Raw genomic sequence first — 285,067 nt, forward strand, 5'->3', positions numbered from 1 at the left:
AGGCGATGTTGTCATGGCACACTTTGGATCCCTTAGTAGCAGCTCAGCATCGCTTAAACACCAGAGACTACCAGAGTATTGTTTTCTGTATGTGTCCGTCCTTTATGGCTGCAGTGTACGCGTCTGCTGATGGCTGATTCCAGCAGCACACAGTTTCTTTGCAAAGCAGAATGAAAATCTGGCGTTTCATGTACAAAAAGGCACCTGTTACTTTGATTACTGCCAGATTAGCTGATTGTTGTGTAATAGTTTGAGTTTGTTAAACTTGCATTGAGTGAAACTGTAGATTTTATCTTGACTTTTATGACATTTACCCACTCTCGTCTCTGGTTTTGACAGGCAATTAATCCTACAAAAAACAAGATAAAATCACCTTTTAATAACAACTTTTAGACATGATTTCAGTTAACTTTTGTTTTTTTACTTGCATTTCTTTCACAAACACTCGGTTATTTATACACTCGTCAGTCACAGAGCAGCGTGATCACTCATTTAGATGTCATCCATTCACAAAATGCCATTTATGCTACTTGATGAATGTGGAATGAATATAAAAGATTATCTTTCTTTTAACTCTACTTTGGGAGATCGTAGCTCACGAGTTGGGAGTTCGTCTTGTAATCGGAAGGTTGCTGGTTCGACCCCCGGCTCAGACAGTCTCGGTCGTTGTGTCCTTGGGCAAGACACTTCACCTGTTGCCTACTGGTGGTGGTCAGAGGGCCCGGTGGCGCCAGTGTTCGGCAGCCATGCCTCTGTCAGAATGTGTGTGTGAATGGGTGGATGACTGGATGTGTAAAGCGCTTTGGGGTCCTTAGGGACTAGTAAAGCTCTATACAAATACAAATATTCTAAATATTCCACCAGGTTTACCAGATATAATCTCTAAATTTGCCTGTCAGTTATTTTGTCCTTAGCAGGTCATGCTTGGAGGGTTTTCTGTACCCGGTTCCACAGAACAGGGCTTTGAGAATCTGTAAGCAGAAAAAGAAAAAAGCAGTTAAGAGAAAAGCAACATAAATCACTATAAACCTGCACAGAACTGCAGGACCGGCTCATCAATAACAGTTTCACATGTCCTGTGATTCACAGTTTATATAAAAATATTGATTGATATTGAAAAAATGAGACTTAAACAGCAATCTTGTAAGTTTCTGGAGCAAATCTAAATCATTTTTCATGCCTAATAATCAGCACAGCCTTTTGCTTAGAAGAAAGGAAACACATTTTTAGGTTTCAGCTGAGGAGAAACAAACATGCACACACAAAGATAAATAAAGTGAAATAACAGCTGACTTGCAGATCATAAGCACAAGCTTGGAGCAGTGCGTGATTAGCTCATTAAACGTGTGACAGACAGTTTTGCAAGCCGCCACTTTAACCCACCTTTTCTCCGCACGATGGATTAGACCATCCATCTTCATCGAGCTGCAGCCTCTGCTTCGGCCAGACTGGCTAAAATCTAAGAGCTGTGCTGGCAGACGATGAGCGCGTCGTCCTTGTGTTGTCCTCTTTTACAGGAAGGGGCCTCTAATCAGCTCTGCGGAGAGGATGCTTGGATAACTGGCAGGAAACCAGGTGAGAGGAGAGGTAAATGAGATGGGATGGATGCTGCTGGCAAAGGCTGGTGTGGGCTGTGTGGGATTTTTCATTCATAATTCATTCGCCCAGTTTATTAGCTTACACTCCAAAAACTAAATTTGAAGCAGTGAGACAACAAATGGGCCTTTGTTTTGGAATGATGACAAAAAAGAGACAAAGTGTAGGTTAAAACAATACTGGCTTGTGACTGGTACAGCAGATAATTGGTGCTTGTTTTAAATTGTTATAAAACATAAAATGATCTAAAGACACAATCTCTGTGACTTTCTATTCCCCCCAAAATCTGTTAGTGTAGTGTAGTGTAGTGTAGTGTAGTGTAGTGCCACTTTGCACTACAAGAAGGTGGAGAGGGTAAAACCTTTAATTAATCAGGTAAGTCATTAGGAAAAGGAAAAATGATGACCTTGTTTGTGGGACAATCTTTCAATATCTACATCAATATAAATATTTAAATTTCTTCCAGTGGGGAGTCCTTCCTCTTCCTCATCATCGCTAAGCACTTGCTCCTGGGGCATATTCAGATCACTGGGATGTCTCTCTGTTATTACCCAAGCAGCAATCTTTGGGGCTGAAAAATACATGAAGCCAGTTTGAAAGTTTAATAACGAGAGATGATTTGGAAGAATTGAACTAGATTTATTGAGACAGAGAAATTGATTTAACTCAGATGATCCACCATGACAGAAAGGAATCCCAGCAGTGACAGGACTGAGGACAGGACCCCCTGAGTCTGGAGACTGGTGATGAAGATGAAGACTGAGGTTTGGATGGCGCTCTCAGTGACTTGGGTGAGGTGGACATGGCGGAGGACGATAGAGAGCACAGATTTTAGCCATGCAGAGGAGAGGCCGATTGGCCCAAAGACAAGAAGTCAAGAAGATGATTGGACTAGATGTCAGGACTGAGACGTTGTGGGAAAGTGTTAGTGATGTAAACTAAGCACCTAGGAAAGCAGGAAGATGAGTGATTACAGATCATCCTTATTGAGCAACGCTTAAGCTTCATTAACAGAAGTTCCTCAGTTGGCCACTAGAGGCTCTGTTCAAAAGGGAGTCAAGCCCCACTCACTCTCCTGTTAAAATGACCAACTTTCCAGCAGAAATAAACATCTTAGCAGCGTCCTACAAAAACAGTGCTGGTGTCTGTGGACTGCTTCGCCCTTCATAACAACTTTATAGGGTTATTTATATTTTTTTCACACTCATCCACCTTGATACTGGAGTCAGGGGCGGAGATGCATTAGCTGAAAAGTGTGCCAGCACAGGCAGTTGTGGCTGAAGGCTGTGTGCTATCGGCCTCACCCCTCCTAACAGGAGGCACTAACCTGGACGTGGCCACATGTTCTTTATCGTCATATATTATGGCTTTCTGTGTGCCGCAAATGGGAGAAAGAAAGCTAATTTATTTAGCCAGATGGTGAACAACATGTGTTTCGAGCAGATAGTTAAATTTTCGGAGCCGTTTTCTGCCTCTGACGCCTGAGTGTTGAGCAAAGTGAGGAGGAGTAGAGCTGATAATTTAATATCTGCAGCTTTTATTTCAGAGTCACAGTGTCAGTCAGATGAGAGAACAGCAGGGGAGCGCTGCTCTCTGAGCTTTGCACCACTCAGCTGCTAACAGTGTTGCAGCTACTAACAGTGATTTAGCTAAACCCAAAGAAAGAGGAAGCAATCTGAGGTATTACAGATAATGTATATACCTCAGATTCATTGCTGTGCCAGAAGTACAATGACTTTGACTACAAAAAAACACCTCCTGGAGTTACTTCTTCTCTACATTTGCCTAAAACTTGTCTTTTCTAGACAGTGGTGACTATAGGACAGATACAAGATACAAGAAAGGAAATATCATGAAATGCTTGCACCTTCAAAATTCTCATTAAATACAAAATATCACTTAAAACATCTTAAATGTACTTCAGAGTATGGCACATAAAACATGAAAAAGAATAGGTTACATAGTGAAGGCTTCAGGTGTGCTTGACTAATGGGACCTTATCCAGATGAAACCCTTGCCAGACACGGAAACAGCCGGGAATGGAGGATTCTACTTTTTTCTCCTCAGCTGGATGCTTTCGCACTTTCGTTTACATCACTTTGGTTCCCCGCTCAGCACAGAGCCGGTGAACTCAACCCTGTGGAGCCGTTTTGTTTTGGTTTCTGAAGCCTGACGAGCAGCCCAAACGCTGCTTCGGAGGCCTTTTGGCGGCAGCGGGGAGCCGAGCAGCGGGGACGACACTGTGAGCTGAAAACAAAGAGTATCGATTCTGCCGGACTCAAGTATGGGATCAATCATTGTGGCATTTACTGTGAGCTCTGTGAAGCCTATAACCTGCTGCTGGGCCTTGTGTGTGTGTGTTAGTATGTGACTGTGTAATCGTCATTCATATCACAGAGAATGATGCTGAGGTGTCAAGGTTGAATTAAAGCAGCAACCTTTAGGGTAACTTTATAGGATGTGCAAATGCTAAAGCTACTACAGAGGCCATAATTATCTTTGTTATGAGAGGAAAAACAATAAACGGCACTGGAAATGAGCAGAAACGGTACTCAGGACTCAAAATGAAGCTAAACTAGAGTGAATGCTGCTCATATTACCAGGACAAGTGAAAATAAAAATACTTGATAACTTAGAAACTGAGATTCTGGGTTCATCCAATTCTCCAGGACAGTGCCAGCAGGGAGAATTTGATGGTAAACATGAAATGTTTGGATTTTACTTGAACATCCTGCATTTGTGTCCCCTTCTTTGATTTGTAACTCTTTTATGATCGTTTAGACTGTTTTAGGTGATATTTGTAAAAATAAATGAACAGAGCAAACTCATTTTGCTCTTATGAAGGGTGTGCTCTATATTTACTGCACTGCAACAGGTTTGTAAAGCCACATATTCAGCTGATGAGCCCCTCCCGCCCCGCAGAGGAAACCCCGTGTGTTGAAGCTCTTTAAGCAGTCAGGGTGAGTATTTAAGGAGTAAGTCCTCCTCTCCAGCTGCCAAGGACAGGATTACTCAGCAGACAGCCACACTGCTGCCTTCATCTAAACACATCTTCTGAAGACGAACCGCCCCGACCTTTCCCTCAAAAACCTCTAACCTTAAGCTAATTCCCAAGCTAATCTTAGCAACTCCAAAAACCAGCCAGAGGCGACTGCATGAATTCTGATCATAGTAAGACAGCCTGATGTTCTGCAAAAAACATTATTACCAAAAAGAAACCAACAGACAGAAATCTGGTTGGAGCTGAGCTACTTTTAGATAGAAAATAAATTACTTTTGTTACTCACATATATTCTTTTCTTTATTTCTTCTTCCATCCAAAAGAAGTGGCTGTACTTTTATTATTATTATTTTTGTTTAGTTTTAGGTAAAAGGGAAAAAATGCATCAACCTAATCTATTCATTTATTTACTTGTCTTGATTTGAATTGGTTCGGAGACTTTCATGAAGTGGGAACAAATCAAATCACATTTTTGATCAGACCTTGAACTCTTGCACATGCATATATTTGTGGTGTTTGATTAATGATCCTCATTTTGTCATTTGATTTTTACAGATAGGATGGAGCTGGTAGCCAGAAATAGACACTTTGATCTTTTGATGAAATTTGCTAAAATGGATATTTTCTCTCTGTGAGTTCTCAGTAATTTTAGTGGTTGAGTTAAAGCCAGCTGGACTTTTCCCCTCACTTCACATCTTTGCTCATATGATCCCAAAGACTCACATGATGACAGGGTGGGCCATTGACCAGCTCCACGGTGACCACCTTTAAGGTGTCATGCTGCGCTCCAGGCACCTTAAAAGTCAGAATTTGCATAGTAAAGTAAGACACACAGGGAAAAAACTGTTTCGCTTCTTAAATAGGTATAGCAATTATCACACCACTAGCAATACAGCACAATATTTTTTTGTGCTTAAAAAACACTGTTGCAGCACATGCATGCATATACCTGAACAGGTATATGCATGCATGTGCTTACGTTTGTTGTTGGCCTCTCGGATGGCCAGGACGCCTTTACTGGCTTTCTGGGTGAACCACTCATAAGTTGATTTAAAGGGGGAGGAGCTACAATAGCTTGTTCCTGGCAGAGAAGACATGTGTGACATAAATGAGGAGTCAGCCAATCAGAAGAGCGTTTGGTTAAAGCACGGGTCCTCAAACTGTGTCCACTTCAGAAACCCAAAACAGTTTATCCACCAACTTTTAAACAAGCAGCTGAAACTCCCCTCACCCCAAACCAGTCATGGAGGATGGTGGCCCCTCCCTGAGCCTGATTGAAAACAGTTTACACAAGCACCTCCCCTCGTAAACCCCCCTATGGTTCTAAAAGAAGGCACTATGTGTGTAGGTGTGTGCATGTCTATGCATGTGCAAGAATGTGTGTGTTTTGTGTACGTGAGAATGTGTTTGGGGTTGCCTTTGTGTGATCTCCTGCTCACCAAAAGGATCATAAAAGCAGGAAGCTTACCACACAAGAAACAGATCTTTCAGATAGGATGTGCTTAAAATAAAACCTCCCCCAGCACCAGAGTGGCTGGAGAGGTGGTCAGAGACAAAGGAATATCTTTGATCCTATAGTTTGAAACTAAGACTTTACAAATTTAAGAAACACAATGACAACATTTAACAATTTGACTCCAACAATAACAAAAGGCAACAAAAGACAGAGAGTAAGAGCATTAGGTAACATGTATAATGTCCCTTGATTAAAGAGCTCAGGGGAGGAGCAGCTCAGACTGATAAAAAGACCTGGTTTACACTCCAAATTATAATTTTTTTCTACTCCTGGCACTCTGTGATGTCACAGAGAAAAGACATTCCTAATAAGGTCATCAGATCCTGTGTTTGTGAAGGGAAGCCAATCAGAATAAAGCTGTCTTAAAAGGCAAGGAGCCAGTAACAGTTTGTTTCAGACATAAGACAAACTGAGCAGCAGCATAAGATGAGGACTATGAAAGTGCTGGAAATGAGCAGGACATTTTTACTACTGTGGGGACATCTGGCCTGCAGGACTGGAAAAAACAGAGAAAACAACTGGACTCCGCTTCAACACATTTCCGTCATGTGGTTTTCTTCCATTTGTTTTGGTGCTAAAAAGCAATTTAACAACTATTGTCCTCTGAAAAGCCTTTCATCACTTTCTTTTGTGCTCATACGTCCCTCACTCTCCCTCACACACACACACACACACACACACACACACACACACACACACACACACACACACACACACACACACACACACACACACACACACACACACACACACACACACACAACCAGCTGTACAATTAAGTATCATGCACACTCAGTAACACACTCCCAGCTATAAATAGTTAGCACTGTTTGTCTTTATGTAGACACATAACATTTCTCCTTCTTGTCAGTTCCCATTAATTTTCTGCTCCTTTTGCACCGTCACCTCACCCGTCTCTCATTGCTCCTCCTCTACCTCCTTCTTGTCTTCCCTTCTCCTCTCTCAGCCAGAATACTAATAACCCCTTTTCCTCCGTCTCTTACTTTTTTTACCCATCTGAAGTTTTTTTTCTATTCCTACAGAAGCTCATATTCCCCATAAATTTTCTCTGCTTGAATTCTTTCTCCTCATCTCTCAGCATGACTCAGATTTCGCCCTCCTCCTCTCTTTCATCCCTCCATCACTTCACTCTCTCAGGCGAGTTTTTATTTGGAAAGCATCCACAGTTGCTTGGGTTTCACCTCCCTTTTTTGCTCTTTCTATGTTGCTCCCCTTCCATCTAATTCCCATTCATCTCTTCATTTCTACCCATGACTGTTAATAATTCTCAACAGAAAACCTCCCATATGCTCTGCATCTCTCTGCCAAAGACAACTTTCAATTTGCTGATATGAGTCAACATTTCTCCTCTGATCAGAGTAAACGGGAGCATTTGCAAATATCATCAGACCACGAGTCTCCTCACTACAGTACGTGCAGCACCCAGCTTCCCGAAACCATGTTTTTACATGCAATGCTGAACTTTGGACTTGATATTTTTATTCTTTTTAATTTCAGGGCACATCTGGCAAAGCTCAGGGCACAGACGTCACTTCCCACCAGTGTCCCATTCATTTTATTTTCAGCTATGAAAGCTGAAGGTAAAAGCAGAATGACTCATTCTGTGTTAGACAGTTTCAGAGTATTGTTTGACTCTGACTAGCTCCCTGTGAGTATGAGTGCTTTCAGGGCCTTATACAGCACTGTGCAAAAGTCTTGAGCCACCCCTCGTTTCTTTATATTTTACTATGAAAAATGGGAAACAAGTGCAGGAATTTGTTGAAATGTGATACATACATGAAAATTATAGTATATAAGGTACGAACAGAGTTCTGTTCAATTCTAACAAGTCCATATTTAGTATGAGCACCTTTAATCTTCAACAAAGTCTGAACTATCTGAGACAGGCTTTCTTTAAGTAGTGTTCTGGAAATGTTCTCCAGCTTTTTAAAAGGAAATTCAAAGCTTTTCTTTGGATTCTCACTAGTATTGGTTCTGTTTCGATCCATAACTGATCACCAGTCTCCAATTAACCTAACCCCACTAACTGCATGTCTGAGGAAGGAAGAGAACCCACGCAAACTCCACCTGGCCAGGTGGTGGGAATCAAACTCAGGAGCTTTTTGATATGAGGCAACACTGCTAATCACCGTGCCACCATGCTGCCACAAAATATCGCATGGTGGATTAAAATCCAACTGTATTTTTGTACTTGTCTAGTTTCCTCATCCTTTCAAAGACACTTTGCACACCATGCTAAGATATCCAATGTTTGTTCATCCCTTTCTACGAACATTATTGCTAAGGATTGTCTTATTGCATTGGAGTCACACTGGGTTAAATATGTACACTTGGGTTTTAAGGGGTATTTATTATTTTCTTCTTTTTTTTGGGTTGTATGGAAGCCCCAAACGCAATTTCATTGTTCTTGACAATGACAATAAATAAATAAATACTAAATACTAATACTTGAGTGAGGGTGCTTTTTATGATTGAGTTATTTATTGGCCACTGACTTTAGCGCTGGGTCTAAAACACATTCCTCTGAAAATGAACAAGTACAAGAACTGACATGGCATTAAAATAGGTCCAAAAGCAGCTGATGTCCAAAGAAGAACTTTGGCAAATCTTCAGAAAAACCTTGAGAACTGTTTCTGACGACCACTTTAAACATTTTTAAAGAATGCCTAGATCCTTGGAAACAAAATACAAGGCAATGATGTACAGTACTGAATATCAGCTTTTATACTCTGCTGTCATGTTTTTGTTCAAAAGAGGATCCATCTGCAGAGAAACTGAATGAAGAAATGAAGTCAATCTTTACTCTGGCAAAGATGATCTGTTTATAAAAGTGGTAGAAAAAACAAAAATCAAGCCTAACACAAACCAGGATCTGACAAACACAGTCAGAGAGGTAGACGATATACAAAATGAGCTGAATGAGATACAGACGTAGGTGAAAAGAATTAGGGAATTAAAGAAGACAAGCGACAGAAGCCAGAGACAGGAAGTAGAGCTACTTAAGATGCAGAAAATTAAAACAGGAAGTGACTGTAAGTGAGACAGAAGAAGACGGGATAGAAGGGAACGATAGAAACAACAATAAGAAACATGAGGAACTAAAGTAGATAAATACACAGGAACCAAAACTCAAACACAACAACGTGAGATTTTAAGGCCTGTCACTAATCACGATAACGTCAGCTGTCGTTTCTTCAGGTGGTTTTGATGCTTTCATCCAGTTACATCAAGCAAAAGGAAACAGGACTGATCAAAGAACAGGTCCACCCAACACAGAGGTGAAAGGCTACGAATGATGGCACATGCTACGAAACAAAACTGCAAAGCTGCAATAAAGATAAATGATCCTATAAAGCTTAAATATATTCTTCTGATGTCTGATGATATGCATCAGTGTTAAGAGAGATGACAGAAATGCTTGCTCAGTAGCTTCAAAATGCTTTTTCCTGCATAAAATGTGAGTTTATTGTCACAGTATAACATATTTTGAACTCTATTTTTCCAATCCCCCAGCTCGGTCAGATATCTATTGAGTGTTGAGTTCAGAGAGTCGAGTTCTGTTATCCGTCTGAAATGGAGATCTGAGTTAATAGAGTCCAGAGCGCCCCGTCCTTCCTCACCTGCTGCACTGCTTAGCTGAATCACCGCGTGTTTTCATATTCATATTGTGGGAGAGGCAGCAAGGGAGGCAGGGCAGAGATGTTTGGAGGAGGGGAACAACTGTACTGCATTGTTAGTGAGAGACAGATGAGGGAGTGAGAGGAAAGCCCAAACAGGACAACCGAAACAGGCTGCAGCGTGATGCACATTACATGCATGAGATGCCGCTCGTATCAACACTTGTTCACCTTTAGCCAAGTGGAATGAAAACTTCCAGACCTACCAGCAACGATGATGGTGAAAGAAATGTGCATCAGATGGTTCATGGGCGGGCGTCTGGGTGCAAACGATGAGTAAGGATGTCGCTGTCAGAGCTGAGCAGACAGGTTTAATATGAGTGGATTAGTAGCTGAAAGGTGCAGATAAAGCCATGAAAAGATGTACAGCTCATGGGCTGTGAGTGCAGCAAAATATGAACAGTTTTGGTCTCAGGTTCTCAAAGTTAAACACAGAGATTTGCACTTAAGTGATCCACTCATGGAAAAAAATCAGAAAAATATGTCATGTGCGTTTTCCTGACAACAGATGTGTTCAGTGGCAACAGGGAAAAATTCAACCATTGCTCTGGTCAATGGAATCATAGTTTTGTGGAGCCTGAAATGACCACATTTGCATGAGAAAGTTACATGCTTGGTTATCGAGCTGCATCCATAACCTGTACAGGTGCAATGCACATGCACACATTGCTTCTTACTGCTAATTATCAGCTAACTAATTAAATACTCAAGTTTCATTCAACAGGACTGAACCACAAACTTCCTGGATGTCTGTACCACACAGCAAGATGTAACATCATGCAGATAATTGCATCAAAAATGCTTCATGGGCTTCACGACCCCCCCCCCCCCCCCTCTTTTTTTTTTAAACGGGTCCATGGAATAGTCAGAAGATCGCTATCAGTGGATCTAAGGATCCGGTTTGGAGAGTAAGGGTGAAGAAGCTCGATGATATAAATGGGGGCCTCTCCTTGTAGAGACATAAAAGTAAGAGTGAGGATTTTAAACTGATATCTGTATCCAATTAAAACAGGAAGTGACTGGTGAAGCCTAGCATGCTGACAGTGGTCAGTCAAAGTGGTCACCCCCTAACTTAAGGCTCTGGAAAATAAATGAGCTATAAAAATTCCACCCACCATACAGTTGTTAAGAAGAGGGAATGTTTTAGGAGAGATCAAATGTGTGTTTCACTGCTATAAACATGTTTACTTCAACAAGGCAGTTTATCAAGATCGACTAACGTTTGAAGCCCCTAATCACACGATCGCCCTTTAATAACACCATCAATTCTCTGCTGATTATGGAGTTGAAGATGTGAGGATATTGCAGTACAACCCCATGCTTATCATTTTACTGGTCACGTTAAAACTCTTAGCTGAATATGTTTAAACATCTTTTATTTGTCATATTTTTCAGATAAAGACAGACTGCTTTTTTACACCAATGCAGAAGCTCTGACAGCTAACTTAGAACTCATAGAGATTCTTAGTTTACCCGACTCCCCTAAATGTAAAACACTCATCTTTAATGTCATTAATTACTTTATGGCATTTTTTTTCTTGACATTTAAAATGTTTGCTGTGAAGAAATGTCAAAATGATTGGAGTCACAGCTTATTTACTCATCATTTTAATTTATGGATCATATCATTTCATAGACAATGGCTTAATGACTCCACTGATAAACATTACTATATAATTATGTTTTTGAAAAGTATACTTCAAAGCACCAAATGATTCTCACACTGAAAGGTTGTGTGGACAAAGTGAAACAGTAACGTTTGCCAAACTTAGCATCACAGCGGCCGACAGCAAAGACTCTCAGGCTTATTCTGGGATACTTTCATTATGCAAATGTTGTTTTGGTCAGATTTGGTTCCAATGTTATGACACACTGGACATCTGGCCCTTCAAGTTGTATCTGTAGCTGAAACTCTTCTTTGTCAACACTGTTGTGAAGAAAAACTGCACGTGTGGGAATCATTTGAGCTAAATATTCATTTCTGTCTGGTGGATGGCTTTTAGATTTAAAGAAGCATATTTGCCAAAGAGAGCAGCTTTGTTCTGCTGCTGTATCAGTGCAATAAACGAAGTAACGTGTTTTTGTGCAAGGTGACAGTAGAGAGCCTACTTAGTTATCGTTAAAGCTCTCTGACAACATTTAGACTTGTTTTTCTATTTTATGTTGAAGACTCAGGAAACCAATCCAGTGAGCTGGGCATGTTGTAAAGGAAACTGGTGTTGTGGCAAAGAAAGTCCACAACGGCACATTTACATTTGTAGTTTTTGCTGTATTTGGACTTGCAAATAGTGAACTTGTCAAAATGGAAACTGCTGAAGGTCGGGCCAGTTTTAAAAGAGAAGCTGATGTTTGCTCTCTGTACAAGTTTAGTGGGCTATAGTTGAAATCACAAGTACACATGGTCATAATAGGCTTTCATGGAGAGATCTAAAAATAGCAAACACACTGAAAGCAGTCTGGAGATGCAACAGGAAATGCCCTTGAAGGGGAAATCTGCCAAATTCTAATCAGGTCTGACTTCTTTGATTTGAGTAATGACTAGATTTTTTTAAATGTCAACCTTTCTTTTGTTCCTCAGGCTGCCATTTAAAATTGGCCACAAATGTTTTTTTTTTCAGGACATAATAAAAACACAGACAAACAGACAAAACGCCGGGCATGGCTTCATTTGATCCTGTTAGGTATTTGTAGGAGATTTTGTCATAATTCTTGAGTTATGGCCAAAAACACATACTGACCTTGACCTTCACATATGACCTCTCAAACCTTTACACACTGAAGCAAAAGTAAAAATTTTGGCCAAATTAAAGAAATAAAGAGAACCAATAAACACATTTCAGAGATATTTTGTTGATGAAAATCACTGAAGTAGAAGGTGCAGTTCTTTGGTTGAGTTTGGGTCTCAACATATGCAAAATATCCCGATCAGATCAGATCTGCGTCCTACTTTTAGGCTATGAGGGTGTCCCTCATGACTCATGCTCTGGGGTCTTTCCCGGAATGGGAGTGTTGCATTGCATTGGTAGTGGCGACTAAATATGTAAAATCTGGATGAAAGTTCTTTGTAACCTTTACGGAAATAAGAGCACCGAAGAAACTTCTGCTGCCCGTCCTTTACGCGTGTGCACATCCATGTTTCTGCATGACTGTGTTTGTCTTTCCATGTAAGACAATGTGTTCGTGTCCGCGTTAGTGTGTGCGTGCCAGCGACAAAGCGAGGGAGAGCGATAGAGCAACATCAGCAGTGACTGGGGGAAACCGGAGTGTGTGACGACGGTACGGCGGAGAGAGAGAGAGAGAGAGAGAGAGAGAGAGAGAGAGAGAGTCGGATGACACGCACATACACACCCTCTCTGCTTCTCACATACGGAGGAGAGGAGGACAGTGAAGAAGACAGAGAGGAGAACGGAGGAGAGGGGGAACGCGCAGAGAAAGAGACCCGGGGAGAAATGCCTGCTGGACGGATGGATTTTATTTTCCCCGAGCTGAACGAGCCTCTGTAAGACAACATGGGCTGCATAGGATCCCGGACAATCAGTAAGGACACGCTTCTTTATATCCCGCCATGTGGCGAGATGGATGGATGCATGCATGTGGAGAATTTAAAAGAAGAGAAATGAGATGAAACAGACACACATGTGTGATTTTCCAGGTTTACTTATCGCTAATTATCCCGCAGGAAGTTGCAGCGCTTCGGTGGTCTTCTGCTCTTTTCGTGCCCATAAAGGTGTCTGTTTTCAGGGTGTAGTGTCTGCACAGTTTACTGTAGGGATTACTATCGCATCTCAGTGCGTGTGTGTGTGTGTGTGTGTGTGTGTGTGTGTGTGTGTGTGTGTGTGTGTGTGTGTGTGTGTGTGTGTGTGTGTGTGTGTGTGTGTGTGTGTGAGGGGAGAGGCAGGACAGACAGGCAGCAGAGATGTGAGCGGAATAAGATGCGCTTTGACGTTTTTCGTCTCCACATGGATGACACTGGGCATGCAGACAGTGTGTGTGTGTGTGTGTGTGTGTGTGTGTGTGTGTGTGTGTGTGTGTGTGTGTGTGTGTGTGTGTGTGTGTGTGTGTGTGTGAGAGATGAGAGAGAGAGTGAGACCTCCGCCTTGACACAAGACTAAGGTCATTGCATGCTGGGTGTCTGACAAAATCCCCCTCTCCCCCCTCCTCCCTTCTTCCACTTTCCCCTCTTACTCACCCCTTCTTTTCTTTCCTTCCTTCCATTCTTCCATCCATCCCTCCCTCCCTCCATCCATCCTCTCCTCTTGACTCTCCCTCTTCTGTGCGTCATGCTGCGACGTAATAAATTGAAGACGCAGGCAGTGGATACTACCGGGTTTCTCTCTCTCTCTCTCTCTCTCTCACACACACACACACACACACACACACACACACACACACACACACACACACACACACACACACACACACACACACGGTGAGAGTTATGAACAGGAAGCTCCGAGATTGACTCTTGCAGGATGAGTCAGAACCGGGCTCGGCGCACTCAGGTGTGCGCCTGAACGCTCAGCTCATGTAGGTCATTTCTGTGAAGTCAATGCTACACACACGCGCACACACACCATTGTGAGGACCCCTGTTGACCTTATGCATTGATCTTTCCCTTCCAAAGGTTTAGGCTCTAACAGCCTGGATTCACCTTTTTACATTTTTGCCCAGAAATCACAAGGAAAAAAAGGAAAACCATTTCTTTGCTTAGAGCGCCCCCTACACTATCATTCCAGAGTGCGCTACTCTTCCTTCTTGTTACTTTTAATTTTCTTGCTCCAGTTTCCGATTTTTTGGACTCGGTTGTATCATTGCATCAAAATCATTTGGAATATTATCTCAGTTTCACAGTGTTGGTATCAGATGCTGTTAGCCAGGAATTGTTGGCTTATCGTAAATTAGCAATTTTCCAGTGTTCTTGAAATTAAAACAGCACAAGAGAGAACAAACTTACCCACTTCCTTAGTGACGCTAATGTTTTTTGGGTTCATTGGTACTTGAACCCTATAGATGGTTATGGGCGTGCAGTTAGCTAACTAGAACTTACAGCTATGCCAATGACATAACCTCCTTCTACTGGCTGAAAATGTTTTGGTGGTTTGTAGCCAACGCGACACTATAAGTCTCAGAGTGAATTTCGGCTAAACCTTCAATAATCAAATTTTAAATTCAGTGTTTAAAACGTTAAAAGAAAGCGCTCTTGCTCCTAAGGTCTGGAACTGGTCTACAAAGAGACAAGAGTACAAATGTGCTCATTGTACATTTAAATGTTCAGTGCCAGTTTAAAACTAAATTGTAAGTCAGTCAGGAAGGAGTGCAAGGTGAACATGTTCAGGCAGATACAGGACTTTCAGCACAGCATAGACACGCAGCAGTAGTGTGGTCATTTGTAGTTTAGGAGGTGGTGCTTTCTGTGAAAATTCCCACATGCCAGTGCCACTAAAGTCTCTCTCCACTACAAATACCACAACCCAAGATATCCCAAACTGCTGATAAAGAAAAGTGTGGTCACCTCTCTGCATGTGTATTGTCATTTCCCATTATGTGCAGCATCCAGCTGTTGTGTCCTGCCTTCACATGCTCATATGTGATGACACACACATTGTACCAGAGCCATGATCCCCTCCCTCTATCTACACTATCACAGCCTCATCAGCTCCTTTATGAAAACAAATGGAGGGTGCTGGAGGACTTAAATAAAGGAAAATTTGACCTTTGGTTGTCATTGAGCAGAGCCGGTAAAGGATGGCGAGGGACTGGGGCAGGGACTGTAGTGGGTCAGGAATGATAAGGAAGAAGAGCAGAAGCTTGTGGTGTGAAGATCCAAAATAATATCCTGGAGCGTTTATTTGGTCTCATAAGTGGGTGTGTTCCCCTTTGTGGTTAGGTTTTTTTTTTTCTTATCTCCTCTGGCTGATTCTCTCTCCCTCCCTTCCTCTTCTTCTCTCTCTATTATTTGCTGTGTCAGAAGTAGATCAAAGCACATTATGCTAGCTATGCGCCGGCCACGTTATCTAACTCCAGTTGATATTTTCATTTTTGGAAATGTGTGCTCCAGACGCTGTGAGGAGTGAGCTGAGAGTGAGGTCTGGAGCTGACTGTCTGCACGCAGGGGAGACAAAGCAATAAAAAGTGGGACTGTTCGCAGAGGATAAATGAGACCAAAAATATCTTAGCAAAGTATCAGAGCTAAACCTACACTGACAATAACAGAGTTTTTAGAAATTTTTGCTTTCACTGTATCTCCACTTTAATGGGATTTAATTTTGTTTCCAACTCTGCAAGTATTAGGTGTCTGTCTCTGAACAGGAACTAGGTTTTGGAAGTCAGTCTAAAACAAAGAGTTAATCTAGGAAAACTACAATGAGACAGACATAAAACAACTTCTGTGGATGAATATTGTGTGACCTTGATCAGGGACACAGTGGCGGCATTGTTGGGACGAGCGTGCTGAAGAACTGAAGGAAAAGGTGGAGGCTCACAGCTGCTGAGTACATCAAAAAGAGAAAGCAAAGCTGCTTCTTTGCAGAATAAAAAACACTGTTATTGTTATTGCACTTCTGTGTCCTTGTCATTGTTTACCAGCCCAGAACAAGCAATAGCTCAGACTTTGACATTTTAATTTCTGCTGCTTCTTAGGTTTGGTCTTACCACCACAGTACCCCTGCACATGTTGGTAGATGTAAAGTTCTACTGGGGCACAATTGGCCATGACTCAGTACGCACAGTTTGCTGCACAGTTACTTAGATATTCAATTCAATTATTTTTTAATGTAGTGCCAAATCAAAACGAGCGTTACCTCAAGGCACTTGAGGCGCTTCACAATCAACAACCCTTTACAAGTAAGCACTTGGTGACAGCAGGAAGGAAAAAAGCCCTTGTAACAGGAAGAAGCCAGGGAGCCAACAAAGAGAAGCTAATAAAGGAGAAATGTGGTTCTTTCTGGTTCCTGTCAGTATTTTTGTTGCATCATTGCCTGATAATAATGAATTACAGTAGTTCACCCTAGAAAATATAAAGTCATTAACTAATTTATTAGGCATTACTCTTAGTGGGGATGCGTCTCATTGTAGAGATCTTGTGCAAATTCAGTAAGACAGTTTACATCTGGCTTCCTACATACATAAAGCTGAATATCATCTGCACACTCCCCGAGAAAAGCATGTATACTGTAAACAGAACTGGTCCCAGCACAGAACCCTGTGGAACTCCACAGTTAACCTTAGTGTGTGATTTGCACTCCCCAAATCTTTTAGATAAATATGATTCAAAACACTGCAGAACAGTACCTTTAATAACTATGGGATTTGCTAATCTCTCTAACAAGATATTGTGGTCAACACTATTGAATGCTGCACTGCGGTCCTGCAGAACATGCACAGAAATGAGTCCACTGTCAGATATACAATGAACTCCCCTTCCTTTGCTCACTGTTACTATTCCATTCCATTTATATTCTGAAATCTGCATGCACTACTTTTGAATTAATTATTCAGTTGTACTTTGTCACTCAGAGTAGGGTACAGTTTTTCCCCACTAGACAGATGCCTGAAAAATGTTACACAGGCACCAGTTCATCATCAAACTAGTCATTTTTCTAAGTGCATCACATCATTCAGGAGCTTGCACTATTACTTATAGCAGTAATGGCTTGAAGCGATTGTTTTCTGTTTGACTTTCAGTCTCTTAGAACGTAGTCCACTCTTCTTTACAGCGGTGCTTCGGTTCATCGAGGTGTGTGGACATTAATTTATGAGCTCTTAAGGTCCTGCTACAGCATTTCAATGAGGTTGCAGTCTGGACTTTGACTGGGTCAGCACAACACCTTGATTCTTTACTTTTTCAGCCATTCTGTTGCATATTTTCTGCTTTGCTCGGGATCATTGTGCTGATTTAGTTTCAGCCAAGTTTTAGCTGTCATACAGATGGCCTCACTACTCTGGTACACACAGCAGTTAATGGTTGACTCAGTCACTGTGAGCTGCCCAGGTCCTGTGGCTGCAAAATAAGCACAACTGCTGAAAACCTGACATGAGATGTTTGTGCTGAATTGTGTGTTTTGTTTTTCTCCAGTTGTGGTGCTTTACATTATGACTAAACATCAGCACTTTGGTTCAGTCTCCGTCTGTCCAAAGAGCTTTGTTCCTTTGTCTTGTGCTCTGTTCGGATGTAGCTTTGCAATCCTTAATTGAGCAGCATTGTTGTTATTAGAGATAAGAGGCTTTCTCCTGACAGCCCTTTGAAACAAGCCACATTTTTTCAGTCTTTTTCTAATTGTATGGTCATGAATTTAACTAACTTTAGCCTGTGGAGTGTGAAATGTAGTTCTTGGGTTTTCTACAGTTTCTCTGAGCATTGCATGGTCTGACCTTGGATTGGATTTGCTGGGACGATTGTGGCATTGTGTTATCACACACCTAAATACTCCAGACGAACACGCTGCCAATATGTCTGCTTTTATAGAGGTGCTCACACTCACTGATGATCAGTTAATTTAGTGCATTTAATTAGCAGCACCAGGCTGCTATATACCCTCTTCTTTCCTTTGGAGGCAGTAAGGGTGGACTTAGCTTTCACAGAACTGCACAGAACTCCATGAAAACTGTATTTCTCTGACTGTAAATGTGAACTTTTGCTTATTTTTGATCATTTGAAAGTGCTCTAATTAGTTACCTTCTTAGTAGTTAATGTTATAATGTGGCTGATTAGTTTTTAATGGCAGGAATCTTGCAATGCAACAAGTTAACTTTAAAAAATAAGGTTGCCCAACGATGCTTACCACCTAATATGTATTACAGTGTATAATAATAGTAATAATAATGATGCAGCCCACAGAGGACAACAAAAAAAACAACAAAAAAATCAAACGATGCATCAAAGCAGGCAAAAACAGTCTTCTAAGAGCCCCATGATGAACACCATCAGGATAGTTTTACTGTCGTATCACATTATTTATTTTCTTTAAAGGATCAGAATGCTTCTAAAAATCAGACTGGAGGGTTGAATGAAAAGTGATGGGACCTAGAAGAGACACGCTGCATGACAGAGCTTGTTAAATCGGTCAGGGTGATTGGACAGCCCTCCCCTCCCTCCAAATTATTGCCTGCAGAATATTTCCTGCTGCGTTACTTGTGAGGAACATCTATTCTTATATTCGGCCTGAGTGAGAGCGGCGGCTGCTAAAAATAGATCCGGGGTAAAAGAGGGAGGTCAATCAGAGACGGAGGGAGGGAGAGGAGGGAAAATGTTACAGTAAATATGGGTCAACAGCTTGCTCTCTGTGTTCCTTTGTGTCACATTCACTTTTCACCCTTGACTCTGAGCTTCTGTCAGGTGATCTGCAGAAAAGAAAATAAGACATGAGGCCGCAGTATCATCGTGCTTAAGCCTTTCATCACTCAGCTGTGTGTTTCCTGCAGAGTGCCATTTAACCAAAGCATCACCGCCTGTCATTACACTCAATTATCCTCCAGCAACACTAGAGTTGATGTTTAACAGTCATCACTCAGACAGCAGGACAGTCACACAGAAAGGCTCTCAGGCATACTGCAGGATCTCTATATCCAAACTCTCCAATCAGGCCCAGAAAGACGTTCTGCAGAAACTCGCACTAATAAAATCGATCTCGCATCAGAGGATCGAGGCGTCGTCTGGCTGATGCGCTTCACATCCATAAATTGTCACCACAGTAGATTTAAGACCACTTTACATGGAAAACTAAATCAAAAGCAGCAAACTGGGTTAGTAGTGTAAGGCTAAATACACTGGTTTAAGGAAATGTTTTACTAAATTTTTAATTTAAGCCTTGAAGAGAGACTTTCAAACCAAGCTTTGCATGGCAGATGATGGAATCAAGGCTGTGGAAAAATCTTTAAAAGGAATAAAAATCACTTTTGTGCTGAGCCCTTATTTTCAGGGATTTTTCCAATGACAAACAAAGTCAGCTAAAAAACTCAATCAACCTCTGTAAGCATTAGACTCTAGTTTAGACCCTAAAATAGCAGTTTGGGGAAAAACAGGAACAATTTTAACACAATGCCTCTCTGTCTTAGATGGAAGAAAACCGATGTAAAGGAAATACAACGTTATCTTTTGTTTGGGCTCCAAATTGCTGAGCCTTCACATTACTGGCGCCCTCCTAAATAAAAAAATTCACTATGCAGAGAAGCTATGAAACACAATCCAAAAGAGAAATTCAAATTAATTAGTATTTCTAACATGTTGCTCTACGTTAATGCCACTACATGCAGCTAAAGTCTAGAAAAGCATCAATATCATGACCTTCTTCAGTCCATGCGTCATATTTTGGACATCCACTCTAGGTTAGGTGCATCTAACAACTGTTCAGCTATTTGTTAATGCAAAGTTAATCACATGACTGAGTGCATTTAGACACACATGGTCAAAATGACCTCTGGGGGTTTAAATTTAGCATCAGGATGGAGAAGACAGGTGATTTCATGTGACATGATTGTTGTTGTCAGGTGGGCTGATCTGACTTTTTCAGAAACTACTGATGTACTGGAATTTTCCCACACAGCCAGCTAGGTTTACAGAGACTAGTCTAAAAAAAGAGAAATTCAGAGGTCAGAGGAAAATGGCCAGTGGTGATAGGAAGTTGAAGTGGTTGCTATAGCAGCAGAAGAGCATATCAGATGCCTCTCCTGTTAACTAAGAACAGGAAACAGAGACTAGAGTTTGAAAAATGTTGCCTGATCTGATTAATCTCAATTTCTGCTGTGATGTTTGAATTTGGCAAGAAAAATGGGTCCATTCTGTCCCATATCAGCGGTGCGGTCTGGTGGTGGTGGTGGTGGTGTAATGGTTTAGAAATACTCTTAAAATAGGTAACAATGGAAGGATTAAAATGTGGTTTCCTTGAAGAGGAGGCGCTTTAAGGTATCTTTAAGGTGCAGTTAAAAGACTTTGTCAATCAGGACATTTGTTCGAGGTAAGAGTTTGATAAACCACTTTCATCACCGCAGCATAACACTGAATAAATGTTTACTCACACGTCTGATTTCCAGCTACAAAGAGCAGCAACTGAGTCGTGGACCCATTTTGGACGGCAAATGCCAGTTTTTGAAGTTGTAAATGGGACTGAGTGTTGGCTGATGCTTTGGCTTGTAGTTTAGGATACATTTACAGCAAATGTGTGGAAGAGAGTTGCCTCTGAGCAGCATCAAATTACTGCTAATGCCTCGAAATTCAAAGTGAAAGTGGCAAAAGCAGACATGTTACGTTCACCTTCTACCTTCCAGAACAGATCAAACATGTTGGTTATTTTTCACCTTTCAATTTGTCCACCATCTGCCATCATGAGAAATGAGCCTGAGCCTTTTTGATGGGAGGAACAGCTCAGAGCGGTTTCTTTCTTGAACCAGCAGCTCTCCACCTAAATCCAGACCAGAGGCTGACAAAAGGCAGAGCAGAACAGAGACTGTTTAAGGCTGGATGCATTTCACTGTTACTGCTTTCTTGTTTACAATAATTGCACTGACAGTGAAGTGCACTTGGAGCTGGATGCAGGAAACTGAATATCACAGGTGCTGGTCACCATCACATTGAGGCAGATCAGCACTTGGCACTTGTTGTTTTGAGCATTGCAAAAATTTCAGATTTTATGTTGGTGCTTTTCTGTCACAGTATGTATGTACAGATAAACACTTTGATGTGGCGTGTCAAAGTATCACGTCTAAAAACTCTTTAACTTTTAAAGCCATTCTTCTTTTCACCCGTCCTGCTTTTATCTCACTGCAGTAATTTTTGCTCTTACAAGCAAAAAATGGAAGCATCTGTTTTCTGCTGGAAGCTTTCCTAAACCCACTGAACAATACCTGCACAGACAAAGCAACACTAATTTAGCATTACATTAGTCCCACTGAAAACGCTATGTCAAGATGAACAGAATCAACTTTTGGAGATTTACTTTGCTGGATGATTGAGAATGCATCAAGACATCACCTGTTTTACTTTGTAGCAAATAATCAAACCACAGATATAAGACATTTTTTTTGTTTAATAGCTCAACATTCTGGCTTCAGGAAACATCCAAAAAAATGTAATTATATCAAGTAGAGGGACATATAATATACTGGATCACCTTGTAATATGCAAACTAGTACCAGGACAAAGCTAAATATCCAAAAAGGTTTGCAAATAAAAGAAAGTGTTTGCAGGCCTCAATGAGTGGCTGCACCTGGCTGATTGAAGGAAAGCATGGCCCCAACAAGAGGGCTGCCAGCTGAAACAACTCAAAGGATTATACAAATCTTTCAGGTAGAAAATCCGAGAAAAGATTTCAGTTGTTTCTCATAAGTTTTGCCTAAAATATTCATTGCATGAAAACAAAGTGAGAAGGTTATAAAAGCAAAACACATGGGCAAAGAGTCTGGACATAAAGCCTGAATAAATATGACCTGAAAAATAGACAGCAAAAGAAAATAAACAGCAAAAGAAAAGTGCAGAAACAGGAATCAGAGTTTGTGACAGAACTGCAACAAACTAGCTGAAATTCAGATTCACGGTCAGGAAAGCCAAATTCAAACCAACACTAATAGTTAAACAAAAAAAAAATCAAGGTAACAATGAGCTAAAGAGAACCAAGACAAGCTTGTGTGCCGTGTTTGGATGAAAGTGATCTTTAATGATGAAGCACAAATTAGCAACGGGAAATCCATTAATTAAACAGAATTCATTTTGTTTGATGGTTATGATGCCAGGATAACTATTAAAGAAAAAAAAAAAATAGCTGTTTTTTTATACAAAGAAAACAGAAGTGAGGTGATTCCACAATTTTGTGAAGGTTTTCAGAAAGCCACATAGGATTCAATCACCTGGGGCATGAAAAATAACAAAACTAAATTTGACGTAAATCTGGCACTAATCCCTTCAAGGTTTTCCCCTTGAGAAGCTCCAGACCACTCCCAGTGCTCCTGTCATTTTTAGATCTGCTCATTTGATTCATGCTGGATCTCCTCCCCTGTCACAACAGTGCCCCTTAAACTGGAACTTAATGGTAGGTAGGAGGACAAAGTTTGGTTGTGAGTCATCTTTGTTTTCGAACGGTGATGAAAGAAAGGTGTCTCTTTGTGTCAGATGTCCCCTCCTCGGGTCTCAGAACAGTTTAGAAATGCTCTGAACCTTTCAAACACATCTCGTGAGTTCGAGGAGGTTGTTAAAAAGTGGCCAAAGGCAGCGTGAAACCTGGGTAAACTAAAGAGAGAGAGGGGCAGAGCCTTAGAAAGTTTTAGGTTTGCATGTTTTCCAATTAACATTTTGATGCAGGATTTAAAAAAAAAATGTTAATGGGCAGAACTGGAAATATGTGAAAGGTGTCCTCTGTCAGTGCTGAAATGAAGTGCAGATGCATGCCAGATGATGCACTTCGAGGAGATCTATATAATCCATGGATCTGTGGTTTTCCATTATGGAGTGGCTTTGCAGTTCCCTCATACTTACTGTGAGTGTGAGCTGGTGCATGAAAGTGCCAGAGTTGGCAGCCGTAGTTTGAGGCTGAGACTCCACACACGGCAACACTCTTCCTATCAGCATGCAGTGCCAGCTGGCTTACAGCTCGTGTGTGTGCAGTTAGTACATTTACTGTTTGTACTTCTGTTACTTGGAAGTTAGAAAAAAGGGGGGAAATGATCATAGTCCAATATTTAAAACCCAGCTCAAGTCCAATATCTAATTTCTTTTGTTGATGTTTTTGAGCTGCATTGCTCTGAAACTGCTTTACCTGCTTTGGTCATTCAGTCAGACTTAACAAAGGGAGCAAGAATCAGTTAAATTAGGTTCGATTTGGGAACCCATTAACTACTCCACTGTCTGGAGCCAATAGCCTCCATCCGGGCCAAGATTTTATCACTGTCATTGTTTCCAAAAGTGGATCGTTTTCAAAATGCTAATTATAAAAGCTAAACTGTAGCTAAAGGTTATCAGATGTTTTTTCTTTGTTGGCAGCTTGTTTTTACATTATGAGGCTAATAACAAAAAAGAGACTCGTGTTAGTGGCCCGTAAAACAGTAGGATGAAGACTCTGGTTGTGCAGGGCTGGACAGTACGGGATTTCATTCACATTTGACTAAAAGCAGATGCATGCACACTATAAAATGTGGAGGTGGTACCATGACTGCGAACACAGTCAAAGATGATGTTTTTAAGAGTCAGCAACAGAAGCGCAAGTTGCCGTGAAAGCTTTGTGAGTAAAAAGCCAATAAGAGTCCTTTATGACACAACCACATCAGCAAGCACAAAGGTAAAGAAGAGTCTTCTTAGCTGCTGCTGTGCATTGCCGGTTTGCTCAGATTAAAGCGTGTTTAATATCTTTAAGTTTCATAGATTTCTTGTAGACTTTGATGCACCCGTCCTCTCTCTCTTTTTCTCTCTAGCAGTGAGACCAGCAGCATGCAGGGGTGAGCCTAAAGGAGGGCACAAGGAGGCTGCACTACATTTATTTCAAAGCTTTAGTTGTTTTTAATTTGCATATTTAGACTATTGGTATACAATTTAAATCTAATTATATAAATTATAATTATATTTTATAATTGCAAACCAGGCCTGCAGTGGTTTTTCAGATTCTTCATTCCATAAAATTCCATAGGAAAGTTTTTTTAAAGACTGTTAAGTTGGCAACGTACGCTGAACGTGAGATAAACACAGAAGTTGTCAGAGGGGGATGACAAATACCAAAATCAAAAGAACTGGGAACTTTATAATAAATGTTTTCTTTTTCTTTTTAAACATATAGATGCTAATAATCGGTGCATGTGTAACGATGTCTGTGCAAAGTTTAGTTCAGTTTGAGGAGATACAGGTTGACGTATATACAAACATTCTCTCATTGTAGAAAGATGAAGCCACCAATCAGTGGATAAGTTAATTAAAACGAACTTCTATAAGGCCAAACTTGGAATCTCTCTCTCTTTTTCTTTGCACGTGGACTTTTTATCAGCATGTCAAACGTGATTGGTCAACAGAACTCAGGAGTAGACGACAAAGGGTACGCTGGCTTTCATATTCATATCCACAATTAGTTCACAGAGATCAGCATTATTAGTAAGGAGTTCAATTCATTAGAAAGACTCCACTTTGCACACTTTTAATGAGCAGAGCTGTGGAAACAAAAAATGTGGAGATTTCAGAGACCGAGTCACCTCTGAGTGAGCATCATGAATATTTTGCTCACGTTTCCACTGTGAAGCCCTTAATTAACAGATTTTACTGCTTCAGCATGGCCACGATGGAGCATTGGTCGGCTCAGTGAGCAGCAACATTGTAGTGTTACTGAGGTTTGCTGCGGAATTAGAAACATTTAATGGCATGTCGGTCTGGAAATTTGATAACTACCGTGGCAATCAGGGACCGCACCTCTCTGCAAAGGCCGCTGTCTTGTTTTGCAGTTGTAAAGAAAGGATCCTTCGACTCTGAAGTTCAAAGGGTTCTTCTGTTGTCTGCGGGCCTCTTCTCCACAAAGTTTCATGAAGTGTAGCTTGATGATTTGTGTGCAGTGATCATATAACAGATTTACCGTCACATTTCCATTGTGTATATCAATATTACAGGAACATTAATCCTGGAATCTATACATTTACAGTCTTCTGTTTGTCCACGCTGGTGCAACCTGAGATGTTATGTGATCCGTTGCTCTGCTTTCGTTTCTTTGTTTCATCTGGCAGCAAACAACGACAGAGGAAGACGCTCTGACCGAGAGTAGAGAGCAGACTCGGTGTTTGGCAGACAGCAGCTCGATTTCCACATAAATACACCCAGGTTGGATAATGCAAGTGGCATCTGATGTGACACTTGGCCTGTGCGGTCATCTGTGAATGCAGTGGGATCACAGTGGAGTCCTGCTGGTTTTATTTTTAGCTAAATCGATTCAGGCCACTAATGGAAAACGAAGGTGATGCCTTTTTCTGACTCGCCCGTTTCTCAGTTTTCTCAACTAAATCTGCATCACAGTGGCTACATTCCTGCTCCCGGTCCTCAACACGGAAGCCTGAAGCTGCCATGCCAGATGAATTTTAGATGTGACGAGCAGCTTGGAAAGGAACTAAAAGCAACTTATAAATGGCATCCAGAGACAACAGCTTGAATTTCAATGCCAAAAAAGGTGACGTCAGTAGACTGCGCACCACTCACGTTCACGGCCCCCCTTGTCGCTGCAGTTTTATGCACATTAAAGGAGTCAGTTTGACCTGCATTGAGAAAATATTTAATTTTACTGCAGTAGAAACGTGATTAAAGCTCAAATTATGTAATTTAAACATAATTTATACATATCACAGAGATCCCAGCACACATGTAAAGGAGAGATCAGATTTACAGACTGCAGACTTCAGCAGCCAAAAGCGTCCTCAGACATTTCTTAATTAATTGCATCAACCCACTTACCCCTCGCCAAGGTCACAGGTTTAGGCTGGAGTCTGTCCCAGCACACATTGTCCTTTTATGCAAAAAACACCATCAAGAAAAGCACTAAAGCTTATCTGTTGGCTCTCCACATACTTTGATAGCACGGAGTGTCTCCCTTGGTCATATTGTCTGGCCTGTTTATCACTTATAGGTTCAGAAGGTTTTTGTCAGCTGTGTTGTTAGCAGGTATCAGCCATAGACATTCCTTTGTTTTTCATGACTGTCCCCTCATCAAGAAAATCCTTAGTTTTTACCATAGTTGGCTGACTAATGGCTTAAAACTCCAAACTTATGTACAGTAGTTCACCTTAGGCCACGATGATAGAAAACTAGCAATATTTAGAGGAAGTACAAACTGTTAGAAGGTTTCTGTAGGTCTGTCACGTCTGCTGTGTGCGGCTGGTAGAAAGGACCCCAAACGCAGACTCGCAGAGGCAAAGATGAACTTAAAAAAAATCAGCTGGTTTATTGCTGGTAGTTAGGAATACAAGATAAACTGGAACACAGGTACCCTAACAAGGTCTGCTAATCATATTGGCTGCCCTGTTTCCAGATCCAGACTGTCATTCCTCTTTTTGGTGTGTTTTCTGTCTGCCTCCGCTCTTTATTACGCTGCAACTTCCACAATCACCTGTTTTTATTTTTTTCTTTGAATTATACTCAAACTTTAATGAAGTCTCCTATAAAAAGGATATTTTTAAGTTCTGTAAATATGCAGTGCTTGTTGAGTTGGTGAGTAAATGTCTTTAATTAGTCAGACTCGAGTATTAATCAAAATAAACCCAGAACTGTGTGGAAAATGTAATGCAGAAATTAAGTAATCAGATATTGTTCAAACTTTAAGAATGATTGGAAACAAGAACAAGGACGTGTGTTTTGTGCCACACAACAGCACAATAGTGCATCTTTGTTAACTTTGTGTTAACATCCCCAGATGGTACGGATGTGAACACTAGTGACCTGGGAAGTAATTGTGTTTCACTGCATGAAAGCATGTTGCATTGTGTAACGGTGACTTCAGATTCTGGCTCAAACGTGAATGGTTGACCTCTGGGATTTGCTGGCAGCTAACCCGTCACAGCAGAGTGGGCTTTTTGGAAGTGGGGCACTAAAGTCACAAGGGGTGAAGAGAGGTGATGCGCAAAGGCAAACGTGATGTGTTTTGTGGACATTAAACCTTCCATTGGACCCTGAAAATAAAATTATGAACCTGTGAATAAACACAAAGAGGTCTTTAAACTGTCAAACACTCCCTTGTGTTTGTTCTTCTGTCAGGTGTGTTTGAGGTATCACCTTACACAGGAAAGCCCTCATCCCTCCCTACACTAAAAATATTGACTTTTTGATACCACTGTTGACAGACGGACTGACGAATGCTCTGTGCACTAAGCAGTGTGTGTGTGTGTGCATAGAAAAACACAAATGCACACATTTGATGGATTGTGTGATCTTGCTGCCGAGTCAAAGGGTGACAGATACATGGAATGAGGTGACCAGTCAATAATGTGATTGACGGATTTCCCAGGATCATCTGAGCTGTAAGGCAGAGAGAGAAAGAGAAATACATCCTGAAATCCGGACAACGTTTAGATCACATTATCTACATCTGATCTAAGTTATAGTGTGACTAGATCTGCTGGTATAACCGTTTCAGCTTCCTACTGAGGTAATTCCTCAGGAAAAGAGAAAAAAGATTACGTTTTCCAATAAAGGATAAACAAAGAACACATTTCAACACTCCGTGCAGGCACAGATGCTTAGATTGCAAGCAGGGCCTCACAGTGAGGTAGGTGATCAGACACAGGTGTAGCACAAAAACAATGGGTTTCAGGGTGAACATTATGTAGGGTGATAGCCCCACATTTTAAGTTTCAGCTCATCCAAGCCATGTGGACAGTTGTAGAGCGTGGCAGTTCAGTTTATATGGTGGGGAAGCCATTTCTTTACAAACCTGGCTTTGTAGACATGGAAGTTGAAATAGGAAAGAACTTTCCAGGGTTTTTTCTTCACAGAGAAATTTCATGGAGAGTCAGGGTGAAATGTCCATGTATTTTGAAGTAACAACCACATCTCCAGTTCAGGTCTGCAGGAGGGTGTTGAACCTACTCCGACTGACATTGGGTGAGAGGGGGTGTACGTCACAGGGCCAAAGATTCACATCTACGACCAACGAGCACTCTGGGTGAACCCACGCAGGCTCAGGAAGAACAGCTGCATCCTTAAAGGTTTTTGATTATGGGGATATTATTTGCATGCATGCCTCTTCCACACTTTGTTGTCTAGACTCTTTCTGCTGCAGCTCTTTACATCACTGCGTACTTTGCAATCTGGTTTCTTGACCTTCATTAAGTCTAAGGAGATACCAGGACGGGTATATTTTAATGCACAAAGTCATACTGAGCAAGCTCCCTACATCTCTGTTAACACTTATAGACAACTGGCATGATTTGCAGTCTTCTTGATGATTCTGTTTTTGGGTATGCAGGATTTTTTCTGAACTTTGTAGAACAGAATTCTCATGAAATAAGATTCAGAGAAGAGCACATGAGGCGCTCACGTGTAATCGGTGCATTGTAATGCAAACTCTGCACGGATGAGTCGGCACATTCACTAAAAACTAGCAGGCATGCAGAAATCTGCACAGATCCTCAGGCTCAATGTCTGATGACAACATTTTTGTCACTCTGACCTGAGTGTACCCTAGTGGCCTATTGTGTTACGTACGGTTAAATAAAGGTTAAATAAAATAAAACCTTCTTGCTGAGAGCCACCACAGCACAAACCCTAGCTGTGAATTAATTTAGTCAAACACTGTTCATTAGATGGTGAGTATGAAGTTACTCTTATCATCTTGCTGATGTGTGTAGCCATCTGCCAAAAAGAAATTTCCAATTTAGGAAAAAAACTCCTGCTTTCCTTGAAATGGCACCATTAAATCTGGGAACACAAACAACCAACACAACTAAAACAAGTTCCCTGAGTTCTCTTTGTTACAGTTAACACCAGAAAGCACGTCTTTGTTTCATAAAACCTCCCAAACTGCTCAGGCACCGGCCTGGACCTTGAATTGCCTTAAACTGCTTTCTTGGATAAATTTGAGATGCTAGTTTTAAGAGTTTAAGGAAAAGTGGGCTCAACTTATGAAGACAAATTTACTCTAAGTTCATTCTTGTGTGTGAAATTGTCTTTAGTGGCTAAGAAGATTGTAAAAGATAAAATTGGATTGCGCTCTTGTAACTGGACGCACACTTGTGTGTTACTCACTGTGACGACATCACTGAGCATCTCACACAGAATAATTTAAAAGCTCCAAGAGGACAGAGACCTACAATGACCTGAGATTATCACGCAAACCTTTAAAACGAGTCTCTGGCTGTAAAAACAAGGCTGCTGTCAAACACAATAACTGATCAGCTGCAGATTTATGCAGTCTACGTTTCAAGCGAGCACTGCTTACAGCAGCTGGGACACCGTTGAAATCTCATGAGGATAAAGCAATCGAAATCAAGCAAAAACATCTCAGAAGTAATAAAAGAAGAAATAAATATTTTACAGTCTACAAGTGCAGAATCCACAACCCTTAAAAGAGACCAGAGAGCTCAGTTTAAAGCATACTCCTCACACCAAGGTGTGTCCAGTACAGGTGATGCACAGGTGGCTGTCCAGGTTCTCAGTCATCGAGGTCATGGTAGTCTTAAGAACTTGAAATGGAGGCAAATAAACCAAGGTGTGAATTAAGTCATGGATCATTGCTGTCACAGAGGTGGTGGACTGCAACACTATCTATCATATATGGTCTTCCCAGGTGATTCATAATCTGCGTTTTCTCTAATGACCAGCAGGGGCTGACTCCACCGGACCCAGTCAGTGTTCAGGGGGATCATAAACCTGGCTATGCTTTACCTTGACTGACATGTTGGTAGCCTATGAACATGCAACGTCTCTCAGTTTCTTTCTATTGTTGTAGGCCCAAGACACTCTCTTCTTAATCTCAATAGTTTTGCACTCTGGAAGAAAATGAACAAGAAATAAACAAAAACTAACCAAATCTTTAGATTTTTAGGACTCATTTTGGCAACATAGATACAGTAGCACTGTTATTAATGTGATTTATTGTCTGTTCATGCAGTAAAAACGATGGATGTAGTTTCCAGGTCAGAAAAGGAAGCCAATGTGGAAATACCTTAAACCTAAATTCTTTTAAAGCCCAGCAGGGGGCGCCTCCTGTGACCGCTACTTCCACTCCTGTAGACGTCTACGGGGAAAACATAGACTTTCCTGATGAGCGCATTTATTTAGGTTGATAGTGAATAACATTAGGTACATTTTGTAGATTTTATTTATCCATGATACACTCTCGGCTAAGAACGTGTGATTGGAAAGCTGTTAATAAGCATGTATCCCACGTGTTACTCGTCACATCTAGTTTAATAAAAAGAGAGAAGGTAATGGTGAGAATTATCAAGGCTTCATAACTTCACTAACCAATGGGTGACATCACAGTGACTATGTCCGTCCTGTACCATCTGTGGATAACACACCTGCATCTGTTACCTGCACGCCCTTGTATCATGGATGACCTTCTAGGTTATTATATTTTATCACCAGCTTTAAATAAAGATGAGATGTTTATGTATTTTTTCCAAGCGCTTGCATGGAGAAAATGTAAATAAAAAAAAAGACCACAAAAAATATTTATGTCAAATGTTTAAATCAGATATCGACGAAATAATTTTAGTACTAAATGAAATGGAATGTTTTTTTGTCAGTCATAAATACATGAAACAAGTACAACTAATGCGTTTTAAATGTACAGAAAATAACCACTGGCTGTTTTTAATACACGACGTTATATTTACTACATGTAAGGTGAGGTTTGTGAGGTTTGTCCTTATGAGAGGCATCATGGAAACCTCCAGGTCCTCTGGGAATTTGGGGTGGCCCAGACGTCTAATGAAATACTAAACATGCACGCACGCACACACGGAGTCAGACAGAAGAATGAACGGATGGATGGATGAAGGTATTACCCCGACCGACGAGCTGTAGTGAGCAGGACTCCCTCAGTGTTTGGTGTCGGCTCAGAGCGTCCGCCACTGAAGCGGAGGTGAGTCAGACTCCAGACTTCACTTCGGATCATTGTCACAGTCCGTGTGTCACCTCACACACACACACACACACACACACACACACACACACACACACACACACACACACACACACACACACACACACACACACACACACACACAATACCCAGAGCGATAGCAGGAGACAGGCGATGGTCTGCCAGAGAGAGCTGTCAGGACCTATTGTTGCCCGGTCTCACAATACCTACCTTCCTTAGACAGATTGTGTATGTGTGTGTGCTAGAGTCTGTGCTTGTGTGTATTTGTGTTCAAGTGTAGTGTCCTCTTTTCTGCCCGGTTGGTCACCTTCACATTACTCTTACCTTTTTGTTCCCTTTCTGCCTTCTCTCCCACCCCTGACTTCCTGGTGACACTTAAGCCTGACCTTCCCTTGTTCTTCCTCCTTTTCTTTCTATTTTCCATAAATTACAGCGATTCCTTCTCTTTACTCTCTCTCATTCCACTTTAGGGATATTAGACCGATAGCTTCTGTGATTACATCAAGATTCAATGTTGCCTTTATTGTTCCAAGAGCACATTTCAGATTTCACACTTGCCAAGCCTTGCTTCCCTCCTTTCTTGCTTTCTATACTTAGATATGTAAAAACTCAATTCTATATTGGCTATTTGGGTACTTACTAGCACCATGGGCTAACTCTCATGTCACGCGGTATGCTGTCACAGTGATTTTAATCGTCTTGTGCTTGTTTGTTTTCACTGGGCCTGAAGCACTGCTGCTGTACAGATTGAGAAGAATGCTGAACTGCTTTTAGTCTTAAAAGTCAGTATGTTGGCATTCCTACAGTCAATGTTAACCTAAGACGACATTAGATACAAGACAATATATTCTTCCCATCTCCCATGGGTATCAGTCAGAGTGGAGGCAATGTCAGACTGAGGAAGGAAACTCTGTGTATGAGTTGACAACTTTGCCTAATATCAGGCTCAAGGGGCATCCTCAGGAGGAGACTGCGAGACTAGAAAACATCATGAAGTGAATGGATACCAAATTAAATTTATCTGACCTTTGTGACAAGTTATTAGAGAGACGGCTAACGGGCATGAAGAAAATCCTTGACATAACACAGAAATAAATACATCAGAGAGTTCATCCACACAACCAAGTGTCCTCTAATGGCCAGTTGGAAGCTACAAGGTTAAACCTGTTAAGTGACCTGTTTTATGTGTGGGTGATGCCGTGTGTGCATCCAAGTTCAAAAACATTTCTATGTGCAGGTAAGAAACACACACAGTCCTTGCACAGTAAAGCTGCTGTGCTTCACCTGTTAAGTGACAAGCGTGTGTAAGCTGAGGTGATAGGCTTATAAAATGCACCCTCCATGGTTTGTTGGTCTAATTAAAGAGTCATTTATATCATAAACTTTTGCAAAGTGTTGGCCTTTTAGAGACTATTGAGAAAATCCTCCGTTAAGTGATCTTTGTGTTTATTGTAACGTCTCCCGGGCTGTGCCGTGAAGTCCTACATCAGCCCTCCCTGCTCCCACGCTTTCCTCTCCCACCTGTGTCCCTGTGGTGCAATTTAGCTTCATTAGTCCTCATGGAGCAGTTAAACCACTTTGTAGCATAAATCCACCCCTTCACTCTCTTCATCTTCTCCTCCCTCGGTGGTTTTTCACCATCTCAGTTTTTTTCTTCTTTTAAATGGTGACGTTAAAGCTGCACTCATTGATTTTTATACACAAAGACAACCCTAAAGGACAGCAAGAACAGTATACAGTGTTTTTTCTCTAACTGATACTGGAAAAACAGAAACAATGCTGAGTTTAGTTCCATATCTTTGCTTTTAGGGGCTCTTTATAGCAAAGACTGGGCAACAGAATATGTTATGTACTACATCACATTTCAGTGGGGTATGTCAGAAGTGTGGGCTCATCTGGGATTTGAACCCAGGACCTCTCGAACCCTAGGTTTAAAAACACTCCTAGACCAACAAGCCCATGTGCCCACAGGGGTTCTTGGTGTCTGTTCACAGTTATGTTCTATGAAGTTGCTGTTTGAGCACCATGATGCTTCCAGAGTAGCAAAACGGTTAATGGAAAACCATCAGTCTAAGAGTCTGTGTTGTTTCCAGCCTTGAGACTAAGTACCTTTGTGCTATCAAAAGAAAACCGAGTGATATTGAATGACTTTGTCATTTGTACTCTAGACAGGAAACATAAATCTCAGCGTTTGCAGATGAAACTACTGAGGTTGTAAGTTGTCACGCACAGTAAAGAGGTGAAATAGGTTGCGTTGCTTTAGTTTTGGTTGTCTGCTGTTGTTGGTTACGTGTTGATCAATAATGATGGACATATTCTGGTTCACTGCTGAGCAGAAAACACACTGACACTCAAAGATGTGCCATCAATGTTCAAATGTGCCAACACACACACTGTATTAGGACATGACATTGATGTATGTCCCAATCAAGCAGCATGCTGTTTGAATGGTACTGAAAGTTCTTTGGAGCAGAAAGAGATTGAGTGCTCAAATCATCCATAGCACAAAGTCTTCAAACTCCCCCTTTCTGACGTAACACACTGTTTTTGTTCTGACAGTAACGTTAATAAACCTGATTTCTTTCTCTGTTCTTGTGTTCAGGATTGCATAGAGGGGGGATTCAGCAGCCTATGTGCTAAAGCTAGATCACTGGTGCCTTTGACACAGAGATCGAACATCTCTTTATTTGGTTCTCCACTCTTTGTTTACACTGACCATAATCCTTTTGTGTTTCACTGTTGCACATAACAGAAATCAGAGGTTATTGTGGAGGGCTAACATTATCTTGCACATCATCCATCATCACAAAAAGGTCAGAGAAGCCTTGTGCCAACTAGATGTGACACCACTAAGAAATCTTTGTTCCTCAATCTATTGTTGAGCTATGTTTATGGTGAGGCAGGACTCATTATTGTGCTGAAAGAGGGCACTGGCATCATATTATTGGAACGAAAGGGTCTATGTGGGCTGCACCAATGTTTAGATAGCTGGCAGATGTCAAAGAAAGCTTGGACCCAGTGTTTTCCAGCAGACCATTACCGGTGGTGATGCCTTTCCTGGCTTCTCTTCTCTTCCAAAGGCAACTAATGCACACTCACGTGGCCTTCCATGTGATATAAAAGAAAAACCTGATGGTCATGTGTTCACTGCAGATGCTTTCTGGCCATGCATTGGGGATTCATTACCATGTTTGCTCCCCTTTCGCATAAGTGAGCCTTGAGTGGCCGTGACCACCATGAGCACCACTTTCACTTTTGTGGCTTCCTTAGTCTTGTTTTAGTGAGTACTAACCAATTCATAGTATAAATGCACTTGCTTAGTTCTCTAGTCCACAGCCAGTTACCTGCTTCCAGTACTTCAACTTCAAGGACCGCCTGTTTACTTGCTACTCAATATACAATATCCTGCTTTAGACATTTAGCAGGTGTCTTTGCAATGAATCACCTGCAAGTGGTTTCATTGGCACGTGTAGTTATTTGTTGGCATGTTCTTGGCATAATAGTCTCACATGGAGATATGTTATAGTTTGTTTTCTGCAGAGAAATTAAAGACAATTTGAACGTTTGCATTTAAATCCCAGTTTTCTTTGAATTGTACCTGCAGCGAGCGGCGCCGGGGTTTCCCGATCAGCTGTCTCTCCTCTTCAGTTATTTACTGCTGATTTATTGGGTATATTTCTGGATAAAAATCTGTTCTGCTGCAGCTTTGAAGACTAATTAAATAAAATGGCCTAAATATCTCTCTGCCTCCCTCTTTCATATGAGCATATTTCATTAGTTTAAAAGTAAAAAAAAAAGAACAGAAATGTGCTGCCAAGACTGCAGCAGATTGACTGAAGTAAAAACTGTTCTTGGCTAAATGAAGCGTGCAGCTGCAGTAGAGCTTTTGGCAGACGGCACTTCTCTGTCATCCACTGACGTCTCCGATTCATTTCCTTGAGACCTGCTTTGTTGCCAAACAGATTAGGCACAGCAGCATCAACATCTACACCGATGCCTTTGTAATCTTCAGACTACAGAAGAATAGCCTGAGGAACAAGCAGCAGGAGCTTTGTAAGGACTTCAAGATTCAGTATAAATGAACAAACAACAAACAAAAAGAGCTGCTTTGCAGGGCAGGAAATATAAGCTGTAAATGTTTTTATTCATCTGTGAATCGTTTGTTTAAAAATAACAATCTTTTAAAAGTTCAGTTTAATTGTTTTCTTCTCATCTACACGCTTATTTACTCCCCTGCTATTTGTGTGACTTGTAACAAATGCAAACGAATGAATATTGTTTTCCAATCCTAATTATCCACTGCTGATTATTTCCTAATTAAAACAAAACTGATTATCACAGTTAACAAAAACATGGCCTTTCTAGATATGAAGAACAGCAGCTATGGGGGTTCATCAATGGTGGTAGCTGCTGTAACACAAATCTATGAACGACACCGAAGGTCATGAAGAAGAAGGCGGCTCGTTTTGTATCTGATGGTCATTTGCTTTTGTTCGACTCCGCTGCAGAGTTTGGGTACGTGCACAAACAGAAACAACCTTTTCCTCAAAGGTCAGTAGCCTCACACATACTGTACCAAACCTCAGAGGCGCCGGGCTGCATGTTTCACAGGCTAACAAGCAAACATCACGCTGCAGCTCCACACTGTGTAATTCATAATCAGACTCGGAGTCAGGTTAATTACCAAGTACAATGCTCGGCAAAAGATTTAGCATCCATTGCCTCGCTGTTTTAGTAAAACCAGTTACATAATTACACAAATGGATTCAACGCCTGTTTGTTGGGTGGATCTACTGCAGCACAGCGGTTAAGATTTCGAGTTTGAGCAGAATAAATTAGAATTTGGGAGCCTGATTATACGTCAGAGAGTCAACAGAAAATGAATCTGCAGTTTGATCATTCTGATGACCGGTAACAGTTTTGTAAACACTGCTTAAATTCAGCATTTCAACTCTGTGTTGCGTTTGTAAACTGAAAGTTCAGCGGCTATGCTTCACTTGTGTCTGATATTTTAAGAGATCAGCTGAGTAATAGAGAAAATAAACAGCAGATTAACCAACGGCAGAAATAATCATTAGCCGCGTCACAATAAGTTTTACATAAATGATGACAATGGGCACATGTATCAACGTCAGAGGTGCTGTTTGTTGAAACATTTTTAAAATCCATGACATCAGGAAGTGTCAGTGAGAATAATCTAATATACAGAAGAAACCTGGTAGCAGCTATTTATAAATATGAAAAAGCTGCAACAAATACAGCTTAACATGCAGAATATACAGCATGACATACGAATACCAGCTTTTCAGTAAAATAACATGCCGGCTTCGTCATTTTCTTTCAGTCGATACAACCGTGCTGATGTCTGGATCGTTCTGCAGAGTGTCTAAGCCACGTCGCTGGTAATTCTGTAGCTTAGACAGAGAAGGGTTTATAGATTCAAATATGCCAGCACTTTTTCTCGCAAGTGATGGCAAACCCACCAAATCCTTTGTAATGACATGTAGAGATGCTTACAGCTTTATACTGTTGTTATGGCGAAGAAAACAGGGTCCTGAGATAAATGACTCTTTAGTTTGCCTCTTAGTCACCAAGTAGATGATGGAAATGGGCAGGAGCAGGAAAACAATGAGCTAAAGTGGCTTTTTGTTGTCTGAGTTTCATCTAGCGTTAATATCAGTCTGGTCTCATTCAAATGTTGTGCGTTCTTGGTGGGATTTCACATCAGCACCTGCATTTATACAAGTAGTGGTCGTATTTAGAGTTGGTTAAAGTCACCTTTGATGGAGAGAGACTGCATAGCATTTCTTCTGCTTTAGTTATCCTATAGATTCAGATACATGAGGTGTTTCACAAAAAGGAGAACCAGTGTTTGTAATGATGATGTTTCACTTCAAAGTTTGTTTGCGATCTAAATAAAACAGCTACAGCAGCTCCAACTCGTTCTTTCTCTGATTGCCACACTGCCTTGTTCTCTCTGTGTGTTCAGAAATCGATTTCTCAGTGCCCGCTAACATCAGACCCAGAACAGCTGAGCGAGTGAGCAGCGCTGCGTGCTGCTGAAAGTTTTCTCCCCTTTAATTCAACATTTACTCTTCTAACTGTAATTTCACCACCATCATGGTTCACCCGCTAGATGCTGAATGAAATGCACCAGCTGTGTTATCATATTAGAATTATTTGCTGCTGATTAAACATTTTCAAGAGAAGATAGAATACCTGCTCCGTGCTACCGTCAGTCTGCAATATTTTTCCTGTTGCCATCTCAGTTTCTGGAGACAGAAGTGTCCACATTTGGCTAGACAAACGGAGAGCATAAGTCACTTATCAATCACAAGGTAGCCACTGCTGGTTATGCCCTGCTTTTTCATTTATTTTTCTCTGAATGGGTCCACAATTTATTAAAGAAACATCATGTTGTAATAAATCCGGCTTGAAACCAGTGACCTGGACCACAAACATGAGACAAACATTTGTTGACAGAATAAATCAAGTGAAAACAGGCTGTTTCCCCCGTGGACTTCTATACAATGTGTCTTCTTTTTAGAGTCACAGGTGTTGCCCCCTGCTGGCCGTTAAAGGAACCTGCAGGTTTAAACCACTTTCACTTCCCAGGCTATGAGGCTATGTTCACTCTCTTAAAACAGCACGTGCTTGTAAGGACACAGACCTTGTTTCTTAAAAATGATTCAGCACTACAGATGCTAAAAAAGAAGTTGAAGTGTTAATGGTCATTAAGTCGTCTGACACTGACTGACACTAATGACTGCGATGTACGCTGCAGTCCCTCCTGGTATTGCAGGGAACTCTGGGTAAATGTCCATCAAATGGCACCAGAGTGATCACTGATGCCGCCAGCTGTTCCGACTTACACATATTAGTCCAAGCAGCTGTGATTATTTCACAGTATGCCAGTGTGGGCCTTGCATTATAGTGACGGCTTTGATTTATTCCACAGATTATCTCGCAGTCTCACTTTCATGAGTGCAGTTTTCTTTCTCACTGAAAATATAAATGTGTGCATTATTTCAATGATTGTATGTTACAGGGGATCTTTAATTTTGGTTATTTGGTATTAGATGAAAACTGCAGGTTCTCAGGTTTGTACAGATGTGATGGTGTCAGTAACATTAACCTCCTTGGACCTGGCGTCCACATATGGGGACATCACATTTTGGGTTGTCTAGACCACAATACTAAATTTTGCTCTTTCAAATGAGCCATATTGCTCAAAGGGGCACAATTGTTGTTTCTCATTTTGTTTTTGTACTCAGGAAAAATGCTGCTGTGTTCAGACACCAAATAAACAGTTTTGCACATCATTACTCAATCGTGACTTTATAGTGTTCTGTCGACAGTATAAAGCCCAAATAGCAAAGAGAAATTAAAAATGCATGCCATGAAGGAGTTTGGTCTTAGGAGGTTAAATAACAGAGATTTCTTTGTGTTTTGCCACAACAACCACCTGCTGACATGACGTTTTCCCTGCTCTTCTTTCTTCCTTTCATTCCCATATTTTCCTCTGGCTCTTCTTCTGTTTACCTTTTGTCCATCTTCCCAGCAGCCGTGCTGCTGTCTCCCTACAGCCAAGCGGTAAAACATTAAATGGTTACAGCAGTCTAGTAGTTTATGTCCTTGGACACAACTAGACACGTTTTTTTTTTTTCTCCACACAACAGAAGCATCTCCCTGAACCTAACCTAAACTTTTCTGAATGATAATGAATAATCAAATGTATGTATAGTGTAAATATCTTGTCCCCTCAGGGACTGTGGTCTCTGAATGAGTGGACTGATTAATGTCACAGCCTCCAACTGTTTACTGTGGATTTTTTCTGGCCTTAAAGAGAGAAAAAAAAACTTTACTTTGTAACCACAGACATGACCAATAACTAAGTATGAGACTGGACTACTTAAAATTCCTGTCCAGAAACACAACTTAATAGATTAAATGTCATGAATATTTCCATGAGTCTGTGTTATTACCCAACATACCTAAATACCCAATCCCCTGATGTCCTGAGCTCTCAACGTTTCCTCCTGTCAGACTCTCTGAGTCTTCAGCTTCCCTTTGTGCCTTTCTCCTCACTCTCTCCTTCCTCCACCACTTCTCCAGCAGGGATCTCCATCAGCTCCTGAGGTCTCTGCTGTGTGTGTGTGTAAATTTGTATGTGCCTGTGTGTGTGCGTGCGGTTGTGTTGTGTGGAGTAAATGGCCTCCAGGATCCCCAGGGCTGCATCTCAAATGTACTCACAGAGAAGCAGAGTCATGACTAAGACTGCATGCCTTTCATTAACAGAGAGAGAGAGAGAGAGCAAACGTGTCTAACAAAGTTGAAAAAGTCAATTTATTCCTCTGGTGGAAATGTGCCTAAGACTAAGAAATGTCTTTAAGGAACAAGTTTGCATTGTGTGGGTCAGAGTACATGTCAGAGTACATGCGTGGGTGTGGGTCAACTTGCTGCAAAGTCAGTGTTATTTTGTTTACATAAGAAAGATGTTTTAATAAAATCTGATCACATTAATTCTGTAAACAACACAGGACTTGGTGAGCTGATGTTTGATCAGCTACATTACAGTGTATTGTACCTACAGAGTATTTAGATAACTTACATTTTTTACAATATTAAATTTTCATCCTCTTCCAAGTTGAAACTGTGTGTGGAGCCCGTTTCTCAGTCTGCTCCATGCTGTCTGATTTCCCGCTAGTCTTGAGAGGTGATTATCTGGAATCCTACAGAGAATGAATGCGCGCAGCCTATTTAGCTCCGTTTACTGGTTTAGTGGATGTGCACCACATTTCAGTGAGCTTTGATGTTTGCACAATCACAGAGAATGAAACAGTGTGTGAAGGCCTGCTGCATTAACAGCTTGATGTGTTTAAATCAGTGGTTCTAAACTTGGGCATCAGTAGCTGTGCATGGAGCCACTGCAGGTGAGGTGAAGTAATACTGAATCAACATGACTTCTCTTTGTTTAAGACACAAACCTTTAGTCTTCATCTTGTTTTATTAGTAATAATTTAGAACATTATCACATTTTTATCAGTAATTATTAGTAATGCTGTTGAATGGTGAATTGGAGAGCCTGGATTCTCACCCTATGGGACTGACTCTAGCTCTAGCTCCACACTTTATTAAGAGACATTTCTAAACAAATACAGCGGTCCCTCGTTTATCGCGGGAGTTACGTTCTAAAAATAACCCTCGATAGGTGAAATCCGCGAAGTAGCCAACTTTATTTTTTCCAATTATTATAGATGTTTTAAGGCTGTAAAACCCCTCACTACACACTTTATACACTTTTCTCAGACAGGCATGAACATTTTCACACTTTCCTCTCTTGTTTAAACTCTCAAAGTTCAAACCTTTGTAGAAAAATAAGTCCAGTATTACAGAATGAAACCAAAGATCAAACTCTGTTTTCAGGTCCAGAACATGGGAATAGAGCAGCTGTGAGGGAATTCAACATTAATGAATCAATACTATGGAAATAGAGGAAGCAAGAAGAATGAGTTGAGTAAAGTTTGACTTATATGACTGTTTTGTTCGCTTAATGCGCCTTATGGTCAGAAAAAAAAACGTAACTTCTACCTTCCTTTAGCATGTCCAGAAGTCCAACTTTTTGTGCAACGGTTAACATCTTCCTCTGCCTTTTGGGCGCTATCGCAGGTCCCTTTGACGGTGCAAAACGTTTCGTCGACATTGTTGTTTCTTGGGGAGAAAACTTACAAACATACAGTGCAGCACTTCAGAGTCACACTGCGAGCGATTGAAGATTTATGTAAATTTGACAAGCTGAACGCATTCTGTACTGTACAGGAGACACAGCAAGGAGGAGATTGATTGACAGTGGTCTACAGCCAATCAGGATGCAGAACACAATGCGCTGTAAAAAACAAACAAAATAAAACTGCACACAGGAAGGCCGTGAAAGGTGAACCGCGTTATAGCGAGGGACCAATTAAAGTTAGTAGGGAAGGGTTAATGGGAAACACTAAATGGCCTGCAGGTGTTAATGTGAGTGTGAATGGTTGTCTGTGTCTACGTGTTAGCCCTGCGACAGACTGGTGACCTGTCCCCCTCCCGCCGCCACCGCCGCCTCCAACCCTGAAAAGGATAAGTGGAAGAGAATGGATGGATAGTTTCTATGTGAGGGACAGATTGTTGTTCGCACAGCAAACAACTTGCCAGTTACATGTGTTAAACCATATTCTGCTTTAACATCCTTCTGGGACTGATGGAGACCACAATTCACAAAATAAACATCATGCTTGATTCAGTAAGACATGAAACTAGAAACTGAGATCATAAAGTCATCAGGAAAGTGTTTGCTAAGATCCCAACAGAAAACAGAAACGGCGATCATTTTCCTATGGATGTCTGCGCAACTGGAAATCTTTCTGTAACCACAGGAGTCGCCCCCTGCTGTCCAGTACAATTAATGCAGTTTTTGGCACATCTACACTTCCATGAAACATCTGTGTTTTGGAATAAAAATAATTAGAAACACCTTTTTCCTCCAAGTGGAGCTTGGTGAGCACTAGGGTCTTTTGTAACTGAATCAATTGCTTTTATCACCTTCTTGTCCCTTGACATAAAGTGTAACATCTGTGTTGTCCACCCCTGAACAAGAGCAAAAAGCTACACCCTCCCTACACCTTTGGTCTTTGTTGGTACTCCTTGGAGAGACAACTTAGGTCTCCATTGAAGTTATGGAGGCTGAGGTATTTTTAGACACTGTCGTGCTTGGGACCAGTGAGGCGGGACCAGGGAGAGAGTTTAAAATCAATGCAGACAGCATCGGTGTGCATGTTGGGCCATATGTTCAGAATGCGATACATAAGAAATGTCGGCTCTTTGAGCAGCGTAGCCTGATAAGTGAGTCAAACAGTGATTTTATCTCAGTTCTTTCTACCAAAAGATATTACAGATGTAGGTTATAATCTGTGTTAACAAGGGGGAGCCCCCTCCTTTCAGTGCCACTTAATTCTAATATCCTTCAATATCCCAGGCATCACTGACTCATACAGGTCACGCCCTCCTGCGCCAAGGCACGGCGTGGATAATTAATCTAATTTTAGCGCTGGCACTCAGTGATATACTGGACAGAGATTTGCTTCTCAATCATCTTAATGCTGCAATAAAAGATGGTGCTTCCAAGAAGGAAGAAAAGAAGACTTTTCCGTGCACTTCAGTTCCCTGCTTATGACTCATATCCTGTTTTTGTTTACATATTTAGGATGTGATGCTTGCTACGTGAAACATACTGCGACAAACTGACTCAGCGACTGCCACAGTGTTCACACAAGAAATAAGACCAAGGTCATTTATTAAGGTTAGCATAGCACATGTATGCACATCCCTTTCATAAAATATATGATTGTTTTATTTTTTATTAGCATGTTGGTTGCTGAATATATAATTAAATGTATGCACTTTTGTGCTTGAATATAAAATAAATAAATAAATGAGCTAAAAGCTTGATGCCAGCTGGTGCTGAGACAGAGAATGAGCTTAGAGACAAGCTTTTATGATCTTCAGAGCACAGGATGACCAGGTGAACCACATTAGCTGACAGCCCTCCCAAGGCTCCTGAATCATAACAGGAGCATCAAGGACAGCTTACTGGAAAGAGCCATTCATATTCCTGTTAACATGATTTAGAGCTCAAGAAGTCTCTGTTCAGCCCTCTGTGTCTGTAGCCCGGTTTTCACTCTTTTTTGTATCAATACAATCTGCTGAGAATGATTTGGTTTATTATATTGACCTGAAATACTGAACAGCTTTATGCTGTATTCAGGATCTAACTATTTAATTTTATTATCCAGTAACACTGGTTAACAAGCACTTTGCTCCTGGGATTCTTTCACCTGCACCTGGAACAAATTTTACTGACTCAAAATCTAAAAACCATTTTCATCTAGAACATCCTGTTTTGTTATTTATGAAGTATTGGACAGCTATTATAGCCTGACGGAAACGTGATGTGCTTCAGTTTTTAAGAAATACATTTAATTAACCAATAATTAAGGAAGGTGTCTTTCTTGGTCCTGAAATCTATGACCTGATGCTTGACAATGAACTCAAAAGGAGCTGAAGCCCACTGAACCAGCAGCTTGGAAGCATTCGTGCATGTTGTCTGGAATTTCCTTGGCAATTATAGAGTAGAGAACTGCGCCGTGTTTGCCACTGAAGATGCACTTATTCCATTCTTGTTTGACTTTTTTCCACCAAAATTTGGGCGATGTCAGGAATGCAAAAAGGTTTCATCAACATATAAAAGGTGATGGAAAACCGATATCAGGGAAAATGTAATCAAGCACGATGGCTGATGAGATGGATGAGCAGTACAAGCGTAACACAAGCGCCTCATTTTTTACCTGGTTTTCAGTAACATGCTTTAACATTTCTCTGGCATCGTTAATATACAGTGCAATGCATTAATAAACATTAATAAATTTGGTGGGAAAAGTCTAATTCAAGCACCAAATCTGAATAAAGTCATGCAGTTTAATGTAGTAAACACTCCTCGATTTACAGAAAAATAATTCATTACTGCAGAATGTTGACACTTGGTATAAATCTGCCATTGGATGCAAATTACTGTGGCATTTTCTACTGCCTGCTTACTGTAATCTCTGAGCTGGCACACTACATATACAACTTCAGGCACCTGCAGTACTGTGCAGAAGTCTTGAGCCATCCTTTCATCATATTTTGCTTCCAGTTAGTCTTTGAAGCCTCAGTCCAGTCCTCGGACTTGACCATTTTCAGAGAAATGCTTTCGTTTTTTTGTTAGGCCACTTGACACTGACCTATGAGTCATTTAAGCACACAAAAAGGAATCTATCTCAAGGCATACATCAGTGTTATGTCTACAGACTTCACAAAGGAGCAAAGAAGCAATTTAAAGTTTTAGCTTTTGGCATTTTGTTATGGCAGCCTGTTAAAACAGCACAATTTCTTCCCATTTCTTTAGTTAAATATATAAAAAATGCCAACGATAATACAGTTTGACAATCATAAAATGGTATGTTTGCACCAACAAGTTCATTCTCAGACAGCTGAAAACTTGGCATATCCTGGCATGGTGCGCAGTGTGTCGTTAAAACTATGTGGGTAAACTGGACAACTGGAGGAGGAATTGGCAGGTCTAAGAGAGAAAAAAAAAAGGGGGGGGGGGGGGGAGAAAAATACTTAGCACAGGATCTGAAAGAGGCACTTAGCTCTTCTACTGTTCACAGAAGTATGATCAGAAATGGTTACTGTCAAGATGTCATTCTTAAGGCTGGAGACCAGAGAGAAAAGGCCGAGGTAAACTACACAAGAACTGGGTGGAAAATCAGTGGCAGCAGGTTTTATAGAGTGATTGATCCAAATGTAAAAATTCTGATTCAATTTATTGTCATTGTGAATGACAGTAAAGCGCTATCAGATTTCTTTTCTCAGATTTCCACCATGCATTACAATCTGAAAAGCATCTGACTGGCAACAGCTTTATTTTTCAGCATGACGCTGATCCCAAACACACTGCCAGTGCATTAAAAAGCAGCCGACAGCTTTGGATGTCCTTCAAGAAGCCTGGAAAATGATTCCTGAAATGACAAGAAATCATATCTAAAAGATCTTGTCTTGATGCACGCTCAATCATCCAGGTAAGGAAATCCCAGAAAGTCGATTCTGTTCATCTGGACTTAATGTTTTCTTCCACTGAAAACGTTAAGTCCAGATGAACAGAAAAGAGTTCAGACTATTAATTTTCAAGCTCATAAAAAACTGTCCTTTTGCCTTATGCACTGTATTCCCGTGTATAATTGCACCTATTTCCCATTTTTATAGAAAAATTTAAGAATGAAGGGGTGGCTCAAGACTTTTGCACAGTACTCCGGGGTATTAATGCTGCTCTGGTGCACAGTACATCCAGTAATGTAGCAAAAATAATGCAGGGCAGCCTGTTGTGTCTCATCATTGTTTCGTTTGTTGCTAGCTCTCACACAGAGTGCTAGCATGAGCTGCTACACTGACAGATTCATTGGATAACTTAATTTAGCATTAAGGTCATGCTCAAGGTCATCAAGGAAAGCAAGACGAGTGGTGAGTCAGCTGTCATCACAGTCTCTCTACTCTGCTCCACCAGAGAACAGTGGTCCCTGTTTTCTATTTTATTAGCACTAAATTATTAACTTTACTGGCAATAATAAGCATCCACTGTTATCACCCTCAGATATTTCAGAGTCATCTCTGGCCTCTATGACTCACACTCGTTGTGCCCTCTGCGTGCCAAAGCTTGGCGTGGATAATTAATCTAATTTTAGCTCGGTGTGTTTGTGCTCGAGTGTGTGTGAGAGAGAAATACTGGACGCCGTTGTCATTCCTCCACAGCGAGCAGGCCGAAGGCGGCTTCAGTGTGACATACTGTTATCTGCTTCTCCCTCTTGCTGTCAGTGTTTCTCCCTCACTGTATCTTCCTGTCTCACCTTCTCCTATCACAGACAGCTTAAACCGATTCCTGTTTTCTGCATGTGGCATCATACCTGTAACTACTGAAGCACCTGATAATGAAATCTTAAATTCATCTCATTTTCTCTCCCTCTCTGCCTCTCCAGCAGCGGATGCCGTGCCGGTACGGAAAGATGGGGATCAGGTAAAGTGCTATTATCTCTTATAAAAAAAAAAAAAAAAATTAATGCCTGCACCATTTGCTGCACACCTCAATCTATTTTTCCATTTTGCTGAAAGCCTCTGTGACAGAATGCAAAAGACACTCTGGTGCTGGCGTCCTCAGCTCTCCTGTTACATCTGAGCGCTCTCCAGCGTGAGAGTGGTAGCATGAGTGTTGATTTTTGGCCCCTCAAATATTATGGAGGTGAGAAAGAAGCGCTGTTACTCATCCAGAACTGTCTCCTGTTGTTACACAGTGTAGCCCTTAGAAATGTTAAAGACCCGCCCCCAAAGATACGTGGTGCTGCAAAAAAAAAATGTTTGCCCTCTTCCTGATTTCTTCATTTTTGGCATATGAGTCACACTTAAATGTTTCAGATCACACAACTTCTGATATTGGACAACAATAAGCTGGATAAATGAAAAAAAATGCAGTTTTGCAAAGTTATCCAAACTTACCCCCGAAAACTAAAAACTGGTTGTTTCAACCTTGGCAGTACGGACTGCAGTGCAGTAACTGACAATGAGTCTTTCCCATCACTCAGGATGAATTCTGACACAGTTCTTTGTAGAATTGCTTTAATTGAGGCAGACTGTGGATTTTAAAGCCTGTTTAAGGTCACGCCAAATCAGATTTAAGACCAGACTTTGTCTAGGCCACTTGTTGGTGTGTTTTGCATCACTGTCCTGCTGTATAGCACGAGTGCCATCGAGCTTCAGGGCACAAACTCATGGCCAGACATTCTCCTTCAGATGTTTCTGTTAGAGAGCAAAATTAATGGTTCCATAAATTCATCCAGGTCCTGAAAGCCGTAAAGCAGCCCCAGACCATGACACTACCGCCTCCATGTTGTTATGTTCTTTTTATGAAATGCTGTGTTAATCCTACACCAGATGTAACAGGACTCAAACCTTCAGTCCACAGAAAAGTTTACCAGAACTCTTCATGTTTTCCTTTTGGCCAGCTGTGGTTTACTCCTCTGAACTCTCCCATGGACACTATTCATGCTCAGTCTATTTGTTACTATCGAATCATGAACTCTGACCTTAAATGAGTGAGACCTGCAGTTGTTTAGGTTTTGTTCTGGTTTCTTTTGTGACCCTCTTGGAGTAAATCTGCTTGGGAAGCCTGGAAAGGTTCACTGCTGTTCCAAATTTTCTCCGTTTGTGGATAATGGTTCTTACTGTGGTTTGCTGGAGTGCTAAAGCATTAAAAACGGCTTTGTAACCCATTTCAGGATGATATATGTCAGTTACTTAGTTTCTTTCGTGGATGTAACATGATGTGCTGCTTTTTGAGATAGTAAAGTTGGGATCATATTTTCTGAGACTTCTAGGGTGTGCTTGGGTCCCAGTGGTATAAATTTCATTAGAGAGTCAGCACCAGGGTCCGGATGGATGTCTGTATGCCTTCTGTTTTTTGTGATGAAGTCTCAACTATGCCTGCAGACATCAAATAAGTCAGAAATGGCTACTCGGCCGTTGGCCATTTCCAGCTGTTTGCATCCCCTGCAGAGTGTAATCTTTAGACTACTTCACTTTGTGAGACAGGTTCTAGTTATGTGATTTATTGATTAAACTGACAGTAATCAGGCCGGGGTGCACCTGGTGAAATTTAAGTCTTGTTTCTGAAAAATGTGGTTAATTGCAGTTAATTCAAGATATAACAACAGGCAGCAATTACTTTCACATAGGACCTGGTAGATTTGGTAGCTTTTGCCCTAATAAATGAAATCATCATTTAAAAACTGCATTATATTTTTACTCTGGTTATCATAAAGTTGTTTGATGATCTGAAACATCTAAGTGTGAGAAATATGCAAACAAATAAGAAATTCAGAACGGGGCAAATACTTTCTTACAGCACTGTATTTGCAAGCCTGTGTGTGTGTGTGTGTGTGTGTGTGTGTGTGTGTGTGTATTGAGCGTAAAGTGTTCAGACAGTCTGTTTCAGTACATGGGAATTTACCTGAGTTAAAGGGAAAGCACTCCTTTTTGGGGCATCCTCCTCCCCCGCATTATCAAAAGTAAGAAAAGAGTTTGGTGGCACCACAGGGAGCTCTGTGAAGCCTGAATTATATCCTCAAATGTACCGAGTTGGTGCTGAAATGTGAAAATGAATCTGTAAGAAGTGAACCTACCTCAACTCTGAAGCCTTCATCGCAGCCTGAGCCCAGAGGCTCAAAGCTTGTTAGGTGATAATAATCGACCCCGTTTCCAGTCTGCTAGTTTGGATAAGACCCATCATCTCTACCTTCTACAGTGCTTTCTTTTTTTAACACAAGCACTCCAAAAACTATTGAGGTGTTGTTTTGGCCTCTCCAGCTTTTTATCTACACTGCTTATGTGTCGCTCGTCTTTAAGCTAAGTTTCTAAAAACTCAACAAGCATTTGGACCTGAAAATGATGCCAGACTCAGTGAGCAGATTAGGATAAAACACCCAAATCTGTGACTCCCAGTATATATACCACAAGACAAAATCAGAGCACTAAAGAAAGCTGAATAAAGCAAAAAACACTCTTTTATGTCCATAATCCTGTTTTGTGTATCGCTGTAAATAAGTGAATAAACATTTTAATTAAGAGCACAAGCCTTTTAATATGTCGGTCAGTGCATCTGGACACGATTCTTTCTAACAAACATGCAAGCCTGCCAAGGATTTCTTTCATGGCCAGACAGTGGGATGGTCTCATCTGGCTGAGTCAGTAATCTGCCCTCAATTCAACTGATTATTAATTTTACTGCTAAAAACCAGAGTCAAGGCAAAAACGCCCCAGTAGTGTGTCTGCTGTGTTGGTTTGGCAGCATCACTGTGAGTCAGACTTCAGAGAGTCACTGAAACATTAAAAAAGGTGGAGTGACCAAGTGGCTGAGGCACACGTGACATGTCATTTAAATTTCAGAATTCATCTCAGTATTTTATTATTAATTGATCAGCTTTGCTGACCTATAAACAAATGGTTCTGGGTCTGAAACCTCCAGACAGCCGAGGCTTTTCTGGGTTTCATTTTCAGTCTGACTCTGCTGGTGCTCCACCTTCCTGCCTCAGACTGTAGTTCAGATTAATTAGTGCCTCTAAATTGGCAGAGGTGTGAATAGTTGTCTGTCTCCATGTGTCACTTGTGTGACGGCCTGGCAGCTTGGACGTGCCCCGTCTCTCACTCGGTGGTAGATGGGAAAGGCTCCAGCCACGTTGGATGAAAAGCAGGCGGAGATAGTGAGTGATGGATGGATGTCTGCTTAAGTTTGGCTTAAGGGAACTAAGAGCCATGAACAAAATCTCACCAGAAGATGAAGCTGAATGTCTCCACCTTACTCTTACACCTGTTCTACAGCAAACAAGCAACATATACCAACACTTCCTTTACTTTAGTGAATGAAAACATACTGTAATCATTGCATACAGTGTACTGCCAAACAGCCACAGGTGTGACCAAAACTAATGGGCTTCATTACAGTGTAGTGACCAAACGAGCCATCTGAACCTGAACCAGCAACGACTAGTGGACTGAGGATGTCCACTAGTCATTTAAAGACTGCAGCCTTTGCTGGTCGGTGCCAGCGATAGTACTCGTTAAATGTATTACTCATATTTTATTAATGTAAAATAGCAGTTATTGGGTGTTACATGGCCGCTGACCACTACCTGAGTCTGCATCCCTGACAGATGGCTCCACCCCGGGTAGTGTCACTCACTGTCTCCATTAACGAAAGTCATAAATGAGCAGAGGTGGGGAAAGAAAAAAAAGAAAAGAAAAGAAAACACACCACACTGAAAAAAAAAAAAAAAAAGGCTGCATGTCAAATATAACCAACGCTACATGTAACCAGGTTCTGTTTCTTCTGCATCAGGATGTATGATATGGAACAAACTGCTAAACTCTAGAAACTAATCTGACTCTCGGTGCACTGGTGACACTAAAAGCTGCATATTTCTGCGATGTTCAAAGCACGATTTGGTTAACGGAGAATGTGATTAACAGTTTCATATAGCCCCTAAAATACCCAATATTTGTTTGGACATTTTTTAACTTCATCGATTTAACATTTTTAAATGTCTTCTGAAGGTTTTTCTGTCTTTTAGACAAGTTGAGGAGTCTGTTTTCTGTTCCTTGTCTAAATGACAGGTCAATCAAACACAAGGGACACCCCAACATTTTGAGTCATCCCTAGTGTAGTCTTGAGGATTTAAAAAAGAATAATGGGATTGCTTATGTTTTAGAAGATGTAATCTCTCGTGGTAGAGGCTTCTTCAGTTCTAAAAACAAATGGTGGAGAGTCCTGGGTATTTTATTCCAAGTCGGGTTGTCTTTGTTTAAGGTGATCCTTAATGTCAATGACCCACTATTGATTCTGTGACTCATCACATGAGCTAAGGTGTGAAAAAGGTGTAGGTTTAGACCATCTCCAGGGGTGACGTCCACCCCATCGTGTGATGTGTTGAGGTCACCTGGGCAAAGTGTAAGTGGTGATTGAAGCACCTTGGAAGGGATTTCAAGACTGCATTGTCAGTGGCTTATAACAGATGTTTTAAGTCACTGCCTCTGTTCAATGATGCTCATTCACAGTGGACATAGATGGTGTGAAAGAGGAGTAAAGGAGGTCATCTGTCTTCTCTGTCCAAAATGTGAACACTGACATCCTCAAAAGACTGTCCTTTGTCCTGTAAATGCAAGTGTTCTCCTTTCTAAGCTCTCAGGACTGACCCGGATGAGTGAGAAGCTACACAGACGTACGTGCCCAGTCTAAATGCTGTTTCAGAGACTTTGGAAAGCAGACAAAAGGAATATTAATTTCAACTCCTGCACGTGTCACAACATCATGAAAAAGGAAAAGGGATGCTCTGTTGGGAGAAAATGGTGGTGTCACAGCCTGCAGGAGCTACTATTAGTCAAACCTATGTGTACTCCTGTGTGTACGCCGGCACTCTTGTGACTGTCTGTGTGTGACCGGGTGTGAAGGTGTGCCAGTGTTGATAGTCTCTTACCAAGGCCACAGAGCTGCTGTCCCCTGGGTTCAGGCTATTACTGAGCCATGTATCACTTCTCAGCTGTGGACCCTGGAGAGATGGAGAGGAGCAGAAAGAGTAAGAAAGGGAGACAAAACAGAGACGTCCGTCCTTTTTGTTGTTCCATCAGTGATTGACGCTTTATGCATGTGCTGCTGTCACTTTGTCTTTTAAGTGCTGTTATAGTAATAGTTAGTCCAGGTAACTTTTCTAACCCTTAAAGCCTGTTCCCTGTTGCTTTCTCCCTGTTTGAAGTGATGTACACTTACAGAAGCTTTGAGCTTTTACAACAAAACATTCCCAGCATTTTCAGACTTATATAACTGAACAGTCATGGATACGATCAGCATTCTGGTATGAAACTGTCACGGGACAGTGTAGCAGGCAGGAAGTGGACCCAAATGCAGGAATCGTGACAAACGTGAACTCAAAGCACAGCTTCATTGGCTGGGAAATGGCAGATTTATTTAACTAGAGCATGAGGGGGGACTGCAACTAGAAAGTGAAGAAAACTAGAGGCTTAAGTACACACATGAGATAATCAGGGAGTTGGAACACACCAGGGAACACAGGTGAACTAAATCTGATTAACAGGACAGACTACTAACAAAATAAAACAGGATAAAGGCTGTATCCCAATTCAGGGTCTGCAGCCTTAAAGATCCTCAAGGGCCGCATACTTAAAGACCGCCAGAAGGCCGGAAGTGCGAGGCTTGTGAAATGGGACGGTCTATCCCCCGTTGCGCTGCCCAGGTTGCCTAGCAACCATGATACTAACAGCTGGAGACGTTTCATACAGCTGTGTTTGACAGAAATGAAGGAGAAAATCTTTTGTTTGTTTGTTTCTACATGAGCTTTGATCATTCTCTGTGAGATTAAGCTCAGCTATTGAACGGCGTATTTTAAAGGCTTTAAAAGCCAAGTTAGTACAAACGTCACTAATGTCACATTAGTGACGTTGCCGACATGTGGCCAACAGGAATGTTTTAATGTTCTTCATTATTAAACATTTGCACATAAGTGACATGATATTCAGTACTTACTTAAAGTTTACTCTTCGGGCGCTCCTCATCCGCCATTTTTTTTTTGGCAAAATTATCCACACCCACCGCTGCGCTATGCATTCTGGGATATGTTGGGCCACGAAGTCTACACCGCCACGTCCTTAAAATTCAGGGAAATGAAGGACGCATTTGAGGCCGCATTTCGAGCAGCCTTTGAATTGGGACAGCCTTCGTTGCGCCGCTGTGACGTAATCGGCCTTAAAAGACCCTGAATTGGGATACAGCCGATGTAACGCACACTGAGACTCAGACACGTGGACTTGACTGTCACAGCTGGGTTGGTTGGTGTGTTTGAGGAGCGTACCCAAAAGCAGAAAGACGTAGAAAAAAAATGACAATGGTGAAAACTAAATTATAACCTAAACTGGGAAAGCTAAAGCTAGACATGGAAAACTCTACATACAAACATAAACCACGAACCTGAGAAAACCAAGGCTTCAGATGAGCTAAACAGATCTCCTGACAATGAACAGAGCGAGACAGAGGACTTAAATACACAAAAGGATAATGAGGGAAGTGGAAACACCTGGGGAAACACAGCTGACACAAATGAACATGATGCCACAGCAGGACTCTTCAAAATAAAACAGGAAACATAATGGGACATGACAACAAGAGCTTGACAACATAGAACACACAGACATGAGACACGTGACAAACTGGGGAGACACGAAACATGAGGAGAGACATATGAGAACAGATAAGGGAGATGAAAGCACGGGCAAAACTAAAAGTTAAACATAGAGGACAAAACAGACAAAAACTCAAAACTAAATGGACCTTGATGATAACATAGATTATACTAAACCTTAATTAAAAGTAACATAAGAACTTAACATATTCAAATATAACCTAAGAAATCAAAAATACAAAATAAGCTCAAAATGCTGGGTCACAGACCGAGCACCCTGACACTTGACTAAACAGACAGACTGATGAAACACTGAGATGGACATGGGACCAGGACTGCAGATGTATTAACTAGACAAGACGGGGAACACAGACGGTCACGGTGACAGAACACAGAGAGACCAGACAGACACGGGGGCACGACTGTGGAGACTGGAGGTGAACAAACACGGAGACGAGACGGAGACGGACTGGACAGGAAAGAGGAGCTAAAATAAAACAAGAAATCAGAAGCTGCATGTAAAACAAACTCAGAGCCACTAGAACATAACATATTCAGTAACATGAACATAGATGTTCACATAACTTTATGATAAATCCATTAAATAGATGCCACACTCAGTTTACTCCACATTTCTTGTCTTTTTTTTATCCTGACATATCAGTGAAATTTATTTCTTTTTAAAAAGTGAGAATTAAAGAGCAGTTAACATGGCAGGAGAAGGTTAAATCTCCACAAAGGTTGCAGAAGTCTGTATCTGTGTGCATCACATAGCCACTGGTGTAAAAGGAAATTTCAATAAAGCAAGCTACATTAACCTGCTCCCTTTTTCACCATGGGTCACCACAGCATGGAGCTGTTTTATAAACCAGATGCTCTTCCTGAAAAACGCCACAAAAGACTTGTGTCGCCTTCTGGGATTGAACCAGAGATCTTTTACATACTAGGTGAATGTGTAAACCATAAACTACTGAGCCACTATTAAAGGAAACTTACACAATGGACATTTACATAAAAATTCAAAGTAGTTTCCTAAATTGCTTAAAATAACTTTGCTTGTTGTTTTAAAATAAAATAAAAAAAAACATTATTTCCTGTTGCTGTCAACAGAACATCAAGAACGAGCACAAAAACACTGGTTTTATGCAGGAATACATCAGACCAGCCAACAACATGGCTGTGATAGAAATGCATCCTGCAAGCCTGTTACATCAGCGTGTATAAATGCATGGGTTGCACCCGCCTGCCACCGTGAGAAGCACCTGGAACATTGGCATTGCAAGGCATAGTTGTTATTCAGCGGTCACGGCATCAGAAACAGAATTCAGTTTTGATCAAGTGCTGTTTGCATTGAGCTCTGATCCCGCAGCAGCCTTTGAGTTGTTTACCTCCATAAACACGACTCCTCTGTGTAATTTATTGGCCTGCACAGAGGCCAGCAGGTGGAGAGAGATGAGGAGCTCGGAGAGATGATTCAGACTCAGAAACAGGGAGTTCTTGACCAAGTGCGACAAACCAAACGCTACAGACTGACAGACAGAATAAATCCTATTCAACTAGATTCAAATGCAAGTAAAACAGAAGAATTCAGGCCGTGAAGATCGAAACATCGACAATGATCTCATGGCTTGATCTAAATAGAAATTTGGAAGTTAACAGAATGTTCTCATTGCTTTATTTTCTGCCTCCTAGTCTCCTCTGTCCTCCTCCCTTCTGCTTCTGATCAAAAATAATCTCAGTACATCTTGAACTTGTCTACATAAATGGCCTGTATTTATATAGTGCTTTACTAGTCCCTAAGGACCCCAAAGCGCTTTACATATCCAGTCATCCACCCATTCACGCACACATTCACACACTGGTGATGGCAGCTACATTGTATCCACAGCCACCCTGAGGCGCACTGACAGAGGTGAGGCTGCCGGACACTGGCGCCACCGGGCCCTCTGACCACCACCAGTAGGCAGCGGGTGAAGTGTCTTGCCCAAGGACACAAAGATCGAGACTGTCCAAGCCGGGGCTCGAACCGGCAACCTTCCGATTACAAGGCGAACTCCCAACTCTTGAGCCACAATCACCCCACATGTTCAAGGATGTCCCAATTCCTAAAATGCATCTGGAGGACAGAGGATCGAAGATACACAGGTATATTCTTTGCAGATTTATTACCTCTAGAAGACGCCTGCAAAATCTTTGGATTATCCAAACAGCGGCACTCGGCGCGATCTATGAGCAGTTAGTCCTTCGTTTGATAAGATGTTTCAGTTATTTAAGGTGGTCACATCCATGATGAAACTTTCTGCTCTTGAACGTTTGTGTGATTTAAAAAAAAATGTATCTTTTCAGACGGCGCTGTAAATTTAATTAAAAGCAGCACTAAATATAAAAGCTGTCATGAACACTGTTACGCTCGTATGACATCAGACATCAATAAATACAGATGTAGGCTGTAACAAAGCAGAGCAGATAATGCAGCTGTGCTAAATGTCATAATTTATTGATATGGCAATAAAATGAGCTCCAAAGCAAGTCTGTCTCATAGTTAAAAGCCTGTCTCCTCGGCTCCTTTCTCCTTGTAACTCCTCCCCCGTCTCCTATGCCCTGCTCTGGTTGAAGGGACTAAGAGACGAGGGGAGCATGTATAAAGCGAAAAATGAGAAAAGGAACAGGCCTGCAGCAAAGCTAATGCAGAAATGTCTATAGCTTGAATTCCTTCTAGCGGTTTGCAGGGGGAGACTGCGTCTGGTTGCAGTTGTATGGAAAAATGAGCCTACATTTCATTTCACCTCACTAAACACTTCTCAGATTAATTCATGGTCTTAAACACTTTCAATTTAAAAACAAATACTTGGTACCATTTACTGTAAAACAGATGATAAAACTCTGCCAGTTAGAGCGTGGTGAACAAGTTATTAATATCATACCATCCTTTGATAAGCAATGACCAAAATGGTCAAAATGTTTAGTGCTTCCAAACAGTAGCCCAGAGGAGGTTTTCTGTCCATCACGTTTAATTAGTGGCACCTGAGGTAGCTGTAGCTGTCACTCAGGATGCTGCGGTCAGAAAAGCATTTGAAGTCCTTTTTTATAAAAGGTGCCCAACTGAACTCATAATTCTTACCCTATTAGATGAGCCAGTGGCACTGCTGATCTGATCTACTCTGTTCTTAATTATCCATCCATCATCTGCTGCTTATCTGGGTCAGGTGCCCACACCTCCTTCTCACCAGCCCCCTCCTCCTTCTGGGGAAATAAAGGGGTGTTTCCAAGCCAGACATTAGTGCTCGCACTAAGCACTGATTCACTGTATACTGTGCTCAAACACAGTTGCCCCTCCTCTAAATTTCCCTGTACTCACACTGCTCTAACTGATCTCACTGATCTGGGCCCGAGAGTTTGTCTCAGCATCTCAGCCTCTCTCTCACATTCTCTCTTTTGAGATGTGCTCTTGCACAGTTCTCTTCACAATTGTATGCATTTTGGGACTTAATTGGGGAAGCAGTGACACACTGCCCTGTGTCACAGGTTAAAGTGAGTTTCATGGAGGCAGCATTGGGGATCCATGCTGGAGGGAGGACAGTGATCACACTGTGTGATGTACCTGAGTACATCTGAGGTCCAGCTTTTCAAGCAGACCAGGGCGCGATTTATTTAACTCTACCCAAGCATGGCATCTGATCACTGTAGCCAAACAAGCTGGATTTTTGGGTTCAAACATGTGCAGGCACGGCTATTACAGCACGGCTCTTCAGCATTTCCTGGTGTCTCCTCCCAGTTGGACATGTCTGAAATGGTAAATGGACTGGTTCTTATATAGCATATTTCTATTCTATCTTAGCACTCAAGGCTTTACACAACTTGCCTCATTCCTTTGACCACAGGTGGAGGTTTAATGAGAATGCAATAAATCTAAGATAAAATAAATCTAAATAAAGCTCTACTCTGAGCTTCTCACCCAATCTCCGAGTGAAAGCTCAGACAGTCACTCATTTTAAGTGCATGTATCAGTGAAACCCACAGCTTGTGGCTACAGGTGAGGTTAGGATCATAGATAAACTAAAACTTTACAGCACAAACCAGTGAACATGAAAATCAAAGGAATGAGCTCATCATGCTGGACTCACATTGCACATTAAATACAAAAGTGCAGAAAACATCCCTGCAGCATTAGGCTCGGTGAAAGGCGCATTAGTTGAAACATCAGCCTGTCTGATCAATACCGAGTGCTCTGACCAGATCTCCTCCGAGGATATAAGCCTTCCAGAATCTGAGTCAGAGGATGGAAAACACAAACAGATCAGACGGAGTTTCAGCTGCAGTCACAGGACCTATTTTGTCTTCATTAGTTTGTGATTTAAAACAAGTTTCTTGAAAACTGCTGGAAGATCTGTACCGACTGTAATGTTTCCCATTGGAATGTAAAACCGAAAAAAAGCTTCTGAAACTGCATTTTCACATCATTTGAAACCAGAATTAAAGAAGATTAGCTCGTCTTTTAGAAAGATGATCCCACGGCTCTGATTTTGAAATGACACGTAGTACAAGCCCGATCTCCGGATTTAATTATGCACCATTAGGTTCTGTTTGTGACTCACTGTTATGCACCCACTGAGCTGCTTTAACCCCTTTAACCCAAATGCCATCCAAAGTTTTAATTACATCCTCAACTGTATTATTTAAAATATTTTTTCTGTCCCTCCCAAGTAAAAGCATCATAGTGAGTCATGGATCAAGTTAAATGAGAAAAGGCAAATCGTTAATAGCTGAGAAGTTCAAAGGGCAGTAAAAGAAAGAAAGAAGGATAACTGTTTTTCTTTAACTTGTACTCCCTACATTTGAGCACAAATATCAAAATATTTCTCTTCAAAACAGCTTCATTACTTTAGGTTCAACACATCTGAGCGGAGTTATTAATTATGTCAAAGCAGTTGGAAAGAATGATATTATACTCCGTTATCAATGCTACTGATGTAAAATGAAAGAGGCCACAAACATATCATTTATGCATCATTTATTGCACTACACTCGGGCCACTATACGCAGGCCAAGGTGTAGATGTCAATCAGTTTTGGTTGCAGTGCTTCGGCAAGTGTAAATGTAGTAACATTTTCTAAGTGGCAGGTAATTAAAAAGGCAACTTTCCAGCAGATATCAGCAAACACACAAACTGTTTCTGTGCAGTTTCTGTATTTCCCAGGGAGACAAATGAAAGGTCAGTGCACAGTTCACTCTCAGAGATGGAGAAAGATGTATTATTCTATTTATACAACATGAGGTTCAGTTAGCCTCGCACACAAATAGCTGGTAGAAGTGACCTCCAAAGAACTGCCGTTTACTTTTGTACTTTGAGTATATGTCTGAACTTTTTCACTTTAATGTGAGTCAGTACTTCAGCTTTTACCAGAGTATTTTCTAACACATGTATCTGTGACTTTGATTATTGTAAATTTATAGTTCAAACTTATACTCACAGTTATTAATTAGATTGTCCGACCTTGAACCTTGAATAATTCAGAGGCTAATACTTTAAGATTTCAAGGCTCCTGCTTTCTTCTGTTACATGTGAGACATTCAGACTGAAAGTGAACCAGTTGTTGCATAGATTTAAACATCAGCCGTATTCAAATTTGAGTGAAATGTCTTAACAACAACTGGATAGATTGTTATAAAATAAAGTTAAATGCCCTCCTCAAGATGAAAACTCATCTAGCACCATCAAACATTGTGTTTAGTGTTAATTAGCAAATGTCAGCACGTCATCACACTAAATGCAGATGGTCATGGTGTGACAATTGCAACTATGCCAAGTCAGCATGTAAGTTAAGCTATGCTGACATTAGCAGTCAGTGCACAGGACTCCTCTGCCTACAAGTACAACATGCCTTTAGATCAGAAAACTACATCCCTAACACCACCTGACTATGATGGTACAGGTGAGGCTGCGGCCTCCAGGACTGTTCTGTGCTTTCTGATGTCGAGACACCAGAATTAGATTCAGAGGATCCTCCTGTTTGGGAATGTACGGAGAAGAGGCCGTACATGCAGATGCCTGAAGTAAAAAGTCAACAAAGTCCAAAACTTTCGGTCAAAATGACGAAGCAAAAAGAGTCAGGCAATCAGGAAGATGGAAGTCGTGAGGTTAATAAAGAAAAACAGGTTTATAAGTAGGGCTGGGCTATATCATACCGTTCACGGTAATACCGGTGTAATTTTGGGCAACGATAGGAAAATGAAATATCGCGATAGAATATGGGTAAAAAGCGCATGCGCAGTGCCTTTGTTTACATACGCACATTGCGGCGACGCAGAATGAGAAGAGCGAAAGCGGATCATAAAATGAAACTTTTTTTATTTTATTTTTTTATTAGTAATATAAACATACAAACAAAATGCACCATATATTACAGATTCAGAGAACAGATATTTCTTACATATTAGCAACTTTCATACATAGTGAAAATAAAATATAAAGATGGGGTCACATAATTTAACAGGTTATTAACTCACTAAATCAAAATCTCCCATAAAGGAAACAAAAAAAGCAGCCTTTTTCTTTTTAACTAAAGTCAAAGATTTAACCAACAAGTTTAAGTCGTTTTTCCAGTAAGCTTCGTAAAATGAAACGGATGAACCAAAACTGGTTTGTAAAAATGCTGCAGCTTCACTGGTGTGGAACTGGTTTAGCTTTCGTCCGTCAGATACACAACAAAGCACTATTTTTGGTAGCGCATGCTAGCGGGCTGTCGTTATTACCGTATTGTTTGGAAAATACGGCGCACTTAAAATCAATCCTTTGATTTTTCTGAAAGTCGACAGAGCCCCTTATAATCCCGTGTGCCTTATGTATGAACTCTGGTTGTGTTTACTGACCTGGAAACGATTTTATGTGCACGGCGCTCGAAAATCTGTCAAATGTTTCAGTACGACTTTGCTGAGCTACGAAGCCGCACCGCTTGATGGATTGTCCGAGCATTACGGCTATCGTAGGCGGAGTGATACATACTGCGCTTAAACATAATATTACCGTATTGTGTGTGTATAACCTCTTTTTAAGTTTTGTGCATATTATACATGGTTATGCTGAGGATGTGTCGGCCAGTTTCCACTGAAATGCCTTTTGGTTAAACTGTCAGCGAGGAATTTGCACTGTTACATTTTTATATAACTTTAATGCACATAAAAAACAGCTGCTTGTTTAAGTGAAAATACATTGATGGGTTTTTTTTGCACTAATAAAGTTGTGGAGTTGTAAAGTATTTTGTCTGGTGTCAATTATATTGTCAGTTATATCGTTATCGCAAATTTTTAAATGTATATCGTGATAAATATTTTTGGTCATATCGCCCTGCTCTATTTATAAGTAATTAAAGGTTGACAGCTGGGAAACACACGATGCACCAGAGAACAAAGGGAAATTTGGGAGAATATAGGCCGAGGTGCAGATAAGAAACTGGCTGATTAAGAAAAACTCTGAAAGAACACGAGTACAAGTAACTAAAGTGTAAGATAAAGACTTTACAAACAAGGCTCCAAACTCCCTAACCACGATAAGGTCATGTTCTCTGAGCCATTTCTCAGCTGTTTTTCCTACCTACATTTGCAGGCAGAACACAACTTTATCACAAGATAAACAGTGTGGTCACATCACCACTCAGTACTTTGTTGGTGTTGCTCATTGGTGTAAATGCCTAGAATTGTTTGGCAAATACTGAAGACCGGTGATTTCTAACTAATAACCTTATTGTGAAAGCAGTAACTTATTCAAAGGCCCAGAATTTGAGAATAAGACTTGTATTTCTTTCTTCCTGTCTGACCTCTTGAAAAGAGCTTCATTAATTTTTTTATTAACACGCTACACTGCAGATCTGAGGGGTAACTTTGGGTTTCTCAGTTTTGAAAAGCCATATCTTCCTTATCCGCGAGTAAGGCTCCACCCCAAACCAATAAAAGATGAGCGTAAACATTTTCTTAGCAGATATTTGTCAGCTGGTCCTACGGTCAGTAGGTCTCACTGAGTGTAAAGAACCAGTTACACCTCATATGTGTGTGTACTGATGTAGAGGTTTTGTCTGCGTGGTGACAACTAGTATTCAGTTCAATACTCAGTGAGTACTCGTGCCCTCATAGCTGGTATAAACGGTACGGAGCTGTTTGCACTAGGTATAATTGTCCCATAAGAACCCAGATGTAGTCTACAGAGAGCAGAAGCAGGATGGGAAATAATAATTTTACAAATGAACTGTGATTCAGGAAGAATAACTAAGTGTGTTTAGCGCTGCGGGGAGGAGATCTGGAGCAGGATGCTCAAAGATTAACCAGCAGTTTAGGCTAAAGATAAGCCCGGCTCTCATTTTTAGGAGTTACGAGTACCAGCAAATAGCACATTAAAGGATAAAGAAAGTTATAAAAGCGTAAATACTGAAAGCATCTATGAATCGCTGATTGGCTTTAAGCTTAGAGGACAGATAATTGTGAATTATCAACGTGGGTGCAAAGTCTTATAGCTTGAGTTTGCATTGTTGTACTAATATGGGCATGTGCTTCAGTTAAAGAGGAGATGGCTTTTTTCACAGTTGCATGATTTCCTGCAGGACGCAAACAGAAGCTGACAGAGGTCATAAGTGACTCAATGGGCCTTTAACACTGAATACATTAGCCGCTAACAAAACATTTCCTAAAACAGAAGCGGTTCATGCTGCTGTTGAACGTATTCTCTCATGAGTGTTAGTCATACATTTATTAAGATTACAATTAGACGATATCTTCTTCTTTGCCTTGAATTTGTAAGCTTCTTGTTGCTGAGTGTGTTTATTACTGTTTGAGATTAAATAAAGACTTATTCATTATGTCCACTAACATTATTTTGGGGGCTAAACTGGGTCAGTCAGTCACTAGTACTGTTTGTGTCGAGATATGGTTAAAAAGACTAAAAATACTGATAAGATACTGAAAAGACCAAAATAATGATACTTATACTCAAAGTGATCATTTAGCTGGAATCCATGTAAAAACGACACAGGTGTAAAATACCAGATGACAGGTTTTTTTTTAATTTATTTCTGTTTAGTGTATGACATTTAGTTGAGTTGTGAGTCCAGCAGATGTTCAACTGTCTTTGACTATAAACTGATTATGAAGCCCATCTATTTGCTTCACTTTCTGCTACATTTTATTTTACAAGGTTATGAAATAATAAGATTTTCAGTCTCAGAGAGTGAAAGTGATGTCAGGTTAGTATTCAGCATGGAGAGGTAGAGTCAGTTGGATCAGCGCGTCCCATCACTGAATCAACTATTAACCGAATATTTCCTAAACAGAAACCGCAGATATTTTGCTGTTTTCGTGTATATTCTCATCTGGCTAATACTCTAATACACTAACACAGTGATTACAGCGATATGATACCTTCTTTGTTGCCTCGGCTCTGTGAGCGACGCACTGCCGAGCGCGTTCATTAGCATTTGAGATTAAACGAAGCATTATTCAATTAGATCGGTGTAATCTGTCAGCTGTGTTGGCTTTACGCAAAGTTTTAGTGATTAACACCCCAAACTAACATGTTTGTCCAGGAAAATGAGTTTCTAATCAACGGGAAGGTTAACAAATGTAACTTATTAGCATATTTATTGCTCACATCTAACACTGAGCAAGGTGTGCTTGCATCTGAATGAATCACCCGCTAACACGACCGTCTTTGTTAAATCCCTCTGCCGTCTCAGAAGCTGCTTTGTTAGAAAAGGATTATTCTTATTCCTCATTCTCCTGTCATGAAAATAAACATCTGATGTGAATATAGATCTGCTGAGGAAGTGAAAGGAGCCAGTAGTAATTCTGTTTCTGCTCGCCCGTGGTTTCAATTTGCTAACCGTCGTCAGTATTTGACACCAGATGAAAAATGTTAATCAGAGCAGTAAGGGCTTAAAACCAAGTGAGAGTCACATTCACACTCATTCATGGAGATGTAGAGCTAAAGAGTTTCTGTGCGCAGCAGCTGCTGATTAAAGCATGAATAAAGTAGAGGCCGGGCGCTTTAATATTTTATTACCGCTGGTGCACTGCTTTCCATTTTTATTCCTTTTTATTGCCATCTTCAAATATGAGTGTCCACCAGCCATATTACTGACACTGGCAGGATGGGGGGTATCGTTTTCACCTTGTGAGTCTGTCTGTGTCTCGCTGTGGCAGAATACAATCCTGTTGACAACTACTGCAGCGAGAACTACCGCAGATGGTGGCTATGTTAATTTCTGTTGACAGATATTGTCAAGACAACAACGTCATAACTATCAAAGATACAGTCAGGAAGCTTACAGGCGTGTAGTTAACCTCTTAAACGACTTATCCAGGTTAATGACCATCCTGTTTTTTGTAATCAATGACTTGGCTGATTTTAAGATGTTAAGTTCCATGATGAGTGTAGTCTATCCTTGATTGGTATGGAGCACTAATTCCACTGAAATTAGAGGAGAGGCAGCACAATTTATTCATGTAAGTAGTAAGATGGTGTTTAATAGGACTTTCAAATGATGCAAAATATCCTAAAACATGTGTTGTTGTTACATTATTACACGAGTACTGAGCAGTCAAATGTATGCATTTAGTGCTCTGTACGTTAAAACAATAATTTTAAAACGAATTCTAAAATCTATTGGGAGCCAATGTAAAGAACATAAAATAGGAGTGATGTGAGTTCGCTTGCTAGAGCGAGTTAGTTTTGTAGTTTGTTTTGGCTGCTGCGTTTTGTATAGCTTGGAGGCGAGAAAGAGATGATTTATCCAAACTGGTAAACAGGGAATTACAATAATCTAAACGCGATGACACAAATGCATGGACAATTTTTTCCAGTTCAGCTAAGGAGACCATATGTCGCAGTTTAGAAATGTTCCTTAAATGAAAGAAACAGGAACGAGACAGAGATTTCACGTGTGAGTCAAGGCCCAGAGAAGAGTCAAATATTACTCCAAGACTTTGAATATTTGGCTTAGCAGAAGAACAGAAAGGGGCAAGAACCTGACTGATTTTAGAATATAGATCAGGAGGAGCTATGATCATGGTCTCTGTCTTATTCATGTTTAAAACAAGGTAACTGTTAGAAAGCCAATCAGAGATTTGAGTTAAAGCCTGGACTAGGGTGGACAGCTGATGAGGCTTAAAGGACATATACAGCTGAATGTCATCGGCATAGAAATGATAAGACAGGTCACTAAAAGACTGAATAATGCCAGCTAAAGGAAGCATATAAAAAGAAAATAATAATGGACCCAAAACTGAACCCTGTGGAACCCCGCAGGTTAGGGCAGCAGTGTTAGAGGAGAACCTATCAGTCCTAACAGAAAAAGTCCTGTCTGATAAGTAGGAAGAAAACCAGTCTAAGGCAGTGCCAGATACACCAGCCAGAACCTTCAGCCTGTTGAGTAGGATTTTGTGGTCGATGGTATCGAAGGCTGCGCTAAGATCTAGCAAAATGATCACGGAACAATTTCCTGCATCAGATGCCATTAGTAGATCATTATAGACCCAATTGTCAGAGTACCTGGATGATCTAGATGATGAGGATACATATTTACATTTCAAATATCTATATTTAAAAACTCTGTGAACATCTACGTGTAAAATTTCTGTGCTGTGTGAAAATAATACAAGGATCAGTGTGCAGCATAACCAGCTACTCTTTCCATGAATCATATAAATTCTAGTTTATGTTTAATGTAAACGTTAAAAACCTGTGTTGATGCAGCGGCGGCTGCAGTGTGGGGAGCAGAAGATAAAGTTTGGCATTTACTTTGACATAAAGTTTAGGGCATTTTCCGTTTCACCTCTCCTGCGGTCTGATATGTGGCTTTGAACGGTACAACTGCGATAACAAGCTCGGAGTGCCAGTGGAGAAACTCTTCGGGGCACCGTGACAAAGAGTCTGACGTAAAAACAAATAAAAAAAAGGAAAAGAAAAAAATCCTTTTGACAGCTGTCGACTTGAATCCTCCGGAGCAACCACAGTTTCAACGTGTTCCTCTTTCACTCTTTGTGTCTGCTGTACAGTGTGATGAATGTGCATGATTGCATCCGTGTGTGTGCATGTGAGGACATGGCACTTTGGTCTGGCCACCCATCAGATTTGCTGTTGCCCCCAGCAACAGTGTCACTCCTCGGTGGGTTCCATTGGTTACCTAAACATTCAATGCAGCGTGTATAAGCGAAGAGGGTGAGTGCAGCTGATCGCATTCACAGCGCCACACTCACACGCAATTGCACTTTCTCCTCCCGCTCGTCTACTTGTTCCTCTCTAAAGTCTGACTCAGCTGATTAAAATAAAGCCTTTTAAGTCTTGTGAGATTAGACTGTTGTAGTAATGTTCACACATACACTGTATGACTCACATAAAGAGCCATGTAGTTCAGTTTGTGGGTTCCAGCGTATGTTTCACAAACACAGTCCGGACCGAGCAGACTGGTTTAAGGAAAATATTAATCTGCAACAGTTCGTCGTGGATTTGAGGTTAACAGGAATCTGATCTTGAAAGCAAATTCAGATATTAAAGTTAAACTTTGTCAATATCTGTTGTATCCAATAAGATACAGTTATCTCACTTCAGCTATTTATTTATCTTTTTGCTGCAAAATGAGATTGTCGAGCAACACTATCACTAAAATCCGCTACAAATGTTGCCATGAGATGAAGATGAAGATCAGCTGGCATTTTAATAGAGTCAAGTTGGCAATTACATCCAATCTGTTTGTGGTATTACAGCAATAAACTGTGATAAATCAAAGAAAATCACCTATGTGTTACTGTCTATGTAGACAAAAATTCCCATTTAACACAAATTCACATTCAAAGATTACATTTGCACTCAGCAACCTTCCAGTTCTCTAGAAATATAGCCAGAGTCCAACCACATATGGTCCTGACATCCAGAAAATAAAAAACTAAAATGACCTTTTGAGCTTTAGTCCTTTCTGACCTTCAAAATAAATGTGAATCTTCATTTTACAAGAGCAACAAACATATATAATTTGGTGCATTTAAAAATGAAATACGAAAGCCTCACATCCAAAATGTAAATATTCAAATTCAGAATTAATAGCACTTTTTATATCTGACATCCTCCTCTTTTAATCTGCCTTTTTCTCTTCCCTCCTTTGCTACACCTTCTTGTACTTTTCTCCCCCCTCTGTCCTCCGTCTTTCCTCTGCCCTTCTCTCCCTCCTTCCCCAGCATGGCCGTGCCGAGTTTTCCTGGGAAGGAATCAATGTAAGTCTCCTTGTTTAAATCTCCTTTCTCTCCTCAAATCTCCTCTACCTGTCATTTCCCTTTCCATCACTTAACCGACTACCTGAGCTTTGACTTGGAGTACATAAGTTGACATCCCACTCGTTTATCCTTCCACCTTTTCCTGCCACTCTTTCTTACTTTCTTATCTCTCACTCCCACTGCCTCTCTCTTATCCCCTAGTTTTTATTTCCCTCCCAGTAAACTCCCCCATCCGTCTCCACTCTTAGCTCTCTGCTAATCTACTGTACTGTAAGCTTCATATACTGCATATATATATACAGAGTCACAGATAACAGGCTGTAATAAGCTTATCTTATGCACAGCTGAAGCCTTTGCACAAGTCATTTTTTCTTTTTTAACTGAAAGCAATGGATGATAAGGTGGATCAACTGTTTATGTACCTTCAGCAGAATTTGTTTGCACCATGTGCATTTGTTCAACTTGGAGCTGACTGGAGGAAAATAATCTTGCGTAGACATATTTTGGGTTTTATGCAACAACGGTCCAGAGACATTTCTGATGTAAAGCACCGACTGATTTTAAGATGGGAGTAAGAATCCTGGATGAATCGGCAACACAGCCGACAAAGGAGGTTTTTGTTTACTGTTATTTAAAGTGATAAACTGGTGTGGTACTTTAGTAAAGTGATGTAGGGAATAATAAAAACAGCTTTTTGCAACAGCACCAGTTATTTGAAAGTTACTTGTTAAAAGTTTGGAGTCACTAAGAAATGCCTGTGTTTTCTTTTTTAAACTTCCTCCATGTAAGTGTTAATTGATCTTAAATGTTGCAAATGTTAATGGCAGTCATTTAGACTTTTTCATATATGTAGATATATAGCAAACAAATACATAAATCATTATGGGGCTAATGAATTTCATCGCTGCAAAATTTATGGCTGTTTCAGACCGATAAAAAACTGAAGGCTGCATACAAATGTGTAAACCCTTTGTAGAACAGTGACTTAGCTCCAACTAAATGAAAAGAGTAGTGGGAGTCCCTGCTGCATGAGAGGAGTACAAGCAACGATTAATGGGATCATTAATTAGGAATCACATGATTGTGCAAGTAACTTACACACCGTAAAAAAAAAATCCTAAGAAAAGTAATATTCCGGCAGCTGTGGCGCCAAAATAATACCAGAAAATAACAGAAAATAACTTTCTCATGAAAATATGGTTATTTTCAGTAATGACAATACAGTTTGTTGCCCTAATTTTACATGGGATTTTGCCTTTTTCAAGTGCTTTTAAACATTAAATTAGGAACATTTTAATGTGATTAAACAATGAAATTACTTATAAACAAGGTCAATGAATGCGGCAATATGAATAATAATACTTAAATGTACAGAAATATACAGTTAACAGTTGCTTTAAATAATAATGGATTGCATTCATATCGCGCTTTTTGAGACCCTCAAAGCACTTTAGGTGAAGTGTCTTGCCCAAGGACACACGGACCGAGAGTGTCCGAGCCGGGGCTCGAACAGGCAACCTTCTGATTACAAGGCGAACTGCCAACTCTTGAGCCACGATCGCCCTAAATAACAATAATAATAATTATTATTATTTGATTTAAAAAAAGTTTATACGAATCATTTATATATATATATTTCCATAGCATTACATTTGAATTTAACAGTTCAATCTTTCAAATAACGGACAAATATCTGTGAAATTATGATACATGTGTGTATTTTAACAATCTAAATATGCATATGTACAAAAATGAACAGTACAAAAATGTAAAATACACAGTAAATACTTTTATATCACAGTGTATATATGTAGGCATACATATTTTCAGTACCCAACATCCTGAGTCCCAGTGGCACATTGTGTTACTTCACTTGAGTTTATTGGGAGAATGCTAACGGATCATACTTGCATACATGAAGACAACTTTGCAGAGCGAAAACCAATTAATCTGTTTAGCTGAGAGCAAAGGAGCTTTATACTGAAACTCGACTATATTTCTTTTAAGAACTGGGTGACTGGAGTGTACTACTCCCTTTAAAGAAGAACACAAACTAAATACAGTAGGAAAACACCAGTGCTGCCAAACTGATGAGGGAAAAATGCATCATAATCTCAGGTCTAAGGAACACATCCGTCACACATTCTCATCTGTCAGCTTCACCAATAAGGATGAAGGGAGTACACACCATTGCATGAAAGCTTCAATGTTCAGCTATTTGGAAATTGGGAAACATTATTCAGCTACTTCAGAGTACATTTTGTTTTAAGTACATTTTAAAACTCTCCAAAAAGACGAAAGTTTGTGTTTGTGTGAACTCTGTTCTGGTTTATGGCATATTAATAGGAAACCACATTCTGAATGTTAGTGTAGAGTGATTTTAAGATCATATGAAGGCATATTAAGAGCTCATGAAACAGGCTAATGAGGCTAGGGTCTTTTGCATATTACTGCTTTAGAAAGTTGTTTCTGCTGTTAGCAAAGAACGTCAGTTCATACATCTTAAAGTTCGGGATCCTTTAAGCTCCTATCCTGGCTCCATACACTCTTCAATATTCCATCAGCTCCAATCTGTTGTTTGGCAGTACAGAGTGGAGTGATTGCAGTGGTTTAATCAAAGCAGTAGAGAGCAGCTGAGGTTGCCTGCTGTGAGCCTGAACAATGCAGTGAATGAAAAACCATAAGCGAAAGGGGGCGGCAAAGTTATGTAGCATATGAATATGAATATGTGACCCTTTTAACCTTACAAATAAAACCAAATGCTGATTAATGCACATTAAAACACTTCTCTGCCATATTGGTTTAGCTATGGCTGTGCTTTGCTGGAAGGACTGGAGGAGGATTTTAATGGAGAACAATGGTTTTAGTTGCAAAATAGGCGTCCACCTGTGGTTTATTATATTTGAGGAGAAACAGAGTCAAGCAGATACACGACTAATGGAAGAAGATTGCTGTAATAGTTTCATCTGTATGCCTGTTGACTCTCTGGCTGCCCAGCAACAACACCATATAATGTTACTGGTGCATGCAGGCAGTTTAAAGTAGGAGCGTGTGGATGATGCTCCACTTGCACACCACAGAGGGACCAGATCATATCAGTTTGCCTTTTTATTGTGAGTCATACACCTTAACTCAAAATATTACATCATATCTCTCACAAAATCCTCCCGTGTAACAGAGTCCATGTGCTTCCCTATTATTTCTTACTGTAATTAGCCGCTGGGAGGGCCTCATTAAGAGCCGGGCTCAGTCTCTGAGTTCATTAATTTTTGGCTTTGTTTGCCAGGAGCTCTGCTGCCGGGAAGTAACACAAGTTTACTGTACACATGAGTGTTTTTATGGAATAACTATAGCTTTGAAAACTGTTCAACATTCAGCTATTTAAGTGTAAAGGAGAGGAACAGCATCTAGGTTCTCATTATTAGTATGTTGTTGTTGACTTATGTTTGAAATTTCACTTTAAATTATTCTCCTTTGGGGACCTTCTGGTTGATTCATAAAAGACAAAACATCTCACTTTAATGGACCGTTTACTCCGAAAACCAAACATGCATCTTTTGTTTGTGCTGGTAGTTATCCATGTCAATTGTTCTGGTCTTGGCTAAGCTGGGTTGTCTGCACATCTTTTGATTGGCAGTTCAGCAGAAAGTTCCTATAACAGTGGCGGTGGTGACAAGGTTTGGGGATGTTTTGGATGTTAACAATACTACAGCTGATTTCTCTGTGAATTTTGGATGTTCTCCTCCGTTCTTGTGGGTTTTTTTTTTTTCAAATAAGCCCGTTTAATTCGGCCTATCACGGCTCAGGATTCCTAATCTAAATAATTTCACTTCCTGATTAAATAAACTTGTAGTTTACATCCCTGAGACAAATCTCAAATCAGCGTAAAAATATAGCGCCAACAATGTGATTTCCTCTTATATCAGAACACAAAGATACGTGAGGGTTGAGTCAAGAACACCCACAGATGAAAAGGTTACTGCAGGGGCCTCGGTTTGAGTCTGCTCTTTCCTGTTCGCTCTCTCTTTGCTTCCCTGCGTGCTCTACTCTCCTGTCAATAAATGTCAAAAGAAACATTGAATGATCATAGCTTGAAATCAACATATTATTATTTCTACACATTATTTTATTGACTAAATACTGGAGAAATCTTAAGATGCGGCTTGTAAGTGTGAATGTGGGCTATATGGCACAAAGGAGGAAAAACAAATCCCGTCCTGTGGGGCAGAATAATGAGCTGAATGAACTGTTGTGTACAAGGCTCCTCTTGTTCAGGGTTTATCTGTTTATTTCATCATTTCTATTCGTGTTATTTCTATTATATTTGGTATACAGTATGACGATGTTTAAGGGAGGACAGGCAAGAGAAAAAGAATGTGTGTGTGTGTGTGTGAGAGGGTGAAAGAGAGAGTGTGTGTCTCTGTGATGAAATGCACTTAAAAATGAGGGTGGGAAGTCGTAATAACAGCCCCTAAGGAGTCAGAGAAAGACAGAGATGGATCCGGGAGAACCGGGCCATTGGCAGCCACGAATACTGAAGACCCAAGGCCACACATCCTGGTGAAATCTGCACGCCCATCCCAGCAGGAGAAGGAGTGAGGCCTTAAGTGGGGCACCCACGGCTAAGGTGTGGGACTCCCAAAGGACCGGAGGCAAAGGGCAGTCGAAGCCGCGAGAGGCCGGTGCGAGCAGAGATCAGGGTCCCAGGGCTCCAGGCCCCCAAGAACCACTCGGTGCCTGGCTGAATCTTACCACACCTTTAACCAATGATTTGAGAGCGTGCCATTGTAGCAGTTGAGCTAGACGCCATCTTTAACATGTAGTCTTTGCTGGGTGAAAAAAAAACACAAGCACTGTTGCAGCTTGAGAAAACCAAAGGTTTAGTAAGGATCGGGTCTGGTTACACCCAGAAAGCGTAGATATAAAGTTTATGAAAACAAAACAAATGCAAAATGCAAAGCTCCCAAAAAACACAAACCACCATTCCTCGGCTTACAAAACGTGCAACTCACTCTCTCACAGAGTTTTAAACCTGAAAAAAGGTTACTGTTCAGTGTTCAGGATTTCTGTAGATACGATACGACATATACGGCATCTGATATCCAACAGAGTGGTGTTTGACACTAATTGTATGACCTGATTTTGTAAATTGAGGAGCGGTTGTTGGTGTCAGTCTCACGACTTCATGTATTCACAACAAGCCTCCAACGTTTTCCTGGTAAAATGCAGAAACAGCTGAGCATATTTGGGTTGGTAACATTCACGGTGATAGACGAGACAGTGAGTAATATCCAACAATGGAGTCACAGCAAAATGCGCTACAGGTAATCTTTGTAATGCGACAACACTCTGCCTTCAATATCTGTTCAATATCACATTTTTCAGGATGGTTTTATGTCAAATAATAGCTGCTGAGCTCACAATAGATTGCTACCCTTTTAATTTGGTTTTAAATCAACACTTTATCATTAATTTTTCCTTTGAGACACAGAATATCAATAATTCTCTTCTCTTCAACGATCCCTGTAAGCCATTTACAAAGTGCTCAAATAATTAACCCTTCTATCTTATCTCCTCTGCTACAACCTCTCTTCTCTTTCTCACTCCATCAGACTGTTTTCTGAGTCTTGTATCGTCTGCCCTCTTCACCTCAATTTCTTTTATTCCCTTTTTTTTCCTTTCTTGCATTTATCTCTCTCACCTGTTCTGGTTCTATTATCTCTCCTCCTCCTTCTGTCCACCCCTGTGCTGCACCAATACCACATTTACCTCTCCTCTCTCTTTAGTTGTCCATGGAGGACACTACTTCCATTCTGCCTCGTCTCAAGAGGAAGCCCACCAACACCTATGGGATCGGTGCCCTGGCTAAGTCCTCTCTGTCAGGTGTGTCAGGTGTGTGTCTGTGCTGCTAGATGGTAAAACAGCCCCCATGTTGCCTCCACATGCTCCACGGTGGATCAAGAGTGAAGTTGTTGTTGAGCTCTGGCAGGGGCTGCATCTCCTTTCCCTGCTGTGCAAAAGATAATTTTTGGTTTCTTCTTGCGTGTTATTCAGATGATTGGTTGGTGACACATTAGTGCAGCAGCCAAATGATCAGTGTGTGGTTTGGTTTAATGGGAATCACCAGTATAAATGAGGCTAAATGGACTGTGTAATCTCTTGTCATTTTTCTCTTCTAATTGGTAATTACTTTGACTTAACTTTAAATCTTTGTGTTGCCCTTTATTTAAGGCAACCAAACCATTCATTCCTCTTTGCAGAGTGGGGTTTTTTTTCCCTTCTGCAAACTTTTCTCAGAGGGTGATAAAGCGGTGGCAGTCACACTGGTTTAGACAGAAGGTGCAGGCTGACCTTTCAGTTATAATAAACTACAAAATAGAAAGAGTAGTCTGGAAATAAAATCTGGAAAAGCTCTGCCCATGCAATTTGACAACAAATGCAAAAATGCAGTGAAAAGAGTCGTTTGACTGATCAAAGAACTTCTGAACAGTAAATAATTTCTTACGTCCTAATACAGTGTAGACAACCCCTCCTGAACCATCAGTGGTAGTTAGCATATGCCCCCATCAACCTGTGATTATTAAAGCTTTTTGTAAACAACACCAACACCAAAGAAGAACAGTTGGCTTACTATCCAAAATCCAAATAACTATAATATTTGAGCGCATTTAGATTTGGTCAGTCTTCCTTTTAAGGATGTCTCCCTGTGAACATGTCAACGGCACAGCTTAATTTTGGGATTGCTTGATGGAAGTCACGCTCTGACCGTCTGCATGTGTGCATCTGCAGTTTTACCACAGACCTCAAACACACAGACCAAGCATCAACCCGGCTTCCATGTTAAGGGTCCAAACATCAAATATCAGTAGATGAGCTCATGATGTCCAAGCTCCTCAAAAATCGTCCATCAAGTTAGAAAAAACAGAAGCGTGCTCATCAACCGGGATCAGAGTTATCCTGAAAAGTTCTAAGACGATTAGCATCAAACAACCAAAAACTGTGGTACATCCCATTTCCTGCCCATTCATGGTTCAGAAAGGAGTGTTTTCATTACATTGACGTAATGAAAACCTGCCCCACGTGTCTGATGTGTTTCCATCTTAACCAAAATTCAGTTCAATTTACTTTCATTTTTTCATATATAGCAACAATAGTCATGTAAAGTGCTTTATATTGTAAGATAAATATCCTCGGATGTTATAGAAAGAACCCCAAGGTAAGAACCACTTGTGAGGGTGGTCAGAGCAAGACTTTCAAGGAGATCTCTAAAAATTATTAGCAGTGCTGGCAGCAGTCCATAGATGCACCCGGAGAAGACCTTGAAAGGGATATGGGCCAAATGGAAATCAGGTAGTTTTTAACCTTTAATGGGAAGATGGAACATTTTTCATGGCACCTCGATAGCCTGTGAACAAAGGAGTTTAGGAGGACTTCAGGGTGAAGAAGTTGTGCTTTCATTAGACCGAATATGAAAAACACAAGAGCCTCACAAACTGAAACCACAGAACTTACAGTTACACATCTTACATGTCAAATGCTCTTTGTTAAGTTGAACCTTGGTTTAACATAACAAACGGACATGTTTTTACCTCCAGGGCAGCCTCTGAGATCTGTTTGCTTGATAAAATCTCCACTCTGCTTCTTCCATCACTTGGTTTCTACACTGCTTGCAGGCCAAAGAATCATCTGACACCCTCGAAGAAAACATGTTTAATTATCTTTTCAAATTGCCATAAACGGCAATGGACTTTGTAAATGAAACTCTGACTTAACAAACAACTTCACTCTAGAGCAGGCGAAGGAGGAGGAGCTTGGAACCAACATGGCCGCCCCTGTGGGTGCCCCTTCCTATATCACTCCCTACTTTCCTCTCTCTTCCACTGATATCAACAGCAGACGTCAATGACGGGACACATTTCAGAGTCATTGATGGAAATTCAATCAGATCTTTGATTTCAAAGAAACTAAAGTAAGTAAGAATACTTACTTTAATTACTTACTGAAGCATCTCCACAGGTGTGTTGGGAAATGTAGTGTATTTGTACCGTGGCAGTGCTGCTGCTGGTGGTGGTGTTGGTGGTGTGGCCCAATATTTGTGACTCTGTTGTGCAGTGTCGTGACTACAAGTGGCCGGTGCCTCTTTCGTGCTCTCTCTTGCTCTGTGCTTCAAACTGTAGTGCTCTTTTTTGTCTGAGTGCAGCATCTCAGAGTGTTTATGTAAAAAATGTATTTTCTGTTGTGTCTGGTGCACTTTAAATACATCTGCAGCTATCTTTTAACAGTGTATAGTGTTATATTTTTGAGCCTTTGAATAGCCAAGACCCCAACACCCTCCCTCATCCTTCATCCCCATTCTTTCCACCTATTTCCATCCCCAATTAGGCTCTGCAGGGACTGTTTGATTTTCAAATGAGATTGGCTGGCTTTGTCTAAGAGGAAAAGTGTTTCTATTTTTAGCCCAGCCTGTTACTTGCCCCATGGACCAGGGGAGCAATTTCCAAAGCTCGCTCTTTGTTTATTCATGCCTGCTGGATTTTAATTTAATTTTTTAATCGATCAGTGTCTCCGTACCCATTTGAGTCAGTGAATATGTCCCCAGTTTGGAGCCTATATTTGCATCTTAATTGGACAGAGATTTGCCGGTGGACACTTCTCCCTGTTCTGTTTACACCGAGGGACTATTTCTTCTGCCTCTCTTCGGCTCCGTAAAACATTTTTAATCACGTAAATTCTAATGAACCTCATTCATTCTGTTTACAAGAAGATGAGCAATTCTTGTAATTATTAATGTGGGTTCGTCAGCATTTCACTCGACATCCTTTGTTCTTTGTTAAAATGAGCAAAATTTAACAAGCACATGGGCAACCACGATGACCTCTGACCTCATCATTCCTGCCAATCACCTGACCAAAGATTAAGCATGGTTTGCTGTGCATACAAACGAAGATTCAGCAGTGAATAAAGATGATAGAGAGTTATATGATACAAAAATGTATATTTATTTTTATGCTAGGGCTAATAGCTAATAAACCATCTTGCAATTATTAATTTTAAAATATTTTCAATTTGTGTCACATTGATATGCTGGCTTCTCCCATATTATCAGTCAAGTTACAACGTATTTGTGGAGTTATGGCTTTTAAGAGCCATGTTTCAGTTTTACAAAAGACAAATAAAAAAAAATGGAAAAAAATATTAGTGTTTTAGGATCTGTGAGGGCACACAGCTCTGGTTCAAATCTTCTGCTTAGATCCTGGCTGCACTGGCCTGTAGACTGGTCAGTGATTGCTTCTTCTTTTGGCTGATCCCCTCACCATGGCAACCACAGGTTGAAAAATGTGTATAACCTGAACGGTTGGTGAGTGGTTGCTAGAAGTTTCTCCACCACACTGAGTGTCTACACTCAACTTTTTGACCAGTATGAGTACACATCTGGGTCTCCGTGGGGAGTACTCACATGCCAAACAAAGTCTCATACTGAATCAAACATCTTGTACTATCGCAGCACGTATCATTATTATCTTAAACAATTTGTCTCACTATAGAAGCCGAGGAGTGACTGTCACGCTCGTTGTGGTGATTAGTACTGGGGTAATAACCGAGGTGACACATTTAAAACGAGTTGACTGCTGACAGCTGATATCCTCAGGTCAGAGTTTAATGTGGTCCACAGAGAGATAAATATTAGCATGTTCCTCTTGAGGAAGGCTTATAATAACAAAAAGACCCGTGCAGACTAAATGCTTCTGAAACATGGCCGGTGTGACTAGAAGCTGTCCAAAGGACTGAATATTACTGCAGTCAGCAGAGCTTCTTTGGAAATAATGAAACACCAGTTCACCCACAAATACATCCATGCTCATTCTGATGATCCTAGCATACTACTGAATGCGTTTTTATAGATTAATGAAATTAAATAGGTGCCATGTTGTTGTCATAAAATCACGTTCAATCACAAATTCATTTATTACTGAGCTAACATTTCCTATCATCATCTCAAGTGTTAAACAGACCCTCACATTTCTCATTATCATTCTACTCCTACCCCCACCCCAACCCCCACATGAGCCTCAGATGGAGGTGTAGTCAACTGCAGGGGCCAGAAGTAGTTTTGACAGAGTTTTTGTGTGTGTGTGTGTGTGTGTGTGTGGTGTGTGTTGTACGTGTGTGTTGCTGGTCTGCCCCTCCTGCCGCCCTCATACCTCCTGTAGGTGTGACTCGCTCCATGAAGGACAAGGTGACCAAGCCCACCGCCATGGCCCAGGGTCGAGTGGCCCACATGATAGAGTGGCAGAGCTGGGGCAAACCATCTGCGGGGCCGCTAGGGGGAGCGGGCCATACCAACCTTCAGAGGGAAAAGGAGAGGAGGATGGAGAACGACGCTTACAGTGACCTTAGCGATGGCGAGAAGGAGGCTCGCTTTGCTGCAGGTGAGGACACACCTGAGTGCTGAATTTGCAAATATGCTACACTAATGCTTCAGTCGCATTGAGGAAACTGTGTGCAATGATTTTGCAATCTTGTCGCCTTTGAAATGGTTGGTCCACAGACGGACAGCGGGTCTGTGATTACTCGCAATCAGTATGTTATCAGTTTGTGATTAAATGGAGTCAAGCTTGCAATCTATTTATGATAATATTGAAAATGATTAATTAGTGCATCCATCATTCTCTTCCATTTATCCTGTTCAGGGTCGTGGGGGGGCTGGAGACTATCCCAGGTGACTTAGGGCGAGAGGCAGGATACACCCTGGACAGGTTGCCAGGCTGTCGCAGGGCTAACACATAGAGACAGACAACCATTCGCACTCACATTCACACCTGTGAACATGCAAACTCCACACAGAAAACCCAGCCTGATGGTGGAAATGAACTCGGGACCTTCTTGCTGTGAGGAAAGGAGGAGCTTAGAAATCTTGCTTTTGTTAGAAATATACCCAGAATACAACCACGAGGACAAACAGCTGAGTTGAGTCCTATATTGCAAAAAGCTGCATCGTAGATGAGTTTTGCTCAGCGCAGACTGAGTTGCTGAAGTGCCTGCGTTTGCAAATCATCACTAATCTTTCTGAAAGAAACTGCAGTGAGTCCAAGTCAGACCACCGTTGTCTGGTGACAACCTCTGCAACTACCTTGCACTTGTGACGTGCAACCAGAGGTTGAAAGTGTTGCTCAATAACTGGATGACTTCTTGGTTGTCTGTTGCATGAGCAGGTTGTCATTATGTATATAAGACTAAAGGTAGACTTTTTAGTAAACATAAATAACAAATGGCAAATTGTTCAAAAAAAAAAAGTCAGTAAACAGGATATAAAGAGTCTGGAAAGTGAAGCCAACTTGCATCCTTTCCAATTTTTTCAGAGACCATAACTGTGCGTCCATATTTTATTCACAATCAATCTATCCTACAAATTTGTTCATCTCATGCTGATTAATGGCTAGAATTACATGAATACAAAAGATTTAATAAACTTATAACAAATACTTGGCAGTCAGTTTCAGAACATTGCAGCTATTTATTAAAACAAAACGAAGTCTGAAATGTTATTAGACGACCTTGTGTTGTTTCAGAAAATGAAACATTGATCAGATTTTTAGGTAATATTTAGCTGAGCTGTCGCTGGTAATTAATGACTGCAGCACTTTCAGAGAAAAAACAGGGTGATGCACTTTCTTTGAAAATGAGTCTAATAAACCCTCAGTATTCTCCTCCAATCCAACACAAACCTGCTGTTTATCCATATTAATGACTGTTGTTGTATCATTAATTAACATGTGTATGTGGTACCAGAGCAGGGACTGGGATTTGCTTCACGTTCATGATGTTTTAGCGAGTCGGGGGATTTTTTCATTCTTGCTACATGCATTGTTTATCTCCATCTTCAGGTATCATGCAACAGTTTGCAATTTCTGAGGCGACTCTGTTTGGTTGGAACTCGATGGACGGGGAGAGCATGGGAGCCGGCTCCAACCAGGGCAGCGTCGCCCACCTGAGTGAGGTCAACCAGGAGAGCATCACCAGCAGAGGTCAGTGCATCACCAGCCGGCCCATTTGGTGACTCGGTTTAGCGTTTGTTTTGTCCCACTGTTCGGTCGCTGTGAGCCACAGCAGAGTGACCAGTTAAGTCTTAGATGTCAAGCCCGGTCCTTGTAAATTAGGTGCTATGGTGCTACATTTGGTGCCATCAACACAATAGAGATTAATTATGTTGATGACACAATATGTGGAACTACTGAGAGGATCTAAGAGTTAAATGTGAGACAGAGATTTGTGATAAATTAACTCACTGTGTCTAAAACCTGAACGCTGTTAAAGTAAAACACGGACTCACTTTGTGCAAGAGATTCAAACAGGTCTCAAACTCACGTCTTTGGACCACACAGTGAACTCCGGGAAAAAAAAAAAGAGTCCTGTCAGTTTGTCTCCAAAGCAGGGGTAAAGGACTTTTGGAGGGCAGGCTCACAGCTGCACATGTCTGCCTTTCACTCTGACCGGGCACTTACTCAATAACTTCCAAATGACAAATTCAGATGACAGCCTGCCAGTGCTGAAATACCAGAGCACATTCTGTTAGGGCTTCATGTCTGTAGCCCAAAAGAGCTGCGTGCATCAAAGGCAGAAACAGACTGGATGAAAGTTGAGGCGATTTAAATTTTGCACAAGGTTTTATTAAAGAAAAATGTTGGCAAACTCATATCCTGATTTGAGCCTCGGGTGATAAGATATTTGTTTCAAACACATTCTGGCCTCACAGGAATGGCTGTGTATCCTCATAAAAATCAAAGCAAAACAAGAAATACTCCCATATTTTTCTTCCCATTCTAAGATAAAGTAAAACTAATGTGTACGCTTTAACATTTACCTGCATACAGAGTAACACTGTAAACTCTCTGTGCAGGCAAATGTTTGTTCTGACTGGTGTTTAGTAAAGCAGAGCACTGTCCAAGCCCTGAGGGAGCCTGTAGGTTAGCACAAGGACTTAGCCCCGCTCTCATTAACACCACCATATGGGCTCTGCTCAGTGCTTTATCTAGCATGCAACATCAACATACACACACGTGCAAGGGATACACACACAACAACGGTTACACAGCTACTTCATATCCACATTAGGACTGAGGGCATGTTTCTCCTCCACAGCGCTGCATCCCTCCATGGCTCTGCTCTGTAGATAAGCTAATCATACTGCTATTAAAGTTATTACCATATGTTTCTTTTGGCTGAGGTCAGGTTTAACCCTGTTTTATATCAGCCTAGATAAACACTACTGGCTGAGGTGTAATATTAGATCTTCTGATTTAGATTTAGTTCATTAGAAAGGAAATAGTATCCATAAGAGATCACAACAAGGTTTGCAATTAAAAACAGCGTGGTTCTGATATTGCTGCGGAGTTATCAAAAGTATTTTTTCGTGCTTTGTTTGTCACAAAGTGAAGAGAAACAGTCATCTGTTGATTTCCATCATATGTTTAAGAAGAACATTTCATTGTTTACCTTTACAGTACAGTTTGGGTGAATTTTGACCAAATGTATCTGCAACAAATTCTGAACTACAGATCTTTTTCTCCTGTCTGACTTTAATAAATGGATGATTAATCATTAATAAATGTTTCAGAGTGCAGGGAGAGTAATTATTAGGTTTTAAAATAAAACCAGACCCAGTATATCTAAGACATGAAAACATAACAGCCAAAATTATAATATGATTATTAATTATAATGATTATATTTTATTGAAAGTGAAAGAAGCAAGAACATTCTGGAACTGTTAGGATTTATTATATAACCACTTATAACCATAACAGCTTTTAAACACATCCACACAAAAAAATCCTCATAACTACAGTTTGTAATCATGGATAATAATTAAGCTGTAATTAGCACTCAGAGCACGCTGCTTGCTTATTGCAACTTTCTCTGTGCATTCAAAGCTATGGTAGAAACGCCAGCTCAGGTGCTTTAATCTCAGTTTAATGTCAGTTAGCTCAGAGAAATGAAAGATCTGAATTTGTTTGTTTTTTATTCTAAAATAATGTAATTTAGGGTATTTTTAATTTTTGTGGCTTTCAAATCTCAGAATAGGTAACATTTTATCCAAAAAGTATGCGACAGTTAATAGTTTGGTAAAACCTCTGAATCTAAACTGATTGAAGTTTCCATATTAATCCAACTCCTAAACTTTTGCAAACTAAAAAGACAAATTACAGAACGTTCCAGCTCCGCTCCTCCAGCTACGTCTTGATTTTTCTCTGCCCATGACTTGGTTTACCCCTGCCTCTTCACCCTAGCAGCGTCTTCTCTGTCTGTGTTTTCCTCTACAACGCCTACCATCTGTCTGTGCTTCCCTGTACAGACCAGGTGCTCCATCACTCCTCTGCGGATGTCTGGCCTCACACCTACGTCTCGCAGGGCCTGTACTGCCTGTCGTCTTCTGACGCCTGGGACCCAATCACCAGCCAGCCCTCGGGCGTGGCATCGCCTGCTGCAGGCTCCTACATCATGGCTGCCGGTGATGATTTATCATCCTCTCTTACAGGCTTTAAGCACCAGACTGTGTCACTGAGCACTGCACACTGGGTGTCTTGTGGTTGTTGCAGGTGGCAGCAATGGAGCAGGAGGCACACCTGGTGAGGGGTACGAGGGGACAGTAGGAAGTTACATTCAGCAGCACCAGGTTCAACTCGCCCTGCAGCAGCAGAGTCAACTCCAACATCTCCAACAGCTTCATCACTACCAGCAGCAACAGTTTCTGCAGTACCAACAACAGCAGCAGGTCTGTGAAAGTGATTTTTATAAAGCCTTGCACTGTTTTTCATATAAACACAGCGGCAGATGCATCAGACATGTCGGCACCAGGGATAAATTTCTATCAAAGAAATGGATGTATCCACTGTTTATTCACCAACTGGTTTCTGCATTGCTGATTGAGGCCTGAAGCTTAGTGTTAGGATCATCACCAGCTTGGGTTTCTGAAAATAGATTTAACAAAGGTGTGGGACAGACAAAAACAACAAACAGAGGATATTTAATGCTCATACGGTAATAACTCGTAAATCACAAGTTAGCCACGTCTTTGCTTGTACCCTAGTTTATAACATAACAAAATAATTACATGTTATATTAAATAAGATTTAAAAGTAGTAATTCATAACATAAACCCATCCAAAAAACATCTACTGAGGTCACACATGAAGCAACAAGTACAGACGTTTTCCCAAAGACTTATTTACAGACAGACTTAGAGAGGTCGCCCCCTGGTGGCCATTAGAAAGGATGTAGGTTCTGATTACTTTTCAGACCTAGAGGCTGAATTTGTCCTTTGTGTATACTTATATCAAACTCTTTTTACATCATGGGGCACGTACACCCCACTTACATCTTAAGTGGGCCGAACCAAATCATTCTTTTCTGTCTGTGTAAGGATCTTTAACTACACATTCAATCCATTTGATATAAGAAAGATAGAAGAAGAAGTGAAAGAAGTGAATTATAGTCAGGACAAATAAACAAATGTGGAAAATTATAGAAAGGGTTATGGCCTTTACTTAGACTCTCCTACAGTCACAATTAAATTAGTAATTCATAATTAATGAATCAAAATAAAAAATATAATAATTATTATAATTTCTATAATATAGAAATTTCTGTTATATTTTACTTGTTACTTTGGTGTAGTAAAAAAGGCCATGGGGGAGGTCTTTATCAGAAGGTGAAGCTGTAAAACTGATAAAAATACAGCCCTCCTTATTATAATACCCTCCTTTACATTTTCCAAAGATGTCCAGTGGGCTGGATTTAAGCCTGGTTCTGGTCCCCGGGCCTTATGTTGGACACCTCTGCTTTAGGGGAAAAAGTCCATGATGGCTGAACTTTAACTTTCTCAACATGAAGGAAAGGTTTCCACCTTGTTTGGTGAGATTTTGCAGTGTTGATGGCAGCAGCTTCTTAAAATGGAAAACACAAATACCACTCAGCAGATTCAAAGCACCTTCACAGATAACTGTTACACTAACACAGTCCAGTATAAATCATGCATGCACACAGCCTTAGGTCTGCTGTCCTATTAAATCTATACACCACATGTTTCTGCTACCACAACATGTGCGCTTGCTGACCTTGTTTAAGTTTCTTATGGGTTCATTTTGTGCAGACAGTTTGAATATTGTTGAAATCAGCTGCTGACTTTCAGCTCTCAGTCTGCTGGAAGGTTTTCTGCAAACGAAGTGAGTCACGGTGAACTGTGACATCCCGAGACTTTGTTGGCTGCTCTTGCATTGGGTGCATTCTCAGAGCTCATTAAATAACTGCGAGTTATGAAATACATACTTGAAAAGGTCAGGGACTGTGTCTTAGAAAAGGTGTACTGATCCGAGACCACAATGGAAATGAGCTTGTTAGCTTTACCGTGTGTATTATATGCCTTCCCCGGAGAAGGAGACTATTGAACGTGTTACATTTAGAATAAAATCTTCCAGTCAAGGCATTTCCTCACCGTTCCCTGCAGCAACCTCATAATTTAGAGAGATTTTAAAAGTAGAAGCCAAACTAGAAGAGAGTGGAAAAAAAAAATACTAGAGTATGTGTCCTCCACCTCCTGCAAAAGCCCTTGGGATAAATGTTGGAAGAAAAAAGCGGCCTCGTCTTTTGTTTGGCGATATGTGCGCGTTACAGCACTACGCCGTCCATTATTCAAATGTCAGGAGCAGTTGGTTGTGGGTGTTTTTAGATTCCTAGTGGGAGGCAATTTTATTGTTCCAGAGAAAAACAAAAGTTTAAAAAATAAGCGGCCACAAGCCAAGAGATTGTTGATCGGGGTTACATATTAACGGCCAAATCCTGAATATTCTGTTTTTATTCTTGCTTCCCTTTACAGTCTATGGAGCACAGGCTACACAGTGCCTCCCATTCACTCCAAGCCACGCCCAATAGCACCATCCACAGCCTCGGTCCACCCACTCACCCTCGGCTAGCTGACCTGTGGGGAGCAGCACAGGTTGAGGCACATCAGGTAGGCGCTCGCCTGCTGAATCCAAATGCTCGGATTACAGAGCTTGCAGACTCGATGGTGGTTTAATATGTTCTGACAGAGCGGCTATGACAGTTTGCAAGGACACAAGGGTGCGTGACTATATATGCAGTTGCAAGGATAGGACTCTGTCTCCTGTCACTATTACAGAGTGACTGAGACAATGCAGTCATCATAGCCGTGACAGCATGTCTAGTTTCTGCTGGAAGCTACGGTTTATGATGTTTGGTCTCGATTAAAGATAAAGGTTGAATGCTGATATATTTTTGTGTTTTCTCTGCTAATTCTTTGTTTTATGAATCTGGCTTTGTTTATATCAGCAGGCCTATTTAGCACACATCTGTAGAGCAGTGAAAGATGAACTGCCAGGAAAGTCTGCAAGGTAGGAGACAGGCTGGAGGTCTGCATGGAGCACTCAGCATGACTGCCTGAAGTGGATTTGATGAGTTTTGAAAGAGATGTGTAAATCAGCCTGGTCGTCAGAGTGGCATGCCACAAGGTCCGCAAGTTTCAGCGTTTGGAATCGGCATCTGTATCTGTTGCACCCAGCTAAAGTGTATGTTCTTTTGCTCTGACCACCTGCAGATGAAAACCATGCTGGGTCGGGCCATCTCCTGTTCGTCTTCTGTTTTATTTGTCTTTTTATTTTACCTGTTATCAGGGACTTCTGGAGCCCAAGTGAAGGACGGATGTCAGTTTAAATTACGTGTGAAAATGCCACTAACCTGTTGAATCCCTTTCCAGTTTAAATTCCGTTCAACAAGCGCTTCAGTCAAATTTAACTGGTTGCAGGTGGAGATCGTTGGACACTTGAATGCACAGATGGCTGACATGGTCGGAGGCGTGGTGGAGACGGTCGGAGAAGAGCCAGAGCCTGAGTCTGAAGACTTCCCTGAACAGCGTGAAGAGGAAGAGGAGGAGCTAACAAAGGTGAGTTAGAAACAATACACTGTACTAAAAACGCTGAAGAATCAGGAAAACGTTATTATTAAAAACTGCCGCTTGGGTGTAAAGGTAAGTCAATCCCATTTTAAAACAGTAATATTGTACATAAAAGAGCAGCCCATACCTTTTTTTAATATTTGTGGTCATGGTGGAGTACTAGGTTATCAACTAGTTAACAAGCTGCAGTCTTAAACTGCGTGTTGCATCACACAGACACACCTACCAGCCGCCTGGAAACAAAGCAGCCAAGCTTTGACAATCTCCAAGAGACAATTTATTAAAAAAAAGATAACCCAGCTGTTTCAAACAGGAAAGTATCCATGGAGACCAAGACTGTGTTTTACATTTTTATGCTAAAAAGCTGAATATTTAATATGGAAACCTATGGGGATTGAGTCAAGTGGCCATGTGATGAACTGCAGTTTTGTCAAATTTCCATAGACTCCTGTGCACAATAAAAAATCATAAACAGTTTTGGTCTCCATAACCAGTTTCATCTTTCATAACTATTATTATTATTTCAGATTATCCGAGTCACCGAACTGAACTTCTTGACCATGTTTGTTGTGTTTTTTTATTAATGAAATTATATGACAATTTTATTGCTTGCACAGTTCAGCATGAAAAGTGACTGTTTTAGAAATCTGTGCTGTAGTTTTGGTGAGTGAAAGTCAAATCTTTTGCTTATAAATATTTATAACTAAGCACTTGACTAATTATAACCACCCATGGTTCCAAAACTTCATGATGCCTAAATGAAGCCTGCGTAATGCCACTTGACAAACCCTTGGGTGAAGGGATGGTGGCATCTTAACCGGGCAAGCTCTATTGGTTCTACTGCCCCAAATCAGACACATGACTAACATTTTAGAGAGCACAATTATTTCAAAAATTGGCTCTTATCTGTAAGAACAACATGTAAGCACCTTACAAGAATGAATAACAGAGCTTCACTCACCTGCGATACAGAACAAATGTCCTTAAAAATCTCTACTTCCTGCCTTCACAGGTAGAAGAGGTAACATTAACTTTGGAGCCAGAGCCGTGCTCTTTGACGCCCTCCCCGCTGAGGGAAGATGCCCCTTCGACCAGAGGTTCAAGCCCAGGACTACCAGCACAGACCACCGAACCCGTCGCAGAGAGGATACCCTTTGACGTCACGCCCTGCGTCGTCCAGTCATTGGAAGAGAAAGATGAAGAGGCAGACGAGGGCTCCATTGTTGTTGTTGCAACCAACTGAGTCATTTGGACGAAACACTGTCAAAAACTGGAAATTAATACTTCAATAATCAGTCAAGCTATTATCCCAACCCCTCCCTCTCCCAAATATTTACCTACTTTGAGGCCGAGGAAATGCGACTTTTTTTTCGATGAGAATGTGGGATGTAATGTACACTATGGCCAAGGAGACACCCCTACCACCAGTCTAGTATGGGAAATCTGGAATATCACATATATGAGACTAATTAACTTTAATTTAAGGCAGAAGAGAGACTTGAATTCAGTGACTGCTGAAACAAGCTGTTTGAGAATAAAGATGTATTCAATAAACAGTTTGGACTGACTGGAACAAAGAACCAGGACTGAAAGCCAAACTGGCAACAGAGGGATGGGGGAAAATTAAAAGAAAGGATAAGAAGAAAAAAGTTAAGGGCCTATTTATAAATTCAGTGCAATACAACAAACATGGGCACAATCAGGGTTTGCAAATAATTCAGAGTGGCTGTTTCAAGATGCTTTCAGCATCAGAAGTAGGCTTTTGTATGCAAAAATAAACACCCCTTCAAGGCCAGAAATACCTGGTCAGAGAGCAGTTTGATTGGCTAATTAATGTGTTTAGGTTTGACTGACGGCTGAGATGTCTTGATGAGGTAAAGACGGCGTAATCTAGAACTCATGGCAACCTGAGGCATGCACTTGGAGTTATTTGCAAACACTTGCTCTGGACACAACCAAAAGAACGTGCATGCTTTTTAACAGTGAACTAGCCCTAACAGTATAACACAGTAATACAAAGTAATAATATATCAAATTGCTTTTTATAATAAAAGGGAAAAAATCAAATAAACCGATATGTATTTGTATGAATGTAACACTGTATGTATGTTTGTATGAATGTAGCTTTGTTTGTGTGTAAAATATATATTCTGGGAAACAAATTCCTCTCTGTGCTGTTCTGTGCCAAAAACGTTTTTTCTCCTGTGATGCCTTCATTAAGATAATGTGTTACCTCTTTGCCTTAATGAGCAACTTTCTAAACAGGGGAGAGCTGTCAAGGTTTATGCAGGACACGAAGGCAGACATGATGGAAAAGTGAGCCATTTATCGGCTGCTTACCCAACGCATGAAAGGCAATTAACCACAAAATGAGACATGAGGAGGATCAAACACGAGAACACCAAGAGAACCAAACACACAAACATCCAACTCAAACTAGGAGCTGACGCTTAACACAGATGAAGAATTCAAAACTAACGCTAGAGCAGCAACCATCTAATCAGGAATCAGGAAGCCACGAAAACAGACTTCAAATTAAAAAAAGGTCAAAATAAAGCTCAACACACTGGAGTAACAATGAACGCATGAACCCAAACTAGAAGAGGACATTACTAGAAAACCCTGAAGTAAAAACAGACTCTGGAATATCACAAGGAATCAACTCACTGTCAAATAAATAATCACTAACTGAAATACAAGCTCTCAGAATCTCCTTTGAGAGTCTGTCGTTTGACTGTGGGCGCTGCACTCTAGAGCTAAACATTGTTGAAACATTTGAATTATGTCTTAGTTTTTAGTTTCATTTTATGGCTTTTATTGTAGTAAAACACCTTCCTATAACTCTTCCTTTAACTGCCATTTATTGTATCTACCAGTAATGCAGTTACATTTGATTACCACAACCACAGTTACACTTGTAAAGTTATCATGTAGAAAGTATTTTTGATGATTCAATAGGGACTCCTTTATTTTTGCCATGTGCAGGAATTTATATTTGGCCAGAGTTACTAGGCGGGACAAATAAAAGTGACGTCTCAGTGATCATAAGGGATGTTTGCAGGTGATCCATTAGGAAGTGAGAGTGAACGAGCACAAGCTTTACGCATGTGTTTCTCTCCAGAAGCAGCAAATGAAGTAATGTGGGAGCAGGAGGGGAAGGTGAATTGATATGTTCTAGTATAAGGGCTGTCTTTGGACTGTGTATAAGTCTGTGTATAACAGCCGGGCTATAGGATGTGTAGAGGAATAACACGGTGCAGAAATTACCCCATGATCCCGACTAATCCAGGAATTAATAAATTACTCCTTTTGTTCCATGTGCGTTAAATACAGACATTTTTTTCCCTGCATGCCATGTGATGTTGCAGCTATTCAAAGTCAGAGAAAAGAATCTGACTCAGCTACCTGAGGGCAATAAACAAACCTCTTTTTACAAAATCCCCATTAAATTCAGTGATGGCTACACAACATATGCCAAGACTCAACTCAACAATTCAACTCTGAGTCACATTATTAGCCGTATTTTGCCAGACTTCTCTATAAGTTATGTAATAGATCTAATACTAGAGAGGCATACAGAGCAAAATGCATAAATGTGATTTGTGCTGAATAAAGATGCACAAAAGCTTTTGTGCTTTCTGCGGTTTTCTTTATTTGCAATTCACAAGACACTAAAACTTGAAACACTGCAAAATGCTTTGCTCACTTTAAAAATTAACTCGTCTACAGCCCCGTGCATTAGGCCATCCCAAAAAACGTGTTTCCAACATCTGCCTCTATCACTCCAACTGAACTCTTAGCAGCACCTATCACACCCACATCTGGCACATCCATCCATCCATCCATTCACTTCTGCTCATCCTTTTCAGGGTCGCGGGGGGCGCTGGAGCCTATCCCAGCTGTCATAGGGCGAGAGGCGGGGTACACCCTGGACAGGTCGCCAGTCTGTCGCAGGGCCAACACACAGGGACAGACAACCATTCGCACTCACTTTCACTCACACATTCACACCTAGTGGCAATTTGGATTATCCAATTAACCTATCCCCACAAGCTGCATGTCTTTGGACGGTGGGAGGAAGCCGGAGTACCTGGAGGGAACCCACGCAAACACGGGGAGAACATGTAAACTGCACACAGAAAGACCCTGGCCTGATGTTGGAATTGAACTCAGGACCTTCTTGCTGTACGGCAACAGTGCTAACCACCGTGCCACCATGCTGCCCCACATCTGGCACAAAATAAGAAAATAAGTGCCTTTTTGCCATTAAATAATATTACAAAAATCAAATGTATCTAACTTCATTGAATTCTCGCCTCTGAAATATTTGTGCTCTTATAAATACATATGCAATAAGGTCACCTGCAAAAATCTGTGTCTATGCCTTTTCGTCTCAAACTTGGCACTGCATCGTCTTTATACCTGTAACAAACATGTAATTACAGGTGTTTAACAGCAGCTTTTAAAGACAGTTTTACATTAATGCAAAGCATTTGATTTTTTTGGCCCTACTGGGGCAATATAGCAGCAAGATCGCCAGTACAAAAAAGAATAGGCATCAGGTTGGGTTAGGAATGTGTTACAAAGTAAGGTAGTTTAAATAGGTTGTCTTAAATGAGCTTTTATATGAGCCCATTATATATTAAGCAAGTCAGAGAAAGCAAAGGCCTGAATACTTGAATATCTTGCTGTGTTTCAAGCAGCAGTGTGCAGTTTCTTTACTGACCTGTGGCAGCGTTCTTGTCGCCAGCAGTTCCATAAAAACACTTCAGCTGCTCTGATCACAATCAACAGCCTCCTTCATGTGAGGACTCCATTATCGTTGGGAGGTAGAAGAGTGTCCTTGTATGTTCAAGTCCTTTTATCATTTTAAGCTTTTTGGGAGCCGTTCTGAGGGTTTAATTTCACAACAGATGAATCATCAGCTCATGATGAATCTTAAATGTTACTTGAGAAACCTAGCAAACTGAATTCATTCAGTGTTTGTACAAATGTACTGTTTATAAGATTGGGGAAACCTGCAGTCAGCTGAGACTGAGGAAGTCAGTTGGATGAATGAGGAAACGTTTCTCCCACTGAAAATGTCCAGATGAACAGAATCAATGTTTTGGGATTTACTTACCTGGATGATTGAGCGTGCATCAAGACATTACCTGAGAAACATTGGTCAGCACGGTGGTTAGCACAGTTGCCTCACAGCGTGAAGGTCCAGAGTTTGATTCCCCCACAGCCGGGGTGTTTGTGTGTGGGGTTTGCATGTTCCCTCTGGCTTCCTCCCACAGTCCAAAGGCATTTAGTTAGTCGGGATTAGATTAAATTATTAATTTATATTGCTTATAGGTGTGGATGTGATGTGAGTGCGAATGGTTGTTGGGGCGGGTCAGCATGAAAGAGACAAAATGTATTTTATAAATGATGCTGAGTTTTGGGAAGGATTTATTTCAATCCTTTTCCCCTCTTGCATTGACCTCATCTTTATTTCAAAACCCCCCAAAGAGGAACAACCTCCTCTGCCTCCATGGACCAGCTGCCACTGATAAAATCAATGCAAATCAATGTAATTATGCGTTATTTTTTCACATCGTCTCTTTGAGACAGAGCTACTGAGAACGATTCAGTCTTACCCTCCTGTGATTAAGACCCTGATGCCCCTAATTGCTCTGATAATCATCTGTCCTCTGTTTGTCCTCTTTGAGATCTCAGCCTGTAAATCGTTCTAGCGCCCAAAACGCCAAATGATTGCACGCTCGAAAGGGTGTCACCTGACTGACAAAGAAACGAGGGCCACAAGGTTATTAAAGCTATGAAACCTAATATAGAGTTTTTGTCAGATTTAACTGCACGAGGTGTCCGTCGTGCTGAATAATTACTCGGTCTTTCAAAATAATTTCTGCACAGTCCACGCCACCCAGAAAAGGTTTCTTCTAAAATGAGTCAGGCATCTTCCAAAGAAGACTAATTGAAAGCCTAAAAAATTCTTTCAAAGTCACGTATCAAAGTGACACTTACTCTTTGCAAATAACACGAGATAAAAAGCAATTAAAGTAGAAAAATAAAATCCTGTCATCTTGTCAGAATAAAGTAAAGTTTAATAATTTAGCTGCAAGCAGCGATGGTGCCGGGCAGAGGTCGCATTCGACTTTCTCGTCTGTCATGGTGACAGACAAGGTCGTAAAGATCCTGTCGTAGCGTAATTTTACCTGTCATTTCAACTTTTTAATGATAACAAGACACTTAAAAACAACTCCATCACAAAGAGTAATTCACAGAAAGGATTTCATTTTATGCAGACATGGAAATAAAACAATGATGAAACAGACTGCAGTCACTTCACTACACTGGATCCTGTAATTACTAGCACCACAGCCTGTCTGCCAATCTATCGATGCTTTAGATAAGCTACAACTGCTAGCTGGCCACTTTATTAAGTACACCTTGCTAGAACCAAGGTGGCCCCACTTTTGCCTTCAGACCTTTCTTAGCAACAAGCCTGACCTGGATAAATAAACCAAATTCAAACACAGTAAAGCATTCAAATAAAACTTTATTTAGCTAAGTTGTTCACAGTTTATAAAGTTGAAGATAATGACTAAAACAGAAATAAATACTACATTAACCACAACCACAAATAAACACTGAGACCTGCACCGATGTCCCTCCACACCCAAGAAACAGACATAAAGAAATGTTTTGTCAAATCTGAAGGTTTAAAGACTTTTAAGGCAACACCTGAGAAACTGATACCAGGAGTTAATAAGAAGACCGTATAAGAGAGAGAGATGAAGGAGAAATGGAGAAACGGTGCATGGATGCAATGGCTGAGGTTCCCACCCTTTGTTCATGACGGGGAGAAAATCTGGTCATTTAGAGACCATTTATTTTACATGTTTGGTTATGAAGTCCCATTATGTGTTGTGTTTGACATTAGCAAACAATCTCAACAAACAGATAAAGATATCTGCAGATGAATCTGTAGGTAACAGACGCATGTAGTCGAGTGCTTCTAGCAATCATGTTCGAGTTAGATTTGTTTCTTTTTTAGCTTTTTAGTCATTTGTTTAAAAATAAACTATACTAAAGTAATGTATTCATAAAATCTTAGCTTGGATATCCCCTGCTATATACCTGAGGGTCCACATTTCCACTTAGGCTTAGTCAACAGACAATAGTGCTGTCAAAAAAATAACCAAAGATCATGTTCAAAAACTCCACACGAAGCCAAACCATTTGACTATCACGTCACACCTCTTACCCCATCAAACATCCCCACCCTCTCCTCTCTTGACCTGAAGCATCGAGATGTTTTACCAACTGTAAAAATAAGACAGATATAACCACCAGACGAGTGTTGTGATCTAACTCTTTTCCTCTTCACTCTAAGTCATCCCCTTTTCTTCTCTTGCAGCAGCAGCAGAGTGTCTGCAGTCTGTGTGAGAGGTGAGCATGACTGTGACACACAGTATGTGGTACTGTGGGAGGACAGTGCTGTGTTATCCCTCCAGCAGACCTGGTGGAAGCCCACCGATACATACTGCCTGATTCTTCTTTATTTTTTAATACCCTGATGCTGACAGACCACGGACACTGAGATTGTGATTTTCACCCAACTCCAAACTTCACAGCTCAAAGCCTCTTTTTGCAAAGCGTTTGGTTTTTGTTCCTGCTGTTGTGTTGAAACCACAAAACAGTTGAAGAATTGCATTTCTGACGTGGAGGTACCAGATGCTGCTTGTATTAAGCAGGCCTGTTTTCAGTTGTATGTGATTAACTGAAGCTTATATATGAACCAGACACCTGAACCATCTACAGAGGCAGCTGCCTAGAAGGCAAAAGCTCAGGAAGACATTAAGGTTAAATAGTCATTAAATTTCTTGACTTTTATTCTTTGAAAATGTTACATGAGCAGCTTTGCTTCTTATAATAACCATCACAACAGCTTTAAAAAAGAAGCTATTTTTAGCATCTTTAACAGCATTAACTGGGAAACGTTTCTCTGGCAACACATCTGTACATGTCTCCTTCCCTGTCAGAGAACCTTGGCTATCATCATATTAGAATGAGCTTCTGAGCTTCAGTAGATTTTTCTGATAATCCCATTTAGAATTATTAAAGTGATTAGGGTTAAATCTGCAAGGCTTCCTTTTTGAGGAGAAAAGGAGAATCTTGAGGATCTGCACGGCGAGGTTTTGCTGTCGTCAGCCGCCTCCAGCCGCACCATCTATCAACTTAACTGTGATGAGATGAGCTCCGAGGCTGCATCCACAAGGTCGCCGCACAATTTGGAGGTCGTTGTGGGGCTTTGGCCAATCTTCCACAGTGGACTGAGCAGCTCCATTAGTTTTCTGCTACCCACACGGTTCGTTGCCAGTTAAAATAAATCAATACCCTCTGCTCTCATCTGATAAAATCCTACCTTTTTTAAGACTTAAGCGATTGGCTAACACAGGACAACTGTGCGGCAGTTCACCGGGTTCACCTCTTGTTTGGGAAGCAAAGCTTTTGATTGATTATTCGGATTCAGCTGAGCAGAGAGCGTTACAGTCAAAATAACCCCACAGAACATACAGTAAAGTGTGTGGTGTTGGAAACAGCTGTGACAGAGGCACAGTTAATCAATCGCAGTCTGGATTCAGACAGTAGAAATGGTAGCAGTGTTTTATCAATCTACTCCTCAGTAATGTCCATCCATCCATTTTATTAACCGCTTCTCCAGTTTAGGTTAGTGGAAGGGCTGGAGCCTATGGACAGTTACCAGTTCATCACAGGGCCATTCAACATGTCTAGCAGCTGAACAGGTGGGTTATTTGACCTTAACCAGTGATATTACTGGATCTCCGAAATAAGTTTAAGAGTGCTAAAACCGTCATTATCAAATATTCAAAAAGAGCATATCACAGTTAGATACCTGACTTTGTGGACTTGGCAGCATCTACAATTTAACCCATGAAAATCAAAGTGTGAAACAACAAGAGAAAGAAAATGAGCAGAAATTAAAACAAAACGAGCAAACGTTACAGACGTACAGAGCTTCAGAGCTTACGCGTGGCAATCAGAGCGCTCAACGAATCCGCCCACAAAAAGAAAACAACATACGCGACTTTAATTTGGTTGATTTCAGCTTCGATGTCGCCTCACTTTACATCTCTGGACACACATCCACTGTTTGCTTGTTTTAGATCGCCGTGTGGAGCTCCTGTTTTATTACAGCAGAAATTATAATCACGGTCATTTTGGTCAATGTTATATTCTCGATTATTAACCAGAGTTATTCTTTAAAATAATAAGCATCTTACATTTAACTTTTTTCACTTGGAGAGGTCTCTGTGCATGTGTGAGTGAGTGTGTATTCATATCTTTGTGGGGACCAAAAATTGCAAGTTTACAATACTTGTGGGAACCAAAATCCAGGTCCCCACAAGAACAACTAGGGGGTGTTTGTGACCATAAAGCTCGTCTCACAAGGGAAGCAAACTATCCCCACAGGCCTGCTGTAACTGGATGTTACTGCAGGGTGCTGGTGCAGACAAAGAGAAGCCTCAGCCATGCTTTACTGGTAAAGGGAGCATTTGATTTAAACTGAAGAAAAAATAGACCTCTGTATAAAAATGAACAGGTCGTTATCACCAGTGATGATCCTTATGTTAAAGTTGGGTCATTGTGACAGAGAAGGGGATGAGCGCTCTTCACATGCATTTTGAAATTACAAACGTGTATGTGCAGTCGTACCACAGCTTCCAGGGGGCTTTCCAGACGGAGCACAGGCACACTGGAGGTTCAGAAGTGCACAGTGACCTGATCTTGTAGGAAAGATCAGCCATATTTAAGTCAGTGTTTGTTTTTTTCTTTTGTGGGCGGAGACCACGAACTTTCTAATCGCACCTGATACAAAGGAACTAGATGAATATTGCAGTTTAAGGTGTTTTTTGCACCAAACAGGTGATGGTCTGTGAAACCAGTGTGTGGAAGCTGTACCAGTAACATAAAAAGAGGTAAATGGAAGTACAAAGACCGGAGAAATGTATTAAGAACAGAAGAAATAAACTCAAACTATTATAAAAGTTTTCCATTATAAAAAAAAAAGCATCACTCTTGTGTAAGCTAAACCATAGGCTCATCATCGCTGTCTTCCTCTTCCTCAAAGAGTCTCTGTAGGGTGGAGAGGCGGATGGAGGAGAGAGGAGGAGAGGGAGGAGGAGTGGAGGAAGAGGGGACTGGGGGAGGAGTAGAAGAAGGAGGGAGGGTGAGGTTGCTGTTGCAGCTGCAGCTCCTGCTGGCCGAGCTGCAGGCCACCGTGCTGCTGCCGCTCCCCGAAGCGCTACTGGTGCTTTCCTCCACCTCCCTCGGCACACCCTCGATCAACACCTCTGTTTCATTCTCATGGCTGTGATGGTGGTGGTGTTGAGAGGGGGAGGGGGGAGAGAGGGGAGGAGCCTGAGCAACAATTTCAGGTGAGGGAGGAGAGGAAGGGGCGTTGGGAGATGGAGGTGGAGGTTTAGAGACCGAGTTGTGGTTGCTGATATCACGAAAACTGGCCAGAGGAGGGCGGAGCCGGACACCAGAGCGTGTGGAGCCCTCGATGGCCTTTTGGAGCTGGAGGAGGAAGAAGAAGAAGAGAAAAAGGAAGAGAAAGAAGAAGAAGAGAAAGAGAAAGAAGAAGAAGAGAAAAAGGAAGAGAAAGAAGAAGAAGAGAAAGAGAAAGAGGAAGAAGAAGAAGAGTAAGAAGGAGAGGCAGGGTTTGAAGAGTGAGGGGAAGAATTAAAAACAAGAAGAAATGAGCGGAATTCATACATGAATGGTGAAAATGTAAAGACGAAATGAAGGAAAGCAAGCAGGGATTAGACAGAGTCAGTGGTGAGCAATTACACAGATGGAGGAAAGAAAAGTTAAAGAAAATGAGGCGACACAGGAGCATGAGTCAGAGACCATTATGGATAAAGACAGGAGCCCAAAACTTACAGAGAGCTTATTGATTATGCTCACAAAGTACTCATACATAATTCAAAAAGCTTTACGAGACTCCAAGGAAATTAGGAGCAAAAACAAATTGGATTTTTTCCTCCAAATTAAAGACAAACAAGAGAAGACTTCCAAAGGTTGAGTGTATTAAAAAAGGAGCTTTTTTTGGACTTGGATCAGGAAAGTTAATTTCATTTAATGCTTAGGTTTCAGTTCTGGAGACCTTCAGATAGTTTCAGAGTTTTTCCATTAGCTGGTTGTGGTCTGGCTGCTTTAGCCATGCTGTGGCTGTGCTGCTGAGATCCAGACCAGCAGTGCCCAACCTTTTTGTTTGCCTTCAGCAACGCCTCATACAAGTACAAATGTGTTCATTTGCACTCATTTTAAGGGGAATACCATTTAATCCCTGATTATATAAAAGGAGGAGGATGTTAATTTTAATCCAGTTCAACGCTTACTCTTTATGCCCGTTTGGTCTGAGCTATTTATTCATTAGATGAAGCTCTGTCTCATGCATCTTTATAAACAATAAACCAACCTTTCTAGCATTTAATAAAAGGCACGATTAAGCTAATTTTTAAAGGTCTCTATTGCTACTTAACATGACTCCAACAGAGCGCACAAACACTCTTACTCTGTGATTAACTACAACACTTACTGCTTATAGGGTGACCAGATGTTCCTGCTTATCTGGGACTGCACAGCATATTTACCTTGCGTCCCACATTTTAATTTGGCTCTGTAGGATGCAGACCTTTTCTAAAGTCTGGCTTTTTACGTTTTTACGTTTTTATAGCTTGATTATCGTCGAGAGCAGGTTAACTTGTCTTTTACTCCCAATGCAATAGTCTGCAGAGAGCTACCAAAATCAAAATGAAGCAACAACATAAAAAATATTTGGTGAAAAGGAGCGGTGTGCTTACTGGAGGCTGATTACTTGTAGCTTTTACATGAACATCTGCAGTTTACAGTTTAGCTTCAATCCTGTGTTTATGTATTGTTATTAAAATGATTGATTATTGGTTGCTGTGGGTAGTTTGGGCTTTAGCTGTTGGGCAGCTGGCCTCATGTCTGACTCTGGATTACTTTGGTGTACAGATGAGTTCATGGTCGACTCAGTGACTGCAGTGTCCTGGGTCCTGTGTCTGCAAAACAAGCCCGACTCATCACTCCTGCACCGCAGCGCTACAGCCTGACCTGAGTCCTTTATGATGAAGCTTTGCTCTCTCCAAACACGACTCTGTGCATTATGGCCAAATGTCTCCACTTTGGTTTTGTCTGTCCAAAGGACATTATTCCACAGGTCACTGTTGTTGTTGAAATGCGACTTTGAAACCTACGCTGTGCTGCCATGTTCTTTGTAGAGAGAAGAGGCTTTTTTTTTCCTGGAAACTCTTTGTTGTGCTGTCATGAACTTTAACATTTAACATGCTAACGGAGGCCTGTAGCGTTTCAGATGTAGCTCTTGGGGTTCTTTGCAACTTCTCTGAGCATTGCCATTAATAAAGAGCATTTAATTAGCAGCACCTGACTGCTACTTACACTCTTAAATCCTATGAAAGCATTAAAGGTGTGCTTACTATTTGACAGAGTGCTGTGAAGGCCTTTTTTTCTCCAGACTGTAAAAGACAGATTGTCAGTCTCTTTCTTCTTCTTTTTTAAATATTGAAGTACTTAGTTTCTTCAAATATACAAAGACAAATGGAAAAAAAGTTATCTGTGCATCCTTACATTAATGTAGAGACTTTAAAACGGGGTAATATGCTCTCACCTTCTTTTCCTAGCAAGTATATAAAGCCAGCTTGATATAAAAAGTGCATTAGTTTGTCTGTCTGTTAGACAAATAACCTAAAAATACTGCTGTTCACAGCACACACAGGAATGTAAATGTCCATTTCTGGAAGAAAAACGAACTGCAGGGTGAAATAAAGTAACGTTTCTTACCTCTTTTAGTGCCACCACCCCCACCAGTTTGCCAGTACTGGTCACATAAGCATGACTTAAGCCAAGCAGTGAGAATAAGGTGTGGGTCTGTGGAGACAGGGGGAAAAGGTCACTTGTGAAATTACACAAACTTTTTGCTTTCTGCTCCAAACACAAAGTCACGCAGACAGAATGTCTCGAGGCTCCAGGTGAACCACCGGAAGAGAAAGTCCTTGAGCGTGTTTGTAAGCACAAACTATTGTGTTCACGACCCAGCCAAGGTCACACTTTGGGATGAGCTCTTTGTATGCATCGGCACACCTCCATCACAAGGCCCCCTTTTGCGCATGAATAAGCAGAATATTACAAATATTACCATGACAATGAAACCAACGGGAATGGTACAAGGTGTTTACACGCTTCACTATGCTGCAAACATCTGAAAATCATAATAAGGACGTGAGCAGGTCACAGAGATTGTACAAGGCAGGAAATGATTAGAAATACATAGATTTACAAGAGATTTTATGTAAATCCCCGACTGGGGCAGCTCGGACACGCTCGGGCTGCATTCAGCTGCACGGGGACATTTTAACTGCAACGAGACAAATGAAAACGTCACTGTTCAAAACAAAAATACAGCAACAGCTGCAGGAAATTACTGAATGAAAAGCCATCAAAGCAAATAAGATAAACAGGAATATCCAGAGTTCATATTAAACTTATATTAAACTGCTGTAACTCATTATGGAGTGCATATTGATTAGGCAGTGTAAGAGCTTTTAGAGCTGTGGTTTCAGGCTTGGCTGGCTGATATTTTCTCATTTGACTAAATTCTTGCCAAACCTAAAACAGACCGGCAATTTCCAGATTGGCACAGCGACAAAATTAAAAATGACTGACTTAATAGCATTACACAGCATGTTTACAGCTTGGTACACAACAGGCTTTTGGTCTCTATGAATAGATTTCTCCCTCTGCAACAGCTCCATGGTGGATCGCTTTATTTTTAAAAAAATCATTTTCACTTCACTGCCTGGAGCTTCCTAAACAACAGGTATCGAAACTTCGCTTCACAGACTCACAGTTATAATGGGAATAGAAGAAGTCAGAACAGGAGACAAAGCAAAGTCACACTTGCTGTGTGTGCTGTGCGCAAACACGATAATACTGAGCATAAACTAACAGTGCTGGGTAAAAAGTCCCGAGACATCTCTCCAATCATTCAAGCAAAAACAAAAAAAGATTCCAACTCAAGGGATGAAGCAGTGTTGTGACCACACATAAGAGGCAACTTAGATCTTTAATATAAAACATTATTTCTTTAGTTGAATCTATGAAAAAACTATCTGCAGCACAAAATCAGTACATCTGAGTCATGTCCTTATGAAAGAGGGAAAAAAAATCTAACAAAGACCTGATGTGGGGTCGGAGGGATGCATCTGACCGCTCAGTTGATCCTGTTCAGTGAAGGCACATCACTGTTCTCAGAGAAAGGTTACTGTCAAGAAGCCATTCTTAAGGAAGTGAAACCGGGAGGGAAGGCTGAGGTTTGCCAGATTACAGAAGAACTGCACTGAAAATCACTGGAAACAGGTCTCATATTCTGCAGTTCCATTTATGTGTGTGTGTTTCACAAAAGTTTGTATTTTCTTGACAAAAAAATGAGGAATAGCTCAAGACTCTTGCACACTACCTCACTAACTCCATCTATCTTATTCCACTTATCTGGAGCCGGGTCGCGGGGTCAGCAGCCCAAGCAGAGAAGCCCAGACCTCCCTCTCCCCAGCCACCTCCTCCAGCTTGTCTGGGGGAACACCAAGGCCTTCCGAGGCCAGCCGAGAGATATAATCTCTCCAGCGTGTCCTGGGTCTGCCCCGGGGCCTCCTCCCGGTGGGACATGCCTGGAACACCTCAACCAGGAGGCGTCCTTTTCAGATGCCTGAACCTCCTCAACTGGCTCCTTTCGATGTGGAGGAGCAGCGGCTCTACTCACTCTGAGGCCCTCCTGCTGAACTTCTCACCCTATCTCTAAAGGGAGAGGCCAGCCACCCTTCAGAGGAAGCCCATTTCTGCTTCTTGTATCTCGCTCTTCCGGTCACTACCCACAGCGCGTGACCATAGGTGAGAGTAGGGACGTAGATCGAACGGTACCTTACTAACTCCGTATTATATAAATAAGAATTAATTTATACATATTAATAATACCAAGATCCTGCCAATGATTGGCTGCCACCAACAAACAGAAGGTTTGAATAGCATGTGGGCGGGGCTTTTATGACTGAGATAACCACATTAGGGATACCCCCTCACTGCGACATTACACAAGAGACAAGAGTAGAACAAAAAATGATTTAGAGCAGGCTGACAAGATGAGGCAGCCTGCTCTAAATCATTTTTAGATTTAGAGCACGAAACACGTTTCAGTGTTTGCACCAGGAACCACACTTTCCAGCTCCCACATATAAATGTTGGGTTTATATAACAGCACCTCAGGAAACAAGATTCTGTTCTCGGTCAAAAATGAAAAACTGTCGTGTCCATCTCTATTTATTCAGACGACATTGTGTGAATAAAAAACCGTCCTCACTAAGTGTTTTTCATGTGCCATTACTCCCCTGTCAAGGTTATCCACATCTTCAGCTGAATGAGATGTAACAGAAGTAAACAACTTAGCAGCTGAGAGTGAGAACACCAACAAAAGACTGCCACTGCCCGTGGGGCTGAATTACATTTATATGGATATTTGCTTGCATAATGCATGTGATAAAATACATGAACTCTTCTTCAAGGCAACTGTACATTTTGGAATAAATGCAGACTGTGTGACAATGATTAATAAAATGAAAATAAAGCAACTTTGTCTCTGTTTCTAAGAAAAAAATTATTTTTCTTGTTAGTTTTCTGTAATTTCTACAGTTAAATACCACAAAACTCACAGTAAACAACAATAAATCAGCTACTTTATGACTGTAGATTATATTTACTGTTAACAGGTTACAGTTAGTACTGCAGTAATTTGCCATATGATGTCTAACAGCAAGATTTCTGGGGGACCCTGACATGCTGGGTAACAGCTTTTCCCCAGTATTTCAATGAAATGGTTGTTTTAGGAAACAAGCTTTGGAGACAGTACCTCCTATAAAGAAAAATGTGCATTCATTGAGACAAAATGCAGTAAATGGTGTATGAAATGATGTTTCTGAATGTGTAAGAAGGATCTCAGTGTTTTATAGAGGTGCCATAGGACTGGAAAACAGAGGAGGTTGACAACATGGTCATTTGATTTCATATTTCTTATAATACTGGGAACATCAAAGACACTGAAAAAGAAAACTGCTGCTGAGAGTGCAGCAGACGAGTCCTTGATAATAGAAAAACATCATAATCACAATTATGTTGGTCAATGTTGTTATTTTAATTTAATAAAGAGATGTCAGTATGTATGGAAAGTGTTTGGAAGTTGATATTACAGTGAAGTGTTTTTAAAACCACCTTGAAGTAAAAAAGGGTTTTATTGAATTACTGTTGTAATACCACGTGTTGCTTCAGCATTGCTTTCATGTGGTCATTCTTTGGCGTTTATGACCACTGATGGTGATTTCAAGCAATGTTTTTAAAAACAAGGCTTTTGTTGTTGCATTCGATGACTCTGCCCATTTTGTTGAACACCACTTCAAACTCCTTCCCTTATTCATCTCTGATCAGTCATCGCTGGACATGCAAGCTCTGTCTCTGGCTGCAAAGAGTTTGGAGTGTCCAAGCACAGAGTTTGACAATCAAGTCAGTAACACAGTTGCTGTTTTGAAATGTCATGGGTTGTGCGCTATCATGTAAACGTCCAGGTGAGAACAAAAAGTGCAAACTGCCTGAACTATTACCCACTGAGCATTCACTCAGGGTGCAATGAAAAGAGAATCGACTGAGTCTTTGCTCATGTTTGGCTCCTGCTACTTTGTTCTCTTCCTTAAAGTGAAATTCCAGGATGGATCGCAGACGCACATTGAGGTAAGAAAAGGATTTATACTGAACAATCACAGAATACCAGGAGCACGAGAAGTGATGCTCCGGTAGACATAGAGATGACTTAAACAGTAGAATGACTTTTTAGCAGTTTAAAACGCGTCTTTCTCCAAACGTTAATAACATTTTTAATGTACAACATCCACCACCTTGTCGAAAACAAGGTGGTCTCAAAAAGACTATCAAACTGCGATTCACACAGACATGTTGTCCACCAACCTTGTGTAACGATGTTCTCTCCACCAGCTGAAAAGGGGAAGGGTCCACTCGTATCTCATCGATTTCCATCGGCTTGTCCATCTCTTCCTCTTCCCACGCTTTAATCTGCAGCCACAAATAAAACCAAGGTCACAGAGGTGAATCTGCTGTGGTTAGTTCACATTCCCTCTGCTGACGGGAAAAATGCACCTATTCAAACATACGAGTTCAACTAGAGGGGAAACAGTCGGATGTGTTTTCGCTATGAGTCATGCACATGTGTTTAAATATATCTGGCAACAATAAGAACTGTTGCATAAATCATGAGCTCTATCTCTAGGTAAAAGTCTAGGTGTGTGTTTCACAGTCTGTGTGTGGATGCAGGATGGAGCAATTAATTAGCTACCACCGCGGAGAAGTCTGAGCAGTAAAAAACCTTGAAAGCCTGCGTTGCGTCCTTGCATGTCACCGGTAACCCCTCTGAGATTTAGGATGTCTGACACCTTTTAGCCTCTCTATGGATTTTACCTACGAACCTCAGCCTGCCGTGACAGCAGCAGCAGTCTTGTAGAATATACAGGCCTGTGTTATGGGGCAGTTTGGGAAAGTGCCAGGAAGAGTAAAAGCGGAGCGGCAGACAGAACAGGACTGGAGGGTACGATGCTGTTTTGATGTCTCATTTAAAATTCAGCCTGTGCTCACACTACAGTTTAAAAGTGCCCCAATTCAGTGTCTTCCCCTCAAACGTGACACAGATCTGTAACACCGCTGACCTACATTTGAGATGGATTCGAAAGCTAATAGAGATTTGCCTGCATCAGTCATATGGTAATAAGTCTAAAGCAACTTGATATATGCTGGCAGAGACAGTAAGTCAGAACTAATGAACTCAGGCCCACATTTTACATTTTAATCTCGTGTCAGTTCCCGTCAAAGTGACGCTCTTCATTTTTGATTTTCACTTCTCTCCTTGCACATTTTCAACCAGTTTTTCTTGCTCTTTGGTGACATTTCCACACATGAAGGTACATTCGGTTTTTCACTTCCACTGAATTTTGACTGTGGGAGGTTTCTGCACAGTGTTTTTAATACATGAATGAATAAAATATGAGACAAAACAATTTAAAGTCATATGTTTGCTTTATGCTTTCACGAACAAGCAATAACTACATGTTCGGCATGCAACATCTGAAAAGTTCAGCTTTCCCTTCAAAAGGTTATTTGATGCTTTTCTTGGACACACATGGTTGTAAAGTGAGTATCTCTGGATTTTAAACTGCTGCTCAGGTAAAATAAGTCATTTGCTCTATAGTTCGTATTTATGTAGAGCTTCTGCCAGCGTATTACCGTCTTGGAGACCAATGCAGCTAAAATGACCCTCAGCAACCGGGAATTGGTATTTTTAAGATTTAGACATAAGCTGCAGTCTTAGCTGATGTTCCTCATAGACTTAATTTTATTTATGAAGCTTAATATTTTTATGGCTACTTGTTCTTTTATGTGTAGTCGCACTGCTGTTATTTGGCATTTGGATGAGGTCTACTGGGGCTTATAAAGATAGATTTTATTTACTTCTGGGAGACCACTGGGGTCTGTTGTTAAAAATATGTAATGATCTTTGTAATCCAATTACAGCTGTATGATCCATGTAGCTGTCCTGATTGAATGACCCCACAGTGGTACTGTGTTAAAGACGTAAAACAGTATAATCTATACAGAATAGGATGGATTCCCATATCACCGTCATCAATAAAGCAAGATGGTGAAATAATCAGACTGTGGAGCCTCCTGTTAAATTTAAATGGACTTTTCTTTGGAGGAAGTCTCCAGTGGGTTATAGAGCTCTTAATATACATCACAAAACATAAACATTAAGGTAATTAACCTGTAAATATAAAAAGGAATCAAACATGTTCGGTTGTACTCTTTGATCTCCATAATTCCCGTTATTCTGATGAGTTTATATATACTTTATGTTTAATGAATTCAGAAATGTTTTGGTGCACAGACAGAAAGAAAGGCTGTTTTATCATCTTTAAAGCTGCTTTTAGACAGGTTGGATTCTTTATCTGTGTTACTATCTGGCTCTGTTTTGCTGTTACTGGAGTCTTGTAAGCCTACTGGGCTTTATAAAATCAAATCAATGTGCAAAACATAATATACTTGTTTGTCCCTGCAGGCTCCCTGCCAGCAAACACTGAAGCTTAATGAGCATTTAAGGTGCTCGAGTGGCAGGAGGAGGAAAGTGGAGCAGTTTGTGTGTGTTTTGGAGACTTTGAGACTTTTTTGTGGACCTGAATGCTATGGAGAGACAACAATCAAAAGTTTTCCTCTGAAATAGTTTTGCGTTTTACATTTTTTAATACCAAAAAGTGATTTTTATTTTTTTATTTTTTATTCATGGAGGAGTTAGACCCCATTGTGTTAACCTGTACCGAAGACAGAAACACAGATAAAGTAACAGTAAAACAACAACAACAACCTAAAAAAAACCCCTGATTTTAAGATTAATCTTATTGGCCAATTGCTACTGTACTGTAGTACAAATAAGACTTTTTAAACACTTTTTAATATTTGAGCTTTTAATGACCCCAGGAAGCCTGCGTGGTTCTTGCATCACTTGCAAATACAAAAACCTGCTGTCAAAGATTATTGCTCCCACTTTGTGGGATAATGTCTTGTGACTCAGCACTTGCTCTATGAGTAAGCATTCAAATAGCATGCTTAAAATTATTCAGCAGACTATTCTGTAAAATTATGCAAATCCTTCATTACTGTACCTCTTCTGGTGTCATTGTGTCTGACAGCGGAGGAGGACAAGGCTCCTGGAGACGAAAAAACAGGGAAAAGAAGAGAAATGATTTGGAGTGATTTTATAAAAACACCCTGTCCTCTGAAACAGGTCGTGGTGATACTTCTAACTCTAGAAGCTCATCTGAATCTTACATTAGGGGAGGAAACTACCAGCAACTGAAAGAAAATCTGTTTCATACCATGAATATTAGGCAAACACACATTTCAAACTACTCATAACTCTTAAAATGAATGTATTGAACTCTATACAGTCTCACATTAGATTTCTGTCTGTCTCTTTGTTTTCAGGCTTCTGTCATCCAGTTTCCTGTGTTCGTGTTTCACTCCCACAGCACATCAGCAGCTTTGTGAGTTAAATGAATGCAGCAGGTGAAATTCAGGCCAACACCTGCTGCGACCTGTTTTGTGAAACTGAATTTATTACTAGCTGCGATCGCAGAGCTAATATTGCTTTCACCTTGTGGAAACAATATGATTCTGTGGGTGTGTTATTGTGGCAAAATGTGATCCTGGAGACACACTCTGCAACAGGAACAATCAAAACATCCAGTTTTGGGTGCTTCAACGTGCGTTTGCATGTCTGTGGATGGATTTTGTACTGAAGGAGGACTCTAAATGCGCTCCGTTGCCTTGTGTGATTTCAGAGGGAGCAGAAAGGTACTGGCAGGACAAGTGGAGAGCAGCTCTGGCAGTGGCTGACACAATAATTTGGATGTGGTAGCAGTGGGGTGAAACCATGGGGAAAAAAAACCTTTTGATTAGCCTCAAAGTTATTCTGGTAAACATCAGATGTCTCGGGGGGGGGGGGGGGGGGGGGGGGGAGTGGTGCTCTACTCAAACTGCATACAGTGTTACTGGGACCTCAACTGAAGATATAGTCAAGTGGTAGAAGGAACACTTTGAGGATCCTTAATCCCACTGACACATCTTGTGTAGAGGAAACGGGGTCTGGGGGATAGGGGAACAACTCGCCTATCACTGGGGGCGAGGTCCCCAGGGCCCCTGGGGTAGATAAGAGTTTCCCTGCGTTCCTGAAGGCTTTGGATGTTGTAGAGCTATCTTGGTTGACACGCCTACGCAAAATTGCATGGAGGTCACCCTGGAGTGGTTTGCAGCTCAGTGTAAAGCAATAGGAAAGACAAATCTGAGGCCATGGTCCTTAGCTGGAAGAGGGTGGAGTGCCCACTCCAGGTCAGGAACGAGTTACTACTTCGGGGTCTTGTTCACGAGTGTGGGGAGAGTGGAGCGTGAGATTGACAAGAGCATAAAAGTGGAGCTCTCGATTTAGCATTCAGTCTACCGTCCTGCCCTCACCATCGTCACGAGCTCTGGGAAGTCATTTGGTGTCCGTTTTTAATTCTCACTTCACTACAACTGTATGACAGATGAATTTTGTTTAAATGTCACTGACTTATTAGCAGCAGGACTGCTTTGACTGAAGGGCTGGAGCTGCATCAGCTGCTGGGTTTGACCTGCACTAAACAACAACTCCCCACCTTGTTTGTGGAGTTGGTGCTTTATCACCAATTTTGAAGACAAGTTTTTTTTTTAACCCTAACAGCCAGAACGAAGAGATGGACTAAGATGGAGTAAGTTGAACTATGATTTTGCCCACTTTTCGCTAAGCTAACCTCATATTTTGTCTGTCTACATCAAAGCAAAGTTGCACCAAAAACCTCCAGCTGTGGTTTGTCAGCGATATCAGAAGAATCACAGCTTTGGTTGTCTTATGGTGCATAGACACAAAACACCAAGTGATGTTTTTGTGCTATGTAATTACATATAAAATCTATGCAATTCTTTGCATTACAATAAATAAGCACGTCTCCCAATCAGAAATGCGAGGCCTGCTCACTGATACAAATTCAAGGCGGCTGGAGCTAAACTTCTCTTCTACATACAGGAGACAGCACGGAGAAAAGTGAGGAAAATCATACACAAGTGCCTTCCGAGCTTAATGGTGTTCACTGGTTACCTAGCAACCCTCTCCAACCATGAAACAAAGATGGCAACAGCCCTGAAGCTAAAGCTGAGGCTTCAGAATGCTAATCGCCGCACTGTGGCTAGATCCGTCTTTTAGATACAGTCTATAGTTTATCACTGAAAGTATAACTATTGTTTTATTCAAGGATTAGCAGCATGCTAATATTATTACACCTGCCAGATGTTGTCCTAAAGGTCATTGTTTGGTTACCTGCACTCGGCAGTTGGTCAAATAAACAATACCTGGGTCACAGAGAGAATCCAGCCTCAGCTTGGCTTGATTGCTGGTAGCAGCATCCCACTGTGTGCCTATTTGATATTCATGGTTGTAGAAGTGTGGCTGATGTAAAAACAATCCCCACCGAGGAACAGGATTGAATCCAAAAACATAATAGAGAGTCAGACTGGTAATTCACCAGCCACAGCAGTGGGCACAACACAAATCAAATTCTAATCTTGCCAGTTCACAAGCATATGCTTATTTCCAGTGTGGTTTTCATTCTTGCATGTACTGCCTTCCTTGCGAGCCAAGATCACCACCAAGCTGAATATAATGACTCTGCCACCAGCATCTGCATTTCCATGAGAGCGAGCGAGAGAAAGATGCTCGACTTCAGTGAGTTTTCCTGTGGATGAGACGTGAATTCATGTGCTTCTGTCAATCAGATAAGCATGCATCTGCCTGAATAGAAAGCAGACTGGATCTTCCATTCGCCTGGAAGATGTGGTTTCAGGAATTTTTCTTTTAGAGAAAGCGTTGAATGGTTCGCGACACATGGGAAAATTACACTCCTGACACAGCTTAATAATTAGCTGGCTGGAGGAAAGAGCGCAGAGGCTTACAAAGGCATTAAATACACAGACATGTAGAAACATACAAAGATGCTGGGATTTAATTCATTTTGGCTTTATTTATGTGACAAGCAGGCAATACCCTACATCAGGCAAAAAAGAAGTCAGCAGAAGTCTGTAAAAGACCTCTGGCAGAACCAGGATCAGGGATGGGACGCCATATAATACAAGAGATTTCAGGGTTCGGGGAAAGACAGCAGAGAAAGGAGATTCTCCCCTCATGTCTACATATATAGTTCAGTGAAAAATAAAGACACCCTAACTGCTTCCATAGGAATTAAGAGGGTAAGTAACAGTGAGGTGCAGCTAATCTGATGAACTAGATTTATTAAACATCAGCACTGTTGGGTGTAATGTGCTCAAAAGTAACATGTTACTGTAATCAGTAATGCAGTTACATAATGCATTATTGTACTAAACAATGATCACATCAACTTCAGTAGGTAACAAAGGCAGTGATGAGCAGCCATGCTTGCAGCATTGTAGCCTCCATTGTTTTTACTGTGCATGTTTGTACAGTAGAATCACTGCGGCAGTAGCTTTAAGTCCCTTTGGATGGTTTTCAACTTTGCATTTGAAAAATCTATTTTAAAAAAGGGATTTTTGTCAGTGTGTGGAACTGTAGCCTCAGGTTTATATCGTTAACTGGTAACTTTGTGAAAATGCGATTCATGTCATGTTACGGAATGTAGTGGGTCACTTTTTCTGGTGTCTAATTAAGTAACATACTGCATTACTTTAAAAAAAAATTAATGAGTAATATATAATATATTACTATTGTTGAGTTGTGACTCCAACACAAATCATCATCTAATATAAATAAGTTTTGACTGTTTGCACGTCTAGGGGCATTCAGGTGTGCTTTAACACAAAGCCGCAATCCTCCCAGGAGCCGACATCTGAGCAAACACCCCAGACTCTACAGGCCTCAGTTAGCATGTTGAATGTTACAGTGCATGACAGCACAAAAGCCTGAACAAGCATGGCCTGTTTGGAAAGGTTGCCAGGAAATTGGGTCATGCAACAGGACAATGAGCCGACACTGACCGGCAAATCTACAAAAAAGGAAAGAATTGAGGTGCTGCAACAGCCCAGTCAAAGTCCAGACCACAACCTAACTGACATGCAGTGGAGAGAGCTGTGCATGGCCTCATTGAACTGGCACCATGTTCTAAAGAATAATGGGCAAAAACTCCTCCACAGCAATGTGAGAGGCTGATAAAGTCATGCAGAAAAAGTTATTACTGGTAAAGCTGGTTTTACAAACTGCTGAAGTGTGCAATAAGAAGTGCAGACACACCTGAACGTGTCTGCCTGCTCTCAGAGGTTCACATGACTGTTCTTGCCTTTGCAGTAAAAAGAAAAATAGCCACTCACATTTCTCTTAAGTGGTTTCCATGTGACAACAGAGATGATACTGCATTGAATTAAGGTGTCATGCCTTGTCTAATAGCCCTGCGTGAAAGAGGGGTTTAATTACTGCATATTTAAACAGAATTTAATCTTTTCTCCTTTGTTTGATTGTATCTATCATGTCTTTTAAGCAGAAAGGACAAAACATGAGACCGAGAGCAATGCACGAATTAATTATTGTAGAAAACCATCCCACCCTACAAAGATGTGACATACAGAGTGGAGATGTGAAGCATATTTAATGCAGATGATGCATGAGAGCACACGCACTAGACATGCAATGAGACGTGCAGACACACCTGAGACTGGCCCTCTGTCTGCCTGCTCTTAGAGGTGAAGATATTCCTGAGTGTTTTCCTCACAGACTGCAGAGAACCTTTTTCTGAGGGAGGAGTGGAGAAGGAGACTCAGTGGGTAAAAGGTCAATAAATTATACAAATGCAGCTTTGGAGAAAATAACTCAAGAGTAAATGGAGACTTTTAGAGACTGCAGGGAAAAAAAACCTCGTTGTTGCCTGGAAACCATTTCACTGGGACATTGTCTGTCTCTTGTTATGTTTGATGGGCTACTGAGCAGTTTGCTGTGCCACAATAGGCACAGACACCATCTGGATACTTGGAGTGAACAAGCTGCCAAACCTTCGCTCACTGCTGTTTGGGTTGCAAAGTTATTAATTCCAAACATTTGACATCTGTTGAGGGCAGCAATGAACATGTTGAAGTCAATTTGGTAACCTAACAAAAAGAGTAGACAGGTTTAACTTTAACCTTTAAAAAGCTAGAAGAACATATTTATTGCTGCAGGGCATGATTGAGTTTAGTGGGGAGTCTTCTGGTTTGTCACCATCGGGAGTCTCACCAACATGTGATGGAGAAAATAAATATGTTACAGGTAAAGCTAGGCTTGCCTTGAGTTATTTAATGATCAAACACAGCTATCTTTCTGTAAACAAGCCTTTCTCGTGAACTTAACAAATTTGCATTCAGGGTTTTGCAAGCTGCAAAAAACACATTTTAAGTTGCGTTTTAATGCATAAAGTATATTTTTATGTATCAAATTACTGGAAACAACAGGAATAATGCACAGACTTCTGTTCACTAAGCAAACAGATTCTTTGCAAAGATTATACTGTTGTGCTGAAGTGCAGTCAACTCCTAAAGGACAACTTCAAGCCTGTGCATTTCTTCTCACGTGAGTCATCTGCAAAATGCTTTAGAATATATATGCATTGCATTTTCCCTATCTTGAATTCATCTTCTTTACCGCTTCTCTTCTCTCAGCCAACTAAAATTAAGTGGACTTTTTATGCTTTTTTTGTAATTGTTTGCCATATATACATACACACAGTTAAAATTATGGATGCTTATATTAAACATGGTCAGTTCAAACAATGAGGTCATTATTTGTAAGTAATCCATTTGACCTGAAAGCTTCAGACTGTGTTAAACACTGTTTTTCCTACTTTTGACTCGATCATGTCAGTGAGAGACTGTGTGGCAGACTGGAGGAGAGATCAAAGCCACCCTGTTTGATGGCATCCTTAACGACGTCCATTACTCTACATGTGTCCTCTCGGGGTACTCCAGCTTCCTCCCACAGTCCAAAGACATAAGTGGGGCTAGGTGGTTATTAGATTGTAAATTAACCGTAGGTGTGAATAATTGTCTGTCTCTCTGTGACAGCTGTATCCCACTTCTCACCCTGGACAGGTGGGACAGGAAAAAACCCGCTGTGACACTAAACTGGATAACCAGAAGAAAAAATATGGATCTGTTTTATGTCCAACAGGGATATCTCTAATATATCCCACCTGTCTGCTGCATGAAGTGGGGGAACTGAGGGGATGCAAACATCCCAGCAGAAAATTATTATTTTAAACTGTAAAACATACAAAACACCTTTATTATAGTTTAAAAATAAAAAAGGGAAGCTGAGCATAACAGCTCCAGTTTAAAGACAGATAAAAGGCTCAAAAAGCACCATTAAAAGCTGAAATCTGTTTAACAAATGATGTAAACTCTTTTTTTAAACCAACAAATCTAAAAGCAACACGTATTTTGGCTTCATGTATTAACAGTTGTGTTAAACGACTCACTCTGTCAGCAGTTCCACGACTAAAACCTGCACCGCCTTTTCAATTTCAATTTGAAGTAAATATTATTTATAACAATTTCTCCAGTCATCTATTATTATTATTATAGATGTTTTTCATTTCATTTCACATTTAGCTCGACGGTGTTTGTTGCTGTGCGTTCACCTCTTTGTTTTCTGAAGACTCCTGAATAAATCCTCCCAAGTGGGATAATTAAACTTTTATTCGAATGTGCCTGTGAGATGCAGAAATGGAGCTACCATTTTGAACTGTGTGTTAAACTGAAGTTCTTACTTCGGATTTCCCAAAATTGCAGCTTTTGTACTGTCTATGATCAGTGCAAAGACCAGCTTCAGTCCTAATTCAGCCTCCCAAATAAATATGACATGAACAATTCAAAGTGTGACCATCTTTGTGAGTGTTATAAGAGTAAGAAGCTCAGTCCCTGCGTGATGTCTTTAACTTGTTTAAACTGCTTTATTGCTAAAAACGGCTCAGAGGGCCGTTCCTCCTGACCCCTGTGTGTTTGGATTAGCATTAATGCTGCCACTGCTGTTTACACGTTGTGTAACATCACATTGTTCCTTATGATTTGATTAATTCTGATGGGTCCCCCTTTTCATACTTCACGAGCACCAATAAGACGTGTTTGTGTCCTCTAGGCAGTAATCTGCTCAGCAGATATGAGAACCTGGTGAGCCTCATACACCATCTGGGATGTGACTAAATGCTTAGTCATATCAGAGGAGATTTTTTTTTTCAAGGAGAAGAAGGGGAGACATAGCGAAGAATAAATCCCATTACATCATCCTAGTGAGCAAAACTTGTCTGAAAGAATCAATATTACTGTGACAGGAGCCATAAGGCTTTCATTCCCCAGCCTCGCCTCCATGCCGCACAACTCCACGGGTGTAACCGAGCTAAGGAAGAGAGATCAGGAATTGTAATTGTCTTCTGCAATCTGATTTCTGTCTAGATAAAATTGACCTTTAACCCTATGCTGAACTTGAACAGAAACTTGGGCAACAGCGAAAGAATCACCCTCCGAATACACGATGTGTTAAAATGTTTGGACGTGTGCTGCTTTGCTTTACCCAGACCACCATTACAAATAAGAATAACATTATTACAATAATAACAGACAAAAAAGGTGAAGAAAATGTTCATCCTTTTTTAATATTCGGCGTACGGTAATATATTCCTCCTCTGAAGCAGCTGTAAGGGTGAGAAATTTATACACAGTCATGTTTAGAGATAATGTATGACTACTACACCTCTGCCAATATTAAATATTTATGTTTTCTCATAAATATGTAATCCTCTCAACTCACCAGGAGCAGGAGCAGTGTGGTTTGAGGAAGGCTCCTGGGGCTTCTGAGGAGGCAGGGGACCGTTCCTCTCCTCCTGGACTGGACTACCCTGCAGACGACGGCCACGTGTTATTAAGGAAATTAGCATTAATAAAGAACCTGCAGACCAAGTGGTAAAGGTTAAACTAGGATTTAATGCAAGGGACAAGCAGCAATATTTTAAAGGTACTTTTTGTAAGTGCAAAATCTAATTAATAATAACTTCATTCCTCACCACCAGGGGGCAGCGTTTTACCTCTGGATGCTCTGAAATATTTTCGGATGTTGGTCTTTTAACTCCTTATATTCTTTTAGACCTAAACAAATGAGCTCAAAAGGTCGTGCATCTTCCCAAAAGCCATTGAACATAATCGAGTTTTTAATCACTTGCCTGATTAAAATAAAAGTTACATTTACTCTCTGCACCATCTTATGGAACTAAATTCACATTCAGTTGATATTCCTTCAGCACAGTGCACAGATGTTTGGGACATTAAGTCAAAGTCGTTGCTTTTTCACATTCTGCTGATAGCTTCAGTTAAATTTGGAAGGAAAACTGTAACACAGAGGAATTTGCATTGCATATATTTACGCTGAATACAATTGGCATAAATCTATGACTGGGGTCAATCTTTCACTTAAACGTTAAACAAATTAAAACTGAGGAAAGCAGCTACAGAGAGAAAACCCATACACAATAAAGGAATAATCCCTATGAATATATTAAATGAAACGCCCACCTTCTCTCCCTCCTCCTCTTCCTCCTCCTCCTCCTCCTCCTCTTCCTCATCTACGAAGGCGAAGGACTCCCAGCTGTGCTTCTGAGACTGGTTCTGCTCCTGTAGGCAGCGACCCTGAACTCACATCCAGACAAACACATTAAAACAGAGCGGTGCTGTACCTGCGCCAGACTAAATCTAATCTAACTGCTTAACGTCGATGTTGTTTTAGCACCTGCTCTTTATTTTAAGTCCTGTTACCTCACCCGTTTGAATGGGTTAGCAAATCCAAGACACGGAGTTCTCCTTGTGGGCTTTTAAGGTGAATCATTACTGTACAGAAGGTCTTCCACTCACTACAAAATCAATATCTTTTACACAGTCAAGGTTCAGTCTCCATGTTTTTTCCTTTCCAGCATCTGACTGAGTATATTTAATTTCTGTTTTAAGATATTTATCAACATCAGAAATAATTTTAGGACTACATACTAATGTCACACTAGTAAGCATTATTAAGGTATCTTATGTTTATAATTATGATTGTTAATAGCAGTGATGTGGTAGCACTGCAGTGATAGCTTTACATAGTGTGACAGTAACAGAGGATAAACATGTCTGCATGAATGAAACACTTAATAATGCTGAATAGTGTAATAATAATACATTAATAATAGTGTGATAATATCAAACATCATTATAAAGTTCTTCAGTGGGAATCACTTGGCTTAGATTGGTAGACCACAGATTGGTACTATTGGTGATTTCATGGGAAAAATCTTCTCCAAAAATGTTCATTTTTATATCAAGAAAAACGAGCAGAGAGATTTTTAACACCATCACATAAAAAAACACAGCGATTACTAGAATGTTTCATAATTTCCATAATGTTTTCCAGTTTTAGATTTCACTCTGCTCAGTACCAGCTGACTTTTCAGTGCCCCAAATCAATAACAATTGTAAACACTTGTTATTTTAATGTCTGGCTTCAGGCTCTGCCTCTGCATGAATACACAGAGCTTCAGCTGAACTCGAGAGGCGCTCGAGCAGCTAATTCACTGACAATGTCATGCTGTAAACTCAACATTATGTAATTTCGGTAAAACGTTAATGGAATTATTGCATTAACAACCATGTTTGTACACTAGTTATAAATTATACATCTGCTTTAGGGAGCAAAGTGCTTCAAAAAAAACCCAGTAAATCCACAGGATGTTAGCTCCTGTGTTTATACATGAAATCGTGCTTGTACACAGCAGCGCTCCACAAGGTATTTATAACAATCATTTACATGTTCTGCATCATTTAAATGCATCATTGTTATTCAGCTTGAAGTAAAACTGAGAAAACTTTACTTGTGTTTCTCTTTAAAACTATGGAAAGTAGCAAAAACCCACCCTGTGGGCAGTTTTACCAGATCTGCACGGCTTGTTTGAAATTCTTCATTCTGGATTTAGGTGTAAGGTGAACAATTTATGTCCCAGATACAAATTTTGGTGGTTGTTAAGTTGGTGGTTGCCCTGTGACTGTCCTCACCTGCATCAGGAGCCTTCTTTCTGGTGACAACCACCAATCACAGAGAGCCAGAAGCTCCACCCTGTCAATGCTGCCCAATAAGATCATAGAATCTGGAAGCAGAGAAACAAATGTTAATTTTATTAATATCACGATGCCTTATGATTCCTATAAAATCCATTAAAAATGCAAAGTACTCTTATTTAAATACCTATATTTGATACTGTTGTATTTAATGTGATAGCAGCAACTCTTTGTGTTCTTTCAATTACCAAACAAATTTCTGTGAGACACTTTGTTGGCTCATCCACTCATCCAATCCAGTTCTATTTTATCTACATCAGGGGTCGGCAACCCGTGGCCCAACATTAAACTGCGGCTCCGCGTGGCTTGGGAAAATAAATTATAACTATTTAACAGAAGTGTGTTTTACTTGTGTTAGTTCTTTTTTTCAACTTGCAGTTCGAGACTGGAAAATTATTGATTTATCTTGAAATATTAAAATAAAATTATATTTTATTATTTTTTGTTGCTCAAAATAAGCGTCACACTCACGGAAGCTGGTACACCCTCCAAAACGTCGTGCATTTATTGAGACTTTCAACCCCAGGTAGGCCAAGTATGGAGAAATGTAAGAAAAGAAAAATATCTGAAGAAAACAGAACATTTGTTGATGCCGGGGCAGATTCATTTGCATTTACTTCTGACAAGAGTGAGAAGCCTACCAGCATGCCTGATTTGTGGATTGTTGATCCACATACGTATGTGAGCAGCTGTTCTCCACCATGAACTATGTTAAAAACAAACACAGCTCACGCCTCACCAACGACAGTCCTGCGTAAAGCTGAAAGTGACTCGTACAGCCCCGATTTGCAGACGCTGTGCGCAGAGGTTCAGGAGCAGAAGTCCCATTGTAAACATACTACGGCAGACCCGACGATGTTTGCATGAACACGCGTTTCAGCATCTCTTTATTGACCACTTTTCACACACAGTTGCTGCACACATGCAGCTGGCTTTAGCTTTCCAGCTCACAGCCTGACACGTACCAACAACAACAACACAACAGCAGAGAGAGCACGAGGCATGATTTCGGATGCCGCTCAGGTGCATCCGCCTCCTTGCAGCGGCACCGCAGACCACGCTCCGCTACACACATTAACCAGGTAAAATAAATATTTATGCAAATATTTATTTTTCATTGTTTAGTAGCATTTTTTCCAGTTTATTTTTTAAATTCAGGTCAAGGTTCGGCTACAGTCTCCGAAAGCCCAAAGGCGACATAAGGATGACAGCTCACAACATTTTTTATTTGGTAAATGGATAATTTAAGTTTAGCTTTATATTCATTTAAAAGAGACCTTCAACTCGGCATGTTTCTTTTTTTTGTTATAATTTTTTAAGAGTTTAAAATGTTTGTGTCCATTACATAAATAAAATTTAATTTTCTCTGTAGCACTTTGTGGATTTCATACGCAACACACTATAGTTGTTTATAGAAAGCATAAAGGTAAAAACAAACAAACAATATATACAGTGTTATCTTCATTTTAGATGTCAAAAAGTATTTCCAGCTCCCAGTGTTTTCCTTTCTGTGGAAACTGGGTCCAAATGGCTCTTTGGGTGTTAAAGGTTGCCGAACCCTGATCTCTATAATCCCCAGTCGAAATAGCAAGGAAGGCGCTTCATCGGTCTGTTTACCTTTTGAGTCGACCAGGGGGATCGATTTGAGTGAAGTGGAGTCCAGCAGGAGTTTGACTTCTCGGTATGTGGACTGAGACGACATAAACTTCACCGTCCTCACCATGATGTCCTCTACAAAGATGTTGTATTGGCTGTGAAACAGATACACAAAGATGGAACTGCTACACAATTTTAGAAAGCACTGTACAAGAAAATTACCCTTCATCGTTACCAAGAGGCACAAATTACATGTTTCAGCTGCATGGCATCTCTGCATGCTGAGGGTCCTTTATAATTGTACGGTTTCCTCATCTGAAGGGGTAAACTGGAAACCTCTTTTTGTCACTTTCTTTTATTTTCTTGCAAACATTTATTAATTATGCAGAAATGTAATTCTTAATGTTTTTTTATCCACCAACAATTACACCATTTATTTCCCTGCCAGCTGGAGTTATGGAGGGCATCATATTAAATTTGTTGACATCGTTCCCACAACTGGCTTGTAAAAAGAAAACAGACCTCATGTGTCCGAAGCCAAGCTCCGGCAGGTACGGGAGCTTCTTGACTTGGATGATGGAGTCGTAGAGGGAGGGCTGCAGGCCCTGGGCCACCATGTTGGCCAGGATTACTGCCACCATCATGGGCAGGATGTGGGAGATCTGACCTGTCAGCTCGAAGCAGATAACCGCCGTGGACACTGTGTGAGTCACAGCCCCAGTCAACGCTGCTGCTCCTGCCAGAGAAACGGGATGGGATGATGAGGGTGGGGGAAGGGAGACGTGCCAAAGGAAAGACAGTACAAGATACAGTAGGAAGAGATGGATCACAGAGTAACAGGAAGGAGGAAGGGTAAAAGTATACTGATGGAAAGTAGAAGACAAGGAAGACTGGAAAAGCAGAGCAGAATAGGATGGGAGCAGATAGGAACAGACTCAAAATAAAATAAAATTAAGAGAAAAAAGAAAATCAAGAATGAGGGTGATAATGTTTAAAAAAAAGAGCAAAGAGAATGAGGGAGAAAAGGAAAATCAGTGGAAGGAACAGGAAACCATGCTGCACAAGAGTAGATTAATGAGAAGCAATGTAAGGAGATACTGGGAGGCTACCGAGAGAAGGATAAAAGAGAAGAAGAGGTTAAAAAAGGTAGAAAAGGAGGAGAGAAATTAAGGACGGGCTTTTGTAGGCCAATGGGAGCGAGGATTGAAGAAAAGGCCACATTTCTGGGTCAGCTGTTGAGGTGAGGACAGCAGAGCAAACCCAGGGTGACATTTAACTGTCAGAGCACAGCGACCACATGCTCTGATGGAAAGGAGGAAGAGGAGTTGGGATGGATGGAGGGAGAAGATGACAAGAATGGGGGTGGGGTAGCGGATTAGGTGGGGAGGACAAGTTGACAATGAGTGACGACTGGAGGACGAGAGAGGCTGACAGAAGGAGAAGCTGAAGGAGAAAGAAGACGAGGGAAGTGACAGTACAGAAAGAGGAAGAGGGTGGAACACGCCCGACAAGCTGAGGGCACAGGAAGCTGACAGTTAAGGGGGAAAAAGATGAGGACAGTTTGACAGTAAGACTTATATGTGAAGCTAAAAAATAGGCTAGTTGCTAAGGTGGATCATAGCTGTGATTAAAGAGTAAACATGTGGAGAAAAGCTATGAGGAGAAACAAGAAACTAACCGATGACTGCGTACCCTCCAGGGATGATGCGGTAAAGGATGCCATCAAACACGATCCCATGAGGAAACAGAGTGGCCATGATCTCCCCTACCAGCCTGCCAAATGCAGCTCCTATAGGACGAAAGTGGGGCTAAAAGTAAATATAGTTTAAAAATAAAATACATTAATTATCATCACGTCACTGACGAAGTGTGTGAATCATTAAAGTTTAGATAAAGGTTTCTGAACTGTACTGTTTACAGAGTCAGTATTTATAGTGACAACCAAAGAGGATGAAGACTTAAACCAACGCAAAGCTTCAAAACACTCACCTAGGATGAAGACCGGCATGAAAGCTCCGGATGGGATGGGCATGGTGGTGGCCACAGCAGACATCCAGAACTGCAGGAGAGACAACATGAAACCCTTTTTAGCCAAAAACTCAGAGCTGACGATTGCAACCAATAGAAACCAGATGAGACTTAACTTTCTTACAGTTCAGCCTCTTATCGGTGTCTCCACCTCCACCTGTGGAGAAATACTGGCTTGTGAACCACGTTTAAGTCATGTTAGGGCACTCTGCTTTCACACTGGAAACTCACATATCTGCCTACAACACTATACTGGATTCATGAAATGAGTGTGTGCCTGACATTTGGACAATAAAGCCTCCAAGGACATAATAACTTAGTGATATGAATCCGAACTGTGGTATTGGGCTGAAGTTTGATTTGGAGCAGAAAACAACACTGGGAATGAATAGCTATTTAATTTTTAGCACATATGATGCATGTGTGCGTCTATTTTTAACTTTCTTTGGTTCATTAGTTTTGTTTTCCTTTGTAGGAATAATTGCGTGTGAAATACTGCACATTATGTGCATGTGCTAAAATCATTCTTTTCTAAAAGCTGGTTACAGAAGACATTCGGTGACATTCTTTTGAGAACATGTGGCCTGAATTCTGGGCAGGTTGTATTAACACAACTTAATAATGTGCTTTAACCCAAATGACACCAATGCAAAGTGCCAAAAACTAAAATTCCTCCACCCAGCCACTCGATGCTCAGGATCGCGTTGATCTAGAATCTACACTTTCATGTTAAAATACCTAAAATTACAAACTTTACAGAGAAATAAATATGTTTACAGCCACAGTTGTGACCTGTGGCAGTTGTGGCTCAGGAGTTAGAATAGATCGTTTACCTATTTGAAGGTCAGGGATTTGATCCCCGGCTCCTCTAGTCTGCATGTCATACCCATGAAGTATGTTTGGACGCTTAACCCCAAGTTTCTCCCAATGCATCCATCAGGGTACGAATGTGTGACATTGTGATTAGCCTCACCTGTACTCATTAAAGTCAATGAACTGTAGTTTTGGATCATGTTTGTGCTGTTGGTATAATACACTCAACAAAAATATAAACGCAACACCTTTGTTACTGCTCCCATTCCCCATGGGATGGACGTAGAGACCTAAAATTCATTCCAGATACACAATATAACCATCCCTCCCAAACAGTGGTCACAAATCAGTCCAAATGTGTGGTAGTGGGCACATCTGCTATATTGAGATAATCCATCCCACCTCACAGGTGTGCCACATCAGGATGCTGATCTGACATCATGAGTAGTGCACAGGTGTACCTCAGACTGCCCACAACAAAAGGCCACCCTGGAATGTGCAGTTTTGTCTCACAGCAAAATGCCACAGATGCCACAAGCAATGAGGGAGCGTGCAATTGGCATGCTGACAGCAGGAATGTCAACCAGATCTGTCGCCCGTGCATTGAATGTTCACTTCTCAACCATAAGCCGTCTCCACAGGCGTTTCAGAGAATATGGCAGCACATCCAACCGGCCTCACAACCGCAGACCTCGTGTAACCACACCAGCCCAGGACCTCCACATCCAGCAGGTTCACCTCCAAGATCGTCTGAGACCAGCCACCCAGACAGCTGCTGGAACAATTGGTTTGCACAACCAAACAATTTCTGCACGAACTGTCAGAAACCGTCTCAGGGACGCTCAACTGCATGCCCGTCGTCCTCATCGGGGTCTTGACCTGACTCCAGCTCGTCGCCGTAACAGACTTGTGTGGGCAAATGCTCACATTCGATGGCGTCTGGCACGTTGGAGAGGTGTGCGCTTCACGGATGAATCATGGTTCACATTGTTCAGGGCAGATGGCAGCTGAGAATGTCCCAGTTCTTGCATGGCCAGCATACTCACCGGACATGTCACCCATTGAGCATGTTCGGGATGTGCTTGACCGGCGTATACGACAGCGTGTACCAGTTCCCACGAATATCCAACAACCTCGCACAGCCATTGAAGTGGAGTGGACCAACATTCCACAGGCCACAATTGACAATCTGATGGACTCCATGCGACGATGTGTTGCACTGCATGAGGCAAATGGTGGTCACACCAGATACTGACCGGTTCTGGGTCCCCAGACCCCCAATAGCGCAAAAAACTGCACATTCCAGGGTGGCCTTTTGTTGTGGGCAGTCTGAGGTACACCTGTGCACTACTCATGATGTCAGATCAGCATCCTGATGTGGCACACCTGTGAGGTGGGATGGATTATCTCAATATGGCAGATGTGCCCACTACCACACATTTGGACTGATTTGTGACCACTGTTTGGGAGGGATGGTTATATTGTGTATCTGGAATGAATTTTAGGTCTCTACGTCCATCCCATGGGGAATGGGAGCAGTAACAAAGGTGTTGCGTTTATATTTTTGTTGAGTGTAATATGGCTTATTGTGCATTTAAATTTACCATTTAAGAAGTATGTAGCTCAGTTTCAGTGAAGGCAGTTTCCGTATTTTATCTGTTAGCGCTAATTAGCAGGTAGGCTATGTGTTTTTCTGATGCATGTGTACAGTATATAAATGCAGCTTGCTAACCAAGTTTGATTACGTTAGCTATTAGCATGAGAAGCACTATTCAGAGTTTGAAAAGCTGAACAAGACAATCAGACAAAACACACAATTTAATTCTAAACCTTCAAGTTCAAAAGAAAACACATGAGGTCTTTTTTTTGTTTTTGTTTTCATTTTCAATACATCTCCTTTGTCAGTGCAGCACATCCATCTAATACTAATTAGACTGCTACCAACATGTTGGGTGCATAGCAACAGGAGAACATCTTTGCACCTTTTTAGCTCTTGTTGTCTCAAATATCCAATTTGGCATTCGCTTGCTGTGTTACAGAAGTGGCCAATCTTGAAAGCGTGTATACATGTATGCTGTGAGGAAGGGGACCCAATCACCTTTGGGTGTCCTTGAGCAAGGCACTTAATCAACAGCTGCTCCAGTGAAGCTGCAGTAGATAGTGACGTAGCTGCACTGGGTGGCTGCCAACTCGACGTGTGCGTGAAAAGATCACGGTCCTCTGCAGGGTGAACTAAAGCTAAACTCACCCTTCAAATGTCATTTGCACAGTTCGCGTCCAAATAATTTCTGTATTCATCAGAAAGTAACTCCAAAATAGCTTTCCTAATAATATGCTTTCTACTCGGGTGCTGAGAGCTCATCAGTGATAATGAATACCTTCAGACAAGGCCTGGATTTTTGGTGTGCGGGGGTGAAAGTCTGTCTGTTCCAGGCACCAGATGCTAAGCTTTGTCTTTTTCATTCAAATGGATTGGTGGGAAACACTACATTACCATTTTAACCATCCAGATTACCAATTCTACACATAATTTGTCATCATCGTTTGATAACTTAATTACTGTGGAACAAGATAAAAACTCATTAGCACGTCTTTCACAGGGTGGCTGCTATCCTGATGACAGAGGAGACTGCGCTCGGTCTTCTGCTCTCTTTTAATCCTGACAGTCAAACACAATCAATCAGAAACTCACACAAAGAGAGTCTCACACATACAAACACAGTGTCACCCAGCACTCGCTCCTTCATCAGTGTCACAAATCCCGAGATAAATGGGAGTTGAAACACTCTGTTTGCTTCAGTGTTTCAGAGAGGCCAATACAGAGTGGAGTGGAGAAAAGGGAAAGAAGTACAGAGCAATGTAAAGAGATTTAAGTAAAAAACTTCAGAGACAGGTGCTACCATAGACTGTATATAAAAGATGTCCATTTTTCAGATAACATGTGAAGCGTTTTACGCCTGCATTCTTTCTAAAAGCCAGCAGGGGGTGACCTCTGTTGTTGCAAGAAGTTAAAATTGTTGTAATTAAGATTCTCAGTTGAGTCAGCAAGGAGGATAAAGCAGGATATGTGAGTCAATGCATGTGCAGTGATATCGAGTGATATCACATTTCTATGCATAGTTTTTAATCGCGTGGTTTTACGTAGCCTACCACTTTCTGGCTGAGTTTCTGTGATTCGAAATCCTTTCACTTTGTCATAATACCACTAACAGATGATTGTGGAATATTTAGAAATGAGGAAATTTCATGACTGGACTTGCACAGCTGGCATCCTGTCACGGTACCATTCTATAATTCAGTGAGCTCTTGAAAGCAACCCATGTTTGTAGATGCAGTCTGGATGCCTAGGTGCTTAATTTTATACACCCGTGTCCGTGGAAGTGACTGGAACACCGGAATTCAGTGATTTGGATGAGTTTCCGGTAGGTGTTGGACTCTGCCAGGGCTGCCCTTTGTCACAGTTCATAACTGTTTTGGACAGAATTTCTAGATGTAGGCAAGTGGCAGAAGGCTTCCACTTGTTTGGTCTCAGAATCTCATCTCTGTTTTTCACAAATGATGTGGTTCTGTTGGCTTCATCAGGTGACAGCCTCCAGCTCACACTGGACTGGTTTGCAGCCCAGTTTGAGACAATCAGCACCGCCAAATCTGAGGCCATGGTTTTCAGCCGAAAAAGGGTGGTTCACGAGTGTGGGGAGAAGGGAGCAGGCGATCGACAGATGGATTGGTGCTGCGGCTGCCCGATGCAGACGCTGTACCGGTCCATTATGGAGAAGAGAGAGCTGAGTGTAGAAGCGAAGCTCTCGATTCACCAGCTGATCTGCATCCCTACCCTTACCTATGGTCACGAGCTGTGGGTAGTGACTGAAAGAACGAGACTGTGGATACAAGTGCCGGAAATGGGGTTTCTTTGAAGGGTGGCTGGGCTCTCCCTTAGAGATAGGGTGAGGAGTTCGGCCATCTGAGATGGGCTCAGAGTAGAGCCACTGCTCCTCCAAATCCAAAGGAGCCAGTTGAGGTGGTTCGGGGATCTGACTAGGATGCCTCCGGGCACCCCCTAGATGAGGTGTCCCACAGGGAGGAGGCCCTGGGGCAGACCCTGGACATGCTGGAGAGATTGTATCTCTAGGCTGGGAATGCACTGGTGTTTCCCTGGGAGGAAGTTGCCGGGAAGAGGGAGGTCTGGGCTTCTCTGCTTAGGATGCTGCCACCGTGACCCACCCATTGGCCTAGGTTATTGTTATGATGGTTATGTTTAATTGTCGAACACTCTCTTGGAAAACGAGAGAATTTCTTGCTCTTTTCTGGATATTCATTACAACCTGGAGTGTTTCTCTAACCAGAACTTGGAGAACCTGCTTCATTTAGCAAAAGCAGCTGAACTCTGAGCTGCTGGAGAACAACTATGCAGGATGAGGGACTCACTGAAGATACAGCTGATTACGCTCATTTATTTATTGTCACAAGTAACTTTTGCAACGCTCACATGTGCATTTAAATTTAACATTCACGGAGCTTTTTATATAGACAACGACGGAAAGTCAAATCAGGTAAAGGACAAAAGAGGAAGGCAGATTTTGAGTGTGTAGTGGAGAAAAGCTGACAGCAGCCGGAAAAAAACCTCTGTGTGTGTGTGTGTTGGGAGTTTCACCAGGCAGCTGCTCTCAGTTTTGGCTGAATTAAGTTTGCACTGCAGGGGGCCGCTCTGCTCCAATGAGAAACACCATAACTGAACCAATGCAGTGAATGATGCTGAGTGACAGCCTCTAATATCCTGTTGATACAATTATCTGTACAACATTACTGCCTAATTTGACTTTAGACAGAAAAACAGATCGAGGCTCTTCAAAGAGAAACAGGTGAGAATACCTTTTCTTTGGAGTCATCTTGGAAATTTAACCTAATTTCCTGAAGAAAACTTAATCTAATTTAAATGGTGAAATGTATAGAGCTACAAAACATTCTGTATACTATTTATTTGGATTGATTTTTAAGCATCAGTGACAGCAAGTGTTGATGTTTAAGATGCAGGCTTTATAATCGTTTGCCTCCAGCTGGACTCACATGAAAAAGCTTCGTAATTTTGAAGAAAAATAAGCAAACAGGAACATATTTGTGGTTTTAAGTGGACAGAAACATATAGCATAATAACACATCACCAAGACAAACATGAACTGACTTCCATGTAGCAGTTTGTACTTTGTATTTAGTGAAATGGTAATGTGCTTTCACACTGCTGTGTGCCTGAGCTGTTGAGAAGTCACAGATTTTCACCAAACAGGAGGCATCGACAGCTTGGCACCATTTTCTGCACCAGCCAACAGACTGTAGGCTGGTCATGACTCAGGAGTATTTAGAGACCAGACTTTGTCTGTCTGGGCTTTTTTTTATTTTATAAAAAAGCAAGCATTACGTGACTTTGGAAGCTCTGGTCACAGCATTTCAAAAGGAAGAACAGCATTGCAGGTTTTTTTTTTAAAGATTTGTTTGGAAATGCCCAGAGTTAAATAGAAATTTGTGTGCTCTGATATCTGCGTAGATTCTCAGTCATCCAGGTCATGGTAGTCGTAAGAGCTTGAAAAGAGAGCAGCTGAACTTCTTAAAAGACTCTGAAGATGTTTCACCTCTCGTCCAAGAGGCTTCTGAAACCAAGAGGGAGTCCCAGGGATTTAAACCCTACGGGGGTTGTGCTTTAGGTGGTTGTTCACCCACTATTAATAACGAGCGTCACACAGGTGTGAAAAAGGTATAGGTCATTATCACGAGTGTCCTCTGAAGATTACATTGTATTTTAGGTCCATTTTATTTCATGAGACATTTTAAATGTATAAATAACATGTAAGTTTCAAGCCCTTGTACATCAATGCACCAGCTGTCTTGGTTCTGGGTCATTGACTCAGCATGTTGAGTTTATGAACCTTACAGGGTTTTTTTAACGTCTTCTGATAACTCTCCGTTTGTCGTGTCATTTGCTTAATGTCTCCCTCTCCTTAGTTCCTGGTTATAGTTTTGTTTATATTGTTAGTTTTGTGTTTTAGTATCAGCTCCCTTGTATTAAGTTCATTCGTGTCGCTGGTTTCATCATTTAGTTATCACGTTTTATTTCACTGATAGTTATTTGTTCACATGCCTTGTGTTGAGTTTTGCTTGCCATCATCTCATTTTCCCAGACTGTTTGCACTCATGTGTTTTCCTCAGCTGTTTCCAACTCTCATTATCCTCAGTGTGTACATACAGTAAGCCCAGTCAGTCCTTTTATCCTTTGGCAGCGCTTTAGTTTTCCTGTCTCGTGATGTTTCTGGTTAGTTTGCTTTTTTGTTTTCCCTGACTTTTTGATTAAGTTGCCTTTTGGACTTGAATTGTCTTCATTTTGAGTTACAGTCTGTCTGTTCATGTGCTACGTCTGCATTTAGGGTCCACACTCCACTTTAACACCAGTAAAGTATATATTGATTGCGAACAGACTTTTCAGTCCAGAAAGAACAACTCTGGAAAATGCTTCAACTTTGTTCTCCCAAACATCATTTGTGAAGACGATAACGACACCAGAGTCAGTTCAGATTTCAGATCACGTATAATTTTCACAATTATTCTCAACCCTGTTCGGACCCTGTCTGGTTGTTGTCAAAATTCCTTCTGACTGCTGTTCTCTACTCTGACATTGTCTGGATGTTAATGACTTCGCCCATTAATTTGTATGGGTGAGAGCAGTTTCTGCACTTGGGAGCAATCTGAAAAGATGGCCTTGGACATTAAACGATCATTTCAAAGTCTGCATAAGATCTTTAACCAGACAGCCATCTGTATTCAAGGCCAATAGACGGCTGTCAGGTTCATCTTTTTATCCTTTGTTCACTGGTTTTTGCACCAGTCATTGTCCCCAAGCTTTATAGACAAAGGGTTTCTTTGTATCAGTTAATTGTCTGAATTTCATGATTTTATACGACCTATCACTCTGCTTGGCTCCTTTGAACTGTTAGACGTCTGATGTTATTTTGAAAGGACTTTACCTTGGTCTGTATCACAGGTTTCTTCTTTATTAGGATTTATTTGGGTTGTTTGTCATGTTCTAGTGCACATTTGCCCACCTTTGTGCAAACTGGGATTTTTTTTACAGCGTTTCATCAACTTTTTCGCTGATTCATTGTCATCCCAGCACCTAGAACGGATTTACACACACATCTATGCTCATAAAATATTTAAGCAAACAGCTAAGAAGACAGTGGGAATTCTGAAGCTCTGGGATTTGAGTGTGTGTGTGTGTGTGTGTGTGTGTGTGTGTGTGTGTGTGTGTGTGTGTGTGTGTGTGTGTGTGTGTGTGTGTGTGTGTGGCTGCGCTAAAGAAAACCTAAGAAAGCTAGAAGTGTTGGCAGCCTGCCAGCTCTGTTGACCTTGAACAGGAAGAAAAGGAAGACGACAAACACAGATGTCCCCTTCACCAACACACAACATGAGTGACCTGCAACAAATGTCCCTAATGAAGAGGAGGAGGATGACGAAAATGCTGACGTCAGTCGGAGCCTGCCTTCCAACACAAACACACACACGGTGTCGCAAACAATCTCACATAAACATGCAGATGCATAACGCAACTTCGCACAAATACACAGAAAGGATGACAAAACAAAATTTCCTAGCAGTCACAAACCTTCATGAGGAAGAAGAGCACCAGAATGACAAAGACGCTGACATTAGGGTGCAGCCAGGCAGCAGAGCGGCCCAGACCGACCGGTGGAGGAGACCCTGAAATCTTTGTCCATGTGAAGTTGTCAAACAGAGAGTTGATGCACTCTCTGGGCATCAGCTGGAAAGAAAGAGGACAGAGGGGGAAATGAGGTGAGGAGAGGCAGAAGGGACAAACTCTGAGACAGATGGACAGAGGGGAAACTGGTGCAGGAGGAGAAAAGCAGAATATCTACAAATGTACCTGATTTACATTTAAGATCTTTTTAAAGGCACTTTAAATAAAATGTGAAGCCAAACCTGCATCAAGGTGAAAATGTGATATCTGCTCAAAATTAACCATAACATAAAAATTAGATAAGTTTAGGAAAATGATTTAAATTAGTTTATTATTGTGAAAATAAAATAAAAACCTTTGACACACCCTGAAGTTGATTCATAATCATTTCCAGGCAGTGGTTTCAACCGACAGCAGAGACGGTTATACTTTAACCATTTTTTGCCAAACTTAAAATTTGGCTTGAAAAACAGCAGGCGTGGCTAACAAAGCTTTCTTCTTTTGATCAGCTGTTAAATCAGCTGATAATCGGACCTCCTGTCAATCATTTTCACCAAGTAACAACCTTCATTTTTTAGACAACCTCCAACTGTCTAACAAATATGATGACTTTTCGTGTGGCACACACTGCAAACTATATTCTGTATAAACTTCAAGTATTTTATTTGATGGTTACTTGTGTGTTATATGTGCGTTTGTCCTTTGCACCCATGCAGTTCATGAGTGCAGCTTGCTAACCAAGATTGCAAGTGTTAGCACTCTGCCTGCTCATTTTACATATTACAGTAAATGTGACCAATTTCATTACACCATCTATAGTTTTTTTTATTTACAGGAGTCAGTCAAACGTAACAATGCATTCACAAATCTGTGAAATAAAAAGTACCCTCACACTTTTCATTTTCAAAGTGTGACAAAACTCGTTTTTTCCAAAGAAATAGAGGATTAGAACACAGGGAAGATATGTAAGAGGTCGTCTACACAAAACAAGGGGAGAAGGTAAAGCAAAAAAAGAACAGGATGAGAAAATTATTGAAAATTAATGAGAAAGTCAAAAAGGAGAGGGATATAGGGGGAAGTTATAGCAATAAAAGGTGAAAATAAAAATAAAAACAAGGAGGAAACGGTGAAGGGAGAGAGGAAAGGAGAGCAAGGGAAGGAGGAAATATGGTTAAAGGCGGAGTGAAATTTAAAAGGAGGATGAGGGATAAGAAGGAAATGGACACGGAAGAAGAGGAAGAAGTTTAAGAGGGAAAAAGGGAGGAAAAAAAGTGAAGTGAGGAAGAAAGTCAATTGAGATAAACAGGCAGGAAGTCATCCAGAAGGCTGGAAGCAGACGGGTATGGGTGGCCGTGTCCAATGAGTCATTCACTTCTGATGACTCATGAATGACTAATTCACTTCAACCGTTTTTGCTCCACATTTGCATAGATGCCTCTGAAACTGCTCACAGGAACAAAACGCAGCGCCTCCCGCATCTGCATAACGCCACTGCGGGGGGAGAAACAGCACCAACGTCATTTTGATTTCTCTACTTTTCTATTTCCTGCTTGAGTTCGGCTCGAATCGTGGTCCCTGAAATCCACCGTTTCAAGTGTGAGTGGAACTGTTGAGGTTCTGTGAAAGGCTGCTGTGGGCCTCTGCAGGGCTCGGATGTAAAAGGCTTTCCTGCTGCTTTTTGAAGTTGCGGGTTCATGTCTGGTTCACAACCCTTGTAGCATTTAATCTCCTCTCAGTGAGTTGCTTCTTCTGTCACTTTGCACCGAGCTGCCACGTTGGATTGGAAGGATTTCATTCCCCAAAGGGTGTGGATAAAGTCTTTGAGGAAAAGAAGAGGTGTCTGTCAAACATGGACCTGTTCACCAACTTAATCTTTTTCCTGAGGAGAAATGATTAAAATTTAGGCATCGCCTGTGTTAAAACCCACAGTGTGTCTTCATTAAAAAGGTGTGACGCATTTCTACAACAAGTGTGTGAATCATGTTGGGGTGTTACTGACTGACATATGCATTAAAACACATACCTGGTTCACACTAAGTGGTCTATTCTGAGCGCGTGTGAAACACATGATTAGCTTTTAGCTCTGGGTGGGTGAGCTGTTGATCTTTTTTCTTACCTTGAAAATCCATTTGCACACAGCAGGGCCACAGATGTGCATTAATATGGCGAAGATGTTCAGAATATTGCACATAGGGATATGTGCAATATTCTGATGTATAAGGAAAACAAGTTTTTAAGGCTAAAATGGTAAAACAGAATAGACAGTGTTGTGCAAAAGTCTTGAAGAGTCTTAGTTCATATTTTCCCATGAAAATGGAAACAGATGCAGACATACATTTCTCCACCGTGGTCAACAAACTGCCAAGCAGGCAGGAAATGAGAGAAAGGAGATCAGCAGAAGGAGAACATGGGTCGAGTCAGGAGGCTTAAGTACGAGATGAAAATAGACATGGAAGAAAAGGACCGAGTATAACAGAAAAACATGAATTTTACTTCACAAAACACAGGAGTTGGTTTATTATTGAGTAGGTTGATTTAGTTTGGTGCATTCTCAGTAAGTCTTTGGGTATCAGAAAAACTTGATTTTTTTTCTTTGTTATTTCTATAAATCAACCAATTTTGTCAACTGTTGCCACACATAAGTGGAGCATTAACATCTATGTTAAAATATTTATTGTTTGACGGCCGCGGTGTCTCTTTCCATGCCGGGGAACTTTGAAAGCCTGGGCTCCAAGACTTTGTTGAGTGAAGAGCCGTAAACACTGACACAGCTTTCCAAAAGAAACACAACATAATACTACAGTTATTCACATTATATTACTAGATCATACTATGTGGCTCGTGCTTCAAAGTTAACCTTACAACAGGGCTAAAAACTGATATGCCAAATTTTTATATCAATTATTAAAAACATTCGGGAGGGGATGGGTAGCATTTTCTGCCTCAGTGAGTCATGCTGACTTAGGCTACATCCACACGTACACGGCTATTTTTGAAAACTGAGATTTTCTGTTTTTGTTTAAAAAAATAAAATAAAATAAAATCCTGTCCACATGTACAGTTTTGAAAACATCTCTGTCCACATGTAAACACAAAACATGAAGTCAAAGGATGTCAAGAACATGCCAAATCCTAACCGTGAAGTAATGTTGGCCAATCAGAAGACTAGAAGCCTGTGAGGGAAAGAGTAAACAGGCACTCACAAAACCTTAAGTACTTCTGATAAGTAGTAGTTTTTCTGGAAAGGCAGCTAATTTTGTGTTACTTTTCAAGTGCTTTCATCATTTAAAGTGTTAATAACTAAAGACAGTATTTTGGATTTTGTCTCACTGGGTCTCTTGGCCGGAGTTTATTCAATAAAGAAACAAACTGAAAATTTCACGTCACTCTGAGTGACTCATAATCATAAGTCACAGCACTGTGAAATATGGCTGGTGGAGACTCACAACTTAGGCATGAACAAAATGCATACAGCATGCATACATTCAATTTTTAAAAAAATTACATTTATTCAAAACCAACGCCGACGTTGGCGTCGGGATTTGGGTTTTAAGAGCGTCTGTGTTTAATGTAGAAGTTCACTCTGACGCCTCTGTCTTTGTAAATGGACGGACAGTAACTGCATGTTTATATGTAAGCATGTAAAAACTGCAGATAGTCAGATTAACAGCAACAGTATTTTGTCTCTATCCGCCATTGCAGAAATTCATCTCATGTAAACAATAACGTGGTTTTTAAAAATCTCAGTTTTCAGTGACCTAAAACGCCATTTACGTGTGGACGAAAGGTCCAAACGCATAGAAAAAGATGCTTGTGTACGTGTGGATGTAGCGTTAGATAAAGTAAGCAAAGAGCCAATTGATACACAGAGAGCAGAAATACACCAAACTCCATGAATCCAAGTGGGAAAATATGCAATAAGATGAGAATCAACTTTTACTTTCTTGTCATATTTCTCATCACAGGAAACACACTCGTTTTCACACCCGTGTCCTATGTTGAAATCAAATTAGAAAGCAGTATAGACTCACTACAGTCATCCTCCTTAATATTCAGTAACATGAACGGGTTGTGGTTTGTTTACTTTTTCTTTTAGGTCATCGGGGGTCGGATTGAGTTGTTCCACAGGCCAGTTCAAGCCCTCAGGCTCTGTTTTGCTTATGTGTGCATTCAGGTGTCTCATTATTTTCCAGCCTTCTGCACAACTTTGCTAAACAGTGAGAGAAATTTGGCTTCAAGCAACCAGTGAATAAACTTCTATATATCTGAAAACTTTTCAGCCTTTTACAAACTTAACTGAATTCATCTTTGGAGTCTAATTACACTGCATGATTAAAGTTCGCTGGTTTGTCTCTCATTAGTGCTCAAACTAAGTGTTCATGTTAGGAGCACCCTGCGGCACTCAGAGGTCACGGTTTGTAAATACTGAACTTCAAATCCCAAAACTTGTGTGATGTGACATCAGTGGAGGGGACACAGCAGGCTCACATTTATCATGGCTACTGGACTGTGATGATGCTTTGCACCAAAGGAAACCGAAGATCTAAGAGACCACTGGTGTCGGCTTTCTGTGGACTTCAGGCCAAAGAAGCTCAGATTAAGCTTTCAGGTTACGATACGTATACGACTACATGAGGATGGTTACTGGACACCAAAACTTTGTGTTCTTGATGTAAAAACAAATGATTACTAAAATAAATAAATTAGCATGTAAATCAATTATTCAATATTCTATAGTGCTTACATAATAAACAGGACAACAAGCTATAAACTGACCTCTCCTGCCATGAACTGTCCAAATCCAGGTGGAAAGGTCAAGGTGGCGATTATCAGCGTTACCACAGCGGGAAAAAGCAGTCGGCTGGGAGGGAAAACAAAAGGAAAGTCAAAGCTCTGTGAACGAAACAAGCACCAGTAATTACCCTGATTATACCTGTGCATTAAAGTAATTAAAATACCCACAGTAAGGCACAGGCAGCATGGGCTAAAGTAAATTAAAAGCTGCCACAGCAAAGAGAGGCTCACTGTTTAGTCAGGAAGCGGGTCATGGCATTGGGTCTTCTCATAAACAGCACCACCTGTCTGTTGAGGTAGACGAAGAACGCGCCGAGGAACCCGCAGAAGATCCTGTACCAACGAGAAAGTCGGACACTCATTAATTACAGCCTTAAGTCATTTATTATATACATGTTGCTGTCATACATATCAGCATAGTCTCAAGACATTTGTCCAGTGTCTGATGTTACATTGGGCACTACTGTTTAGTTTCATTGGCCAGTGGGGGAAAAGGTGATTTTGCTTACTTTATAATGCAGTTTCTATCGTGTAGAACAGAGGCGTCCAACTCCAGTCCTCGAGAGCTACTGTCCTGCAGCTTTTAGATGCATCCCTACTCCAACACAGCTGAATCAAATGGATGGATTACCTCTTCAGCCATCAAGTTTGGCAAAGGCCTGATAACAAGCCACTCATTTGATTCAGGTGTGTCGGAACAAGGATGCATCTAAAACAGGGCTCTCAAACTCCTCGAGGGCCGGTGTCCTGAAACTTTTCCATGTGTCCCTGCTGCAACACACCTGAATACAATTAGTAGGTCATTAGCAAGACTACAACACTTGACTGCATGCTGAGGTGGCAACTCAGCCATTTGACTCATGTTACAGCAGCTCATGAGTGAATGAACAAGGTGCAATAAAGGTACTGTTAGAAGTACATTTTTCCAAACAGTTACTTTTACTTAAATTTACTTGAGTTAGGGGTTGCCACCTCAGCATGCAGTCAAGTTCTATAGAGTCTTGTTAATGCCTACTAATTTTATTCAGGTGTGTTGTAACAGGGACACATGGAAAAGTTTCAGGACACCGGCCCTTGAGGGACTGGAGTTGGACATCACTGGTGTAGAACAACACTGCACTTACAATTTAAAAAGTAGTAAAAGCTTCAAAATGAATGTCAGGGAAAAATGACATTTCTGTTTCATGTTTAGGCTTTTTCTGAGCAGATGGTTTGCTGTGGTTTTTTATACTGGATGGTTTTGGTTGTAATAACTGTAAAGAGCGCTGGCGTTCCCATCTATGAAAGACACTTCACCTGGTTCAAGGTTGTGGTGCTTCGTCTTTACTGCTCAGCACACGAAGCACAGTAGCCTCAAACAAATCAGCAGCCCCTCAGCAAGTAACTGGTTATGACTGCGTAACTAGCAATCACCTTCATTTTCTCATGTCAACCTAACTGTAGCAAACTGTGTAAATACTCATCGAGTAGAGGAAATCATAAAATAACAGCTGCAACTACATTTTTATTATTCAACTGATTTTCTCCATTTTCAGTCTGGTCCCTGAGGACATGTTTGGACATGCAGAGTGAAAATGGTCAAACATATATACTCTCATCCCAAAAGGTTGATTCTGTTCATCTGGAACTGAAAACACTACGTCCAGATGAACAGAATCAACCTTTTACAATTTAAATACCTGGATGATTGAGCATGCATCAAGACATGCATACTCTACTCACTACTTCATTAGTTGCATCTTGCTAGTACCAGGTTGGGCCACCTTTTCCCTTCAGAACTGCCTTAATTCTTCATGGCATAGATTCAATAACATGTTGGAAATGTTTTGAGAGAGATTTTGGTCCACATTGACATGATGTCACAGAGTTACTGCAGATTTGTCAGCTGCACATCCATGATGTCCTATTAGATTGAAATCTGGTGGCTGAACTCATTGTCATCTTTTAGAAATCTGTTTGAGATTACTCAAGCTTTGAAACACGACATATTATTCTGCTAGGAGCAGCCATCAGAAGATGGACACTATGTGATCATAAAGAGACAGACATGGGCCCCAAAGTGTGCCGAGAAAATATCCCCCACACTATTACACCACCAGCAGCCAATCATACAATGCAGGATGGATCCATGTTTTTTATGCCAAATTATGATCCTGACATCTGAATGTTGCAGCAGAAATCGAGACAAATCAGGCCAGGCAACATTTTTCCAGTCTTGATGAGCCTGTGTGAGTTTATTGGCTGACATAAGCAGCATCTAGTCTGGTCTTCTGCTGCTGCAGCCAAACTGTTTCAAACACTGTCAGGGTGAGCTCTTCTGCATGTCACGAGTGGTTGTTTAATTTACTGCTGCCTGTCAGGTTGAAGCAGAGTGACCATTCTCCTCTGACCTCTACATATTTTCTCTTTTTTGGACATTTCTCAGTAACCCCTGCAGATGGCTATGTGGGGAAAATCCCAGTAGATCAGCAGTTTATGAAATATTCAGACCAGCAATTATGCCACAATCAGAGTCGCTTAAATCACGCTTTTCCTTGTTCTGATGCACTTTCTGTCCAAATACTGGTGAGTTGGACATATGCCTTCACAAAGAACAGGTGTACCTAACGAGTTTGCCGGGGGGGGGGGGTTGTTTGCTTTCTCTTTGCTCACCCAATGATGGCGAATGCTGGCAGCTCCTGCAGATCAAAAGGGAAATCCATACGAAAGTTTGTCCTGAACAGAGCCGTGATGGTTACTGGAAGAAAAAGAAAAAGTGCCCAAATTTATACCCTCGGCTTTCATTTCAATTCATTTAAATAATGAACTGGAGCTTGTGGTTATTTTAGTACTTAGACTAATAGCAGATAACACATTTACTGTGACATACAAACACAAAGCTAATATGTGGTGTACTGCAAAGTCACAGGAATGTGTTTGTACAGCAAAATGATTGGTTAAACATCCACGGAGACGCGAGCGAGGCACTGAAACACTCTGCTGCTACATGAAGGAGGAGATCGCCATCTAGTGGAGGGAGAGTGCTGTAACTACAGTACACACATATTGTCAGTGTCCATATAAAGACATGACACTTTGCTTCGTGGAGAGAGGGCTCCCTCTAGCTCATGTCTTGGAAAGTAGTATATATATATTTGCACACATACCTGCATCTTTATTAAACACGGATAACACTCTGAATATGAAGGCACTAAATGTAGCAGCAAAGTATCCTCTCCAGTAGTTTCTTACAGCAAAGTATGTAGATGTTACCTCTATGCTGAAGAGCACACCTGGTGGAGGAAGAAAAAAAGAGCAGAGAATTAGTCATGTATCAGATGTGTACTTCCATCATCACACTAATCTACATTTAAAACCTCTGCAATATGGAAAACTGACTGTAGATGAACATAAGAATTCTGATATTTTCCGTTTTTGACTCTGAATTTCGGTTTCCTGTGTGCACCAGACTGTGATGAAAATACCCAAAGCAGAGGTCTGACTGTCTTACATGCACTCCTGAGGGATATGAGTCAGACAAAGAGAGCAGAGGAGCACAGGGAAAAGGATGTGTACCTCCAAGCGGAGTACCGAAGCAGCAGCCCACCCCGACAGCACAACCGACCGTCAGGATGTCTGTGTAACAGTATGGATTCTACTGATCCAGAGAGGAGGAGGAGTCAGCATTGAAACAACATATAAATAAGGAATATTCAATCAGAGGGAAATTCGAGTGTTTCCTGACATCAGCTTACCTGATAAACTCCTGAAAAAAAGGACATGAACCTGCTGAGAACTGCTGCACAGATGCTGGCAATGTGAACAAACGGGCCCTGAGTGCAGGAATGGAGCATAAAAAGAAAAAGGTTAATCAAATAAAACAATGCAATGGTTCGATGAAATGAAACAGCCCGCGAGAAGCTTTTTCATTTATCTGGGCTGACCCACCTCTTTGCCTACAGGCATGCCGCTGCCCAGAGCAGCCGTCAGACCAATGACTTTGGCGATGAACGCCTTCAGAGTCAAATACTCCTTTAGTACCACACCTCTCAGGATGGTCTTCAACTCTGGTATACCAGAACCTAGAACAGAAGGGTTATATAACAAAATAATAATAACTGTTCTGAACCTTTTATGACTCGACACACTTTCCTAACCTTACACTTGTCTCAGATGGCTTTGGTGCTGCTGTTTTCTGAATAATTTGTTGCAAATTCTCAATTAATTTTCATTCAGGGCATCAAACATTTCTGCAAGTGGCATTTTATGTCAAATGCTGCTTGCAGAAATAATTACAAGTTTTCCTTTGCAATTAGTTAGTGATGCTTGAGGGAAAAAGTTACAAAATAATTCCACATTTGCAGGTTGGAGAAAGCGTCAAAAGTTTGCCAGCCAGGAGACTGTGGTTCATTTATGTTGTGTGTTTGTTGTGCTTTGTTTCACTTGGTGGATTCTTTCTTTTTCTTCATTGTGCCTGCTGTTTAGGTTTAGACATCAAATCAAATCCACAGTATTAACCATATGAAGCACAATATTGATTGCACACAAATGTGAGAGATCTTTTACAAACATCCATATGTCCCAAGGCACCAAACCAAAGGAAAACCTTGTGTCTATCTGTGAGACAACAAAACAGCAGTACTGTGTGACACTGAGAACGAAAACAGACAGAAAACAATAGCAATGCAAAAACTTTCCTCTGTAAAGCTGCTGTTGGTAAACAAGCATCATAAAGGGCTGAAAGTGTGAAAAATTGCATAGTTTAGATGAATGAAAAACTATTTTGTTGATCGGTTGTTTAATGGCTGCAGAGAAAATGAGTTGGAGATGTTCTCCCTCAGCTTCAGTTCCCTATTTTTTTCTTAATTTCATAACCAATAAGAACCTAAATGTCTGATCCTGTCCCAGTATTTAAGAGTGCAGACTAAATTTGAAATGCACTTTTAAATCTATGGATTACACGTTACGGTAGACAAACACACAGAAGCATGAGAAAGACAGGGGTACAGACCAATAGCTTGAGGGGAAACCAGGTGACAGAAGAGGGAGGAGAAGAGGATAAACATCAGGGGATAGGATACCCAGGCCAGGTACTGCAGGGGGATGTTCCCCCTCAGCTCCCCGTGAATCCACTTATAGGCTGATGCAGGAGGAAATTTAAGGAGGAAAAGAAAACGAGTGTAGAGGCAGAAAAAAGCAAAAACAAAGTAAATTAAAAGAAGAAGTAAAAGAACCAAATTACATGGATAGAAGGAGAGGGAGGAAGGGAAATGGTTAGATATTAAAAGAGGACAGAAAGAAAAGTGCTTCTTGCACAAACACCTGACTCGTGTTTTTGCTTCACAGTCCTACCTTGTAGACTCTTTGCACTGGCGTAGTCCATTGTCCAGCTGACCAGTGCCATTGTGATGCCCAGGAGAACCAGGAAGATCCAGTCCTCTCCCAACCTGGTCACAAGGAATCGCTGCACTCGTGCTATGCAGTCTGCAGAAACCAACACATCCCAGAAGCTCTAAACGTGGCACTCACACAGCATCATTTTCTGTCTTCACTTTTGCCTCATCTCACCTCTACACTTGGAGTAGGAGCGCTTCTTCTTCACAGAGGACGCGAGGTCGGGCTCAGCTGTTTGCTCCTCAGCAGCATCGGTCTCCATATTGGACTGACGCCTGTTCCGTTGCCTGCTGTAGTAGCTGTATTGATGGCGGCTGTGGTATCCGTTTTGGCCACGGCGCCCATGTCCGTGCCGTGTCCTGGCGTGGCTGCGGTGGTGGGTCCCATGTTTCTTGATCTGCCTCTCAGTCAGCAGGCGTGTGGCCTCCCGTCTGCCGGAGCCTCCTTGGTTTTCTTGGTACTCCCCATAGAGCTGCCAAATGATCAGTTAACAATTTTTTGTCTTTTCATGACTCCATCAGACATGAACATGCACAGGTAGTTCCTGAGACAGTGAGAATGAGGAGTGTTTTCCTTTTGGCAGCCTGGCAAAGAAGGGTTCACTTTAAAATTAGACAGGACCACGTGTTGAGCCAAACAGCTCTAATGGAAACGGAAACATGGACTCTGCCTCTAGATTTATCACCGCTGGACAGACTCCATGAAAACTGTCCGGGACATCTGGGGAAGAGATTAATTCTCCTCTGTCGCATTTACAAGTGTCTGGGTTTCACTTCAATAAAGACCCGACTGGACTCAAAGTGGTGGCAAATATAATGTAATGCCTGATCTATGGACACAAACTCAGATTTAATTAATGTCATTAATGCCTAAAAATATTTGTGATCATTTTCTTCATTTCAGGTTATTAAATGTGTCCACAGTTCAGCTCCACACAGATTCATTAATGCACGATGCACTTAAATGCTGGGGAAACTAGGACACCTCTGCTTTTGTGAGATTGATGAGTTAAATCAAAGTGTGAGGAACGTTCTTCTAACTACTCAGTCTGGCTTGTCACTCCTATACCAGCCTATACATTTGGTTCATAAGTCTGGATAAATATACTGCTTGTGATTGGCCAAGTACATCCTGTGCAGGGTTGTATACAGATACTGACAGAGATTCTGCACCACACACACACACACACACACACACACACACACACACACACACACACACACACACACACACACACACACACACACACACACACACACGTTCGAAGCAGAGCTGCTGAATTGATGGTGAAAATGTTATTGAATTGCCCAAGCATACTTAATACATAAATATGTTGTTTTAAATGAGCTAGATTATGGTTCTTCTGCTGGGAAATTACACAATAATTGCAGACAAAAGAAGATCAATGGGAGACAGACTAGCAGCTCATCATTTGATTAAGCATAAAAAAAATAACCCACTAGAAGTAAAATGTGTTTATATTCAAATATTTTGATATGCACATGTGTGAAATTCTTTTACATGTGTTCAAAGTCTGTCCTGTCTCAAGTGCTACCAACAAATATTATATCTGTATCTAAACTACATTTTCAATGTACACGGGATGAGTTTGAACGCTGCAAAAGCTGCTATCACAATTCTCAATTTATTCTTTCTCACATAGCCGAACTGTTTAGGACTAGTTTGGAGTGCTGTACTGAGAACTCCGCCTCTGTTTTCAATCGCTAACTATTGTAAAATGTCATCTGCTGCAAAACCAAACAGAGGGAAGGTGCATTCAGTCTCTCTGTGGGAATCTCACTTCAATGAAAGGACAGACAAAATAAAGAAAAGATTTTTTGTAGTTAAAACACAGAAGTAATGCAGCTGCAAGGAAAGCAAAAATACTAAACTGTAAATGCAACAAACAGAGTCACATAAACTCAACGACACATAGTGTAGCCACCTTAGTGTAACTGCATACTGACAAAAAATGCTTTGGTGCACAGTCAATACGCTCATCATATTCTCTGATGTCATATATTTACATCATACAGCTGCAAATAAAAAGTATTTTTACTAGTTTTTTTATATAGTATTAAATCACAATGTAACAATTTACTAAAACTAGTAGTTGAATGTAAAGTTTGACTTCACTTAATGTAATCTGAGTGTGAAACCTTTACCATGGTTTCACTCTGTTACGGTGCAAATGTGATGCAAATGTGTACAAACCTCCCTGACAGGTGGATCAGGCCTAGTCGTCACCACAGTCACAGAGGTTGTGTATTCTTTAAATTTCATTGTCACTCCATAGATACAAAAGGCAGAGTGGATACAGAGATTCCAGCTCATTTACCCATTTACACTTGAACCATAAAAAACTCCAGCACTGCCCCACAAATACAGGACCGAGCCTCATATGTGCTTTGGTACATGAACAGCAGACAATAGCAACCCAGGAATATAAGTGACAAGCTGGTAAGTTGTCGCTTATATCACGTCCACGTGTGATCCTTTCAACGCCTTCTGATTTAGCAGGTTCACGGACAGGCCGACTGACGGATGGATGGATTTAGATACACAGACACACGTGCACATAAGGCGCTGGACATGCTGTGTGTCTGTGTGTGTTTGTGTGCATAGATGGCAGTCAATGCATGGTGAAACCTGAGCAGCATAACACACAAAGTACTACAACTGAATGCCTGCACACAGCACAGGCTCAAACAACAGAGCAAGGCACGGACGTCCTGACTCAGAGCTCATGTGATAAAAGTTAAAAGGATCACACGTGTAGCACTCTTTTAATCTAAGCAGCAGTAAAATTGGGTGAAACAAGCTTTTAAAATACAAAAGCACATTACAAAAAGATGCTTTGTGCATTCTACATAAGAAGTTTCTCATAATTTCCATAACATGCAAACAGATGGCGCGAAGGAATCCTGAATTAAAATTGTTGAATCAATACTATAACAGAAAAAATGTGGACAAATTGGTTATTAGGATGACAAACAATAAAAACATTCTGAATTTAAGAGATTCAAATCTCACACATACTAATGATGTGCAAAGTTTTTGAGTCACACTTCATTTCTTGTATTTTGCTAGGAAAATGGATAAGAGGCAAATAAAGTTGGAAAAAGAGTAAAAAGAGTATACACGGCAAAAACGGAGGTTGTAGAATTCCAACCAGCATGAAAGCCAATAGTTGGTATGACTGCCTTTATCCTTCAACACGGCCTGTTAAAAAACAGTGTTAAGCAGTTACTTTTACATCCAATTTTCAGGGAAAATTCTACTTGGGCCAGATTTGACTTCTGCTGTGTCACTGCTGCTACAATGTTGCTGCTGCTGACACCTTGTGGCAGTAGATTCACACTTGGCAGTATGCAATCAATAGAAATGAAGGCCTTAAAATGTTCTTTATTTATAACTTGGCATCCTTAGCCTTTCCTTTTACTTTCCTTCTTCTCTTTCCTTCTTGAGAGCCTGAGATGATTTATGAGGCTTTGGCTCAACTGACCAACTAAAATTGTTTCTTTGCTAAGTTGTCTGTTATGTGTTGACACAACATTCATTCATCCCTTAAGTGCTTAAATAGGCCAGTGTTAAGCGATTAACTGGAGTAAGAAAAGTAAAAGGACTAATGAAAAAGCAGCCAACGTCCAAAGACAAAGTTTGAAAGACCTTAAGAAATCCCGGAGAATTACTGCTCTTTACTTACTTTTAAAAATTCCACGAACGTCTGGCTGCTTGGAAGCAAGAATCAAAGACATGAGGTGTGGTTCAAGACTTGTGCGCAGTACTGTATGTTGTCAGAAATCTGACACTGTCCCCTTTACCTCTTTCCTGTTTTCCTCTTGACCACTGAAACTCTACTCTGCACTAATCACTTGTGCCCCCTTCCTTCACTGCACCCTACTCTTATTCCTTACTTCACCACTCTCTCTCTCTTTGCCGCTGAAACACTACTCTGGGCTAAATTTAGGACCAGTGTGATCCAATATACCTCATTACATTTCCCACACCTCTCTCCTACCATCGTACATTTCAATGCCTCATCGTATTCCACGGTTTTTCCCATGTCTCACATTCATTTACTCTGTGTTCTTCTAACTGGGTCCTGTTCGCTTTGGGAATACATCGAAAGGAAGTATGACGGGATTAAAACTGCTCCAAAACACTCAGTATATCAAAGACAGACGTACCTCTGGGTCTGAAAAGTGGGACAATTGCCAAAAAAATGCAATATTTCAAACAGCCAACAGGGAGCGACTCTTATTAAGAAAAGACGTCCGTTTTCATAACAATCAATAGAGAAACAACACTACTTCTGCACTGATTTATGACCTCAGTAAACACTTTCTTAATGAGCTCATGGGCTCGGTGGTTAGTTTTGAGGCTCATTTAAGAAATTCTATATTATTTTTCAAATTATATAACATTTATAGAGAATGCCATGCCAAACCTGTGTGGTTACTTTGTGATTGACAGGTCATCACCATATATGCACACAGTGTCCAGGCTTTTTTAGTCAGACTGACCTCTTAACTTGGCAAATGTTTTAAATGGGTTTTTGATCTGTTGTTGTGCTTGTTGGCATGAAGTACCTACAGCTGGACAGTGGCAACTTAACTTCTTATAATAAGGAGTTGGTAGGGCCAGCCAGGACAGACTGGAACTGGGCCACCTATCATATGGTGGACGGGCTGTCACGTGGCGAGAGGCGTGGCACACCCTGGGCAGGTTATCAGCCTGCCGTAGGGCTAACACAGAGATAGACAACCATTCACACTCAGATTCACACCTATATCCAATTTAGAACTGGACTGTGGGAGGAAGCTGGAGAACCCAGAGAGAACCCACCCATGCAGACTACACACAGGAAAACCAGGCCAGATGGAGGAGCAGAGATGGAGCAGGATCTTCTTCCTGTGACACAACAGTGCTAACCACTGATTATCTATACAAATATTGCAAAAGAAACTCAATGAAATGTTCATATTTTCTGTGCATTTCATAAACAGAACAGAAAAAAGAAAATCAGGAAACCATAAATCTGATACATTTTGTGTCTCTAACCACACTGCTCTGGAAGATAGAGGTTTTTTTTGTTCTTTTTGGATAATTTACTAATATTTTTCCCAACTGAATTATGTCACATCATGAGCAGGTATCGCTCTGTACAGAGAGGGATTTATATAACAATGTGAGTTAAGCCACTATATGTCGTCATGTGCAGTCAAAGCCGACGCATATGAAGCGTTTCTAAAATAGAGGCCGGTTTAACTCCACGCATTCTCTGCATGACTGCCAGCTCTCTGGCCACGTGTCCTGATTGTAAGAAATTGCTGTCAGAGTTTTTTTATTATCAAATTTAAAAAAGGACACATAAGAAATGGGAAAGATGTTACCACAGCATGCATAGTATCCAAAAGCACAAACACACACACACGACAGATTAGATAACTTTGCACTCTCTCAGGTACTCGTAGGCGTACGATTTCAACAGCCATTAAATTCTATAGGTCACTCTGATCACCAGCCTTCACATTCCAGGCTCTCAACACCACTGAGGAGGGCTGCTGTATGGCTTAGTCTGTCAGAGTGATTTTTTTAATATATATTTTTTATTTGCTTTTAACTAACCATGATTTAAGCAGGAAAATGACTCAGGAGATTAAAAAGACAGCACTGCAATCAAAGGCAGCTTCACGGACGAGTATCTTACAAGTACACAAAGTAAAAATACAGAAAGTATAAATAAAATAGACCTTCAGAAAGGTCTGAGAGTGTGGGGATTTCAATCCTAATTTGATAGGCTTTAAATATTCAGCAGTGTAAAGTAAAAAAAACAAGCTACCTCTAAAACTTGTGATGTCACTTAAAGGAGTCATTATTTATGAAAGCAAAGAATGTTCATTTCCATCTAATACAGCATGAAATTGAATTCATGGATTCATAATAACAATTTTCAGTATACGGATATGTGTACAAAGGCATATTGTCAGCAGTCATCACTCTTATGTTCCACTGTTTGTTACCTAATGAACATTTATGATGTTTAAAAGACTGTTAAAACTGTTATCCTGGCAACTAAAGCCAAAAAGAGTTTAACATTTCTCTTCTTAACACACTGAAATACACTCATGTGTACCACTCGCTTCACAAACCAGTATAATGTGGCATGTATGTGTCAGTAACAACATGGGAGATTTCTGTTTCCCAGTTGTGTACCAGGGTTTCTAACTTTTCTTATCATTATAATATTCAATTTCATTAAAAATCAGAAATCATTTAGAATAAATGTTTCAATTAAACCATAACTATCTTTTACAGTAGCTGTCCATGGTCCGGGGCCATGGATGGCCTTGAGGCTGAAATTTATGGTTTTCAGGGTTTTTATCATCATTCAGTTATCATTTTTATCGTTAACTCGGTTTTCCTGGGTCTTTTCACGTGTGTTATGAATAAATCTTTTTCTTTTTTTTGTAGCGGTACTAGTTTTATTTTGTTGTATTTATCCGCGATATCTTAAAGGCCGGTCTGTGAAAATGTTGTCGGACATAAACCGGTCGGTGGCGCAAAAAAGGTTGTTTTACATCCTGTCCGTTACATCAGAAGAAAAGCAATGCACTTTTTCCCACCATGCTTTTCCTTATTTTCTGCCATATTTTCTGTGAAAGGTCCAGATGCTTACATTACACAAAGCCAAATTTGAACTAAAAAGATCAGTTTTGCACGAGGAAGCTATTCATAAGAAAGATGTCCTACAAAAAGAGGGAAGGGAGCTTGAACAGCTTGGTTCAGACAGGGGATGAACTGATGAGCTACAGCAAGGCCAAGACCCATGACATGAATCAATGAATCAGCTATGAATCAATGACAGCCACTCTACTAAAGTCACACAATAAAAATATAGAGCGTCACTGATCCACCTCAAAAAACTAAACTTTTGCTTATTATTGTAGATGTAAAAAAAACATTTATTCAATAGAAATTACAAGCTAACAGTGAACAATCAGATATTAAGAAAAGAAAAACACCAACAAAAAAACAACAAACAAAAATGTTTCCAGTTCTCTGGTCTCCTAAACAACTCAACAACAAGAAAAAGACGATTCAGAGTTGTGTAACAGAACCTCTCAAAGCTGTAATGAAAACCCGCCAGATGTTGAGAGACGCTCTTCACACTGCTTTGTCCCAAAAGACACGAGCAGCTACATGAATGCTGGAAATGCATGGTCAGGTTTCCCCTCTTTGGAAACATATGGAAAACCACCTGGGACACACACATGTACACGCACAAAACCCCCTAATACACAGAAACTGTTGACATGCAGAGTCATGCACTTGTCACAGAAGCCTGTCCCACATGTGCAAAGACCAAGCAGGGCTTAAGAAGCGAGGCACAGAGAGGGTAGCAAACAGGTGGCCAGCAGAGACGGTAGGAAACAAGTAGCGAGACAGCGTCACAGGGGCGAAGGAGCTGCACAGCATCAGAGCACCTGTTTGCACGCCCGTGTGTTTGATACTGCTGTTACACATCACCTTGTCACATGCTGTTCATTCACAAGTACGCAGATTAGTGTGGACGATACAGGTGCGTTATGCAGGACTCCCGCAACAAAACTGCAGACGCATGCTAGATATGAAACATCAAGGCTGGTGTAGACATGGCACAAGGACAGAGACAGACAGAGAGCGAAAGAGAAATGAAAGAGAAGGGACACTGACCAGGGTTTGCTTGTATCTAAGAGCTTTCCTTTCCGACGCATCTGCAGCCATTGACACACTGTCACTGACCCAAAAATAAACCTACCCGCTCACCGTCTGTCTCAGCAATACCAGTACTGCTGTGGACGCACAGCCAGGACGCGCTTACACACAAACACGCACATACACACATACACTGAAAGGCATGGATTCACACCGCACACACAAACACAAATAGTTCCAGCTGGGGTTACCCCTGCAGTACTCCAAGCTATCTGTAAAATGAACTCAGATTTAATGAGACAGACTAAATACCAAGTGAATAATATACTAACTGAACTAGTTGTTGCTCAATATTTAAAGAGCTGCAGGTCAACCAGGTCATGAAAAGGGAGAAGCTCTTCTAAGAACCTGGCGCATCAATTAATTCATTTCAAAACCATACACAGAACATACATTACGCCCTATAGGAGGTTCCAGATGAAACTACAGGCTACGTATTACTGTCACATTTGCAATGATTCATCACCTGGCACGTTTTTGCACATGTTTTGGGACTGTCCTGTGGTATCTGATTTTTGGGTCTTTGTGAACTCTGTGTTATCTGAGGTACTGGAAGTTTTTTATGTTCCCAATCCTGGTCTTTGTCTCCTTAATGATACCTCTGAAATCTCCTTAAAACAAATGCAATGCAAAATGTTGTTCGCTGGATTTACATCCGCAAAGAAGACTATTACAAAGCAATGGTTCTGTCCTGACATTTGTATGGAATCATTCTGGAGACGATGTCTTATCCGTGTTATTGGTTTTGAACATACCACAGCAAAATTAAATAAAGCTCGACCCACGACTGTTGACGCTTGGAAAATCTTCTCATCCAGAGTTATCTCCTGGAAGAGGCAATAATTGGTTTTAACTTTGTGTTTTTGTGTCTTTTCTTTGCTGTCCCTATGCCTTGTTTGCTAATGTTTGCTTTGCTACTGCAGTTTACAGTTGTGCTGTATATGTCTGTACCCCCCCCCCCCCCCCCCCCAAACCCCGTTTTAAATCAATAAAATGTTGATCACAAAAAGAAAAGGGAGAAGCTCAGCGTTTCTTTGGAGGGGAATCCTGGTTATTCAACCTTGGGTTAAGATGTTACTAATCCATCCAACAGTATTAAGAGATCTGTTTGTTTGTTTTTTTTAAATAAGATGCAGTTTTTAAAATATGCCACTAATTAGCTAGCTGCTAATTTTGACTGCCTAGGTAGTTTAAGTCTGATTATCAGTGTTAGAGGTCAGCGCTTTGTGTTTTCAGTGCTAAAGAACAGGTGGTGAATGCTAAATAGTTTAATTTGTTTCGTTGTTATGCAAATTCTGTGAAAACATGCACAATAACAACGTGTCTTTTCAAAACTCAGACAAAAAAAAAAAAGCAAAACTCTTCAATCTGTTAGCTCCTTACATGTAGACTGTTTAAGCACAGAAATTCAAAATGAATCCTTTCAGCAGGAAGGGACCAAAAGAGAACTTCTCAAAGAATCTGGAAAGATAAATTGTCTCATGTGTTAATTAGCAGTAACCACAGTCCAGCATGGTTTATGGCTGATCCCTGTAGAGCAGCGGTCCCCAGCCCCCGGGCCTCGGACCGGTCCGTGAGTCGTTTGGTACCGGGCCGCGAGAGTTGAGGCTCAGGTGTGAAATGTCTGGTTTTCAGGGTTTTTATCGGTTTTCAGCGTTATTTTGTTATCGTTTTTATCTTTAACTCGGTCTTCCTGGGTCTTTTCACGTGTGTTATGAATAAATCTTCTTTTTTTTGGTACCTGTACTAGTTTTATTTTGTTGTATTTTTCCGCGACACCTTAAAGGCCGGTCCGTGAAAATATTGTCGGGCATAAACCGGTCCGTGGCGCAAAAAAAGGTTGTTTTACAGCCTGTCCATTACATCAGAAGAAAAACAATGCACTTTTTCCCACCATGCTTTTCCTTATTTTCTGCTATATTTTCTGTGAAAGGTCCAGATGCTTACATTACACAAAGCCAAATTTGAACTAAAAAGATCAGTGTATGCACAAGGGACCAGTTTTGCACGAGGAAGCTGCTGTAGATCCTTATAATGGCTGAACTGGTTTGCTCTGCTCTCCAGTCACACATGAAACTGGGTTATTCAAACTGGAATGAGGAAATAAACACTGGGAATTTGTTTCTTTACAAATGAAATGCTTTAAAAGAAAGAAAAACTGGCTCAAAGACCTGTTAGAATGAAAATGAGGGACAAGTGAGTTTGTTAGACATGCCTGTAAACTTGATTGTCAATGCAAATATCTAAACTGTGAGTTTCATGGCAGCAACTCGGTGCATTCAGGCAGTGACGTAAAGATGACCAGCTCTGGGTGAAAAATACCCTGCTGATGTCAGAAAACATGCCCAGACTGGTTCAACTTTACAGGAGAGCAACAGGAGCTCAAATAACCATTTGTTACAACAAAGGTAAGCAGGTATTTAACCAGGGAGCACAGCTACAGCTGCAGACCACACGGTACCATTCCTGTCAGCTAAGAACAGGAAACTCATACAATTCATATAGGCTCACCAAAACTGGACAATAGGAGACTGGAAAACACATCGGAGATTCACATGATCTATGCTGTGGAAAACTGATGCAGTTCTGAAGGTAAATGGGGGTCTAATGCAGTACTAGCAAGGTGCACCTAAAAGTGCAGATGAGTGTATGTCTAAATTTTTAAAAATATTAGCCATTGCTGCTATAATTTCTCTCTGGATGATCCCTGTGACGCACTGCCAACCTGTCCAGCTCTATGACAACAAGAACTCCAGGCCTCCCGGGACCCTAACTTGGATAAGCAATTAAGAAAATGGATGCAGGGGCATTACCCTTGTAATAATCAGGTGTACATAATAATCTGTTTTGTGTACATGTAGCTGCTTTTCTTGGAGCGTGTATGTCAGGCTACAGCAGAGGTTACAGCATGTGGGGTGTAATATTTAATGCTGTGGTACAAATCAAGCTTCAGACAGTGAAGTAATCTGCTTTCAAACACACATTTGCAGAATTCCAATGCATACTAGAGGTGGAAAACAAAGAAATAGTGACTGAAGCAACAGATGGGCTGCCTAACAGAACAATAATCATGATTAAGCAAAACCTCAGAAATGTAAACAATATCAAAAGTTCTTTCTCAGAACAGAAGCAGCTAAAAGAAACACAGAACAACACAATCAGAAACCTTTAAACAACTCAAGCAAAACATAAAATCTTTGCTTGTGTCTTAAACATAAAAAGCCTAAACAGCAACAACATACGCTGAGGTGTGGCACACAATATGTAGTGCTGGTTACCTCTGTGTTGCCCTGATGAACTTGTGCAGGTTGAAACCAGAGACAGCAGTGAGAGCACCAGGAGAGATTTCCATGATGGTTGAAACCAAAACAGCCACGGCAGTTTCACCGTGCTCCTAAAGGAAGGTAAAAGTGGAAAATCAAGAAGGATTAAACCTGTGGCCTTCAATAGCAAGGCCACTACAATGACACTTCACACAGGCTTTCACACAAAAGCTACAAATATTCGAGTGTGCCTTGGATATGTTTGTTCCTACTGAGACTTCAGGCCTCTTCAAAATGGATCTGCATGTGGTTTACTTTGCTCATCTTTTTGTTTCATCTGAAGTGTAGGCCTAAAGAAAAACAAAGAGGAAATGTCACTAATTAATACCAGAATAGTCCACCTATACACTCTAATTACAGCTGCTAAACCAGGATTTGTGTTGGAAGGGTTAAATTAACTCCCCAGTGTGCATCTTTGCATTAGTCCCGCAGAAGCACTGGTGAGAAAGCTCTGCTGTGTTTTGTGCTTGGACCACACATCATATGGGACAGACACAGCTGCTTTAACAAGTGCAAACTAACCACCCTTGATCACACCTTTCCAAACAGAGTGGAAAGGTGTGATCAAGTTGAGAGTTGCCTGTTTAATATGTAAATAAATCTCAGTACTGCAGTATAGTGGAGGAATCATTATTTATTCAGCTACGATAGTTGGACAGGTGCACTGTTTGAGCTTTCACTGTCTGTGTATATTCAACAACTACTACATTTAACTGCAGGCCAAGTCTGCAATTAAACAGACTGTTTGCTATGTAGTCCAGTTTTTCTGCAGCTGATGGAATAAAAATTATTACGCATTTCCACCCACTGGAAAACTCCAAGTTTGTCAGCTAATAAATCCACCCAGCTAACACATACACACATACACAGAGAGAAAACATGAGCAGTGACACTCAAAAACAAATACAACACTGACTGCAGACTATGTGCAGGTGATAAAGCTGAGAAAGAAAAAGTGTCGGTGGTGGGTGTGGCTAACCTGAGGCAGAGAGACCGAGAGAGAAAGACTGGAGAAAAGTCACAAGTGAGAGAACTGAAACACAGATCCTACCTTCACTGATGTCTTCAATGGAAATGTGTCTGTGTGTGGATTTCTCTCCATACATCAGGAAACCATGAAAACGGAGGATTTGTATTTGTTTCGTAGCTTATATGAGACTAAGGACAAAACTACATGCTTTGGATACAAGAAGCATCCAGAATCTGATACGTACACAGCACCAGAGAGTCAACCAGCAGGTATGATTCAAATATATATGTGTCAGACTAACATACTAAATAAAATGAAATGATATTAAACAGTGGTCAGATTTTTAATTTGAGGCTTGATTTCTCTTTCCTTTTAAATTGAAGACTGAACAAGAAGTTTCACATCACTGTAAATTTAGTACACCGGCTACGTGTTCTGATGCCTTAATTTTGTGCACTAGCATTTGCACATATGTGTGTGTGTGTGTCTTAAATTTTTCCTGTTTGTTCTCACTGTGCATGTGTGTATAGAGAGATGGCAGAGCCTTTTGTTGTGCGTGCAGGCGTGTTTTGGTTTTGTCATAGTGTGTGACTATGACAGAACAATGCAGACAAACTGGTTTAGTGACACTGACACAAGTTACAGAGACTGTGCGTGCACGCATATGTGTGCATGCATGTTCTGCCTTTTAAAAATGCTTACCACATACCAGTGTGTCTCTGTAAGGGTGTGTGCGTGCATGTGTCACAGCAGCAGTCAGTCAGTAATAAGCTCTGATGGATGAGGATGACATTTCATTTACAGAACCTGAACAAGCACACGTACCTTTAGATCAGTCGCAGTTGATGGTTTTGATCCCATTGCTTCACCACGGCAGCCTGTGGTGCTGAAACTGCTGTTTGAATGACTGAAAAGAAAAAGGTAGGCACGCGTGTTATTTTTAACAAACATTATTTGACTTAGAAGACTTTAAAGGAAACTTCTCAAACAATCCTCTCCATTCAGAAATACATTCAATATGGTGACATGAAGTACTGGTTTATATTAACAAGTCATACTGTACAACTCATTTGAGATGTTAATAACTTCATACATATCACGATTGAGTACCGCACTATGAGTGGGAGTATCCCCCCACAGAGGGACAAAAGGACCCCCTGATGATCCTCTAATCGCCTGAGCCAAGGTGTGAAAGGAGGTTTAAATCTGGGACTCTCGGCCATTTGACCTTAGAACTGAAGAAGCTTCTCGGATGAGAGGTGAAACGTCCTCAAGCAACTTAAAGAAGTCCAGACGCTTTTCTTTGCAAGCTCCTTTGACTATTTTTGTGCTTCTTCGAAAGAAAACAAAGTAACTATCAGATGATTTGTATGGCGCAGTCTTCTCTGACAGCTTAAGACTCATGAACAAAGCTTTTCTGGTTACCAAGTGATGCCACGGACCCCCCAACCACACATTGGAAACTATTGATCCAATAGTTTGCAGATAGAAACCAAACCAGAAACAAAACTGCAACTGTTAAGTTAAGGTCAGCAATCTAAAAACAGTCTCAGCAGTGTTCAAAAGTCTGTTTTATGGCACTACTGAGAAAACCATGAGACTAATTTCATAAATTTATATAACAACAACCATAATTACAGACAACTGTTGAACTTTTAAGCAATTTAAGATAAGCTGATTTTTGTTCATCTGCTACAAACAGGATTATTCAAACTTGTTGAACGAGGTTGTGTTTTTGGAATAACCTGTTTTAAGCATCTGCAGAAAAAAGTCTTTGTTTCCAATATCGTGACCTGAGTGACTTTAATCCCCGAGTCATGTGATTAGGTTTTATTTGCTTAATGACTTTATCGCATCTGTGAGTAAATAATGATGCTCTTCTTGTGATCACCTGAACATCAGGCGCCAAGTGTGAAACACTCATGTCTATATTTGCTAAACAAATTAAACAAACAGGAGAGTGTGCTTCCCTGAGAAGAAAAAGGTTGTAGAAGTGTGTGTCTGAATCCCCCATTTATGACCCAATAGCACTGTAATCGTACTGGGAATGAACAGCCATCACATGCAAATACGCGCAGTCAAACGTGCATGGGAGACATTTGCAGAGACATATGCTGCAAATGTTTTCATTCAGATCTCCCATTTCCTCTTTAGTGTTGTGCTTTACATCAGTATTTGTTTTCCCATTTTTTCCTTCACTGTCAAGTTTTAAAACACGTTTTAAAACCCATTTTTATTCTTTGGCTTTTGGCCTCAGCGGGACACGGTTTCTTGTAATTAAATGAATTATTAACTAATTAGTTATTTTACTTTTTTCCTTTATTTAGTTTTTATTTGTACCTTAAATAATTTCATTATTTAGTTCCAATGGACAGCACTTTGCATCAGTTGTGGTTTCTTTTAAAGTGCTTTATAAATAAAGATGACGATGCTGATTTTCCTTGTACAGAGCCACCTTCAGATGAATAATATTTGAAAAACTCTGGTTTTAATAAAAATGTTCAGCGTGGCTGTGGCTACAATGTAGCTGCCATCACCAGTGTGTGAATGTGTGTGTGAATGGGTGGATGACTTGTTGTGTAAAGCACTTTGGGGTCCTTAGGGACTAGTAAAGCACTATACAAGTACAGGCCATTTACCATTTCAAATTAAAGACGTTTTTTATATCACCTGTGTGATTGAATTAGTTGAACCGGCTGCTGTACGTCACGAGGCTTTTATGGGTTTCGGGTCACTGCTAGTTGATGGCTATAATGACATCTGCTCTCTCCATTATCGTTGTAACCAATAGCTGGTCAGCACCACACGTTCACCAAGCACACCCTGGTATATTTGCTCTGTTAGTCCAGATTAAAAGGTCACTGCTAATATTTGTTATGTGAATCTAGATGGAATAAAAGGGCAAAGTCAATATTGAATTGATTTGCTAACGTTGATCACTAACAGTCTGTATGTCTGTGGGTGTGTGTCCTGCTGGACTGAACTTCACTGTTCATACAGTCACTAGCTGAGTGACTGTGTAAGCTGTGAGGATTTCAGGTTGCTGCTGAGCAGGGATATCTAGCTCATAGTAACGTTGATCTGTGTTCTGCTTTCCCTCTCCAGCATGTCATCATCCAGCTCTACAAACGTTACTGTGTGTGCATCGAACGACACCCTGTGCAGTAAGTGCTCTAATCCTACTTATTCCTTTCCTTAGCTTCCTCCTTGAACAATCTCTCCCACCTGGACCTTTCAGTTCTTCTCTCGGGCGATCACATAGACGCTTCTATTAAGCTTATGTGACCTTACAAATTATTCTACTCCAGACATCTTGTTTATTATGAACTTTTGACTATAATGACACCAACTTAACAGCTTATCTTGTACTTGATTGAGTTGAAACCTGAAACTCAGTATCTAAGAAACCCAAAGCTTAATGTGCATCTAAATAGTTTTTTCATGTGTTTGATTACATTTTCTGCTCCTTTTCAGCCCAGTCACAAATCTTTGGAAATATATTGCAAATATGAACATCTACTCCATCTATTCACTGGCCACTTTATTAGGCATGCCTTGTTAGTCCTGTTAGTCCATTTTTCCTTTAGAACAGCCTCAGTTCTTCGAGGCAAAGATTCAACAAAGTGCTCTTCAGAGATTTTGCTCCATATTGACATAACAGCATCAGGCTGCAGATTTACTGGCTGCATGTTCATGATCCCAGTAGTGCTCTATTGTCTGGTGGCTGTGGAGAGCATTTGAATTCACTGAACTCGTTGAGATGTTGAAGAAACAAATTTGAGATGATCTGAGTTTTGTCACATGGTGCATTATCCTGCTCGAAGCAGCCGTCAGAAGAAGAGTGCACTGTTTTTAAATGGATGGAGATGGTCAGCAGCAATACTCTGGCAGGCTGTAGAATTTAAGTGACGCTCAGCTGGTACTAAGGGCCTGATCAGTTTGGCAAGAAAATATCCCCACACCATGACACTACCATTAGAGGCCTGAACCATTAATACACGGTTCAGGCCTTGTATGTATGTGTAATTAATATATATATTTATATATATATATATATATATATATTTATATATATTTATATATATATATATTTATATTTATATATATTTATATTTATATTTATATTTATTTATTTATTTATTTATTTATTTTTTTTATTTTTTTATTTTTTATTTTTTTTTTTTTTGCTCACTGTTTTTTAGAGCCTACCATAATGTTCTGTGTTTCCTTAACTTTCTATGGTCAAGTCCTGTGGTTTTATCTCCAACTACTAAAACAGAAGAAATAAAATTCAGATTCTTCTTGTAGATTCAGTTCAATTCAATTCAGGTTCATTTATACAACAATAAATCACAACAAAGGGACTTAAAGGCACTTTATACGACAAGGTAAAGACACTAGAGCGTTCTGGAGAAAGCCCTGACAATAAAATAACCCCCCACCCCCCCCATAAGCAAGCACTCTGTGATGCTTGGAAGGAAAAACTCCCTTTTATCAGGAAGCAACCCCAGCATAACCAGGCTCAGGCAGGGCAGCCACCTGGCTGTTCAGGTAAATAAAATAAAATGCAAAAAACCCTCTGACAAAACCTCAGAAACTTTCCATATGAGCTCAGTCTTTGTTTGACTCTCAATAGAACAGAATGAGAATGGGGCGATGTGATGGGTTGGTAAACATGGAAATGGTAAAAGCTCAAGCTAATACAAGCCCTTTAATGAAAATGACAGGAAATGATTTATGGTACTCTGTAAGGCTCTCACCACACCTAAGAATGTAATAGAGACTATATGTACCAGTAGTTTTACATTCCAGTTTGCTCTTTCTAACAACGTGGGTTAAAGGTTAAAGCAGGTGGAAAAAGCAGGTAGAGCTTAAACAGTGAAAACATCAGTGGAAGGCTGAGCCCCCAAATCTAATACATGAATGCCAAACAACATAAAAAAAAGGGCAGGGCTTTTGAAAGCTCTGCAGATCTATTGTAGTACAAGAAAAAACAAACAAGGCTTAAGCTCAAGATTTCAACATCAACTGTGATGGATTAATGATTACTACAGTTAACGATCACTGTATTGATGTTATATGTGAGTTAAAAAGGAAGGGAGTGGAGCCAGAGCTAAAATTAAAGATCTGATGCAATCAACTAGCTCAATAACGAGTTGAATTTCTCACAGCTATCAAAAATAATTAGTTCATTAGCTCTAATCAAAATGCATGGACTCAAAGAATGCATGCTCTTTGAACTTTCCAGATGCCAGAGTGACTCATTCCAGTTAGTCGAAACCAGTTTTACTATCTAACCACAGCCCGATGGGACAGTATAGCAGGAGACTTGTCTTTTACACTTCACTTGCCATCTATGGTGTATCAATACCAATATAGCAGGATGATGTCATCGAGGTGAACAATCGCCACACTCTGATTGTGAAAATTGTATTACTTTAGTTCAGCTGACCCTGGCTCCTCCACTGTTAGGTTTTCATATCTGCTAGATCAGTGACAATTAGTCCTGGTTGTGCTCTGGAGGTCTGCTGAACAACAACTTAAAGCAGGTGGAGAATTGATTCACAAGATTCTACACCAGACTCACCGAGGCTGCAGACTAGAACCATGACTGCTGCTGCCAGCAGCAAATTCATAAAAAGGTTTATTTTTATCATACTGGGAATGAACAGGTATTGTGGGAAAGGCAGGACCTTTCCCACAATACCTGCTTGACCCCACTAAAGAATCCAGATCTGTGGGAAACTGTGCTGGTTATCAGCCAGTTAGGCCAGCAATAGAAAGCAAAGCCAAAACACAACAATCACATTACTCTATGCCTGCATTCCCTGAAATAATGTAACCTCGTTATCATATCAGGGATAAATGAAGGGCCCAAGCTTTGTTTTCCACTTCCCAAGCTTCTATCTTTAAAATAGACAGATCGATGGTGAAAGCCGCTTCGTCAAATTACAGTCTTGTTTAGCTGAATACCAACATTTCACGTAGGCGTAAATGGAAAATGATGCACTGTCTAGGTAGACTTTTCTATCAGCAGGAGGTGTAACAGCCAACATACTTAACCTGTTAACATGCCCTGCGCTTAACAGCAAAAATAAACCTGCACACCCTCTTCTACAGTGCAACGAGGAAACTGCAAGTCTAATAAACAAGTGCATATCTGACCTGAAATTTACACATGAACTCCTGTGTTTCCCTCTAAGCGATAAAAGAATATCAGGTGGAAGTTATTATCGTCCCCGCGCTGCTGCTCTTCGGCACCCTGGTCACCTTAGTGCCCCTGTTTATACTGAGGTATTGTTGTGATCGTAATCGGACACGGGTCAGAACGGCCCAGCACTACCACAGCTCATCACACAGACAGACAGAGAGGCATCACCAGCAACAGCATAGCACCAACCACCACCACAGTCATCGCACCAAGCACCAACATCACAGATCTCATCTGCAGGGCATTGATGGTGAGCCAGCATGCAGAAGTCTCTTTGTGCACATTTAATCAATATTTTAACTTTTTTCATCTTTACATGCACATCTGCTTAATGTCCACTGTTCTTTCCTTAAACAGCGCCCCCTGGCATCAACCCACTGGAACATGAAGAGCTGCCAATGTCTGTTACACAAGTGCGGCAGAATGTCAGGCCAACGATGGCTGTAGCACCACAGAGGTCCACAGAAAGGCATCATGAAGCCTTCAGCCAGGTTGCTGCACTGCCGCAGACTTTCTCCATCCACCCTAATGACACAGTCAACTTCTACAGAGCACGCACGGACAACAAGAACGTCGTGCTGAGGGTGCTGAAAGGTAAACTGAGCTGCTTGAACCAAGTTTTGGTTTTGCAAAGTATACCTGCAAAATGGCTTACAAACAAGTGTTTTCCGTTTTTTGTGTCCAAAATGCTTTTCAAAGTCAAACATGATCAATTATTGACAGTAACTGGAAATGTTAAGTCTAACTCTGTTATCAAATATTTATTTTTCCCAGAAACAGCCACCAGCAGTGAGAAACAGAAGTTTTTGGGGTTTGCTTCCTTTGTGTCTGGATTGGGGCCGCATCCCTTCATACCTGCGCTGCTCGGCGTTATGTCAGCGCAGTCGCCTTTAGTCATGGTGGTGGAAGAGCTACAGCAGAGAGACCTGCTGGGCTTCCTGTGGAGATGCAGACAGGTAGTGCAACCTATTAGTTATTCATGACGCTGAGCATGCTCTGGGAGTAAAGTTTACAGTGCAGTAACAAGAATTGCCACAGTGCATGCAAAGTAAAAGGATCAATAACACAATTAAATATAAAACAATAACATAGTATTTAGTTCCAAATTATAATGTAATGGTTTCTCAAGTTTAAAATTGCTAATTGAGCAACAAAACAAGAAAAATAAATTAAGTCACAGTTTAATGGTAAAATACATCATTCAACCCAAGAGTTTGGCTGAAAACCTTTTGAGGTTAAACATAAAAAACACTATACCAACTAAACATAGTAAACGGGATAAATACAATATTAATCACATATTATATAGAAGGATAATGTTTAGCTTATGAACTCTAAACTTAATGGTGACTGAAGTAATTACAGCCATCTGCCTGTGAGGGGCAGTATAGTGCAACGTAAGCTGTTTCTGAAAAGATTTGAATAACCTGACAGTTACAGTCTGTCCTCGTCTAGTGGTGTACGGTTTAGGATAGGAGCTAATTATGAACATCCATAAAGAGAGAGGAAAGATCTCAGAGCTTTCAAAGTGAATACTCACTAAGACTGATTGTTTATAGTAACATGTCTACTTTCTGAATGTAACGAGTCTGACACATTTACACCTTTCTCCCACTGAAGGATAACTCAGGTTTACAGCCTTCTTGTGACATGACAGAGAAGAGGATCTTCACCATGGCAGCACAAGTGGCCTCTGCTCTGGTTGGTTAAACAGCTGTCTGCCCTTCCAACAGTCTGCTTCACGATCTTTGAGCAAACTGCTTCCCAAGAAAACTTTATTTGTAAAGCACTTTAAAAACAGCAACTACAACTGTGGATTCAGTGAAAGCATAAATACAGTATAAATTATTACACACAGTGCAAAACAAATATATCTGAGATGCATTCATAAGAACAAGAAAACACATATTTTAGAAATGTGCCAAAAACCTGTTCAAACTAAAAACATTACATAGAAATCACATTTTTACACCCAAATTTGAGCCGGGACACTGGACTTCACTGAGAAATCAGAAGTTAACCAAGCAAACATTCAGCCCCTAAGCGCTGGATGTTAATGTTGTGAAGTCTGGCTTATGGTTTTATTTCTTTTATTTATGTATTTGTAGTAATGGACATCTCCTAAAGGCCCTCGTGCTCACTAACTCTGAAATTGTCTGAACATCTTCTAGGACTACCTGCACAGTCAGAACTGTATCCATGGCAACGTGGGAGCCCGCAGCATTCTGGTTGGTGGAGACATGACAGCTAAGCTGTGGGGGTTCGGCCCGGCCCACCGCAGGAGAACCCAGGGCAGTTCAACGGGAGAAGATACAGTGACTAAGAAGTGGCAGGCGCCTGAAGTGCTGGCCATGAGACCCATCACTAAGAGCAGCGACGTGTGAGTGTCCTCTGTGAGAATAAAAGATCCCCGTCAATGGACAGAGTTGTCAAAGACTGATTCATGTCCCAGTCCATCCCTGGATGCTAGAAGTCCAAACTATTGCACTAACAGCACATTTCGCTGTGTTTACACTCAGTAAGGTAAAAGGAAGAGCAAGAAAACTGACATGCCATTCTTGAACTTTTCTAACAGATGGTCCTTTGGCATCCTCATCTATGAAATGGTCACATTAGGTAAGTATCCTTCTTTCTTTTTTTTAAAGAAAAAAGAAAATTAAAGGGTGATGAAATTCCCCATTAGTTCTGTGACATGTAAGGATTTTATAGTCTCTCTCCTTTTACTGGAGTTTTGGGTGGAGAGAAATTTTCTAAATCTGATATACAAGTGTGTTTCTCATAATTCAATACTGGTGTTATGCTAAAAAGTGATTTCCCATATTTAGACTTCTATAAATGACTTTCTGGCCTATAATGTATGAAACATATGTCAGTGTATCCCCCATGAATGATATCAAGTCACCTTAAAACACAGACAACATTCCTGTAGGGGCCAAAAAGGACTGGAAAACAGTCCTTTTTGCAAAAACAGTTATTTTAAGAATAGATAAATGTATTAAACTCAATTTATTTATAATTCCTGTTCACTAAAGTCTCTTGATCAATACACACATTAAAAAACCCAAACAATGGAAATCACTTTTTTTGGCACAACACTGGCTGACATGGTCAGTGAGTGTGCTCTGTGACAAGATTGTATACTCCAACCTTTCAGGTGACCCACCATTTGCTCAGGTCCCGTCGTCTGAACTTCTGCAGCATCTCCAAAGAGGGAGTCACCTCAAACGACCGGACACCTGCTCCAACTCACTGTAAGAGCAACAGCAGACCAGCAGTTTGCATCACTCACTAATCATCAGCTTATACAAAGATGTCCAACCTTTAGCCCGTGACTGTTTAGGAGACGTTTCTGAGCTTTGTTTCCCCCCATGTGGGTTGAAAAAAATAATCCAAAAGAATCCAGTCTTTTCGTTCAGGTGTGCCTACACTGGGCTGCCTCCACCTACTCTTACGCCATCAACCAGCAAATTTATTTATTTTTTATTAAAACTACTTTCAGTGCATCTTCTTTTACAGTCTCACACGTCTGAACAGTCAGCGTTTGGGTCTGCTTGGTAAACTTTGGCTGTATACTAATAATCAGAAGCAGAACCTGAATGTTTTAGCCATGTATCATTCACACATTTACTACAATATTTGCATATTTTGCATCATTGTAGCCTTTTAACAATTTTTTTGACGTTTTCTATGGTCATTGAATCTATTTCCATTTAGTTTAAACATTTCAGTTAATCTTTAGGGATAATTTATCCCTACAGACACGATACTTTTACCTGCTTCTTCCAGTTTTACTAGCTTTTGGTCACACTTCTTTCCATTCTTGTTACCTATTTTCCGACGTCTCAGTGGAAATATTATTGTTAGCTATTAGTTTTTCATACCAGTATTCATATGCATACGGTTTCACAGTTGTTTTCTGTTTTCACGCTGGTGTAGGTACTCCATTATCAGGTCATGCTGCCACTTCAAGGCCAAGAGCCGGCTCTCCACGTCGGAGCTGATTAGAATGCTGAAAGCCGGGGAGAGCTCAGCCAATGGGCGGACAGCTCTCAGAGTGACTGAGCCATTCATATTCGAGAAATACTTGAGTGAGGCGGGGTTTGCAGAGGCGTACAACTATGCTGTGCTCTGATTGGCTGGTTGTTATCAGAGGTGGTGGCACGCCGATTTTCATGAAGGACCGAGGACTGGTGCAAGAACTCGCAGAAACGTGCACATTATAATTGTTGTTTATAACGTTTTTGTATTTGGTAGTATTGTAGGAAAACGTGCATGGCACAAACACTTTATATTTTAAAGAATAATATATTCAGTGTAAAAAATACATTTACTCTGTCAAAATTATTGTCAAGAGATATAAAAATCTTTTTTTTTAAAAATGTAATGCATGCTTTAATTTTATCGATGAGGCCAGCTCCTACTTGATCTCTAGATGGCATCACTACAGGTCAGGGGTTTAAAGGATGCAAAAAGACTAGCACAAAACTGCCACTGATATAGGAGGCATGTGTGACCAGCACAAGAAAGAGAAGAAAGAAAGAAAGAAAGAAAGAGGTGTACATAAAGTTATTGTTTCTTTATTTAAGTCATCCACCTGGAAACTGGAGCTGGGTGCATGTGTTCCTGATGGAGAGGTGTGCTAACACAGGCAGCTGTGGCCAGTCTCACCTCTGCTAACTGGAGTCAGTGCCGTGGACCTCACAACTGTTTTTGTACTGTGGATGTGCCCACAATCTTTATTTATTTATTTTAATTGAATTATCTGAATTATAACGTATTTTCAACTGCTATCGGGAAGAAGCACCTTATAGATTCAAACCAGTTGTATTTCAGGTGTTCTATATAATAAAATAAAATATCAGAACTTAAAAATATGTGTTTTTGCACATAAGCCTGTTAGGTTAGGATCATGAGCTGTAAGGTTTATCAACACAACTTGTTAAAGCCAAACTACTGTATGGTCCAAACATGGTCTCTACCGACTCCGAAACAGCAACACGGCTGAAGCCAAAACTAACCACGGAGCCTCTAAAATGGATGTAGCTACTGTGATCGTATGACATCATGACTACATTCATTTTTCATTTACAGTCTATAGTTTATCACAGTGGTCTCCAACCTTTTTTGCGCCACGGACCGGTTTATGCCCGACAATATTTTCATGGACCGGCCTTTAAGGTGTCACGGATAAATACAACAAAATAAAACTAGTACCGGTACCGAAAAAAAAATAATTTATTCATAACACACGTGAAAAGACCCAGGAAAACCGAGTAAACGATAAAAACGATAACAAAATAACGCTGAAAACCAATAAAAACCCTGAAAACCATACATTTCACACCTGAGCCTCAACTCTCGCGGCCCGGTACCAAACGACTCACGGACCGGTACCGGTCCGAGGACCGGGGGTTGGGGACCACTGGTTTAATCACATCTGGGACAACAAACCTGAAGGGACTTTCTTTAAAACAGCACAACACCTCAGCCTGAACTCAAGCCGGGGGAGAGGAGTTAAAAACAAAAACATTAAAGTTTCAATGATGCAAACTGCCCACTGATGATCTGCACTTGTTACACTTGGAAAGCAACAGTGCAAACCGAAACCATTACTCAGGCTAACAAACAACAAAAACAAGCATCACAGCTTTAAAACAGTTTGATTATTTATTTGCATGATAGTATTAATTACCTCTTCTTGTGAAAACCAGCCCCTCTAGATTTTGCAGATTTTGGAAATTATTGCAAGCAAAGACATTTGATTCCAAGTGGCTTCCTTATTTGTATGTATACAGATTTATATATAAAAGAACGTTTTTTTGCTGAATTCACTGTTCTTCTGTGAGAAAAGTGCTACTTTTTGGGATGTTGAAGACTAAACGAACAACGCTGCAATGGTCTGATTTTGGACAAATGTTGTACAGGTAATCACAGCTGCATTTGTGGCTCACCTCACTTGAAATGAGGCGAAATTCAGGGTTTTTTTTTTGGCGTTTAGAATGAAGATTTAAAGACTCCAAAATCCTGGGGAAAGTGAAATATAAGCAAACATCATCAAGATTATTACCCTTTAAAAAAAAAAAAAAAGAAAGAAAAACAAAAACAAAGTACTGGAATAGCCACAGTCACTAACAATAAAGCCAAAGATAGCTAGCTAGCTAGAAAGGTAAATACTCTTGGTAGTTACACGCTATGTGACAAAGCTATGAGGAAGACAGCAAGTTGATCCTTGATCAAAGTAGCTACTATTCAGTCACATTTCATTGCTTAATCGAGAGTTGTAAAAAAGTAAGCGCAGATATAAAACAAGGAATGATATGAAAGCAGTAAAAACCGACAATCCTCATCTAAACCTATTGTTGTAGAGACTAGTGAGAAAGGCCACGAGGTTCACAGAGAGAGAACATGAGAAAAGTCCTACAGTAAAAAGCTTCAAACAAGGCAGTCCAGCAAACAAATGTGCATTTAAATAGAAAGGCAAACTTTACACTTATTACAGTATAGCTTCAAGGTTCACTCATTCACACAATCATTCATTCATTCAGGCGTGATGTCTTATTTCTCCCACATCCATCGTAGGTCCACGTGTGGCCAGCAACTTCTCTTGTTCACGAATGCAACTTAAAGACACTTTAAAATGAACATCTTATTGTCAGAACTCCTCTCTGACAGCATCTCTCCACAAAACCAAACCGGTGAACTTGCCTTGTAAGTGCACTCATGCAGACCAGGAGCAGCTGGTGGTACCATTTGAGTAATCTCACAAACTGCTGACAGGTGAATAATCACAGAGTTGACGTGAACTTCTCTGGTAAAAAGCTTAAAAACAGTGAAAAGCATTCAGCAGTAGAGCTGATGTTCTCTGGATATAAAACAATACGGTAAAGATGTGAGAAAAAGTTACGCAACGTCCGTATTTTTACTTGAAGTATGAAATGCTCTTTGAACCTTGAGGGATTAGGGTTTCATTTGGACTCTGGTGTTTCTGCACCCAGTACCCTGTACTCTCACAGTACCCTGTAGCGCAAAGAATAGGCTGCCTTCAAAATAAAAGTGCCATTGTATACTCTTCTCAAATAATTAGAATGCTGGAAGTACGCAATGAAATTCATGTCTTTGAAGGAATGCTGAACTACATAAGAAAAAGATTTGTGACTTCACTTTACAAAGGAAGTGCTATAGAAGTGCTTCCAAAGGTCTTCCTTCCAAATTCCTGTGCAAAACAAAGCACAGCTGTTTTCTTCTGTGTGTATCTTCAGTCTTTTAAAGGAAGTTTAACGAAACGAAAATAAATCACAGCCTCGGTCTACGGTCAGAAAAAATAACGAGCAAGTACTTCAGGTTCAACGAGTCTCGTTTGCAATTAAAATACATTCAAAACCTTCATTTACATTGATTTTGAGCAGAATTTGGTGGAACGTGTACCTTCATCGAAATAAAATCGCACATTTGAAGGATTTTTACAACTTATGCGAGAATCTGATGTGAAACAGGATGAGATTCCACTTCTGCAGTCCCAGAGTCTTTGCCGTGTTTGGGAAATGAACTGTACTTCAAACATTCACCTGCAGGACTCTCGAGCTCCATATCTGACCCGCGGGCTGGTGGTGGATGCCCGGGGGGGCTTCACTTTTAAACTTTGCGGATTTGTGGTAAAAACACCGGTCAGTCTCTTAGGCTGTTGATGTGAGCGCAGATCTTGAGGGCAGGGCCAAGCTTGATGTTCATGGTGGACATGAGATGCTCCTCCTTCAGCAGCAGCAGCGCCTGTCCATCAATTTCCTGCGACAGGAACTGGGAGGCGAGATCCTCGCACCCTGAGAGGACGACGGATAAAAGCACAGGTGGACAAAAATGCAAAGGTTGAAAATTATGGTACATTAACATTAATGCACACAGTCGTTCATGCATTAGCTCCAAATGCAAACATTTACATAACAAATAAAAGCATCAAGTTCGAGGTGGAAACAGCTGAACTCCAGATTAATGTGTCACATTAATATGAAACTGGTCTGTTATTTTAACTGTACAGTATTAACAATGTTGATAAGCATGAAACTGCAAATTAAAAGAAGAACTGATCAAAACATCAATTACTGCACTTGAATATAAAAGCAGAGCAACACAAGATAAACATCAGCAGTAGCCAGAAACCAGCTAATTCAGGAGCACTGCCATTCATTTTCCTCTTTACCCCCACTTCCATCATCTATCAGTTCAGGAGTTCACAGATTCCACAGAGGGAGAGACGCTGGAAGGGCTTTAAAAATACTGGTGGCCACCATGCTACCCCTCTGCCTCCTAGCACACACCTCTATGGTGCCAATTTCAACATCCTGCATCCCCTTGCCCTCGAGTTAACTCATTCAGAAGATAACTCGACCTCTGACCTTGACCGTGAAGTCGAGCCTTTTATCTTTATGTGAATCAGTGCTGCATTATAAGATCAAAAATCAGATCTTCTAACCTTGCAGTGAGGAAATAAACTGTGACACTTCCTCCACGCTCCACTGGGAGGGGCTAGCAGGCAGGCAGGTGGGCGGTGGTGAGCTCTCTGCTGGGAGCGGAGGAGGCGGCTGGTGGCAGGACGCTGAGGAGGCCGGCGAGAGAGACATGGGGTCATCTTCATCCTCCTCTACGCTGGACTCCTCATCTGAATGGCTCGACTCGGACCGGCACTACAAGCGGAGGAAGAAAAAAAAAGCAGCAGCGTTCACTAGTGTCCCGGTCTGCTTGCAAAAACATGAACATAGGCTACAAGGACAAAACCCCGTCTGCATATTTAAAGATTAGAGCTGCACAGACGGGGATTGTTACAGTTTATAAAAAAGGAGCACAAACCTCGAGATACCTGAGCACCGTCACAGAGAAGCAAGTAATGACTTCAAAAGGCTCATCATGCATACAAGTGAAAAATGCACATTCAGATGGATTCAGGTCTATTTTTGCTGTTACATGAAGTTTGTGTTCAGGAGTCTCATACATTTGGTTTGGGGCCAGTTTGTAACAATGGAGGAGAAATTTAAAGGGGCTCTTTTATGCTTATTTACTCTGCATTTCTATTCTTTACTCGGCATAATTCAGTGTATTTGTGTTAATCTGGGCTTCTGGCCGTGGTTTCTAAGCTCGCAGCCAGAGTGGTGTGAAATGACCACACTGGGGATGTCTCCTCTGAAACAGAGCTTCAGCAGTCTGAAGCCTGAGCTTTGACTAATGGATTATTTGTATGTACACTGACATCATTATTAGAAAGAGATCGCCCTCCTCGCACAATTATATTTGTGTGCTCCTCCATCCGTGTTGATGTCCCTGAGCACAAAGCCAGATCTGTATGTGGTTTAATGTGGTTACAAGTGAAGTTATTTTACAAAAAACACTTCCCAGGAAGCTGAAAGCTGCGGTAGAAGCAGATCATTTTGAACATGATCGCAGTTATTGATGACTGGGTGTAAAGTTCTAGCATCCAAATATGTTTAAAACTACTTAAAGTTGCATTTCTGCCAATAGGATGATAGAAAAGTAATAAATTGACTGAAAAAGGTGTAAAAAAATATTATATGTGTTTTGCAGAGTTAAACATACAAACATTAAAAATATTTGGAGCCAAATATTTTGCACATATCAGCACTTACAGGCTTTATTAAGAGGCCACTAAAGTTTAAAAACCCTTTTGCTAAAGTTTGAAATCCATCAGACAAATCTGAGCCCACCATCTCGTCTGCTGGTTCGTCTTCTTTCGGCTGCTCTCAGATCATCAGCCTCTTTCTTACCAGCTTCTGTCACACCAACGCTCTGCATGTCCTCCTTCGCTACATCCATGAATCTTCTCTGTGGTCTCCTGCTTTTCCTCCTGCCTGGCAGCTCTATATTCAACACCCTCTGCCCAAAATATCCACTAACCCTCCTCTGCACACGTCCAAACCACATCAGCCTTGGCTCTCCAACTGCATCTCCAAACTGCTCAACCTGAGCCGTCCCTCTGATGCACTCGTTTCTAAACAAATGCAATGCCTCTTTTGCTCTCCACACAGACCGCTTACCTGCATGTGAGCAAAGGCTATTTAAATGTGATCAAAGCAGGAAAGGCTCCAGTACAACTACACAGATCAGTTATCAGCTGGGATCGGACTTCTAATTTTTGACCTGCACCAATAATTTTCCTTGTAGGGACTGTATAATCCTGCCTCACCTTGGCAGGTACGGGCCTCCCTGCTATCTTGGCACTGGCTATTTCTGAGCTGGTCCTGCGGGGAACCCTCCTCCTGGCGATTCCTCCCTCGTCGTCCGAGTTGGAGAGGTGTCCGCGGCTCTGATCCCGATCCGAAGAGTGATCTTGAGCTTGACGCTGGCCGTGACCCTGCCGCACGCCGAAGTGCTGCCTGAAGCTGACGTTGTACCTGGGGAACCAATACATACTGTATCGTAGACAAAGAGTGACATATACGGTACTGAAGCCAAGACGAGCAACACAGTTTTTGTCTCTTTGCACCGTACGCGGTATATAAGCTATACACGTGTAGTGGGCAAAGGGACAAATACAAAGCAGAAGCAGAAAATGTCAAATCATAAGCTGACAACATACTGTAACAAACAATGCAGACAGCGCATTGTTTTCTACTGAAACATGTCACATAATAAATACAGTGTACATTTTAATACGGAGCACATTCAGAGGAGAAACAAAGCGTCCTCCACTGTACTGCGAGGTTACATGCTGCATGTGAAAGTGGATGAAGTGAGGCTATCACAATATGTAGACACAGAAAAAAAAACATGAGAACAGAAAAACACAAGCTGTGAGATTTACAGCTGGAGCCACCTGAGAATTCACACTAAAGTCCCGTTTTAGACAACATTTAGTGGGTCACATCTTTAGTAACACTGGCTTTTGATATCGATTCATTATATATCAGTGTTTCCCCACACACACACACACACACTAGTCTTTGGCAGCTCTGGGATTTAAAGTCATTTTGTGTCCTTTTTTTTTTTTTTAAAAATGGCTTTTAGCCATTGGCTGGCATGTTCTCCCCAAGCTTGCATGGGTTCCCTCTGAGTACTTTGGCTTCCTCCCACAGTCCAAAGACACATACGCTATGTTGTTGTTGTTGTGACTGTAAAATGACCCCTAGGTGTCCCTCTGTTAGCCCTACAACAGCCTGGTGACCAGTCCACGGTGTACGCAGCCTTTTGTCTCATGACAGCTGGGATAGGCCATGGCTGACACCATCTTTCATCCAACAGAACAGAAAACTGACAAGAGTACAGCCTCCTCACTCTTACTTTGAAAGCTCACTTGATGCTAAACAGCTGGCATAGCCCATCCTGTTTCAGATGGGTAACCCTTCTGTTTGTTATATATTTATATATATGTATACATTAGGGGTGCAACGATACTCCTATCGATATTGAACCGTTCGATACAGTGCTTTCGGTTCGGTACGCATATGTATCGAACAACACAATTTAAAAATTTTTTATCAACTTTTCTTCTGACGATGCCGTCTGTGTGGAGCACTCAGTGCGTTCAACTACTCCGCCTAGGCTGCACTGTGGAGCGCAGATCCACTGAGCGCAGCGCAAGCTAGCAAGACAGAAGCTAAGCTTGTTGCAAAATGCCAACTGCCTCAACGACTGAACCTCCCCCACCCTGATTCAGATCTGGCGTTTGGAATTATTTTGGTTTTCATGTGACGTATGACCCTGAAGGTAAGCGCGTCATGGACTAAAGTAAAACAGTATGTCGGATGTGCCATGCAATGCTCAATTACATGGGTGGGAACTAGTGTGTTAGCGCAGTTAGCTCGTTAACGTGTTGGCCGTCTAGCCCCACGCACAGGGCGATCCGCGGTAGCTCGTTAACGGAGATTTGCCGTGTTGTGGCGTTAACGTCATATCAGACTAACGCTGACAGCACTAGTGGGAACACAACAAATATGACTGCACATTTACTCCGACATCATCTTAGTGCAAAGACAAGTGGAAGCAGACAAAAACAACAAGCACGCATGCTACAAACTTTACCCGAGTCATTTAGACAGCCGTTAGCACATGATTCTTCTTATGATATGTTTAATATGCTGCTGAGAATATAGCCCAGAAGAAGCGTATAGTATAGCTTTTATTTTGAAAGAGCCATTTCTCTGTAATAAACTCTCTTTTCCAAAGATGAGTGATTTCTCCATCAGATAGATTTATTATTTTATCCCTTTGTTGTTTCAGCAACATTAAATTTAAAAACTGTACTTTTGAGTTAAAATATATATTTATAATTTTAATAAATGACAAATTAAAAAGGCATGAACATTTTTTTGTATCGAAAAAATATCAAACCGTGACACAAAAGTATCGAACCGAACCGTGAATTTTGTGTATCGTTGCACCCCTACTATATACATCTATATATGCGCGCAGTCGATTCTACTAAAGCAGTCAGCCTTCAGCTGCAGTTCTAGATGCTACAGTTTGTAGATGGGAAAGCAGACGTTATTATATAAAGGATTTATTTTCCATTTATTTAAGAAGGCACACACATGCACTGCATGGCACAATTACAGTGCAGTTATGTTGGAAACACTGTATATAACTAAGAACTAAAAGCCTCAAAGAGGATTGAGGTTTTGAGCTTTATGCAGTTTTGTTTGACTTCAAGATATCCAAATCTTACTGCACAGCATCTATGACAAACTGCACTGTAACTAGAAACAGACGTTCATCACTCGCACTGTGAAATAAGCTGAAGTGGCTGCAGCTGTTTGCAGTACAGTGATTTATTCTGTATATGTTTCATGCATTTTGAAGTACCTCTTGGCACAAGACATGGAGCAGAACCTTTTGGTGCCTCGGAACTGGCTGGCAGGAGCAAAGTTTTTACAGTATTCACACTTCAGCACTGAGGAGAGAGTTTAGAGACAGAACAAAGCAGATGGTGAATAATACACAAACGCAAACGTGGTATTATATACTCCAACGGGTTATGAGTCCCGGTCCACACACAGAAAATCAGACTGCGATGATATTTTCTTGTGATATCGCGCTGCCTGCGGTTTAGACTCAGAGGTGGGAAATTCCCAGCTTGAAAGTTATAATTAAAGTCTTTATGCTTTCCTGCAGCCCAGCTCAAACAAACGGGGCAAACACGGGTCATCTTGTTACACAACATTAAATCCCATAAGCCATGTCCATGTTATAATGTTAAAGGGACAGATCACCAAAAAATCAAAACAAAAAAACAATTCATATTGTTCATATTTTCCCTCCAATTCTCTACATTCATAATGCTCAAAATTTTTTTATGCGTTTCAGTTTTGAAGATATCAGCTGTACCAAGGTCTGCCTTTAATATACATTACTGTAATCTACTGTCCAGTATGGCAGTCACCGTGTACAGTATAAAGAAAAAACTGCAGCAAATCATGACTGTGTGACTTAAAAGAAGAAAATGAGAATCTAGCTAGAAAACTGGGCACACCAAGTAAATAACTAAAAATCTAGAGGATAATAAAACGCTAACAGCCAAAGAACAACAACAATAAAACATGTACTATGGCTAATGCACAGAGACTTCAGCAATGCAGAAATCACATTTTGATTTTCAAGATTTTAAGAGCCGTTTCTCATGCAGAGGCAACTTTATCCCAGAAACCTTACAGTAGATATTTATGATTCTGATTTCAGCCCTTAAACGTGTCTTTAAAGCAGCACTGCTTTAAGCAGTCTGGCTGTTACCTGTTGCTGTGGTAACAGTCTCCGACGGGTTAGTGTCTGGACTGTCGTTAGTCAAATCTTCACCAGCCGAGTCCTTGACTGGACCGCAGACCTGTCAAACACAAATTCAGTTTAAGAGTCAGCGACCGACAAAAACAAAACAAAAAAACAAACTACAAATCCCATGTACTCACAGGGAAAGGCTCCGCCCCCTCCTGGATCACAAAGCCCTCTATGAGGTGTGTAAGAACCTGCGGTTTAACCACAGCTTGAGGTGGAGGAGCTCTCTCACCCTGACCACAAGTCCCACGGGACACCAGCAGCACTGGAGAAGGAGAGGATGCAGGAGGAGAAGGAGAGGATGCAGGAGGAGGAGGTGGAGGAGGAGGAGGAGCAGCAGAGCCTGGAGAGGTGAGAGGAAGATAAATACTGTTTTTCACCGAGTGTGTGTGTTGACAGTATTTTACAGGGATGTATTTCTATGTTATTACCTGCATCGACGGGATTGGCTGGGATGGCCGAGGCATGATCTCTGACTGGCTGGAGCCGTGGAGGGGAGGGGCCATGTTCGTCATTGGCTGAATTCGAGTCTGATTTTCTTTTCAGAGAGCCAGTCGTCTGTTTACTCTAAACAAAAAGTGCCAACAGATACAGACAGACACTGAGAGTGATTGTAGGATGTAATATTTACACAAGGAGCAGTTATGGCTGAGTAGCGTGTTTGTTTTAGTGCTAGAACCCAAAATCACCATCTGTGACATGTAGAAATGTGTGTGGGTTAGAAAAACATCAAGTCTGATTCATGAGAATCACTTAAATCCTGCTTCAGCTGACCTGTGGCGTCTGACCTCCTGATGAGTCTCCATTGGTGGTTACACCAGCTGATGCTGCTCTCTGCTCTTCGGTCACCAGGTGGAGAGAGAGGGAGGAGCGAGACAGCGAGGGGGGAGGAGATGAAATGGTGGAGGGCCAGCAAGAGGCGGGGCTTGAAGCCAGCCGTACGTTCTGACTCTGTCCAGAGCTCTGATTGGCTTGTGGATGCACCTGAGACACCTGAGCCAAGGGGGGAGCCTCCTGGGGTGACTGAAGCGTCTTCAGCCCCACCCCTCGGCCGACGACTCCACCCTCCCTGGAAGCGATGGACGCCACCATGGTGAGCAGACTAGAGGAGCTGCTGAGGACGGCGGCACCATCCTGGCTGCAGCTGCCACGGGCCAGAGCGAGAGCCTGGGCATTTCCAAGTGTGCTCTGCCTGGCTCCCACTATCTGCACTGGGATGTGAGGCGTGTGGGGAGGCTGGCTGGAGCTGCTGGCAGGCGGCGGAGCAGGCAGGATGGGAGGGGGGTTCCTTGAAGGAAGCTGGAGGGGCAGGCGGAGCCCCTGTAAAGTTTTAGGTTGGATGGGGATGGGTCCGTTTCCGTGGCCTGATTTCTCAGCACCGAGTGAGGTTTTCTGTAGAGGCTGCACCACCAGAGTCTGAGCGTTGACCGCTGGTTTGATGGTTGCCGTGCCCACCGGGTACCCGTGGGGCTGAGATGTGGCGTTGGATGTCAAGACCAGAGTATGTGCTGCTGTGGGAGCTGTGGTTCCTGTGGTGAGGGTTCGAGTACCGTGGAGTAAGAGCTGGGAGAGAGGGATGGAAGACGACGAGGACGACGAGGCACCGGAAGAAGAGACGGGGTGAGCTTTGAGATTAGTAGGCTGGGGGTAGGTAGGGATTTTGATGTGGGATGGCTGGGGCTGAGGCTGGCTTGGTTTGGTGGGGGACTGAGGGGTAGACTGGTGAGAGGGCTGGACCAGCGAGTAGGCAGCTGGGAAAAATAAGAATGAAAATATATTAGTGTCTATTTAGTGATTCATCACATTTAAAACGGCAGTTCACCCCCAAATTAACGTAACGTTACATATAAAAGCATTTAAACCTGAATCACTGTCATGAATTTGCTTCAATATTATTATAACTAAAATGAGAAAGTCCAAATTAAGTGTACGCTTCTGAAATTTCTGCCAAATCCACCACAGGCTCCATCATCATACACAACCTTCAGAGCATTACAAAGCTCATTTATATGTTTAATTCCTCTTCTTTCTTTCCTACCCGAGTCACTTCTCTCTGGGGCTTCAGTCTTAACACCCACACCTTTAGGACCCGACAGACCTCGCATGGCTAGATTCTGTACCTGGAGATGGAGCACAGAGCAAATGTTTGGGTGAAAACACCCATCTGTCACTTTGTTGCTGAAGAACGAAAGAATGTGTCTTCAAGCCATGAGAACATTTTTATGTTAGCCACACACCTGGTCGTTATCAGATTGGCTGCTGGATGAGGAAGTCGGAGGCACTTCCTGCTGCTGTTGCTGAGCCTGTGGCTGCTGGGCAACAGTTGCCACAGCAGTAGTTGCAGTGCTGCCGGGCATGAAAATGAGCTGGGAGGGGATAGGCGTCCTAAGGGAGCGGTTCACCTGCAGGACAAAAAGACATTAAAGCCATTAAAATGCACAAAACTGAGCTGCCGCACATAAACCATCTGATCAAACTCACTCTCAGGTACATCTGGCCCTGCCCTCCGGCTGTCCCACTAAGCAGCACTGATTGGCTGATTGTGGATGTTGCTGAGGCACCCATTGGACGGCTGCTGGTTGTAGACCCTGATCCAGATGTTACATTGACCTGAAGAACAGGAACGTGCATCTTTAAGATCCTTTGTGGCTCGAAGGAAAAAAAGCGGTACTGATTTTGTGGCATAAAGAGCTATCGTTTTTGTATGATTACGTACTGCGGTTGTGCTGGTAGTCTGAGAAGAGCTACTGCTGGAGGGGCTTGACTGACGACTGGCAGCCAGAGTGGCCTTAAAAAAACAAAGAAAGTAAAACGAAGAAAGGGAAGAGACAGAGGAAAAAAGCAGCTTAAGGTTTCAATAAACTCCAAACAAAATGAAAACTGAGATGTTTACAGAGGCTGTTGTGTGGTTGATGCAAAATATGCTCAGCTTTGTTTCTGGCCACAAAGCCTCCATGTTTTACAACCCACAGCTGTCCAGCATCGACTGTAGACGTGGCCTCCCCACCTTTTTCTTCTGGTTTTCATGGGAGTTAATTATTGCATGCAAGTAGGTGGCAATCTGTCTTATGCAACGCTCTTACAGCGTCATCATGTATCGTTTTATTTCTTACAATAGTTTTTCTTTGTGCTTTGCAAACAACACGTGCAGGATGTTTATAACTTCCTTTACTTGAAAGAAACAAAGTGAAATTTGCACACACCTTTACCTGTTGCACAGCTGCCAGGTTCTGCAGCTGTGCTGCGTTGTTGATCTGCTGCTGCAGCATCAGCTGCTGGAAGTACTGAGCGGCATTGGGCTGCCTCTGTAACGCCTGCAGGGCCTGGAGGGAGGAGCAGACGGCCAAAAATGAAAACTGAAGGAGGGACAGCATTTTGGAGAAGGAGAAGAAAGAAAAAAAGGGGGAGGGAGGAACGGAGCATGAAGGAAGTAAAGTGCTGTGAAAAGATGGGGATGGAAAACATGACGGCAAAGAGTCAGAAGAAGACATGAAAGAGTGAGGGATGGGAGAAATTTAGGATGGAAAAGGAAGTGCAGAGAAAATTGAGGGGATAGAGCAGACTGAGAGAAACGAGTGCAGAAGGAGCAGAGAGAGAGCGAAGCTGCAGAAACCTGCCAGCTGCCTGATGTATGAGGGGAGGCTCGTACAGTAATAAGTCGGGGGATGAAAGCGAGCGCGGCGGGCTGGATTAGTGTGTGCCGGGTGACAGAGACAGATGGCCGTGCAGGGTGACAAAAGCCTGAGAAAATAACACCCAGCCTCCATCACACCCAGCACGACTCTGTCTCTTTTCTTTACCCCCCCCCGATTCAGTCAGTCTTCATCAGTTTCTGTCCATCGGCTAACACATAAATCAGAAATTATGAAGACAAATGAGCCACACACACACTTTCTGCCCCTGCTTACACGCAAACAGTCCATGTTTACGCTGCAGCCAAAAACAAAATTTGGACACGAAAATGCAAAGTGATATCATCATTTTCTATTAATTTTTATTACAATTTTGTTCACTGGCAGGATTATAAATGCTCCGCCTACATCACAGTGAAGGTTTTGCCACAGGGATCTATTTTACGTGTTTCACGACGCATCTGAAATGAGTTTTAAACTATGCAAAGAACCAAACGCTCCCACGAGTCACGTTTTTAAAGTCTAGACCTGAATCTAGACCTGTATACGTGCAATCTAATCCCCAGGCATGCAACCTACTTTTAGCCCAACAATAACAACTCGAAAGCAGAACAATGCACCATGCTGCCGGGCTATCACCCTCAAGGTATGGTTCAAGTGTGAGAACAGCGAGATATTAAAGATGGTAGGGGTCATTAAAAGCCACCCCATGAAGATTATGACCACTTCCTACTTGGGGAGGGGAGTTTTTGAGGATGAGCACTGGTTTCTAATCAGGGATGTCTCCCTTTTTTCACATTTACAAACAAAGAAACGCATTTCCTGTCGAACAAAACTTACATTTTTAAGCATTTTAAATATTTTTTACGCGATGCCTTTTCCCCCCTTTGTGCACAACAATCCTGGCACACTTGGATTATTACTGAGGCCCAAAACTGGAAATCCAGCTAACTAACATGTGTGTTAGTTTTTAACTGTTAAACTAAACTGATCTTAACCTGAATTCTAAAGGCAGCTGTGAACCGAGCCTTTAAAAGCTTTTTCCATGAAGTGAGGACTCATTGTCAGCGTGTGAAAATCAATGTGGTCTGGTCCTGTAGCCACACAGGTATAAACACTCACACCTACCTGGACCGCCTGCCTTTCATACAGAGACATGGAATTCATGGGAGAGGGGCGGGAGCTGGTCCCAGACGGAGCGCTTCCATTGGTCGAGGCCCCCTGCTGGTTCTGCTCTCCGTCTGTCTCCATGGCTGCTGAGGAGACAGATGAGGCGTCCGTCAGTCAAACACAGGATGAAACAAACACCAGTTTCTCTCTCTGCGAGAGTCTGATGGATAGAGGAGGAAAAAAACTCCACACCTGTCACGGTTCCTGACAAACAGCAGACCTCACAGAGTCGAGATGCTGTGAAACACTTTTTACAGCGTGGATGACTGATGTAGTTCTGCTGCTGGTTATTTTTAACACTTTCAACATTTTAAAATGTTTTCATTTTTTATGGCAGTAAATCACAACGACTGAGTGTCTCGCTGACAGCTGTTTTTTCCCATCGCCACCATGGAGACGGACACAATGCTCCACAGACCAGTTTACACCTTTAAAGGGCTTCCATCAAGCTTTTCCTTTTTTCTGTCACACACACACGCATGCACGCACACTATAACGGATGGATTTAGTATGGACGTTCATATGAAAGATTACATTTACTGCCCTCATTACTTGAAACTTTGGTAAATTATATGCAGTTTTTTCCTGCTTGGATCTGTAGGATGTCCAAATAAGGGGACATCTTAGGTATACAGAAGCTCCACCGACCTCCTGTTCAAACCTTCTGCTTATGAGGGGCAGCCAATCAACAGAAAGTTGACCTAAGGGGCAGTCGATGAACTGAGTAGCTTCACCAAAGCCCAATATAAGACCGATCCACCACATTCTTGTTTTACATGCTGTGGACAAGCTGCAGATTCAATTTTAACCCCCTCACACTAACCACACACAACATGCATCCTGCAGACAGGAAGACTATGAAAGTACCTCTAAACTGCACAACTAAAATGATTAATGAAATCAGGTTGCATTTACAGATTTGCCAAATTAATGTAAGTCAGGCTGTCACAGGGATTGTGGTAAAAAAACAAAATCATAATAATAATAATATTCTTTACATATATGCAGAAAATGAGGGGAAAATTTGCAAAAAAAAAAAAAAAAAGATATCTGTCAAATCATTTTGCAAATGCTTTAAACTCAAAATGCGAGAGCTGGAGGTGGAAAGGATTCTGCAACCATGCACAAAATTCAGTCATCTCTGATATTAAAGATGTGGATTTTTGACACAATATTGCCATCATCACCTTTATCATCAATGCATGGTTACTGTTACACACTAATCTGTGTGTAAGAAAAAGCAAATATTTGCTGTAAGGTATGAACCTCAGAGTGAAGTGATAAAAGACAGAAGTCTGTGCATTTTCTTCTTATTTTTGACCATTTGATAAACAAAGGTGTATTTTATGCTTGTGTAAATTAAAGCTCTGCATTAGATTTTTTTCTTGTTCCGTTTTGCACGTCTGGACATGCAGGAAAAGGCCTGGAACGTGTGAGGGGATGAAGATGGCAGCTGTAAAGATATAATTAACTGTAACATGCAATTTAAAAATGCACATTCATTTCCTCTTTGCAGCAGTTTATCATTTTAATCAGGTTATCTGGTTTAGGTAGGAAGTCATTATAAAGCATCCATTTTCGGGGATTCACAGGAATAAAACGGGGAAACGTGCTTTAGTACAAAGGCTCCTGCATGAGAAACATTTCCAAAAGCATCGCTCACACAGCCTTTCTGCATCTACTTCACCACCTTACAGGACTTGTTCAGACCAGGTGTTCACAATCTTTTTTTTTTTTTGCAGTTTCCTTTATCACTGCTCCTCCTCCTCCAACCATCCTGTCCCAGCACCTACAGTCTGCCTCCGTCTCCAGCCTCCACCAGCTCAAAAACAGCCACCTGAGCAGCTCACACAGCGCTAACGTTAGCTAGCCATCCTCCATGTTTCAGACCAGTTAACACTGGATCCACCGGAGGCTACTCCTCCTAGCCTCCCGCTAGCCCCCCCGCCTCCACCGCTGCTGTCTGGCTCGTTAACTCGGCTCTCGCTCCGACCTTACCGTCACCGCTCCGGGTTCGTCCGGCTCCTCCTGCACCGGCTGCCCGCTGCAGAGCGACACCGAGCGATGCAACGATCCGCCGGGCTTCTTGTCTGCGTTGTGCCCGGTGCTGCTGCTCTTTTCGCCCGTCTTCTTCTTCTTCTCTGTGCAGGACGCTCGAAGCGGCAGCAGCAGCACTGATTTTACTGTTCTGCATAAATTTGCAGCTGATGTGTGGAAACGCCTCCTTCTTTTTTCTGCTCGGCCCTTTCCGGCGCTGCACGATGACGGAGCAGGACGGGGACAGGGGCTCACTTTACCCCCAAAGGCTTCGGGATCAACATGCTTAGCATTATCTCAAACTTCATGTTTTACTGGACACCAGAGTAGTTTTGCATTTTTCACAACTTGACATGATACTTGTTCATCCTGCACCTATATTCATCTGACACAAGGTGGTTCAGCTTCCTCCCCCTCCCTTCCTTCTGATTGGCTGACACTTAACAACAGAAGGTTTGAACGGCAGGTGGGTGGAGCTTCTTTTCCTGAGATGACCATTTTAGGGATATCTTGTCTTTATAACTTCATACTAATAAAAAAAAAAGGTATACCTGTTTGAAGTCAAGTGTTTAGAGCAATGTGAAGGAATTACTTGTGGACACACGGATCTCATTATTTTTAACTTTGGCCATGTTTAATATGAATGTCCACCAATGGAACAGGAGATATAAGGTGTGATATATAAATATATATAAGGAGAAACTGAAAAAAGATTCACCTGGGTACCTGCAGTCATTCTATACCAACGTATTCTAGAGTCAAATGTGAGACCATCTGCCCAACAGCTTCAGCCTGAGTGACACTGTGTCGTGCAACAGGCCAATGATCCCAAGCACAGCAGCAAATCTGCAGCAGAATGACTGAAAAAGACGAATCATGTGGTCCAATCAATGGCCAGACTGCAATCTAACTTGAGCTGAAATGCTGTGTCAGGACCTCAGGAGAGCTGTGAATAAATAAATGTCCACACACCTCAATGAACTGAAGCAGCGTTGTAAAGAAGGCTTTGCTGAAATTCCTCCTCAGCCATGACTGATAAAGACACACAGAAAACCATGACCTTAAGTTATTGCTGATAAAAGTGGCTCTCCGAGTTATTGAATCGTGGGATGTACTCACTTTTTCAAACACCACTTCTGCATTTTGGCTCAGTTTTTATTGAATAACTCAGAATAAGTCAGTGTTTAGATTATGAGGGAGGAAAATGTAATATCCTTTTAAAGTCTGAACCATGAAATAATTGCCAGAAAATTCTAAAAAGTCTTTTTTGAACATGGAACATTTATTGAGCCTCCTGACAAATAAAAAATATATTAATTTGCATAGATTAGTTTTAATTTGTATCATATTTGCTGCACCTTGTATTTTTTTTGCTCAATAGTGTATTGTGCAATCTCAAAAACTCATAAAAACTGTATGTATCAAATATGATACACTACGTGTTAAGAGGATATTATAAACAAAATTTCATGAGTGCTGAAAGAAAGATGGTCACACTGTGTGTAGTTACATGATGAATATTTTATTTAACAACATTATAATAACTGGTTTGTACAGTACAAACAAAAAAGGCCGGGGTGCATCACTGTTGTTGCACAGAAAAATGTAAAAAAATAAAATAAAATAAAAAGCTAAATCACCAGCTTGGTCTATTTCCATCAAAACATATGATCAATATCACTTGGCTTCATTTTTGGCTGCCACTCAAAGACGATCCATAAAGATAATGGCTTTTTGAAACATGTCTAAAATAACACCCAGTCACTAACCACAGCACGGCCTTCAAGTTTCAGATGAACCTCGTTTATTGTTACTGAGTAAACCAGCGAGTTCTTTCTAACGTACTGGAAGCAACGGGAAGCTTTCTCACAAAGACACACATTTAATAACAGTGAGAGAGGCACAAACAGAATTACAGTACATGACACTCAAACATCTATTTACACATCAACAACACACGTTAGGACCAAACCGACGCCGGAAACACAAACAGAACAAAGATCACAGCAGCCAAAGTGAACTGTTGAGACCTGTTCCTTGGTGATAGATTCATATCTATGACGATGCATGAATATTACCAGAACTGCTGGTTTAAAACACAAAAGCTTTGACAGTTTATTGTGAAATTTTCAAGTGTAACAATATGGCTAAAAGTCCTAACCAAACTGAGCAGTGCTAAACACCTCTGAGTGTAATGTGACCAGGCACGTACAGCCGGTGGACAGTAAAGAGCAGGGACAGCAGTGTTAGTCTGTGAGTTGACTCTTACTCACAGGCAGATTGTGTACAATGTGCAAGGGTACTAGTTAACCAGTTAACATCCACCAGGTCTCAGGCGATCTAAATGATTAGGGCTGGGTTAATATCCACCACATTTCAGGGAGCTTTTGCTTACTTTACACCCAAAAAGGAAGCAGAAGAATAGACGAACTACAATCTAACACGGCCACCGGTGATCTGCTGGATGTTAAGAGCCAAAGAAGCAGAGTGAGAGATACAGTAATGACAATGTGCACCCCGAACTAAAAAGGAACCAAACACACATACAATGGCCAAAGTCAACATATAAATAGTACTCTATTAAAAAATACATATTTACAAATTAACAGCTATACTATCTTTGTACAGTAAGTGGAAGGTTTTGAGGGTTTTGGGTTCGTAGATGTGCATAAAGTAGCTGTTGGGAGCAGTGTGAGCCTGGGTCCATATATCTGTTTTAAATCCTTTCAAATACATTTGGGATGCACTGCAGTCAAAGCAGGGGTTGAATCAGGGCTGAGTTATCCCAAATCATTCAGGTTTTAAAGCCCTGTTGAAGAAGTTTTGCCAACTTTAACAAACAATATTCACTTTTCCACCACAGTTAGAATAAGAGGTTCTAAGTTTACAAAACAGCTGTGAAAATACAGGTAATTTTGAATATTAGATACTGCACAGTGCTGTAATATTTTTACAGCAGGAAACTGTTGTTGTAGATTACAGTAGGAACACTGTAAAATAACAGATTCATGCTTGCAAATATTAACTGGAATATTGTTACAGTGTTGTCGTGAAGGTTGCAAAAATCCAATCTTTCCACATCAAAAGCAAGCTGTACGTTTTTAAACTCCATTTTAAACATTTTGCTCCACCCGTGACCTCAATGCTGAGAGCAGTGAACTCAAATCTTGGAGGTATCCTGTATCACAAAAGGCCAACAGGGCAGGCTGTGTAATAGAAAGAACTTTAAATATCAGACTCAGTGTTAGTGCCATTGAAGAAGCTGCGTGTGACTAAACAGGGTCGAGAGACTAAACACAACACTGAACACCACCGGCGAGGAGGAGCGTACCGCACCCCTCCCTCAATGCAAGCACAGTACATCACCCACAAATACAGCAATACACAACAAAGTCATGACTGCACAAACAATCCCCTCATTGCAAGAAATATTCCTCTCAATAAATCTCTCAAGTTCAACAGGTCTGCAAAGTTATATATTTCCACCATTTAAATGAGGCAGGTAGCATTGAAAGAAGTCGTGTCCACACAAATATTCTTCCAGCGTACAATAATTACAATAAATTCATAAATAAATACATAAATCAATAAATATATCCTCGTTGTGCAGCATGAGTGAAAATAGCTTTTTTCATGAAACTACAGGAATTCACGCAGTCACGACAGAATGTATAAAATATACTTTGTGTCACACATGTCTACACCACACACACTGCACACTGTTTGGAATACATAAATCTGTAATGGCTGATGGTGCTACTCTTCAGACAAAGCGTCACAATGTTGGCAGGATCTGGACCCAAGCACGTAAAGCCAGACTCACACCACACAGATGTGGTCTCATTTCTACAAATCGTGGTTGTTAATGTTCATTTTATTATTTGGGAATCACTATTAATGTATGAAATACACAAGACTGATTGTTGCTTATTAAGTCATTTAGTCTTACAGCTTTTGTAAGAATAAACAATTTTTATACTCTTACAGTGTTGCGTCAAAGGTTCGTTTTAGTGCATTTGGGCCATTCGAAGGATTTTTAAAGCATTTGAAGACATTCTTCATGTCACGTTAACAAATCTGATGCACGTATGGGAAAAATTAGCAGAAATGAGGAAAGATGAAGTTCATTTTGACCTGAAGGATGAAATAATTTAACGCACTTTCTCAGAGCGAGCTGAAATGCACTGGAGGTTACGTAACCTCGGTTCTCTGAGTGTTCCCGTAATCAAACAACAGAAAGAAAGCTTTAAAGAAGACTCCAGCATTCGGAGCACATATGTAATAAAGTCTGCTGGAAAAAAAAGGTTTTGCCCTCCAATCACTGGGTCCTGCATCCAGACCAGCTGCTTCCAGATGTTTTTTTGGTTTTTGTAGAATTAAAGCCCCAGTCAGTCCTTTGCAATTTCTGTATATAAATAAAAACAAAACCACATACAGTTCCATTTCAGAACGAAAACACAATACTAAAAAATGTCCACTATGTCATTTTCCCTTTGTGGAAAAAAGTATAATTTAAAATAAAAGCCCATGAACCATCACAGACAGCTGTGTCACCCGTTATCCTTACAGTATTAGCACTTCCCCCTTTAATGGTCTCTGCCCATTCTCAGCTCACTGAGAGTTTAGGATTTTTTATCTATTCTAACATCAGCTGTGACAGATATAAGTGTTCTGCAGGTAAATATAGTTTCGATTATTCTGTAGGTTAGACATAAAGCGCTATTGTGCTCAATGACTTCTACGTTGCTGATTTTGGCTCTATTGCTTGCGTTGCCGCTTCTCTGGTTAACAAGGTGCATTAATGCATCTAAATCTCTGAGCTACATTTTAGGTGATGGACACAGAGCTTATTGCAAACTCTGTGTCCCTCCTTGGGGCAAATCTGGAAAGCACTACAGTTCTTTGTTTGATTTCTAACTATATACTCTATACAAAAATCAGTTTCTAAGGTTATAAATACTATGATAATTTTCCCTTTAACAAAATAATATACATTGCACGCTACCCCACCGTAATCTACGTGTGTAAAATAATTAAAAGGGTTTTTGTTTACAGGACACAGTCCTAAAAATAATAAATCTTTGTATATATTCAGTGTCTATATAAACATTATATAGAATAATTATAACTTTAAATTCTCTGGTGAACGGGACATTTTTTGGAGTAAATTTGGGATTCATCACCAACTACATCAACTCTAAGATCAAAGATGAAGCAGAACACCTCTGCAATTGTCAGTTATTACTGAGGGTGGCGCCAAACTCCAAGTAAGCAAAGGCATACTAGATTACAGCTTTGGCCATCTTATGAGCTTTCAGAATTTCTACAGTTAGCGTGACCTGTGCGGCTGTTAAATCCCCGCCGTGAAGAGCCGATTTCAGGTTGTGTGTTCACCATTTCTTTGGCTTTGCTCTTCAGAGCTCTCTGTGAGCACTTAATGAAATGCTGAAAGCAGAAACTGCAATTATCCTTTCAGACCTGCGATTTGAGAACGTTTCCATATACATAATTGCAACAAAATCTACAATAATATACGAACTACAGCTAAAATATACACGGCACTATACTGCCCACTACGACACATGTCTAATATTTTAAACAGAAGTGTGTCAGTTTAAAAAAATGTGGATCATTGTTATTCTAACATCACTCAGGCCTGAACTCAAACACCTACACCCCTTCATAAAAGCGTCATCATTTCACCTTGACTGTTACCCGGCGCCTGCTTCAATTTTGTTTTACAGTGTGTCATCCGGAGACTCACTGCCGTGTTGAAAAAGAGTCACACTGTCAATGAGTGCAGTTGAATTCCTAGGAATGTATGTTTCTTTTCAAAGGAAGAGAGGATTTAAAAGAAGGAAGCGTGAGAACGTTCAGAAAACAAGAAGTCCAAAGTGCGATGATGAGAGCAGAAAGTAGGACCTTTCAAAGGTACAAACCCATGAACTCGTAACGCTATTGTTATCTAAGCCTGCTGTAAAATAAGCTTTAGTTCCAATTTAGAGTATGTCTAAAATTGCTGTGGCTCTTCCTTCGTTTATAACCTCTCTTATCCATTAAAACCTCATCTACACCTGCTCTACTTGCTCTCCTGTTTAGCTTCAAGAGGTGTGGTCTCAGCCACCGGAGATGGAGCTGCTGCTGGTGCCTCCACCAGTGGGACCTTCTCCTTCACAGGAGAGGCAGGAAGTGTCACAGCAGTGCTGGCACTGGCTGGAGGATCCTCGGTGGACGAGGAAGGAGGAGGTGCGGCACTACTAAAGCCACGAGCAATCTCATCGAAGGTCTTGCCTTTGGTCTCGGGCACTTTGATGAATGTGAAGATGAAAAAGACGATCAGTAAGCCGGTGAAGATGAGGAACACCCACGGGCCCAACCACCCCTGAGGAGAGGAGAGAGCAGAGTCAGAATGATCTACAGCAAAATAAACCACAAGAAAAAAACGATCACCTCTCCCTTACTTGAAGTGTGGGGAAGCTCATTCCAACCAGGAAGTTAGCCGTCCAATTACAGCAGCCAGCCAAAGCCATGGCTGCCGGGCGGGGCCCCTGGGAGAACAGCTCGGCCACAATGAACCATGGGATTGGACCGGGGCCCAGCTCAAACATAGCCACAAAAAGCATGACAGCCAAGATGGCCACGTAGCTCATACCAGGGATTTTATCCTGCACAGACAAAGAGAATGAGCTACTACTGCAGGATCACAAAGATTAGCTTATCTAACAGTTAGTGAGAGCATGCAATGGTGAATTATTTGCTTTTCAGTGGAACTAAGTATATTTATTTGCTCCTTAATTATTTATTATTTTGTTTTTAAATTTTTTCCTACGTTTCCACATCTTTATACAAACCACTGACTGAAAATGGCAAGGGACAAAAATACAGAAAAAAGTAATAATATTAAATAGAATAATTAACCAATTAATTGCTTTTAAATATGTAAATGCTATGGGAAATAACTGATGGAAATACTGCATCGGCCATTCAATATAGCAACAAAACCAAACAGCTGATGTTGCATTTACTTTTGTTTTGGCTGTGGAGAGAATCAATCACATCTTTGTTCTTACTCCGTCTCTGTATTGCTCTCTGACGTCACCAAACTCACCAGCAGGAGGGACACAGTCATAAGCAGAGCGCTAACCGCCATCCCACCCAGTCCCAGGAGGTGCAGAGTCCTGCGCCCTGCTTTCTCCACTAGGAACAACTGTAGGACAGGGACATTGTGAGTGACGTGTGCTTCCCAGCGCACACAAACGCATACCAAGATGAAGAAGACACGCGGCGGCGTCACTCACAGAAACAATGGTGAAGATGGTGTTGACGACGCCGGCTCCGATGGTGGCGTAGATCGGCTTCTGCACACCGGCTGAGGAAAAGATCCCAGTGGAGTAATAAAACACCTGAGTGAGGTAGAGAGGATGGAAGTGAGAATATGAGGGTTGTAATATTACCTCATTTATAACAGTATCAAAATAAATAATGCATATTTTATTTTCCCGCTGACCTCCATCTTTTATAAACCAATTTTTCTATAGGATCCTTCTGGGAGCTGCCAACAGCGAGAATATAACAGCCCAACCTACCCAACATCCAGGAATAATAGCTACACACAGTTTTATAGCATGACGTTGCTTATAAGACATTTTTTAGTCAAATAACAACCTTTAGAGGACTTTTAGCCAATATTTTTTTCAAATTAACTAAAAGATCCAGACATGTAATAACAAATGCTCAGAGCGCTAAACTGCCCTCCATCTGTGACTCTGACCTGTGGTTTGAGCGATACCTTCTAGCACTGCTGTTATTTTTATAACGTATATTTATCAGTTTTATTATATAGATTTTTTTTTAAAATGAAGGGCACAGGAAGAGCTAAAAATAAACATTAAGCTTCCATCCATCCAAGTCAGGGCCACCAGGGAGGCTGGAGCCCATCCCAGCACTGTCGCAGGTTGCACAGAGGCAGGCAATCACTCTTGTTTATATTCACAACACAGCCAAATTCACCAATTAGCTTAATGCCATGGATGTCTATGGAAGGAAGTCAGAGTATCCGAAGTAATCCCACACAGGGATAGGGAGAACAAGCTTCTTTCTGTGAGCTGACAGCACTAACCACCGCAAAGCTGCACCAAAAACAGACAATAAAACCCATTAAACTTACAGCGTTAATTCCTGACAGCTGCTGGGAGAGCTGCAGCATGACGGCGATGAAGAGGGGCTGTCGGTACGCTGCCGTGCGGAACAGTTCAGCGATGGTTACTTTCTTCTCCTTGGCCATCTTGGCGCTCTCCTCCTTCATCTCCTGCAGATCTTTGCTCACATCCTCAGAGCCACGCAGACGCACAAGCACTGCGGACAGAACAGAGACAGGTTTTGTTCACCTTTACAGATGCAAAAGACAAAAAAACAAAACAGCAACAACAAGAAGATGTAGACATTCAAGAGTAACATGCTGGAACAACAACTTACAGCTATCGGACAGAATTCACCACAGTTCATGTGCAGATTAATTTTCATGGATGTTTATCACACATCAAACTCAGGACAGGCTCCTGGAATCCATGAACTGCATTTTAAAATGAGCTATAATCTTATAATGGCCACCAGCAGGCACTACACAGCAGGATTCACACAGGCTGAGTTCAAAGTCTTTTCCGACATAATGTCAGAGTTTGTTTATTTAAAAAAAGACAATCTGCATATTTATTCCTTCACAAAAGATTGTGAGTTATAGCAGCTTTGTTTATCGTAACCTTTATTCATAACATCAGGACACATTGCTAAATTTTGCTTTCTGTAGAGAATCTGCAGTCACTAAACAGTCACAGTAACTGTGTTTGTTTATCTTATGGAGGCATGAAGGAGAAGTGGGTCAGGGCCTCAGAGTCAAACCAAACAGGCCACATGTTGAACAGATGCCAAAACCTTCTGTCTGTTCAAGGACTCTCTGATCACGCTCGACCTTCCTCCTGACTCCGCTGATCCCACCTCTGTGTATCTGTAACGAATCGCTCTCCTTCTCACTGCTTCTGTCGCTGTAATGCTGCAGTGCTGTAGTAACTGCTGAGTCGTTCCAACATTATTACATGAAGACACTGTGTTAGTCAATGGGACCATCTCAAGGTGGTCTTTAGCAGTAATGCTGGTGCTAATAGAATACATATTATAGTGTTATAGGTGCCGTGGGGATAGAGACAATAAAGCTAACAACAGTGAATGACTGAAGTTACGTTTCTATTGGTGGTAGTTTAATTTAGTTTATTGAAATCCTTATTATCCCCATTAGTAGCAGTTATACAGTAATAGTAGCATTTACAAGACTATACTTGGTATGTGTTGTGCTTCATATATTTTAAGGTAAAGTGATTAATTTATTAGTAGACAGTTTCTTTGCTCTTACTTTGAAAGGCCAGCCACTGCTAATGAGCTAGCTCTTGCTAGTTCAGCGTGTTGTGATGGTTTTGAATATAAGTTTGCTAACTCCAGTCTCTTTTCTTCTACTGCAGCTTCCATTCTGCTCTGGGCTTCTACTGTGAGGTGGTGCGCCATTCTAATCAGAAGCTAAAAAAAGGTGGTGCTACTGTGACCTCACTGAGGCTTCAGAGGAGAGAGAGAAACACCACCACCAGGTGCAATCCAAGATGTTGGAGTCCATCCATGCACAGCAGCAGGAAATGCAGTAATGTTGTGTGTCATTGCAGTATATTTATAGATGTATTATTGTGTACCGTTGCGTGCCTCCTCTTCCTGTTTGAGGTTGATGAGCAGGAAGCGGGGGCTCTCGGGACAGAAAGGCAGCAGGATGCATTGCAGGACAGCGGGGGCCACAGTCAGGGCCAGCAGCAGAGGCCACAGGTTGTCTGAACCCAGCAGAGCTTCCAGACCAAAGATCTAGACATCAGGGGACACAGAAAAAGGGTAAAACTGATAAAAACAATAAAACTCAATCAGTTTGAATGCTTACTGTGTATCCTAGCTGATATCCTCTTGTAGATACTACTATGTAGTAAGACAAGACTAAAGAATATCTTGTTTTAAATTCATGCATAACTTTCATATTTCACGGCCTCACAGTTCCTCCACCCCTTCCTGACTCTGGTTCTCCTGGAGGTTTCTCCCTGTTAAAAGGGAGTTTTTCCTTCCCACTGTCACCAGGGGGCTTCCTCATAGTGGGCCATCTAATTGTTGGGGTTTTCGCTGATTTATTGTAGACTCTTTACCTTACAATATAAAGCACCTTGAGGTAACTGTTGTTGTAAATTTGGCGCAATATAAATAAAATTGAATTGAAGTAGAATCACTGTAGTGATCACTTTGGGCGGCTTTTGATCTTTGCTTTGTCACGTTGGCTTTTTTTCATTTGTAAAAACTAAAAGAAAGATGGTTTGTCCTCATTAGGAATGACATTTGTCTTAGCGTGTGGGACTGTATCCTAAGGTTTCTGTTGTTAAATTGTAATTAAGTGAACTTTAACTTTCTGGAAAAGTGTAATGCATTGTAATGCATTTCTTTTCTTGAGTAACGACCACAGCGATGATAATTATCCATATTAATTAATAATGAATTAACTCCTATAACTCAAAGACTTCTTGATACAAACTAGGTTTAGCTCAGATGCCTGAAATGAACCTAATATACATGTCTTCTGAGCTTTGACTTAATAAACTTTCAATTCAACTACATTTGATTAAATAGCACCAATTTACAAGAGCAGTCACCTCGAGGCACTTAATATTGTAAAGTAAAACCCCTGCAGCATTAAACAATCAGATCCGTGCAAAGCTTACTCCAGCAAATTACATTAATTTCCTAAAGCAGTCAAGCAGTCACACATCTCTAGTGTGCAGTTTTTAGTAGAGCTGCTGACCTGAGCGATCAGGATGCCCACAACCACGCCGAGCTGGTGCAGAGTGCCGAAAGCTCCGCGGAGCGGCGTTGGTGACACCTCGCCAACATACATGGGAGTCAGGCCAGTAAAAAGGCCACAGAAAAGGCCAATGACCAGACGCCCAGCGATCACCATCTCGTAGGAGGAACAGATGGTGGAGAAGCCCATAAGGAGGCCGCCGATCACTGCCAGAGAGTTCACCAGGATCATGGAGCGACGCCTGAGGATGAGGAGGTTGAGGAAAGAATATGAATGTTAATGATTAAAAAAACAAAAAAATGTACAAAAAAACTCCACAACTTGATGCTAAAACGTTTGACAAAGGAAAACTAACATTTTCAACCAAACTCCAGGGAGGAAAATTAAAGCTAATGTAGAAGCCCCAAAGACTGAAACTCCTGGAATGACGTCTCAAGGCTGGTTCCAAAAGTATCCATAGATTTCCATGTTAAAAGGCTTAACTTTAGACGAAATAAAAACAAAAAACAGTTTAAATACAGTTTAGGTTATATGGACACCATCTTTTCATTTTGCTAGCCAACACTAGCATTAGCTGTGTGTTAACTTCCCAGTAACTTCACATGGTGACTGGCAGCAGACTCACCACAAATAAACAATTTAGAAGGAAATGGAGAAATAAAGGAACAACTCTGGGGAACGTTAGAGCAGAGCAGCGAACTCAGGACAGACACGCTTCATGAGATCCATTAACAGTAATGGGCTGTGATGGTTCAGCTGTACCGAACAGGAAATGCACAGAGCCAATGTAGTGAAAAACACTGCTGTGACTTAATGTCCACAAAACTGCTCTAAAAGTAAAAACAACAGTTCTTATAGAGAGGCTGTAACTAAAAGGTTTTTTGGCTAAAGATGGTGAAAGAAAATAAATCTTGCATGTTACCTATAATATTACACAACAGGATGAAGAAGGTTTCGTACCTGCCAAACCGGTTAGCTATGACACCAACACTAAAGGAGCCCACCATGCCGCCCACACTGAAGATGGAAACAGCAACGCTCCAGACAATGGTGCAAACACCAGGGTCGATTTCCTCGTTATATCGCTTATACCAGGTTACGTTGAAGAAAGATTTGAGTTTCTGTAGGCAAAGATGGATGCACAGACAGAGGATGAGAAAACAGATCAATTCACAGAACTGGCCAGACAGAAGAATAGACAGAACATTATAGTATTTGGTATTTTATGTGTTCAATAAACAAAAAAATAACTATATTTAAAACGAAGATAAAGTTAGAAAGTGAGAAAAGTGGGTAAATGGAGAGATCTGTTTCAACCAAAACAACTTTTTCAAAGAGGGTATTTTTGTTATTTATTCTTTCACATTAATAAAGCACTGACTTTTATCTCTTAGTTAAGTAAAATAAAAATCTCCCCCAAATTAACACAAACATTTTATAATTTAAGCCTTAATATAATTCTGATGTAAATTTGCTTCTCTGAAAACAAGCAAAATTAACCCTTTAAAGCCAAGCGCATCATATTTGATACATGTGTTTTTAAGACTTCTACATATTCAGTGTGACAAAAAATGATATAAATTGCATGACACATTTTTAATGACTAACTTGCAAATATATGTCTGATGTAGCAAATGTGATACAAATTAAAACTCATATATGCAGATTAAGATTTGAGAGATTTTTATATATTTTGTTTAAAGGTTCAACAAACACTCCATTATCCAAAAATTAATGCTTGAGAAATCAGATATTTGTATTTGCAATCTTTACAATAACTTATATCTCCTACAGTATGAAGCCTACATCACATTAGATTGCTAATATTCACCAACCATCTCTGGAGCATTGATGACTCCTGTGTTGTAACCAAACTGCAGAGAGCCGATGACGGCGGTGGCGAGGGAGAACAGGAGATAACCTGTGACCTGCTTGTCCTGGACGGAGAAAGAAGGGGAATGAAAGGAGGAAGAGGAGAAGGGAGAAGAAGAGGTATGACAAAGATATTGAATATGAAATTTGATATCATAATGGGATTTTAAATCATTGCAGGAGGCAGACAGATGCAATAAAATGCAGAAGCTGACGCCAGACAGGTCAGAGATGCAGCGTCACAGGAGCAGTGATAGCAGGAATCAAACGGTGAAGTCACTCGGGCTGCACGTAGAAGCACTCACATGTAGGGACACACACTTACTCGTCATCTTTGAACTCTAATTAACATACCTGCTGCTACCACAAATCACTGCTATTTATTCTTCAGAGGACGTTCTTAAGGTTAAAGGCAAATAGAAAAATCATGAAAAGATATACTCGAAACAATAATACACAAAAAACTCAAGTGCCTTCTGGGTAGAGCCATGGCTCTGTGATCAGCTGTTTTCCTGCTTGTGTTTGTCCTTCCTGAAGATAATCAACTGAATGCAGACGAAATTCAATCCTGAAGCCGTCATCTGGTCCTGCAACAGAACCGGGCCTCATAACACAATCTATTCATCTATTTAATGAAATTAGGGTGTGTGATAAAGGAGCCATCACTGTTGTTATTGCAATCAGATGTTCGTAAGCTTCAGTAACGCTGATAAGATATGATGAAGAGTTTTATCAGGGTGGGTTTGCTCTTTAAGTATCATGCTTCTGTTATTGCTTTTATTGCTTTTATTTCTAAACTGAAATAATGGCTTAATTAAGATTTACTTTTGCCACATTACCCTTATCTTAAGGATAAATAACATTCTTTCTTTTGCATTATTTGATTAGTTGTGTTCCATAAACCCAGACTCTGAAGGTCTGAAGCTACTCCTGGTTCTGGTTCCAAGCCAAGATGGGCATCCAGCGTAAAACCTAATCAAATATGTCGATCCCTCTGCTGTGGTGACCCGCTCAGCAGCTGAATGCGTTTTTTGAGTGATGATTCTACACGTGCAACTTTTGTCCCCATTATCATCAAAATTTAAGTTATAGCTTGCTCACTATTCATTTAGGTAAGCACTTAAAAATAACTGCCTGGAGGCATTTTCAGGTTGACTGGCAAGAGTTGCTTCTGGAAGGACTTTGGTACAACCAGGTGCAGGATATTTGTTCTGCTTGAAAAGTTAGATTCAATATTTGTGAGTCTGCTATATTTAGAGTGCAGATTGCCCTTCACTTTTCTTCATTGCCTTCTGCACAGTGCAATGACATTAAAATCATAATTGAAATACATTTAATATAATAAGCTTGCTATGGATTATGCTAAATCAACAGCACAATAAAGTGTGTAGGAAATAAAATCCCTGTAGCTTTTTCTCTCTCCCTCTGATTGGTCGTGTTTAACCAACACCCCTGAGACAAAAAAAATCCTGAGAAGTGCAGTGTACGCTAATAATATGTGACCTCGCCGTGATATTGTTGTACCAAGGGCAGCATATCACCTGAGGCCCATCGACATCTCTATGCGGCCTCAAAAACAGCAGTCAGTTCCGCCCCGTCAGCAGTGGGTCTCCTTATTACCGGCTGCATGGTGAATTACTAACATCAGCAGAAACAAAGACACAGTGGCCCAATTTCTGCTGCTGTGACCCAGTTTGACCTGAATCTCATGACTAGGATCAATTTCTCAAACATAAGTATAGAGTTCTTTGATAAAGTCGACCTTCATTGACCCTTGATTGTTAACAGGAGGGATTAAAACAACAGCGCCATCATGAAAACTGTGCTTTGAGATCCATGATAAGTAACTGTGATCTGTATAGGAGTCTAATGGGAGTGTAATGTAAAGAAATTTACTTGCTGGAATGTGTTAATAATCTGGCAGCGGCATTTGGTGTTGTCTGGAGATGTGAAAAGATAATTGATCTAAGTCAAGAAACAAGCTATTACAATAATCTAATCACAAAGGCACAAATGCAGGAACTCCAGTTCCATCAAAGAGACCACATGTTGCAATTTAGAAATGTTCCTCAAATGGGAAAAAAAAGGAATGAAACACTGATTTTACATGCAAGTCAAAACCCAGAGAGGCATCAAATATAACACCAAGATTTCAGACACTGTGACTGAACAATAGGATGTAAGAGTTTGACTGAAATTAGAATATAAACCAGGAGGGGCTATGACCATGGCCTCAGCTTTGTTGGTGTGTAAGACAAGGTGAGAGTGTCAATCACTGATATGGGTTAAACATTGTAGTAAGCTTATATATATAGCCTTTGCAGGTGTTGACACTTGGACATTTGAATGTCATCAGCATATAATTGGAACAAAAAATAATTCAGAAAAAGATTTAATGATGACAGCTAAGGGAAGGAAGTAGAAAAATGTAATGGGCCTAGGACTGAACCTTGTGGAACCCCACAGGTTAGAGAAGCAGTGTTAGAGTAGAACTAAGAGAGACAGAACATAAGAGAAAACTCCCATCCAATACACAAGAAAAAAACAGTTAAATGCCGAGCCTAATGACTATTTCTATCGTTACAACGCCGTTACCGTTACTAACAAGAAAATGAGGTGCGGCCGCGTTACTATTTTTCAACAAACAGACGGTTGAAGCTGTGTTCAGCTTACCGCATCTTATATGGTGTTTTTTCCTGAATAGTTTCGTCACGTTTACTGTCTAAGGACAGCACTAGCAAGCACTCTCTGCTTATGAGCAAAAACCCCCCAAAAACAATAAAAAAACAAAACAAAAACCTTTCGTGTTGGTGGAAAAATGCACCATGTCGACCAATCAAAAAATGATATGGGAACATGACATTTGGATGTTTAGGAAGAGGGGAAGTTTTAGGAGTGACGGTGAGAGAGAGAGAGAGAGAGAGAAAGAAATACTGCAGAAAAAAAAAGAGAGAGAGAGAGTTTTGAGATGTGAGATATTTGTGACGTTTAGCGTGTTTGGAGTGTGTAGGTAATGTGTTGTGTAGTTAGTGTGTAGTGTTGTGGATAGTTTTGTGTTGTGTGTCAGATCAATGAGGTGACTGCTGTCTCCAGGTAGAAACAGGAGTGATACACCTGCTGCTGGCAGACCTGCAAGTATCAGGCTGTGATGTTTATAGTGGACAGAAATTATTTTTTTTAGAGTGGCACAAATAATTTGCGTGACATCTTATTGAAATCAGAACAGCTGATTGTTCTGTAAATAGTTTGAAATGGTTATTTAAAAAATAAGGGTAAAAGGTAAAAGGCTGCAAATAACTTGTGCATATGATTTTAAAATTGACAATTTATATTTGCATTTAAAGAAATATGATTCATTAAACATGTTTGTGGTTGTTACAGTAAAAAAAATATAACTTTTTCTACTGGGATTTTATGTTTTTTGTTTGATTTTAGATCAATTGTGTTAATACAGTATGTCAAAATGAAAACATGACTGTAAATTCAGACACGTGAGGTTGTGCTGAAAAGAATGATACCAAACAAGGCAAACAAATAGTTTTTAAAGGTGAAATGTAGAGGAAACATCAAAAGTAGTAAAACATGGCCAGTTATACCCTGGACCCCAGAGGGTTAAACTTTTTTTTTTTAAGTAACACAATAGTTACTTTTCAAGTAATTAATTACTTTTAGAACATTGTAACTCAGTTACTAACTCAGTTACTTTTTTGAAGAAGTAACTATAATTAATTACTTTTTCAAAGTAACTTGCCCAACACTGGTCAAGAGTATCAAAGACTGCACTTTGATCAAGTAAAACAATTAAAAAAGAATTGCCTGGATCAGAATAGCTTATTAAAAAGACGAGTCTCAGTCTGTCATGTTGCATGACAGGGATGTGAATGTACTTAAAACAACTGGTACCCTCATTTTTATTTCTTGAGATTAAATAAATCATAAAGTGCACTCTTTGGATATAAAGACTATTTTGCTTCTCCCGTCCTTAAGGATTTGTGTAAAATATAAAAATAATCAATAATCCTCTGAGACACCACAAACTAAAAGCCTCGACATCTCTCTGGGTGTGTCTGCTAATGGACATCAGAGCATTTGTCTGTATTTAATGGATGTTATGATATAAACAATCACCAAAAAAGATTATCTTTAAACTGCAATTAAAATTTTGAAAACTAGAAAATATCTGCAAACATGTGGCTGCCAAACAGTGGTGCTGCATGTTAAACCTGTGGAGTAAGGACCTTCAAGTGTTCATTTATTATTATTAGGCTCATATGGCCTCAAAATCAACATAGAGGTTATATGACTCAACTGACTGATGAAGAAGAAGAAGAGAAGAAGAAATCAGTGGCTTGCACCAACTACAAGGGCAGAGGGGTCAACCTAAACACTGTAACTGCTGTAAGGTGAGAAGATGGAGCCGTTTTACACAATTGTTACATAGTTACTGAAGGCTGTAATAAGTTTCTGTGAAAAAAAGAGTCAGAATTTGTGAATGCAGCCCTCCTCACGTGTCTGAAATCATCAGCATCAGTTCAGCTGAAAGTTAATTAACCGAGACACAGAAAAAAGGCCTCCAGCATGACGTAGGAACAAAATGAAATTCAGAGTGTCTTAGCTGTAAACCGCTCTCCCATATCCTATGACACACCCACACACACACACACACACACACACACATTTCTTTCTACATTTGACCTCAGTTTCACCTTTGTCTTCCTCTCCGTCATCCTTTTCATCCTTTTTTTTTGTCAAGTCACAGTGACTCAGTAGAATTCGTCAGTCACCTGACAGCACCCAAAATATCTCAAATAGCGATCAATGAGAAGGTTAAATGTCTGTACAGCTACATTTCAGCTACACTTTGACATCTGTGATCCAGAGGATTGTAACCTGTCCATCTACTGTGTCTGGGGGACACATTCTTTCTTCTAACTGCCGAAGCTCTTCTTGATTTTATGAATGAAACACTTTATGATTATATTTTGAATTATGAAGATATATCCAACTGGATTTCAAGCATTTTATTCACATTACTGCAAACATTTGAAGGACTTAATGGTCCTTTTAAGAGAACCTGTTTCATGCAAGGGCGTGTCCAGGAAAAGGAGAGGGTGGTGCCAGCAGATTGGACCTTAATGTTGTCCCAATCCCACTGGACTGGACTATTCTGGACTATCTGCAACATTTAAGTGATGTAATCATTACTTAATCAATAATTATGGTCCACTAATATGCCACTTTGTCTGTGATTATTTGTGATGAGTACTTTTACTTAATTACTTCAAGTATATTTTCTAAAACACTCTCAGAAAAGCACTCTTAGACTACTCAGGTAGAAGTTAGATTTTTACTTAAGTAAACAACCTAAATCTTCTTTTACTACTTTGCTAATGACTCAATCAATATAAAACAATTAGCTTAATAATAGGACTCCTGCAGAGTTCCATATTTCATTTAATACCATTTGATTTAGTGCACATGTCTGTGCCTAAGCCTGGAAATTAGGATTTTCTAAACCAGTTTTCTACACTGTATAGTTCTGATAATATACTCTTCCAAGTCATTATTCTTGGTCTCCCACGTCTTAAAAAAACCCCTGGAAACACCTCTGGTTTCATGCAGACAAATGTAATAATCAAGCTCCTAAAAACACTCTAAACAGGAGAAGGACAAACTTGGTAGTAGCCTGTTGCACCAAACACATTTGCTGAACAGATGCTGTGTTACTATGGCAACCTGTCTCATGATAACAGCATCAGATCACACTGTTCCAGTGTGCAGAAATCCTCCCTGATACAGCAGAACACAGATTTAACAAACAGATATTTCTGTGTCGTTTATACAACCTACATGTCATTTAGTACAACTGTGTGTATCAGATGATCACATGACGCATACATTAGACCTCTGTGCTCATACTGCATCTTTTTTTTTTAACACAACGTGTGTACATTTAAACCTCCACCCCTTATTCCACTCCTCTGTCCATCCATCCAAGAACGCCCACAGCTCCCCCTCCTCCCTCCTTCATCTCCATGGCAACAGCCTGGAGGTGACACGTTTATTGACAGAGGCTGAAAGTAACCACTGTGCAGCAAACATGCGGCAGCGTCTCATTCACTAAAGTATCACTAATCCACAGCAGCGCTGCACGGAGGTGTGTGTGCATGCGTGCACACACACACACACACACACACACACACACACACACACACACACACACACACACACACACACACAGATACGATGAGTGCATCTGACCTACATCTGCGCTCAGCCAACCAGCTCATAGTCTCTGAAGACTGAATTGTTGAAGGTAACCAGGGAGCAGGGTTAATGTATTGATCTGTTCATTATGAAGGACTCAGGCTCTTCTGTGAGGGGAGAGTCTCACAGGTGTCAGGTGGTGTACTGACAAGCAGATTCATAATTTGTATGAACAGAGGAGGGTGGGGCAGAAGGAGGCCATCTGAGCAAGGCTATAATTGCTTCAGTGTGTAAGGTTAGTCATAAATATCTGAGTCACTAAACATTTAAAGACAAACAAATCCTGTGAAATTGGACCTTGTACTCACCACCAAATATCTGACGTCTTTTGTATCACCTACAGAAACAATTAAAAGGTTTTTGTTTCACTGGATATTTTTAGGAAACAATTCCCTCTTTTGTTTTAAGACATTTCCTTGTTAAATTACAATAAAGTACAACAACATCAGCCATTATTAAATCAGCACTATTATTAAATTGTTGTGACTGTAATCTTTGACAGAAGTTTCTTAATAAAAAAGACTTTTAAGATTCCTAATGTAATCTGCACAGTTTATAACTGTAAACATGTAACTGCATGTACCTTAATACTGTACAAAATGACTTTTAATTAATTGCTTGAAATTAATCTTTCCTCATTTTTTTCATGTGAAGATTTCAGATTACATTTAGAACAAAAAGTAGTTTTTTGAGTCAAATAAATGGAAACACGAGCTAAACTACTGGGAACCTGATGTTCTTCATATGTCACATACTTTCCACCATAGCATTGATTTTTGGGAGGAAATAAAATTGCTTTCTTATTTTTGTGTCAAATGTAGTGCCATGCTTTGTAACTAGAAAGCAAATCTTAAGGCTTCATTTATACTGCAAAAGGTTTCAACAAAATTCATTTAGCTTCAAACTGACATCTACTATGAAGGTTGTGTATCTCTGACAACCTGTTAGACTGTGACAACCAGAAAATATGTAAAAGTATCTGAATTTGAGGCAATTTATAGTCATGTTAACCTTTGGAAGCATATTTTCTTGTCCTCTCACCCTACATGTCTAATCTTTCTCTCATTAACCTAAAACAAACATACAGTAATAAAACTGAAAGTATAAAGTAGAATGAAATATGCATTAAGTCGCACAAAATCAGACACTGCTACTGAAATGACAGATAATACCAGAATGCACAAACATACACATGGTGCACATTTGATACCCATCTGCAGAGCTTTGCATGACTCAGAGAGCTCTCATGGCGCACATACTGGCTTATACCACCCACACAGCTTCACTTACACTCTATATAGAAAAAAAGGGAAAGTATTAAAAAGAAATCCTTTAGTTGCAGTGACTATTCATCTGTTTTTCATCCAGTTCACTAAATGCAAACTGGAGCAGTAGGCCTGTTTTGTCCTACAACCGCTCTCTCTCTCTCTCTCTCTCTGAATGTGGGTCACACAGAATAAAGAATATTAAAATCTCTTGCCTGACTCTCCATCTTTTCAAGTCTGTCTGGGCGAACACCGGGCAAATTTTAGGATTTCCAAACTGCAGGATGGAGTCTGGAGCTGGGAGCTTCAGGTGGTGTTTAAAAGGCTTCGCAGGACCCGCCCGTCGGTGCTGAAAACTGCAGGAAAAGGAGGAAACCTCATTAGGCGCTGTCCGTGGTACCAAACCGACTCCATCAGGGAGGACACGACTACTCTCCCCTCATTTCCCATCAGAAACCGATCTCAAGTTATCCGTACCATGCTGCTATAATGCAGGTTTAAATGGAAAGAAAAAGTAGTTGAAATAATAAAGTTAACCTTTTTGTACTCGCGCGGCCTGATGCCGGTCAAAGTGGAGGTGTAGTAGATTATTCCCACCCCCTGCTTGCCCCCAAAGACCCTTAACCCGTGCACAAAGCGGACAAATAAAGGGTTCTCACCTGTCGTGACTGCCAGTCCGGACACAGGAGCTGCAGCGGTGGCTTTTTGCGGCAGTGCCTCCCTTCTTTTTTCATATAGGCTGTGCATACGGGAGCTGCGAGGGGAAGCGCACGTAGTTGTAGTCTGTTTGAAGCCAGCCTATGAGAAATGAGGACGCAGGGACGCCGTGAATGTGGCCGCGCCCCGTCAGAGTTTGACGTGCAGGATCTCATGACTCCTGCGCATCATCACCGCATCCCGTGAGGAGAGGCGGCGTCTATGTCCTATTATGGATACAGCCTTATTTCGGTTAGTTGGTCAGCTCAGTTAACGAAAAGACCAGGCGCATGCGCGGACGGAGTTTGCGTGAGCGAGTGTGGTGGGGGATGATAATGGTGAACCCTTCTTCCTCCCTGCTCCGTCCTGGTGTCCTCCTCGGCTTCCCATGATGCATCTCGCTGGTGACCTTGACAGAAGCCAGTGGACGACTGATGCTGCAGATGTTGATGCGAGGCGGGCAGTTGCCAGGGCAACAGGTCATGCAGTGCGGCACACAGGATATTCCAGCTGCAGAAACAACGCTGTGACTTTTGCACACTCACGAACATCCTCTCAGAATTTGTGAAGCACGAGCAGAGAAAAGCCACCAGTATGAGCTGGTGCTGAAATCACGCACGCACTGCAGTTCTATCACGCTCACGATTCGCGCGTGACAAAGATACAAACAAAAATCAGCTGACTCCCTGGAGGAGGTTTGTGTGGAACTATTATGCAATGAACGTAACACTTCTGTTCTGCCTCAGTGAATTTGTTTAAAAATAAATAAAAATCATTTGAGATTAAAATACAAAATAACCTTCTTTGCCTTTCGTTGTTTGACCTTAGCACATGTTTCCTGGCACGTTTTGTCTTAGCAGCCACAACCACTAAGAGCAGTGTTAACCGCTTAATAATTAGAGAATACGTTAAAAATGATCATTTAAAATCTGATCACACAGACATGCCTTGGAGATGGAGGCCTTGTAAGTGGTGTGGTGAATAGACTTTTGACAGTAAATTCATAGCATAAAATCAACGTTTATAGTTTATGTTGAAAGTTATTTTTAAAGGTACAGTTCAGAAGAATGACTGTTTCCGTTTTTAGTTCAATCATCTTGAGCTGCATCTCTACAACAGCTTTCAGCTCTCATTTTTTGTTAAAAATCTTGAATAAAGTTAAAGTTTAAAAGCAAATCATGGCACAATAAGTAATTTATATAACGATGCGCACCACTGTTTTCATGAGCCGTCTGATGATGCAACACTTTTGCATCGTGGGTCAGCATCATCTCCTTTCTTACCATAAAGGATGGGCAAGTGTCTCCTCTCCTAAAGGAGGTAATAAAGGAAGCATTGAAGCAGCTTTCTGTAGTATTTAGAGAATTCAAACACTTGTTATAATGGCTGCCACACAGACACAGCTAAAAGCCTGAGTAAACTGTAAATTACAGCTGTCAATTAGCAAAAGTCAGACATGACTCATAGTAACATTTTATTATGACATTTTTGTACAGAAATATTGGAGTTTTTCACTTTTATATCTTAAGATGAGACAATTGGATGGAGATCAACATTTCCTTAAATCTTCCCAGGGAAGCTTCCTGCCTCTATCTGATCGTCCCATTTCTGAACCTGCAGGAAAGAAAAAACAGGAGAAAATCAAAAAGTGGAGCAATAAATGCCTAGAGTGGAAACTAGCCTGAAACACAGCTGTGACTTTTACAACTTTAAACGTAGAGCTTCTAGGTGATGAGTGAAAAAGAAAACTGATGACTAAATTAAAATCAAGAATTTTGGAACAGAAGCAAATGAAGGTGCAGCCGAGTGAGACAGTGAGATTTGTTTCACGTGTAACTTACCCAGCTGATTGGGCAGAGACTCTTGTAGACTCTGCGGTACCAGTCACAGGGAGCCGTGTCCTGGTCTTTGGCTGACAGAACTTTGTTACATCTGTGGAAGTCTGTAACAAAAAGAGGGGGACGAGCTGTCAAACCAGAGATGGACACTAAACAGCCAGCAAAGCCAGCCGGTGTCCTCGAGTCCTTTATCTGACTCAAGGACTCGAGTCAGATAAATGAGCCTGATTCTGTTTATCTGCAGTTTTCCTCCAACATCATACTATTGTCACTCTAGGACCATCAGAGTCACCGACCACAATGCCACACTAACGCATGGCTTGTTGAAGTGTAGACCTACAAAAATCAACCATAAACCGTGTATATTTATTTGAAACATCAGCATTTTAGCTGTCGCCCTGTTAGTTTTTGGAAGCCAGCAGAGACGTATATGGTATACGTATAATGCTACGTTGCTAGCAAGCTGTATGTTCATACTCGCACAGGTGCAACACACCTGCCAAGTAACAGGCCAATAAAACACTTGAATTTCACTCACTGAAACAGAAGCACAAACTTCTTGAATGATCTATATTTGACAGCAAGACATTTTTCATGTGATTTTAATAAAACTGCTCCAAAAACCTTAGACAGCACAAAAATAGTAAGGAGGCTACACTTCACTGTTAGCTCACGTGCCATTAAAAGAGACCAGACGTCTAACTCGAATGACAAAATCAATCAGATTAAAAAAAACAACAACAAAACATCCAAATCATCCTCTCTGGAGTTAAGTAGGAAACTACCCATTATATATGCTGACGCTGCTGTGACACGATAGTCTCAAAGTCCTCATTTATCTTACATGGAACTGTTGTTAGAAACCCAAACATCATTTATTTATGAGCCAAATGTCAACATGGTTTTATTATGTGACCATAAACAACCACGGTTCAGTCACGATTAACTTTTATAATTAAGAACCACAAATCATAAAATGCCGATACACCCTGACATTTATTGTCGCTCAAAAAACAAAAAAAACAAACCCAAACAAAACCACAATCTGTTTCTGTCCGTCGGTGTGATGCGTTCGGGCTGTCACGTCACAGGACAGGAAATTTTAAAGAAACTTGTAACACAAATAAAATTGTATTTTAACATTGTGTTAAAATACAATTTAAAAAAATATAAATTCAGATACATCATGAGTTTGGTTTGAGCTCTTGAGTTTCAGACTGAGTGACTTACCTATTAGTAAGTAAAATAATTAAATAATAAACCAGTCAAAAATTGTTTTAACATCAGATTGAATGTTGAGATATCAAAGTTATTTTGGAACTTTTGAGAAATTATGTTTTATCCTTAAAATATTTGATTATTTTTAATCAATAATAATAAAATTAAGATTTATCTGATCAAAGTTGAAATAAGTACTTGACATATTTTTGAACACAATAACTAACATTGACATGTATAAAATACCAACAAATATGTTGAAATAAGAAACAGTTGCATCGGGGGAGATGCAGTTATCACTCCTCTTAAAACTGTTGTAATTTTCAGCTGTTATATACATTAAATCCAACAAATATAAGTATTCATGGTAAAATAAGTGGTAATTTATACAAAAACAAAACAAGGAAAAATAACTTCCTATTTGTCAACCACTCATAGCAAATTCTCCTTTTTAAAATCGGGCTGTCAACACGCTTATTTTAGATATTTCAAAGTCATTCATCCATCCTTTTCCTCCACAGCTTAAAAATGAAGCCAGTGCAAACGCACCAAGAAGGTTTTCTAATGGGCACCTAAGCCTGACTGCAGAAGTGATTCCCAATATCCACAGAAGTAAACGTGTTTACAGCCTGCTACACAAATGGTTTTGGTCTCTACAGAGTTCTCCCTTCATAACAGCCTCAGGGAGACGTTCAACAGTGAACTGAAGCAAACGGCTGTCTGCCAGGCCTAATGTCTGATAAATAGTCACTGAACTGGACCTCCCAACCATCTCTGTGATGTTTGGGCATTTGGAGCATTTTTAATAGATGATCTGTAGCACGTATGCTGTGTGCTACAGATCATCCAGGAAGAGTGTGCTTTAGTTTTGGCGAGTCAAGTTTTTGTGTTTTGTTACTCTGTTACTTACCATTTATTTATCTATTGATAAATAGATATCAGTGTGTTGCACTTGAACACTTTATGAATGCTGCTTGCTAACCAAGCATTACTGATTGCGTTGTGCCCCATCATCCATATAAGGTAACTTCTGGTTTCAAACCCTGCAATAAACAGGAGTTTCATTAGCCTGACTGGTTATGCCTGAGAAAAGATCATAAGTGTGTTTCACCGTTGTACACATGGAATAAAGGCCTTTCTGGCAGGAATCAAACTTCCCCCATGTGCAGCTTTTTTTACCCTGAAGTGCAAAACTAAAGTGTCACAGCATTGTTATTGGTCAATTCAAGTAATGGCCCTGTAACAGTTATTCAGTATCAGATTACCAAAATGATTTAGGTTACAGTCACTTCAGATTGAAACTGAGTCTCTGTGTCTGGGTGGCATTTAGTTTTTACTGCACTTCCACAAAGACTGATGAAAACTTTTACTCTGAAAAATCAGCAGAGAAGCAGCATTAATCAAAACATTCATTACATATGCAGACGGATCAATACGTCTAACGCAGCGGTCCCCAACCTTTTTTGCGCCACAGACCAGTTTATGCCCGACAATATTTTCACAGACCGGCCTTTAATGTGTCGCGGATAAATACAACAAAATAAAACTAGTACCAGTACCGGGAAAAAAAGAAGATTTATTCATAACACACGTGAAAAGACCCAGGAAAACCGAGTTAACGATAAAAACGATGACAAAATAACGCTGAAAACCGATAAAAACCCTGAAAACCAGACATTTCACACCTGAGCCTCAACTCTCGCGGCCCGGTACCAAACGACTCACGGACCGGTACTGGTCCGAGGCCCGGGGCTTGGGGACCGCTGGTCTAACCTGAAGCTGAATCACAGCAGCGATGAAAGAGATAATTAGAGAGTGCATTTAGTCTGCAGCAAATCCACCGTCACACTGGGCTTTAGCATAGAAGGAGATGTGTTTAATTCTTTGAGTTTTCATTTGAAATAGAAACTAGCAGCAAAGCAACTTAGATTGATTTAAATATTGAAATTCAGACATCAAGCATGGGTTGTGTCGATTGTCAAAACTCGTCGTCTCACATTTCTTTATAAATTAAGAAACACAGAAATAAAATTGACCAGAATAAGTTTGGAAGTGAGAACTGCTGCAGTTTAAACCCTCAATTAGTCTCAAATGAAAACAACAAAATCCACAGTCAAGTATTGGAAATACTCAGCAAACATGCCAAAAGCAGCTTTTATGTGAATAGATGATGAAATCAAAATGAGGGGGAAAAAAAAAAAAAGCAAGCAAATAAGTGAGAATTCAGCTGAAGGCCCCGAAAGACTCACAACGCTCAGCAGATTTGCAGGTTTCCTGTTCTTCACACATTTATGAGAAGCCAAACATTAGTCTGAGTGAAGACCCAGGCAAAGCTGAAGAGCACAGGTGCAAATAACCTGTGGCCATTTTTACCTGTCTGATTTCAAAGTTCAAGTTGTACTCAGTGTAAGAGGAAACAAGGAACTGGACCTGCGTTGGTCTGATGGAAGAAAACACTGAATTATGACAAAGGTTGACATGACTTTGCGTCGACACTGTGCAGCAGACGGCTCATTTACCCAGGTAGTTCTGGAAACAGTTGCGTGTCTGGTTGGTGTTGGGGAAGCGGGCATCAAACGGAGCCGTCCTGTAGTTCTTGATCTTCTCCTGGACCGCGTCTGACATTTTTCAGCTGCTGGAGGTCTGCACAGGATCAACAGCATGTGAGCAACGCTTAAATGTGACCATGCTGCACACACGGACTACAAGAAAGCGTTTATATCCACAAAGGATCCTAATAATAGTCAGTGAGCGCTACTTAAATAATATATCTTTAAGATGCGCTCTTTAACTGCAAACATTTATGCTGTGTGCCGATTTAAACACGTGACTACACCGCCATGTGAAACGTGATCCACTGTGGTCTTAAATATGTGTTAAATAATTTCAGAAAAAAAAGAGTAAAAATACAGCTTGTTCGGCATGAGCAAAACTAACTTCTAATTTGATATTAAGCCCATTTCCCCTGCCAGTAACTGGAAAATAAAACGAGAGTCCTGATGAATCCGTTCATTAACGACGTTATCGATAAAAATAGAAAGTTAAGATTAATCCTGGTCAGCTGTTTGTATAATCTCACACAGCTTTTAAAACATTTTCACCACAGAACAAAAAGAAAAAAAGCACAAAAACAACTCACAGAGGCTCTAAACTGCGCACACACTTAAAATAAATTATCATCGACTCGCTATTCACGTAGAAACCTTAAGAAAACCGACTTACCGTCGACAAATCAATTCCGTTATAATCCGTGCTCCCGGTGTTCTGACAAAACAGTGCGCTGGCAAAGCATGCTGGGAAAAAACGGCCAAAAAAACCCACACAACAAATGGCGCCTCCACCAATGTTTGGAAAGGCAGCACTGCCACTTGCTGGACATACAGAGGAGCAACAAGCACAGATTTATTTTAACATAAAGGACTAAAAGAAAGAAGCCATGCTCAAAGTGTAGTTCTTTGCATCAGCACGTCTGTTCTGCTTGATTCTGTATTGTTGACTTTTTCATTTCATGGTCTTTTCCAACTGTTTTTTTAAGCGTACCATGATTTTGGTCTTTAATTGCTTGTAAGGTGCCTTTGAGCATCTTGGAATACACATATGAATAAAATCTAAACCATCTCAGTAACCTTGTGTCCAAACCGCTTGACCTGAGCTGGATCTCTGATGTATTCATTTCTAATCCATGCTGGTCACCCCCAATATAAATCTGAGCATCTCCAGCTTGGCCTCCTGTGCTTTTGTTATTCTCACCACACTCAAATCATACATCGTGTCTCTTGTAAACCTTGCTGCTGCTGCTTTTCTGTTACAAATCACCCCTGACACTCACCTCCACCCGCTCTACCCTGTTGCTTTTGTTGGTTGACCCCAAGTGTTTAAATTCACCCACCTCCGCTTGCTCCTTGCAGCTGGACTATTACAACTGTCTTCCTCCTTCACACACATGTATCCTGTCCTGTTCTACTGACTTTCATTCCTCTTCACACAACAAACGTGATAAAATTATGAATATATTAAAATTTGCATTGCTATAAAATTTAAAGATCAAATTGATGGATCAAGGCAGAAAATTCCTGCAGCTCCAAATTAGCAGTGAATAATAATAATAAGCTATAAAATTACCAGGATAAACCTTAGCCTCCTGTGCATAAATTGGGAAGATCTCACATCAGGTTTTATTTGAATTAGTATGAGTTTGCCCCCCCCCCCCCCCCCCCCCAAATAAATAAATAAATAATTGTAGATAGATAGTGGATAAAAAATGAAGCTGAAAAACACAATGAAAGCACAGAAAAACATCGGGGATTTCTTCATTAAAATGTTTATTTGCTATAAAGCTATTTTGGTGTCAGGTCAGAGAAGCTTGCCTCCTCTCACAGATCGTCCGCAGCTTGTTGGAGCATCTGAAAGTGAACCAGCTCCTGCTGTACACGACCCTCGGGGTGAGTCGACCACACAGATCCACACTGCTTTCACCCGCGTTATCCGGGTCGCGTGCCCAAAACCTGCAACACACACTTTATTCTGTTACCGTGGCAACCGATTCTCTGACATATGATAATGTTCATAATAAAACTCCCACAGTGTTTTAATCCCCTCACAGTAAATCCACAGTGGGAAGACACCGTGGTTAGGTTGCTTAGGAGTGAAATTCTCAGCTGCTTTGCAAATCTCACTTATACATAATCCACAATTACTGATGTGTGATTACCTTTTGTAATCTCACTACAATGTTGTGTTTTACTGAATTCAAGACCAAGACCTCCAGATTCCAGAGTTCTGATCGGGTATGCTCAGTATGTGCCACACAAAGAAAGCCTCAGAGGATCTTATCCCCCAGTGTGGGGAACCACAACACAAAGATATTGTAATAATATTCATCAGGTAGTTTTAATATTGTGGCTGATCAGTTTAAATAGTATATACAAACAGGAAGGGAAAAATGTGATAATATTTGATTCCAACAAATATTTTACTGCTACTTAAATCTTATGCTTCTTATAATTAACTACTAAATGTTATTTGATTGTGTTGTCATCTTTAAAATTAAGATCAAACTCATATTCCATTATTGTTTATTATCTGCTCTTTAATTTGAGCATTTTACTTAAATTCTGTTCATCATTGTTGATTCTCAATTGTTTAAATGCACCTGTTATGTTATTATTAATAGCACTATTAATATTATTATTATATATATATTAATACTACTATTCTTACAATTGCTATGAATATTGCTAACATTGCTATTACTAATATTATTATTATTTCAACTGCTTTTGAAAAATAACAGACAAATTATTGGATAAAGTAGTTATTGTCTTCTTAAATCCCAAATGGGAGATAACAGGTTAAAGGAATGTGGCAGAATGAGATGGTGAAAACTGCACCAATGAAACCAGCTCCAAACAAGCGCAGCAAATGACAGATGACATTAAAGTGGCTCGGTGTAATTAATGTGAATGTATTTTTATATTTAGACCATGAGGAATGTTTGACTATGAACAGGGACACATACATTTTTAATATCTAGTCCTCTCATAGTTTTGTGTCCTGACAGCTGATCTGGCAAAATGTCCTCAGCCTGAGACAAACTTAAGGAGGAGAGATCAGCACATACTTGCTCTTCACCTTCTGAGCCCTGTTTGTCCTGCACCACCTCCTCCTCTTCCTCATGCCTGTCATCATACTCACTGTGGTCCCTTCTCCAGCAGTGAGCCATCGCTCCACTGCCAGCCGCCGTCAGCGCCGCTGCTCCTCAGGCCTACCCAGTATGAGTCCCCCTGACTCAGACTCTGGGTCTTCTCCCACAGGAACTCCTGAAAAACATGTCAAACGTTACCATTTTGCAGAGAGAAGCCTTAATTTCATTCCTTAAGAACATTCTCTTTACTGTTGATCAATCAAGAACACAAACTGTCTCACATGTACAGTAAAAGAGCGAAACACAAAACCTCATTTGACCTCAAGCACTGGCCGCTCCAGCAGACGTCTCCATATTTCATAGAGTCCTTAAATCTATTCTTAACTTCTCTTCCTGGTGGTATGAATCTGTATGCCAAATAGTGTGTCCAAAAGGTAGGACATATCAGGAAGGGCATGTCAAATATTTACAACTGGACAGAGACTGAATATGTCATTAATGCAGGGAAGAAGATTTGTGAGAGGAGAAGGGTTCCAGCAAAGCTAATTTAATATTTATTATGTGCTTGATGAATAAATATAAACTGGAAATGACAGGACAGAGCAGGTGGACAGAGTAGTGTGTGTGTGTGTGTGTGTGTGTGTGCATTCACCTGCTCCTCTTCCGTCCTTATTATAGCCATGACGCCCCCCAGTGCCATGCAGTGGTACTGACTACTGATCCAGTCAGCTCTGTCCTGGCTGAAGAGGAAACATTTCTGTCCCTGAGGCGTCCAGCCAGGTAAGCATAGGCTGCACTCTCTTTCTGAGTGAACAATAATAATAATAATAATAAAGAATAGGTAAAAGATGTGGCTCAGATTACTCACCCCTCAAAGTTTGTTTAAATCTACTTTAAGCTTCAAAAGACCTTAAATGTCAAGCCAGGGTAAGTTTCAGCAGTGATTTGAAATTTTCTAGCATCCTGTACATCTCAGTACAGTATTACTGTTCTCAGTATGAAATAATCCTACAACAGCACTGAAATCATGACATATTTTTCAACAAACTGCATTTTGAGTGTGTAAATGATTAAACAACAATACAGTGCTCCACAAGCAAGACTTAAATTTGGATTGTGTATTAGCTACAACCATTTAAAAGTTACTACAGCCCGACAGTCTGAAGGTGTTAATGTCAGGTTTCATTCTGAAAAGCCTGTAATAGTTTTATGGTAGTGTGTTTTTATGTTGTGTCATAAGTAAGTGGTATAAATATGTTTTCTACTTTATTTATATCACTGATTACAGACTGAAAACAAACAGACTAATATTACACATCCAGTTTCACTGGTTTAAATCAGTTTATCTAACATACTGGAAACTCGTCATATGTAATATGACACAAAAGCTCAAAGTGGATCTGTTATCTGAATCTGAATCACGCTCGAGTTGTTTGTCTTTTTCACAGCATAATGGAAATCAGAGCTTCTTTGTTAAATGGGTTTTTTGTAAACAGTTGTCTATATTTAATCTGCCGCTTGTTTGGCAGCGTGACTGGGACATTATGTGGTTGAAAGAAAAATGACCAAACTGAAACTGACATTTCTCTCTCACAAACTCGTCTGTGGTTAAATACTCGACCTTTATATAAGGGATTCATTAGCTTCTTTACCTTTCTGTTACAGCCTTATAATTAGAGCCAAGCCTCAGGTAAACCTTTACACTAAAACCACCCAGTTATCCACTGATGCGTCAGTTTTGAAGTCTGGCCATAGAAATGCCTGAAAACAGACACAGTGTGTACGAGGAACTGTCACAGGAACATCTTCGAAAAGTTGTGATTTTTGTGGGTGTAAAAAATGATTTTTTTCTCTGGATTTTCTCTTAACACTTGTAGCTCTGAATAAAAAAGCACCCAGACTCACCACCAGTGGTAGCGTTGCTGATCGGGCAGTACTGGTTTAGAGCAGGGTACTGGGAGAACAGGAGCTGATATGACTGGTTGAGCTTCTCCAGCCCGATTCTCAAACCTCTCAGTTTGTTTTCCTGCAGGGCCGACTGGGACTGAGACACCAGTGTGAGCTGAACCACTGTGGTATCAAACACACACAACACACGCAGCACAGTGTCAGAAGATTGCATACACAATGTCTCATCACCCGTTACCATGGATACGGGATAATAGAGCAGTGTCAGACAGAAAGCAAAGCAGACTGACAGAGGTGAAAAAAGGGATGATTCAAAAAGAACAGAGTTAATCCTCTCTGCAAGCCATCGCGTAACAGAATTTATTCTAAAATAAGACGCAGAGACCGACGGATTTATTTCTCGACAAAATGACAAAAGACTCGTCCTGCTTTTTGTTGAAACACCAGAATCATGGTAAAATCTTCCTGCAGTACCTCCATATGTACGCTGTATACTAATGCAGTGCTCTCCAAAGGCAGGTTAGCAGTAGAAGAAAATGTATTTATTTATTTTTGTCCCTTTAGGCATTTAAAGTTCACAAAAATACGCCAATGACATAAAATTTGAGACTCCTGGTAACATTTGATAATAAAACCTCAAACTGTTTTTGATATTTAGTATCATTCTGTCTGTAAAAACAATTACTCAAAAAGTTTAGATTTTAAATGTCATGCCACATTTGACCTCTGACCTCTCCTTCAGACATTTAACAAAACAAAAATATTTAAAAAGTCTATTTAGTGTCATTCTGCCGCCTGAATCTTGTGTGAATTGTGACATTTTCACACCTGCAATCTCTTGAGTGGTGACTGTTGTTTTGAGGCTCCTCTTCACTGCGTTTTCTCTGAACAGCTGCAGTTATTTTCTGGTCCTATGTTCATTTTGAAGCCAACCAGTGGTTCAAAGCTTTTCACGCTGCTGTAAGTAATATATGCGTCTTTGTTTTCGTTTAGATGAGCCGTTTTTGTGTGGCAGCCAGCACACCTCGACATCTGTGTATCAGCAGATGGAAAGAGTGAAAGAAAGAAGGCTAGTTACACACAACGCCTTTGTGTGAGCGCAATCGATGCAAAAGGAAACACCTGGGCAACAAGTTACATTTGCCAGTGTGAAGCGGGTCCACTCTACATAACAACACAGCCAAATTTCGCTATGCTGTTAGCATTCGCTTGGAGAACTTTAAAAATCATATTATTCTGAGCTCCACTATTAGCAAGGATCTATTACACTCACTCTCAAACAAGGCCCTACGTTTTTATCCAACATGATGTGTGTTACTTCACTAATGAAATCCACTCTTTCTGTCTTTATTTTCTTTAAACCTTTGAGTATAGGATTTGGCCGGCGAGGATAGGCAGTATCTCAGGCACCACTGAGCTGTAGGTTCAACACAGACTAAAGTAAATGCCATGTACAGGCAGGTGCGGTGTAGAGATAAACTCAACTTTGTAAATTTTTGTAAATTATTTGAAAATATTCAAAATATCAGTTAAGGTCTTATATGTATATCAGCACATTATCTCCTTCTCCTTTTTTCAGTAACCCGTTCCCATTGGTCAGTGAGTTTTATAGATGCAAAGAGGCACTCACAGCAGAGAGTCTGGAGCAGAATGATGATGGTCAGTAGAAAGCAGAGCAGACAGAAGTAATGAGCCAGCTGTCTGTAGTGACCTGAGAGAGCCGACACAACAACAAAGGGAAAAAAGAAAAACACTTAAACATGTATAAACCTTTTTTACATTTCAGCAGGAGGAGACTTTGGCAAGCCTGGGAATTTCATAAAAGACCATTTCACCCAAAGCAGTCCAACAGGCCAGCAGAATATTCCTGTTGAAATACAGCATCTCTTTTTGTGTTGTGTTGTTGCTTTGGGCTGCTTTATTTGGATGATGGCTTTAAGACATAGCAGACTTGTTGCCCTGCATGGTTGATGAGTATGGGTTGCATCAGACACAGGCAGATCAATGAATTGATAGATTTAGCTCTAATTTGATGAAATCTGCCACCAAGACTTCAAACATCTCTCTGATCCCAAGTCTGTAGATTGTTTCTGAAAAGAAATATTGTTAATGTTGCATTTTCAAAATCTATATTACAAACCCAGAAAATAAAATTCACTCTAATGTAAAGGACGAGGCAACTGTAAAGCTAAAAAATAAAAATCAAGCAGACACCACCGTGGATGAGTGGGAACATTTTTATTATGTTGCAGTCACTATTGTTGTCATCTCTGCTTCTTCAAAGCAGAATGAGCTCATTAATTAAATCATTAGCTAACATGATAATGAGCACACCTCAACAGTGTTCTTCTTAAACCCACTCGACCCATGCATGCAATTGAATTTAGTGTTAAACAGGCTAAGAAATGACTAATACTAAATAAATAAATAAAACCAATTGAAATACTTTATAAAAAGAAAAGCTAATTACTTCTGTCTGTGGATGCTTCCAGCTTTTTTTCTTCTTCAAGCAGAGTCGATCCATTATTCACTCCCATGGTCTCATCCAGCAGAGAATCAGCACAGGATTTTTCTTGAGTTATTACAGCATGGATGCATAACTTTTCAGTCACCAACAATCCTTTGTGTTCCAGCAGCAGGTACCAACGAACAGCCCAGCGTTCCTCTGTTGAGGGATTGGTGTGGAATGATGTCCAGTATCTCATATGAATATTAAAATACTGACTCCCCTGCAGCCGTATGCAAAGCAGAGCTGGGTCTGATAACCAAACAAGTCTGTTAGAGGAAGAGTCAAAGTCATTCTTTATTTCTCCATTAGTGTGTGTTCAAATCAACATACAGTTAGTTTACCTACCAAATAACTGCACATATCACCCTGTTAGGGACACCCATGGAAAATGTTTGCTGCCAGACCAGATTCACCCCTTCAAAGTTACAATCGAGCCTTCTTTATACCTGAAAATGGCATTGACCTCTAAAAAAGGGGGAAATAGATACATACACATTTCAATGTATGCATGGGTGACATATTAAAGGAAAAAAAATGAACTAAAGTGCGTTGTTAAGATATTAGGCCACCGCCTACTGCTAGAATAGCTTCTGTACTCTTTGGCATTTGTTTTTCAGGTTTATGGATGAGGGTTAAATGCTATTCCTTCACAGTATAAACATATAAGCTGTTAAACATGTCTACCCAACATTTTGCACTGCAGAGGCCATATGCTTTACACAACTGTCATCCTGGTGAAAACATTCATGTATTTATAATGGATGGAGGAATCTCCAAAGAGAGCGTTCCCATCAGGGTAAAAATGTTTAGAATTAAGGTGATCAGTCAGAACAACTGTGTGTGATCTGCAGTGGCACTTTCTTCTAAAAGAACCATTTTCTTAGCAGCTTATCCAGTTCCCAGGGGCTGGAGCCTTTGCCTTCTGTCATGAGGAGAGAGGCTGGGTACATCCAGATACATCCTTTCCTGTCTAACACACACACAGGCAATCCTTCATGCTCACATTTATACCTATTATGAATCATTAACAGTAATGACCAACCAAGATTCCTTTTAGAAAGATTTTCCTGTTCATTTTTCTTAAATTCTGATTAGTTTCTCTATATATTTTCCCCTGGTTGGTTGGTAACACTTCCTTGCACTGACTTTAAGCCCCACCAGAGGGCCCACTATATAGTTTGAGAACCACTACTGCACTGAAATCTGTACAAACAAACAATTAAAGCTGCCTCCCACAGAACAACAGGGGTTCAGATTTTCCCTTAAATTTGTCACCTGCCTGCATTTATGTCTATCTGCATAATTATTTAACACGCACAAGCAGCAATCATGACCAGCGTGTGATTGTATGTGCAGCGTGTGTGTCAGAACACATAGGTCATTGTCTTCTTCAGTCATACACACAAAAAAGTGTGTGAGATGAAGTGATCTGTGCAGAGATATAAGTCTGCTCCCACTAATGAGCGATTTAAGTCCCATAAAATACTGTATGCATACAGTAGAAGTAATAATAATATAATAATACTACCCAATAGTAATAATAGTTTTATTCAAAATACTGAAATATTTACAAATATTTGACAGCATTTATAGAGCATTTCTCTTCTTTTTCAAGTTTTACATTTCAGTTTATACTGTAGTTTTTGGCTTACACGTGTGGGAAGGGGTAGTGGATTGAATACAATATTATACTCAGCATATTTACAGCAAAAGACAAAAAACAAATTTAAAGAAAAAATAAAGAAACCAAAAAAACTATTAAAATGTGCACTGAAGGTGAGGATAAGCAAGTATTTATGTTAATAATGCATTTTAAAGTTTAGCTTACAAACTACACATTTTTGTATTGGAAGAAGGAGGTATAAATGTGAAGTATAGGAGCACAGACAAAAGAAGCACATCATATATATATATATGTCACATCATATATAGATGTGTGTAGAAACATATGAACATATGGAGAAAATTTGGAGAATTTTTTTTTTGGTTTGGATTAAGATAATTTGAAAATATCTACTTTACCTATATATAAAGCTCTTTGAGGCGACTGATTCTGCTGAATTAAATTCATTGGAGGATACGTGAGTTTAATTCAGAAGGGCTCTAATTAGCAAATATCTAACAGTTTATTTCAAAAGATGAGCTTTACAAATAAACACAGGGTTAAGTAAAAGTTGCTTACAACCAGAGAACAATCATAATAAATACTTTCATATTTGATTCACGTGTACAAAAAACCCAAACTCTTGTTATAAAACAATGAAAGTGCAGCTACAAATGATTAACACGAGATCAACAATGTCTTTTTACAGGTTTAGCTTCTGTGTGTCTGACTCTGCCATGCGGTTTGAGCTTGTCGGAAATAAGCAGGATCAGATCAGTTGTTCACAGGTAAATCCCACTGTAAGCCAGTGGTTGCCCAAGGAGACATCAGCATTAGCGCGGTGACACGTTGTTAACCTGAATTGATGCAGTCAGGTGGCTCGTGGCTGTAATGTGTCGTGTCTGACATTGAGCTGTTTTGCTCTTATGTAACAAACCTTTCACAATGATTCATTTACAGACAGAAGAAAAACCAAAGGTTAAAACATTTTCAGTCCTGCATTGACAAAATGCACGATTTACTGTTCTGAACATGTACTCACATTGTAAAGCCACACAAAAGTATGTTATAGTTAATTCTACAACCCCCCCCACATATTTTTAGAGTTTTCAATATGAAATACTAATACAAAAAGAATAGTCTGCCAAAATCTCAATGTGCAAAACAACCATCAGTATGCAGTGCTTTTCCCTGCTGTGTACTGCAACCTTTCTATCGGTTCTTTAGCAGCACGCACAAGTCCTCACTCAGGTTTCTATGTGGCTTCGTTTAGCTTCTCTTTCACCTTCTGTAATGTCTATGTTGCTCATAAACCGCACAGAACAAGCTAGCGCAGGGCAGTTAATGGTAAACCAGCAACCTTTGGGCCTGTTCCAATTGAAAGAAATCCTATTATGTGTGTTGGATCTCTTAGAGGTGCTGCAGTCATGAGCGTGCAGCCAGTAAATCCAAAGCCCTGCACTCTTTGGAGCCTTCAAAGGTGTCCTGCTGGGAGCGTTCGAGCGAGGAAGTGAGGGTGTAGGTGGAGAAGGCAGAAGGATCCGGCAGGAATGGAAAAATACAAAAAAAACCAAACAACCAAAGTCCTCACACTGCTCGTGGCCCACAGCTGAGCTTGTGCTATTAAAGTTCTGCAGCCAACATGATGGAAGAAGAAATGAAAGAAACGATCGCTTTATGGTTGACCAATGATCAAATAATGTATTTCCACTTGTCAGCCATTTTTGACACAACCATGTTATCAATTACTAGAAAAGGATAATCCTACAGCCCTGGGGTCAGCGTCCATCTTTAGTGGCAGGGATCAAAAGAAAGCTCAGTGAGGCCTCCGTGGAGCTCAACCGACTCCTCCGACCATGACATGACATCACCAACAAGGTGGCCGCCACAGGTTGCTTGGCTGTAAATCTCACTGGATGTCAACACTCTGGACCAGAACTGGAGGTCTGACAGCTCTCCCACAAAAGACTGAGTGACGTCAAAGCGGCCTCCCATTGTGTCCTGTGGAGGGAGAAGCAAATGTGTCAAAATGTAGAGCTGATATTTAAAATGTTACTACCTTCTAGGGATTAGAAAGTTGTTCTATAAGATATGAAACTGGTAAAAATGACATTTTTAGTTTGACACAAATTTGATCAGTAAAGCCGAGGCCCTAAAAATGAAGCCAATACTAGAATGTCTTAACCCTGCTTTCTTTCTAATGACCAACATCATTTAGACAATAAAGATTCAGTGCATATGTTTATATCTACTGAAAGGCACTATACAAAGTCAGCTGTTTCAAAAAAACTTAAAAAATTAAAACTGACAACGTTTGGCCTTACAAGCTCAGCTCTCCACACTACAGACAGACTATCAGTCACAGTAAAGAGACCCTCTTACAAGTCCAAGGTTTAACATATCCAGATGCCATAAAATAATCTGGTCCTTAGCCAGTCTTAAATGAGATAGATATAACAGATGAACTACCAAACATGACATATTAGATCATATCATTATTTAACAAAAATTAAATCACAATGCAGCAGCAGTATTGATACGAATTAAAAAGGAAAGTAGGAGCCAGGTGCTGGTAATCTATAGAAGCAGAAGCTTTAGCATTTTTCAGGTCAGGAAGTGTAACACAATGCCAAGAACAAAACATATGATCAATGATCAGAAACACTTGTTCCTGCCCATCAGTCTGGAAAGGATTATAAGGCCATTTCTGAAACAAGTTCAAGTCCATCATTCTACTGTTAGACAGATTATTCACAAGTGGAAAGCAGCTGCCAATCTTCACAGGAATGGAGGCCATGAAGTGCTCAGAGAAAATGCACAAAAAACGAAAACCTCATCTGAAGACTGTAGAGGCCTCACTTAGCATGTTAAATGTTAAAAGCTTAAACTTGCAAGTAAGTTACAAAACAAACCACAAGACAACTGCAACAATGTCCTTTGGACAGATGAAACCAAAGTGGGAATGTCTATATGCAGAAACCAATCACTGCTTATCAACACATACGTCTAATACACTGTCAAGCACGGTGGTGGAGGGGTGAGGATTTGGACTTGTGTTGCAGCCACAGGACACAGGCACTTTGCAGTCATTGAATTAACCTTGAACTTCTCTGTATACCAAAGTGTCTAATATGAGGCCATCTTTTCAACAGCTAAAGCTTGGCTGACACCTGCTCGTGCAACATGACAATGATTCAGAGAATGAAAGCAAATCTACAACAGTATGGCTGAAAAAGACAAGAATGCATTGAATGCATTGAATGCAATACAATGCAGAATTACAAAAGCCCAGTTAAAATCCACACCTCAGTTTCATTAAAATGCTGTGGTGGTTAAGGCAGCTGTGCATAAACGAATTCCTCTAAGAGTCAAACAGATAATTTTACATGAAGTTACTGCCACTAATGCTGGTTCTACAAGATGCTTTGGTTTAGTTTTTATTAAATAAATAATGACCCACACATTTGACTTTGTATTTACTCAATTTAAAACCTCTTATAGCAAACATTGGGGTATAAAATGAATTGGCATACCTATATCTGCTGACATAGTCTGTATGTGACATTATTATCCCGCAGTCAGAAGGCATGTTGTGTGTCATACCTGCTCCTGACCAAGGATGAAAATCCCTCCTGGTTTGATTGGGTGCCAGGCTGACAGGTTCTGCCCTGTGCCTTTCTTCGCTCCATCCTGGTAGGCCTCCCAGACACCATCACGTGTGGACCACGTCACGCACACGTGATGCCACTTTTCATCTGTCATAGTTATGGGCAAAGTCGCCGCCTAAAGAACCAGGTGGAGAGACAAAAAAAAGAGATTTTATTTATTTATTTACTTATTTTTTAATTTTTATTTGGAAAAACGTCTCATAACCTTCAAGTAAAAGATTATCCAAGGGTCGCGATGGCACGGTTTACACCTGATCAAGCCTTAAATGATGTGAGATGTTATCATGTTGATGGAGCAAAAAGAAAAAAAGACTGATAGCCTGCCATTAATTTTGCACGAGTATTCACACAGTAGCAAGCCTTATCTGCAACTGTTATCGATTGTCGGGAAAGTGGATTAATACAACGTGTGAATCTTCTCTCATTTCATCCTCATAAAACATTGTAGAAAAGTAATTAAACTCTTAGATTAATCTACATTCTGAGATCATTGAACTGTGTCAATGATCAGTTTGATAACTGCCAAGTGTGTGACTCACAGACAACAAACACGTCAGTTTATCCCTCCTGGTATTGTCTGTGCTACAGACAATTAGGCCAATCAATTACAATAATCAGATTATTGTGTTGTTCGTTTGTTTGTTGAGCTCACTGCACGAAGTACTGGGGCACAGAAGGGAAATAGACAAACACCTGTCTTCCGTTTAGGGGAGAATTAAAGATTAGGAAGCTAATTGACTAATTGAATTATTTGTTTGTCAGCAGTCTGACTGGGTTACTGTCTGATTACTGTCATTTGAACTGAGACATCTGCAATCTTTTTCTAGGAGAAACAACCGAAAGACAATTGCAGGGGCTCGTTATATATGTCTAATCTGCATTAGAAGTATACAGAGAAGTACCAAAATGTGAACAATTTGTTACAAGTGAAAACAACCAAAATAAATATAAAAATGTTTAAAAAGTCAAAATCAATGTATATTATGCCAATGAAGTTTGAGGATATTATACATTTTAAGAAGACTGTTTTAGTAAAACTAAATAATAAATACATAAATTACAGCAGATATTCAAAATGCTAATCACTGTTAAAAGGAACAACCAGTAAATGAGCTCTATAGTTTTTGTGTATGAATTTGAGTATGTGATTGTGACATGAGATGACAATATTATATATATCATTTACATTGCTCTGAAGTCTTTACTAGAGAAGTTTTTGGCTAGTTGAGAAAAATATTCACACCCGAGTAAATTTGGCAGATTATCATCTTGCTCTGACTCTTATTTCTTGGTGGTACGGTACTACTAGCTGTCAGTAACACTGGTCATGTTGGTGAAAGTATATTCTTTTCTCTACTTTGGTACAGCCAAACTAGTGTGGAGTAATGCTGAACTTATACCTTGTTACTCTTTGATGCAGTGAAACGTGAGCTAGTTCTAAATCATCATCACACATTAGCAGATAAAGTCCTTCTTTTGCTCACCACAAGCAGTTTATACAACCCGACCCTGCTAGACTTTGATTAGTCAGGATAACCTGGATTGTATGTGGTCTACAAACAGGAAACCAGATAGCTTCTGGGACCAAACATCTTCTGACTTGCCTAGAGATTCTTCACATTGATGTGCAAGTATTTTCTTACAGTGATAAATTATTTAGTGACTGGTAAAAAGATCCCATAAACCTTTGCACTATAGGCTGAGCTTCAGAACTAGCTTTTGTGTCCAGATTCATCAACATTTAGATCATAAATCACTGTGACATGACATGGTGACAGGCTTTACCTTGTCATTAATTAGCAGCTCCATGGGATTGCTGCCCCATTCAATAAGTACCAGCTCATTAGCTTGCCCGGGCACCGAGTAGGAGAAGGGAGTGCCAAGACCAGGACCTGCACCTGCCTTCAGCCACAGGCAGATGGTCAAGGCAAAGATCTCCGTCACCACTGACCGCCTCATCCTGCCATACATGTAGTTAGTCCTCATGGGGAAGTCTAACAGGAAGGCAGTGGGACTCTTTAGCTTTTGGTTCCCTGGTGAGATGGAGAATAAATTTAGAGTCATGTTATTCATTTGTGATCAACAAATACTGCTGTCAAAGACTTTTGTTAGACTATTTTCTATATGCATTAGAAACAAACAAGTTATTTTTTTCTTTTTCTTGAATTGTTCCTTTTTCTGACCCAATTATTATGGAGATATTCTCTATCTACATGATATCAATATAATTATTAAAGGCAAAACAATGCTCTGTGCTTGCTTTCATCATTCATCATATAAATGAGGTAATTATGGGTCATAATAATCTACTAGCACCAACCACAGCAACCTAACTAATGGAGTTTTTTTTTATAGGGCAACCTCCAATAAAAGCCGGATAATAGTAGGTACAAAGATATTCTGTAATTATTAAATAATAAATGAGAATTCAAATTCATCCCTAAAATAAATCATGAGTGTGTGTAGCTATGTCTGTGCGTGCATGTATGTTTACCATGGTCAGTGCTGCTGTGGTGCAGTTGGCTTAGTACTGTTTCCAGCTTGCTGTGTCCAGTGCCCCTCAGACTCGTTTCTTTACTGGTGTAAGGAAGCCGTCGCGGGTGATGATCATTGTCATGGTGGTGGTCATCGTGGTGGTCATTGCCATGATGGGTGTCATGATGATCATCGTGGTTGTCATGATGATCATCATGGTGGTTGTCATGGTATCCAGGTCGATGGTGGTAATCGTGATCTCTGTGATGACTGTCATTATGATGACCATAGTGATCATCGTGATGATCGTCATGATGGTCATTATGGTGGCTGCTGAAATGATTATAATGCCGACCACGGTGCCCATCATAGTGGTGGTCACGATGGTGATCACGATGGCGATTATGGTGTCCAGTGTGGCGGTTGTACCAATGCCTATTCTGGTGGTTGCTGTGATGGGTATTGTGGTGGTCCTCATGGTGGTCCTCATGATGGTCATCATGGTTGTCATCATGATGGTCATCATGGTGGTCATCATGGTGGTCATCGTGGTGGTCATCGTGGTGGTCATCATGATGGCTATTGCCATGGTGGCCATCATGATGGCTATCATGGTGGCTGTTGCCATGATGGTCATCATGATGATCTCCATGGTGGTCATTATGGTGACCATAGTCATGGTGATCTCTGTAGTACCTGTGTAGCTGTTCCTCTAAAGCATTGATCTTCCTCTGCAGAAGTTCTCTCAGGGAGCTGGAATAGGAGCTGGAGGAGTTCCTGGCCTGTAGACAAAGAAAATAGTGCTTAATAACTATACCTACCTATAAATGATCTATTACCTCCACAGAGTGAAAACATCAATCCAATCAGGTTCTGCTATACTTTGTGTACTTAAAACTGATAATCCCCATCAATGTAGTAACAATTTCTTCTATTTAAACCACAGCAATAGCAACAGAGTTCAACAGGTCCTGCTGACATTGTGGGGGATCTTCATAGAGCGTCTCAGCGATTTGTGCAGGGCAAAAATGATGTCAGCACTGACCTGGCTCACTTGAATAAAGAGAATGGGATTTTGGATTATTGCTGAAAAAAGGTCTCAAAAATAGAAATTTAGAATATGTAGGTGTTTTGATAACTAGTATAATCATCACAAATCTAAGGACCCTTTAGGATTTTTGAAAGATTAAGTACCTTTATAGTAAAATGAACTATGGTAGTATGACTTTAATGTTCCCACCACAAAGCTCCTATGTGTGGCATCATGACATTTAATGTCCCTGAAGAACATGGGTTTCCTGAAGCAGGTATTTGGGTATTCAGTTTCATATTTTAAAACAAAATGTGAAAACATGTGTAGGACTTGCGTTAACCACAGACCTCATTTGAAACATTCCAAAAATCTATTTAAGTAAGGCACTGATTTCAAGACAAGGCTATTTCAAACTCATTACTGGAGAAAGATACTGACTTTAACTGCATGATTGTGACTCCTTGTCAGTTTTGTCTATTAGCAAAACTATAAAAAAAGATGTCAAAGAAAAGGACTGTAGGGGGAGAAAGGTGAGTGCTGGTAATAAGAGTTTTACAACAACAACTTTGCATTTTAATGCTTTAAACAAGAACCAAAGGTTATATCAATACAATAGTACAAGAGGAACTTCAGTATGACATTTAAAAGTGCAGGGGGAAAAGTTTTCTTGTCCTCTTTTTTCCTCTCCCTCCTTCATCCTCGTCTTCCTCACCAGCAAATCCGACTTTGTTCCCTGCCAGCACACGCCACGATTAATAGCCTTGTCAGGAAGGATGAAGCTAATTGAAAGTGAGGTTGGCTAGCGCCCTTCGGTGCATGGCCAGAGGCTGGTGGTGTAGACATCCTGTTAGAGGGAGAGGCTGAGGGTAAATCCTGGCACCAGTTCTGTTTTGTCTCACACCTTCAAGTGAGATCGAAAGGGATTTTTGGCAACACTTTCCCTCAGCATGACCTGAGACCACCTACACTAATAATGAAGCTTTTACAGGCCAGTTGGCAGCCAGGTTTAAGACTCACATTACGACATCAGAATAATGAAACTATAACCAAAGTGAGACAGCAAAACCACTTAAATAGTTGGGAATCTGGAAGGATTATAACAACTGTAAAAAACATCATTAAGATGTTTATTGCTTTGTAAGTTTATGTTAATGAATTTAACATTATTGTCTTTTTAAACAACACAAACGCTTGATATGAACCAGAGTTATGTTTTCATTTTAAGAGACCTCTAGCCCTTGTCTTAGTAAGTGCCTGTATCATTTTTCTTGGTGTTGTTCTAATATGTGTTTAATGTTGTAGAGGGTCTCATTATAAATTAGTTTTTGGTGTTTGAACCCAGTGAGGGGGTTGATATGTTAATAAAGTAGTATTGGTCTGTATGAAATTTTCCCCATTCACGACAGCTATATGGGGAGTGAATTTTAATATGCTTTACATGCTGTAATGTTAACAAATCTGATAGTTGGTTCCTTTTTATCTTGTTCAGCTTTTGATTGTACTTGGGGTATTTTGTTCTATGTCTGTTTTCTACCAGCCAAAGTTGTCGTAGTAAATTATAGACACCATGGTGATTGTAGTAGGTTTGGGTAGATCAACACCCAGTCTCCCAGTCGAAAGTTATACATGTTTGGACATTCCTGTTCTATTATACTGGAAACCCATGTAAAATTTGTTGGAGGACTTATTAAATAGGAATTCCATCCATCTCTGCTGCTTATCCTTATCAAAGTCATTGGACGGCTGGATGAGAGGTGGGGTACACCCTAGCACCCTAGACTTTCTTGCTGTGAGGCAACGGTGTGCTTTGGAAAGTCTTTGAAATAACTGACTTTCTATGTCAATAACTAACTGATGCTGTTTGAGGGGAGCTGGAGCCGAATGATTCAGTTTCTTTTATTTTATAGTGACAGAAGAAATAAAGATGGCTTGGAGAACAGTGAAGGAAATTGCAGGACTTCATGGAAAGTTTTGAAAATATGATCCTGTAACCTTATTGCAGTTTTCATTTGCACTCTTCCACATCCTGCTGGCTGTTAGACAGTCGTGGGTTTCCAGCATGACTGTACTTTTGTGAGAACCACAAGACAAAACTTTGATTTGCATTTGGTATGAATTCATTATAACAATGATTAGTAATTAGCTGTGTAGGGTAAACATTCATTTTAAATATATAGTTATATTATAAATATATATTATTTTAGAGAGTGTTTTTAGAGAGAAAGTGATATGTTTGTGTGTTCGTGTGTGTAGTGATTTACTTTAAGGCAAGAGATTACACACAAGTTCAAACACAAAAAAGCTAAACCAGTATACAAGAATTACTGGGGAAAAAAGATTTTTCTTTAATCTAAACTCTTTGTCATTCTGTCGGTGTTTAAATACTATAGACTGCTTGTTTTCCACCAGGGGAGCTTAACTTATCCTACTCCTGCTGGCACACAGAGGTTAAGATCAGGGGTGAGAGCTAATCAACTTAGAGCTTCTTCCTGTTTTGAGCTCGACCTTGGCCACTGATATCCAGGAGAAAGACAGAGAACGATGCAGAGACATTAACTCTGAGACAATAGTCAAGCAGCTTTCATATTAGCATTGTGGGTGGTACGTGTTTCATAGTGACTGGTGGGTGGTTTGTGATGAGTGTGTGAGACAGATTGCCCACAACTTCTGAATGCTATTTTTTTTAATTTCCCCCAAATTATTACAAAAACATAAATTAAAAAATTAATGATTTAGTCCTGAGAATATGCATTAACTATGATGCAGTAAAATGTACAACATCCATAGAATAACCTTCAGGTTACTATGTCCTAATGAAACATATCCCTCGTTTTGGCAGCAGATAACAAAGGCAGCTGATTCGGTGACTGAGCATGTGACTCTCAGTGACGTAAGACGTGACCCCAATTAAGTCAAACCTTTAATAGACTTCTGCTTGTCTGCAGCTTTTCTTTGCAGACACATTATAGACAATTTGAATTTTCTTTGTGCAAAAAGTGTAGTAGGTAAGGTTTATAAAGTACACATACACACTCACAAAGTGCCTGACACACAATTACAATTAAAAACAAATAAATGAATAAATAATTAAAAGAGAAATAGTAAAACAGATACATAAATAACATGAGAGCATTAAGAAAGCGCAACTCCACCCAAATGGCGCGGACCACAATTACCACGATTAAAGCAGCTCGAGCTCTTATTGGTATCTACCATCACACAAAATTGTGATATTTTAAAACATGGGGACCCTAGACTGTTAACAAACAGATACTAAGCTCACCAATGACAGCACTCAAACTCCACTGATACAAAAAGGCTTTCAATGAACAACAACAATGAACAATGCTGTGGATTATTCATTGCTGTGCATTGTTTCTGCCCTCAGAAAGCTTGGAATAGTGAAGAGGTCCAGGCACACACGGTAAAGTCACCGTTTGGTAAGCTAAGATTTTAACAGCCATTTCCCTCATAATTTATTGCAGTGCAATCTCAGTTTAATTACTCGGTTCATACTTTTTAGTATTTCTCCTGCATAACTGAGGAAGATATTCAGTGGATGTTCCCATGCAGCTCAGACTTTGGCAAGTAGCTCTCATGCATCTTTGAAATTTAAAAAAAGGTCATTGTGCAGCAATTTTTAAAGCATGACACTTTTAAAAATTGCAAAACAAATCAAACTGAAGATACTGCATGGTCCCAGTCACCTGTCCTAGTGCGCAGTGAGTTCATTTATCCAGTTGTGATTTTTTTTTATTAAGTGCTATTAAGTGAGTACGCTACAAAAAATGATCAAACTATAATCTTTCATGCTTACCTGCAAGTTCTCCAGCCTCTCCTTTAGTGTCTGCAGGGTTTTTCCAGTCTGTTCTGGAGAGAAGGAACTGTGTTTGCTATATGACGAGCCCTTCCTGTTGTGGTCCAGTCTGTGGCTGCCGTGGGGATAATGGTGGTCATTGCTGTGATATCCTGAAGGCCCATGGTGCAGTGACAATGATGCATGATGGCTGCCGCGATGTCCATGATGGTCGTCATGGTGGGTACCGTGATGGTTGTTATGGTTGTTATCATGATGGTTGTCATGATGGCTATCGTGATGGCTATCGTGATGATTGTCGTGGTGGTTGTCGTGATGACTGTCATGGTGACCAGTGCTGTGGTGACCCCCAAAGCCCTCACATAAGGTGAGCTTAGCATTCAGCTCCCTGATTGTCTCTCGCTGGTCCAGGATGGTTTCCTTCTGCCTCACAAGGCTCTCACGCAAGTGCAGAATAGTGGCTTTGGCCTCGTCGGACATCATGCCTCGCCTGCTCCCGCCATTGTGGTCACTGCTATGGCTGTTACTGCTTGGTCCATGGGGCACATTGGGTGGCGAGAAGCAGCTGGGATCTGCTTCTGGGGGAATGGGAGTACAAACAAATTTGGGGCTAATGCCATAATCATATTCTATGCCAGGTAAACTACCTGCTGCTGCTGCACATGAAAGGAAGTAATAGAAAATAAGAGATCGTAGGGGGATGAAAGGGAGGACAAGCCCCAGAGTAGCTCCCACCCGTTGCACGTGCTTTGTAGACAAAGGCATTTGGCTCAGAGGACGGACGTCTCTGGCCATATCTGGTCAGAGTCCAAATTATTCCTCGGAAATTGACAGTCTTCAAAGGCTTTAGTTTTGTGGGGACAAACACCATCAATGGAAATCATTTGCTTCTGATTGAGAGGTGTTGGTGCTAATCATGTCAACAAAATAAATTCCCTTTAGAGGATAAGTGACAGAAACTCCAAGGAAGGGCTCTAAAAACACTGGGAACATTGGGAACAAAGGGGACTGTTAAACTCCAGCTGCTTGTCTTCAAGAACACCTTTTAGAATCACGCAAGCTTTCTTGGCACCATGGTAAGTTAACAGGTTGAGAAAGTTCAGCTGATAGATTCATCCACTTTGTCTGAGATGAGGTGCTGGGGCATCGCCAGACAGGTGATTTCTTCTGGCTTCAAAGACCTTCTGTGTTCGATGGCCAGGAATAATCCTTTTAACTTTGGCTTCTAACTATCCATCACATTGCCATTACCTACTGGGAGACAGAGAAAACAAGACATCAACAAAACAAGTCAAGAAGAAGAGAGACATAATGGAAACAAACAGCTAGCTCATACCATACCATACCATACCAACTTTATTTCTAAAGCACTTTAACATAAAACCAGAGTTTCACAAAGTGCTGTACATGTTAATAGCATACGTAAAGAAAATTAAAATGAGATACGATAAAATAAATAGATACAATAAATTGAAACATGTTAAAACAAAAGCTTTGATCATCTCCACTCATGGTTTTAAGTATTATTTACAGTGCAATCAATATATGATTCAGCCAACTGGAAAACAACAACAACAACAAACCCAAAAAGCTACAGGTTGAGGAAAAAGTAAGACTGTCAAGAGGCAAAGTGAGACAAAGCAGAGAGGAGAGAACAGGTTTAAAGGACAGGAATTGGGTTATAACTGGAGACCATCTTAATTACTAAGTGAGTTTCCGGTTCACACTCATCTTTGAACTTGAGAATATTGATGTAAACAAAACCATAAAGAGTTTCATGACTCAATCATGGTTTTGATGCACTCATATTGAGAAGGAAAACTAGATAAACACCTTTTTCAACATTACCTTAAAAATCTGCTTTTGTTATAGTTCTAGCTGCAGGAAGGTACCAGAGCTGTTCAGCATCATAAGCAGTTGATCTCCACATATTAAAATGCTCATCCATGTGGTCAGCATGTTTTATTTTAACCAGCAGACTGCAATTTAAGTTTAATGACTCACACACAGACAGACGCCACAGAGGGGAGGGCTGATTGGTGGTGGTGGTGGTTGGGGGTCTTCAGGGCTGCAGCAGGCCACAGTATAATCAGATTATGGTCAATTAATCTTCCGTCAAAGCCACAGGGCAATCATTCGAATAATGAAAGCTGGTTTTCTGCTGAGACAAGGGCATGCCTGTTGAGCCCAGTCACTCACACGAGTCTCATGAATCAGTGTCAGAACTTGTCCGCCTTCAGCCTGCCATGCTGACTGACTGTTTAAAAGCAGCACGGCGAGGAGAGACAGAGTCATACTCAAAGAAGAGGGATGTCCACATTATTATTGCACAGAAGAAAAGCATTCAACCACATCTACTGTACAATAGGTGTTCCTTATTGATGATGGACAACTAATAATAATATATTAATAATTTATTTTTTTTGTTTATACTTGTTCTGTTAGACCTGAACAGCAGAGCAAGAAACATGCATCAACCGCATGCTCGTTGGTCTTGCCCGAGAGCGCGATGCAAAGCCAAGAAGAACAAGTTTCAGAACACACAGGAAAAGATAAGGAGCTTGTTCTTTCTAAGCTCCTTATCTTTAAACACCCACAACACACATTACATTAAGTACAAACATCCGATTTTCTGGCACCGCCCTTTCTGTGACACTGTCCTTCTGAGAAAAACGACAATGACAATACTTTTTTGCGATTTTAGGCATTTTTTTAAAATTACATATTAGCTTAGAATTTCTGGGAAATATACCAGTTGTCTTTCTTGCGAAGGGGTAAATAAGAACAGCATGTGTGTACAGTAAATATGAAACTACAGCCAACAGCCACATAGCTTTCCATGAAGACCAAAAACAGAAAGCCTTTGCTTTGTCTAAAGGTGACAACATCCACCTTTCATTAAGTCTAAAGCTCACTAATTGATGAGCTCTAACTTGTTAGTCTAATTTGTACAAAACCTGATATGTTAATGTGATAAGGTATGAATTGTCAGGAGATTTTCTTTACAGGATACAGTGACTCTCTGATTCTCACTTACTTCTGCTAAATTTGACAGAAGTTTCTCTTTTTTACCAGAAGAAATGACCGATTTAGCATTGAGGCATTATTTCTATAAACACAACACCAGTGCTTACTATCAAAAGGATAAACAGAACCATACAACGTACCACTTTAGTGTAATGATTTGGATGAAATTTAAATTTTAGAGAATTCTGGCTGATACTTTGATATAACATCTGAGATCATTAATAGTTTAATGGTGTCTCATATTTCATTATTAGAAACACCGCAGGATTCATCAGCCATTTCTTAAAAACAAACATGTTTTGTTGAGAGGCATTTAACGATGTGCACGCAGCCACTACGTGAGAGCCATAATCCAACAGTGTGCCCTGCTGTCTGATACTTAAGGACACCATTAGTGGAGATTTACATGACATGATACCTCACTGAGACACGTGGCATCACATGCTAGTCCAAACAGCATTGCTTTATGTACAACGTTATAATGATTGCTTGTGTTTATAACCTTCCTTTGTCAAAGATGGAAAGGGTAGGAGAACCTTGGACCTGCATACATTTTTTCTTTGCCTTGTGGGGAAATGATCAAGTTTCCATTGAGCCAACTTTTAATTTGGCTCCACATAACCTGGGCTGAGTGAGATCTAACTGTGCTCTTGTCATGTGAAAGTAGTACAACAACTTTAAATTTGCACATTTGCACAGACTGATAACTGGTTGCTGTCTTTCTAATTTTATATAGGTTTCCATGCTAGCATGAATGCAAAGACACAAATCAACACACCATCTGTGTCACTTTGTTGTGCCTTCATGTTCGTGATGTGTCTTGAGGTTTGCAGAACGCTGTTAAAATTTAGCAACCAGCAAAAGTGAGACTTACGTTTATGGAGGCTGCACAGACACCATAATGGTTGAAAGTATTATATAGCAAAGCTTACAAAATGTAGGTTGCTGTAACTGCTCCTGATGATTATAGTGGAGACTTTTAAAAGATATTGTTGTTTTTTTATGATTCATTATGTTTTTGTAAATAGGATAAACAATGAACTCAGCTATAATTTGGTGTCATATCAGTATTATACTCTGTCTTTGCCCACCATGATCAAGATAGATGGCTGGATGGATTAATAAACAACAAAAGTTTATATTTAATTAATCAAGTTATCCTTCATTAAAAAAAAGGACTCATTAAAATGTGTCACTGACTTATAAAATATGTTGTATGCTGTGTATAAAACTCATTTAAAAATCCATAAAGCAGGTTTTAATGCTATAAAGCTGTTCTCCAGTACAATATAGAAAGGATGTTTTATTTTCATATTTAAAAAATATATTCTTAAAATTCAGAATATAATCGCAGACAAAGCAGAAACCTTTTTCTAACTTCTATCAAATTTCCCAAATGTCATCGTTATTTTTCCTTCCTTTTCAAATGGAATTGTTCACATTAGGTTTCCTTAACCCTCACGTCAGAAATTATTATCTTTTGTCACTTTCACTCCTTCAGTAGTTAAAAGCACAAAGTGACAGCGCTCCTTTGCAGATTCACTACATCAAGCTGATCTCGTCATCTGATCAGCTCATGTTTCCCCCGTACGGATCACATCCGTGTCCTCATAGCTCCTGCTTCTTCTTTCAAGGGTGACGGTCAAATAGGATTGGTTGGATGTAATGCTCTTTAATGAGGGATTGACTGCAGGGTCCTGGTTCTGCCAGATGATCTCCCTCCAACCCACAAGTTGCTGTTGCCACACGTGTCACTGCAGGAGAAGCGCATGTGCTTGACACGCAGCCAGTAGCTTGTGTATTAATGTAATTTGCATTAACCCTCCTGCCATCCTTTAAAAAACTCACACCCATCACCCTAGGGACCATTCTCAGCCACGCCATAAAAAGACCATATATCCATATTTTATTCCACTTTAAATTAGCCAACCTTGTAAAACTACTTCTCCCTGAAATATTCATGTAAAGTTTTAATTATATTTTCGTTGTTTTAACCCTTCAAATCCCAGTGTTATTACATGAGCGCCCTGTGTTATAAGCCCCAAAAACCAAAAAACGAAACTAAATATTTCCACAAAAAACCAGTTGAAGTAATATGTGATTGTCATTATAAGTAGGCCTTTAGATGGACCAAAGATTGGCACCAACATACATTTTGACCTGCCATTATTTTTTTTGCATTTTTTTTGCAATTTAAAAATTAAAACTTCAAGGCCCTGAGTCTTCATTGACATCCAAGAAAAGAAGAAAAAATAAAATCATATGATGATAATTTGGGGTTGAAAAATAGCGTTTATAATGGAAGTCAATGGGCAGAAAATGGTCCCCAGGGTGATGGGTGTGGGGATTTCTGCTGCTCAGCCATTTTAGGCTGATTTAAGGAATTCACACTGGAATATTAACATTGACAGGTAAAAACTATCCTGTGGCAAGTTTGGTTATATTCCACTGAACACAGTGGAAATGGCAGCCATTTAACACATAGCAGTGGCACAAAAAGGTCCCAAGAAGGCAGGAAGGTTAATACACATTTTGCAGCTTTTCCTAACAGCTGTCTTATTTAAATTGCTTATACAATCGAGTATTTCAGTGGCTTTTCCAGCATTTATAATAGATTTGAAAAGCTTTGTGTGTTGACAGAGCTCAAGTTCATTTTGTGCTTGTGTCAGGTGACACAAAAAAGCCCGTTTTTATACTACATTTGTATTTTGCTTTCATTAAGATGTGCACTTTGAAGGCCCTTGCTTGGGTCAGTTATACACTTTCAGTTTTCAACTGAGTGGCCTGTCTGCAGCTTAAAGGCACTTTGATGACTGATGATGCATAGATGTTGTGATATGTGTCAGAGCACAGACTCCAAAAGGCTGCAGGACAATTTCACTTGAAGTAATTGAAACTTGGACCAACCATACTGTGTGTTTAGATTCACTGTAGAGTAAGTGACACAATGCCTCACATTGATACTGATTGGCCTTCACTGATTTAATAACCTCCAGGGCCGTGCTTCCGAAGAGGATTCATTTGACAAAATATAAATGTTCACTAGGAAAAGTCAGACGTGCTGCAGTAGTGTTTAAGTGTGAACAATCTCACTGTCAGATGTTAGATTGCTATGGTGACCACTGTAGGATGAAACCATTTTAAACAATTAAGAGATTAAAAACATTTAGCCTGTACCTGTGGCTAGCCAACCCGATTTTACTACTGTGTATGTATAAAAACATTCGCGTACACGCCATATTATTAAAATACTACAGGAAAAAAAACCCTAAACATATTTTGCAGTATTTTACAATTTTATACACAGGTCACTCACAAACTCTGGCTGCCATTCAGCTGTAGTGATCATAGCCTGTTGGTCTTGTTCATTTTTGGGAGACTGCAAAACTCTGTGAAGGGAGTCAGATATGAGTTGATGAATCGGTGAATCACTTCTGATCATGTGATTTCAAGGAAAGTTGTCGAGGATATCCTGAACTGTTGCTGTTGCTAGCTGTTAACAGTTGTTAGCTGGAACTAGTGAAACTTTCTTTGAAGTGGATGTAGCATTGTTGGACTTGAACGCTTGTGTTTCATGTGGTGTGAGAATGTAATCAAACTGTTTATTGGTGAAAAAATGTGATTTTCAGGATACTCTAACTTTAACTGACATCATGTTAGCTCGTAACCAGCTGCTGTTGTTGTTTAGCTGGCTCATCAGCTGTCCAGAGATGGGATGGACTCATGTCTAATCTGCTGACTATCAGGACTACATGAGTATATTTATGTAACTTTTCATGTGTTACAGCCCTGACTTCAATGCAGGAAGTGAGACTCGAGTTGAGGAGAAGGTGGGTGAGGTTGAACTGAGGGAGGAAGGATCAGCTGTCGAAGAGATGCATAAAGATAAGCAGATAGAGTTGGTGAAAACGTACATATATAAATGTTAAAGGGTCACAAAGAAACTTATTAGGCATACTGCGTATGTGGTTGGTCTCTAGTCACATTCGTAAAACATGATTAGGCGGAACGGCAAAGTCCATCCAAGTCACTCTATTTAAGACAGTGAGACAGTGTCTGCTCCTACTGTGTGTATTTTTTAATGGATTCAATTTAAGTACATCAGAATGCATCAATTTGTTGGAAGACATAATTACACAAGTACAATGTTCTCTTTTTTGCTAAATAAACTTCATGACATCTGACATATTTAAAGCCAAAGTACTGTTGTATAAAAAAATTAGTATAGAGAGTTTAAAAATGTATGCCTCGAGACAGTCATTTTTCAGAATCTGCTGCATAAATGAAAAACAAATCAGTTTAAAAGCAATGCCACGTTTGTGCCTGACAGCATCTATCAAATGCCTCCATATATAAGATTACACACAAAAGAGATTTGGCAATCACATCCTGAGCAGCTGGTGCAGTGTGTACTTTGTATTAGCATAAAACTATGAGTGAAAGTAAGTTTTTAATAATTTTATCTGTTCTTATGTGAGGATACTCTTCATTATTAAAAGTTTGGTTAGGTATGTTATGCAAAAGAAACGCCTCAGAGTGCGTTAATGAGCGAGTCTAAGTCCTAAAAGCAAATTAATCTTTTCTTTTTTAGTTGTGAGATGAAAAAACTGTTGAATGCTCAGGTGGCATTTTTAACACCGTAACTGGTTGGCTTGTTTTTAAATTAAGTTGCATATTAAAATAATTCAAAAGGTCTGAATTTCAGTCAATATTTTTTAAGCTAGTGTTTCAACATTTAATGAAGTAATAAATGAGTTAGTTTGTCATTTTAGATTTCATTATGAAATCTAATAGAATTACAGTTATTTAAAGAAAACATTACCTTATGTACCTGCTGTATCATATGTAGTTTGTTATTTTAATACAAGATTCAAACTAAACATTAGCTTTTCATACTGTAGCTTTAATAAATAATAAATAAAAAAGTATTTTAGTAGCAATATTATTACTCCCTATTAATATAATCACCAGTGGAAGAGCCTATGAGCCACTGTTGTTTTTATATTGGGGATATATAGGATATAACATCATCTTGCAGGCAAAAATTTATTTAAACGTCTTATTCACAATGACACCATATTTAAAAGTCCTTATGTGTCTTTTTTGTTGTTCAGATTTGTATTTTGTTGTTAAAGCTCCCGTTTTACCTTTGTCAACATGAAAAAATGCCGAAAAATTCCTGACATCGCTCAGTAAAAACAAAGCTGCATGCTTGAAGTCTAGTAAAATAGGGTAACGTTTAACATGACCGCTGCACCAAATTACAGAGACATATTACTAAGCATTATAAAATATACCTGCTTAGCTGACTGTGTTTTGTTTCCACAGACATGCAAATCGTTCCAAATTACAACTGAAATGACTCCTCAGCCCTGGAAATATACAGCAGCCATATTGTTACAGTGAACCAGCTGACAGACAACAGAATGTGATCAAGCATGATAACAAGCACTGCGCCGATATGTCGACTCATACACTAAAGCTCTCTGCCTTCCTGTCAGTACAAAGCAGGCAACATTTTAACAACTGGAAAAAGGATAAAGAAGAGTTACAGGTGTCCCTTTTGAACCTAATCATGCCTCACATTCACACAGCAACATGAAATTACAGTTTAGAGCTGGTTGGGTCAACAGCCCTCTACTGTGAAGCCGCTAAGTGCGCTGGTTGCTGAGAGGCTTTGTCGCACCCTTGTACTTTTTAATTTAGTGCATTTTGATGTCAGTAAATTAGCCAACTGTCATTTTCACAAAAGTGAAGCCTTTTACTAAAACCTGAGCATCATTTCCGACACTCGATTCTGTGAACTTTGTCCTCAGTCACTACCCACAGCACATGCTCATAGGCGACAAAAGCCTTGTAAATCTTGTATACCAACAGTTTTGCCTTCAGTGTGAAAGACCAGTACGCCATCAAAATCACTACACATCTCACTCTTATCGGCCTGTCAAGATCAACTTGTCTCAAAACTTTACATAAAGTCCACATTTTATAAGGAAACATGGTTTAAAATTGTGGGGAAAAAAGCCAAAACATGTTGTAATAATAACTCTACTTTCCACCAGCGCATAATGTAAATGTTCATCATATGAACTCAGCCATTCCCTTTGTCAAGAATTAACAAGTTAACACATTACCTGACTTTACTATGGTCCAACTTCAGAGACCACCCTCAGTGTGGTCACCATAATCAGGATAGTTGTGGCAGTGTGGAAAGCTCTTAGGCTCAAGTGTTGAGAGTGGCAACATTAATCAACCAATGTGACAATACACTGGCTTAGCACAACAGTTCATATGGATGGCGCCATGCAGGAAGCTCAGGTTTCTTAACAAAGGTCCAGACAGTGCAGTGTAACAGGCGGGTCTTTGACTAGAGGGCATTTTAATTCTCACGGGTAGTAAATAATCTTTTTTCTTTATTTTTCAGCACTAAAAGCATTCCCTGTGTCTCTGAGGACAAATCTTTGCTGTCTTTATGATGTTTTTCTTTTTTTAATTTTTTTTTAATCTGTGTCAGTTTTCTTTGGTGCCTTGATTTCCTAAAGAGGAACTTCAGGTAGGCCTATTAGTATTTCCCATAATTGTAATGTCCAGTATCGATTCTGCAAAGTTTGATTTTCTTCTCATCATTTTAAGGGTTAAAGTTGCAGTTTTCACAATAGCTTGGTTGCTTATCAGTGCTCTTTGGTGAGAACAGGTGTCACATTTCTAAAGATGTGGACTTCTGATCTGAACTGTGATGGATCACCTTCACATTTTGTTTGACCTCTTTAAGCTGCCTCTGCCCTCGCTGTAGCTAACGAAGAGGCGTGAAGCCAAAGGCTCAGTGCCGCACGTGGCCCCAATTGATCTCCACTGAACAGGTTTGACCAAAGACTTGTTGGGATACACAGGAAGGGAACGTTATCACAGGTATGCTATTGCTATACTGCACAAATGTTCACTGAAACAAGAATCAATGAACGAAATAAGTGTAAAAAATCCCTGAGATACAACCGTGGATATAAGAAGGTACCAGCAACAGAGCTACTACAGAAAATCTGAGAAGAATCTTCACTTTTAAAATGTTGCACCCATGAAAGAAGTTGAGTTCAATAAAATGCCAAATACGTTGAAATCTTAGCTTCACGTGAGCCAAAGCTCATCAAAAATACACTGAATATAACACAGACGGCTGAAGGTGTATGCAGAGATGAGGAAAAATCAAATATTATAAAACCTCTTATGTGTTATATTAGTAACAGAATATTAGCATGCAGAAAAAAAATACTATAAGTAGTAAACAAAAGACTGAAAACTCTTAAAAGTAGCCATAATTATGCTGAATATTACTTCACTGGTGATTGGTCCACGGTGGTACCGCTTCCTCTCACCCTGTGAGTGGAACAGCATTCAGCCTCATTCCTCCAGTTTACTTTATTTGAATTTCAAGCAGTTTTAAAGCAATTACTTCTAACGTGTTAATAAGCTCTTGAGACAGACATCTGTTGAAGACGGTCTAGAACAAAGGGACTTGAATCACCTACAGTACCAGGCATTCATTTGAACACGTTTTCACAAAATATCTTAACTCATCTGACCTCAGATGATTCAGCTCAGTTTACTTTGTGTCTTGTGGTTAAATAAGATGCAGATAATAAAGTATCACACCTACAGTTTATTAGAGATTCACAGAAGTAAAAATGTAAAAAGTAGAATTTTTTGATGAGGATTTGGCTGGATAGTTACATTTGTAGCACAAAAAGTCAGAACTGTGGCCAGTAAATCTACTGATTTACTAATATGTAAAATCCCATTTATTTATATTTATTTGAGGTAGGTACATATAGCAGCTAAGGTACAGCTTATGGTAACTGGTTGACAGAGGCCTCATGAGAAAATCCTTAAATATGCATTGCGTAACTAAATGAATCACACTTTATAGAAGCTACTTCCAGTTGCTCTGTTATTCATCAGTGGTGGCCACAGCGGGGAGTTTTTTTAAAATGCCGGATGCCCTTCCTGTCACTACCCAAAGGGATTTGTGTCTCGTCACAGGATCAAACCGGGGCTCTTTCGCATGTTAGGCGAATGTGTAAACCAGTACACACTAAATAAATCACATATTACATTAACAAATCAGAACCACAAACTATTTAAACTTAATTTACTCATTTCATTCAGTCTGTGGAAGCATTACATCATCCATGGGGCCGTGAATTTCACTTTACTTTTGTTTATCAACAATTTACTTGCTCACAAGAGAGATCGTTTAGGAATCTTCCCAAAGGTCGATATTTTAGAAAACAGTGCATATTTGGTTAAAAAGAAGCAAAGCTTTTCTTACCTGTTGCAAGTCTGGAGTCGCCAAGGTGGTTAGTCCATTCAACACACTGATCAGCTTGAGAAGGATTGGCTTTAGGTGGATAATTTTAACTCACTCTCTCTCTCTCTCTCTCTCTCTCTCTCTCTCTCTCTCTCTCTCTCTCTCTCTCTCTTCTGCGCACACACCTGACTACTTTTTTTATGTACTTCAATAACAAAATGTTTAACTCTAAATGTTCAGGTAATAACTTTTAAAACCTCAGCGATGCAAGAAAAACCAACAAAAGTAATCATGAGACCTTTGGACTAATTTTTGGACTAATAGGCAATCGTGCACACTAAAGTGATCACCTGATTTAGGAAATGTGAGCGTGCCTTCCTTGTACTTTGAATAAACTGCAGACTCTTTCAGGTGTCTTAGATAAGATGGAGGCAAGTTGGATCACTCCTGTCGCTTTGGCATCATGAAGTCGATTTAATTGAAGATTTGGTTGTTGAGCCAATAGCTTTCACTCAGCTCACACAAATCGCAACCACGCCCAACCGTGTACAATATTTAGTGCTACAGAAGATCAGTAACAATTCAGACAGATAAAGTCCTACACGCCTTGACTGGCTGGTTCTCAGGGCTCCTAAGGGTGTCATTAGTGTACTCAACAACAACAAACTAAGTCACGTTATTGAGCAGTTTTGTAGATGTTTTCAAAAAAAATCCATGTGTCTAGGACACAGTTACCTCACCTCTAATACAGGCGGCCTGTCATTGCCCATTTACCCTCTTAAAGGTAACACAAGTGCTCCAAGCTATCCTTAGAAAACTGTAGCTGCACTGCATACAAAACAATGGAGGATCAAAGCAGAAGGATACAGTAGGAGCTGTTGTTGTCATCATGGCCGCAGGCAGTCTGAGGGCTGTACCATGAAGAAATATTAATAAGCCAGGAATGTTGAGTCCAAAGGCAATGTTTTGAAGGTGGCTCTGTTTTTACCCTTGTGCCTGGCTGGATCACCATGATGAGCTAAGTTGAACACATAACCTGGAGCACGTTATGTTTGGAGGACAGAGGTTAAAATTTGCTGGAACTGCCACATCTCGAGTGATTCATGTCAGGAGGACATGTTCTACGTGTGAAGGGATTTGTACTTGCACAGCTTGTTGCCTGTGTAAAATACAGCCGAGTGAAGCTGTACAGTGAAGCTACAGCAGCACAGTCTGTGTGTACTTTTATTTCATAGTCAGAGGAATTTGCAGTCTTTCAGATTTAAATGTATAAATATGATTTATGCTTTATAATGTTATGAGTTTCATATAGTGAGGAAACACTGAATAACCTGTAATGATCAAATGTATAAAGTTGAAAGTTCAGTTGCTTTAAGGTCCAGCTGCCTTGTTAGAAATATACTAATATAAATTCACAAGAGCTGGAGAAATATCTTTGGGAATGAACTGGTGAACGCGTGAACTGGTGAATCTGGAGACTACTCGTTGTAAGCGAGTGGAGAGTTGAGGATATTCAGCAGGGGCTCAGAATAGAGCTGCTGCTCCTTCACATCCACAAACGGCTCAGGATGAGTTTCTGGGGCAGACCTGGGACATGCTACGAATGCCTTGGTGTCTACCCAGAAGAGTTGGTGGAGGTGGTGGGGATGGTGGAGGTCAGTGCTGTGGAAAAAGTGTGGATGAATGGAATTCACACGATTAATGGTTTTCTACCACCCTTACCCTGTTCGCAGCACCTGTGTTGACTTTAATCGTTATATATTTACAGCATGTTCTTCATATGGCTTTTTCAGCTGTTTGTCTGACAATGGCTCTGACTAAAGTTGTCACCCTGGAGAGGTCATCTTGCACTGAGGAAGCCAAATGACATGTCAAAGCCACCATTTATGTGAGCATGCACAGAATGTGAAGCGTAGAGCCCGGACCAGATAAGGAAGGTTGGCCATTTCTACTGTGACTCTATTATCTCTCACAGGGGTTTTAGGATTTAGGTTTAAGCTAATGCAGAGAAAGTCTAACTGTGCTGAACTTGCTTTCTAGCGTGATGATGACACTGGACCACAGATTAATAATAAAGAAAAACACAAAGTTCCTTTAAAAGCACAGGAAGACTGAATAAAGCTGTGCTGAAAAGCACAAAATTAAAGACAGACCAACTGTAAAAAATGCAGTGTGGCTTTCAAAACTACCTGATTTGAATTAACCATGACTTATAACATTGTTTGGGGAATAACCCATAGAAATAGAGTGTAGTTACAGGCTCTGACAAAAGAATAAAGTATTAATATGTTAATGTTAGATCATATTGACGACCTGTAGTGAGAGCTCACTGTGTACTTGCAGATGTAGGTGGAGAGTGGTAGTGGTAGTAAGAACAAAAGTGTGAAAGTTAAGTGAGTCTAGGAAAAAAAAAGTGAGGACAAACTGTAACAGTTCTTGTGTCTGCATTGTATTCTGGTCTATTTTCTGAACCTGCATGTGGGTGTAGAGAAGCTTTCTGTGCTTCTTTGGTGGATTTCTCCGGGTATGATTTTGAGCGATGCTGCTTAATGTTAGCTCAAAAGGCAGATCTTTCTTTCTGTTGCATTCTCAGAGGCTCCTTTAACCCAGTGATGAACACTTTTTAATAAGCATCACCACTAATATTGTAACCAGCTCGGTTTTGCATCAGGCGATCTCTGTGCACTGATATCGGCATATGAACATACATAATAATGTAGGCAAGGGACAAGACTGTTGATGCCAGAGGCCAGGTGCTTTTTAGAAGAAATCCCATGGCCAAAATATAATTCCAAAAACAGGTCACAGTCTGAACACCATTAAAATTCCAGTTGTTTCTTTAAATTAATTTACCGGTATCTGCATTGTTAAACTGCTGCACAGAAGAAAAATCTTGGCCTGTATAGCGAGCGGCTGCACCAGAATTATGAAAACACTGACCTTTGTCTCCATCAGAAGATAGATGATGGGTTCCAAGGCTGTAAAACAGCCGAGGCTATAATAAAGATGTTTTTTCTCTTCCTAAGCTCAATATAAAAGCTACAACAAAGTATTTGATCCCACCGTTTCTGATCCCTAATACCTGACACGCTGTATTAAGGGGCTAAATCTTTTTATATAAATGTTTTAAATGTTAGAATTGTATCTGTTTATCAAATGTTCAACAATTACATTACAGATGTTTACATAAATAAGTGTATAATGTAATCCAACGTGAAAAGACCACCCAAAATCAGTGAGAATAAGCTCTGTGGGGGAAAAAACATTTATTTATTTATTTTCAGCAAGCTTACACATGATCAATAATCACTCATTTTTATGGTAGTTTCATTTGAATGCGGGGAGACAGAATATCAAGCAAAAATTGAGAAACAAATAGAAACACAGTACATAAACGTTGGAAATCGATTTGCATGTAATTGAGTGAAACAAGTATTTTATCCAAAAGTAAGCATCCCTCTGGCCATCACCAGTAGGGGGTAGGTGAAGTGTCTTGCCCAAGGACACAACGACCAAGACAGCCAGAGCTGGGGATCAAACCAGCAACCTTCCGGTTACAAGATGAGCTTCCCAACCCCCTGAACCACAACATTGGCAAAATGTTGGTCAGTACAGCAGTAAGGTGTTTCTTGTAGCTGGTCATCAGGTTTGGGCACGTCTCAGACTTTGACCCGCTCCTTTTGATAGAAACTCTCTAAATCCTTTACGTTTCTTGGCTGTCACTTAAAAAACTTGAAGCTTCAGCTCCCACCACAGTTTTTCTGTTGGACTGAGTTCTGGAGACTGAATATACCAGTCTATGATGTCATGTAGTCACTTGTCTGTAAATGTACTCTGTAGGACAAAATCAATCATTAAACATGAAAAAAGCTTGTCTTAATGCATCATTCCATTAAACAAAACAAAATCATTTATGTGAAATCCAATAATTGATTTTTATTTTTAGACAAAATATTTCTTTCTAGTTTCTCATGTTTTCTGCTTTTCCTAGTTTCAGATTTGTGGACGAGCGTTGAGTCCATTTTTAGAAATAATATAACCTAAAGTTTTAAAAATCAGCTCATAACATAGAACTCATTACCTAACTTTGTCACCTTCAGTGTACTTTGGTGAGCAGCTTCTTTATCCCAGAATTCCTGTGAAAATGTTGGAGAAATTAACATATCATTCTTTTTTATGTTGATTCATGTTTACAGCTCTGTTTAAAACTGTGATGTCGTCCACGAGTCATGTTGAGATCACACCAGTAAGGTTGACAGCTTACCTGCAGGTCTGGACTGTTCCTCAGCCTATAAGCATGTTTCATAAGCCTGTTTCAAGCTGACCCGCTCGCAGTCAGGCAATCTAAATCCAGGTCTTTTTCCCTGCCCTGACTCCTGTTATTCTGGTTATGGCATCACAGACACAGAGACAGCCAACAACTGCTTAAATGTTATTATTGTAACCTTCAGATTAGGTCATATATGATTTGTTCCAACTATAGAAACAAGCAAACAAATACACAACAATAAATAAATAAATAAATAATAACCCAAACATATAGTTAAAATTGTCATTGTTATAAAACATTAAACAATTTTGCTCTAATAACAAATGACACTGACTTGAATCAGTCAAGTTCTAGGCTTTTCATGAAGATACTTAAATATATTATATATAAGTATCTGTTAAATCTGATTTATTTATTTGTTTTCTTTATTTGTGTAAGTTGATATATTTTTCAGATGCAACATAATAATCACAACAATGACAAAAACAGAAACAAACCTGTTAAAATATGCCTAAACATGTCATGTTTGAAAGTGTAAGTAATCGTCTAAGTTTATAATACCCAAATGTTATTAACTTCAACCACAACAAACTGACTCTTAATTACCATCTTAACAGGCTTTAAATGGTGCAAATCTTTTAAGTCAGGGTCTAGAAAGCCTCTTTCAATGCAAAACTGCACCTTGGCTCATTTCCTCACCGCTGCAGGTTTAAATCCTGTGATTCAACCTAAAGATTTTCAATTACATTTCAATTTTTAATCTTAATGGTTCCATCTTTTACCATTTTTCAGTAAATTGCAATATTGTAGAATCACTTGTTTTTATCTCCATATCTGACATCAAGTCTAAATCATCCCCAACTTCTGCTTTTTTTTTCCTTTTTTCTTGTTCTGAGGTAAAAGAAGAGATCCCAGTGACAGAAACTGAAGACAAAACTGGTCATTACTTTCTCACACAGGGCCAGGCAGGTTTGGATAGCCCTCTTCCATCAGTAAATCAGAATCAGAATACTTTATTAATCCCTAAGGAAATTATGTGGGTTACAGTTGCTCCAAGACAGTAACAGTAACAGACTAAACAATACAATATGTTACAGAGTTTACAAACTTAAGAAATAACACTAATATATACAAATCACTCAATTAGAAATATCAAGGATTAACAGAGGTGATTATAAATAAATATCATGTTTATAAATTGCTTTTAGTACTTACTTGAGTTATCTTTGTATATTAAAAATTATTCAATCATCTAAAACCTGTAAATGTGAAATATATGCAACAAAAAAAAGGAAGTGAACTAATACTTTTTAAGATAAGCTTATGATAAAAGATATGGAAGGCGGACACAATTAGAACCGGTAAGGAGACAGTTGCTTCTCCTGTTGAGACACAGTATTTACATCAGACCCATAAATATCCCAATGAGTAGTGCAGCTGCACACATACAATATCGACTTGACAACACAAACAATTAGGGTGGGTCAACCCCAGTTTGGAACCAGGTTGCTGTTAAAGGAACTGCAGTTTTTGGCATACTCAGAACTCCTGACTACAACCACAACCACCACTGAAGAGCTTTAAAGGGGAATCCACAGACGATTGCTTTGTTGCTGATAGTTAGTTGCTAGTGAATGTTGAATGTTCTGGTTGTCTAGGAAACCCTTTAGTTTATTTAGTGGCCATTATAAATCAGTAAACAGTATCCTGCACAATCACTGATAGTTCAATCACTTCTGGAGGTTGATAAAAGTTTGACTTAGGAGCTCCCTATCAGCACGTTTTCTGCCTGCTGAGGCAGTTGCCAGTTTTCATCGACTTTCTATATAGATGCCCCTTAATGGAGCAGATAGTGTTAATATTATTATTAATATTATTGATACTGCAATTACTGTGCACGAATTACCGCAATTACAGTCCATATACGACATAAGTTTGAGGTAAATTGATTTATTTCGCTCTCTTTCTCTTGATATTGTAATCTGCATCCACTGACAAATGCCACTACGTACATTCACTAGTTTTAACTAAGATAGCTCTTTTCTGTAAGCACATGCAAATCACCCTTGGAGATGATAAATTCTCTGAGTAGGACTGTGTAGGATCACAAATAATTAAACTAGCTGAGTGCCTATCTTGAAAAATTACACTATTTTTTCATGCCAACTGTCTTTTCTCGCTCTCTTTCTACTGCTGTTGAGTGACGGATGTCAGAATATTATTTTACTCCCAAATGCATTCATGCCAGAATGAAACAAAGCTCTTCATGTGGTAAAAGCATTTCAGTCAGTGTAGGACTGACAGACACATAATAGTTTTCAGAATGAGATAAGTACGTATTAAACGCAACCACACAGGAATGAAACTATGAATAAATTTGAATATTTCTGTGCAAAGTGTGGATTAGAAAACTTTGCAATCTGATAAAACATTTGATTGACAGTTCGAGAGCTTGCAGTGCCATTTCCGAACAAATGGCCTAACGTAACCCCTAAAACATCAGCTTTTAGATAGGTGAGAGGAAGATATGTGAGGGAATAAATCTGTATTAAGCGATGAGATAGCAGACTTTAACTTTTAACCAAAAGTGACCATATTGGTTAGAAAGCTGAATCATAGACACAGACAGCGAGAGGTTGTGTTCAAACTTTTTTTGCTAGCCCCCCCTTTGTTTTACAAGAAAATCCCCCCCCTCCCTGCACAAACACATCCTACAACCACACACACACCCATATTTTTTTTTTGAAATTACATTGCAGTTTATTCCACACCTCAAACCTTTTGTAAACAAATAAACAAATAAAAGTAAATTAGTAAAAGTAAAAGTTTTTTTTTACTGTGTAAGAATATTCAACACTGCTATTAATACATTGAAAAAAAGTGTTTGTGAACTAAACATCAAGAATGTGGGATACTGTTTGTCTGTGATTTGGAGAGCCCAGCGCTGCTCCCGATGCAGGGGAAACAAATTCTGTCAGGGTTACCTACCTTGGCACTTGAAGATATGCTTCACCATATTTTCTAGTCTTTGGCTTGGAAGGAAGTTGGTTTGGAAGCATATTTGTCGATGCTTCATCTTCTGCTTTGCGTTTGTGTGGGAGCCCCGTCAAAGACCTGTCCATTATGCTAGCAGTGTCCAAGCATTCTTTTTGTTTTTATTCATACCCCGGCCCCCACAATGGCTCTGCGCCCCACTTTGGGAACCACTGGATTAGGTGGAGCTGAGGTTTAGCAGGCAGCTACTGGCTATAGTTGCACATAGCCAGAGTCTAACTTTAAGTCTTATTGCATAAGCGAAATTGTGACTAAGTGTATTAAGGCTGTGCATAAATGTAAACTGATTTGAAATGACTTAATTATATTAATTATATTAAACATACATACACTTTAAGGTAGGTGCACTACAATAAAATCAAGTTTACAGGACCAAATAAATAATTACAGTTAAATATAATTATACTTTACTCTTCTGGTAATTTAGCTGAAAAAACAAAACAAAACAATATTTAGCTGTACTTTTGAGGTGTGAGCCATATTATGGAGTATGTAGTGGTTTAATTTAGGGGTACAGGTGGCTGTAGCTCAGGAGGTAGAGCAGGCCACCTACTGATTGGAAGGTTGGTAGTTCGATCCCTGGCTCCTCCAGCCTGCATGTCAAGTATCCTTGGGCAAGATACTAACCCCAAGTTGCTCTCTGATGCATCCATTGGAGTATGAATGTGTAAATGTAGTTAGACAGCGATAAGTATAGAGAAAGTGCTTGTGAGATTGGGTGTGCATGTGGTATAGAGCGTTTTGAGTACTCCAGGAGAGTAGAAAAGTTCTATATAAGAATCAGTCCATTTACCATAAATTTCTAAATATTTAACAGGAATACAGGCACATTATGTAAATGAGTAAGCAATTTGAAGTATTTCAGGAGGAAACTTAGTTTTCCAGCCCGAACTTCTACTTTAGCAGGATACAATGTCCTGCTGCAGGAAACAGCTTCCAGTGCCATTTCTACTGTGGAGTGTTTGCTTAGTCGTTTGGTTTCGGTGTGCTGTATGTGTCAAATTAACATCCACATGAATTCGCTGTAAATTAGATCATCACTTAAGTTCTCACTACTTTGAATAATGTGGCTGACTGGTGTGTGTTTATGTTTAAGTGACAAAAACATTTAGCAGCTGTAGGAATTGTGACAAGATAAAAAAGAAGCTGTCAGATGACATTTGCAGTACCATCAAGTTGAGAAGGCTGGGAGACAGTAAACTGTTTCCCTTAAATAAGGATCACTCAGTAGAGTGGACCAAATGTGTATCGTGGCAATCATGGGGTCCTTAATAATAATAACAATACTAGTAATAATAACTCAGACTTATAGCACTTTTCAAGGAATCCAGGGTTGCTGTGCATGCTGTGCAACAAGGCCTTAGTGCATAGATGACATTTCACGTGCTCTTTGAAAATGCTCAGATATGATGTTGGAGATTAGAGGGGAGTCTGTCCCAGACAATAGGCTCAGCAGCACTAAGGGCTCTGTCTCTACTGGACCACATTCTGGTCTAGGGAGTTAAAAAGTAGGTACTTGTGGGAAAGGGAGCATCCAGGACATAGGGAAGGAAAAGCTCCAATAAGAATTACTGGCCAAATCCTTTTTTTATCCCAAGGCTTTGAAATGCTCGTATGCAGCATAAAGAGATGAAACAAAGAATGCGGTAAGAATGTGCGACATCTTTAAAACTCTGCTCAGCGTATCTTTAGAAAGGTCAGTGTCTGAATGCCATGACCAATGAAAGAGCTTCCTTTTGTTTGAGTATAGTTCTGCCATAATAACTGGAAAACATCATCAAGTAAGAGGAAGAGTGCGTTAAAATCATGATTTGCACTGTGACATGCAGGTCACCAATGACGCATGGATGATTATGTCTAATTGTCATTTGGACAATAACAACTGAAAGTGAAAGAGAGCTGATGATGGAGACAGTGCACAGATAAACCACAAGGTCACAGAGAAACTGAAGAACAAAGAAAATAGGATGTGTATAGTACTTAGTTTTGCCTGCCTTCATTTGCATTTGGGCTATGAGACTTAAAGGGAGAGGAAGATTATGGAGAAGGTTGGTCTTGATTAGATCCATCATGTTCATTTGTTTCTTCAAAATAAGAATTTTCATATCTTCATATCTTTGCCCATTTCTTTGTTGAGGCAGTGGCTGTTAAAAGAACACACAAACACAGAAGCCTGAGAATCCAGATTCAGTAGAGCAGCCATCAGACACAACACTTCCTTCACTGTGGAAATATGCAGATTGGCTACATATACAGGAATCCCGTTCAAATATCTCAATGCCAGTGAGATATTTTGGCCAAGACTTAATTTAGTACTGCGTTCCTGGAGCCAGCGTTGTAGATACAGTTGAGCTGATTCCAAACTCTCTCATTACTTTAAATGTAACTGTCTATATCAGTTACATTGCCCTAAACAAACGTGGAGGACAATGACTAACGCCAGTACCAAATGTTTCTTCTCTGTCTTAAAAAGATATGTCACTGTGGATCACATGAAGACTCATGTGAAGAACGACAAGAAAGCTCGATTGGCGAACACAAAATATTTTTAGTGACGTTACAAGTGAAAGAACAGCAACTAAAAGCACAGCGGGGAAGATCCAGGATGCGTCCAACAAAAAGGCAAACAGAAGAAGAAACTAACAAGAATCAAAACCTACACTCAAACTTTTCAGAGTCACAAAGGGGTAAGCAAGGAGAAGTTAACAAACCAACTGACAAAGGAGACACAAGACTAAATATAAACACATGGGGATCTCATAGGGAGGAACTGACAATCACAGGAGCGTGAGACAGAATAAAGTCAACAAAGCGACTAGATGCAAAAAGAAAGTGATTACCAAAATAAAAGAAACAAACAATGAGAGACACAGCAGGAGACAAAAGAAAATTCAAATAACAGCAGAGACACAAAGAAGGAAGAGAACTAAGGATATGTTAGGCTTTTAAGTGTCTGTGGCTGCAGTTCAGTTTCCTTTTTTAACCACTGCAGTCCTGTGGAAAACCTAAGTGAACCCCAAGATTTATAGTTTGTAGAACCACCTTCAGAAGCAAATAACTTGAAGGGATTATCGGCCCCTCTGGCTATCACCGGTAGGCAGTAGGTGAAGTGTCTTGCCCAAGGACACAACAACCGAGACTGTCCGAGCCGGGGCTCGAACTGGCAACCTTCGAACTGCCAACTCTTGAGCCACGATTGCCCCATTAAGTACATTGAGGTTTTCCAGCATTTGTTAATGCACAGCTCTCCCCAAACTTTTCACTTCAATAACACTGAAGTCTAGACTTCGACTGGGCCATTGCAACACCTTAATTCTTTTTTTTTCAGCCATTTTGTTGTAGATCTTTTGCCCTACTTGAGATCATTTCCCTGCTGCATGATTGAAAGTCAGTTGAGCTTTCGCTGTTTGAATGACAGCCTCAAGTTTGACTAGAATATGTTGATAATCGACTGTAAGGTGTGCCGGTTCTGTGACAGCAAAACAAGCCCAAATCATCTGTCACAGTCTGGCAGAGAAGCTGACTGCGTGGGAGTGAGAAGGTGGACCCAAGTGCAGGAAGGTGAAGAGACAAAACTTGGTGAAACAAAAACCAAGCCATTTATTAAGGCTGTCAAAAATAATACAAACAAAGGGCAGGGGCGAAAACTCAACCTAAACTGGGTAAACTAAAGCTAACCATGGAACATGAACATAGAAATCTGACATGGAGACCTGGCATGAATTAAAAACCCTGGAAACAATGCAAGGATAGGAAAAAGTCAAGATAACAGAAGATCAGCCAACAAATGACTGAAAAAACACAGGAGGTGATCAGGGGAAGTGGAAACACAGCTGATTAGAATGAACATAATGACGCCACAGGGGAAGTGAAACTAAACACAATGAACATGGAACACCAGACCTCTTCAAAATAAAACAGGAAACATAAGACAGGCAAACATGAAACATATGAAGGGCGAGGGAGACTTAAACACAGAGGTTGAAGACACAAGCAGAATCTAATAAACAATTAACTATAACAAGTCAACATAGGAAAAATAGTAATGAACTTAGATAAGTTAATGAACTTAAACATAAACCAAACATCAAAATATATTAAAACTCAAGACGCAGGGTTAAATGACCCAGGAACCAGTAAATGAACCAGAATAACAGTGTTCGAGATACTCGATTAGTAAACATGAACTTGGACAGGCTCACCCTCAGTGGTTCACGCACCCTGATGTATCCTCTTCTCCCATCGTGTTGGTGTAATCTCATTAGACCTCACTGCAGTACACAAGTTCACGCTTCAGGATCCTAACTCTCTGCATGCCTTAAGGATCAGAGCAGCTTAGTTTCACACCCTTCACCCTTCTCTCCCTATATACCTCTCTGCCAGGTACTGCCACCTTTTGGTTGAGGTCACTACTGCACACGGGACATATACGCATGCAGGTTTCCTTTAATAATACATGACTACATTTATTTCATCAAGTACTGTTATTTAAAACTAATATTATGCTAATAAGCTGGTAGCACTGCACCAGAAGGTCACGGAAACATATCTCATGATTGGCTGGGTGAACTGGGAGAAGAAAATGAATAAGTAATATCTCCTTTCCCTTAATGCTGAGTATCCACTGTCCTTGAACAAAGCTCTGAGTCTTCTGTCATTCCAGCTGAACTCTCTAAAGTTTGCTGTGCAGTCACCTTTTCCAATTTAAAGAAATGGTAGAATAAAAAAGTCAAGTGAGGAAACAAAGCAGTATTATTTAGTGAGTTCTCTAACCTTCTATTCGTATTCATTTTGATTGTGTTGTTTTGATGCGAGATTGTAATATTTAATATTCATTTAGATTATGCAAAAAACTGATTTGTTAATGAATTGTTACATATTTTGGAGAATATTTTGGAGAATTGTTACATATTTTGGAGAGCATGTGACATATTCTGGATATGTCACATGCTCTCAACATGTGACATATCCAGAGCATAACAAGGGTCATATATTGGATCTAGTTGTCTGTAAAGGTTTAAATGTATTAGATGTTGTGCTCAGTGACACAGCTTTTTCAGATCATTATTGTGTCACCTTTACCAGTAGTCTGTATTACTACTGGTAAAGGTGAATTTAAAATAATTTAAAAAATGCTGTATCAATGATGATACCTGTCCACAGCTTATTTAGGCTTACACACCACCATCATCTTTGCTTTTGGATTCTCTTGATGACCTTGGTTAAATGGCTTTAACCTTCATGCTTTGACTGTTATGGATGCTATTACTCCGATTAAGACCATAATTATCTGTAGAGGGAAAGCTCACCTTGGAGGAATGATTTAATGGTTAGAACTCAGAAAAGGGAGTGCAGACACGGTGAATATATTGCAGATTCATTACAATAATTATGAACAAAGTCTTCAGATATATAATCAAAAGTTGAAATGAGCAAGAAAGACCTTTTTTTTCAAAGATCATCGATAACAATATTAACAACGTCCGTGCTGGTGTCTCAATTTCTGGCGATATAGTAATAACACCTGTGCCCCTTTATTTTATTAACAATTTAAGAAATTTAAAACATTTAGACTTTGTATCTTTGACACAAATAGTTCAACAGTCCACAATTTGCTCTTTAGATATATTGTCCACCAGTTAAAAAACAAAACAAAACCTTTTTAATTGTGTAGCTAACTATCTGCAGAACTATTGCAGATAGTTAATATATTTCTTCAATCAGGGCCCTGAAAACTGCAGTAATTGAACCTATTTTATTTATTTATTTATTTATTTAAAAAAAAATCCTAATTGGATGCCTCAGTAATTAGTAATTATTGGCCCATATCTAATTTAACATTTTTGGCATAGCTATTTAGGAACTTTGTTTTCAAGCACATTCTTTTTATTCTCACTCAGAACAATCTTCTCAGTGCTTTTCAATCTGGATTTTGACCATATCACAGCACTGAGACCGCTCTTATCAAAGTCTTAAATGATATTCAGCTCAATAGTGATGCAGCAAAAGTTACAGTCTTAGTATTGCTTGACCTCACTGCTGCATTGGATATGGCTGATCACAACACACTGTTTGATAGGTTAGAGAAATGGGTGGGACTCTCAGGAACTGTGCTTAATTGGTTTAAATCTTATGTGACACATTTGAATTATTTTTGTATCATTCTATAATTCTGACCGAATAAAGGTTATGTGTGGCGTCCCTCAGGGTTCTGTTCTGGGACCTGTAACAGTTACAATTGTGTGGTGTCCCTTTAAGACAACCCAAGCTAATGTTTAGTGATGTCACAAGTCACTGCCCTCTGTAGAGTGTGGGAGAAACCTGCATGCACATGGACGCATGGACTGAGATGGACCTCATATCTTTACCTCTCTAACTCAAAGTAATCAAAAAACTCAGCCTATTACTGCTTTAAAAATATTGCAAAAATTAAGGGTCTTGTGGCCAAGAAAGACACTGAAAAGCTTAATCATGCACTTATTTTCAGTAGTCCAGATTATTGTAATGTATTTTACTGGTCTTACTAAAAAAAAATCAATTTATTAGCTGCAGCTTATTCAAAATGCTGCTGCTGGGTCCTGACCAGCACCAGGAAAATGGATCATATTACACCGATTTTGAAATCGTTGCATTGATTGCATGTATGTAAAAGGATTGATTTTAAAATTCTGCTAATGGTTTATAAAGCATTCAGTGGTCTTGGGCCTAAATATATTACTGACCTACTTGAGAGCTATAAGGCATCTAGGCCACTTAGGTCCTCAGGAACAGGTATACTTAATATTCCTTGGGCTAGAACCAAACAAAGTGAGGCAGCATTTAGTGTTTTCATGTGTCTCAGTTGTTGAATAAACTCCCCTCACACCTGCGGTGTGTAAAATTTATTAGTTATTTTAAATCGGGCTGAAAAATGTTTTTCTTTTTCATAGCTTTTACATGAAAAATAAATTTTATTGTAAGTATTATATTTTCTATTTTTGTCTTCGTAAACCACATTGAACAGCTTTTGTATGAAATGTGAAATATAAATAAATTTGACTTTGACTTTAGTGAGCTACCTAAAAAAATATCTGTTCCCTTTTGTTGTCGTCCTAACTTTTTCTTCTATACCCTATAGATAGATAGATAAATAGATAGATTCAACCATTGAATCTACAGTGTGCATTCAATGTTTATTTGTAACGTCTTCAGTTAGAAAAACAAATTTCAAGTGAAACATGATTTTTACCTTTCTATTTCTAGTGGCTAAAACCTGATCAGTTCATAACTCTGAGCCTCCATCAGCCACCTTTGGATGCTTTGCATTTTAATTTGGCTGCTCTGCCTAAGCAGTGAGGTGAACTGTCTGGACATGTCATGTCTTCTGTTTATCTTTCTATGATTCTTCTTTTTCTTCCAAGTTCCTTACCTCTTTTACTTGATCTTCTCTTTTTCTCCCTCACACTCAGTCATCCATCTTTGTCAGCCTCTGTGTCTAACCTTCTTGCTTGTTCACACACAGTTTATCACAATGCCAGGCACATCTGACTGCAGTATTCTCTCCCTCTGGCAGCTGGAGGACCAGCCATTCACTGACCCTCTGATTAGACAGTTGGAAAACAAACTGCTTGTACCACTGCGACACAGTGAGCTAGAGCCCACAAACATGTATTTGTTACAACATCAACATCACCTTAGTTTTAGAGACTGCTTTGTTTGTGGAGATGCCTTCTTACTGGATTGTTTTTTGGAGGGAGGGTTTGTTTGACCACTGTTTCTGTGAGTCCTACTTAGAGCCCATGTAAGTGAAATGTGAATAATAACAATCAATTTGATTGTTTGATTTGATGACTGTCAGGAGCAATAATGCTTTAGTCAAGCTTTTCAATTTCTTGCACAACTATACTAATACTCACACCAACACCAAATAAAGCATATGAATCCAATAGCAGTAAGACAATGTTTCATATGGAAAGGAAACATGTCCAGAAACCAGACAAAGTCACTGAGCACACGGTCGGTTGGGGCCATCTTTCTGATGTATTTGTGGATGTTTGTTGTTCCATCCTGGACTGTGGTGCTGAGACTCACTAGTCCCTGGCCTCCTTCCATCCTCTTAGCATACAGCCTCAGGGTGCTGGACTTGGGGTGAAACCACCATGCATGGTCAGGAGCTTCCTTGTTTTGATGTTAGTGGCTTCTATCGCCTCCTTTGGCCAACTTATTATCCCAGCAGGGTACCTGATCACGGGCAGGGATAGCCTGGATCTTGATCTTATCGTTCAGCTGACTCTTCAGGATTTGCCTGACCCTCTCCAAGTACTTGGTGGTTGCAGCTTTCCTAGCGGCCTCTTCATGGTTCCCATTTGCTGTGGGATCTCCAGGTACTTGTAGCTTTCCTCAGTGTCTCAAAGTTGCATTCTGGTAGTTCGATCCTCTCAGTTCTGACTACCTACCCTCTCTTCATTACAATCCGACTACACTTCTACAATCTGAACGACATTCCATGTCCCTGCTGTAGATCCTGGTGGTGTGGATCAGTGAATCAGTGTCTCATTTACTTTTGGCATACAGCTTGATGTCACGGAGGCGGCTGACAACTGCTCCGTTCCGTAGTCAGTATTTGTAGCCAGTCTTGTTGATGATCTCACTGAGGGGGTTCAGGCCTATGCAGAACAACAGTGGGGACAGCTCATGTTAGGTTTGTAGCTTGAACCCATCCGCTGGAACGTTGAAGACAATATAATTACACTGCTAAGCAAGACACAAGTAGGCAAACTTCTTCATGGTACTCGTGCACGGGAGAGAACCGGACAAACGCCGTTCCTTCGCTTGACCCCAGTAGCTCTCGTCCGTTCTCCCATACACTGTCCTTTTATTGAGGTTACATGAATATGCATAGGTTCATTAACATACGACGTCTACATACAAACAAAGAGTACCTTGCCTGTGTGTGTGTGTGTGTGTGGGGACTGCTGATCAAAGGGTCAAACATTCTTGGTCAGGAAGAGGGTAGCCTCCCCCTCACCCTAGATGGTTCATCCTAGATAACACGGTGAGGAAGTCCTGCAGTTCATCTAAACAAAGAGCACTTAGACTAGAACAGACGCAACTACGTTAATCCTACCATAAAATAATAAGACACGGTATGACCTCTCATGCTCCCAAAGTGCTGTCTAATACACACAAAGTTTGCAGACTATCAAGGATCAAAACCTCTACCAATCTACAACTAATTACAAAACTCTAAGCATATATAAGTAAATATTTCTAAGCATAAATGACAATCAACAATACAAATCTAACATTTCCCCCCTTTTTGACCTTTATGCCTGAAAAGTTCCCAGGCAACATCAGGGCATCTCCTCCCCTGGAGCAGCACCACCCTGGACCCATAATCCTGCAATGAAAATGTTAGTGTGCTTTGCATATTAAGTTTGCTTAACACCTGGCTCTCCCAGGAGCCTGCATACACACCATCATGGCCTGGAAAACAAAATCTGGAAGTAAAATCAAACTTCATACCTGTAAACAATTGTATCATAAGGACAAGAAGCATTCAACATCAGCAAGACAAGTGTCATGTGCAGGTTTTCTCAAATCAGTAAACTACAATTATTTTCATAAGTCGCCTCAGACATGGATCATCCCATGTACTCAGGCAACATTAATGTAATCGGTGACTGCTCTTAAGCAAAGTCACTCCACTTATATATTACTATGGGCTCAAAAGTGGCCAGCTAATGAGCCCATATCAAACTATCCCAGAAACACTGTATCTCTTATTTGTTTTACTCATGTCAGTTGTCCGTTTCAGCTGAATCTTCCACAGCATTCTCAAAGAAACTAACATTAGCAATACACATTGACTGTAGTCAGACAGAGGTCAGACACAGGTCAACAGGTTCCAGAGGTGCCATAAAAACACCATAAAGTCAACCCTAGCTGTGGAAAGAAGTAACACCAGTTCTCAACACAGGAAATTTCACACAGGTTATTCACATTATCAAAGTAACCTTCACATTTTCCCATCAACACAATGCAACAGCATCACCACTCATAACCTGTAAACACAGTTTTCCTCACACATAAACCCAGAAATCCTGTAGTAGGAAAAAACATCAACCAGTTGTCCTGGTATAAATCGCATCATCAATTCACATGAAGAACTGGCATGCTGTAAGAAAAGAAAATGCAAATATTAGCGCTTGCGCAGGCGTATGCATACTTTGTCACAGATATCTCTGTGAGCAACTCAAGCCTATGAATAACACACCTGATAAATGCACAGACACAGAAAATGGCATTTAAAAGGTTAAATCATCATGCAACCTCGAGTGTTGCTGTCATCTTTCTGCTCCTGTAAAAGGAAACACATGGGTTCATCTGCACCTTTGTCAGGTGGGGGTTAGCTTCACACAATCATGTTCAGTCAGTCAGTCAGATATTTTAAAATTCTTACTCATTCACTCAGTGGTTCCTTCTTTTGCTAATTGTGGAAATTATCATCGCATTCGTTTCCACGCTCAGCAAAACGACGTTATTTCAAAAAGAAAAATAATTTAGACTGGATTTCCTCGTTGAATCCTTTTTGGGGGGGACTCTCATTTCCTAATTGTCCCAAATAAGTGGCTTTCTCCTGAACCCATTTTAAATGTGGAGAAACTCACTTGCAACAATTTTCTTGACGACGTGTAACGCTTTTAATTCCCGACTTGCAGATCTGCTCAAAGAAAAGAAATTCACAAGCAAAAATCAGTGCTTGTTCAAAAATGAAAAATAAAAAATAACAGAGATTATCAAACCAAACTCTCAGTGCACTGTGAAAGTATCAAAATAAAAAGGCCTTGTTAAGTCATGACACAAGCTCCTCATCTCAGGAGGGTAAATCATACCATTAGCATGGTTTATCATACCATCATACTAATCGGCAGGCTCAACTTCACACCAAAAGAAAAATCATCAGCTAGATTCACTCCAAATCAACCATCAGCTGCACAACACACAACATAATCCTAATGTCTTATTAGCTATGAGTTTAATTACCAGGTCTGTGCTCTTCACTCATTTAGGCCACAGATCTATTTTATTCAATTTCCCTTTTCCCTTCATCATAAAACATGTGACATGCTGTCATGCACTTCACAAAACAGTCTGTTCTGACGTATTCAGAGTTGTGTATCTAAATACAGGATTCACTCGCACATCAAAGCAGGAAACTCAGTGTTTTAGAGTCTCCACTCAACACACAACAACTCCAACACATCTCATTCACTCATACTAGAATTCAGTCACCTTTCATTAATCTAAAACTGATCAACTAATTTGCATATCAGCTATTAACCCACTAAGTTGACAGGACGACAGAAAAGCATGTTCAAAATAGTATCACAAAAGACAATTTCCCTCATACAGTAAATTACATGTGCTGCCTCAATCAAACAGGAAGCTTCTCCCAATTTACCATTTTAACAACTAAATTTATTGTCTGATCACTGGTTGGTCAAACCAGGATCTTTTTTCTCACAAAAGTTAAACTGTTGTCCTGCAACTTGGAGAGTCAATTTTTTTCTTTAGGATAAATTCAGCATTTGATAACAAGTGTCTGCTAAATTGACACTATTGTAACACTGATGAAAGATAACAAGCTAATTTTCATTGCATGGGTTTGTGTTATTAGGCAGGTCTAATGCATGTCTGTGGAGCTGCATCTCCAGCAGAGCATGTTCTTAAAGCTGCCTTTCCTACACATTTCTCTGCTATTATTTAATCATTTCTTAACTAATGTGCTATGAGTCTTCATGAGTCATTTTGTGTTTGGAATTGTTAGTAGGGTTAATGCATGTTCTGCTTGTGTGTGTGTGATTTTGTATATGTTTCTATTTTCGCAATGTTTCAGACTCCGTCTCAATTTTCCAACTTAAGCAGTCAGTTTTCTTTTCCCCAGGTTTGCTAACCCAAATTTTGATTTCCCACATTAAATAATTCCTATGTGTTCTCACCTAGTCTTCTCACTCTGTTGTCCTCTCACTCTTTTGTCCTCTCCCTCTTCAACAGTCCCGGCAGTTCTCCTTCAGCTTTGTCCTGTCTAGTAGCTGAAGTGCTGCTGCTGCCTTCTTGGGCGACTTCTTAGCAGCTGCTGCCGGTTTCTTGGCTTTGGCTGCGGCGGGCTTCTTGGCTTTGCTCTCAGTAGCCTTGTTCATCTTGAAGGATCCGGAGGTCCTGGTGCCCTTCGCCACCAGGCTCTTGATGGCGGTCTTGACACGGGCCTTGTTCTTGTCCACATCGTAGCCTCCGGCAGCCAGAGCCTTCTTGAGAGCGGCCACAGACAGGCCGTTGCGCTCCTTGGAAGCGGCCACGGCTTTCACAATCAGCTCGCCCACGCTGAGGCCGACCTTCTTGGGCTTGGAAGTCATCGTCTTCTTCTTCTTGGCCTGAACCTCGGCGCAGGGCGTGTTTATGATGGAGCCTTTCCCACCACAGCGCTGGCACGTTGAACGCATCATGAAGGGTCCATTTCTTTCATGTCGCTAGCCGCATGTGGCTTGCCCGAGTCACTCAGTCCTTTTTGAGCATTTCAACATGCTGCCGCCGCAGACCCTGGCCTCAGATCCAGCAAGTTTAGCGCGCTGATCTCCAAAAAAGTCCCGAAGGCCAGAAAGACGTCAAATAAGTGTCTCGTGCTGAGAACTCAAACAAAAACTCCTCTTCACGCTGCCATCTTGCTCGCCCCTCCGTGAAATTCAACCAATCAGACAGGAAGATGGGTTTGCTTTCTTCTTCTGCTGCTGTTTATCCACATTGCTGCTGCTTTGCTGGGACTTTTTGTGCTCAGGACTTGCTGCTGTCTCTTTATCATGTTATTGCTTTGGAGCTGCATTCCTTATCTTCAGGGAGGAGTGAGCTCGCTTGTGAGGTTGAGAAACACATGGCACTGTAAATAAGTCAGCCAGAAACTTGGCCTGCATGTTTCCAATGATGTTAAACTATAACTTTCTTCCGACCGCTGCATGTGGAAAATTGATTCAGGTCTGCTTTTCACCTGAAAGTGACAAACTAAGACATTTCATTATTATCATCACTGCTTAATCAACACACATCTCTCTCTGTGTGTGTTTTTGTGAACAGTCTTTTCTTAAAAGCAGAAAATGAAATTGTAGTTGTTTTTGGCTGATCAACACAAAACCTTTTTCCTATGATTTTTCTTTTTCACTCTTTTTTTTTTTTCGTTACAATAGCTGGTGACCTGCAGAATCACCGCTCTCACTCACAATCAAAGGCAATTACTTTTACACAGCGCACAAAAACACTGTGATGTCAGACACATTCACACTCACTTTTTCATCTGCATAAATAAACCATATGGCTGGAGATATGTGCCATGGTGATCCATAAGCATGATCACCAGTTTATTTAATTATTTTTAATCCAACAAAACAAATAAACAAAAACATGATGCTGATGCTACACACACACACACGAGTCAAGGTGCAGAAAAACTGCTCATGGAAACGCTGCACACTCTCTGTTTCCCTCTCTTTGAGTAGTTCTCAGACAGCTCTTGATCTGATAATGTGTAGCTTGCTCATCAGCTCAAAAAACAAAAACAAAACTGCAACGCGACATCACACAGTAGTTGCATGCTCTGCCCACAGTGGCAAAGTCTTACACTTACATATTCAACACAGCTTCTCCATCATGTATTTTTAGATGTTTCATACAGGGTTGAGCATATTAGTTGTTTTCACAGATGTGCTCTATATCTCAACAATGGCTCATAACAAGACGACCGTCTTCCACACAGGTCAAGTGCCTCTATGCACTTCATTAGTTTAAATATTTACCTATATCACTTCACCTCACATGTCATTGTACTGAATTTAAGCAACCACAAGTTTAATGTAGGTTACTTTTAACAACTATCCACCTCAATGGTTTGGCACACAGGCTGTTAACATTTTGTGTCAGGAAGGGGTGGGGGGAAAGCCACCCACCAGAGCACAGCTGCTGATGTGGGCTGGCCTTTTCCACACACTCTTCAAGGCTGGTGTGTTTTCTGAAAACTTCTAACATTTGAATCTCTTCCATTTATAAGCCTGCGATTAACCGCACGGCTCAGGTCCGCGTGAAACCCGCGCGACCGCATTCGCGTGCACCCACGCAGCTGTGGAGCCTTCGCTCTCTCTCTTTTATACATAAATACTTTGTGCTGCCAGGAGCAAAGTCCAGCACAAACGTCTTTCTCCCTCTAACTCACTCTTGGTTGCTTAGAAACCCATGATAACAACAACAGTCGGTGTTACAGACCACGTGTTCTGCTCCGCACACACTCACACAACAACAACAACAAAAACGACGACGACGACAACAATGACAACAACACAAAATAGGCCTACTCCGGACTCACACCGGACCGCTCGGGACCCTGACCCAGTTGTGGGACGCTCACCCACTCGCGCGACAAAACCCAATGAAGGGACGCTCGGGACACACACCCAGGGCGATTTCAAAACCGGACACTCACCGGACGCTTGGGACCCTTGGGCGATTTAACCAAAACTTCTTTTTCGGGACACTAACCCAGTTATCGCTCCACAAAGCAGCGAACTTCTCAACGCCTCACAAAATGGCGGAGACTGCACAACGACACGGTTATAGAGTCGGCCTCTTTAAACTTACTTGGCGTTGCTTAGCGTGTAATATCAGCCTGAATCCCGCCGATCGCCATTCATCGAGGAGAAAGACAGACAGCGAATCCACAGGAACTTCCTGGCTGACGTCAGTCTTTCAGCGTGCCTCCCCCCCCTCGGTGAATGCGATCCCAGGGATCCGGCATCGAAGGACCAATTAATGATAGGTTTGTAGCTTGAACCCATCCGCTGGAACGTTGAAGACAATATAATTACACTGCTAAGCAAGACACAAGTAGGCAAACTTCTTCATGGTACTCGTGCACGGGAGAGAACCGGACAAACGCCGTTCCTTCGCTTGACCCCAGTAGCTCTCGTCCGTTCTCCCATACACTGTCCTTTTATTGAGGTTACATGAATATGCATAGGTTCATTAACATACGACGTCTACATACAAACAAAGAGTACCTTGCCTGTGTGTGTGTGTGTGTGTGTGTGTGTGTGTGTGTGTGTGTGTGTGTGTGTGTGTGTGTGTGTGTGTGTGTGGGGACTGCTGATCAAAGGGTCAAACATTCTTGGTCAGGAAGAGGGTAGCCTCCCCCTCACCCTAGATGGTTCATCCTAGATAACACGGTGAGGAAGTCCTGCAGTTCATCTAAACAAAGAGCACTTAGACTAGAACAGACGCAACTACGTTAATCCTACCATAAAATAATAAGACACGGTATGACCTCTCATGCTCCCAAAGTGCTGTCTAATACACACAAAGTTTGCAGACTATCAAGGATCAAAACCTCTACCAATCTACAACTAATTACAAAACTCTAAGCATATATAAGTAAATATTTCTAAGCATAAATGACAATCAACAATACAAATCTAACAGCTCATCTCCTTGGTAGATCCCATACTTGATCGTGACTTGTGCTATGGGCTTGAAGTTGGCCTCTAGTATTGTTCAGCACATCCCCATTGAGTTCCTGATGAAGGCTCTTAGGGTCCTGTTGATCTTATATAGTTCTAGGCATTCCAGGATCCAGGTGTGGGTCCAGGATCGAGTCGTAGGCCTTCTTGTAATCAATCCAGGCAGTGCACAGGTTGGGGAGCCGGGTCTTGCAGTCTTGGGTGACTGCTCTGTCTACCAGTAGTTGTTGCTTTGCTCCTCTGGTATTCTTGCCAATTCCTTTCTGAGAGGACGAACCATCATGGAAGGACCCCTGCACAGTATGTACCACCGGCAAATAGAGAAAGTGGTTTGCATCCGGAAATCCTACCAGTGGCTGGACAAAGCTGTACCGAAGGACAAAACAGAGGCACTAATCATGTCAGCACAGGAACAAGCACAAGATCCATAGACAAGTATAACTGGATTCAGATTTTTAATGATGTAAACAACAGGTTTATAACATTAATGTATATTTGTTGCATGGTAAACTTAATTGCTTTCTTCTCTGCTCAGTATTTCCATCTAGACGTTCAAGAGAATAAAATGGAATCCAAAGCAATATGCTGCAGACTTTCCATTACTTCCACAGAAATCAGAATGTTTTCTTTGTTTTTCTTTTTTGTTTTAATTCATAAAATGACAATATTAAGTAGTTCTTGGTCTACCAGTGTTTCTGAGTGTCCAAATGTTTGATGGGTTCATTTTAAGTTTCAAAATAGACCTTAAAGACTAACGTACTAAATGCTTTAAATTGGTTATAGCAAACAAACTGGATAAGGTGTCTCATTGCTGCTGTCAGCTGGCAGTAAGCTATCAAGTTTTCACTGTCTGGTGGAATCGGTCTCACCAGTCTAACATCCGATCATGCGAGCCAACCGACAGCTAACCGGCAGTGTTACTTGAGGTGTTGAATCTACAATTCCCTCTTCAATCAGCGGGATCGTAGCTGTGGCCGCAGACATGAACCTCACAGCCAGGGCGGAGCTGACACAAGCCCCCTGCTGCAGCCCTTTCCCCTGGGTCGGATTTAGTGTCATTAACAGGTGGGCAGCAAAAATAGAAAGAGGAGGCACACACACACAGGAACACACACACACATGCAGTGAAGGGGATGGGTCTGAATGTGTGTGCTCATTTTCGCACAAGTACACTTTGAAGCTGAGACAGCCGTCCAACGCAACTGTCCATGTTAGCGTAAACAAACAGATTCACTTACAGAAGCTACAGTGTGACTGAATACCACAGACACACACACATACACACACAAACACGCACACGCGCCATCTCTTTTTCACCTCCTCCTTCAAACATGAGCACATGTTACCCCATCTACCCCCCCTCAGACGTAATACTGAGCTACTTTGACCTACACTCCCCCTCCCCTCCCCCCCTCACCCTTTCACTTTCCCCTCCCTCAATCACTCCCTCTCCCGGCCTCAGCTCGCCCTCCGTCACTCCGAGCAGAACCACACACACAAAAACCAGGTCAGCAACTTGATAATGTCATTGTTGTGATATTTGTGAGATGGCGGCGAGCGCAGTGAAGCAGGCGTGCAGCACGTGTTAAAGAGTGAAAAAGTGAGACTAATGTGTCTAATTTCAGCATGATAATTTCTGGCTGCTGAACTGTGTGAAGGGGGCTGGGCTGGTGGGGGAATAAAGCTGAACTTCAAACGTTGCCTTTACAGAGTGTTTATGGTGTTTGTTGTGTGTGCGTGTTTGTGTGGGTTCCATGTTGGCTTATTTTTGGATTCACTAAGAAAGTGAGTGAACTTGTTAAAGGTTGACGCTGGACTTTCCTGCTCATGCTTCATTGCTGCTTTTCCAGCGTGTTATATTGGATGCCTTATAAGGTGAGACCTGATTGGTTTTGATGAGTAAGGATAGCAGACTTTAATTTTTTTTTTTTTTAAACAGGTGCCCAGACACTTTACATAAGAAATATTTGAAATCAGCTACGAGCAGTTAAATATGTCAGTGATGTTTTGCTGTTGTGGTTGTGTTTGCTGTTGCTTTAGATATGGAAGCTCATAGTGACCACTTTGCACCACTGTTTTTTTGACAAATTGCCTGCAGTGTATTGTTATGTCATTTTTACAGTGTTATGTAGGCGTTATTATAGGAGTGCCAGCACAAAGACAAATGATACCACAAAATGCAATAAATGTTTGGTTTTTTTTATAAAGAGTGCTGCTGTCCTTTGCCCTCTCAGGAGCAGAGTTAACTTTAGTTTTACTTAATTAGGGGGAAAAGTTGCAGTTCTGCAACATGAATAAATCAGGCACAAAAGTGCTTTTAAACAAAAATTTAATCTTGTTAGAAAATATCTTAACACCAGAGTAATGTTACCTATTAATGCAAGATAACCATTTGAGAAAAACTATAAACTATTTTTGCATTTTCTTTTCCACTTTAGTGTAAATGTGCAGATAACACGGATGCTATATAAGAAGATATGTTGAATTTAACTGCTAACAGTGTTTGAACATGTTTGTCATTGGATAAATGTGTGTGCTAACCAGAGCTATTTCAAGTATATAATTACTTTTTCTGAGTTGTGGCTTTCTGTTACTAATCTAGGCCACACACTATGTAGAGAGCCCCTAATGTTTACAACCTAATTTGACTATTAGAACAAATTGCTTTGCAGTTAATACATTTGCACTGTCAAATCACTATAAAATTGTTATAACATTTGTAAATGCCAGTGTCATTAATGATGTCCCCAAGACACTCAAAAAGGTTCTGGTTCATAACCTGCTGATCAGCTTTTGCTGTGGAGTTTGCATGCGTCTGTTTAATTAGTGGTACTAAATTGGCCAAAGGTGAAAATACGTATGGTTGGCGCCCTGTCCAGGGTGCTCGATGTCAGTTGGGATAGGCTCAAATCCTTCTGTGCCCTGCGATAAGAGGTTTAAAAAAACTCTACTTACTGTGCAAGACACTTTCACAATCAACAGAGATAAATCACTATAATGAAGTGCATTATTATATGTAAAGGTTTAGAATTTGAAGATGTGCATTAAGTGGAGGATTTTGTCTGTTAATGTGATCATATGTTTATATTCTACTGTGTTGTTGTGGCTTATTATCTCTGTTTCACAAACCTGACTGAAAACGTCTCTAAGCCTGCACTCTGTGACTTGTTATCTTATTCACAAGGTAGATGCTGATATGAAAGTAAAATTGCGTCTTCTCCCCAGGGAACAGCTTTCATTTTTGCTAACAAGACACAGGGTTGCATGTTGTGTCTGTTGTCACCGCATCTGGGTGGAACTCAGCGGGGCATCCGCGTCATTCCCCCTCCAGAAACAAAGGGTTTAAGACTGAGTTCACTGGCGATGTGTCTGTGTGACTTCGTATCACAGAGTTTCTCAGAATAGGTAATTGGTCGTGTCTTGAACATGATGAGTATCGCTGAGGTACCACAAAGTATCTCAGAATAGATAGCAGGTTAAGATTTCACTATGCTGACTATTTCTCTATGTGCTTGCTGTCAACATCTCAAAATAGATAATTGATTTTGACACCACCATGCTAAGTGCCTTTATATTGGCTTAGTGTCCTTATGAAAAATGGAGAACAGGGCACAGATAATTATTTCTGATTTCTAGTATTTGCGAGCTCTCTCCAGTATTGTGTTCTTCCTTTTTTTAAGTGCACTGATGAAAGCACTGAATCCTGGTTATTTAATGCAGTCATTTTTTTGGCTCAAATTACAGTGGACTTTTGTTACAGAACAGCTGCTTCATGTGGGCTCAGATCACACAGGAATAGACATTTTTATGGCCCAATTAGAGTCTTGTGAACTGTTCATTTACTTTTAAGATTGAACAAATGACATTCATGAAAGTTTCTATTTTTGGAGAGTTTGACATTATTTACACCTGGGTGATATACGGATAATGAGACTTCATAATGGACTTTTATATTGTTCACTGACATAAATAACCATCTTGCTTGAGCCATGGGTCAGTCACAATGAAATGTCAAAGCTGGATTTAGTTTTATAATACAATACTTTCTCACAAATAAAACAGGTCTTCAAGAAAAAAATATTCAGCTGCATGGGATATTTTTGGTAAATGTTATGTTACCACCCCCCGAATTCTGAGATTAAAGTCAGATTTCTGAGAAAAAAGTCTGAATTCTGAAAAAAAGTTTGAATTCTGAGGAAAAAAAGAATTCAGAGAAAAAAGCCTGAATTCTAAGATTAAAGTCAGAATTCTCTGAATTCTGACTTTCTTTTTCAGAATTCTGGAAAAAAACAAACAAACAAACGAAAAAAAAACGATGCACCCGTTTTTTGTTTTTTTTTGTTTTTTTCCCCCGGTGGCCCTAATCCTGTTCCATAGTAAACATCTATAAGAAACAGTCAAAAAATCCTATGGAGTTTTTTTGTTACAGACCTGTGTAATATGTCTTTGTATGAGTTGGGACCTCTGATGAAGTTCACAATGGTTTTAGATGTAATCATTTGATTTAAATTGCTGGGTTTTTTATGAATCAAAGAGCCAGATCATGATATTACACATTTGCATTTCCTGTAATAACATTTTTTAAATTCTGCATATTTAATGCTTTTTGGTTTTTATGTCCAAAAAGATAAGAATTAGTTTATATTGACTTTGTATATGTATATTTGAGAATTCAGATTTCTGTTACTAAAATAAAATTTTATATAATAAAGCCTTTTGCAAAATGACTAGCTGACACTTTTGAATATTTCTGTGACTCTTGCATGTTTTGCACATTCTGTATGTGAAGCCTCTTTTATGATGATATAAACATATTTAATGGCTCTTACATTTTAATTCTTTGTTCCCTCTTTTCATTCTAGGAAGTGTCCTTTCTTACTCTCCTGACCTACCTCTACTGATGTTCAGAAGATACTCTTCTCAGTACATCTTCTTTAATCTGTAATCGTTTATTTTTTCCATGATGATTCACTTAGCGGTTTTGTATCTGTCATCCAAGCCACCATTTTTCCTCAGCATTCTTTTCAAGAGAAGGATAATTGGCACCTTTTCCTCCTAAAGACGTTGTATGTCTAGTTTCTGGTCCCATTCTGGACATTTTAATAGTTTTTCTTTCAATTCCTAACTAGCCATTTCCTCTGTTTTTGCTCTACTCTTAATCTTGAATTGAAGAAAAGCCCAAATCGAGTTAGACCACAGACTGGACCCTGCTCGGCTTCCTTGGTAGTTTTATATTTTCTCAAAATGTGGTCAACGTTTTTTGTGACTGACGAGGAGGGCCGCACTGTAGGCCCAGGGACCCCCGGAGTGGCTGGCGGGCCTGTACCAGGAGGACCAGCCCAGGGTGCAGGGGGTCTGGCCAGCCTGATGAGTGGACGCAGTACATTTGGTGGGAACAAGCGCCGCAGGACAACATCAACAGGACATGCCATGAGTGAGGCCCAGGAGGGAAAGGTAACTGGTTTTATATTGTGTAGATGTATGTTTATTTTCTGGATGCATGATCGTAGTCTGGAGGTAACAGAACCAATCAAATAGCTGCCTTAAGTGAAGTCAAGGTACAGGGAACACACCACAGGATCAGAAAATGGCTCGGAATATTAGAAAATACATGTTTTGAAAAGATTAATTTCAGTTATCTGACAATAAGGTGATAAAGATTAAACTGAAATGCAATCTATAGGTGTCAAATAGGTATGTGACTATGAAAAGCTATTAATTTTCCTATTTCAAAATTGTATTATTTTACTATTAGAACAATTTTCTGGCCTTGCTGTCTGTCATTCATCTGACAACATCAGGCAGTGAGAAAAAATGGGAATGGGACATATCTTTGTTTGGTCACTATAGTCATATATGTGACCAAATCATATATGATTTATGAGTAAAAAAGTCAGCATTATGTGCTTTACAGACTTAGTCTAAATAATCTAAGTAATTTTATGTAACTGAGCTCAGCCAGACACCTCTGAAAGCACCATTTTGATTCTGTGTAGTGCTGTGTGTAGGAGTGATGGGTAGGAGTCCTATTTCTATGCTGCCGTTTATTGTTTGGATGGTATGGAGGATCACAACTGACAAAATTTAAATTACAGAAATAAATCAACAAATTCATCAACACATCCTCAGTAAAATGCCCTAAAAACTACTGTTAAAAATACATTTAGAAATAAATTAATATGTGACAAACTGAAAGTGATGTCTTCATTTCATTTCATTAACTTGCTTGTTTAACTTTCAATTAAATACTCTCTCTCTCATATATATGCAGTATATTTAGTTTTATCTAAACATATTTATTTAAGATGTTTACATCCCGTTTTGTCACTACATTGAATTTGACGGTATTCAAAAGTTATTTATAAGCAATAACCTGGAAATTTATCTAATGGTGTTCTTACTGGAGGCAGTGGCAGTTACACTATTCTTTGCATGAACATCTGGTCATTTGCATAATGACAAAGAAAAGAAATAGCTCTGTCATAGTTTGGGCCTATATTTTAGGCAGTGGGGCTAGGGATATTCCTGAAGACTACTAAAAGAAATTAAAAGAAAGGTTGCCTAAAAGAGTACAAGCTGTCTGGTTTTGCCTTATATACCGCATTGCTTCAATAATCATTGCAACTAGTTCCAATTTTCCAAGCAAAATATAAAGAAATGGTACTTCAAGACTTTTGCACAATGCTGTGAATAAAATATGATATAAATGGGGCACATTAGTTAGTCTGTTTATCTTTTGTTGTGTATTAGATTTTGGCAGGTGTGGGTCCCTACCAAATAGGAATAGACTGTATAATCTGGGAATGAACGCTAACAATTAGAGACTAAAGGGCAGCGTGTAAGGGACACTGTAACTGACTACACCTCACGACTTGAGCACACGCCAGTGACAGTACATTTATGAAAAAAAAAAATCCTTACGTTAACTTAAATTGTTCTTGTTTTGTCACCAGATCAAATTAGCATTCTTTGTCACCATTGTTGGTGTAGTCCTGACAGTCCTCGGGGTCGGGACTGAGTTCTGGGTGGAGCTGGCACCGCCGAAGAGTTTCTATAACAATCAGGTGAAAGTCAGACTTTTTTCTGTTCATGAGCTATGTTGCTGTTTTCACTGATAAACAGATGTGACAGAGTGTCTTAGATATTATCTGTCCAGGGTAGAAGTAGTACGGGCTAAAGTACCAACTAAACAGTCATTTCCTTTTAGAAATGAAAGGCTGTTTGGTCCAAAGGGCAAAACCCTGTGATCGATGGCAAAAAATATTACCCCTGATTTTAAATCAACAGTCTTTGTTTTGCAGACTTGTCTGACAGCCCACTATGGGCTGTGGAAGGGCTGCACCAAGACCCTGTGGGTGTCTGATATTGACCCAGAGAGAGAGAGCTGCGGACCTGCTGAACTGGCTGGAGGTGACTTGTGAAATTACTGACTGGTTGGGTGGATGTGTGTCTAACTTTTGGATGATGGATGACTAGTCCGTCTGATGAAAAGAGGTTTGAACAGATGATTGATGGAGCAATCAGCTGACTGGACGTTTGTCAAACCGTCGAGCTTGTTGGACAGTTCAGTTTGAGGGAGAGAGTTAGAATGAAGGAGTGGTCTACCTGACTTTTTGGCTAGACAAATGATGCTTGGCTCACTGTTTGATGGCTGGCAGGCTGAATAGTCTGGCTGAGTAACTGACTGAGTCATTGTTACAGAGTGAAATGGTCCACATTTTGTTTTTGGGTCAAGTGAAGGGATACAACAGAACAAGGACAACAATATCCGGCTTCTGTTTGAGTGTCTAAACACTTGAATTTTAACTTGTGTTCATACTGCATGGGTTTTAATATATCTGTTTTAATGATTTCAAATGCTGTTCTGCCATGATGAGAGAGCGGTGCAGTGTTCAGCAGTGGTTGGCTGGGGCCTGTCTGCGTGGAGTCTGCATGTTCTCGCTGTACTTTCTTCCTATAGTCCAAAGGCATGCACATTAGATAAACAGGTCATTCTAAACTGATCATATGTTTTGATGGAAGAGTATGTGGTGGTATATGTAATCCTTGTGATAGACTGACTTGTCTAGTGTATACCGAAGCAGCAAAACAACTGTCACATTGAACTGCAAAAAACTTCAGATCTCAGAATCCCATTTTAAAATGCCAAACTTTACAGCAATAAAAGTCATGTTTACATCCTGGTATGAAAACAGCTTTGGCTCATATATACTCAGTTTGACCATCCCTTCATACTTGTGCTGTTGATCCATTAACTAATAATTAGAACACTCAAGAATTTTGTGCTTTAGTTTTGGTGAGTAAAATTCTAGTCTATCGGTGTGCTGCACCTATAGAATTTATGGATGCAGCCTGCTAATCAAGCTTGCTATCATTAGCTGATAATGAAAACCTCTAATGCAAATATGGTCTCTTCTTGCTCAAACAGCCCACAGCTGAGGCTTCAAAATGTCCAAAACAGTGCCTCAACACCAATGGACTAAAATAATACCCAATGCTCCAACTCTATGCTGTCATATACCCTACCAGTTCTCAAGCCTAATCAGGTTCTACTGATCTCACAACTTACAGTTTCAGGTGCAGGAGCAGCAGAACAAAATGAGACTGTGGGTTGGAAAACTTTGGAAACATTGTTAAAGCTATTTTGTCAAGGTGTGCTGTGTGGCAGATAGGATGAAGGACCCAAATGCAGCACTCACAGGACACAAGGGTGAACTAAAAGAGGCAGCTTTATTGCGCTGTAGCAAAAACATACTAGGAACCAAAAATCCAAAAACAGAACACTAGAAATTAATGACAAGGAACTAAGACACTGGGAATAGAGGTAGAACCCTACCAAGAACACGGAGGGGGGAAAAGCACACAGCATGGTAACGGTACAAAGCAACACTGACAGAGAGAAACACAGGGCTTAAATACAGTGAGGGGAAATGAGGGAATGAGACACAGGAGGAAAGCACAGCTGGGAGTAATCAAACGTAACAAGACAAGGGGAGGCAAAACTAGAAACACTGCACGCAGGACAGGGACTATGAAAATAAAAACATGAGACAATTCACACAGACGCTTGACACTAAGACGTGGAAACATGACAGACCTGGGAACAGAGGAAACATGAGGCACAGAGGCAAAACTGACTAGACGTGGAACACAGTAAAAAACACAGAAACAGAACAGAAAACCTAAAAACCAGAACTATAATTACCATACAACCAGAAAGCCATAATATAAAAAGTATAACTTAATTCAAAATCAGAAACACTGAATGACCAGACCCAGGACCAGGACATATTTGCAGTATCGCTCCTATTTTCCATGACTCACCTGTATGAACTCCTCTTTTTGCTAAATGATTCGTATAAAAGAACAAAATTGAGATTTTGGACTGAGGAGTCCACAGAGACATCTCTGCATCTTATCAGAGAAGAGATCTCTTTGATTATCATCAAGTGAGAAAGCTTTACAGGGTAATGGGGGTGCAGTAAGATTTTTTGAACATGTGGAAGGAATGAATATGAAGCTGAAACAAGTAAAATTCTTGGCCTGCACCCTGCATCAGGAAAAAGATTCACTGTCAAAGAACAAAACAAACCTTCTTTTATGTTATAGACTCCTTTAAATTGCTAAACTACAATGTTAGAAACTACTGGAACATAGTAAGTGCAGTACACGTGTTACAAAGTCAAACACCCTGCAGAACATCATGGGCAGTAGAACAATAAATGCAATATGTGTCATTTGCAAACGAGCCGATTCTTTGTAGCAAACATCAAAAGCGAAACAACTTTTAACCGCTCCTGCTCAGCTCTGCTGAGAATCTTCTTTATTTTGCTGGGCACACCAAGCAGACCAATCACATGCAAAGACAGGCAAGGATCATAACATTATGTAAAAGAAGCAAGAAGGCAGAGGTTCAGGAGACAACGAGTGCAGCGGTACAGGCAAGAGACAGAGAGACGAGGAGATGAATTTGAATTCAAGGCTAAAGAAACGAGCAAAATGCAAAAGTAAGATAACTCGGAACTGCTAAATTAGGCTAAAATACAATGCTCTGAATGAAGGGCCATTTAGCCAGGCTTTTCTAAGGGAGCCGAGTCAAAAGAGCCAAATCTTTGAAAAGAGCTGGACCACCCATCACTAATATAATATACTCTCATTTTGATCATTTTTTTCTTTTTATATGGTTACATGGATGGTTAGATTTACCAAGGTTTAATTCTGCTTAAACAAAGATATTATGTAGCCATATTGAGATGTCACATAGCACTAATAGTGACGCATACATGCATTCTGAAAAAGCTCAGTGATTCCATTTATGAATGTATGGAGTATAATTTGAGATAAAATCTCCTCTTAATATAATATGGATGTATATAAAGTTTAGCTTTTAGTCTATACTACAACTTTCAATAAAAACTCAAATATTTATTCATTCACAGATTTATTTATTCGAAGAACATGAAAAACAGCAAGTTGCTGAACCCAAACCTCAGAATTTAAAAATGATCATCATTGAATTTTTAGATTTTAGCTCATCCAGTCAAAGGACTGATCAGTATATACCACAACAATGTGTCCATCCATCCGTCTGTCCACAGTTCAGGAGACCTGCTACTCCACCTACAATATTGTCTTCACCCATTCTGTGTTCAAGGTCACATTTACAGGCAATAACCTGGGAACTGATGGATCATGAGTCAGATGAACTGCTACATCACTGACTGTTCTGACTTTCCTGCTTTATTAAGATCCTTTATCCAATTTAAATGTGAGATGTTATTTTAGGGGTTTTCTTCTTAGCCAGACACTGATGATGGAAATGCTGGCCCACAAATTCCTTTGGGGATTAAAGTGTACACATGTTCTGTGGTCAATGAAAGGAAAGTCCAATTATTGCCTGACTGGCCAGCTACAGCGAGCCTTTATTTGTTGATGGGATTTGAATTCTGTCAATTGGGATTTTAGAGTGCTGCAGTGTTCGCTGAAACTCTTATAGCTGCGGCAGCAGAAAAAAAAGAGACCAAGCCAGAACACTGAGGATGCGGCTTTGATCACACTAATTAAGAGTGATGTGTGCGCGTGTTGTGCATGCTCGTGTTTGCCAATGCACAAGGGAACAGATAGAGGTGTCACAATCTATTTGACGGCCAATTTCTAATTACTGTAACACATCATCAAGAAGGCAGAATACAAATTGCGCAGGAAGCATTGGGTTGTCACCTTGAGCTTGTCATTGACGTTCACGGCTGATTATGTTTGATGGAGAATAATTGAAACCAAAGCATCCAGGGGTGGGACGAGGAAGAGGATGTGGGGATGTGGCTTCTTGAATTTCAAAAAGATGATCAAGATAATTTGCAACTACAGGAGATTACCTGTCAGTGTTCATGTCACTTATAGCGATTTGTCTTTCGCTCTCCTTTTGTCTCCTGCAGAATCAAACTGCACGTACTTCAAGTTTTTTACTACAGGGGAAAATGCTGTGATGTTTCAGAAGACGACACAGAAAAGTGAGTCACTTAGGCTCTTTCAGCTGCCCACTCCTCTCTTTTCTTTTTTCTCCACTTGTACCTCTCACTGACCCCACCCCCTCCCCCTTTCACCTGTGCCCTCTCTGCCCTTTCATCTTTATCCTCTCTTATCCTGCCATCACCTTTCCCATGATCTATCCCTGTATTTCTCTGTCCCATCGTTTTCTCTGTGTCTCCCTTCACCTCCTTGCTACGCTCTTTCAGGTTGATCATTGTCTGCTCCCCGAGTGTTTGAAATGCATTCCGCCTACGCTGCGTTCAAGTGCCTCCGAGCTGCTGTCTAACCTCCCATTTCACTGGCAGTTTCATAATGTATTAAGATCACACAGCGCCATACACTGAATGAAGAAAGACGCACGTACATTAAAAACTCATTGTTCACTGGTGCCACATCATTGTCACGCTATAAGCCTCAATCTAGTGATTTAAAGTCGCCACGAGTATGAAAAATAATTCATTTGGAGTCTAATTCAAAATCCATACACCTATCCAAACCTTTTACATCTGAAGATGATTGTGTTATTGGAATAAAAGCACTTTCCAAGACATCCAACATGCCATTTACATCTGTAGCATCGGTGGTTTTGGAGGGACTGAAAATTGTTCAACACAAAAATTTTCTGTTACATTATCTGTAGCTCTGTAGCTAGCAGAGAAAGTGCTGTCTTCTTTTTTGGCAGGATATATGTTGTCAGAATCCAACAAATAAGATGACCCTAAAATTTCTATCTTTTCCCAACTTTATCGCACTACTTTATATTCTGTCTCTTATAGCAGTGGTCTCCAACCAGTGGACCATGGACCAGTCATGAGTTGAGGCTTGGGTGTGAAATTTATAGTTTTCAGGGTTTTTATTGATTTGTATCGTTATTTCTTTTATCGTTAACTCGCTTTCCCTGGGTCTTTTTCTGTGTGTTATGAATAGATGTTCTTTTTTTTGGTACTGGTTTAATTTTTGTTGTATTTATCTGCTACACCTTAAAGGCCAGTCCATGAAAATATTGTTGGACATAAACCAGTGTATGGCACAAAAAAGGTTATGGACCGCTGTCTTATAGTTAAAATATATATATATAATATACACATTTTCAACTCAAATGTGTCTTCAGTGTAATCTATGCAAAACAATTTCTGCAAATAAGTAGAATCAAATATCACCTATAAACAAACATTTTTTTATTACTACAAGCTTTCTTATTTGCATTTGTATTCCACCTGAAGTCTAATCAAATTTAGAAAGCTCTGGTTGTGTTCATGTAAATGAGTCCATGTGCAGCGCAACTGAGGAAATAAATTTGCCAAAACCTAAACTGTCCAATGACATTTTAGCATTCATAAACAATGACTGGCACATGGAAGAGGAAGTCTTGGCCTGGATATCAGCTGGTTTTACGGGAAAGGTCAAAATACTAACTTTTATCTCCAGAATCTAAATGAGTGTATGCTAGCCAAGGGTTTTCCGATTTTGTGTTCAACCTAACTTGTGTCACTGTTCATGTGGACGTAGTGCTTTCAGTGGGAGAAACGTTTCATCACTCATCCAATTGACTTCTTCAGGCTCAGCTGCAGGTTTCCCCAACCTTAAAAACAGTACATTTGCACATTGACTGAAACCAGCCCACTGAATGAACAATGGGCTGTGAGGTCACTTGGATGAGTGACGAAACGTTTCTCCCACTGAAAACGTTACGCCCGGATGAACAGAATCAACCTTTTAGCGTTTACTTACCTGGATGATTGAGCATGCCCCAAAACATGAATTTAAGATTTAGTTTGGGTATACAGTCACAATGTTAGTTGAGCATTTATTACAACAGAGTGATTCACAAACTGGAATGTTAAGCAGCTTTTATTTGAGCAAGCTCCTGAAACCTCATGCCTTAACATGGAAGCTGTGATTTGCAACATGGGATCATTCCCATTGCTAATTTTTCATTAGTCAAACCAAACTGCGTACAAAGCTGCTTTATCATTCCTACTGGAAATCATTTGCAATTTGTTACTGTCATTCCTCAACTGTGTCACCCCCGTCATTAGTGAACTGGCTAATTGTGTATATTTTTTCCATGAAATAGACTCCTACTAACACAAATATAAAATGGTTTACGTATCATTTGTTCAACCTTGCTACGAGCTGTTACACACGAAAGCCCTGTCCGCATTTAAAGCGATTTACTCGTCATGCATCGCTTTGTTGCTGACAGTTGATTGCTACAGAACAAGGCGCCAGTTGTGTATGTAACCATCTAATGTTTTTACCACTTCATCATTTCAGTCAGTGGTATCCTCTCTGGTAGTCTTCTTCTGTGCTGACACCCCCTAATGCTATGCTACAGCAACATTACAGTGAGACAAAAACAATGGCGGCATTTAAAAGGCAGCAGCTGGTTACAAACTTGTCCGCTCTGTCTTTTAGATACGATACATTTTTCCCTGTTGAACACAGAAATAAATGAACCACCTTTTGATCGAGTTCTGTCCAAAATCCACTTATATTAACACCGTCATTATTCCCTATGTAGATCTGAATGTGGCAGCAGCAATGTTGGCCCTATTCAGCCTGTTTCTGATGGTGATGGGCGCCATCTGCATCACTATGGCTCTCAGTAAGGAGATCCTGTTTTTCCTTAAACCAGCATCTGTATGCTTCATTCTGTCAGGTCAGTAAAGGTGGCAGCAAAGTTACCCTCACAAAGGCAAATTTATCCAAAACTATACCTCTCACAGCTCGTTCTGGTTCCTCCATCACAGGTGTTCTGGTGCTCCTGTCCCTCTTGGTTTTCCACCAGTCTGTTTTGGCTTTTCTTGCCAGCAATCACACAGTTCCTCTCCACCATGAGCTCTCCTGGTCAGTATCGTGTATTGGCTGTGCGGGGGCTGTCCTCATCGTGGGTGGGATCCTCTTCCTGCTGTTGGCGTTGCCCTACAGCCCCTGGCAGAAGTGCCTCCCTCACAAGGACAGCAGTAGCTAGTGGACTGGAGGTGATGGTGCATTTTATCTGCCCCTCTTGTAAGGGGGAGGGTGCAGAGAAGTGAGGAGGTTTCCCAGAGATGTCTTACCAAAGAGATAGCTTTTTCTGTTGACTTAGAGCAATTTTGTTAAAAGAGTCGCTGGTTTTACTTTAGTTACTGCATTTACCAAAATATGCCATTATCGTATCCTAATTTAGTAAAAAATAGCTTTAATTTCTTTCTGTTGCACAACAAGCCATTAATTTACAAAGAATGTGGTGACCTTATTGCTCAGATGTGTGTGGGAAACACTTCTGTATTGTCTTACTAATGATCTTGCAGGGTTTAGAGGCTATTGTTGTTAATAATTCAAAAATGATTTAAAAAAAAGAAAAGAAAAATTTTGTTCCTTCCAACTTTTTTTTTTTAATATTCATGATTTTCATCCCTCTACTTAAACTCACTACTTATTTAAGAATTTGCTGAAATGCCAATTAAAATATCTGCCACCTTCACTGCTAACATTTTTATGATGCTCGACACATATTAAAATGCTTTCCAGTTAATTTATCTCCTTATTTATTATTCACACAGCTAATTCACCCATTAGCTAATAAGCTTTTAAAATGACTTTTGTTCTGTGTGTTTACTCTGAGAAAGGTTCTGCTCATAGATGCACAATTGCACAAGCCGAGAGCATTCAGCAGTTAAATGTTGTGTTAATGTCACTCTTGTTTTACCCCAAATACATTTACTGTGGCTACGCTTCGATAGCTTTCTCATTTTCTTTTAAAAAGCTGCCTTTCTGCTCAGGTAACGATGTGACCACACCATCATCAGAACTGTGTGCTGACTGCCAATTTGAGAAAGTCATAAAGTTTATTTTTAGTGATGTGTGAAAAAAAACAACCCTGATTGCCTTTTCTCCCGCAGAGCTCCTTTATTATTGCTATGATGTTTTTTGTTGATCCTTTGTGTATATTGAGATTATTTCGAATTACCTGCATAACCATGTATGAGCCCGTCTTCTTGAAATTACAATTATATGCATTTAATTCAAAACAAAATCACTTTTGTAAATTTAAAAAGAAAAAGCTGCTAAATTGTGTATTTACTGACAAAAACTTGTCAGTAAAATATAATTGTTACTGGGCTGTATCCCTCTGAATTGGATAAGCAGAAGAAAATGGACGGTACATGCTTTTAAAATGGTTTTCAGTTATATTTTTTAAAAGCCAAAAAGGGATCATGTTGCGGGTTAGCCATGAAGCTTCTGCAGCACTAAATAATGCTGATATGATTCAATATCACTATTGCTACTTGGTTCACTGGAAAACATTAGAATTTCTGCAGTAATCAGAAATGGAAATTATAATAAGATCAAAGCTTGTTTGAGTATATTTTCAAGGTCATATATGAGCTTACAAAACTTTCCATATATTTGGCTGATAAAATAAATGATCACAATTCACTGTGTTCAACGTATAAATATAACTTCAAGGAGACAGGTCCATCCTGTTGTAATATTGTACCAGTACATATACATGTATTTATATATATATTTGGCTGTTATAAATGTAGCGTAACACTCCTGTCTTGTCATCTTCATCACATGCAGATACAAGAACACTGTAAGAACAGTATTGGTTTGACATTTTAAATGTAAGTACAGAGGGGACTACACAGTCCTGCAGAAGCTGCACTGTGTTAATCAGCTGCCAGGTTTTTACCTTCAAGGTTTTTCTCGGATGATTTCTGTTAAAACAAAGTGCTTCTCTGCCTGAATGAAGGGTGAACTGTCGCTGCAACTTTTTTGAACTGAATCGACTGAGTATGAATGAGTTCATTTCATTATTAAACATCACATGAATATTTAATGTCATCCTCTATCAGGTTCCATTTTTCTCCTATTCTGCACTCTCAACACGTTCTTGGCTTACAGTCGCTGCCTCCACTATCGCTGCTTTTATGAACTGTCCCACTTTACACCTCATAACTGAACTGTTAACTACATGCTCTATTTCATACTTTTTCTTTGGGTTCTGTTCATTGGAATCTCATCAGATTAAAATGCTGTGTAATATTGCAGAAGTATTATTCTGTATTTTGAATAAAAAACATGCTTTGAGATTAAAACCTGAAGTCTGGCATATACTGTACACCAGGATGTTTGAGTAGATCAGACCTGTCCTTGTCCATCTCGCTGCATCTAAATGATCAGGTGTGTAAATGTTTGGTGGGTCACAATTTGTTTTTTGTTTTTTTTTACAAAATTGGCTCTGCTTGGCACAACATAACAAAGATGTGTTGTGCCACAGTGAGTTTTTTTTTTTTTTTTACCAGTATGTTTGGTTCACAGTAGGGGTGTGATGATATATGGGTACTAATGATATTTGTGTATGTAAAAATGAAATATTTATGGAATTTTAACACATATGATTATATTCTGGGCGATCCATTGCTAAATAACTAAATAACAGGAGCACTACTGGATTCTCTCAAACCACCATTTGTCATGGAAGCCTGTCACTAAGCGCTATGATGTAGCCTCAGCTTATTTACACATTTTATGGCTGGCTAAAGTTTGGCCGGCAGCTTCTCTCACACACCTGGAGATTCAGTTCTCACAGCAAACATCCTTAGTGGGACTGAGTTACTCACACAGGTGCAGTTTGGCTGTCATGGTGTTGCTGAGGAGACGAGCAAACTGCTCAGGACTAAATTCCTAATTTATTCACAGATTAAATTACCACTCCTGTCCCTATCTCAGCTCTGAGTGTTTAAGCTAACCCTAGCTGCTACATTAAATGATGCCACTCTGCCCTGCACCTCACATACACTCGCAGGTGTGTCTACACTTTGTGGATGTGATGATACACTTTTTGCTCTGTGTTAGCTTCATGGTGCTTTGGTATAGGTATGATGCCAGTGACATTTGTATAACATACACTTATACTTTGACATTATTTTGCATCATCAACAGTAGGACATGCATTTTTGTGACTACTTTATATGTGCAGGCATTGCACAGTGGAGCAGAATCCACTATGTGTGATCCACAGGAGATCCAGAGACCAAACAGCAATCTGCAGGCTACAAAGACTGAAGATGGTTCAACTGGTATTTTTCATCATTCATGGGGTTGTGAATTTGTGACCCGGGGTTAAACTCCCCACTTTTCTTACATATCACATTGTACCCCCTGCAGCTATGTCCTCCTCTCCAAGGTAAAATTCAAGTTGAAGGGCCAGTGTCTTGATACAGTCCCCAGCTGGCGTTCCAGCATGTCCTCTGGGCAGTGCATGATATGCATTCAGAACAGGACTTCAAGCAAGCATTTTGCAAGTGACAGGAGCACTTCGAGCAGTGTATCATTGCTACCTAATACGGCATGTGTTTTCTTTTTATAGGCACAGTCAATACTTTTCGATTCCACCTCGCATACGCAGGTGTGTGACAAACGTAAGTTGTAAATGTAGTTCAAGTGTCAACTAGATGACACTATGAGTAAGGTAATAAAGTTGCCTTAAAGTCTATATTTATCCTGCTGCTGAGTTCACAAAGAGACATATAGATACTGTACATATGAAATAAAAATCACAAAATTATCAGCTGAATCTTATTAGTCAGTAAAGGCAAAAGTTAGCAGGTGAAGATCCAGTTCTGAGTCTTTATTAAGATTTCTTCTTCCTGGCATTTTGGAAAAGAACAACAGGAAGTAAAAGTCTGGAATTTATATAGCACGATTCAATATTAGTTAGCACAGAAGGTACTTTAAACTGTAACTCACAGTGATTCACAATTTCATACATTCAAAGATACTAATTCATAGATTCAACTATACTACTCAAAGGTTATTTAACCTCATGTGAATTGAGCACAAGTAATCTGACTGTCAGGTTAATCCATAAAATATGAATTTTCCTAATGTGTCCTGTAATCTTTAGATGTATGCCACACAGAGCCTTTAGCTCACATTCTGATCTTAAATTCAGTGGAAACCAGAGAATTGTGAATAATATTAGCACTGTTATCAGCTGGGTTTTGGATTGCACTCAGTCTTCACTACAGCTGCTTTCTTTGTAATAAGGAAAAGGAAAACTCAAAACATCTCTTCAAAGGATATTCCTACTTATTGCACATGAATATTTTTTTAATCTTGATATTTGAACAAATTTGACTTATTAAGACAGCAAACTGTAAAGAACTGCAGAAAATGAGAAAAGAGAAAGAGTGCAATGACATATAACAAAGGTCCCCGGCTAAATTTGAACTCTGAACATTTCAGTTGCATGTTACATGCTGTTATATGATACAGTACACATTTAGACGGCCAGAACACCATCTAAATCACCTTCTTCACATCAGCAACTACTAACATATCCAACATTATCCTTTTACATTTTATTGAATTTGTAAGTGTAAAATAATCCGGTGTTATTACTTTCAAATCAAACAATTATCCTATGCTCTTTGGCTAATGGCAGATGGTTATGGAACAACACTCTGGATCACTGAAGGATACCATTAAAACGTGCAGGGATAAGAATGGTTTTTGAGTGCATTTTCATGCAGCATGTACAAATTGCTCAGATCTGGATTTTCAGAACCCCGCACTGCCTTCATCACTGGTTCAGTTCTTGTTATCATGCTCACGGCACAACTCTGTCACCATGTTGACCTCCTTCCAGGCTCGCGTCTCTCTGAATGGTCTCCCACGCTGTTTGGCTGCGACCTCCTGGCTAAAAATAAACTGTGGCTAATAGGACTGACGTAGCAGGAGAAACACAAACCTGGAGACGAGCTGTGCATGCAAACACACTCAAATTTATTTGTTCTGAGACACATTTACACACTGGATCTCTTCTCTGCGTGGTGCACAGATTTGATGATACACGTGGTACTCACTGGGTGAGCACAGTGTGAATCGGGTTTAAACTGAACCCCTGGCATCGTGCATTCCTGACATCATCCAATCCACTTTACTGCACCACAGAGAATCAAATTATCATCCTGAGTTTAATAGGAGAAGCTATAAAGTGAAGCAAGCACAGATAGCCTAAACTTTTAGAACTACAACTTTTCTCATTGCGTCGGCAGTCTGCACCAGGCCCTGCGCATTTTCATCCTCCCCTGATTTACAGTACATAGTGTTTTACATTTAAACACCTGCCACTCATGTTCAGTCAACGTCTGAGGAACCCTGGAGATAATCAGGCCCCTCCAAATTGGCCAATGTGCCTGTCATTAACAAACTGGACTCAGTTTTCAGCTTGAGTTGTAGTTTTCCATTTTTGATATTACCTTTGCCTAGGTTATGTTTTCATTCTGATCTTGTTAGTTACTAACTTTTTTCTTTCCATCCTATGTTCCGCATGCCAAGTCTGAGTTTTTTCTTTGTCTTTACTTGGGCTTATCAAGCTCATGTGTCTTAGTCTCTGTGTCAGTGTTAGTTTCCTGTTTCCTCAAAGCTCCATAAGGAAAACCAACTTAAGTCTTAAAGTTCACCAATCTAATTAGGAAGCACCCAGGGTGTGACTGAGGGAAAGGATTGGACTATCGAAACACACATGAGGGTAACCAGGGAAATGGAAATCGGGGGAAACGAGATGTTGCGCAATCAACGTAATCATACACAAGTAATAAAACTACAGATAAGACAGGTAAAGCAGGAAGTAACAAATGAAAGATGACACAAAGAAACACTTAGAGGAGGCTCGCAAAATACACCGAGATACAAGGAATCAGTTATTAACAGAGATGGGTAGCAACGTGTTACTGTAATCTGATTACTTTTTCAAGTAACGAGTAAAGTAAGGGATTACTATTGCAAAAAAGTAATTAGATTACCGTTACTTCCCCGTAAGCACGCTGATTCACTGCGTCACGAAACCGTGATTTCGTTTGTGAGAGTGTCTCATGACAATGAGATAAGCGCATGCGACGTTCGTGGTAACAGACGTGTGCAGATCAACAATGGATAATATATCGAGTACGGGAGAGAGTACAACTGTGCAGCGTTTAAAGCATGGATGTACTCACATTACTTTGAGTTTGATTCCATAAAAAGTGACAAAAACATTGGCGTCCGCTGTAGACTGTGTGGGAAGAAAACATCTTTTTACAGCAAAACCCCCTAAACTTCTGAGCGAGCAGCGAGCACGCTGCCGCAGGAATGTGACATTCACAGAGAAACCCCCGGATCCTCGCACTGACATGACCGCTGTGCAAATGGGCAAAGCTCCACCAGTCCCACTCCTGCTAAACAGGTGAAAATAGAAGTAAGAGCGACAGGACTTAGTGCCGCTGAATCTTTGATTTTATTATTATTTATTTTTTGTTGTGTTTTACTTGCATCTATTTGAAAGAGTGAGTGTAAACACAAAACATTATTTTACTTATATGCTGGAATATGCCGAAAATAGTTTAAATCTTAAAACATTTCGTCAATTCAAAGACTGTTGCATATAATTTAATTTTTGCTAGATGCTATGTGCATAAAGTTAAAAGATTAAAACTAATAAAACAATTTTAAAAAGAAACTTTTTCATTTGATTCAATTTTATACGATGGATCATGCAGAAAAAGTTGGGCTGAAAGGTCTGTTGCTTTATTACGTATTCAGGTATCATGTTTTTAAAAAGTAACTAAGTAACTAATGAATTACTCTTGAAAATAAGTAAAGTAACAGGATTACTTTTTGGAGAAGTAATCAGTAATTAGTTACTAATTACTTTTTTCAAATAACTTGACCAACACTGGTTATTAAAAAGTAAATAAAATGGTAAATAGAAACTGCATTTCAGAAGTGGCAACACAGGAATATCTGTGAAAACAGGGCGAAATCTCCATGAAGTTATTCATCACAGTGCTGTCACAAAGCTCCTTGTCCCTGTCATTTGTACTGAGATTCAGTCCCATGTGGCCCTGAATCATTGCACCCTTTTAAATTATCCTGTTATGAGCCCAGCCTATCCACCTTTTAAATTATTCACAGTAGGAGCTCAACATGTTTTGAATGTTCAAACTTTAATGCCAAATGAAAACTCTGTGGAGAATCAGATTTAAGCCACAACCTCCAATAGCGATTCACATGCCGTGTCATGGAATCTACCAGAAAGAAAACACAGTGCTCTAATAAACTGAAATCTCCATAAGTGAAGAGTGCACTCAGTGAAAACTGATATTAGGCTCTCAAATATCTGAAGCTTTATTGGTTTGAATTCAGACCAGAAGTGTGTGGGAGAAGTTAGTTGGACATTCCTCTCTGGTGTCTCTACAATTACACATGACCATGCAGCCCAGTGGGCCTTTAAACGAAAGGAAGGGAGGGAGGACCCAAATGCAGACTCCAGGGCACAAAAGGTAAACTAAAAAAAAACCAAAAAAACAGCTTTATTGTTGAACACAAGGAAAACCAACATTAACTAAACTGAGAATACAAAATAAACTAGATGGGCCGGCAAGCTGGTAGACAGAAACACACAGTGAGGAATGAGGGAGATCGTGACACAGGACAGAGGGAGACCCGGACATAAATACACAGAAGGATAACAAGGAAGTGAGAACACACGGGGAACACAGCTGACATGAATTAACATGACGCCACAGGGGAAGCAGAACAAGACACACCGAACATGGAAACATGAGACATTCACAATAAAACAGGAAATGGAGGAACACAAGACTGAGTTTGACAGACAAGTGGAGGAAAGGCAGACAAGAGGGAGCAAGGGAACACTGGAGAGCGAGAGGAGACATGATGGGCTGGAAACAGAATGGAAGACAAGGAAGGAAACAAGACCCAAGGGCTCACACAGGATACATAAACACCGACAGAAAACGAGAGAGACACAGAGAGCAAAGACACAAGAGGGAATCTAATAATCAAGAATCCAAACAGGGAATAACAGAAACTCACAATAGAATGACTAAAACTATAAATGAATATAAACCATAATACAAAATATTACTAGAACACAAGAAACTGAAAATGCTGGGTGAAAGCACCCAGACCCATGACATCATTTAAGGGTTCTTCTTCTTGTTCTTAATCTGCAGCACATTTTTAACAAATTTCACTTGTTGCACAGCTGCTTTCCTATCACAGTATCACACTAGACTTTGCTGAGCTCCTGAGAGCGACCCATTCTTTTACCAGTGTTTGCAGAAGCATCTCCAGGTGCTTGATTTTATGCAACTGCAGCTATGGAAGGGAATTCAATGTTTTGGATGGGTGAGTGAATACTTTTGGCATTATAGTGTAGCTAGGACGGTCACCTCACCATCAGGAAGTTTGGATCCACCTGCAGGTTGGGGCCTTCCCGTGTGGAGTTAGCTTGCTCTTCCTAAAACAATGAATCAATCAATCAAACCATGCTGAAACCTTTTTACTTTCTTGGAAATATATAGTTTTTGTGACTCTTTAGTTTGACCAGTACCATTAATGTATTTGTGCTGATGTTAGACATTTGGATAAGTAAAGGTCACACAGTTTGAAGAACACTTTACGTTAAGATGTACCGGCTTTTGTGACCTCTGGCTAATTTTATAAGCTTAACTAAACTCCTTCTCTCTTGCCTTCTTGCAGCCTGAGAAGTATTTTTGCTGCCTTTCTTTTGTTTATTTTGTTTGTTTGTTTGTTTTTTATATGTTAACTGGTTAATCATACTTGTTAGATTCCACCTTGACTTGTGGTGTAATATTTGGGGTGTGAGTGTCTGGGATAATATTTATTTCTGGAAGAGTTTACTTCTTTGCGCCCCCGAGGTTGTGTAGATTTCATTTTGCATGGGCTTGTTAAGTGATGTGTTGAATATTAAGGGTGAGGGCTGCCAGGTTCAAAGAGATTCCCCACATGAATGAATATAACCTATAATTAGGTTTCACTGCATAATGAAATTCTTGTTAATTACATGTCATATCTTAGCTGAAATATGTACCTTTAAATTTACAGTCTTTAAAAAATGTTTGTAGATATACATTTTAATAGTTTTTTTTACACATTAGAAAAGAAAATCATGCTGTCATCGCTGTGGACCGGCTCTACGTGGACGGACAGCTGTACCGCGACCCCGGCACCACACCGTGGTTATACTGACTGCACTCCAGATAAGAACCCGCTACACTCTTTTCTTATTCATTCACACTTTCTCCTTTAAAATGTGTTTAACCTAGTAATATCAGTAGGATGTCATAGCAGATATAACACCGTCACCCTCCGTCATTGCTTTAATTGGAATGTTTCCGTTTCGTCTCTTTTTTTTTGTTGTCGCTCACAGTTCATGTGGTTTCTTTCTTTCTCTTGTCTTTCACTGCTGTGGTCACCTACTCCCCCACTCACCTACAAACAACACCCTCTATTTCTCCATATTTTCACAACACGATCACGCAAACACATCAGCTCAACGGCAGCACATTCACAACAGCCTCACAGCACGCACAGACTTGCAGGACACATAAGCAAGCCACGCTTGTTCATATTAGTGAATATTCACACACATAGTCAGACTTATGGAGTCTCTCACCACACTTCTTTTTCTCTTTCTATTTACAAACAAGGGATGTTTCCATATTCTCTCCACCTGTCTAAACGAAACACCCAGCATACATCATTAAACATACACGCACAATTAAGGGCATGCTGAGGTTTGTCACATGGAATGTAAATGGAGCTGGCACCAGAGGAAAGAGGTTAAAAATATTTAACCAGCTTAAAAAACTACAGGCAGATGTTGTTTTATTACAAGAAACTCACAAACCTGTCACAGGTTTAAACGAACTTAAAACACCTGAGTTTCCTAACGTGTTTGCAGCCGGTTATAATTCTAGACAACGGGGAGTAGCAATTTTAATACATAAAAATGTTAATTTTACAGTACTCGATACAGTTATAGATCCAGAGGGTAGATTTCTAATTATTAAACTATCAATATTGAACAAAAAACTATGTATTGTTAGTATATATGGTCCAAATGTTGATGAACCCTCATTCTTCCACGGTTTTTTTAGTGCACTCTCTGAACACCTTGATTGCACACTCATTCTTGGCGGTGACCTCAACCTTGGACTAAATGAAGAAATGGATAGGCTCAACACAACAGGAACTCAGCGTAATTGGCAGTCCACAAATATAATCAAACAGTATATGAACGACTTTGGTCTTTGCGATGCATGGCGCTCTCTTCACCCCACCAGTAAGGAATATACTTTTTTCTCGCATGTTCATCACTCTTACTCTCGTCTGGATTATTTTTTGGTCAGCAGCTCACTGCTGTGTGACATTTCAGACACTGAGATTCATCCTATAGCTGTCAGCGATCATGCTCCTGTATCTTTAACACTAATGCACAAGAATAATACTACGCCAAGTAAAAACTGGAGATTTAATATATCACTACTTAAAGATGAAGACTTTATTAAATACTTTAAAAAGGAATGGACTTCATATTTAGACTTTAATGACACTCCCGGAATATCTGCTTCTGTTCTATGGGAAGCAGGGAAAGCTGTGATGAGAGGTAAAATAATTTCTTTCTCATCACACAAAAAGAAAGAAGAAAACAAAAATATTCAAGAATTAGAAAAAAACATCAAATCACTAGAAGAAGCCTACGCGTCCCACCAAGATCAGGAAACATTGAACAAAATATGCAAAACAAAACTAGAATTAAATGAAACTATTAATAAAAAAACACAATTCCTTATACAAAGACTTCGCTTGCAGAATTTTGAACACAGTAACAAATCAGGTCGATTTCTAGCTAACCAGCTAAAAATAAATAAAGAAAAAACAACTATATGTGCTGCTAAAGATTTATCGGGGAACACAATATATGATCCTGGAAGAATAAACAACATTTTTAGGGATTTCTATGAAACTTTATACTCACCACAAATAAACCCATCTAAAAATGAAATTGATCTGTTTCTTGACAACGTAACTCTTCCAAAATTACTAGACAGTCAAGCAATGGAACTGGATTCGCCACTGACGCCAAGTGAACTCCAGGAAGCCCTGATAAGTATGCCCAATAATAAGGCTCCAGGTCCAGACGGCTTCCCTGCAGAATTCTACAAAGAATTCTGGACAATTTTGGCACCAGTATTCCACAGCATGTTGCAGGAAATCGAGGAAAAGGGCAGACTACCACCAAATATGAATTCTGCCAACATTAGTCTCCTGCTAAAACCAGGCAAAGACCCTTTATTTCCCTCAAGCTATCGTCCAATTTCTCTTTTAAATGTAGACCTTAAAATAATCTGCAAAGCTCTCTCAAAGAGATTAGAGAAAATGACCCCCCTCTTAATTCATCCTGACCAAACTGGTTTCATAAAAGGTCGGCACTCCTCAACAAACACTCGTAGATTACTTAATTTAATAGACTACTCATACGATAAAAACATCGAAGCCATAATATTATCTCTAGATGCAGAAAAAGCATTTGACAGAGTTAATTGGAAATTTTTATTCGCAACTTTACACAAATTTGGTTTTGGAAACTCTTTCATAAACTGGATAAGAATATTATACAATTCCCCAACGGCTCGTATCAGAACAAATGACCAGACATCCTCCAGCTTCTGTCTCCTGAGGGGCGCCAGACAGGGATGCCCACTCTCCCCCTCACTTTTTGCAATTTTTATCGAACCTCTAGCAGCAGCATTTAGACAGGCTACAACAATTAAGGGCATAAAATGTAAGAACATAGAACATAAAATCAGTCTCTATGCGGATGATGTGTTGCTTTTTCTGCAAAACACACAAACCAACCTCTCTGAGGTAATTACTTTAATAAACTGGTTTTCAAGAGTTTCAGATTATTCAATTAACTGGCCAAAATCTACAGTTCTCCCCATTAACTGCTCCTTCCATAATTCTTCCTCTGCCCCACTGCAATCCGGAAATATTAAATATTTAGGTATTAATATCTCTCCTAAGCTTTCAGACTTAACTAAACTAAACCACATCCCACTTCTAAAGAAAGTAGAAGGCGATCTGACTAGATGGAAATCTTTACCCATATCACTCATGGGAAGGGTCGCCACTATAAAAATGATGATCTTGCCAAAAATAAATTACTTATTTTTGATGATCCCTAACAAACCATCACAAGATTGGTTCAGATCTCTGGATTCATATATTTCCAAATTCCTTTGGAAAGATAAACCCCCGCGTATTAGCTTAAAAACGCTACAAAGAACCAAGGATAGAGGAGGATTAGATCTGCCTAATTTTCACCAATACTTCTTAGCCAACAGGCTTCAGTTCATCTCAGAATGGTTAAAACATACCTTCTTAGTTGAGCCCTGGCTAGATGTTGAACAGGCACTATGCAAGGATCTAGAGATTTCAGACCTACCATTTATTAGCTCAAACATCAAAAGACATGAATGCTTTAAAAGTATCAACATCAGCTTTTCTCTAACAGCATGGTGGGAGTTTCTAAAAATAACGGAGTCTTCATTAATCCCATGCAAACGTACACCTATCTGGAATAACCCTGACATATTACAAAACAATAATATGATTAATTTCCCAGAATGGAGTTGTAAAGGAATTAAATACTTAGAACATATATTAGAGGGAACAGAATTTATTCCATTTGACAGACTAGTTGAACAATATGGGATCAACAAGACAAGGTTTTTAGAATATCAACAAATTAAATCCATAGTAAAAAAGAAATTTAACCTCAGTCAAGTTGAATTACAAACACCACTAAGTGCGGCACATTTTCTTACTCTTAAATCCCCCAAATTATTATCTAAAATATACAGAACACTTTCTAAATTAGATGAATCAATATCCCTTCCTACTGCAAAGTGGGAAGCAGATTTATCAGTCAACCTAGACCAAAACTTCTGGTCTCAGATTTGCTTAAAAACTTTTAAATTAATTAAAAATCCCAGTCTGCAATTAATACAATACAAAATACTTCATAGAGTGCACTATACAGGTCATCGGATGTTCAAGATGGGCTTTACATCTTCCAACAACTGCTCACACTGTCAAGGCAATACACCAGACAATTACATCCACGCTCTTTGGTTCTGTCCACCAGTGCAAAAGTTTTGGCGCGAGATATGTGAAGACTTATCAAAGTGTCTGAAATGTAACATTCCAACTTCCCCCTTAGTGTGTCTACTGGGCAGCTTAGATAATGTCACTTCAGAAAAGAATATAGCCCATATGATCTTCACTGCCCTATGCATAGCCAAGAAAACAGTCCTCATGAACTGGAAAAATAAAAATAATCTTAATTCTAACCAATATAGAAATTATCTATTAGATTACATTAGTCTTGACACAGCCTCTGCCACCACATTAGATCAATTGCTCTGGGCCCCTTTTATCAGCTCCATCACCTAGTGGGGGTGGGGGGTCATAGTTTGGTCCCGCCTTCACTGTTGTGATTGGTGAGGGGGTAGGGACAGGCTTAGGGCGTCGGGGGGTTCCCCGGAGGCATCTTCCTTGGGGGGCTCAACCCGGGGTAGCGGTCACGTCCGGTTGAGGGCTCTGTTGGCTCTCAGGTGACTGTTTCCTCGCGGCTGCGTGCAGTGGGGCTAGGGGAGGGTCTGTGCTGACGGACGTGGGTTACTGACCTGGCAACCTGGCTGCCCCTGGGTGGGTCCGGGATGGGCGTGAGGTTTTGGGGGCGCTCCGTCTCTGGGCTGGGGCCCGGGCCGGGCCTCGGGGGCTCGGGTCCTGGTTGGTGTGTTGCCGGGGTTGTGGGCGGGTGGGTGCATGGGGGCCCGGCCCTGGAGCAGGGTGCCGCCGGTGCATCGAGCCGCCTGGGGGGCTCTTCAACTGGTGGGGGGGATGGTCACATCTTGCAGGAGCTTTCTTCTCTCAGGAACTCTCTGCAGGAGGGGGAGATACAGGAGAGGTGGAGGAAGATCTCAGCCTGGGCGTTTACCGTCTTATGTAGTCTGGAAGATGTGTGGTTGGTGGGGTGGGTGCAGTTTTCTCTGTGGTGGGGTTGGGTGGACTGTCCAGGGCTCTGTGGAGCCGGGGGGCGCTACTGCACTGGGCCCCGGTCTGATGGGCCTGGGCCCCCCTTCCCTGGCGGGTCGCGGAGGGTGGGAGTGCCTACTGGGGTCAGCGGGGGAGCTGGCCCCAGGGAGGGGTTACCTGCCCCTCCCTTCCTTCCCTCCCCATCTCCAGCTGCCTCCCTCTTCCCGCTCCTCCACAACCACCCACACATGCAGGGCCTTGGAGTGGGGGTATGTCACCAGGGTGCAGAGGAGGCTACCCCCCCCCCCCCCCCTGTCCCCTTTTGGCTGCCTCTGCCTCAATTTTATCCCACAACTTAGACATTCACATTATTCACACTCTCATTACACATACATATAGGATCTTGGGGGTGGGCACAATCACGGAGTCCAAATCACCATCAGGGTGTATACCTCACCCCTGACGTCGTTGCCCACCTCTCAATTTTAAATACACTTAGTCATTGAGGGTTAGCAGGAGGGACTATGCGCTTACCTGCTGCTCCTTGGCAGGTAGCTCCATGCCCTCCTGGGTTTTAATTGCACCTTAGAACACATATGCATCAACACTACAATGAGCGGGTGGAGGGAGGTTTGGAGTCTTCTCCCACCCCCATTCTCTGCGGCCTGCTGGAGCGGG

At 40.5% G+C, this 285,067-nt stretch overlaps 9 protein-coding genes, 1 long non-coding RNA gene and 1 pseudogene across 24 annotated transcripts; 3 read left to right on the forward strand and 8 right to left on the reverse strand.

Annotated features, from left to right (window-relative positions):
* Nucleotides 1-12,973: 12,973 nt before the first annotated feature.
* On the forward strand, nucleotides 12,974-86,104 carry LOC146643153 (uncharacterized). 7 transcript variants are annotated; one of them, XM_085396189.1, is made up of 11 exons: nucleotides 12,974-13,348; nucleotides 45,966-46,003; nucleotides 65,940-65,975; nucleotides 71,762-71,867; nucleotides 76,187-76,405; nucleotides 77,861-78,001; nucleotides 80,328-80,483; nucleotides 80,572-80,747; nucleotides 82,848-82,982; nucleotides 83,793-83,930; nucleotides 84,955-86,104. In XM_085396189.1, exons 1-11 carry the CDS (start codon nucleotides 13,321-13,323, stop codon nucleotides 85,183-85,185), a joined length of 1,404 nt encoding a protein of 467 aa, XP_085252315.1. In that variant the 5' UTR covers nucleotides 12,974-13,320; the 3' UTR covers nucleotides 85,186-86,104. The 7 variants fall into 7 exon arrangements, with proteins under 7 accessions (XP_085252315.1, XP_085252316.1, XP_085252317.1 ...); XM_085396190.1 differs by having other exon boundaries at nucleotides 12,975-13,348; nucleotides 71,762-71,858; XM_085396191.1 differs by lacking the exon at nucleotides 65,940-65,975 and having other exon boundaries at nucleotides 12,976-13,348.
* Nucleotides 86,105-90,507: 4,403 nt separating this feature from the next.
* Nucleotides 90,508-144,011, reverse strand: LOC146643154 (chloride channel protein 1-like). Its single transcript, XM_085396045.1, has 24 exons — nucleotides 143,926-144,011; nucleotides 136,381-136,678; nucleotides 136,165-136,296; nucleotides 135,824-135,952; nucleotides 134,761-134,894; nucleotides 134,568-134,645; nucleotides 134,389-134,467; nucleotides 133,980-134,105; nucleotides 133,486-133,570; nucleotides 131,065-131,166; nucleotides 130,816-130,900; nucleotides 125,947-126,102; nucleotides 117,447-117,516; nucleotides 117,136-117,246; nucleotides 115,980-116,193; nucleotides 115,479-115,612; nucleotides 113,799-113,890; nucleotides 112,287-112,400; nucleotides 111,529-111,616; nucleotides 108,404-108,486; nucleotides 103,823-103,867; nucleotides 101,064-101,168; nucleotides 96,843-96,929; nucleotides 90,508-94,532 (listed from the first exon to the last, which is right to left on the reverse strand). The coding sequence occupies exons 1-24, from the start codon at nucleotides 143,974-143,976 to the stop codon at nucleotides 94,041-94,043; spliced, it is 3,090 nt and encodes a 1,029-aa protein (XP_085252171.1). The 5' UTR covers nucleotides 143,977-144,011; the 3' UTR covers nucleotides 90,508-94,040.
* Nucleotides 144,012-148,272: 4,261 nt separating this feature from the next.
* Nucleotides 148,273-158,795, forward strand: styk1a (ATY kinase 1a). Of its 2 annotated transcripts, none has more exons than XM_085397020.1 (10): nucleotides 148,273-148,529; nucleotides 151,366-151,424; nucleotides 154,464-154,721; nucleotides 154,829-155,065; nucleotides 155,246-155,427; nucleotides 156,092-156,172; nucleotides 156,643-156,851; nucleotides 157,047-157,087; nucleotides 157,626-157,722; nucleotides 158,408-158,795. In XM_085397020.1, the coding sequence occupies exons 2-10, from the start codon at nucleotides 151,367-151,369 to the stop codon at nucleotides 158,601-158,603; spliced, it is 1,359 nt and encodes a 452-aa protein (XP_085253146.1). In that variant the 5' UTR covers nucleotides 148,273-148,529; nucleotide 151,366; the 3' UTR covers nucleotides 158,604-158,795. The 2 variants fall into 2 exon arrangements, with proteins under 2 accessions (XP_085253146.1, XP_085253147.1); XM_085397021.1 differs by lacking the exon at nucleotides 148,273-148,529 and adding an exon at nucleotides 149,012-149,181.
* A 1,713-nt stretch (nucleotides 158,796-160,508) lies between these two features.
* On the reverse strand, nucleotides 160,509-175,291 carry LOC146643156 (polyhomeotic-like protein 1). 5 transcript variants are annotated; one of them, XM_085397017.1, is made up of 15 exons: nucleotides 175,039-175,291; nucleotides 172,999-173,123; nucleotides 171,442-171,561; nucleotides 170,955-171,026; nucleotides 170,720-170,848; nucleotides 170,476-170,640; nucleotides 170,277-170,358; nucleotides 169,013-169,989; nucleotides 168,670-168,805; nucleotides 168,373-168,581; nucleotides 168,200-168,290; nucleotides 167,276-167,363; nucleotides 164,661-164,868; nucleotides 162,939-163,149; nucleotides 160,509-162,288 (listed from the first exon to the last, which is right to left on the reverse strand). In XM_085397017.1, exons 1-15 carry the CDS (start codon nucleotides 175,232-175,234, stop codon nucleotides 162,137-162,139), a joined length of 2,961 nt encoding a protein of 986 aa, XP_085253143.1. In that variant the 5' UTR covers nucleotides 175,235-175,291; the 3' UTR covers nucleotides 160,509-162,136. The 5 variants fall into 5 exon arrangements, with proteins under 5 accessions (XP_085253143.1, XP_085253140.1, XP_085253141.1 ...); XM_085397014.1 differs by having other exon boundaries at nucleotides 164,661-164,886; XM_085397015.1 differs by having other exon boundaries at nucleotides 164,661-164,886; nucleotides 171,448-171,561; nucleotides 172,999-173,126.
* Nucleotides 175,292-176,597: 1,306 nt separating this feature from the next.
* Nucleotides 176,598-196,901, reverse strand: slc2a3a (solute carrier family 2 member 3a). 2 transcript variants are annotated; one of them, XM_085397018.1, is made up of 11 exons: nucleotides 196,014-196,901; nucleotides 195,570-195,710; nucleotides 187,786-187,887; nucleotides 186,911-187,071; nucleotides 185,951-186,191; nucleotides 184,812-184,974; nucleotides 183,245-183,432; nucleotides 182,376-182,480; nucleotides 182,186-182,284; nucleotides 181,539-181,742; nucleotides 176,598-181,459 (listed from the first exon to the last, which is right to left on the reverse strand). In XM_085397018.1, the coding sequence occupies exons 2-11, from the start codon at nucleotides 195,579-195,581 to the stop codon at nucleotides 181,157-181,159; spliced, it is 1,578 nt and encodes a 525-aa protein (XP_085253144.1). In that variant the 5' UTR covers nucleotides 195,582-195,710; nucleotides 196,014-196,901; the 3' UTR covers nucleotides 176,598-181,156. The 2 variants fall into 2 exon arrangements, with proteins under 2 accessions (XP_085253144.1, XP_085253145.1); XM_085397019.1 differs by lacking the exon at nucleotides 196,014-196,901 and adding an exon at nucleotides 195,892-195,977.
* Nucleotides 196,902-197,507: 606 nt separating this feature from the next.
* LOC146643158 (cytochrome c oxidase subunit 6B1-like) lies at nucleotides 197,508-202,400 on the reverse strand. The gene is made up of 4 exons (XM_085395696.1): nucleotides 202,329-202,400; nucleotides 201,626-201,749; nucleotides 197,892-197,992; nucleotides 197,508-197,664 (listed from the first exon to the last, which is right to left on the reverse strand). The coding sequence occupies exons 2-4, from the start codon at nucleotides 201,729-201,731 to the stop codon at nucleotides 197,611-197,613; spliced, it is 261 nt and encodes an 86-aa protein (XP_085251822.1). The 5' UTR covers nucleotides 201,732-201,749; nucleotides 202,329-202,400; the 3' UTR covers nucleotides 197,508-197,610.
* Nucleotides 202,401-203,454: 1,054 nt separating this feature from the next.
* Nucleotides 203,455-209,195, reverse strand: LOC146643159 (C-type lectin domain family 6 member A-like). The gene is made up of 6 exons (XM_085395320.1): nucleotides 209,129-209,195; nucleotides 208,289-208,369; nucleotides 206,656-206,820; nucleotides 205,403-205,554; nucleotides 204,801-204,925; nucleotides 203,455-203,611 (listed from the first exon to the last, which is right to left on the reverse strand). The coding sequence occupies exons 1-6, from the start codon at nucleotides 209,193-209,195 to the stop codon at nucleotides 203,455-203,457; spliced, it is 747 nt and encodes a 248-aa protein (XP_085251446.1).
* Nucleotides 209,196-212,561: 3,366 nt separating this feature from the next.
* Nucleotides 212,562-222,558, reverse strand: LOC146643160 (uncharacterized). 2 transcript variants are annotated; one of them, XM_085395730.1, is made up of 5 exons: nucleotides 221,764-222,558; nucleotides 216,933-217,695; nucleotides 216,224-216,471; nucleotides 214,374-214,553; nucleotides 212,562-212,771 (listed from the first exon to the last, which is right to left on the reverse strand). In XM_085395730.1, exons 1-5 carry the CDS (start codon nucleotides 222,556-222,558, stop codon nucleotides 212,562-212,564), a joined length of 2,196 nt encoding a protein of 731 aa, XP_085251856.1. The 2 variants fall into 2 exon arrangements, with proteins under 2 accessions (XP_085251856.1, XP_085251855.1); XM_085395729.1 differs by having other exon boundaries at nucleotides 216,224-216,465; nucleotides 216,924-217,695.
* Nucleotides 222,559-249,171: 26,613 nt separating this feature from the next.
* Nucleotides 249,172-254,157, reverse strand: LOC146643161 (histone H1 pseudogene; annotated as a pseudogene).
* Nucleotides 254,158-255,327: 1,170 nt separating this feature from the next.
* LOC146643162 (uncharacterized) lies at nucleotides 255,328-270,314 on the reverse strand. The gene is made up of 2 exons (XR_014909203.1): nucleotides 270,199-270,314; nucleotides 255,328-256,315 (listed from the first exon to the last, which is right to left on the reverse strand). It is a non-coding gene; the product is annotated as an uncharacterized LOC146643162 (long non-coding RNA).
* On the forward strand, nucleotides 257,401-272,601 carry cacng6a (calcium channel, voltage-dependent, gamma subunit 6a). Of its 2 annotated transcripts, none has more exons than XM_085395101.1 (7): nucleotides 257,401-257,456; nucleotides 260,812-261,403; nucleotides 262,903-263,013; nucleotides 263,251-263,359; nucleotides 267,385-267,459; nucleotides 270,003-270,140; nucleotides 270,232-272,601. In XM_085395101.1, the coding sequence occupies exons 2-7, from the start codon at nucleotides 261,194-261,196 to the stop codon at nucleotides 270,450-270,452; spliced, it is 864 nt and encodes a 287-aa protein (XP_085251227.1). In that variant the 5' UTR covers nucleotides 257,401-257,456; nucleotides 260,812-261,193; the 3' UTR covers nucleotides 270,453-272,601. The 2 variants fall into 2 exon arrangements, with proteins under 2 accessions (XP_085251227.1, XP_085251228.1); XM_085395102.1 differs by lacking the exon at nucleotides 257,401-257,456 and adding an exon at nucleotides 257,676-257,824.
* Nucleotides 272,602-285,067: the final 12,466 nt, after the last annotated feature.

This window comes from Rhamphochromis longiceps, linkage group LG22 (assembly GCF_057381845.1).
Source record: "Rhamphochromis longiceps isolate RC_006_pf linkage group LG22, R_longiceps_female_GT1.1, whole genome shotgun sequence".
Lineage (NCBI taxonomy): Eukaryota > Metazoa > Chordata > Actinopteri > Cichliformes > Cichlidae > Rhamphochromis > Rhamphochromis longiceps.

Excerpts from the sequence above, each read along its gene's own strand:
- LOC146643156 (XM_085397013.1), bottom strand. The coding sequence starts at position 175,234 with ATGCAGAACAGTAAAATCAGTGCTGCTGCTGCCGCTTCGAGCGTCCTG. Across the intron at positions 168,291-168,372 it reads AGGGGGCGGAGCCTTTCCCT|GTCTGCGGTCCAGTCAAGGA; the intron begins GTGAGTACATGG and ends TGTGTTTGACAG. Across the intron at positions 163,150-164,660 it reads GGAGGCCCGTACCTGCCAAG|TGCCGGTCCGAGTCGAGCCA; the intron begins GTGAGGCAGGAT and ends CTCCGCTTGTAG.
- cacng6a (XM_085395101.1), top strand. The coding sequence starts at position 261,194 with ATGTGGTCAACGTTTTTTGTGACTGACGAGGAGGGCCGCACTGTAGGC. Across the intron at positions 263,360-267,384 it reads ACCTGCTGAACTGGCTGGAG|AATCAAACTGCACGTACTTC; the intron begins GTGACTTGTGAA and ends TGTCTCCTGCAG. Across the intron at positions 270,141-270,231 it reads TGTATGCTTCATTCTGTCAG|GTGTTCTGGTGCTCCTGTCC; the intron begins GTCAGTAAAGGT and ends CCTCCATCACAG.
- LOC146643159 (XM_085395320.1), bottom strand. The coding sequence starts at position 209,195 with ATGGGAGTGAATAATGGATCGACTCTGCTTGAAGAAGAAAAAAAGCTG. Across the intron at positions 206,821-208,288 it reads TCTGCTCCAGACTCTCTGCT|TGGTTCAGCTCACACTGGTG; the intron begins GTGAGTGCCTCT and ends TTGATACCACAG. Across the intron at positions 203,612-204,800 it reads CTGCTGGAGAAGGGACCACA|GTTTTGGGCACGCGACCCGG; the intron begins GTGAGTATGATG and ends TGTGTGTTGCAG.
- LOC146643154 (XM_085396045.1), bottom strand. The coding sequence starts at position 143,976 with ATGGCTGCAGATGCGTCGGAAAGGAAAGCTCTTAGATACAAGCAAACC. Across the intron at positions 117,247-117,446 it reads CATGCCGGTCTTCATCCTAG|GAGCTGCATTTGGCAGGCTG; the intron begins GTGAGTGTTTTG and ends TTCGTCCTATAG. Across the intron at positions 113,891-115,478 it reads CCCCCTGGTCGACTCAAAAG|ATTCTATGATCTTATTGGGC; the intron begins GTAAACAGACCG and ends CTCTGCTTCCAG.
- LOC146643160 (XM_085395729.1), bottom strand. The coding sequence starts at position 222,558 with ATGGCCAGAGACGTCCGTCCTCTGAGCCAAATGCCTTTGTCTACAAAG. Across the intron at positions 214,554-216,223 it reads AGCTGCTAATTAATGACAAG|GCGGCGACTTTGCCCATAAC; the intron begins GTAAAGCCTGTC and ends CTGGTTCTTTAG. Across the intron at positions 212,772-214,373 it reads TCATCCTTGGTCAGGAGCAG|GACACAATGGGAGGCCGCTT; the intron begins GTATGACACACA and ends CTCCCTCCACAG.
- styk1a (XM_085397020.1), top strand. The coding sequence starts at position 151,367 with ATGTCATCATCCAGCTCTACAAACGTTACTGTGTGTGCATCGAACGAC. Across the intron at positions 155,428-156,091 it reads TCCTGTGGAGATGCAGACAG|GATAACTCAGGTTTACAGCC; the intron begins GTAGTGCAACCT and ends CTCCCACTGAAG. Across the intron at positions 157,723-158,407 it reads GACACCTGCTCCAACTCACT|GTACTCCATTATCAGGTCAT; the intron begins GTAAGAGCAACA and ends ACGCTGGTGTAG.
- LOC146643158 (XM_085395696.1), bottom strand. The coding sequence starts at position 201,731 with ATGTCAGACGCGGTCCAGGAGAAGATCAAGAACTACAGGACGGCTCCG. Across the intron at positions 197,993-201,625 it reads CTGTTTCCAGAACTACCTGG|ACTTCCACAGATGTAACAAA; the intron begins GTAAATGAGCCG and ends TTTTTGTTACAG. Across the intron at positions 197,665-197,891 it reads GTCTCTGCCCAATCAGCTGG|GTTCAGAAATGGGACGATCA; the intron begins GTAAGTTACACG and ends TCTTTCCTGCAG.
- LOC146643153 (XM_085396189.1), top strand. The coding sequence starts at position 13,321 with ATGGGCTGCATAGGATCCCGGACAATCA. Across the intron at positions 80,748-82,847 it reads AGTACCAACAACAGCAGCAG|TCTATGGAGCACAGGCTACA; the intron begins GTCTGTGAAAGT and ends TTCCCTTTACAG. Across the intron at positions 83,931-84,954 it reads AAGAGGAGGAGCTAACAAAG|GTAGAAGAGGTAACATTAAC; the intron begins GTGAGTTAGAAA and ends CTGCCTTCACAG.
- slc2a3a (XM_085397018.1), bottom strand. Across the intron at positions 182,285-182,375 it reads CCATCTTCACCATTGTTTCT|TTGTTCCTAGTGGAGAAAGC; the intron begins GTGAGTGACGCC and ends CCTGTCCTACAG. Across the intron at positions 181,743-182,185 it reads TGACTGTGTCCCTCCTGCTG|GATAAAATCCCTGGTATGAG; the intron begins GTGAGTTTGGTG and ends TTGTCTGTGCAG.